We start from the raw sequence: 288358 nt of genomic DNA on the forward strand, positions 1-288358 counted from the left end.
TTCCACAAATGAATGGTGCTGTATAGCAAATAGCTCATGGTTTATGTGATGCGTAGTAAGAGAGGCTTTAGTTTGACTCATGATCCTTATAACCGTAACCACATTATTTTTTCTAGCACCTAGGATTGTCCCCCTGTGGTGCCTTGGTTAAGTTATTTCTCAGGAATGTCTCATGACTGACATTATGATTTGATTTTACAAGCATCAGTGGTGAAAGAACCTCAATTTCTTCCTCTGGGATTTTAAAAGGAAACCACCTGTATGCAAAGGATTTACGATGAAAGACTAAGCGGTAATCATAAAAACAGACATTTATTTTTGTCCATTCTTATCTTTATTTGTATCATATACTAGTTATGCGTGTAATCTCAAAACCTGCTAAACCTGAAAATACCATAATGAGTCATAAAGCGACCAAATATTTCAGATAAAGTCAATAAAGAGATGTAATAGAGAAATACCATACATCGGGCTGCTTTTGTAAAATAGATGGACTTTTCGATCAATTCTTTATCTCTGCCACACCTAGAAAGACTCCCTTCCTCATCATTGCTTTGTTAGCACATCCCAGTGGTCTCTCACCTCTTTGAGATCATGGGAAGGTCGAGGAAGGGACAAGTACAATACTAGGAAGGCAAGATAAGTGGACAGAATCGATCAGAGAACAGAATGTGCTTCCTTTACAGACTTTTAGGAAATCAGCACTGTTGGTTTGATTTGTATTGCTTTTACTGTGAACTGTGTGGAATGTAGACAGGTGATGATCACAGACAGCAGATGAGGACGGCGGTGGAGTTAGCTGTCTGAAGGGGAGCAGCATATGTGTGTGACATGAATAAGAGATACTGTGGAGTGGAGGAGCTGAGTGCCTCTCACACTGAGACTATGTGCCTGCTGTTATGATCCATCTGAATCTGCCTTAATCAAATCTGCAGGGTCTGAAATTGCCCAGATCTGACACTGGTTTGGGAACAGCCCTTGTGACTTCTAATCCTGAGTCACTTACGGGACAAATGTATAACCAAATAAACTTTGTTAGACTATGACTTCATGCAGCTGTTAAGACGAATTGTGTTAACAGTCCTCATTGCAGCTGCCAGCACATATCACTGGAGGGGTCAGTCCCAAGAGAATTAGACACATTGGTATTCAAAACATTCATTACAATCAGTCATACTATATGTCTGGTTGTTTTTAGCTGATGTTTTGCACTGAGACACTTGACATAATATAAGCTACTGTATCAGTAGGCTCAGCGTGTGAAAATTAAGGAATTTACTGTGAAACGTGTCTGGGGCTTTGGCTCTCCCATAAGCTTCCATCACCTGAGTTCCCACTTGTGGACAGAGGATGATGGACTACACAGTATGTGTATCGCATGAGTGGTCAACTTGTATATCAATACCCGCGGTCAACTTGTCTGTCAAATGTGCAAATAGACACCTCTCTCACTACAAGCCGAAAGTCTCTTCTCTTGCAGGCCAGGACAAGGCCAGTCTGAAAGGGGGGATTAAAAACAAACAGAAATTCAAGCCTTAATCCTGTTTAATTACAGGTCCATTTGTTTAATGGCTGATTGACAGCTTCTATGCAAATACAGCCTCTCTTGAAGACCACGCCACTCTTTGTGTGAATGCTAACTAGAGAGGTGCTTAAGAGCAGTAGCCCCGTGGTTGCAGAGAGCCCAATAACACCAGGGTGAGGAGAAAGTGAATGTCTTCACACTCACTGGAGGGAGGTGTTATCACTATCGTGGGGGAGCCATGAATGGACGGGCCTTCAATGGCCACTGAGAGCATTCCTCTTGAGAGGAGGAGGAATCTAGCCAGCCCCACCATTCAACAGGGTCAGCACAGCATGGTCTGGCTCACTAGTCGTGCCACTAATGAAGAGTCATAAATTATTCTAAAATAACTCAACCTGTCAACTATGTCCAGGTGATGTCATTAATGATTTGTTTTAAACTTTGACATTCTTTAGTCTTGAATGTTTGCGAAGATTTAGCAATTTTACATATTTAACTTAAAAAATATATATACGATTGCATAACTTTAATGATAAAAGCTGAATTCAGGACAGCTGACATGTTGGTTGATGTATCTCCAGTTACTTCTAGATTTACCATCAACCTTTACAGCCCTTCTTATATATTGTGCAGGTAGATTCGTGATTTTAAAATTCACATTAGTTAGTGGCTCAGAGCCAATGGAAATGCCTGCAGAGAAAAGGTGGAAGTGATGACTTGATATTCAACATCATCCTGTATCCTGCTTAGTGAACAAAGAACAGCGATCTGGAAAAGCCATCACTGATGACGCTGGTGGTACTCCGTAAAAGCCCACTCACTGTTGCTTCAGTGTACATAAGGACACGAGGTGATGTTAATAGAGTCAGAGAGACAATCACCAATCCCAAATGTCCAACTCATTCAGTAGCCATGCTCTGCGTCATCAGTGATGATGACATCCAAACAGAGAGGATTGCTTCCAGTCTGTTATGTCTAGTACAGGTTGGCTGGCTCTCTAATCGAGTCTACCATCTGCAGTGACAGATCGCTCATTTCTCCCATTATTTATTTATACAGTGGAAGATAGAGTAGACTAAATATTGTACAAGCTGGACATTTTTTGTATGGAAGGGTCAGATTGGTCTAAATGATGGAATATAAAATCAAACTAAACTGTTTGTCTTGTCCCATTTGTGATGGCAAGCATTAATTGTACTGTGTTTGTAAAACAACTACAGTATAATGGAATGGGATAACATACCTTGTGAACAATGCCTGGTTTGGGGAGAGGAAGGATGAGGTCCAAGTCTGGCGCTGTGTCAAAAATGTGCTGCTGTGTTATTCTTGTTCTATTGTAACTTGTGGCTAGCATTCATATGGAATCTAAATGTTTAGCTCTATGCTTGAAGAGTCATAGATTGCTTTGTTGCTGATCTTGTTCTGCTTCCAGGGCTCTTCCTCTTACTGGTTGTAGTATTTATTGTTGTGAATGTAGTGTTACTCTCATACTGCCCCCAATAAGTCAGGTATAACATACATTTGACCCATGTAAATCCATAGATGTCTCTTAATTTCACACTTTAAATCAGGGTAGCTAGCCTGGCAGAATCATGCAGATATGGTCATCTGAAAATATGTTTGGTATCTCAGATTGTTCTCGCAATTCTCACATAGAAACTTAATTGGGAGAAAGGGTGTTTGTGTGCTTTTTACATTTGTATCACAAACCATTTTGGAGAAAATCATGATGAAAGTGGCCATTTCAGGCACTTTTTTAGACCTATACATGCCTCCGGTAAGACCCTATGATCCGTGAATTGCACATGACACAAAGTTAAATTATTATGACTATTTTTTATAAATAGTAACACAAGAAGAATAAAATACAAGGATGAAGGATGAAGCTATATAGCAGATTGACGTTTATTTTCTTACGTCTTGTCCTGGAGGCAGGACTGAGCGATTTCCCCTTAGATGGCCCAGCTGCAACATCATAATTGGCAATATTGAAAAAATATATGAAAACATAAACATGCTTTTTGGTCTTTATTTAAGGTTATGGTTAGACATTATAGTTAGCAGTGTGGTTAAGGTTAAGGTTATGGTTAGGTTTAAAATCAGATTGTATCACTTTTTGGCTGTGCCAACAGTGAACACTCCTCAAAGCTGCCTCCAAAACAAGATTCATGATGAAAAATGCTAACCTGCGCTATATACAGGGAGTACCAGCACCAGATCAATGTGCAGGTGTTAGAGGTATTTGAGGTAGATATGTACATAAAGGCAGGGTAAAATGAATAGGCATCAGGATAGATAATAATATATGAAAAATAAAGAACAGAGTAGCAGCAGCATATGACATACATCACACTTTCACACTCATCATATGCTGCTGCTACATTATTTTCCTCTTATTATTATATATCCTGATGCCTAGTCATTTTACCCTGTCTTTATGTACATAGAGTGCATTCGTAAAGTATTCAAACCTCTTGACTTTTTCCACTCAGACCCCTTGATTTTTGTTACGTTACAATTCTAAAATGTATGAAATTATTGTTTTCCTCATCAATCTACACGCAATACCCAATAATGACAAAGGGAAAACAGGTTTTTAGACATTTTTGAAAACACTGAAACGGAAAATAACTACCCACAAATCACGGTGGGAACACAGGCTACCTAAGTATGGTTCTCAATCAGAGACAACGATTGACAGCTGCCTCTGATTGGGAACCATACCAGGCCAAAAGCAGAAATACAAAACATAGATCAAAAACATAGAATACCCACCCCAACTCACACCCTGACCAAACTAAAATAGAGACAAAACCTAAACCCATAGGGGAGGGTCTGGGTGGGCATCTGTCCGCGGTGGCGGCTCTGGCGCGGGACGTGGACCACACTCCACCATAGTCTTGGCCCACTTAAGTGGCGCCTTTGGAGCGGCGACCCTCGCCGCCGACCTCGGACTGGGGACCCTTGCGGCGGGCCCCGAATAGACGGGAGACTCTGGCAGCGCCAGAGTGAAGGGCGACTCGGGCAGCGCCGGAGTGAAGGGCGGCTCCAGGCAGGTCCTGACAGGAGGGAGACTCTGGAAGCGCCAGACAGGCGGGAGAACCTGGAGGGAGGAGACGGAGAGACAGCCTGGTGCGTGGGGTTGCCACAGGACCCACCAGGCTGGGGCGACCTACAGGAGGCCTGGTGCGTGGAGGAGGCACCGGATGGACCGGACCGTGGAGGCGCACTGGAGGTCTCGAGCACCGAGCCTGCATAACCTGTCCTGGCTGGATACCCCCTGTAGCCCGGCAAGTGCCGCACTGGGCTGTGCTGGCGAACCGGGGACACCGTGCGTAGGGCTGGTGCCATATAACCCGGGCCGAGGAGACGCACTGGAGACCAGATGCGCTGAGCCGGCTTCATTCCTCCTGGCTCGATGCCCACTCTAGCCCGGCCGATACAAGGAGCTGCGATGTAGCGCACCGGGCTATGCCTGCGCACTGGGAAACCGTGCGCCTCACGGCATAACATGGTGCCTGCCCGGTCAACCTCTCTCCACGGTAAGCACGGGGAGTTGGCTCAGGTCTCCTACCTGACTTAGCCATACATTTTTGGGGCTGCCTCTCGTCCCTGTTGCTCTGCCGTGCTAACTCCTCATATCGCCGCCGCTTGGCTTTGGCTGCCTCCAGCTCTTCCCTGGGGCCGCGATATTCCGCAGCCTGTGCCCAGGGTCCCTTACCGTACAAAATCTCCTCCCATGTCCAGGTGTCCAGAACCCTGTGCTCCTGGTTACCACGCTGCTTGGTCCGGTTGTGGTGGGTAGTTCTGTAACGGTTTTCCTCCTGAGGAGGAGGAAAGATCGGACCAATGCGCATTTTATTTAATGAACACTGAAATAACAAAATAACCAAAGTGAAACCAATGAAAATCGAAACAGTCCCGTATGGTGCAAACACTGAAACGGAAAATAACTACCCACAGATCATAGTGGGAACACAGGCTAACTAAGTATGGTTCTTAGTCAGAGACAACGATTGACAGCTGCCTCTGATTGGGAACCATACCAGGACAAAAGCAGAAATAAAAAACATAGAACAAAAACATAGAATTACCCACCCCAACTCACGCCCTGACCAAACTAAAATAGAGACTTAAAAAAGGAACTAAGGTCAGGACGTGACATTATCTATATACAGTACCAGTCAAAAGTTTGGACACACCTACTCATTCCAGGGTTTTTCTTTATTTTTACTATTTTCTACATTGTAGAATAATAGTGAAGACATCTAAACTATGAAATAACACCCATGGAATCATGTAGTAACTAAAAAAGAGTAAAACAAATCTAAATATATTTTATATTTGAGATTATTCAAAGTAGCCACCCTTTGCCTTGATGACAGCTTTGCACACTCTTGGCATTCTCTCAACCAGCTTCATGAGGTATTCACCTGGAATGCATTTCAATTAACAGGTGTGCCTTGTTAAAAGTTAATTTGTGGAATTTCTTTCCTTCTCAATGCATTTGAGCCAATCAGTTGTGTTGTGACAAGGTAGGGGTGGTATACAGAAGAAAACCCTATTTGGTAAAAGACCAAGTCCATATTATGGCAAGAACAGTGCAAATAAGCAAAGAGAAACGACAGTCCATCATAACTTTAAAATATGAAGGTCAGTCAATCCGGAAAATGTCAAGAACTTTAAAAGTTAGTTCAAGTGCAGTCGCAAAAACCATCAAGCGCTATGATAAAACTGGCTCTCATGAGGACCGTCACAAGAAAGGAAGATCCAAAGTTACCTCCTCTGCAGAGGATACGTTCATTAGAGTTACCAGCCTCAGAAATTGCAGCCCAAATAAATGCTTCACAAAGTTCAAGTAACAGACACATCTCAACATCAACTGTTCAGAAGAAACTGCATGAATCAGGCCTTCATGGTGGAATTGCTGCAAAGAAACCACTACTAAAAGACACCAATAAGAAGAAGAGACTTGCTTGGGCCAAGAAACACGAGAAATGGACATTAGACCGGTGGAAATTTGTCCATTGGTCTGATGAATCTAAATTTGAGATTTTTGGTTATAACCACTGTGTCTTTGTGAGATGCGTAGTAGGTGAACGGATGATCTCCGCTTGTGTGGTTCCCACCGTGAAGCATGGAGGAGGATTTGTGATGGTGTGGAGGTGCTTTGCTGGTAACACTCATTGATTTATTTAGAATTCAAGGAACACTTAACCAGCATGGCTACCACAGCATTCTGCGCTTAGTGGGCCTAGCATTTGTTTTCAACAGGACAATGACACAACACACCTCCAGGCTGTGTAAGGGCTTTTTGACCAAGAAGGAGATTGATGGACTGCTGCATCAGATGACCTGGCCTCCACAATCACCAAACCTCAACCTAATTGAGATGGTTTGGGATGAGTTGGACCGCAGATTGAAGGAAAAGCAGCCAAAAAGTGCTCAGCATATGTGGGAACTCCTTCAAGACTGTTGGAAAAGCATTCCAGATTAATCTGGTTGAGAGAATGCCAAGAGTGTTTAAAGCTGTCAACAAGGCAAAGGACGGCCACATTGAAGAATCTCAACAAAATTTTTATTTTAATTTTACTAGGCAAGTCAGTCAAGAACAAATTCTTATTTTCAATGATGGCCTAGGAACAGTGGGTTTAACTGCCTGTTCAGGGGCAGAACAACAGATTTGTACCTTGTCAGCTCGGGGACTTGAACTTGCAACCTTCCGGTTACTAGTCCAACACTCTAACCACTTGGCTAATGACTTGGCACCTGCCGCCCCATGTAAAATATAACACTTTTTTGGTTACTACATGATTCCATATGTGTTATTTCATAATGTTGATGTCTTCACTATTATTCTACAATGTAGAAAATAGTAAAAAATAAAGAAAAACCCTTGAATAAGTAGGTGTGTCCAAACTTTTGACTGGTACTGTAAGTATTCAGACCCTTTGCGGTGAGACTCTAAATTGAGCTCAGGTGCATACTGTTTCAATTGATCTTGCTTTAAATGTTTTTACAAATTGATTGTAATCCATCTGTGGTAAATTCAATTGATTGGACATGATTTGGAAAATGCACACACCTGTCTATATAAGGTTCCACAGTTGACAATGCATGTCAGAGCAGAAACAAAGCCATGAGGTTGAATGAATTGTCCGTAGAGCTCAGAGACAGGATTGTGTCGAGGCACAGATCTGGGGAAAGGTACCTAACAGTTTCTACATAACTGAAGGTCCCCAAGAACACAGTGGTGTCTATCATTCTTACATGAAAGAAGTTTGGAAGCACCAGGACTCTTCCTCGGTCAAAGTAAGCAATCAGGGGAGAAGGGCTTCAGTCAGGGAGGTGACAAAGAACCTGATAGTCACTCTGACAGAGCTCCACAGTTCCTCTGTGAAGATGGGAGAACCTTCCAGAAGGACAACCATCTCTACAGCACTCCATCAATTAGGCTTTTATGGTAGAATGGCCAGACGGAAGCCACTCCTCAGTAAAAGGTGCATAACAACCCGCTTGGAGTTTACCAAAAGGCACCTAAAGGACTCTCAGACCATGAGAAACAAGATTATCTGGTCTGTTGAAACCAAGATTGAACTATTTGGCCTGAATGCCAAGCGTCACCTCTGGAGGAAACCTGGCACCATCCCTACAGTGAAGCATGGTGTTGTTAACATCATGCTGTGGGAATGTTAGTCAGCGGCAGGGACTGGGAGTACAGAGATCCTTGCTGAAAACCAGCTCCAGAGCGCTCAGGACCTCAGACTGGGGCGAAGGTTCACCTTCCAACAGGACAATGACCCTAAGCACACAGCCAAGATAACGCAGGAGTGGCTTTGGGACAAGTCTCTGAATGTCCTTGAGTGGCCCAGCCAGAGCTGGAGAGACCTGAAAATAGCTGTACCACGTCTCTCCCCATCCAACCTGACAGAGCTTGAGAGGATCTGCAGAGAAGAATGGGAGAAACTCTCCAAATACAGGTGTGCCAAGCTTGTAGCATCATACCCATGAAGACTTGAGGCTACAATTGCTGCCAAAGTAGCATCAACAAAGTACTGAGTAAAAGCTAATTGTAATTTTCTAAAATGTCTAAAAAACTGTTTTTTCTTTGTCAATATAGAGTATTGTGTGTAGATTAATGAGGGAGGGGAAACTATTTAATCAATTTTAGAATAAGGCTGTAATGTAACAGTGTGGAAAAAGTCAAGGGTCTGAGTACTTTCCGAATGCACTGTATCTTACCTAAAATACATTGTACCGCTGCACATTAATCTGGTACTGGTACTTCCTGTATACAGATTCAACCTTGTGTATTTTATTCCTCTTGTGTTACTATTTTGTATTTGTATTGTATTATTTTTTTTACTCTAATTGTTGGGAAGGGCTTCTAAGCAAGCATTTCCAGGTAAAGTCTACACCTGTTGTATTCGGCGCATGTGACAGATACTATTTATTTTATTTGACTCCTTATACGGTCCTCTAAAATATGGAGTATGTCTAGATTCTGAAGTAAAAATGTTCAGACGAATTGATTCAACATTAAAAATATTAATGTGAATATCTCAAAAGTACCCTTTTTGAATTTGATTTTTTTTAGACATATTGTTTGAAACAATGTACTCTTCAAGCACGTCAAATGTCCAGAGTGGGTGCCATGTTACTTTTGAAAATATGACCCATTTTATACATAAATACTGACATTATAGGTCATTAACCAATCACATTCAGCAAAGCACCAGCAGAGGGAGTTCCCTTTGAATCCATTTTCCTATTCACTGTGTAGGTTGTGCTCATAAAATGTATCATAACTTCAAAAGTAGCAGAGCACCCGCTCTGGACATTTGATGTACATGTAGAGTATGTAGTTTAAAACATTACGTTTATAAATGAACAAAATCAAAAAGGGTACTTTTGAGATACTCATGTTAATATATGCTATGTATAATAAATAGATGTGAAAATGTGTATTTCAGAATCTAAACATACTCCATATGTTAGAGCACACTATAAAGAATATAATTACACCGAGATATTGTCTGTGTTATCTACGGTTCACAGATCATAGGTTCCTACAAGAGGGCCTAAAATGGCCACTTTCATCATTATTTTTTTTTAATGGTTTGTGATACAAATGTAAAAAGCATATCAAATGTCCTTTCTCCCATTGAAGTTTCTATGAACAATCTGAGATACCAAAAATATTTTCAGGCCATCCCAGCGGGGAATCGCCCATATCAAGAATTTAATGAGGAACTTTTAAACAAGATCAAACTCACAATATCAGTGATGATTGCACAGGAATAATCATTGTCTGTCAAAATATTACCTGTCCTAAGGAATTAGATAATTGCACCTCCTAAATCGATCCTCTTCAAAGAGATACTGTATTATTGATCTTGCTACAGTAGTCCATTACTGTCAAGTGCAGGTGTAGCCCTTGACAGTTTTAGCAGTCTTTGAATACAGAAAGCAGGTGTCTTCTTTCCCTGGGACAATAGATTTGTCTGCTGTGTGACAGTAGAGGTTCCCAGTGTTATTTTAAGGCCTCATTAGTGGGATTCTTGTTTTAGCTTCTCAGCTGTATTTACCACCTGGTATGGGACTGATTTATGACATAAGGAACCCTGTCTGAAAACCAGCTGAAACCGGCTGTGCTTTAGAACGCTCTTATATTTATCTTGGAGGTTTTATCTCAAACAATGTGCACACTTCAAAGCCAAATCACAGGAAAAAAACATTCCATAGACCCTCAGCTTAAAGATTGTCCAGTTTCCTGTGTCGGTTTGGACTGAGTTTTCTCAGACAGTAACATTGAGGGATACACTGGAGGTTATCTCGATGACCAGCCACGGATATACATTCGGCACCGGACAAAGATACCTGCTAAATGACAGAAATAGAAAATAGTTTGTAAGTACATTTCTCTAAGGAAACCAAGCATTTGGACCAAAGCTATTGACAGTTTTACTGGAAGCCTCCCAAGGTGGTTTGTGTCCCTGTTTCTGTGTCACAGAGTGATATTTGTGGCTAGTAGGACAGTGCTGAGGACTTCCTAGATGGTACCTCTACTCTTAAGGTGTTAAAAGGTGAGCCATATAATGCAGCAGGTGTGATTAGGTGCCACATGAAGTTCATCCAAGATCTGAACAGCACAACTCAGCAAAGCTATATGACTTTTAACGGCTAGAGGGTAAGTGTCAGAAAGCAGGTTTCTTAATCGTGCTACGACATCTTTAGCACCTTATAGAATGAGCCTGAGAAGGAGGTGGGCATTGATGTGGCTGTGAAGGACAGTCCCTGCTGGATCCGGGGACAACGTGTGTGACAAGACAGCACTCTATTAACCCAGCAGCTGTCTTCACAGGGGTCCATGTCATTCTGGGTGTATAGGGGTGAGGTCTCTGCCCACCCCAGCATCCCCTCAATGAGAATCTGATACTCTGACTGCCACAGAAGGACATAAATCAATAACACAATCATTCAAACTACATACAAAGGCATATTGTAAGAAAGGGACACCCCCTGTGATGTTGAATATCAGACACATTTGTTCATCTGGTAGTCAGCAGAAATCTCAGGCAGGTCACCTGTGCTTCAAGTCAGTTTTCAACGTCTATCCATGTCTGAGGGCATCAGGAGATGACTTGGAAACCAGTCACTAGAGGCAACAGTGGGTGCTGTTATCTTTAAGTAGGTTTCGGTTTTGCTATGGAGTTGTGGATGGGGATGGTGGATGGGTTCTATAGATTGTATGTTCGAATCCAGCAATAGAAAGTTGTTTTTATATTTATATAAACTTAACCTTAAACACTTCGAAATGTAATGTTTGGAACAACTTAGAAATTTGACGTTTGAGAAACATGGATGAACATCTAATTCTGACGCGAGACTGGGAGAGCTTGTAGGAAATCTTGTCTGTATGAGTCTTTTATTGGTCAAAATCATTTCATGCTGATACAACCTGGTTGTAAAATGTATAGATCAAAACAATTTCCCGAAACAGTAACCATGCCCCATGGCATTTTGTTATGATGTTATGTTCCATAAATACATAATACTCTAGTAAAGTTCCTGAGCGTAAATTGCATATGTGCCATTCTCACACTCTGGGTCATACCTCCCTGCCATGCTAGTGCTTCTCTCTGTTGACATACCAGCTGTCAATCACCACAAAGATCAGTGCCTCTGTCTGTCACCCCCTCCTGTTGCACTCCTCCCCTTGGTGAGTCCTGGACTCTTCCCAGCATCCAGCATCCTTTGGGAGCTCCTTTTCTGCTCTCCTCTTATTTCTTCCTTCTTTTTATTCATTTGAGCAGAGATGTTCTTTACTGCTTTTGTTTGGAGAAGCTGGGCTGACCTGTTGTGGTGGAGGACCACCTGCTGCCACACATTCTCATGTTTCCAGAGCTCCCAGTGACGATGGCAGGGGGCAGGGAGGGCAGAGGAGGGGTGGAGGACAAACCTGTCCCAGGGTGCCCCCCCCCCCCCCCACACACACACATCCATCACTCTGATGGCCAGAGCTGTTATTCCTCCTTTACCCCCATGTAGTACATCAGCCTGGTTTCATCCTCAGCTCATTTTTCACACCCCACAGAGCTGGGGAGGTGTTGGGGGAGGTGCGGGCGATGAGTTTGTGAATGGAGTACCTTCACTGGATGAGTGGCTGTCGTCAGCTGCTCCTGGCTAGAGGTCGCTTCCCCAGCCTCATTTCTGAGTGGCTGACTGATCTTTACTTGAGGAGTAACAAAGAGAGGCTGGCTTTAATGAACTCTCAGACATGGCCTCCCAAATGCATGAGGTCAGTGGAAACATCAAAGCCCCTCTAATAGGCTTCAGAACCACCACTGGAACATATACCATGAGAGTCAGTCCATGATCATCTACAGTTGACTTTATTCATGGTTCAATATTTTAAACTGCTGAATTCTGTGACAGAACTAAATGATGAGGAAAATATATATTTTTCTTCCACAAAAGCAATTCACTTTGAGTCGCTCTGAAACCCTTGTCCATGGATACTAAAGGCTTAAATGCATTGCACAGGTCATGGATTTTGACGGAATGTCTTTTATTGCCAATGTCTCTATCCTTCACCCTGTAATCCAACTTTAATATTAAATTAATCCACTACACTGTATGTGACAATCAATTGTAATTCATGTTTTAACTATCAAAGCCTACATTTATGGAGGATGAAATATCCATTGGATGAAAGGTGAATTCATCAAATTGTATGGTTCAAAGAACTGGCTGCCATGTGTGAAAAACTGTTTCACGCTGAATAAAGTCCAGAAAATATCACATTTGGATTTAAGTGTTCTCTCCAGCTATTGAAAATGACAGTGACAGAGTAAAGCAAGCAGAGAGAAAATGATCTGACACCAGGTCAGTGGACGACCCTTACTGGATGTGGTATGCATTCAGATCATTAAACTCCCTGACTGGCATTTCTCTAGGTGAACTCTCGGACACCAAACCTTCAGGCCTCTCACTCCATCAGCCACCATATACCCCCCCCCCCCCCCCCCCGCACACAACCAAAACCCCCTTGCTAAAGCCTTTAAGCACCAACCATTTTAATAAAGTAGAGGGTTGTCAATAGACTGCCTCCTTTTTGGGATATATTAATGGACAAACATCTGGGTCTTATTATGGTCATGGAGAACAAGCCTCGCCACAGTGCCGAGTTGGGGAGTTTTCATACAGTATATCACCAGGCTATCTCCACTCAGCTCTCCTCTGCAAAAACCAAACAGGCCTCTCAACCACACAGATGTATTACTCATTTTTGCAGTGTGTGGGGAGTGGAGCTGTAGATGGTGCACACCAGTTAACAAATGGCCAGAATGAAGAATGGGCACTTGACACCAGCATCAGTGTATTAGTCTGCCCGGCTAATTGTGCCAGCCTCCTGCCACCCAAGACTGTCTCCATCTGGTCTCTAACATCCACTCTCTACAGGAATCTACCCTGCCTTGACTTGCTGTATCTCCTTAACTATTACATCCTCTACCTTGGCCTGAGAATCGCTCACTCTTTCCTTTTCTCTCTCATGCTGCTTTTCTGGTCATTTCTATTTCCATCTGTGTCTCATCTCTCATCTAACCCAATGGGTTTGCCTTACCCGTCCAAATCTTTCTGATTCTAGCACTGGCTAGTTCTGTCTCCAACCGATGGAGGAGGACATGCATCATTAACTTCCTGAAGAATAGTATTCATTTATATATGGATATAAAAATAATAATGAAAACTTGGATGTTGATGAAAGGAGTTCCTGGATGTGAATGAGGGACTCAATGTCTTTGTCAAAATTCAAACAGTATGTCGCCCAAACTAAAAATAAAATATGCTTTGGGAGGAATGTTTTGCAAACCTTAATTTTCAGGTTTCATGTTGAAACGTATTAATATGGGAAAGAGTGGGAATCTGGAGAAGTTCTGCCCCCAGATATAGAGCTTTCTGTAGCACCCAGCTGTCACAGCCCTAAGGTGAATCCTGCTTTTGATGCACCAAAAATGGGCGCCTTTTAGAGAGAAATGACCTAGTGTTAGCCTAGTCCTGTTTCACTGTAGATTTTCTATGATTGATCAAAATATCTCGCTGTCACAATAGCTAGCACAGTGCTCTGTGTTATTTTGTGCTTAGTGTAATGTTTATTTATACCGTCTCCCACGCTGCACTCTGCTATTCATGTGAAGGCCAAATTGAATGCATTCATTGTGCTCTGGCAGTATTATTTTTTTCTCCTGTGACAAATTAAGAAAATCTATAGTTTTGCTTGAGGAATTCAAATACGTTCTGAGAATTTTGTTTATGTTGCATTAATTGAGGGAATTCTCGTTCTTTCCCATCAGTGAGGGGAGAAACAGTATCCCCTTCCCTGCCAGCATTGTTTACTGAGATATTATGGTGTATGCTGTGTGCCCGCCCGTACCTGGCTGCTGATGACAGTCTCCTTCCCATACCACCTGGTGCCAGACCATATTTCACAAAGTCAGACAGAACCGCAATCAATCAGAAGCCATCCCCCGCCGAGCCTCAGTGCCCTGGAAATATTCCCTAAAAGCTGCAGCCAATTCCTCTTTACTGAACCCCCAACCCCCCTTTGGGCACACATGTTTTCCGCTAGTGAGAATCCCTCTCTCATTATTCCAGGCTAAACGTAACCCTTGGTAAGGTAACCAAGCCTCTGTTTTGCATGACAGGAATGCTAAAAGAGATGTGCTTTTCCACAACTGAGATTCCAGCCTCCCGCCACCCCTCTCCCTCGGTGGACATATGACTGATCCTTAAATCTTTAAACTGAGACCGGCTGTCAAAAGCTGTAAGACTCAATATTCCTGTGCCAGCCAGAATAGGACCATGACGCTCAAAGGCTGAAAATCCCCTCGAAGGAGCCCCTCGAGTAACAGACAAGGCCTTAAATTCTCTATCACCTTGGTGGCTAAGAGCCCCTATAGGCTAACATCACAACTTTACAGTGTCTCGTTAATCTAAAAGCCATCATTAGGAGTCAAACTTGTGGTCGTCTCAGTGATTTTAGCGATTGTATATTTTCATTACACTTTTATTTTACAGTCAAGGTAATATGGCGGTGATATTTAAAACCAATCAGATTAATTAACATGTGGCCCTGGCCTCCACATAATGTTACTGAAATGAGATATGCATTAGGTTGCCTGCCTCCCAGGTGGGTCCATAGGCAGGCAGAGATATGCTCTACTCCTTTTCCACATACCGGAAATTGTTCTATGCCAGTGTTGCAGACCAAGTGGTGGTCGCTAATTAGCCGACCCATTAGCGAATGAAAATAATCATTCCTCAAATATGTTGGTCAAATTAGACGACATGCTTATGGTCATCTTAAAATCTCTGGCTCAGAGCAACCACACAGAGAGATACAGTAAAATGGCTGAGCTGAAATGTCCTGGGGCCTGGAACCTAAAGCCTTGTGGTCTGTCCGACTACCCCTGTAAAGTCTCTGGTGGCAGGCTCGTAAAGCTGGGCATGATTCATCCCTGCCTCAATGCTTCTCTCTTATACAGTGCAGTGACACCATGCCAGACAGTGATGATTATGACAGCCATGCAGTTGCTAGTATGATCATACAGCATTGCAGTGTTTTAGTTTCACTAGACAATCTTACATTTAAAAAAAATGGTTGATGGTTTGAGGGGTGGGTAGTACTTGAGTCCTATATTTCTGGGTAAATTTAAGGTCAACCAAAGATGTACTTGACTCCTTTTGTAGTAGGCTTTACTAATAGGCACAAAGCAATTGACCTCAAGCCTTTATACTTGTGTTGTGTACCACCTGTGTTGCCACCACCTGTAGAAATGAATGTCTACTGATAAACGTGTTTGACATAATTGAGTAATGATGGATGCAAATTATGTATGCACATTGAATGACTTACATTTAGATGTAGATGGATATTTAATCTACATTTAGATGTGGATTTATAAGGAATTTTATTAATTGTAATGTCTTAAGAGATTGACCGCTTACTGCTTACAAATGTGTATTGTATGGGTGGGGATCTGAGAGGGCCGTAAGGTTGCCTGACATGATTTGAGAGGCTGAAAATACAGGCGCATCTTGTCCTTTCAACTGTACAATAATTTGTTTTTGAATAATTTAATTTGACTAATGACATGCTATACTAAATTAAGCAACAGGATAAAAGTGTGCTTTTGTGAGTGATGTAGTAAACAAATTACCCCTCTAAAAATAATGAAGCTGGAGTAGCTGATTCATTTATTCTCAGAGCAGAGCAGCGCACTCATATTTTCAGTCTCTATTTCTATCAAGTATTCTACATTGTTGAATAGCAGAAATCAACTGACCAGATGTTTCATGAGGACACTCCTGAAGTAAAGCATAGCACTCATCCAGAGTGCCTGTCTGAGAGGGTTGGAATTCCACTTCATGGCTCGGATGGGAAAAAAATAATATTTTAACCTACCATTTACTGCATGGCGGTTTAGGGGTTTAGGGGCAAGAAGAGAAGAATAACATTCACACATCGCTATCATTATTTATTATTTTATCAATAGCACAGAAATGTGTGTCTATGTTCCCTGAGTATGCATGCCAAGAGTCATGGTACATTTCAGTTGGTTCAATACACCCAATTTTCCATTAAGCATAATTTGATTTGAGTGTATTAAAAAAATGCCAGAGTAAGAAAACCAATGAGAAGGCGATGTTCTTCTGGATATGTACAATATTGGGTTTGTTATTAAAATAAGTTATTAAAATTATTATTATTTATGTGAAGCTAGCACCAAGCAAGCCAAGTACCAACGCATCAGCGTCATATTTATACAATGTCTACTGCAGTACATTTTCCTTTGTAACATTATCTCTTCAAGTGGATATAGATTTTTAGCAAGGAATGTCTGGCCAAAGACAAATGCAAGGCAAATGTACGTATCTCTTCCTTTGCACTGTAAAAACAGACACTTTCCATGTACTGTACAGCTTTTTTCCTGCCCCTCCCTCGCACCTGTAGTGAATATGATGGATGTTAAAAGCTGTAGATTTTATGTCAGCATGGAACTGTACTGTACATGATGTCATCAGTCAAACCGGAAAAAAAGATAACATTTCCCCCCCTCTTCCTGAAAGGTAATTCTACTTGCAGCTGGTGCGCAATATTTTGATCAGTCCATTACTTGCTCACTGTATACATCAGCACTGTGCCTGTTTTGCTTTCATCAAAGTAAATGAATCAAAGGATGCATCCTTCAAAGCTATTGTGAGACAAGATTATTGAATATCTTTCAGTTTGACAGCGATTGAGCCCCTCTCATAAAGATGATGGGCCTTTTTAAAAAGTGTCCTCTTACTCAGAGCAAAATCTATAAAAACGGTTGTTGTTTGCGGGTCAGATGATGAATGATTCAGTCTGAAAGACAGGAAGGCTTTCCGTGCCCTGTGGCACAAACAAAGCAGGCTGTAATGTAAACTTGTACTATCGGATTACCCAGACTGTGCCGGTGGGGCTGTTTTTACCCTCGGCTCACTTGCTTTGGCTGTACAGTGGTACATCAAGAGCACAGGCTAATAATACATTTCTGTGTGGCAAGGACCCACTGCACACATTTAGCTCCAACATGGAGATCATTCAGGGCAGGACAGTGCAGCTGTACTTGGAATTAGAACATGGGTTACTTGTCTTTTCTTTACGTTTCCCACTTCCTACAGAGGATGGCTGTTAGCTCAGGTCACTGATCACTGGTCATTGTTCTACCTCCAAATGGATTACTTCAGAGCAGCGTTCCTACAGCTGATGACTTTGATTTGCATTACAGGAGATTTTTTCTCAACCAGAATCTGGGGGAATGTATTTTTGGGTATTGCAAATGTACATATTAGCAAGTTTTAGAATTACGCATGTGTTCAAACCCTTCCCCAACACTTCTTGTTATGTTGGGAGTTACTGTATCCCTCATGGCCATCAAAACATGACCCTACATATCTGCTAAGCATATCCAGATAGTCATATTCTAACAGTTTCAATACTCTTGTGGCATTTACTTTCAGCAATGTTCTTGATGCCAGACTCACAACAGCAAGCTTTCCAGAACATTTTGCATTATTTTGGTTACAAGTCTGCTATACGAGAACACGGAGAATGCAAAGCTCAGAGGACGTCAAGCTAATCCAGCAACTAGCTACATTATTAATGAATCAACACCCACAACTGCTTTGTTTCCTGAGAGGAGACCCCTCCAACAGCCAGACACAGACCCTTATGAATAAGCAGTGAGAACTGCCCCATTTTCCCTGGAATGCTGTGGATGGATTTATTGACTTGCTCCCTCAACTGTGACTCGACTGTGATTATGTCTGTGTTGACTGGAAACTCGCCCTTCATAAAACTCAACCTTTGGGACCGGGGGGGGGTTCACTTATACGTCTATTAAGGGAGCAGTTCTAATGAATATAACTAACAACATTGACATCTTTATTCTAGCTTTTCGTACTGTATGTGGTGTGTCTGTCTTTTTTTACAGTATATATCAGCTGTTTCCATGAAGGAATAGCTATTTATATCCCTAGACACTCATAGAGTTGGTGTTGTTATGAAGAACCGAATAAGTATACCACTGCTTGGCCTCTCCATAGGAAATGCAACTTCCCTTAGCACCCCATAAAATACGCATTCCCCCTCCCTTCTAGCCCGACGTGTAAAACAAACAGACAGGCCTCAGAAATTATGGTAGGCCCTAAGACCTTTTATACAATGATTAAGTAAAGCTCTCTGTCTGCTTACAACAACAAAAAATATATTTAACTGAGTCTAAGAATTTATATATTAGAAACAAAAGATTTCTCAAGATTTTTTACTAGAAATTGAAGCAGCGTGTTTTCCCCTGAGTATGCCATTGCAAAACAAACCATCATTGTTGTTTAAGTATGCCACAGGTTTGAGCGATACTGTAGTAAGTGATATCTTCAATTTCACAGTGTGATGTCTCCATTGACATTTTGCCTTCAATGCAGCTTAAAATTACACATTTGATCAAGTCATTGGAGAGGAAACTGTGTTCGATACGTACATCACTGAAAAAGTAGAAGGCTAGCCCAATTTTGGTATTTTCTTTGTGAGGAGAGTGAGTGAGTGCATTTGGTGATACATCTTTCTATTCTAACCACAGTCTTATCAGAACTGTGATGGACTAGAACAACAGATGATTTGAATGGGAAATGATAACACTGAGGTGTTTGCTGTTGTAGCCTAAATATGTGCCAACGGGGATTTCCAGAGGCTAATGATTCATCATCTAATGCCTTCAGCTGGCAAACGGTTTGTCTTTGAACTACTCCATTGCAAACAACCATGTTATCACATCCATGTATCACAATCTCTTACACACATTACATGCACAGAGCCACACACAGTTTTGGCATGAAATACCAAGCTGGTTTGAATTCATAATTCAAGGCATTGCTGTGTTAACATTACATCTATGATACAAGTGATGTTAGCTTACAATACAATAGCAAAGGGGGAACTCCGCCTATGTCCACCAATCCAGGTCCCATCAAATCCCCTGTGATTACTCTCCTGCCGTCCACTAGGACATAAATCTCTGCTTATCTCAGCCCCCAAACAGCAGGATTTTTCTAAATATCTGCTTTATATTAAGTTGCAGCCTCTAAAAGGAGAACAAAGTCTTGTTGAGGGAATAAATAATGCCCAGGGTGAAGCCATGAGCAGATTTACACTGCTAGACTGGGGGGGAAGGGATTACCTCTGCCACTCCTCAGCTAGGCTGTAGCCCAGCACTGACCCACTCTCTGTCCAGTTAGAAGGATGTCCTAGGGCCACGTAGGACCAGGCCTAGGTCTGGAATGTCTGAGTTCACAGGGTCATCACAGAACCTTCACCCCACATAATCAGGGTTCCAGTGATTAACTTCCAATACTCCCCTTTCCCAACAGACGCAGCTCGAAACATAAAGAAAATATTTCAAGCTCAGATTATGTCGGTGCTCTATTGAGATTGATGCATAGTAGGCCTGGTGATCCATTCGTTTGTTTGAACCAAATGTCTTTGTTGTTTTATCACAACAATTTATAGCAGCGGGAGTCTTTAAGTTGTGTACACTTGTAGGAGGTCCTTCCAACGCCCTCATAGAATTAGCTTTGCTCGTTGAATGTGGATAATTGAGTGGATATAGATTTGAAGGGGCATTGCAGGAGGAATCTCTTGAGAATTATTATCAATACCCAGCATTCAAGCAAAACTAAACATTGAAATATTTTAATAAATGTTCATGTTTGGTTTTCTGCTCTGTTTACACTTCACATGAAATTCCAAATGAAGCATAAAGATAATAACCAAGAGTTTAAGTATTGAGTCTCCTTTAACAGTCATCCATTTGTAATTGCATGTTTGAAATGACCAAGGAAAAAAAAATATTTGTTCTAGTCATTGCTTCTAATTTTTTCTTATATAGTATTGCAATAGATCATTTAGAAAGAAAACAACCTGTGAATGTTTTCTTAATTTGGTGGTTTCTTCCTGGGCAGTATTACTTCCATCATTAAGGCCTCAAACATTCGACTGCCGTCTGTATTACTCGGAATATGTAACCGATGTGCATAGTTTTTCCTTTGCACATGCCTACACAGCATAGGGAGCTTGTCCCTAAACTATTCCCACTAATCTTTATGGATCGTGAGAGGGTAATCCAAGAGCAATTTTAGTGTTAACATTTGTGGTGGTCATCTGAACCTGTACAGCACCTTCTATTACAGTTGGATTACTGGACATTTAATAACTCTGGACATTTTTGCTCAGTAATTCTGCAAGTACAGACCTCTGAGGTTCCAGTAAGATGACCTCAACAATGTGCAATATCCTCTAAAGGAAAAACATTGTATTTTAAGGACATGGCATTGTCCTTAAACAACCTTTAAGGGTAGGGTGCATTTTTGTGTGTCTATGGTCAGCATTTCCTGTTTATTTGTATCACATAATAAACCAGCCTAATAACAATCCTAGATGAATCATTGTTTTATATTTTGATTGAGGTTTACTTAAAGGGAAAATCAGCATTTGCTACTGTACATCCATTTTTGGACTAAATTATTGATATTGATTCTTGAAGAATATAACTTATGAGTGGTTGCACCCCATCAGAACCCAAAATATAACCTTGTTTTACTCCAATGTTTGAAAACAAAGAAAATGTAAACAAACACTATGGAACCTCAAAACATGGATAAAACTTGGATGGTCAGTCCTTGCACCCATAGCTTTGACTATGAATTTGAGAGTGGTTACATTTCCCCAGCCCCATCCCTCCGCATTTACTGAACCAGGGGCGGGGAGTCCGCTTTGTTATTGTTAATTCTGCTAATTGCCGCTTTAAATGTATGTAACCATGTATTATTAAATACTGCAGACTTGGTCTAAAAACATCTGTTTCTGGTATGTGTTACCTATCCAGCCAGGTTAAACATTTGGTCTTTTTATCTGAGCCTCTCCTGGGACTAGGATTAGGGTAAGATTAAAGGAGGTTATAGTTTCCCCACGGTGTTTAGTTTACTCAGTGCATACTCTGGGTTAATAATCTGAGTTGGAGAGGAGAGGTTCTCTGTAATTAATATCACGGACAGTTACAACATTGCACTTCATTCACGACTCAAATTAATCTAAAGTCTAAAACGACAAAACGATGTATTTGTCAAAAATTGAGTATTTCATTTTTTGTTCAAGAAATGTTTCATGAATGCATCAAAATGTGGTTGTGAAATAGACCTTTATTTTTCTTATCGTAATATGAATAGACTGAAATATGGAAATTGTGATTCCGTATGGCGACTGACATATAGTGCAGTACTCTGCCATGGGAATATGTTCAGTAGCTGCCTGTCCAACGTGCGAACGTAAAGCATGGCACTGTTCTCTCTGGTGGAACAGAACAGGACAGGGTGCAGGGTAGCAAAGGTCTCTCATGTAAACATCTCTTTGTTTAGACATGTCAGGGACGTGGTGTAAATATAGCCATGTGCGTCTATGTATTTATCCGAACATTTCACAGTCCTGCAGACATAGCATTGGCATTTCCTGTAGTTGTTCAGTGTGAAACTAACAAGGTCATAAGAACCCTAATGTCTCATACCGTATCTGAAGAATGAAGAGGAGTAGAGGCCCATCGTTGCCCTTTTCATGAGAGACACGTTTGAAAAGCGCTGGAAAGTAAACACAAGTTAACCTGTGGGAGTGGAGAACTTAAGAGCTCCCACTATCTGTCCATCAGGGCCTATGGTGCCTAGTGATTAATGCTGTGTGGTTGGGAGGCCTCTTCAAAATATACAGTCTCTTCAGCTTGTTCTGTTGTTCCCTTTACTATCTCCAGATAAACCATAGCCAGCTGCAGACTGGTTAGTTCTGGTCCTAGGGTGCTCTAAGATATTAGACATCAGCTGTGCTAACAACCACACCTCAGAGTCCCGGATGTTATATCCCAGTTGACATGTAGAATTATTTTTTGTGGCCAAAAAATACATTGAGGAGGAAATTATGTCCTCAGTGAAGTAATGAGAAGGGTTTAGGCATACAATAGGAGTCCGTTACACTGTAGTGTTGTAGGCATACTGCTGTGAGACTGAAGGATAAAAACACAATCCAACTTTATTTTCTTCGTCCCAGTCTCCCATGAATTCCTGGGGCAGCATATAAAAATAACAAATGACCACAATGAAAACTAACAATTTCACGTTTCACACATTCAGGATCAAATCAGTTGTTGTTTCAGTACAGACAACAATGCTTTTTGATTCCCTCTCATAAGGTTTGTGCGTAGCAATATGCACTTTTATGAAAATTGGCCTTTATCTTTAGTGAGGCAACTGTTTGAAGATAATTTATTTGAAATAAAAAAGGTAAAATGTGATGCTTCTTAAAAGAGCACTGATAACACTTCTGCACGACTTAAACCTTTTACAACAACATTAAGTTAATTTGGCTCTCCCCCAATTTTGGGGGGGCGCTTTCGATTCAACTGCGAGTGTCTGCCTCCAAACAAGAGGCAGTTAAAGCAAGAAAGTAAGAAATAATTAACAAGGTTGACAAGTGATCAGAGAAATAATTTGGTCCATTAAGAAAGTAGCATAATAATACGTACCTAAATGTAATGTTTACAGTTTTATTCGCTTAATTACTGTTTTGACTGCTACTTTGTAGTCAAATTTGTTTGTGAAATTGGCTTGAACAGGAGAAGTTATATATAACAAGTATTATTTATTTGATCATTGATCATTAAAGCCCTTTTGGGTAAACTCCCTCTTTACCTCTGAAGTCTGATATCCTTCACCACCAGCAGTTACCGTACCCGGTCTGCTAGGTGGTTGCTACTGAATGTCCAGAGGACATTTACAGTATCGTCTTGTGCACCAGAGGCATGGCATAGTCTACAACCCATGCTTCATCTAGATATGTTAATGCCACTGAATACATTTGACATTTTGATGGGAGACTGTTACAGTGGAGTGTAAATTATTTTTTTAGGCTGGATCATGTTGTTGAATTGTATTCTGTTGTTGTATATTGTAATCTGTAATGTATTGATTTTTGCCCCCTTCTGGGCCAGGTCTCCCTTGAAAAAGAGAACGTGGGTGCGATGCAGTGCTTTAGACCGCTTTGCCACTTGGGAGGCCCCTGCTGCTAGGTTTAAACAAAATAAGAATTTAGCTCAACAGCTAAAATCATTACTTTAAGATTAAAAAATATTCCACTTACATTAAAACCATAGTGCAGTGGGGCTTGGCTGGTAGAAAGTGTTTTAAAGTCTCTGCATTCTTCAGACGTCCTTTCCCATCATTTATGTGTGTTTGTCACTTATGGTAAGCATTGTCTAAGGTATATAATGAATATGATTGACTCTCTGGCTCTGTCTATGTTGATTGTCTGTCACTTAGCACTCTCACATTGATAGATGTATTTTCTAGAGCAACTTTCTTCAGGAAGTACAACCAATTTTTTATAAAGATGGTTCCCATTTTAGAGGATGCCAAATGACTCCAAAATCCTGACCCAGAGAATGTTTATCCTTATATATCATCAGGGCTACGTCACCTCTAAGTGTTCCCATGTTCTGAATTAATATTAAGTGTCTTTATTGACCATTATAAATTATGTTTATTGATTACTGTACCCTACTGGTCATCACGTGAAAACCAAAGCATGAGTGCATATGACACCAATTTCGTTTCCTTTCACATGGCAACCAAAGTGCCTGAGTTCTATGCAGACTAGAATTGGCAGTGTTGAAAGAGTAGAGATTGTTTTGGTCATGGAATATGGTGGGAAGTTCAGAGATTTTTTAAGGCTGGTTTGTTGTTGTACCGACATAGTAAGTGTTGATTGCTATCCTAAAGCTTTTCATTTGGTTGAAAGATTGTTGGAAGCTAGGAGGAAAACTTGGAAGACTTCGTTTTTTTTCTCAGTGGATTGAAAAACAACTTCCTCCACAATGTATGTTGCAGTGCAGAAACACCGGGGTGTTTAATACTGGGTGACCGTGCACCACTCCTACCCATAATGATGTCTTTGTATCACAGAAAGTGCCTCTGGCTTTCTGTCCAGTACTCTGCTAGGACCGTTTCAATGCACACACTTTTCCCCAAGCCGGAAGATTGTTTTATTGTGCAAGGGTATGGCAAGTATTGTAGCTCAAGTTAAAATAAACAACTCTATCCCCAAGCTATTAAACAAACACTCAAGACAAAATCAAGTTACTTGTTATGTTCAGACCAAGTCTCCAAGTTCTCTTCCCCCCCCCGTTGTTGTTCCTTCCCTTCTCTGGATATGCATATAAAAGTCACTGAGACACCCCCCCCCATCCAAAAGTCCAAAGACTAAGAAAGCGCCCCAAGTGTTGTGCTAGAAATCGAACAGGCAGAAGCAGACATTTTCTAAATATTCTCCGGTTTCTGACTGCTTACATTACACAAAGTTATTAGTTTGGCCTTAGCAATCAAAGCAAATCAAGAGTCCACACTCTGAAAACCAATCTGTGTTTATTGGCCTTGGTGATGCCGACATTCCAGCTGGTGGCTCTATCCCGAATCCTGATCCTGCTTCACTAACTTTTAATGTCCTCAGCAATATGTCACGAGGGCCAACGCTGAAGCCAACGTGCACCCAGAGCACTGCAAACGATCCATGAACTAGCCTTGTATTTTTGGCCAACTCTTCAAAAAACTAAGACCCCTCTTCCTACTTTCAATCAATAAGTCACGTATAGTATACAGGCAGTAAGATAAATACATAATTAATTGCCAATGTTTTCATACTCCACATCTGTAAAAACAAAAGGTGTTAAAAGGTTTTTTGGGGGGAGCACTTGCTATGAATCACTCATCGTAGTCGGATCAAATGAAAAATAGTGTACTGGCTTTCACAAGAACACCTATTCCCTGGGACTTCTCTTTTACATGAGCTAACAGGCCCTGTTGAAGTGAAATGCACTCAAAGTGAACATGTTGGCTAGTGTTACACATCTCCAAGGTACAGTGGTTTCACAGTGAAGTTGGTTACGGTGGCGTGGTCATGTTCAGGGTTTGGTCTTGGCAAGAAACGAGGCTCCTGGTTTTAAAAGTGCGGGATATCTTACATGAGAGAATAAGAAGTCAGGTTCAACAAACCTGCCACAGGGACAGATCGAACCTGGCAAACAGGAACAAATTATCTGTAATTGTTGAAGGCTCTTTTTAAAGCAAACCATGGCCACACACTCTGACAGCCCAGGAGGAATAGCCCTCTTCTCCTTACAAAGAGCCTGATGTTTAGGTGAGGTCCAACAGGCATAGGAGAGACATCCAGCATCCGCTCAGCTATGCAAACAGAGCACGACTCCAAATGCAAAAACAATGTTTGACTGTGTGTGCGTGCGTGCATTGCCGTGTGTGTGGCCGCGCATGTGCGTTTGCGTGTGTATGTAGGCGGAGGAGAGAGGAAAAGACACAATGACTTTCAGAGACAGAGCAGCATTGCATGAGCCTTCTCTGCCGAAGGCCACCCATTGGCTGTGACAGGTCATTTCTGTGGTGTTGCTGCAGGTGTGTCCTCAGCTGTGCAGCGTGTGGGAAAGGAGCAGGAGGCTTGTATCCCACTGCCACATGTACAGAATGGAGCCGAGCAGGCCACAGCCTGACTGACTGTCGGCCAGCCATCACCCCTCCTTTCTGAACTGCCTCCACCATATTAGTTGCAGACGTTTCCTTCTATGGCAAAACTAAACAGCAGATATGAGAAAGAATCACCGCCGCACCACTTTATATTTTACAGCGAAGGCTGCAGCAGAAGCAAACTCTGACTCTTTCGTCTGTGTGTGCGCGATTGGCTGTCAAACAGCGCATGTGCGCTGGTGGCTCCGTGGCCCCGTGGGGAAACTTGTGAAGGCGCTCATATCTTTTCTGTGGGGAAACTTGTGAAGGCGCTCATATCTTTTCTGTGGGGAAACTTGTGAAGGCGCTCATATCTTTTCTGTGGGGAAACTCGTTTAAACCTGTCTGAAGGCTCTTATATATTGGTTCACTTATGACCTAAAATAAATGTGTTCATATGGGCAGATTATTGTATATAAATTAGTTAAGATGGGCAGAATATTGTACAAAATCAAATAAATGAAATGCGCTTTTATACAAAATAAATAAAACAGGGATGGGTAAATAACTTGAAAAATATAGTCCGTACTAAGACATTAATTAATAAATAAAAACATGCACATGTAAAGACATTTTATTTCAACCTTGTAATAATGTAATAAGCATTACAACTCCATCAGAATGACCATTGCATTAAGTACATTCATATCCAGTGGAATGCTACGTTTGCCTTGCAGCATACTCCGAGTCGATATTCACTCATAAGAATGAATTCAACTGCGACCACGGCCATGAAATTGGGGAAAACAAACATTCTTTCCCATTGACCCCTATTGTAAAACAGCCAACTTCGTCATCGATTTTTAGTTATGCAGAAATAACAAAACATGCCAAAAAGCTGCTGTGTTGTTCAATGTACATGTAACCAGGTAGACAATCCCGACCTATGCTTTGCAATGCTCCCATGTACGGTAGGGAAATAGAGCATGCGAGAAGAGCCCTGTGGCTTCAGGCTATTCAGATGTATAGTCTGTTTGTTTGTGTTTTTTGTCTTGGCTAGCTTAGTAATGTTCCGGTCGGTAGCTAGCTAGCACTCACTCATGTAGCTGTTATCACCGTCATGAAAAGGGGCATGTTTTTCTAAGTAGTGAAAGTAGTTTTTCTATGTTTAAAAATCATCTTTAGACATGTTCTACTTAAATGTAGTTTTGTAATTGATGAAAACAAGCACACAACAAGAAAACTGCATTTGAAAAAGATCCAGTTTTTTTTGTGATCCAATGTGATAGGGAACCACAGTTTGTTTACCACACAGTCGAATGGGGCTTCTACGTTCTATAATAACGACTGGGACTATTGAGTTGCAGAGGCAGTAGCAGTGCGTTCTGTGTTCTGTGTGGTGCATATATTGGATTTATCCAAGGTATGCATCAAATTGTATGCGTAGACTTAACAGAATAGTAGCAAAAGGTGAATGTTTCACTTTTGTTGCACAAATATCTACTAAAATGTTGGATTACATAATGAAAAAAGTTTAAATGCAAAATGTATTATGCAATATTGATGCACTGATGCTGTCGGTCTGATCAAGGTGTCTATAGTGAGCTGCACCAATAACCTATGTAAAGTCTGTATCAATAGGCTACCAGTTGCATTTCTTCAATATGAAAAGGAAAGGGATATATGACTGACCTGGACTGCACATAGGAAAGTGTCCAGACGATTGTGAGCTGATTTTTATTTTTTATTTTATTTCACCTTTATTTAACCAGGTAGGCTAGTTGAGAACAAGTTCTCATTTACAACTGCGACCTGGCCAAGATAAAGCATAGCAGCGTGAACAGACAACAACTGAGTTACACATGGAGTAAACAATAAACAAGTCAATAACACAGTAGAAAGAAAAAAAGAATCTATATACAATGTGTGCAAAAGGCATGAGGAGGTAGGCGGATATTTACAATTTTGCAGATTAACACTGGAGTGATAAATGATCAGATGGTCATGTGCAGGTAGAGATACTGGTGTGCAAAAGAGCAGAAACGTAAATAAATGTAAACAGTATGGGGATGAGGTAGGTAAATTGGGTGGGCTATTTACCGATGGACTATGTACAGCTGCGGTTAGCTGCTCAGATAGCAGATGTTTGAAGTTGGTGAGGGAGATAAAAGTCTCCAACTTCAGCGATTTTTGCATTTCGTTCCAGTCACAGGCAGCAGAGAACTGGAAGGAAAGGCGGCCAAATGAGGTGTTGGCTTTAGGGATGATCAGTGAGATACACCTGCTGGAGCGCGTGCTACGGGTGGGTGTTGCCATCGTGACCAGTGAACTGAGATAAGGCGGAGCTTTACCTAGCATGGACTTGTAGATGACCTGGAGCCAGTGGGTCTGGCGACGAATATGTAGCGAGGGCCAGCCGACTAGAGCATACAGGTCGCAGTGGTGGGTGGTATAAGGTGCTTTAGTAACAAAACGGATGACACTGTGATAAACTGCATCCAGTTTGCTGAGTAGAGTATTGGAAGCTATTTTGTAGATGACATCGCCGAAGTCGAGGATCGGTAGGATAGTCAGTTTTACTAGGGTAAGTTTGGCGGCGTGAGTGAAGGAGGCTTTGTTGCGGAATAGAAAGCCGACTCTAGATTTGATTTTAGATTGGAGATGTTTGATATGAGTCTGGAAGGAGAGTTTACAGTCTAGCCAGACACCTAGGTACTTATAGATGTTCACATATTCTAGGTCGGAACCATCCAGGGTGGTGATGCTAGTCGGGCGTGCGGGTGCAGGCAGCGAACGGTTGAAAAGCATGCATTTGGTTTTACTAGCGTTTAAGAGCAGTTGGAGGCCACGGAAGTAGTGTTGTATGGCATTGAAGCGTGTTTGGAGGTTAGATAGCACAGTGTCCAAGGAAGGGTCAGAAGTATACAGAATGGTGTGGTCTGCGTAGAGGTGGATCAGGGAATCGATCAGGGAATCGCCCGCAAAGAGAGCAACATCATTGATATATACAGAGAAAAGAGTCGGCCCGAGAATTGAACCCTGTGGCACCCCCATAGAGACTGCCAGAGGACCGGACAACATGCCATCCGATTTGACACACTGAACTCTGTCTGCAAAGTAGTTGGTGAACCAGGCAATGCAGTTATTAGAAAAACCAAGGCTACTGAGTCTGCCGATAAGAATATGGTGATAAGCCTTGGCCAGGTCGATGAAGACGGCTGCACAGTACTGTCTTTTATCGATGGCGGTTATGATATCGTTTAGTACCTTGAGCGTGGCTGAGGTGCACCCGTGACCGGCTCGGAAACCAGATTGCACAGCGGAGAAGGTACGGTGGGATTCGAGATGGTCAGTGATCTGTTTGTTGACTTGGCTTTCGAAGACCTTAGATAGGCAGGGCAGCATGGATATAGGTCTGTAACAGTTGGGGTCCAGGGTGTCTCCCCCTTTGAAGAGGGGGGTGACTGCGGCAGCTTTCCAATCCTTGGGGATGTCAGACGATATGAAAGAGAGGTTGAACAGGCTGGTAATAGGGATTGCGACAATGGTGGCGGATAGTTTCAAAAATAGAGGGTCCAGATTGTCAAGCCCAGCTGATTTGTACGGGTCCAGGTTTTGTAGCTCTTTCAGAACATCTGCTATCTGGATTTGGGTAAAGGAGAAGCTGGGGAGGCTTGGACGAGTAGCTGCGGGTGGCGCGGAGCTGTTGGCCGAGGTTGGAGTAGCCAGGAGGAAGGCATGGCCAGCCGTTGAGAAATGCTTGTTGAAGTTTTCGATAATCATGGATTTATCGGTGGTGACCGTGTTACCTAGCCTCAGTGCAGTGGGCAGCTGGGAGGAGGTGCTCTTGTTCCCCATGGACTTTACAGTGTCCCAGAACTTTTTGGAAGTAGGCTAGGTGTGAATGGTCTGAAAGCTGAATACGAAACCCATCGACCCTTTATGGCCCATCAGTGGGACAGAAGTCTGGCTGAGTCTATGCGATGGTGCACTAGTAAATGTCAGCTTTATCAAATGTTCATATTTATATTTTAGACTACGCCGTGAAAACAGTTTCATGGGCACACAAATCCAAAATGTTGTAGTCCTATGCGCACACTCAAAATCGTTGAGATACATTGAGTTTCCTTCGACTTTGCAATCGCATAGGACTACAACATTTTGGATTTGTGTGCCCATGAAACTGTTTTCACGGCGTAGTCTAAAATGTACGCAGCGTAGTACCTTCCACAAAAAATGTTGCTCAACAAAAAGGCACGTAAGCACTAATTTCAGACTGGAAGTGGTTTTAAGTTCACGCAGCTCTCCCACTTGGCACAAATTGGTTCAATCAATGTTGTTTCATAATGTATTGTGACGTGGAATCTACGTAGAAAATACATTGGTTTCGAAAAAGTCGTCAACTGTTGTTTTGAGGGTGAAATTTCAACCGGAGTATTATGTCATCGTGGTAACCAAATTTCAACATGGACAAACCTTGTATAAAATATGTTGAATATGTACCTCCAAAACCACGTCAGATCTTCAGATCTTATATCCACTATCAGAAAAAAAACAATAGGCTGGGCAGCACCTCCTACTGGAGAATTAATACCTACAGAGACCCTTTGGTCTCCCAACCAGGGATTTAACCATGCCCAGTTATGATATTTGTTACTGACTATTACCAATGTGCTATGGTGAGAATTATTGTTGTGATATCTCTACTTAAAAACGAAATATATTCACTGTTGCAATTGCTGTCATTAGAAAGGATAGGTTTAAGAGAGCAAATGTGAGCATACTTTACCACAAATGTATCATCAATGATGCTATTTAGGACTATATAGCATTTGTAAAGTCATCAACAGTTGTTTCAATTCAACCCAAAATTAACCTCTACGGGATCGCCCTCACCCTTCCCCCGCGGGACGGTTGAGCTAACATGCGCTCATGTGATTAGCATTACGTTGTAAGTAACAAGAACATTTCCCAGGACATAGAAATCTCTTATATGGGCAGAACACTTACATTCTTGTTCATCTAACTGCACTGTCCAATTTACAGTAGCTTTTACAGTGAAAAAATATCATGCTATTGTTTGAGAGTGCACAACAACAAAAAACCTTTATCGTGGCAGCTGGTTTGATACATTCACCTTTGAAAGTAAATAATGTACTTGCATTCAGTAATATTGCTTTGATTTGTCATCCTGAGGGTCTGAGAGATAAAATGTAGAGTAGTTTTGTTTGATAAAATATTTTTTTATTCAAATGTACAGTTTGAACCCCTGCTGTGTCTGACCCCCCAAAACAGTTGAATATCACTAAATGTGATTACATTTTAAATCATCCAGAGCTTGTCTATTTTTAGTTACATTTTGGGTTAAATTGAAACAATGACTTCGCAAATGCTACATAGTCCTAAATAGCATCATTGATACATTTGTGATAAAGTATGCTCACATTTAATTTGCTCTGTTAAACCTATTATTAGAAAACGTATAACTAAAATATAGTTATAGCTATATAGCTCCCTGAGTCAATACATGTTGTGAGTCTTCTTGGGTAAGTCTTTGAGAGCTTTGTACACCTGCATTGTGCAATATTTGCCCATTATTCCTTTCAAAATTATTCAAACTTTGTCAAGATGTTGGGAATCATGGCTAGGCAGCACTTTTCAAGTGTTGCTATAGATTTTCAAGCATATTTCAGTCAAGACTGTAACTTGGCCACTCACTAACATTCACTGTCTTCTTGGTAAGGAACTCCAGTGTAGATTTGGCCTTGGTTATTGTCCTGCTGAAAGGTGAATTCCTCTTCGAGTCTCTGGTGTAAAGCAGACTGAAGCAGGTTTTCCTCTAGGATTTTGCCTGTGCTTAGCTTCATCCCGTTTCTTTTTATCCTGAAAAACATCCCAGTATTTGCCGATGTCAAGCATATCCATACCATGATGCAGCCACCACCATACTTGAAAATAAGGAGGCAGTGATTCGTTGTGTTGGATTTGCCCCAAAGATAAGGCTTTGCATTTAGGCCAAAAAGTGTATTCCTTTGCATTTTACTTTAGTGCCTTGTTGCATACAGTAGAAGATTAATGTTTTGGAATCTTTTAATTCTGTATATTTTTTTATTAATCTTTTACCACTGTCATTTAGGTCATTATTGTGGAGTCAATACAATGTTGTTGATTCGTCCATAGTTTTTTCTCATCACAGCCATTGAACTCTGCAGCTGTTTTTACAATCACCAATGGCCTCATGGTAAAATCCCTGAGAAATGTAATTCCTGTCCTGCAGCTCAGTTCAAAAGGACGATTGTATCTTTGATGTGTCTGGTGGGTTTAATACATAATCCATAGCATAATTATTAACTTGACCATGCTTAAAGCGATATTTAATGTCTGATTTGTTATTGTTATTCATCTACCAATCACTGCCCTTCGTTACGAGGCTTTCAAAAAGCTCCCTGGTGTTTATAGTTTAATCTGATATTGAAATGCAATACTTGACTAAGGGACCTTACAGATGTTGTATGTATGGGGGACAGAGGTAGGAGTTGGTTATTCAAAAATCATGTCAACCCCTATTATTTCACACAGAGTCCATGTTACTTAATCATGTGATTTATTAAGCCAAAATGTACTCCTGAACTAATTTAGGCTTGCCTAAATAAAGGGTCTGAATACTTATTCAACTACTATATTTTAGGTATACATTTGTTATTTATCTTTAAAAAATACATTTTTATTCTTCCATTTTGACATTAAAGAGTATTTTGAGTAGGTTGTTGACAAAAAAATTACAATTAAATCCATTTTAATCCCACTTTGTAACACAATACAATTCACAGTAAAGTCTACACTTGTATTTGGTGCATGCGAGTGATTTTATTTGAAGAAAATGTAAAGAAATCCAAGGGGTCTGAATACTTTTGCAAGGCACTGTATCTTCTGCTTGGATAGTTCCATCTGTGCCACTGGCTTTAACGGTAGTATATATGATACCAAAAATTAATGTTAATTTAATTGGACTAAATCAAATCAAACTTTATTTAAAGTGCATTTAGTCCTATTATTTAACTTGGTTTTTGGGTTGAGATATCGATTATTCATTTGTAGACAAACTGAAATAAAGCCAGACTAAGTCAGTGGCACATATGGAACTATCCAAGCAGTAGATGCAGGTAACTGCCAAAATAAAGGAAAGACTAACATAAAGTCTGTTAATAGGGCATTGGGCCACCACGAGCCAGAACAGCCTGAATGCACCTTGGCATAGATTCTACAAGTGTCTGGAACTCTGTTAGAGGGATACAACACCATTATTCCACAATAAATTCCATAATTTGGTGCTTTGTTGATGGTGGTGAAAAACGCTCTCTCAGTTGCTCACCGCTCCTGAATCTCCCAGAAGTGTTCAGTTGGGTTGAGATCTGGTGACTAACACAGCCATGGCATATGGTTTACATCATTTTTATGCTCATCAAACCATTCACTGACCACTCGTTCCCTGTGGATGGAGGCATTGTCATCCTTTGGGGGAATAGCCATAGTGCAAAAATGAATGACCCTAAGCATGATGGGATGTTATTTGCTTAACTAACTCAGGAACCACACCTGTGTGGAAGCACCTACTTTCAATATATTCTGTATCCCTCAAAGTGTTTCCTTTACTTTGGCAGTTATTTGTTCATCTCCTTTAAATGTTAATATTTGGTTGCAGCGTTTTTTTTTGCTGTCCTTTTGCTTAGTGTTGCTATTATTTTTATTTGCTTTGATATATGAATAAAGTTATTCTCCGTCTGCCTGCCACCTGTGTAAAAAGTTTGCCTATATAATTTAAGTAAACACCAAGAAGATGCAGTAGTGTCCAATGTGGATGTAAGCAATTATGAGGCCATAATGAAATGTAAGCACTCAGTATAATGAGGACTAATGACTTTATAATGTAGACACATAAAGGAAACTATGTATGTTTGGTTGCTGTAATCAGAAAGACAGACCTCCAGTTCTGCCTACTGGCTCTAAATCCCAAGGAGACAAGCCCACTGACCCTCTCATTTGTAAGGTCCTACGCCTCAAAACGCACAGGCCTTTGATCAGTGGAGTCACCACAGAGCTCGTCCTGTAGACTGACTCCAGCAGCTCTGAGATCAGTGATAATATCATACAGAAAAATCACCTCTTTGGAAAATGAGCTGGGGGAATTCTGTAGATAGAGTTGCAGGCAGTGGTTTTCTGGGTTCGTTGTATTTTATAACACAGCAGTTAACCATCTGTGCTAGTTTTCTTTTTTTGTTTGCACCTGAGCCCATGGTTGTAAATCTCAATTACCTTACATGCCAGTGCACATGTAGGATAGCAGAACCAATAATACTGCCAATTTGTAATAAAGGTGAGGGTTGGTTTTATCATTTAGCCTTTAATCTTACTTAAACAGTTCAATACACGCATGTGGAGTAACACCCGGGAAGGCATAAAGAATAATACAAGGGTCTTACGGGCATCTCTATACCCATGGATCCTTGCCTGCTAATGAGCAGCTCAGCCCTGAAGCAAGAAGAGAACTGAAGATAGTTAACTGATAGTTTTACTGAAAGATGCTGATTTAACTTTTTAAAATATTTATATTGGTTTTGCTTTGTGCAAGTTCAATAGAGGAATCTGGCTTTTTTTCTCAATAATTGGCAAGTTTTGAATGATCCACACTCTTATCAAGGAAAATATTTTCATAATATTCCACGATGCTCACATGTCCTTTTACAGGCTCACATTTGACCACATGTCCTTAAGTGACTGAATCAAGTTTGTCCCAGGGATGTCATCTAATCCTTCATCACTAATCAGCTCCATATGCGGAATAAAGCAGTAAAAATGAATGTGCCTCTGAGTGAGCCTCCTCAAACACAATGGAAGGAAGCCATGCCAGAGAGAGCCTCTCGCATTGCACACGCCTGAGTGTGTGTGTGTATGTCGTCTCCCTAGCCAGGCCAGCCTTGTGTACGCGGCTCATTAGCATTTCCCATATACTTCCTGGTCATCAGCTTGGAGAGGTTTCCCAGCATATGTAACTGATGAGAAAGCTGTGTTGAGCCCACCATGACACAGTTACTTTTTAAAGAGCTCAAAGAGGGCAGTGTTTCATGTGAAACCCTCTGCTATGTTCTCATTGTGTATCAGAGCGGTGTAATGGAGGCTGCTCTGACTGAGCTAATGGTACAGACTTAGTGCTCTCCCACTGGGCTCAGACGTGAGTTCAACGTCTAGTTTTGATTTACATTTGGTTGAGTTGTCGACTAACATGAGTTCAATGTGACAATATTATTTATTTATTTTAGACTAAATTCCCTTACGTTAATGACTTTCTTTCAAATTCAATCAGTCTTACACATTGATTCAACATCATCACATTGCATTTTTTTGGTTGCAATGACTTGGAAACAACGTTGATTCAACCTAGTGGGCTAGTACTTTGTTCCAGACTTTTCTATTTCAATACTAACCACTGCAAAAACTGCCCTGCTTGCCATAGACTCTCTCTTAAGTAAATTTACTGTACTACTGTATGTTATGTGATTTTCACAAGTCTTTTAGGACATAGTTAGAGCCAGAAGGGCATTCTTTTCAGTGAATCGAAAGGAAATGTGCTTTTTTTGTCTTTATTTTGAGGTTGTCGTCCTCCACCCATTGCACTCAAAATGGTAAACGGCTCAGCCTCTGTTTTCCATTTTTCCAGAGAAGGACTGTGTCATTACTCTGTGTTGGCTGGGTGGTGGTGAGACTGTGCATTGTGGTGCTGGTACATTAGTCATATGAGACAGGAAATGCAGTTGCTCATATTCTGTTGACGTGTCAAATGTACTTGCTTTTTCACATCCAATGAAGAAAGGGCCCAAAAAAAGAAATGGATTTATGCTGACATTCTGTTCAAAAACCCACAAACCAATATGACGTGGTGGAGCAGCACATACAGAAGTCCAGAACCTGCCTTGTCAATGAATAAGACGACAGACTAGTTCAACCAGGAAAGACTGTTACTGCCATCTAATGGTTCAATTTATCACAAACAGATTTTCTTGGCAGTAATGGCTTCAATGCGCTCTCATTTCTTTCAGAAGATTTTGGTTTCAATGTTTGGGTGCCTCTAGTTTCACATTTAGCCTTTTGGTTTCAATGTTTGGGTGCCTCTAGTTTCACATTTAGCCTTTTGGTTTCAATGTTTGGGTGCCTCTAGTTTCACATTTAGCCTTTTGGTTTCAATGTTTGGGTGCCTCTAGTTTCACATTTAGCCTTTTGGTTTCCGCAAATGCTTTTTTTTATATATATACTGTACATCATGGTGTCTCAGGAGTCATTAAGATGGCCTTTTAAATTCAGAATTGCTTCACTAACTTTTGTAAATATAAACAATAAGTTAAAATGACCTTACAGTAATTGAGAGTTGTTAGAAATCTCATATTTTTGAGAGAAGAAAAACGACACATCCCCATTCTTACGTCTCTGCACATTGAGATAACCTGCCCTAAATAACCCGTCCTCCTACTGCTTAAAAGCTCAGACCTTACTTTTTTTCTTAAGTGTCTACTCTTTCACTTCTCTTATGACTTAAACATGGTCTTTATCAAAGGGCAGCTCTTGGAATTTGTACCCTGCAGTGCTGTTTAGCAAGAAGCAGTAGGAGGACAGATTATTTAGGGCAGGTTATTTCAGTGAGCAGCGACGTAATGCTTATTGGCAGCTTATGCACAGGGTTGTGTCGTGTGACCCAGGTAACTAGCCTACTCCAGACAGAGGAAAGAACTGATCAAAATATAGGAGGGGCAATGAATTACAGTTCAGAGCAGAGGAGTGGCTCCTCGTATGATGTAATTCACTCTAAGTCCCTCCTACCTGACAGCCATTACTCATCTTGACCCCTGACCCTTCAACTCTGTTATCCCAGGTCCTGTCATAGAGAATGTGCTGTGTTGCAGGGAGCCAAAGACCAGGCTAGTTCTGTTAAACCTTTTGAGTGTGTGTTTAGAGGTGTGTCAAGGATGATCCGGGAACAGTAAAATGAAACTCAGAACGCACTGGAATAGTTCTAAAGGGATTTTTCTTTTTCCTCAAACATGAATACTGTGTAGGCGTACACCAATTAATTCATGTTTCAATATGTTACTAAAATAAAATTCATAAGCATAGGCATTTTATAACATAATATGTAAGCTGTAAATGATGTGATGATACTATTCCGTTTGAGCGAATGAATGTAAATGTTGACTTCGTTTTTCCTTGCTTCACCACAGCAAGGAAAAGGGTAGCTCTGTTATTCTACATCATTTCCCACTTATAGAATGGCACTGGGTGGGGTGCAGCATTGCAAAATATACTAAACAATGGCTGCCCATGTTGTGGTTGGCAGGCGGAACACTGTCATTATCAAATAATTTATGTGACAACTGCCTGCCATCGACCAACATAGGGGAGCATGATGACAGCTATCATTAATAAAGACTTAGAGGCACAGAACAAGAGAAACCACAAGATGGTTATTGTTGGCCTTTAAGGCTACAGAGGGAGTCAGCTTGTCGTTGGATTTGTTTTTTATGAAATGGGCTCAATTATTTGATCGAGATGGCATCTATCATGTTACCAGTCATGGTGGCTGATACTTGACATAAAAGACAATGCATTAGATTGTCTATTTTCTAGAATCTGCATTATTACAAAATGTAAAACCATCCATTTTGAGTTTTGATTAGAGCTTGTCTGCAATCATACATACAGTTATATAAATCTTCCTTGCACTGGCATCCCTCTAACAATTCTCATAACTCTCAATGACCCACTGGGCACAGACGTTCAATGTCTAGTTTTGATTTACATTTGGTTTGAATTCAAGGTGAAAACAACATAACATTTCCCCATGTCAATGAATTTAGGCTAAATTTGGGTTGCAAATCCGATTCGTTTTTCACATTGATTCAACGTCATCACCTTGATTTCTAGGATTGAAATGACGTGGAAACAATGTTGATTCACCCGTTTTTTTCCCAGTGGGGACTATATGTTGGCTCCAGGCACTATGGCTGTTGGCTTGTGGAGAAGCAGCCTGGCAAACTATTAATTTGCTATTTTTTATGGGGCTGATCCACACGGTATGGTAAAATATGTGGGTATACAATACAACATTGTGATTGTATCTATTTGTCCTACATCTTAATAAATAGACATCTAATGTTGATAAAAAGACATCACAGATACAGTACATTTCTGAGTACCATATATCAGATCATTTGTGTATTGGCTTAAGTGGATCACACCAGCGTTTTCACAGGTGTGTTGTTATCACCTGAGACTTGGATCCCTCACAAGTCAAACAGGCAGAGACGGAGAGCTCTGGCCCTCTCAGAGAGGGTAGGGGCCTAAGGAGATTCACTCCATGGTTGCCTCTCAGCACTTTGGCCTATCACGTTACGCCAGCTCTCCAAACATACCCGGGCCATTCAGGCCTGCTAAAGGAAGTGTTATCTTATCTCACAGTTGAGCAGGTTTGGACTCCTCCACTTTCAATACCCTCACCACTCCTTTAGCCTTCAGTAGTCTTTAAAGACTGAATCAGGATCAGCTTCTGAGTGACCTCTGGAAACACAACACTCCGTGGCAGTTTAGACAGATATCAGGAGCTGGGCAAAGACTGATACTATCATTTTGCCTGGCAGTGGTGGCTAACCCTTGACCTTGGGGTTTGAGACTGATCATTGGAGCTCTTAGGAGAGACTGTGTATCATTCTAATTGAGAAGTAGAATACTGTTGATCTGCACGCACAGGAAAGTCATGAGTCTTATTCTTGAGGGATGGATTACTTGGTCCTGCTCTTATAACTCAGGCAGTCAACCACTTCATTACACTCAATCCGTGTCCTTCTGACTCAGAGGGGGCAAATAACCAATGATGTCCCCCGTGATCTCTCCATCAATGCTCTGCTGTAACTCAAAGCCTATTGAAAAACATTAGAGAACTGGATGTTCTTGATATATCTATTGGACTAGATGTCCTCAATGCAGGGATATGAGGAAGTTATTGTCCACTGATCTGATTCACTGCTATTGGCATTTTCTATTTTGGTCATTGGGTGTCTGTCTGTTATCAACCCAATAAATATTGACTTGTTTGTCCACTAATTTGGCCTGTATAGATTAATGTATTAATTTAGAACTGCTGCATTATGGAATCAGGACTCTGCTCTACAGTCATCTGTCAATAATAATACCCATAGGAAATACTTGACGATTTTGGCCATGTGTGTGGGTGGGTGTGGGCTTGGGGTTTGTTATGGGTGAGACCCTTGAGTCTTTAAGAGCAACTTCCTGAGAGAGGGAGTCGACAGCCACACTGACGGCAGGACGCTGCAACAAAACAGCCATGTTGCCACAAAGCCCTAAGCAACGATCAATGGTGATATGGCGAATCAAAACATAGGTTGTCTTTCATCTGGAGTCATATAGAAGTGTGTTTACACGCAAGTATTCTCAAGTATTTTTATAATGTGGGTTAGACGATATACCTAATGGCAATGACTTAGCAGACCATTTACTTTTTACTCTCCAACAATAAAATATGCAATGCAACATCACATCTGAAAATATTGGTGGTGCAAAAACACTATGTCACTGTCATTGTTTGACAAGGCAATCTTTTATAAAGAAATAAAAACTACCTTAGCAACTTCTTTATAGAGGAAGCACCTCTAAATCTAATCCACTCAAAAAGTCCAGCTACGGTCAGGTTGAGTTTCATCTTTGTTAAGATTTTACTCAGCAATTGAAGCAGTGTGGAGCAGATAATTACCAGCTCATTATTCCCCATGTGCCCAGTCCAAGACACAAGGCTCAGTGATTGTGACTGATTAGATGTCTAATGATATAATGTGCCTGTTTTGTGGCCTTCTGGTGATGTGGTGGGGAGTCTGTCTAAACTAAAGCACATCCCTCTTTGAATTCCTTCCTTCTGCAGAACCTGATTCCTGATCTGGCTGTCTCCGATTTACGACGCAGGCTCGGAGGCTGAAACAAGCCCAAACAGACCCCCTTTGGTCTGGACACATGGCCCCACACGATGGCCCAGCTGGTCATGCAGCTATCAGAGGTAAATATGTAAACATCTCTCTGGGATCTGGCCGTCCAGACAGCTGATACCGCTGTGATATACTATGGAGCCCAGAGACGTAGAGACAAAGGAGCAGAGTAAAACACATGCATTTGTTTTGTGTTTCCACTTCAAACAGACTGCGGTATTTGAGCTGGAGCGGGGAGGGGAGTGAGGAGCTGCCCAGCACACTGTGCTCATATCAAAGAGGACTTCCTTCACAACACACCTCCCACCCTGTCACACACACACGCATGCGCACACACACACCAACAACAACCTCTGACTTTCTATAGCCCTCATTGTATGAGAGTGGGTTTGAGTGTCATAAAACGCAGCCTTTACAGAGGAGAGAGAGTTTTCGATGTCATCATGAGGGCTCAGGTCAGGAGGATATTGTACTAAGCAATACATCAATGACAGACTTGAAAAACATACAACTAACTAACAAAAGAGGCTTTCAGACAACTTTCCTAACCCCCCATTAGCTTCTAAAAGGACAAACTTGACGTTTCGGGGAATGTTTAATAGTGTTTTAAAAATATGTGCATTAAAATGCATATGCCTACAGTACTCTAACTGTCATCGTGGCCAAACAGAATTATTAGAAACTGACAGCATCACCCACTGTTGAATATTTTTTATTTATTATTTATTTGTTATTTATTTATTTGTTATTTAATCTTTATTTAATGAATGTGTCAATAAAAAAGCATTGTTTTAGCATATAGAAAATATCATCTTTGTTGAAAAGAATAGTTTAGTGTAAAGATAAATAGTTGATAACAGGCTTATTGTTAAATTACATTTAGAACACACTTTTTAATCATTAATCTGGTCTCCATCGCCCTCTATTGGCGATAAATATGTATGATGTTGTTCCAGAATTCTCTTACCAGCAGGGGGACCTGCAAAACAATTTATAGTACTGGCATGTTTGCTGATACCATATTGTCAATGGTTCCTTTCCTATGGTTGATTGAAATCATGTGGTATTGAAAGTGGCTTGTTAGTGGAAGGTAGCATGTGGGTTTTCACTATAGGCAGGTGGAATCATTATTTGAGAAGCACACACATTACATTTTCCCTTAAATCATTGCATTGATGTCAATTACAGATGTGTGTAAAAGTTTGGGCAGCAGAAGCATATAGATTTTACCGTGCAGTTCCACTGTCTTACCACTAATAGGGGTTGAAGTCGGTGCTGTGCTATGCTTGTATCAGGCATGTCTTGGCCACAGAAGTTACAGAGAAACCTGGAAACACTGTGTGTGTGTGTGTGTGTGTGTGTGTGTGTGTGTGTGTGTGTGTGTGTGTGGTAGAGACATGGTAATAATTCCCCTACAGTTTTAGATTTCACATGATGCATATGCATCATATTCCGCATCCATCTCAAGTTCTGACATCATGGGAGAGGAAGTTTCTAATTCCACTTGGGTAATTTACCACTGATGTAGCCTTAGAAAGTACCACATTTCAAGGGAGAGAAATTGATTTCCACTCCTATTATATTTTTAAGCACAAAATACTGAACTTTCATCTTCTGCCAAGCCTCCCCTTGTAATAATAGACAGAACTTTTCTGCGAGAGTACTGATTGTGGAATTTACTCTTGGAGTTCGGGTTTTACAGTCTTACATTAAATACAGAATGCATAGACAAAGAACAATTGGGGACAGTGCAATCTGTGAGCAACACACTGCTTTAAAAGTGTATTCTACAAATGTATGCCTTACCGGCACAGTGACAATGTTAGAGCACATTCAACAGCCAGATGCATTTACAGCGAAAGCACCTGCAGGTCTGACACACCAGTCATCTGTGGTTGACCATTTATTTTTAAAGAAACCACAAGGGAAGGAGAGGTGTCCTCTCTGAAGATACTCCTTTCACTATAGATATGTGCTGGTATGGCATGGCTTCAAGTACCCAATCTGTGCACCAAAAAACTATTCCTGGATTTGAGATGATTGATGACTCTTTCACTTGGGAGGCAGGGGGGGGAAATAACGATGTTTGATGAAATCCAGGTTAACACCCTAAAGAAACGTAATAAAGCATGGGCAATGTTTGCAGCTGCTCGCCATGTTAAAATGACTAGGGCCTGTAGCTGGCAGGTTATCAGGGCAGATGGTTCTAATTGAACCTTTGATCTTGGTGCCAAGGTCTGTCATAAAGAAAGCTCATTCTCCCCATCTGCTAGTGACAAGGCCTCATCTTTAAGGCCTGTCTGACAGAGGAGAGGTAAGCCACATGTTAATGTGCATTACAGGGTTAGCTACCCTATATAGTCTGATCTCCCATGGCTAACGTGGAGTTACATTACAATAGGCCATTTTCTGACTTCAGAAATGTGTTTTAAACTTTCTTTGTACAAATGTTCTGATTTACGCAGAGCTTGAACAATGCATGTTTGTCTCTCAAATCAGAATGACTTCCTTTAAGGTAGAGAAAGACATGATCATGACTTTCTATTAACTGTTTTTGGAGGGAGGAAACTAAATAAATAAATGCCAGATACAAAACATTGATAAAAAAATACATTTTACTGACAAAACTTAGTAAAGCATTTAGCATGTGACTACTAGAAAGAGGGGAGAACATACCTCATACCTAGATCTGCACCTGTGTGAGATACTGTACCTGTCAAAATGTCTGCTTGTTTACTAGCTGGTAATGTATTTTATCCATGTTAATAACATTAAAACACACCAAGTTATATAAAACGTGTTAATAAGACATATTGTTATTAAAAGCACTTTGCTAATGCTAAGTTAATATGTAGTTTATTAGTTAGTTCTGTACATCAGTTATTAAAAGGGAGTCCGTCTTTCTTTTTCCAACAGGTGTCCCTGTATATCAAAAATAAATGAGTTTGGTCAATGGTTGACAATTATACCTGATTCACAATATAGGGCTTACTTTTAACCTCTACGGGATTGGTGGGTCCCACAGGGTTCGGTTGAGCTAACATAGGCTAATGCAATTAGCATGAGGTTGTAAGTAACAAGAACCTTTCACAGGACATAGACATATCTGATATTGGCAGAAAGCTTACATTCTTGTTAATCTAATGGCACTGTTCAATTTACAGTAGCTATTACAGTGAAAGAATACCATGCTATTTTCTGAGGAGAGTGCACAGTTAAAATTATTATAACATTTTGAACAGAAATGCAATGGTCCATTGGATCAGTCTAAAAGGTTACGTGTTCACTGTTGCCATCTAGTGGCCAAAATCCAAATTGCGCCTGGGATGCGCCTGGGAATACATTATGGTCTTTCTCTTGCATAAAAAAATGCATGTTTTTTTTCTTTGTATTATCTTTTACCAGATCTAACGTGTAATATTCTCCTACTTTCATTTCACATTTCCACAAACTTCAAAGTGTTTCCTTTCAAATGGTATTAAGAATATGCATATCCTTGCTTCAGGTCCTGAGCTACAGGCAGTTAGATTTGGGTATGTAATTTTAGGCGAAAATTGGAAAAAAGGGGCAGATCCTAAAGAGTCCTTTCCAGCATAGTTCCAGCAGCTAAGGTGTATGCGTAACCAGGCCAGTCTCGACCAGCCCACTTCAGCTCAGCATGGATTGGCTCGATTTACCCTATAGTGTGAATCAGAGTTAAATCTACTTCATATATTATAGGAAAATTCTATGAATTTTAAGCAGATGTCTTCTGTTAGTGCATGTGACATGGTACAGCAACCCAGGATCAGTCTAACAATGAGTAAAAACAGGTACTCAATACCTTTTGGACATGTCTAACACAATGAGTAAAACCAGGTACTCAATACCTTTTGCACATGTCTAACACAATGAGTTAATGTAGGTACTTGATACCTTTTGGACTTTAAACAGATCAAATTATAGAGGATGGTTGAAAGTTTTCTTATTTTATTCATTGATGTAGCTAGAAGGGGAGTCATTTTTCTTGCAATTCGAAAACAATCTAATTTGTCCGTCAAGGTTTGGGCTTACTTTCTTGTGGACTTAAGGATGACTTTACTAATTCATTTACAATACTGTATAAGGCTTGATATACAGTACTGTGGGGTCTGAAATTATTGACACCCTTAATAAAGGTGTGCAAAAATGACTGTATAAAATAAATAAATCAAATACTGAGCTATATTGGGGCTGTAGTGACAGTACCTCCAAGGCACACAGACAGTTCCTCCATGCTGTGGCTGTTTCTCTCAGCATGCACTCAACAGATTTGTCCAAACAACAACAGCCCCCTGATGAGCAGGAGGCGCTGTCGTGCCCTCTTCACGATTGTGAGAGTGTGTGGACCATGTTAAGTTCTCAGTGACCACGTTAACATGCTCACCAATATCCCGTTATTATTCGGGATACTCAAGTATTCTGTTTTTACAATAACCCGAAAAAGCTTATATCCCGGTTATGAGAAACGCGGATATGATGCCTGGGATATGCTGATCTTCGAGGGGATAACCTACTGTGGCCGGGTAAACATCTTATCTGGTTACTGTTTTTTTCGCCATCTGAGCAGGATCAGTTATCATGGATGTTGTGTGATGGTTATCATGGATGTTGTGTGATGATGTTTTCATCGGGTTGTCAAACAAATCACATGCGCAGTTCAATCACCCATAACATTTTATTTAGCTGATACTCCATACTGGACCCTATAGCCCACTGGCTACTTATTCACCGCTAATTTAGAAGTTTCTGCTTATAATTTCCGACATTTGGAAGGTCTATATTATACTAACTTCCGACATTGGATTGTCAGTTACTGTTAGATAGCCTACATGCAGCATCTCTTCTGTCATAACTTGTTGCCCTAGAAGACTAAATAAAGTAGTGCTCCCTAGAATATTTTAATATTTTTTTATTTAACCTTTGTTTAAATAGGCAAGTCAGTTAAGAACAAATTCTTATTTAAAATGACGGCCTACCAGAAGGCCTTGTGCGGGGACGGGGGATTAAAATGTTTTAATTAAATTACAAATAAAGGAAAAAACACACATCACGACAAGAGAGACACCACAACTCTACATGAAGAGAGACCCAAGACAACAACATAGCATGGCAGCCACACATGACAACACAGCATGGTAGCAACACAACATGACAACACAACATGGCAGCAGCACAACATGGTAGCAGCACAAAACATGGTACAAAAATATTAAGCACAGACAATAGCACAAAGGGCAAGAAGGTAGAGACAACAATATCATGAAAGCAGCCACAACTGTCAGTAAGGGTGTCCATGATTGAGTCTTTGAATGAAGAGATTGTCCAGTTTGAGTGTTTTTTGCAGCTCGTTCCAGACGCTAGTTGCAGCGATCTGTAAAGAGGAGCGACCCAGAGATATGTGTGCTTTGGGGACCTTTAACACAATGTGACTGGCAGAACGAGTGTTGTATGTGGAGGATGAGGGCTGCAGTAGGTATCTCAGATACAGTTGAAGTCGGAAGTTTACATACACTTAGGTTGGAGTCATTAAAACTAATTTTCCCACAAATTTCTTGTTAACAAACTATAGTTTTGGAAGGTTGGTGAGGACATCTACTTTGTACATGACACAAGTACATTTTCCAAGAATTGTTTACAGACAGATTATTTCACTTATAAAGTTTACATACAATAAGTTGAGTGTGCCTTTAAACAGCTTGGAAAATTCCAGAAAATGATGTCATGGCTTTAGAAGCTTCTGATAGGCTAATTGACATAATTTCAGTCAATTGGAGGTGCACTTGTGGATGTATTTCAAAGCCTACCTTCAAACTCAGTGCCTCTTTGCTTGACATCATGGGCAAATCAGAAGAAATTAGCCAAGACCTCAGAAACAAAAATTGTAGACCTCCACAAGTCTGGTTCATCCCTGGGAGCAATTTCTAAACGCCTGAAGGTACAACGTTCATCTGTACAAACAATAGTACGCAAGTATATAGACCATGGAAACACGCAGACATCATACCGCTCAGGAAGGAGACGCGTTCTGTCTCCTAGAGATTAACGTACTTTGGTGCGAAAAGTGCAAATCAATCCCAGAACAACAGCAAAGGACATTTTTTATTATTTTTTTATTTTTATTTCACCTTTATTTAACCAGGTAGGCTAGTTGAGAACAGGTTCTCATTTGCAACTGCGACCTGGCCAAGATAAAGCATAGCAGAGTGAACAGACAACAGAGAGTTACACATGGAGTAAACAATTAACAAGTCAATAACACAGTAGAGAAAAAAAAGGGGAGTCTATATACAATGTGTGCAAAAGGCATGAGGAGGTAGGCGAATAATTACAATATTGCAGATTAACACTGGAGTGATAAATGATCAGATGATCATGTACAGGTAGAGATATTTGTGTGCAAAAGAGCAGAAAGGTAAATAAATAAAAACTGTGGGGATGAGGTAGGTGAAAATGGGTGGGCTATTTACCAATAGATTATGTACAGCTGCAGCGATCGGTTAGCTGCTCAGATAGCTGATGTTTGAAGTTGGTGAGGGAGATAAAAGTCTCCAACTTCAGCGATTTTTGCAAATCGTTCCAGTCACAGGCAGCAGAGTACTGGAACGAAAGGCGGCCGAATGAGGTGTTGGCTTTGGGGATGCTCAATGAGATACACCTGCTGGAGAGCGTGCTACGGATGGGTGTTGCCATCGTGACCAGTGAGCTGAGATAAGGCGGATGGCACTGTGATAAACTGCATCCAGTTTGCTGAGAAGAGTGTTGGAAGCCATTTTGTAGATGACATCGCCGAAGTCGAGGATCGGTAGGATAGTCAGTTTTACTAGGGTAAGCTTGGCAGCGTGAGTGAAGGAGGCTTTGTTGCGGAATAGAAAGCCGACTCTTGATTTGATTTTCGATTGGAGATGTTTGATATGGGTCTGGAAGGAGAGTTTGCAGTCTAGCCAGACACCTAGGTACTTATAGGTGTCCACATATTCAAGGTCGGAACCATCTAGTGTGGTGATGCTAGTCGGGCAAGCGGGTGCAGGCAGCGATCGGTTGAAAAGCATGCATTTGGTTTTACTAGCGTTTAAGAGCAGTTGGAGGCCACGGAAGGAGTGTTGTATGGCATTGAAGCTCGATTGGAGGTTAGACATTGTGAAGATGATGGAGGAAACAGGTACAAAAGTATCTATATCCACAGTAAAACTAATCCTATAACGACATAAAATGAAAGGTGGCTCAGCAAGGAAAAATGTACTTTTGGAAAAATGTCCTCTGGTCTGATGGAGAAAAAATAGAACTGTTTGGCCATAACGACCATCGTTATGTTTGGAGGAAAAATGGGGAGGCTTGCAAGCCGAAGAACACCATCCCAACCGTGAAGCACGGGGGTGGCAGCATCATGTGGTTGGGGTGCTTTGCTGCAGGAGGGACTGGTGCACTTCACAAAATAGATGGCATCATGAGGGGTGAAAATTATGTGGATATATTGAAGCAACATCTCAAGACATCAGTCAGAAAGTTAAAGCTTGGTCACAAATGGGTCTTCCAAATGGGCAATGACCCCAAGCATAGTTCCAAAGTTGTGGCAAAATTGCTTAAGGACAACAAAGTCACGGTATTGGAGTGGCCATCACAAAGCCCTGAAAATTGTGGGCAGAACTGAAAAAGCAAGGAGGCCTAAAAACCTGATTCAGTTACACCAGCTCTGTCAGGAGGAATGGGCCAATTTATTGTGGGAAGCTTGTGGAAGGCTACCCAAAACGTTTCAACCAAGTTAAACAATTTAAAGGCTATGCTACCAAATACTAATTGAGTGTATGTAAACATCTGACCCACTGGGAATGTGATTAAATAAATAAAAGCTGAAATAAATCATTCTCTCAACTACTTTCTGACATTTCACATTCTTACAATAAAGTTGCGATCCTAACTGACCTAAGCCAGGGAATTGTTACTAGGATTAAATGTCAGTAATTGTGAAAAACTGAGTTTAAATGTATTTGGCTAAGGAGTATGTACATTTCCGACTTCAACTGTAGGTGGGAGTGAGGCCTAAGAGGGTTTTATAAATAAGCATCAACCAGTGGGTCTTGCAACGGATGTATAGAGATCACCGGTACCGCTTGCCGTGCTGTAGCAAAGAAAACAGACTATGACGAAGGTGGCTGGAGTCTTTGACCATTTTTAAGGCCTTCCTCTGACACCGCCTGATATAGAGGTCCTGGATGGCAGGAAGCTTGGTCCAAGTGATGCACTGGGCCATACGCACCACCCTCTGTAGTGCCATGCGGTCGGAGGCTGATCTGAGGAACCATGCTATATCTTTTCAGTCTTCTGAGGAGGAATAGGCTTTGTCGTGCCCTCTTCACAACTGTCTTGGTGTGTTTGGACCATGATAGTATGTTGGTGATGTGGACACCAAGGAATTTCAAGCTCTCAACCTGTTCCACTACAGCTCCGTCGATGAGGATAGGGGCGTGCTCGGTCCTCCTTTTGCTGTAGTCAACAATCATCTCCTTTGTCTTGATCACGTTGAGGGAGAGGTTGTTGTCCTGGCACCACGCGACCAGGTCTCTGACCTCCTCCCTATAGGATGTCTCATCGTTGATGATGGGGTTGGACTCATGCCTGGCCATACAGTCATGAGTGAACAGTGAGTACAGGAGGGGACTGTGCATGCACCCCTGAGAAGCCCCCGTGTTGAGGATCAGCGTGGCAGATGTGTTGTTCCCTACCCTCTACACCTGGGGGCGGCCCGTCAGAAAGTCCAGGATCCAGTTGCAGAGGGAGGGGTTTAGTCTCAGGGTCCTTAGCTTAGTGATGATCTTTGAGGGCACTATGGTGTTGAACGCTGAGCTGTAGTCAATAAATAGCATTCTTACATAGGTGTTCCTCTTACCCGATGGGATAGGGCATGATCTTTTTTGCCTTCCTGTGACATCGGGTGTTGTAGGTGTCCTGGAGGGCAAGTGGTTTGCCCCTGGTGATGTGTTGTGCAGACCGCACCACCCTCTGGAGAGCCCTGCGGTTGTGGGCGGTGCAGTTGCCGTACCAGGCGGTGATACAGCCTGACAGGATGCTCTCAATTGTGGACCTGTAAATTTTAGGGAGGGTTTTTGATGACAAGCCACATTTTTTCAGCCTCCTGAGGTTGAAGAGGTGCTGTTGCGCCTTCTTCACCACACTATCTGTGTGGGTGGACCATTTCAGTTTGTCGGTGATATGTACACAGAGGATCTTAAGACTTTCCACCTTCTCCACTGCTGTCCCGTCGATGTGGATAGGGATGTGCTCCCTTTACTGTTTCCTGAAGTCCACAATCATCTCCTTTGTTTTGTTGACATTGAGTGAGAGGTTATTTTCCTGGCATCACACTCCCAGAGCCCTCAACTCCTCCCCATAGGCTGTCTCTTCGTTGTTGGAAATCAAGCCTACTACTGTTGAGTTGTCTGCAAACTTGATGATTGAGTTGGAGACGTGCTTGGCCAAGCAGTCATGGGTGAACAGGGAGTACAGTAGGGTGCTGAGCACACACCCTTGTGGGGCCCCCGAGTTGATGATCAGCGAAGTGAAGGTGTTGTTTCCTACCCTCATCATCTGGGGGCGGCCGTCAGGGAGTCCAGGACCCAATTGCGCAGGGCAGGGTTCAGACCCAGGGCCTAAAGCTTAATGATGTGCTTGGAGGGTACTATGGTGTTGAATTCTGAGCTATAGTCAATGAATAGCATTCTTACATAGGTATTCCTCTTGTGCGATGGGATAGGGCATTGTGCAGTGTGATGGCTATAGTCAATGAATAGCATTCTTACATAGGTATTCCTCTTGTCCGATGGGATAGGGCATTGTGCAGTGTGATGGCGATTGCATCGTCTGTGGACCTATTGAGGCGGTAAGCAAATTGAAGTGGGTCTAGGGTGACAGGTAAGGTTGAGGTGATATGATCTCAAGGCACTTCTTGATGACAGAAGTGAGTGCTACTGGGCGATAGTCATTTAGTTCAGTTGTCTTTGCATTCTTGGGTAAAGTAACAATGGTGGCCATCTTGAAACATGTGGGGACAGCAGTTTGGGATAGGGAAAGATTGAATATGTCCATAAACACACCAGCCAGCTGCTCTGCGCATGCTCTGAGGATGAGGCTAGGGATACTATCTGGGCCGGCAGTCTTGCGAGGGTTAACACATTTAAATGTCTTATTTACGTCGGCCACGGAGAAGGAGATCCCACAGTCCTTGATAGCGGGCCGCATAGGTGGCACTGTGTTATCCTCAAAGAACATGGTTAGCTTCTCCGGAAGCAAGACGTCGGTGTCCGCGACGTGGCTGGTTTTCCTTTTATAGTTTGTGATTGTCTGTAGACCCTGCCACACACGTCTCGTGTCTGAGCCATTAAATTGTGACTCCACTTTGTCTCTATACTGACATTGTGCCTGTTTGATTGCCTTGTGGAGGGAATGACTACTCCGTTTGTATTCTGCTATATTCCCAACACCTTGCCATGGTTAAATGCGGTGGTTCGCACTTTCAGTTTTGTGTGAATGCTGCCATCTATCCATGGTTTATGGTTAGGGTAGGTTTAACATCTTTTATACACTTCCTCATAAACCCAGTCACCGTCTCAGTGTATTCGTCAATATTATTCTCGAAAGCTTCCCGGAACATATCCCAGTCCACGTCATCAAAACAAAGCGTGGATTTCAATTGGTCAGACATATGTTGAATAGTCCTTAGCAAGGGTACTTCCTGTTTGAGTTTCTGCCTATGTTAAGGGAGGAGCAAAATGGAGTCATGGTCAGATTTGACGAAAGGAGGGCGGGGGAGGGCCTTGTATGCCTTGTATGGAAGTTGGAGCAGTGGTGACCCTTCATTCAGGGCAGGTGGGGCAGAGCCTATTTCGAGCACCCCATTTTTAGCAAAAAAATAAATAAATTATTTGTAGGGGTGGGCCTGCCTATTTTGCATGTTTTTCTGGCATTAATACGTCTCACATATCAGTTTGCAAACAATGTAAAAATATATATATCATTGAGTTAATAAAGCTGCATACAAACATTGTCTCTTTTATGTTTTCTTGAGTAAGGCAGCTCCAATATGCAGGTGGCTCAGCTTAGCTCAGTGCTTTCTGTGGGGGTTGGGCAAGTCAGCAGAAAATAGGAGCATTGTGCTGTGATTGGCTCAGTGTTCTGTCACTCATGGGGACACCATCACGTCAAGTCTAAGTCCTTAGTAAAGGTAGACATCGAACATTTAAGCCCTTTGTGTCCTGCCGTAGAGTTACGTTAGAAGAGCCCTTCCAAGAAGGCTCAAGGTCATTGGCCACAGATAAAATAACTTCAAATCACGTTATATGTACAGTATATCTTTTGTGTATCTCTTTTGACACATCGTTCGTGGCCAATGTGTGCATGTTTGCAGACTTTTTGTACAGCTTTGACAGTGCCACTGATAGTAGTGGTGGCGCTTAGCTTGCACTTGCAAATTCAGCACAAACAACATTCTATAATAGAATTGTGTTATTTGACAAATTATAAAGCTTATTTAACGCGTCAAATAGTGTTATTTGATGTGTATCTTTTTTGACACGGAAAGACCCAAACAGCGTTCAATGTGCCTCACCCTAAAAATTTGGTCTAATTTCCCCTCTGAATTTTGCCTAACTGTTCTGTAGCCTATAACCTGTTTTAGAGAAATGTAATCATTGAATATTGTAAGAGCTTTCGATGTCTGCTTATATGCCCCCTTTATTTATCCTACGGTTCTGACGTGGTTTACAGAGAGTACACTGTAAGAACGGCCCATGTTCTGAGTTCTGTCGCTGTACATTTCAAAAGTGCAGAACAAATAGTTATATTGACTACGTCCATCGTCGCTTGCTCATTAATGTCTTAATCGGAATTATGGATTGCCTCTTATCCGCTCATCGTTCCCTTCAGCCATAGTTTGTACATCTAAACTGTCAGAAGAAACCACATTTGTTCAGCAAGTCAGCCATATCAGCTATGTTTTTTAAAAGGCAGTAAATGAGACTGAATTAACTGTTTCGCTGCTAGATATGGCTCCGCTGATAGCCAGGTGTAGCAGTGTTAAGGTGTTGGGACTGCTGTTGGTTCTCTGCTGTATGTAGGCCCTAACAGTTTGCGGGCACCGTTTGTCACCGTTATCGTGCAATTCATGTATTGTTTAGTGTTGTGTTGTGTAGTGGCTGGTATGCATCCCACATTTTTGCTAAAATCGATTTGGAGTAACAGTGGTCGAGTGTTTTAGCAGTGTAAGTACTACAGTCGATATGCTGAAGTTCCTTGAGGGCTGTCATGGTAACGGCTTGAGGGGTGATATACAGCGAATTATCTTGGGTGATAATACGGTCTCCAGAAGGGCATCTTCTGAGGCTGAGGGTTGCTTTCTGATGGTGCTGTGGTGCTGCATGGAGCTCTTCAACTGGGCAGCAGTGTCGCAATGGAGGGAATAACCTATATGGAGACTACCTAAAACCATAGCAACAGAGTTATTGTAAAGTGTGGGAATAAGCTTATGCCAGACTTAGACTACATTTAACCTCTCCCTACAGAATATGCTTTGGCAAGATTTTGAGTGATATCAAAATATTCTATAAAAATATATTTTGAGTGGCAAAGACTCCAGTGGTCATACATAATTCATAGATTCAAAAAACATCTATTATTATTCTATGTTTCATTATTCCTGGTTGATACTACTGGTTATGATTGCAGACAGAGCCCAGATAATGGGATGGTGGAATATTGATTTAGTCATAAAGTGCATGCATGGGGATGCCCGTGCTGTGTATATACTGTACACCTAGCAGACTGAAACTTCACTGTTGTAGGCATAATACAGCTCGTGCTATCTAGACTTGCGCTGGCAAACAAATCCATTATATTAGCTACCTACATGTGAAGTAAACTCAACTGAGTAATAGAAAATGGAGACTTTTAACATGAAAACGAGCAGGATACCTCTTTCCAGTTATGTTCTCGTAGCACTCCTCACAGGCCGTTTGGTGTACATTTTTTTGTGTGTGTGAGATGAAACTGACAAAAACTGTGAATGGTAGTATTGTACGTCAGAATTGCAACACAACATTTGTTCAAGCCTAAAAAGCTCATCGCTAGCTGGCTAGGTAAATGCCCTTTAGCTAAATGCACTATTTTTGTATTTATTTGATTTATTTAACTAAGCAAGTCGGTTAACTAGTCAGTTAACAAGTCAATTAACTAGGCAAGTCAGTTAAGAACAAATTCTTATTTACAATGACGGCCTACACCAGCCAAACCCTAACCCAGACAGCGCTGGGCCAATTGCGCATCGCCCTATTGGACTCCCAATCACAGCTGGTTGTGATACAGCCTGTAATCGAGCCAGGGTCTGTATTGACCGCTCTAGCACTGAGATGCAGTGCATTAGACCACTGCGCCACTCGGGAGCCACTAGCTAGGTCAACGCAAATGCTAGCTCTAATACAGGTTGCTATTCGTCTGGTCATGGACTCTACAAGGCGTTGAAAGTGTTCCACAGGGATGCTGGCTCATGTTGACTTCAATGCTTCCCAAAGTTGTGTCAAGTTGTCTGGATGTCCTTTGGGTGGTGGACCATTCTAAATACACACGGACCATTCTAAATACACACGGGAAACTGTTGAAAGTGAAAAACAGTCTAGGACATGGAAAGAGCAGGTGTTCATAATGTTTTTTACACAGTGTATACTGAACAAAAATATAAACGCAACATGCAACAATTTCAACGATTTTACCGAGTTACAGTTCATATAAGGAATCAGTCAATTTAAATAAATAAATAAATAAGGTCTTAATCTTTGGATTTCACATGACTGGGCAGGGGTGCAGCCATTGGATGGCATATGCCCACCCACTTTGGAACCAGGCCCACCCACTGAGGAGCCAGGCCCAACCAATCAGAATGAGCTTTATTACAGACAGAAATACTCCTCAGTTTGATCAGCTGTCCAGGTGGCTGGTCTCAGACGATCCTGCAGGTGACGAAGCCGGATGTTGGGGTCCTATGGTGGCGTGGTTACACGTGCTCTGCGTTTGTGAGGCCGGTTGGAAGTAATGCCAAGTTCTCTAAAAAGACGTTGGAGGCAGCTTATGGTAGAGAAATTAACATTACATTCTTTGGCAATAGCTTTGGTGGACATTCCTGCAGTCAGCATGCCAGTGGAATGCTCCCTCAAAACTTGAGAAATCTGTGGCATTGTGTTGTGACAAAACTGCACATGTAGTGCACACTGCCTTTTATTGTCCCCAGCACAAGGTGCACCTGTGTAATGATCATGCTGTTTAATTAGCTTCTTAATATCCCATCTGTCAGCTGGATTATCTTGGCAAAGGAAAAATGCTCACTAACAGGGATGTAAACAAATTTGTGCACAAAATTTGAGAGAAATAAGCTTTTTGTGCATATGGAACATTTCTGGGGTCTTTTATTTCAGCTGATGGGACCAACACTTTACATGTTGTGTGTATATTTTTGTTCAGTATACAGTATATTGCAAGTCAAATCACGATATTTGGTTGAAAAATTGCAATTAGACATTTTGCACATATCGCCCGAACATCCTGGTAAGTTTTAGCCTCATATGAACCATCCTGATCTCACGAGCTCCCATTCAGAATGTGTGACAATAGTAGGAACTTTATGTACAAAAAAAGTCAACATAATCATGAAAAAAGCTAAGTCGGGTTGGAACTCGGAAGATGTCACCCTTCTCCGTCGTCGCCATTTTGCAAGGAGTAAAACATGCTTTTTCTCAAAAAGGTTGGACGCCAAACTCACCACTGTTGTGCGTGGCCAATGAGTTATATTTTCATGTCACACCTAACAAATGTAAACGCTTGGAGTTTGCTAAACAACATTGACACTTGGATTGGAACCGGAGCTTTGGTCAGATGACATGAAAATAGAGCTATTAATTTCCAACACACACCAGTGGTGGGTTTGGCGTCTAAATGAGATCGCATGAGCAGAAAATAATCCCATACCTACTATAAAATATGGTAGTGGATGTTTGATGTGAGGAAGCTATTTTGCTTCCACTGGTCCTGGGTCCCTTTTTAAGGTCAACGGCATCATGAACTTACTCAGTAACAGGATATTTTAGCCAAAAACCTGGTTGACTCTGCCAGGAGACTGAAACTTGGCCGCAAGTGGATCTTCCATCAAGACAATAACCACATGCACATATCAAAATCGACAAAGAAATTGGTAATTGGCTTCAAAATCAATATTTTGTAATTTTGTCTCCGGACTTGAAACCTATTAAAAACCTGTGGTTTGAATTGAAGAGGGCAGTCCATAAGAGCAGACGAAGGCTATCAAAGATCTGGAAGGATACTATATGAAGGAATGGTCTAAGATTTCACCCAATGTGTTATCAAACTCATAAAACATCCTCGCAAAGTAATGTATTGAAAGGTATTGAAAACAGGGGTATCAATCCTTTTAACCCCTACCAGTTCGAGAAAAAAATGTATTACTCGTTAAACAAAATCTCTTTCTCTGAGCAATTGTATGACTATAAAATAATATAATTTCCCTTTTTTTTTGAGCATACCATCTAGCTCAGTATTTTCATTATTTATGTTATAGAGACAGTTTTGCTCATCTTTATCAAGGGTGTCAAACATTTTTGACCCCAATATTGTTCTTATGCGCAGATTGCAGAACCGTATATAGAGATTAGGATTATTGTGATTATTGATGATGATGCTAATCATGATTATTAGTATTGTTATTATGATTATTATGGTTATAAAATGTAGTAGTAATAATTTGCCTAGTCAGGCATTAGTAGTAGGCCTACAGTAGTACTTGATGACAATTCATACCACTTCTTCTTTAAAATATGTTGGAAAACATCATCAAATAGTGTAAAATGAACAAACATTTTTTTAAATCCTGTGACCTCACATTTTCTTGGTGTACAGTATTACCACACTCAACCTGTAGTATTACCACACTCGAAACATAATCTAAATCTGTTTACCATGGAATATTATTTTGTAACATAACATTTCATATTTTCTTGCAAACCTTGCAAACCAGATGGATAATGTGGTGTTTAATCTCTCTCCTTAAATTCCTCCTCGGGTAAGCATGCCCAATGAAAGGATTGAATGAAAATTGGGGAATGAATGGGTTTGCGTTAAAGGCCCAGTGCAGCCAAAAACGTGATTTTCTTATGTTTTATATATATTTCCACACCATGAGGTTGGAATAATTCTGTGAAATTGTGAAAATTATGATAATTCATTTTTGCTGTAAGAGCTGTTTGAAAAGACAGCATATAATTCCAGCCTGTTTTGGTGGGATATAGTTTTGGCCTGCCTGGTGACATTACCAGGTGGTAAATTAGTGCCAATAACAGCTATTTTTTCAGTTTTCCCCTCCCCTCTCATGACACTCACAGACTGTCATAGCAAAATTCTTATTTGAGAAATTGCTCTTTGCTAAGAAGCTATTTTTGTTTATGTTTTACCATTTTAAAAACTATCACAGTAAGGCACAAATTGTTACCCAGAATGTATTTTATATTGAGATAAAAACGGCTGCATTGGACCTTTAATGGGAATGTGAGAGGAGATGTGGAACCACAGGGGCGACCAATAGCGCAGGCGCTCCACCCTCTTCAATTAAATAATCTGAAGGTTTTCTGTGCTAAACCGAAGATGGCGACAGACTAAACTAGACTGTCAAAAGGAAGGGGAAGATGAGAGGCAAATGTCGCTTTTTGCACTAAATACGGAAGAAAAAATAAGACTTGTCATGTTTGAGAATGGCAGATATAGAGTAAAGACTTCGTTTTTGTACGTGCTATGTGTTTCTTGTGTGATGCTGTACCGGTGCTGGGGGTGTCGGTAGGATTTCACAACATGTTACAATTTTGGGTGTATCGGGAATATTATGCCGGACGTTATCTATTTGCAATGGATTAGACGCCGGGGTTTGGAGCTGGATTGATTTCTTGACACAACAACTTGGAAAAAATGCTTCCCATCACCATGTTGCAAACGAGGTAGGGGATATACTGCAAAGGTGAAAAAGCCATCTGAGATCGCTTTTGTCTACCCCCTAAAATATGATCAGGGGTGCTTGGATGTTTCGAAGGGAAGATGACGCCGTGTTAAAAATATGTTGTGCACCCAAACAAAACGATAAACCCTGTGCCGATTCCGAGAGGGTACAGAAATGGCGAATGTCTTTGGCATCCCTATTATTTTTCACTGTCCTTCTCTCTAATCACCTCTGGCTGTGTGCTGGAGTTAAACTGAGGTCCAAGGATAGGAGCAACCGCAAAATCTGGATCAACGCGAGTGACGGGGTCCACCCGGCTCTAAATGAGGGGAAATGTGGTATTTTTCTAAGCAATTTGACCAAATCCGCTGCTCCAGGTCCTCATTGCACTGATGCTCAAAGCCACCACACACACCTGGAGTCAGCCTGCACCATATTGTATCGGCAAAAAAATGACTTTAGGTCCTCAACTCCATCAACGTTCTCGTCACAGATGTTACTTGATTATTTTAGGAATTTTAGCCTCTCTTTTTGTGATTCTTACTCCATTTCCGACTTACTGTTGGGGATGTCAAGCCCAGACAGTTTAAATTGCAGTCTTCAGAACATGGTTTTGGATTTGTTTAGCAGTGGTGGGGATGATGAGGATGTCTGCAGCATCTGTATCCAGGCGTACATGAGGCTGGACCAACACGCTCAGGAAAAATATGAGGAGTTTGACTTCTTCTTTCTCAAGTATTTATCAGAGGATTATTCTGTCCGATCCCACACAGAGGACTGTAAGGTAAGATCAATTTGTGCTTCCTGTCATAGGCTACACCTGTTCTCCAGGTGTGCATGTTCCCTCATAATGGCAGTTTTCAGCAGGGGACCAGTAGGCTACACTCTTAGAAAAATGGGTCATTTGGCTGTCCCCATAGGACAACCCTTTTTGGTTCCAGGTAGAACTCTTGGATTCCATGTAGAACCCTTTGTGTAATGAGTTCTACATGGAACTCAAAAGGGTTCTTCAATTCTTCAAAGGGTTTTCCTATGGGGACAGCCGAAGAACCGTTTTAGATTCTAGATAGCACCTCTCCATTGGCATGTTTTGACAACACATTTACACACACATATTTAAGGTGACTAAATTATTACACAGGTAATGTACTCTATGCCTACACAATACCTCTTCTTATGAATGTTTGCCATTTTGAAACCATGAATGTGCTGCATGAATAATGTGACTATTCACACGGAGTTGATGAATAGGCTAGTATGTGTTCAGAATAAGTGGTTTGTGGTTGCATAAGACTCCCACGAAGATCTACCTATAGCAGATGTTTCCTTGTGCATCTATAACAAAAAAACATGTTAATAGTGTTTTGTTTTTCATGCCACTACTCAGCTCTGGTTGTCTTGCCACCTGTGTTGAGCTCTGATGTCACCCCTCTGTGCCCTCTCCGGGTTGCCTGAGTGGTCTGACAGAGCCTTTGATGTTCCACTACCTTGCAGCACAGGGCTATCTGTGGTGAGGGCTATTTATGAGTCATTATGGACCACAGTCAGACTATTTGACCTGGTTGGTATTGATAGGGCCATGATAGCCTACACTGTTATTTTTATATATATTTTTAAATAATCAAAAATCCTAATAATTTACGGTAAGTCTGGCAGCACAGGTGACAGAAATAGACTGAAATAGACTGTAAAACTACAGACTAAAAATGTACATAAATGTATAAAATGTATATGTATATGTATAAAAACGGTGATTACTTTCCATCAAATGAAGTATATTACTGTAATTTCATGACATTAACTCCTATTTTTTTTTACCTGTAATATTTTTTTTTGCTGGTATTGGTTGTGAAAATAAAGAATGGCCCAGTTAAAAAGCATAAAGAACTCCTTAATTGATGCCTTAATATAGCTAAAACACAGAATTGTCATGTTACTTAAACCTACTCTCAATATAACTGGTATCAGTTGTGAAAATGGAGTATTGGTCAGCTAAAAAACAGACAACTCCTTAATTGATTACAAAAACCTTATTCTCAATGTTAACTTATTGGTTGTGAAAATAAAGAATTCTCCAGCAAAAAAACAGACATTACACAGGGATTTCCTTATATATTAAGTTATTCAATACATGTTCAAACCTTAACCTGTGTGTGTGCAGTGGCATGGTAAAGGGGTTGAAAGGGAAGGGTGTGTTAAGAGCGGTATCAGGTCATCTCAGTGTACAAACATTTCTAGAACTATACACTTGATAGTTACGGTGTCAAACATAGGAAATTCAATTATTTTTTAAAAGTTTTTTTTTAATATAATTTTTTCAAACATTTTGGTTATAAAATATAGGTCCTGTTATTATTCTGTCATCCTAACCCACAACTATATGGGGAGATGTGTAGGACAAGGTATGTCGATCCAAGTGCAAAAACATTTCTTGAACTCAAACTTTACATATATTGTGTCAAACATTCACTTAAAAGCAACTTACAACATGCTAATGTAAAAACATTCAGCTCTAACATTTTGGTCAAGTGTTGTTTTTAATCATCTGCCTGTTTCTTGACTGTGTGCTGCAGTCTGTTGATTTAAGTGCCTGTATGTATGTGTGCGTGCAAGGCTACTCCCTCCATAGCAATGTTTGAGATCAGAGAAATATATTTTGGATTGATTGCATGCCACTGAGTTCTTCTCCACTTTGGACCCCTTATCTGGGTTGAATAGGCACCTGCGTTGGATGAAATAACAAATGCCATTCTATACCAGTGTGTCCGTCATTAAATCACTAGGAGTGGTCCTCTACCCCTTCAGATACAATAATTAGATTTGTTGACTAACATGGATTTTTGCAGGTACATTTGTATCTAATTTAAAGGGGCTACATGTAGGATGTTTGCAATGTAATATTAGAAAATGTCTGATACAGTTAAGGTAACAGTGGAACGATGTTTCACAATGTTTTATTCACCAGAAAGTACACTGCTCAAAAAAATAAAGGGAACACTTAAACAACACAATGTAACTCCATGTCAATCACACTTCTGTGAAATCAAACTGTCCACTTAGGAAGCAACACTGATTGACAATAAATTTCACATGCTGTTGTGCAAATGGAATAGACAACAGGTGGAAATGATAGGCAATTAGCAAGACACCTCCAATAAAGGAGTGGTTCTGCAGGTGGTAACCACAGACCACTTCTCAGTTCCTATGCTTCCTGGCTGATGTTTTGGTCACTTTTGAATGCTGGCGGTGTTTTCACTCTAGTGGTGGCATGAGACTGAGTCTACAACCCACACAAGTGGCTCAGGTAGTGCAGCTCATCCAGGATGGCACATCAATGTGAGATGTGGCAAGAAGGTTTGCTGTGTCTGTCAGCGTAGTGTCCAGAGCATGGAGGCGCTACCAGGAGACAGGCCAGTACATCAGGAGACGTGGAGGAGGCCGTAGGAGGGCAACAACCCAGCAGCAGGACCGCTACCTCTGCCTTTGTGCAAGGAGGAGCATGAGCACTGCCAGAGCCCTGCAAAATGACCTCCAGCAGGCCACAAATGTGCATGTGTCTGCTCAAATGGTCAGAAACAGACTCCATGAGGGTTGTATGAGGGCCTGACGTCCACAGGTGGGAGTTGTGCTTACAGCCCAACACCGTGCAGGACGTTTGTCATTTGCCAGAGAACACAAAGATTGGCAAATTCGCCACTGGCGCCCTATGCTCCTCACAGATGAAAGCAGGTTCACACTCTGCACCTGTGACAGACATGACAGTCTGAATGCGCCGTGGAGAACGTTCTGCAGCCGCACAGCCCTCCATGTGCTCGCCAGAGGTAGCCTGACTGCCATTAGGTACCGAGATGAGATCCTCAGACCCCTTGTGAGACCATATGCTGGTGCGGTTGGCCCTGGGTACCTCCTAATGCAAGACAATGCTAGACCTCATGTGGCTGGAGTGTGTCAGCAGTTCCTGCAAGAGGAAGGCATTGATGCTATGGACTGGCCCGCCCGTTCCCCAGACCTGAATCCAATTGAGCACATCTGGGACATCATGTCTCGCTCCATCCACCAACGCCACGTTGCACCACAGACTGTCCAGGAGTTGGCGGATGCTTTAGTCCAGGTCTGGGAGAAGATCCTTCAGGTGACCATCCGCCACCTCATCAGGAGCATGCCCAGGCGTTGTAGGGAGGTCATACAGGCACGTGGAGGCCACACACACACTACTGAGCCTTATTTTGACTTGTTTTAAGGACATTACATCAAAGTTGGATCAGCCTGTAGTGTGGTTTTCCACTTTAATTTTGTGTGTGACTCCAAATCCAGACCTCCATGGGGTGATACATTTGATTTCCATTGATTATTTTTGTGTGATTTTGTTGTCAGCACATTCAACTATGTAAAGAAAAAAGTATTTAATAAGAATAGTTCATTCATTCAGATCTAGGATGTGTTATTTTAGTGTTCCCGTTATTTTTTTGAGCAGTGTTTATTGTGTGCATAGGAAGTGTATCCTGAAATGCTATATTTCTGTTGGCCAACAAGGGACTTGTGTGGTTCTATTTTGAAATTGAAAGTTGTAGTTACCAGTAAGGCATCCTAGATGACAACACCAGACTAGAGTTAGTTATAACTTCTGCAAAGAAAGTAATGTTTATTGCAATAGGTGCGCAATATAATGTTACACGCCACTTTCCCAAGTGCTACAAAGAAATCCTGGCAGAACTATACTGTCAGTCACTTCAAATGAAATTGTAGTGGGTAATAAGGGATGAATTCATACCTCTGCAGGACTCCAATGTTGCTGCCTGATCAGAGGGATAATTTATGTTAGTGATAATATGCCACAAACATCATTACCAGGGCATCGTTGAAAGTAAGAATGCCATTCAACACGATCTGGTCCACAGAAACCATGAAGTTTCCAGCAGTCAGAGGAAACTCTCTATGGTAATGACAGACAAGGGGTGAAATGTTTTACAACTATCTTCCATTCAAACTCTTCCTCTCTTTACCCATCTCTCTCATTACCTCCTGCAACCTCAACCACTTCATCTCCGTTTTTTGTTTTGTTCCTGCTCCATCCCTCTCCCTCAAACTCCCATTCTATCTCCCTCACACACACCCACACAGGACTGACACATTGTTACCCAAGCAAAAAAAGCTGTATACTGGTATTATTTTGGAACCACTTAAGTTGTATGTTAGAACACTATATAGTATTCAAATCGTAATAAGTAGAGATGGGAAGAGTTTTTATTTTTTTTACATTTTTTAAACAAGCTCTGATGCCCAGTTCAGTTTTCAAAGAGAATTCAATGCAGTAAGCCAGCAGCTTGTTGTCAAAGTTACACCACGTGTCTGATGTTCGAAGCTTCGGACCTCATAACACCCTGACAGGAGTCGGACTCATCTCCTCCTATTCATAAGTATAGCTTCTGTTAAGTCTCCTTTTTGTTCCTTAGAGTGCATATTGGTTTACTGTTTATTTTATTTCCCTGAATGGTCAGAGAAGTTGACTTGTTTATTTAATATAAAACACTTTAAATTGCCCTTGGTTCTTTTTGTCTCGTTCCTTTCCCGCTTGTCCTGCTTTATTGTTATGCAGGACCGGTCATAATACTTTTAATACAAGATTACAAATACCATTTCGGTACACTTAATAAGCTAATAGTTTAAACTAGCAATATATTTTGTGTATTAAAATTATATTTCCAATCCTGTATTATAAGTATACTAAAATAAGTGGGTTTATGATTACTTTTAATACTATTCAGTGTACTAAAGTAAAACTTGTGGTTCCAAAATAATACACTTTAGGAAAACTGATTTTAACTTGGGTATGTGAAGTGAAAAAACACATGTCTTTCCACAAACAACGATGTATGGTGTGCTTGGCAGCTTTGCACAGTCAATTATCATTGGAAGGCAAGTTTCATCAACATTGAGGAACATCTCATTGAATAAGTTAAGTAGCAGCAAAAAAGACCCAGGTAGGTTGGCTTCTGATTTCTCTTTGCCAAGACACTGTCAGGTATAGAAACTGTCAATCTTGCTCCTCCATTCACGAGGGAGAGATTTGAAGTAGGACACAATTCTCCCATGTTTGCTCGCCATGGCTTTCTCATGCTCTTCATTGAGTTCAACACCAGTAAGTTCTCTAAAATTAGTCTTGATGCCGGGGGTCTTGTGTAGATATGGCCATTCTTTGGCAATGTCAGAGGTCTCCATACCACAAATGATGTCTTTCCTCTGGGAGTAGAAGGTTGCTGGCTTTCTTTTCAATACTTGTCTTTGCTTCTGTTTTTGTACATCTTCTTTAGTTCTTCTTGTGTGTGTTTCATTGGCTGGTAGACGTCCCGGTCACCAGTTGATAAAGCTGTAAGAATCCAGGCATATCCTCTTGGATGGTGAATCCTCAGACTCACTTGACTTTCTTCTTTGGGAAAGGGGGGTGTTCCCTCGCTTCAAGTTGTCAACTTGGCTCTGCAGCTGCTTAGTAAGGGAGTTGTGTCCTTTACCAACAATTTCACCTTCAATAACATCTTGGATACGTCAGCACCATCTTTCTGACTACTTCACTCAAAATGCTTCTTTCCTGGCATTTGACAAACTGTAAGGATTTCATCTAGTCAGGTGAATAACTTTGTCTCTCCCTTCCAGTTGGACCCTCCTTGTTCTCCAGATTTCTTGTAACCTCAGATGGCATTCGATTCCAAGGAATTACAAAACTGAAGTGACAGTTATTGTCCACTGCTGTCCGTCTACTCGGGCTGGAGCATGCGGTTGAACTAGCTAGTGGTGAGCTTGTGCTTTGTGTTGTATCTACACTGTGAAGGTGCACAAGAAACACATTTGGGGTTCTCTTAACTCCACATTTTACTCCCTTATTAAGGAGTTTCTAATCCAAACTTAACTCCCATTGTAACATATACATCTTGTTATCAATTGTCTGCTTTTTAAATTATATGATTATGACTACTTTTTATAAAAGCAATAAAACTACATTTGACACCATGAATAGGAGGGCTACACTAGGCTTAAACAGAGTCTGAGAAACTGAGCCTAGACCTTTCTGTCTGTGTAGATTGAAATCATTGGTAGTATAGCTCAAAGCTTTCCAAAAGTTATGATTTGACCTATTTGAATTAGACATTACCAGACTTGACACCCACCTTAAATACTTTCTTGTCAATCATATCATCATACATAGAGCCCATTTGTAAGTTTTGGGTGTATATGCACTTTTTTAAAACAGTAAATGTATAACCTGTTTAGCATTTTCTTTATGTACTTGTATGTATAGCAATGGGACAATCCTTGCTGTGGGGTGTTTGGGGGCTACCAGACACACATCTGGGTTTTGGGTCATTCCTTTCAGTACTATCCTTTTCACCTTGGATAAAAATAAGAGGTTGGGAATCAGGCTGTGTACCATGTTCTAATTTTCTCATGCTTAATACATTTTACATAGTGACAATACCATGTTTTAATGACCGTTATCATGAGTTTTCTAAGTAACAACTGATACTTAAATGTAGCGTTCACTTGGGCTATCTGCTTCCTTGCGTCTACTGGCCTCAAGACGTGGAGAAGATACATCATGTCTTCCAGCTCTTCCACACCCAATGTATTAAGAGAATCCAGCACTGACTGATGTCACACATCAATAAGATCTACACCGAACAGACTTTCAGCATCATCATGAGAACTCACTGAATGAACCGAATAATTGGACACGTGCACAGCTGCAGCATACCTATGCAGTCTTGAAATATGGGTGGTAAAAGGATTTTAATGTAAAGGATTTGCTACAGTGTCTGAATGGGCATTTGACCTTTTATCTTTTTGAAACATGTGACCTTAGATGAGCAAGAAGATCCTTCAGCTCAAGGCATTGTTTCTGACAGTGATGATTTTCACATGTAAACGGCCCTTGCATCTTGTCACATTGTGATACAGCAGACTATGATGATGCATATGACTTTTTAAAATGATTATATTTTGTAAACTGACATTTGCAGCTAACCATGCAGCATACATATTGGCCATTTGCTTTATGTCGGTGTAATGACTGATGAACCACAAGCTCGTAACGTTTTAACTGTGAAGCCACAGGAACGAAGTGCCAATTTGGGAAGACCTGACATGTTCCCAATTTCTCTATATTTAGCTTAACAAAGAATAAAAAGTAGCTTGTAGATTTTAATCTAGGTTCCAGTTAACTACTGACGTGTATATTTATGATTTGCTTGATTACAATGACAATGGACTTCAAAAGGGGACAACAGTGATTATTTCTTTGTACTTCCATGCTGAGCTACTCTGTTTGCTAAACCAGCTATGAATATTACTTCAGTTTGAGGATTGCAGGGAATTTCCTCAATTCCAATTCAAGTAACTTTTGAAGGAGAGAGAGAAACATGTTATCAGGTGGAATTGGCTTACAGCAAACTACCTAGCTAGCAAGATTAGCACGTGCTAGCTAGGTTATGAAATGCAGCTAGCAATCTAGTGAAATAGCTGAATGTCAATGCATCAATATTCATAATTAAAACGTTAACGATCAACATGTGTTACAAAAAAGTTTTATTTTAGCTGGCTTGCTGCTAGCTAGCCAAGGTCTGGTTGGTAGCTAGCGCCTCGGGTAGTATTAGCTAGCTATCTTGCTAACGTGTGAGCAGCCAACTACACACGCCACGATATTAGCTAGCAAATACAACACGAAGTTGATGAACTGCACATCTAGACATTTCATCAACTTTTTAAACGTTATGTTAAACAAATAAGCAAACGTTTGGTGGTAGTGCTTGACTTGGGATGATATATATCCGCTCTCCTAGCAATGCATGTGCCAAGCTGCTGTATTCAATAGGCGCCAGTTGTGTGCGCGGGTGTTTTGAATGACGCCTCCAACGTGTTTCTGATTCATTTGTCAAATGGTTTCAAATGGAAAAATGTGATAGTGTAATTAAAGACTAGTCAATATTTCACAAACTTTTTTTAATAGTTCCGAAGAGTGATGTAGAGGATGGTGACTTTGAAATAGAGGAGGAAGTGTCTGATATGGAAGAGAATGTTGGATCATAGTCAATGATCATAATGAAACATACACAGATGAGGACAGAATTGCATGATATTAATGTAAGTAAATTACAATATCGCATGGTCTTCTACCTGCGAGTCAAGGTAGAATGCAGTCTACCTACCTTACATAACATGTAAGCACAATCACACACTGGTAAAAGTAGGCAACTCTGGTCACTTTGATGGCAATAAACCTTAAATACTTAACGTAAATAGTTTTAAGTATTCTAGTTAGCTAGCTGGGTAGATTCGTACTGTCGTGACGTTGTATTAGTTAATGTGACGACTGTTGCTCATCGAATGATTAAACGTTTCTAATTGCTTGATTAACTGAATCAAGCAATTATTAACCTGGGGCACCATGGGAAAATACTTTTTAAAGTTTCTATTTCCCAAATTAACTTAAAGAATATCAGAATATCGATTTTTACAACAGCCGCTAATTAATCAGTTACCTCTACAATCTCGTTCTGAACGTCGTATAATCCGGGAATCTGCATGGACCCGGGTCTCACCAACGAGTTCGTACCACACCAATCTTAGTTGAGTATTTATTTACTAGAAAGCTAAAATGATGATAAAAGATACACATTCTAGGCTATTGATTAGAACTTAGTATAACGGGCCAACACACTGTGGCACGTGTTACCCAAAATGGAGATTTAAAAGAGAAAGTACACTAGAGACCTTGCCCCAAACTGCCGCTCTTATGGGTCAGAATATAATGATGTAATTACGTGGGGGAGGTCTCTGTGGATTATCCGCGTGGACCGTCCAGGCTGCTCAATGACGCACTTCTCCGGCGCACCTCTCTGGTCGTCGTCACGACGTAAGTGTCCTTTTGGCTTAGGAGTCTGTTCCCTCACCCTTGTTCTGGAAGGGCTCTTCTGAGGACAGACATCTCTGTAGCTCAGAGCTCACAGCATAGGAATGAAACAGTGTAGATACCACGATTCGATGGGAGACTGAGGCTAGGTGGTTCGACTGGAATTCACCCGCTTAGACACAGCTACTCATCCGTAGCTTGGGTAGAAAAATACTTCTTTGTCTTCAAACTTGTGTTGCGTTGAGGTCAAAAGTCAACGAACCCGACTGCAGCTTGGGTCACGTAGTCTTATCTGTAAATTATTTTTCTCACAGGTTTTATACCCTCGTGTCAGAAGTGGGCGTAACTGCCTTTAGGGCAATTCTCTGGGCGTACCAAGTTATGGGCAAGGTCTAGATTTTACTCAAACCCAATTTTAGAAAACTAACTTCACATTTCATCTTTACCAAAACATTCTCTTTGATTTGGACATTTTCCATACAACGTACAATGTATAAACATCAAACACATACTAGGTTAATAAATGACGTTATTACGAAAACATTGTAACGTCATCTATTAACCTTTTTTAATAACAAAACAAAAATGACATTTTCATATTCCATCTATCGTCATTACCACCATTGTGGCTGACAGAAACCATTGTTCCAAAGTCCCTTTATTTCATATTTAATGTTCTGAGGTTGGTTCTCCATATTAACAGGACAAAAGGAATTTGTCTCTGGCCTAAGATTTACCAGGGGCGGGAGGGGTCATAAAACCCCCACATCTTCAGAACTCTAGATCTCTCCTCCCCTGTTGGGGTTGAGAGATAATCTGTAGGGTTGTGGTCACCTGAAACCTGACCTGATCAGGACAGTCATGACAGTACTGAAGCATAAATGCAATACAACCTTCTGCTAGGTCTGCCTACTGGTTAGGTAGCTAGTAAGCAGTTGACATTCTAGCTAGCAGCTACTGGTTAAAGGGGCCACAGAATGGGAAAGAAAGGTGGTGCTGGTCAGAACCAGTTTACCATAGGCTAAATCAAAACTTTGATTATGACTTTCCAGTCTACTGTGCCCACACAACCTAGTTAGCTAACTAAAGCAGTTGAATTTAGCAAAAGTCTTGGCTATATGAATGCAAACCAACTCGTGTAAGTATATTGTCATTAGTTTGCTTGTTAGTCTACCTTGCTAACTAGTGGTTTTACCAGTAGCCTACCTAGGTAGATGTGCCCCTCAAGTGTCCCACAAATCCTAGCTAGCTATTCAAAGCAGTTATGAGGACATAATCTACCTCCATTGTAAATGTCAGTAGGAATGCAAACCAGCTAACTGGATCAAGGCAAAAGCAGGATGGAACTGAGACTACTGTACATAGTCACAGCTCTTTTTTGTGAACAGTCTATCTGTTAAATGATATGCATTCACTTTCATTGAGGTACTGTAAATACTCATCATTTTACAGTTCGTGTTTAATGTAGTGATCAATATTAGTTCAGTCAGATGACAGCATTCTTTTTAAATTCTCTTTCATAGTTTTATAAACATCTTTTTTACTATAATTCTGCATTTAGAATGTAAAACCTAAAGTAAATATCCATAAAACAATGGTAAATGTAGTTATTTCTTTATTACTGTATTTCTACAGATTATTGTTGTGAAAAGGGTATGCATGTCTAAAAATATAGGAAGTTTAATATATTTAGCATTTACTGACATTTCATATTCTACATGACGAGAGTTAAATAAGTGTACCTGTCTATATAAGGTCCCACAATTGACAGTGCATGTCTGAGCAAAAACCAAGTCTTGTGAAAGAAGAAATTGTCCGTAGAGCTCCGAGACTGGATTGTGTCGAGGCACAGATCTGGAGAAGGGTACCAAACAATTTCTGCAGCATTGAAGGTCCCCAGGAACACAGTGGCCTCATTCTTAAATGGAAGAAGTTTGGAATCACCACGACTCTTACTACAGCTGGCCGCCTGGCCAAACGGGGGAGAAGGGCCTTGGTCAGGGAGGTGACCAAAAACCTGATGTTCACTATAACAGAGTTCCTGTGGAGATGGGAGAACCTTCCAGAAAGACAATCATCTTGGCAGCACTCTACCAATCAGGCCTTTATGGTTAGTGGGCAGATGGAAGCCACTCCACAGTAAAAGGCCCATGACAGCCATCTAAAGGACTCAGACCTATGAGAAACACGATTCTCTGGTCTGTTGAACCCAAGATTGGACTCTTTGGCCTGAATGCCACGCGTCGTGTCTGGAGGAAACCTGGCACCATCCCTACGGTGAAGCATGGTGGTGGCAGCATCATGCTGTGGGGATGTTTTTCAGAGGCTGGGACTGGGAGACTAGTCAGGATCAAGGGAAAGATGAGCAGAGCAAAGTACACAGATCCTTGATGAACACCCGGGTCTGAGGTCCTAAGCAGGTTAAGGTTCACCTTCCAACAGGACAACGACCCTAAGCACACCTCCAAGACAATGCAGGAGTGGCTTCGGAACAAGTCTCTGAACATCCTTGAGTGGTCCAGCCAGAGCATCGAACATCTCCGGAGAGATCTGAAAATAGCTGTGCAGCGACGCTCTCCATCCAACCTGACAGCTTGAGAGGCTCTGCAGAGAAGAATGGGAGAAACTCCCCTAATACAGATGTTCCAAGCTTGTAGCGTCATACCCAGAAAGACTCAAGGCTGTAATTACTGCCAAAGGTGCATCAACAAAGTACTGAGTAAAGGGTCTGAATAGTTTTTTTTTTGTGCCAAAATGCCTCAGCCAGTTTTTGCACATCTAGCAATTTCGGGAGGGGGGGGAACTTTTGGATCCATTTTAGAATAAGGCTGTATCGTAACATAATGTGGAAAAAGTCAAAGGGTCTGGATAGTTTCCGAATGCACTGTATATACCCATAGTCTCTACGGACATTCATTGGGAGCTCTCCATCTGTAAATAGGCTTTAACAGATTTTCATATCTGAGGACAGGAAACATCACGAAGGAACAGAACAGGCTTCGTTATACTCAAATTAGACGGCACTGAATATTATGTTGCTATTATCTCTCTGTCCATAGAGTATCACCCTCCAGGGGAACTTAAAAATATTTTCATGTCCTCCCACAAAGTTACCTGTCCAATCCTACACTCTCCATTTACAGACCGCTGGAGCTATAATTTCACTCTCTTCCGTGGCTGTTTTTAATAGCTCGCAAATAGGAAGTTAGCTAGCATGACGTAACATTTAACTCACTCAGATAAACCGTGTAAGTGGCCTACTGTTGCCAAATAGCTAGCTAGCTAATAATAATACATGTTTAAAAAAATAAATAAAAAATGTAAACATGTATTGCTTCTTTTTGTAAGGGTAAAGAATGGGCAATCTTCACTGTTTTTTCGGTGGTAGAAAAGCACAGCCGTGTGGACGATTGGAGACGAGGAAAAAAGTATGTTTGTCACCAGAGCAGTTTAGGAACATGTTATAACGTTTGACGTCACTAGCGTAATACACTTTCAATAAATATAAATCGCACGCTGTCGGACACACTTGATAACTATCACTTGAAGCTAGCATGGGCAACATCAACCCGGATGGAAAACAGTGATCCGAAGTTGAAGCCGGAATTGAGGTTAGTAACTGTCGATCTGATATTCAAAAGTTTTTGCTGATCAAAGGAAATGTTAGCGGATACATTTTGTGCACCAAAAATCACAAAATAGCGAAGTTGGGTCGGCACATTGCAAGACTGCAGCCATACAGTACCAATTCCAAACAAAAACAGGATGTGATGTTCAGACACGTGTGAAGTACACATGGATTTTTCACTTGTTCATTTTTCACATGACTCAGACACATGGTTTCACATGTAACTGGCAGGATTAGAATCTGGGGTTGCCACAGCAGAAGCCAATGTCTTGACCATTCAACCAAGAGTGCCAACGCAAAGGTTGATGTCACTACCTCATTACGTGACCGTGCGCAACCATGACCGACTCACGTCTGCTTTTTCACATTTAAGTTAAACTAGGGCTGTCAAACAATTAAACAATGTAAGTTAATCGCAGGATTTGCTGTGATTTAATCAAGATTAATCGCAAATTCATAATTTGTTCAAATTGAGCTGTAATTTAAGCTTTTTTTTATACAAAAAGCATTACAAGACTATTGAAGTATTGATTTTGTTTAAAGTAACAGTACGACAAAAATGTTTTTAAATTGATGAACACACTTTCTTTAACCTCAAAGTAAACTTGTTGACATGACATTGTTTTATAGCAGTTTGTATTTTGGATATTTTCAGTGTATTTTCAATGCTTTCAGACAATGCAGCAAAAAATGTTGTGAACGTTAATTTATCTGATTTAACTATAACAGTGCAATTTTAACATGTTAAGCAGGTTAAATAAGGACACCCAGAGCTCTAGCTTCTCTGTTCTTTTCACTGGACTTCTTCCAACGGTCAATGAACAATGTATGAAGAAGAGAGCTGTGCGACTGTAGCAGTAACACTGAATGGAAGGCTAGGAAATAAGCGATCATCACTTTTATCGCACTTGAATTGTTATACTCAGGTAGTCTTTTTTTTTTAAGAATAGCGTTACAGAATTTGCAATTCCATATGGGGAAACATTAGTATTGCAACATCTCAGTTTACTATAGAATAGTACAGTTCTAATTCTGTAGAATACCCCTTCTCTTGTGTAGCACTTACTATAGAATGATGTAGAATACTATAGTAAAGACTACAGTAGTATCTGCAAAAAAGTACAGTCCACAAAAATACTACACTTGAACTATAGTAAATACTACAGTATTTCATTTGCATGTACCCTGCCCATATCCCAATTTGTGCCACCCATAAGTGAGAAACCAACAAGCAAGTATAGACCATATATTGGGTTCCCTACAGTTTATAGAAAAGAGCAGATCTATCTGTTCAGTCCCCAGTCCTACCTACCAACAGGTTATTGGAAAATGTACTCTTTTAGTATGTCTCCATTTAGGTTTCCTCAAGGAGAAAGCATGCAAATCTATGTCAAATATATATTAAAAGAAAAACACTATAGTAAATACTACAGTCCACAAAAACATGAATTACTATAGTGTGTATATACTACAGTTATTTTACTACAATATTTATACCCTAGTAACATTTCTAGCGCAGGCGTTCCGCTAGCAGAACCCCTCGACAACATTCCGCTGAAAAGGCAGTGCGCGAAATTCAAAAATATTTTTTTTAAATATGTAACTTTCACACATTAACAAGTCCAATACAGTAAATGAAAGATAAACCTCTTGTTAATCTACCCATCGTGTCCAATTTAAAATAGCTTTACAGCGAAAGCACAACATATGATCATGTTAGGTCATAGCCAAGTCAAAAGAACACACAGCCATTTTTCCAGCCAAAGATAGGAGTCACAAAAAGCAGAAATATAGAAAATGAATCACTAACCTTTGATCTTCATCAGATGACACTCATAGGACATCATGTTACACAATACATGTATGTTTTGTTCGATAATATGCATATTTATATCCAAAAATCTGTTTTCATTGGCGCCTTACGTGCAGTAATGTTTTGATTACAAAACATCCAAGGATTTTGCAGAAATACTCATAATAAACATTGATAAAAGATACAACTGTTATTCACAGAATTAAAGAGACTTCTCCTTAATGCAACCGCTGTGTCAGATTTGAAAAAAACTTTACGGAAAAAGCATAATCTGAGAACGGTGCTCAGAGCCCAATCCAGCCAGAGAAATATCCGCCATTTTGGAGTCAACAGAAGTTAGAAATAACACCATAAATATTCACTTACCTTTGATCTTCATCAGAAAGCACTCCCAGGAATCCCAGTTCGACAATAAATTACTGATTTTTGTTCCATAAATTCCATCATTTATGTACAAATAGCCACTTGTTGTTAGCGTGTTCAGCCCACTAATTCATCTTCATGAGGCGCGAGCACTTCGTCCAGACAAATTCGAAAAGTTCCGTTACAGGTTGTAGAAACAAGTCAAACAATGTATGGAATCAATCGTTAGGATGTTTTTAACATAAAACATCAATGTTCCAACCAGAGAATTCCTATGTCTGAAGAAAAGCACTGGAACGAGAGGTAACTCTGTCGGGAACGCGCGTCACAAGCCTGAGACACTTTGCCAGACCACTGACTCAAACAGGTCTCCTTTATTGTAGAATCCTCATTCAAGTTTCTAAAGACGGTTGACATCTAGTGGAAGCCGTAGGAAGTGCAACTTGACTCCATAGACACTGTATTTGGTAGCCCAAGCTTTGAAAAACGACAAACCTCAGATTTCCCACTTCCGGGAAATATTTTAACATCACATGAACTTGCAATTCTACATGTGAACTGTCACACCCTGATCTGTTTCACTTGTTTTTGTGATCGTCTCCCCACCCCCTCCAGTTGTCGCCCATCTTCCCCATTATCCCTTGTGCATTTATACCGGTGTTCTCTGTTCGTCGGTTGCCAGTTCGTCTTGTTTGTCAAATCAAACAATTTGTTATCAGCTCCTGCTTTTCCCAGTCTCTTTTTCTCGCCCTCCTGGTTTTGACCCTTGCCTGTCCTCTGTCTGCTGACCTGTGCCTTTGCCCCACCTCTGGATTATTGACCTCTGCCAACCCTGAGCCTGCCTGCCGCCAGGTACTGTTGCCCCACCTCTGGTTTACTGACCCCTGCCTACCTTTAGCTGTCTTTTGCCTGTTCCTGTTGGATTATTAAACCATTGTTATTTCGACTGCATCTGGGTCTTGCCTTTACCTGTTTGTACGAACTGGCCATGACTGACCCAGCAGACCCGGGCCAGCTGCGCAGCTCCATCTCCTCCCAAGGAACCTCCACTGATGGGCACGAGGAATTGCTTCGGTGGTCTTATAGAGGGAGTCCAAATGTTGCCTGAGCGCCATGACTGGGTGTTGGACATGCTGCTGGAGCAATTCTGAGGGGTAGCCTGCCACGGTGGTAAACCCACCGCCCCTCAGTAACTCGGCGGTTATCCCCATTTACCTCCCCCGGAATGTTTAATGGAGAGCTGAGCACCTGTCGGGTGTTTTTAGCTCAATGTGCCCTCATTTTTGTGTTCCAGCTGTGGTCCTTCCCCTCGGATCACTCCAAAATAGCTTATGTCATCACGATGTCTGGGAGGGATCTCACCTGGGCTACCGCCGTTTGGGAACAACAGCCGGCCATGTACGCGAGTGAGGCCCCGTTCGCTGGGAGAGAAGCTGCCCGCAAGCTAATCCAGCTCCGGCAGGATGTCCAAAGGGTGGCCGACTAAACTGTGGATTTCCGCACGTTGGCAGCAGAGAGTACGTGGAACCAGGAAGCACTTTTCGAACATGTTCCTGCAAGACCTTCTCCCTTGCACCACGCTTCCCTGAGACGTCGGGACCAGAGACCAGAGACCAAGGCTATGGAGATCGACATTGGGGACTCCCTAGCTACAGGATTTATCCATCCTGCTCCTGCTGGCGCAGGGTTCTTCTTCGCTGAGAAAACAAGACCCTGTGCCCATGCATTGACTACCGGGGACTCAATGACATTACTGTGAAGAACCATTATCCACTACCACTCATTTCCTCTGCCTTCGAGCGGCTCCAGGGGGCCACTGTTTTCTCCAAGCTGGATCTACAAAATGTGTAACACCTGGTGTGGATACGAGAGGGGGACGAGTGGAACACCGCCTTCAACACGGCCACTACGAATATCTGGTCATGCCCTTTGGCCTCACCAACGCCTCTGCCGTGTTCCAGGCTCTGGTGAATGATCTGAGACATGTTGAACCGGTTCGTCTTTGTCTACATTGATGACATCCTTGTCTTCTCCTGCTCCTCCTGTTCTTAGACATGTGCTCCAAGGAAAATTGTGAGTTCCATCGCTCCACCATTCCCTTTCTGGGCTACATCTCTGCTGGGAGTGCCCAGATGGATCCTGTGAAGGTGAGAGTGGTGGTGGATTGGCCTCAGCCTACGTCCAGGGTGCAGCTGCAACGCTACTTGGGGTTCTCGCTGTGAAGATGGCATTGGAGGAATGGAGGCGCTGGCTAGAAAGGGTGGAACATCCGTTCATTGTGTGGACCGACCACACAAACCTGGAGTATCTTCACTCCGCCAAGCGCCTCAACTCCACGCAAGTGAGATGGGCCCTGCTGTTTACCCGGTTCAACTTTTCCCTCTCCTTCCGGCCGGGGTCCAAGAACGTCAGGCCGGTTGCCCTGTCTCGCCGCTATAACCCCACGGTTATTACCCTGGAGACTGAGAACATCCTTCCCACCTCGTGCCTAGCGGTGGCACTCAGCTGGGGGTATAGGGAAACCGGTCCGGGAGAAACAGGTCCGGGGGGCAAAATAACAGTCTGTTTGTGCCTGATGCTGTCCGCTCCGTGGTCCTGGTGTGGGCCCATTCCTCCAGGCTTGCCTGTCACCTGGGCTCTCGTCGAACCCTGGCCTTTGTGCAACAACGCTTTTGGTGACCACCTATGGTTCTGTATGTTGCCACATTAGTTGCCACCTGCACGGTCTGCGCACAGAACAAAACTCCTCGGCAAGCTCCGGCTGATCTTCTCCAACCACTGCCTGTCCCTGGTCCCATATATCCCTGGATTTCACCACGGGTCTCCCCCTTCTGAGGGCAACGCTGCCATCCTGACTGGTCGATCGGTTTTCCAAAGCCGCCCACTTCATCCCTCTCCCCAAACTACCCTCGGCCAAGGAGACGCCCCAGCTTATGGTGCAGCACGTCTTCCGGATCCACGGACTCCTGGTGTACATGGTCTCCGACTGGGGTCCGCAGCTCTCGTCCCGGGTTCTGGAAGGCATTCTGCACACTCATTTGGTCGTCGGCCAGCCTGTCCTCCGAATTCCACCTCCAGTCCAATGGCCAGTCGGAGTGTGCTAACCAGGACTTAGAGACGACTCTTCGGCTACCTAGTCTCTACCAACCGTACCACCTGGAGTCAGCAACTGGTATGGGTTGAGTTGTACGGGTCTCTCGCCCTTCGATGTTCCTTGGGATATCACCCTCTGCTCTTACACGAACAAGATGAGGAAGTCGATCTGCCGCTGTTGCCGTACCTGGAAGAGAGCCCTGGCCACTCTGAAGACCACTTCCAGGTATAGGTGACAAGCAGATTGCCACCGGACCCCTGCTCCATGCTATTGGCTCGGGCAGAGGGTATTGCTCTCTGCCTGGGACCTGCCCTTCTGGGTGGAGTCCCGGGAACTTTCCCCCCATTTCATCGGCCCGTTCCCCATCTCTAGAGTCATTAGCCCCACTGCTGTTCGTCATTTGTTACCCCATACCCTCCGTATTCACCCTACTTTCCATGTGTCTAGGATTAAGCCTGTGTCTCACAGCCCTTTGTCTTCTGTTTCCAGGCCCACTCCTCCCTGTGTCTTCGATGGCCATCTGGCATACACTGCGAGACTCTTCCTGAGTGTTCGACCACGGGGCAGGGGTTTCCAGTACCTGGTTGACTGGGAGGGTTATGGCCCGGAGGAGAGGTGCTGGGTCCCCGCTAGAGACATCCTGGACCCAGCCCTCATCGCTGACATCCACCGCAGGCACCCCGGGTCAACCAGGTATGCGCCCAGGTAGGACGCCAGGCGGCGCCCCGGAGGGGGGGGGGGGTTACTGTCACACCCTGATCTGTTTCACTTGTCTTTGTGATTGTCTCCACCCCCTTCCAGGTGTCGCCCATCTTCCCGAAGTTTCCCCTGTGTATTTATACTGGTGTTCTCTGTTCGTCTTGTTTGTCAAGTCAACCAGTGTTTTAGTTATCAGCTCCTGCTTTTCCCAGTCTCTTTTTCTCACCCTCCTGGTTTTGACCCTTGCCTGTGCTGACTCGGTCTGCCTGCCTGACCACTCTGCCTGACCCTGAGCCTGCCAGCTGACCTGTACCTTTGCCCCACCTCTGGTCTACTGACCCCTGCCTGCCTTTACCCGTCTATTGCCTGCCCCTGTTGGATTATTAAACCATTGTTAATTCGACGTTGTCTGCATCTAGGTCTTACCTTCATACCTGATATGAACGTGAGATTTACACATGCGAATGTGTTTAAGATTTGAAACCGCGAACTTCACATATGCAACTGCAATTCACATGTAAGTTGTGAAAACAAACATGTTATTTTTCTCACATGTGTAAAGGTGGTGTTGACATTTGAACTCTTATTCAAAAGGCACTCGTGCATCTGAGCTACGTTTGTTGCAGGTGCATGGTAACAACTGAATAAGATGAGAAAAAATAAGATACCTGCGCACAGAGCTCTTATGAATGCCTTGAGGCCGATTGGTAAGCTTAATAAAGAGCAGTGATATTAGCAAGAGCAGTGTGCAGGTTTCTTATTTTATTTATTTTAATGAACTCTAAAATTAGTGCATGTGAAAATATGGTTTCACGTGAAATTTAAGCTCAGCATGTGGAAACATCTATTTCACATATGACAATGTGATTTCACATGTGAAACTGTAAATTTTAATCATGTTTTTTTGTTGTAAGAGCTGTGTGGCATAAATATCAAAAACAAGCAAGGCACCCTACCCTGCCTTCCTCTTAAACAAGACGGTCTTAAAAGTTTGTATCGAAGGTCACCTTTTGTAGAGCAGAGCACATCGGTTGCCCTCCAAGTGTGGCACACTCACATTTTATTTTTAATGAGCATCTAGTAGAAACGCCTGTCAGCTAAGGAAGCCTATCCAAACAGATCCCCCTCTCTTTCACTAGACTGTACCGTGGTGACACGTGTCCCCTCCCTGTTGTCCCTACTGACACCCTGTGTTATGGCAGATTTGCTATCCCAGACAAGTGGAGGCACCATGGGACTACAGAGTTCATGCTTTCTGACAGGGTGGCTGATTGGTTTGAGTGGTTTTAGCATGGATGTGGCCTCTAGCGCACCTATTGTATTATATCAAATCAATCTGTCCCAACAGTAGTCTCTGCAGTGCAGAAGCTAGAAGCTAGAGGGGACAGCAACTTTCACTCAGCAGGCCTTCCATTCCATGTTTTCAAATCACAATTGTCCAAAATGCAGAAAAACAATGTGAAATAGAAAATAATTTGGTTTATTCCTGTATTAAAATAGCCTGGTTAGTAACAATTCATTTACTTTAGGATTTGAGGGAATGTACACTGAACAGATATATAAACGCAACACGGAAAGGGTTGGTTTCATGAGCTGAAATAAAAGCCCCCCTAAAATGTTCCAAACACACACAAAAATTAATTTCTCAAATGTTGTGCATATATTTGTGTAAATCCCTGTTAGGTGTGACATATTAAAGCAGATTAAACAACATGCTTATTACACGGGTGCACCTTGTGCTGGGGACAATAAAAGGCTACTCTTAATTATGACATAGATGTCTCAAGTTCAGGGAGTGTGTAGTTAAAAAATATATATATATAAATTGAACCTTTATTTAACTAGGCAAGTCAGTTAAAAACAAATTCCTATTTACAATGACGGCCAAATCCGGACGACGCTGGGCCAATTGTGCACGGCCCTATGGGACTCCCAATCACTGCCAGTTGTGATACAGCCTGGCATGCTGACTGCAGGAATGTCCACCAGTGCCGTTGCCAGAGAATGTAATGATCATTTATCTACCACTAGGCTACCTACCGGGGCGGCTACCTGCCTAGTGGTTAGAGCGTTGGACTAGCAACCGAACGGTTGCAAGATCGAATCCCCGAGCTGACAAAGTACAAATCTGTCACTCTGCCCCTGAACAAGGCAGTTAACCCACTGTTCCTAGGCCGTCATTGAAAATAAGAATTTGTTCTTAACGGCCTTGCCTAGTTAAAGGTAAAATAATACAAATAAAATGACTCCAACGTCATTTTAGAGAATTTGGAAATGCGTCCAACCGGACTCGCAACTGCAGACCACGTGTAACAACGCTAGCCCAGGACTTCCATATTCAGCTTCTTTACCTGCGGGATTGTCTGAGACCAGCCACCCAGACAGCTGATGAAGCTGTAGGTTTGCACAACCAAAGAATTTCTGCACAAACTGTCTTGGGAAGCTCATCTGCGTGCTCGTCTTCCTCCCCAGGGACTTGATTTGACTGCAGGTCGGCATCGTAACTGACTTCATTGGGCAAATGCTCACCTTAAATGGTCACTGGCACACTGGACAAGTGTGCTCTTCACAGATGAATCTCGGTTTCAGCTGTACCGTGTCATGTCGCAAGGATCTGTACACATTTCCTAGGAGCTTGAAATTTCCATGGCCTGTATACACCACCAGACATGTCACCCATTGAGCATGTTTGGGATGCTCTGGGTCTATAGTGTATGACAGTGTTCCAGTTCCCACCAATATCCTGCAACTTCGCACAGCCATTGAAGAGGAGTGGGCCAACATTCCACAGGCCATGTGTCTTGCTGCATGAGGCAAATGTTGGTCACATTAGATACTGCCAGATTTTCTGATCCACGCCCCTACCTTTTTTTTAAAGGTATTTTTGACCAACGGATGCACGTCTGTCTTCCCAGTCATGTGAAATCCATAGATTAGGGCCTAATGAATTGATTTCAATTGACTGATTTCCTTATGAACTGTAGAATCTTAATGTTTGCATGTTGTGTTTTTTAAATATTTTTGGTCAGTACATGTACAGTGAGCCTATTTATTTACTAGAAAGCCACACGGCTTCTGCGTTTCACTAGTAAACAACCAGAAAGATCTATGTGAGTAGGGCCATGAACTGAAATATTTTAGGTCAGAAGATGTTGCTGTCAGATTCTGTTTAGTTCTCTGATCTCTTTTGCTGTGGATGTTCTTGTTTGTGTGATCCTACACTGGACTTATGTTGGTTGCACTAGTAAAATAAAATAGAGATGGATAGAAGGTGACAGCCCACAGTCTAATGCCTTATCTTTCCTCTTATGTAGGCTAGAGTTGCTGTTATTTCAGATTGTCTCTCCAGGCCCTTGTCCAATAGTCCCGTAAGCATTCCCGTTTGACAGAATTATTGCTCTTTCCAAGGACAAATATCTTATTTTTCTCAGTGTGACCTTACAGATCAGTCTTCTTTGGGGACGGAACACTGAAATCCTTATGGTTATGTCCTTATGGTTATGGATGATGTCAACATCTTGGTGGGGGCATCTACAGATAACTTTCAGTTATGTTTTAACATGGGAGTGTCAAGTCTATGCTGTTATGTATACTGGCTAATACTTTACATAAATGAATGGACACATTTCATAGGTGCAGTGGATTAGAGTGGGATTGTCCTTGTGCCTACCTGTCTTTTGCCTTGAGTCATACACATTTACTCTTAAAACATTACAACTGCTTTGTGTTCTGTAAAACTGCTCTGTCCGTACATATTGTGCACATTTCGCCAGTTCAGTTTAACCGGTTGGCCTATCCTAATATTCAGTCACAGTACTTTCCGGTTACCATATCATTATCTGAGTAGTGTAGGATATTTGTTAGCTTTGATTCTACATATTTGCTAATGTATTGGACCAGCTCTCACTATTTTTAAAATATGATATGGTCAATTATTTCTGATCCCCCTTCTGCTGCTGCTTTACAAAGGCAGCCAGTAAACACACCCTAGCAGTGTGTCAAATCAGAATCAATGTTTAATCACTGTTAATCTTATGTGACATTAGCTTTCTCGACGGAATAGCAGGAGCAGCAGCTGTGCACTCTGCTTTTAGATCTGATAGTACAGCCACCACACCAAGCTGCTTTGAAATCTATTTCCTATTGCAGGAAGTAAAGAAAATGTTATAATCTTAATGAGTACTGTATATTAATATTTACCCCTGACACTCGCATTCTTTACCCATATCAATCTCTTTTCACACAAATTTTCATACACGTTTTCAGCAATATATTGCTTTCCGTTATTCGTGCGAATGTGTATTTACTAATTGCATCATCAAATATACATCCATAACCTAGGAGTATTTTGCTTCAATGTAAACAGGTGTATATGATGTTGGATGTCACATCTGACCCCATATGCACCTGTTAACCTAGGAATATGTAAAGGATGGTAGTTTGGAACAGAGAGGGCTGGGTTTTGAAGTAACACAGCTGGCTCAGAGTATAAAGCAGCTGACTCTCAGCATTCTAGAATATCAATGAGGCAAGCTGGAGCTTCCTAAAGGATTTACTAAAGGGTTGTCACATACCCACACCACCAGTATTAGTCCAGTCCATTGGCTGCTGATTGGCATCATCTGACCAATAAAAGGGTGTTAGCCTGGACCATCTCTTTCATAAGCATGCGGTCATCCATATTCACCCCATGCATTGAGGAACAAGCATACTACATCACATCTGTGCTGTGAATACTTGCAGTATAAGGAGTGACATCTTGCATTGGGAAATCATTCCATTTATCCTAAATGGAAGTCCTAATAATAGTAATCTTAACGTTGTGAATTACATGCTGATAAGGTCGTTGCCCTGATCTTTTTTTCCTTCTTCCTGAAAGCAGTGAAGACTCCCTCCAGGGTCCTACTGCTGATGTGCTTGCCTTGACGGAAGGCCATGCTGTCTGCCTGCTTATCACCCTGGTGAATGGGCTCCATCAGCTGTGTAATGTGGCCTCCCTCCGTTGTCCTGGTTGGCAATATTATAAATGTGCTCACAGATGAAAGTGGCACCACAGGGAGAATGACTGTTTCTACTGTAAACAAAACCTAAACAAAGGGATATTTGTTTTATGCAGTTAATCAATTCCATGCTTAACATTGGAGGTTTTCAAGTAAAAGCTGATCTTGTTTGTTTGTATTTTTATGATTTTGGCTTTGCATTTATAGAATTCATTACAATTTGTTTAATTTATTTAGTTTATTCCATTTCATTTGGTTAAATAATAATGTATGAATGATAGTTTAAGATTTTTCCTCATTAAGGTGACAATTTTCAACAACATTGTGTCCTCATATGTAATCTATTTAATAGTGTAGTCTGAGGTGTCCACCTGAAAATATATTTGTAAATATAGCTAGTTATGAAAGTTGTATTACTTTTATTACACTTGGGCTTCATATAAAGGCCCTTTTAAAAGACTGCAGAATTGGGGCAGTTTTATTTTCAGAAACAATCTCTCCATGAACCAGTTTCAATAATTAGATAGGATGATGTCTTACAGTGCCTTCAGAAAGTATTCATACACCTTGACTTATTCCACATGTTACATCCTGAATACAGAATGGATTAAAAATGGTAAAAAATCTCTCACCCATCTACACACACTACCCCATAATGACAAAGTGAAAACATGTTTTAGAAATGTTTGCAAATTTATTGAAAATTAAGTACTGTATTTAATTTACATAAGTATTCACACCCCTGAGTCAATACTATAGTATGTAGAAGCCCCTCCGGGCACCGATTTACAGCTTTGAGTTGTCTTGAGTATGTTTTCAGCTTTGCACATCTGGATTTAGAGATTTTCTTCCCTGCAGATTTTCTCAAGCGCTGTTAAGTTAGATGGGGAGTGGCGGTGAACAGCAATCTTTGAGTCTTTCCACAGATTCTCAATGTGATTCAAGTCTAGGCTTTGGCTGGGCCTCTCAAGGACTTTCACATTTCTGTTCTGAAGCCAGTCCAGTGTCGCCCCAGTCTGTCATTTTCACTCTGAAGCTGGTTCTCATCAAGGATTTGCCTGTATTTGGCTCCACTCATTATTCATTCTATCCTTACCAGTCTCCCAGTCCCTGCAGCTGAAAAGCATCCCCATAGCATGACGCTGCCACCACTGTGCTTCACGGTAGGGAAGATGTTAGACGGGTGATGAGCTGTGCCTGGTTTTCTCCAGACATGGCGCTATACATTCAGGCCAAAGAGTAACATTTTGGTCTGTCGAATGCATTTTTCTCAGGAGTGTCTTCCATCTGGTCACACTCCCAAAAAAGCCTAGATTGGTGAAGTGCTGTAGAGACTGTTGTCCTTCTGGCAGGTTCTCCCATCTCAGCTAAGGAACTCTGTAGTTCTGTCAGTGGTCATTGGGTTTTTAGTCGCCTCCCTGACCAAGGTCTTTCTTGCCCAGTTACTCAGTTTGGTCGGATGCCAGCTCTAGGCAGAGTCTGTTTCATATTTTCTTCAATTTCCCAATGATTGAGAACAATGTACTCTTGGAATAAACACAGTGCATTCGGAAAGTATTCAGACCCCTTTTTTCATGTTTTGTTACATTACAGCCTTATTCTAAAATTAAATATTTTTTTCCTTCAATCTACACACAATAACCCATAATAACAAAGCAGAAACAGGTTTTAGCAAATGTATTAAAAATAAAACTGAACTAAGTATTCAGACCCTTTACTCAGTACTTTGTTGAAGCACCTTTTACAGCCTCGAGTCTTCTTGGGTATGAAGCTACAAGCTTGGCACACCTGTATTTGGGGAGTTTCTCCCATTCTTCTCTGCAGATCCTCTCAAGCTCTGTCAGGTTAGAAGGGGAGTGCCGCTGCACAGCTATTTTCAGGTCTCCAGAGCTGTTCGATCGGGTTCAAGGCCGAGCTCCGCCTGGGCCACTCAAGGACATTCAGAGACTTGTCCCAAAGCCACTCTTGTGTTGTCTTGGCTGTGTGCTTAGAGTCGTTGTCCTGTTGGAAGGGAATCCTTTGCTCCAATCTAAGGCCCTGAGCACATTGGAGCAGGTTTTCATCAAGGATCTCTCTGTACTTTGCTACGTTCATGTTTCCTTTGATCCTGACTAGTACCCCAGTCCTTGCCTCTGAAAAACATCCCCACAGTATGATGCTGCCACCTCCATGCTTCACCGTAGGCATGGTGCAAGGTTTCCTCCAGACGTAACACTTGGCATTCAGGCCAAAGAGTTCAATCTTGGTTTCATCAGACCAGAGAGTCTTGTTTCTCATAGTCTGAGTCCTTTAGGTGCCTTTTGGCAAACTCCAAGCGGCTGGCATGTGCTTTCAACTGAGTGGCTTCCGTCTGGCCACTCTACCATTAAAGGCCTGGTTGGTTGAGTGCTGCAAAGATGATTGTCTTTCTGGATGGTTCTCCACAGAGCTCTAGAGTTCCTGTCATAGTGGCCATCAGGTTCTTGATGACCTCCTTGACCAAGGCCTTTCTCCCGCGTTTGCTCAGAGTGGCCGGGCGGCCAGCTCTAGGAAGAGTCATTGTGGTTCTAAACTTCATCCATTGAAGGATGATGGAGGCCACTGTGTTCTTGGGGGGCCTTCAAAGCTGCAGACATTTTGTGGTACCCTTCCCCAGATCTGTGCCTCGACACAATCCCGTCTCAGATCTCAACAGACAATTAATTTGACCTCATGGTTTGGTTTTTGATCTGACATGCACTGTCAACTGTGGAACTGTGGAACCACAGGTGGAATCTGATCAAGTTGTACAAACATCTCAAGGATGATCAATGGAAACCGTATGCAACTGAGCTCAATTTAGTCTCATAGGAAAGGGTCTGAATACTTAGAAGGTATTTCTGATTTTAAAAAATGTCTAAGTACCTGTCATAATGGGGTCATAATCTGTCATAATGGGGTATTTTGTGTAGATTGATGAGGAAAACATTTCAATTAAATACTTTTTCTAAAATGGATTCAAAATAACAATGTGTAAGAAGGGAAGGGGTCTTTAAACTTTCTGAATGCACTGTACCTCATCACAATTCTACCTTGTCGATCTACGGACAGTTCCTTGAACTTCATGGTATAGTTTCTGCTCGGCCGTGCACTGGGACCATTATATAGAAGGGAGTGTTTCTTTCTAAATCATGTCCAAAAAAATGTAATTGGTGTCAGGTGGACTCCAGTGAAGTTAGTCAAGGACGATCAAAGGAAATGGGATGCACCTGAGTTCAATTTTGAGTGGCATAGCAAAGGGGTGTGAATACTTACAGTAACTGTCAAATTGTATTTATTTATTGTAGAATAATAGTGAAGACTTCAAAACTATGAAATAATCATGTAGAATCATATCATGGAATGGAATCATGTAGTAACCAAAAAAGTGTTAAACAAATCAAAATGTATTATAGATTCTTCAAAGTAGACACCTTTTGCCTTGACAGCTTTGCACACAGCATTCTCTCAAACGGCTTTTACAACAGTACTTGAAGGAGATCCCACATATGCTGAGTACTTGTTAGCTGCTTTTCTTTCACTTTGCGGTCAACTCATCCCTAACCTTCTCAATAGCATTGAGGTCGGGTGATTGTGGAGGCCACGTCATCTGATGCAGTACGCCATCACTCTCCTTCTTGGTCAAATAACCCTTACACAGCCTGGAGGTGTGTTGGGTAATTGTCCTGTTGGAAAACAATTGATAGTCCCATTAAGTGCAAACCAGATGGAATGGCGTATCGCTGTAGAATGCTGTGGTAGCCATGCTGGTTAAGTGTGCCTTGATTTCTAAATAAATCATTGACAGTGTCACCAGCAAAGCCCCCCCACACCATCACACCACCTCCTCCATGCTTCACGCTGGGAACCACACATGCGGAGATCATCCGTTCACCTACTCTGCATCTCTCAAAGACACAGCGGTTGGAACCAAAAATCTCAAATGTGAACTTGTCAGACCAAAGGACAGATTTCCACTGGTCTAATGTCCATTGATCGTGTTTCTTGGCCCAAGCAAGTCTCTTCTTATTATTGGTGTCTTTTTAGTAGTGATTTCTTTGAAGTAATTCGACCATGAAGGCCTGATTCACACAGTCTACTCTGAATAGTTGATGTGTCTGTGAAGCATTTATTTGGGCTGCAATTTCTGAGGCTGTGAACTCCAATGAACTTATCCTCTGCAGCAGAGTTAACTCTGAGTCTTCCTTTCCTGTGGCGGTCCTCGTGAGAGACAGTTTCATCATAGTGCTTGATGGTTTTTCTGACTGCACTTGAAGAAACTTGAAAATGTTCTGCATTGACTGACCTTCGTGTCTTGCTTATTTGAGCTGTACTTGCCATAAAATGGACTTAGCCTTTTTGGTAAAAGACCATCTTTTGTATACCACCCCTACCTTGTCGAAAAGAAATTCCACAAAATTACTTTTAATAAGCCACACCTGTTAATTGTAATGCATTCCAGGTGACTACCTCATGAAGCTGGTTGAGAGAATGCATAGAGTGTACAAAGCTGTCATCAAGGCAAAGGGTGGCCACTGAAGAATCTCAAATATAAAATATCTAGATTTTTTTTTTTGGTTACTACATGATTCCATATGTGTTCTTTTGTAGTTTTGATGTCTTCACTATTATTCTACAATGTAAAAAATAAAGAAACACCCTTGAATGAGTAGGTGTGTCCAACCTTTTGACTGGTACTCTGTGTAAATTAGATATCTGCATTTCATTTTCACTCAATTTTGAAAAACAATCTATTTTTTGCACTTTGTCGTTATGGGGTATTGTTTGTAGATTTTTAATTTGGGCAAGAACGCAACAAAATGTGGAATAAGTCATGAATTCTTTCTGAAGGCACTAAAAGGGTTTTGGCATCAGCATTTCAAGTTTCAACAAAACTCCAGAGGACACTTGATGACTAATGTACTTTTTGAATTTGTTGCATAAGGGCATTTTATTGAATAAAATTGTATCCATCTGCATTTATTTTAAGATTTGCCACAAACAACTTCGTATTAAAGGGGTGAAGATACTTTATCAAATGAAATTATGACACATTATCCAAGTCTAAGGGCAGTTTAAAAAATAATGGTGAGAGATTGATGTACTGGTAGTGGCGCAGTGGTTAAGGGCGCTGTACTGCAGCGCCAGCTGTGCCATCAGAGTCCCTGGGTTCGCGCCCAAGCTCTGTCGTAACCGGCCGCGACCGGGAGGTCCGTGGGGCGACGCACAATTTGGCCTAGCGTCGTCCGGGTTAGGGAGGGCTTGGTCGGTAGGGATGTCCTTGTAGGGATGTCCTTGTCTCATCGCACACCAGCGACTCCTGTGGCGGGCCGGGCGCAGTGCGCGCTAGCCAAGGTTACCAGGTGCACGGTGTACCCTCCGACACATTGGTGCGGCTGGCTTCCGGGTTGGATGCGCGCTGTGTTAAGAAGCAGTACGGCTGGTTGGGTTGTGTATCGGAGGACGTGTGACTTTCAACCTACGTCTCTCCCGAGCCCGTACGGGAGTTGTAGCGATGAGACAAGATAGTAGCTACTACAACAATTGGATACCACAAAATTGGGGAGAAAAAGGGGTAAAATAATTTTTTTTATAAAAAAGTAAGACGACAAAGCGAAGTGAGATATAACTAATTTACTTAGCCATGTCCACAGACGTTATGTTCTGATAGGAGGTTTAAACTAAGAGGATTGCGTATTTAATCGGCTCTCCATCTCAGGGTGCCTATCAGGGGAAGGGGATGTGACTCTCTAGAAGGATCAGAGACACACTAAATTAAGATACCTCACTTTTTCTCTGTTCCTCTTCCCATAACTGTGCCTGCACAAGATGTCCAGGACCATGACTCAATGAATCATCATCCTCACTCCAGAATTGGCATGTCCATTATGAGCTCTGTTAACACAGGGATGCTCTTAATTTCCCATTGTCCAGTGTATACCAGAGATCCCTCTGCTGATTATTTTGTCTGAGCATTTTTCTATAGGGGTTCATTGCACAGGTTTCATAATTTCAACTGCCCATTCACACACCATAGTCCTTCCTCCAATGGTCTCTACCACTGCTGACATTGTGAGACTATCAAAAAAAATTTGAGGCCTTTAGTCAATGACTTTGTCTTGCTGTCTGAATATGTATTCTCCTATTGGAGGTCATCATTGTTTTGTTTAGAGAAAGGCAATTTGATGTCACTTTGTACGAGTTTTGACTGCTTGTTATCAATTATTTTAGTTTTTTGGTGTGTGAGCGGGATAACAAAGTGTAGTATAGTAATGGCCTTCTCTGCCCACAGCTGGTGTAACCCTCACAAGGTGCCCTGTCTGATTGGTGCCCACCTGGGAGACCTGTACTCTCCAACTCGTCTCCCATGCAGCCACCCTTTGCTTTAAGGGACATAGCGCTCCATCATCTGTCCAGATCGTTTTGTTTCCTCATAATTTTCTTGACAAAGCCAATCAGTTTGTCTACAACTTAAAATCACTTGTAACACTGAATTCTTATGAAGCCACTATTTGTAACATGAAGCGGTATACTATTACTTCTGTGCTGAAACTATTCTGTGTGGCATCTAGCGGAATGGACTGACTGCCATCATTTACTATCTATTAACCATAACCTTTGTCAGAATGCCAGATTTCTAATGATTTTTAATGAATCTTTTCAGGGGTGTTTGAGATCTATGGACACTCGAGCATTACAGGTAGAACTGTCACCCATTAATGTCTTCATATGGCAGAGGGCAGCAGTTACATTAGACTGCATCTTCAGATATGAAATTCTGTGATATTTTGCTCCAGAACAACAACTGTCTGTTATTCAGACCACTAGTTCCCCCGCTGAGGTTGTGTGTGTGTGTCGTTTCTTTTCCACAAGGATATTCCAAAGATCTTGACAATGGTTCTATAACATTGTAGCTGTGTTAATTGACATGAAAATGTCGTTCCCATTATTATTGGTCATAATGTGCTGCCACCCCACCTCTCACATCACTGTAGGCTATGTGTGGCATGTGCTAAGCTGCTCTCCTCCATGTGTATGGTCCTGGGTATGTTCTGTCCATGAAATGGCTGCAGTCAGTCAGTGTTATATTCTGTGATGTGTGGGAGGAAACTCCCTGTTTGCATGATCTGTTTCCTCTGTCTTTATTTAGCTGTCCAGGCAGCTGAGTGTGTCCAAATGAAGGGTTGGCAGTTCACAAGCTCCTAGCCTTCCCTCGGGACAGTTACCATAGATACCACAGTCTGTGCCTAGCAACCTTCCTCTGTATGGCTTAGAGAATAATCACAATTAGAAAGGATATGTTTCAATTTAAACTAGCCTCTGAAGGGTTTACCGGTAATGTCACTTTTCAGGTATTTAGATACTTTGACCATGTGCAGATGAGATAAGTAGTGAATGGTGATAGGATTGTTCAAGTTATCAGAAATTCCAGAATTGTCATAAACTGTCACATTGATTAGATGGGCACCACTCAAGCTGAAATGATTCCTGGAAAATGTAGGGTGCATTGCGTTTGAAGTTCTACCATGAAGTGTAACACATTTTATTTTACTCTTCAGAGATAAAGTAGAGTCAATAATATTAAACATCTCACAGTTAAGATAAGAAAACAGAGGGACATCCAAAGGATTGAGCCAACACAACTGTTTGAAGCAATATCATCTGTAGCCAACATATTATACAACATTCAGGAGCAGTCAAATAAAGATTCTTCCTCCAGCAATTAGCTTTTTCTGACAGAAACTTCACAGTTAATCCTAAAATTAGTCTTCATAGGTATCTGAGATTAGTATGCCACAAACACCTGCTCCTGTAGACGCCAATCAACCAACAGATCAAAACCTCCAAAGGTGTGTCTGTGTTTTTAATGCTACTTATAGTACATAGCAGAGGTACTATACCGGTCTTAATACACCAGCTATTGCGGTGAACGTTGATTAACAAGAACTTCCTACAACAGATGTTTAATGGACTTGATGCACCTTGTTATGAACATCAGGGCTCTTTCTGAAACCTACCGGTCTCCCTATCTAGCTACTGTACATGTAGTGTATGGAAATGTCTGAATGCATATTTTGGAATATTTGGGAGAGATATATCTAAAGCACATCTATTACCAGTTTATTACAAGCAATACACGTGGAAGAATATATTTATTTCCTAGAGGCACTGTAAAAGGAGTAGCACTATTGCAAGTAGACATCAGAGAAAGCAGAGTGACTCATCTATTGGCAACCGACATGGAAGACACAGGGCAAAACTAGGGCATCTGTTGCTCTTGATCGTATCTGTATCTCCACCCTGGCCGCTGACTGGAAACCTCCATTAGGAACTGTAGTATTCAGATACATGTGTGTCACATTCCTGTGTATCATGTTTTAATGTGCCATTGTGCTTAGCACTGCATTATCCTGTAATACAACTCCAGTAGTATAGTCATGCAGGGGGAAAAGTGATCAACTAATGTTATAATGTACAACAGGATCTTGTGATCATTTAAGTCAGATGTTCCTGATACATTTTTCTGACCCATTCCAGTATTCTCTTTCCAACAATAAGGTGTTCCTTGATCCAGGTCTTCAGTGAGACTTGATCTTTCTGATTATTCAGAGGATACATGTTTATGACAGCTGTATGCTGGGCCATTTCCACCCAATTTATACATGCATAATTGCTTCACATCACTGTTACTGAAAAGGAACCCAGCTGCCATAGAGCTGCAGTCTAGGCCCACTGTCACCTGACCCCTTTAGCTATGAGAATAGATTTGGGAGAGAGATACAGAAAGAAACAGAGCTCTTATAGCAGGACTTTCTATCCCCTTTAGCGATGAGAATTTATTTTGGAGAGTGAGAGCTCTTAAGATCGTCTTCAATAATATATTACTATAACATAGAGTATAGCTTTTGTCCCAAAGGGAGCCAAATGGGGTAGCTAAGTATATTTGGATTCTAGATTCCCTATAGGTCATAAATACTTGACAACCGATCTACTAAAGCTACCACTGGTTAGTACTGCAACATAAGATACCTGACGGTATCGCTTGTCAATGTCTCAAATGTGTTGGACTAAATCTGGTCTGTATTTTGTACTAACTGAGTGCGATCTGAGGTCACATTCGTTAGAACTGATACAGACTCCAAAGGATTCTCTTGGAACAATTAATTTGGAGTTGTATGGTTCCTCCCCTTAGCAACAAGCTACCTATTGATTTAACAGCAAGCCAGGTGCTCCACGGGCATGGAGCATTTTAATGTGTTTGACAGGTCGCCATTGTAAATATGAATTTGTTCTTAACTGGCTTAACTGTATAAATGATTAAAAAATGTATCCTAGCTAAAAGTATAGGAGGGAAATTAAAATAGTAGAAGATTGAGTCGGCAATACTGTAATAAGCTGTAGGTAAATTGAATACAACACACTCTAATGCCAGGAATTTCTAGACTTGTTTTGGCAACTCCAAGCGAACCTTTGAGGCTCATGCTCTTAACTTGCTCTCTGCTCTTTTCCTGAGCTGTGCATAATGACAGGTTTGCCTGTGTAGTGGCAGGAGTGGAGAGGAGAGGCACTCACACTGGTTCTTGCACTGTGAAATGAATAAGCATAACTACTGCATATGTTTGATGAAAAACTCATGATTTGACTAATTGATAAATGGAACAAATTAAGAGGTCCTGAATAAATATAATATGCCATTAAACAGACGCTTTTATCCAAAGCGACTTACAGTCATGCGTGCATAGATTCTTACGTAATCATGGTCCCAGGAATCAAACCCACTATCCTGGCTTTGAAAGTAACAAACGCATGCTTTACCAAATGAGCTACAGAGGACCACTTTGCCACCTGGATGTGAAAGGGCTTGTTTTGCTGTGGCCTGTTCATCCCAACATTGAGGTAGTTATGGTCTTATCTTGGAGAAAAATATAGTTCAAATCACATCTGCTCCACCATAGAACTGACTCAAAAAGGTTCATGATTAGATACCTGCTTAACGAGGTGATTAAAACAGTGCAGACGTACTTTGCTTTAATTGAATCTGCTCTGGATGCTTTCCTCATCACTTTCAGTCCTGGCCAAATATAGGACCTGCAGCAGACAGTGAATATGACTCATTACATTCTACCTCACCTTTACATACTAGACGCTTGCTGCATTCGCAAGACATCTGTCACACATTTTAAAAGAGCTTACATTAAATACATCACTTATCTGCACTTTAGCTACACTCTGTACAGGAATGGAAACGCGTTACAGCAGCATGTGAAACACTGTAGGAGTGGTAGAAGGTCTCTTGCCTTTTTCTATTGAGCACTTGAAACATCATTGGTCTCATGCAGTTGACTGTCTCCAGCCTGTTAGAGCAGCCCTGTGCTGTACATCTGTCTGCCGGGCCGGGAATAGAGCCAGCTCATTGGGCTGTATAAGGATAGCCAGGTTAACAGGCCCTCATTCAGAGCCAGACAAGCGGCTAACACTCCTTAGTCTGAGACCCACACAAAGCCAGGTTGTCAGGTTAGCACACTGCTTTCCTTGAGTCTGTGAAAGACCACAATCAAAGTCAAGCTAGCTTTTAGCCCTTCTAGCAGGCAGACTATCACCATTATGTAGAACATCATTTCATGATTTGGGTTTGGGCTCATAATGTACTCAAAGTTTATTTGACCAGGAATTCAATGCATTAATGTAATGCTGTCGCTCTGAAAGCCATCTCAATCAATTACACTGCTCTATAAAATTACTGATTGCTTTCTGACTGTTAAAACTGTTCACATCAAACTCACTAAAGGTTGTTTAATGAAGGTAGTTTTATTATGATTGGAAAATAAGTTATGGGTTTGTGATTCTTCACATTTTATAGGAAATTATTTTGAATCATTGGGTGTTAACCATGCTGTATGATTTCCGGTGACACAAACAGGATTTCAGTGTAGCAGTGAGGACATCTGCTGGTGAAAAGAATACTGCAGGCAACTTTTGCATTGACTGAAAGACTGTAGTAGACTATACAGCAGTATGTGCAAAGCCATGCCCAAAGAAGTACAATAAAAACAGACATTTTATAGGACTTGACTACCCATGTCATGCTGTGTGGTCTCTAACTGTGCAAAGGATTGCTGTGTGGAAGACAGGCCTCGTTTTAAAAGGGTGTTGTCGACTGACTGGGGATGCCCAGGGATGTATTCATTAGTTGGATCTGTTGAAAACATTCAGTCTGTTGCAAAATGTTTAGCAACAGAAACCGTTTACCGTTTAATTTATGAACCAAACGGGGAGGGACCTACATTCATTTGTCTAATAGAAACTGTTGTTTTCATTGTAAAACGTTTTCCGTTTGGAGTAAACGGTTGACTAAGAAAACAAACGTTACTATTAGACAAATGAATGTAGGTCCCTCCCCGTTTGGTTCATAAATTAAACGGTTTCTGTTGCTAAATGTTTTGCAACAGACTAAATGTTTTCAACAGAAACCGACTAATGAATACACCCGAGGGCAGACTTTTTTTAATAGGCCTAATAAAAAAGGCAGACAAAGCCCTGATGTCATGAGAAAATCCATGGAAAGGTTGTTAAAAAGCAGACATTAAACAGCCCCCAATTAGCTTGAAGAGTAGACTTCATCCAACTGTGTGCAGCATTTAAAGTTAACTTTAGGCCTAAATGTAACTTAAACCATTGATTCTGTTATGTGTTTGTCACTTCGTGCAGTTTGCTTTGGCAAGAGGAGTCCACAAAAAAATTTCCTACAGTATCGTTGGTCGGTGCTGTAGATCTACAGTTAAAGTCGGAAGTTTACATACACTTAGGTTGGAGTCAATAAAACTAGTTTTCAACCACTCCACACATTTCTTGTTAACAAATTATTGTTTTGGCAAGTCGGTTAGGACATCTACTTTGTGCATGACACAAGTAATTTTTCCAACAATTGTTTATAGACAGATTATTTCACTGTATCACAATTCCAGTGGGTCAGAAGTTTACATACACTAAGTTGACTGTGCCTTTTAAACAGCTTGGAAAATTCCAGAAAATGATGTCATGGCTTTAGAAGCTTCTGATAGGCTAATTTACATCATTTGAGTCAATAGGAGGTGTACCTGTGGATGTATTTCAAGGCCTACCTTCAAACTCAGTGCCTCTTTGCTTGACATCATGGGAAAATCAAAAGAAATCAGCCAAGACCTCAGAAAATAAATTGTAGACCTCCACAAGTCTGGTTCATCCCTGGGAGCAATTTCCAAACGCCTGAAGGTACCACGTTCATCTGTACAAACAACAGTACGCAAGTAAAAACACCATGGGACCACGCAGACATCATACCGCTCAGGAAGGAGACGCGTTTTGTCTCCTAGAGATTAATGTACATTGGTGCGAAAAGTGCAAATCAATCCCAGAACAACAGCAAAGGACCTTGTGAAGATGCTGGAGGAAACAGGTACAAAAATATTTATATCCATAGTAAAACGAGTCCTATATCAACATAACCTGAAAGGCAAAGATTGTACTTTGTGAAGAAATGTCCTCTGGTCTGATGAAACAAAAATAGAATTGTTTGGCCATAATGACCATCGTTATGTTTGGAAGAAAAAGGGGGAGGCTTGCAAGCCAAAGAACACCATCCCAACCATGAAGCACGGGGGTGGCAGCATCATGTTGTGGGAGTGCTTTGCTGCAGGAGGGACTGGTGCACTTCACAAAATAGATGGCATCATGAGGGGTGAAAATTATGTCGATATATTGAAGCAACATCTCAATCAGGAAGTTAAAGCTTGGTCACAAATGGGTCTTCCAAATGGACAATGACCCCAAGCATACTTCCAAAGATGGGACAAAATGGCTTAAGGACAACAAAGTCAAGGTATTGGCCATCACAAAGCCCTGACCTCAATCCCATAGAAAAATTGTGGGCAGAACTGAAAAAAGGTGTGTGAGCAAGAAGGCCTACAAACTTGACTCAGTTACAGCAGCTATGTCAGGAGGAATGGGCCAACATTCACCCAACTTATTGTGGGAAGCTTGTGGAAGGCTACCCAAAACGTTTGACCCAAGTTAAACAATTTAAAGGCAATGCTACCAAATACTAATGGAGTGTATGTAAACTTGACCCACTGGGAATGTGATGAAATAAAAAAAGCTGAAATTAATCATTCTCTCTACTATTCTTAAAATAAAGTGGTGATCCAAACTGACCTAAGACAGGGATGTTTTACTAGGATTAAATATCAGGAATTGTGAAGAACTGAGTTTAAATGTATTTGGCTAAGGTGTATGTAAACTTCCGACTTCAACTGTATGTCAGCATCAATCAAGCTGGCCTCGACAGTGTTGGTAGTGAACTCAGGGGTGGCCATAGGTGGCATTTACTTTGTGTCCATTCATCATTCTGATATTGTTACAGAGAGAAGTCAACTTAATGTTACTAGATATAAGTTTTAATGCCAGAGGCATTATTCAAAATCTCCAAGTGCTATAATGCTCCAGCTGTTTTCAGGCTTTGAAAAGGTAAACGTGTGTTGCGGTTGGGGAGGCAGGCTAAGGATAAGAAAAGGAAAAACATCTGATTTCATTCACAAGTCAATTGTAGTGATGGTAGCGGTGGTCAAAATAAATAATAATGTCCACAAAATAAGCGAAAGTACTTACAAAAACACATGAACAATGACATTTTTTGGACAGGTTCTGACATCAAAGTTAAAATAATCTACACTAGATCTGGCCTAGAATCAGGCTACGAGCATAGCAACAAAAGTGGCCTACCACATCAACACTCTCAAACAACACTACAGAAGACTGATAGAGCTACAATAGGTAGAAATACCTAGTGCCACGTCATGAGCTAAACCACAATGAGCAGGGGTGCTCTTGACCAATTAACTAGTAGCCTCTTTTACCCAACACAGAGACAAACATTATAGCCTACAATGGCTACAGCAGACTATCATCATAACAAAATATTCACAGGCCTTTGTCAAATGAATCCCGGTTTCAACTGTACTGGTGTCGTGTGGGTGAGTGGTTTGCTGATGTCAACGTTGTGAACAGAGTGCCCCATGATGGCGGTGGGGTTATGGTATGGGCAGGCATAAGCTACGGACAACAAGCACAATTTTCATGTTATCGATGACAATTTGAATGCACAGAGATACCAGGATAAGTTCCTGAGGCCCATTGCCGTGCCATTAATCCGCTGCCATGATAATGCACGGCCCCATGTCGCAAGGATCTGTACACAATTCCTGGAAGCTGAAAATGTCAGTTATTCATACACGCCAGACATTTCACGCATTGAGCATGTTTGGGACGCTCTGGATCGTTGTTTATGACATCGTGTACCAGTTCCCGCCAATGTCCAGCAACTTCGCACAGCCATTGAAGAGAAGTGGGACAACATTCCACAGGCCACAATCAACAGCCTGATCAACTCTATGCGAAGGAGATGTGTCGCGCTGCATGAGGCAAATGGTGGTCACACCAGATACTGACTGGTTTTCTGATCCACGCCACTACATTTTTTAAAGGTATCTATGACCAACAGATGCATATCTCTATTCCCAGTCATGTGAAATCCATAGATTAGGACCTAATGAATTTATTTCAATTGATTGATTTCCCTATATGAACTGTAACTCTGTAAAATCTTTGAAATTGTTGCATGTTGCGTTTTGTATTTTTGTTCAGGATACATATAACATGGCTAAAACAGTATGTACAAATGATTAAAGTGACCAGTGTTTCATGACTCTATATAGGGAAAAGCAGTGTCAATACATGACAAACACAATGCACTCCAAACAAATGCACCAGTTGGAGGAGAGAACTCCACTCGAATTACACAGAACTGATATTTCATAGTCACGTGTTTAAAATCAGTAGCAAAATAGGGGAATTTCATAATTTAGTGGGGAGCACACAAGCGTGAACAGGGTTTGAATTTGGCACGAATGTGATAGTGGCCATCTTTGATTGCTGTGTGCAGTGAAGATAAATTGTCCCCAGTTCAACCGTATAAAATTGAGTCTTTGTACAGATTGCAGACATGGCATTGCAAGAAGAGGATGAAGGGCTTTTGAATTTAATCCCAGATTGAGATTGAATGAATCAGTGCTCGCTGGAGGCTCATTGATTACACCTCAAATCTATTTATCCCACCCGTCATTGGTTCCTTTCTCTGCCAGCTACTGTCAGTCACCATGCACTAGGGTTTATTATCATGTGCTTTTCAGTAGCTTTTAATGCTAAACATGTCAGAAACTAAAGTTGGAATATTATTGATGGTTTCTACCCTAAGAGGGAGAACGTAGGCCTACAGTAAAAAAAACATTGGTAAGAATGGATGAGATGCACCATTTATTGTTCTTATCCCCTCATCTCTCAAGTATTTTATTTCTTATTACAGGATTAGTATTGTTTTGCAATAGGTTGTACAAAAATGTTTGATAACATCTTATGTTACAGAGTCAACTTCTGTGGTTTGAACTTATTTATTCAGATGAGTTCAGTTCTGAGGCCCCTTGTTCTTGAGGATGTTGCTGAGTCCCTAGATGGTCTTTGTCATTCTCAAAACACAATTCCAGCATACCATCTGTCAGCAATATACTGCAGGTTAACGTGTATGGAAATGTAGTCAGGGAATTCCTCTCTCATATCTGTGTCTGTCAGGAGTTCGTAATTGAAATGTTAACCGAGGAAGCACGCAGAGGAAGACATACTGAACATTGGGCTAAGGTGTAATAGTGTGCAATGTAGTGTGTTTTAATTGTGCGAGAAAATAATTGAGTATCTGTTGAGTATCCCCCTTTAGCGATCTACCATGTTTATTCTTGGTGGAGCAGGTGACTTTAGTCCTTTAGATTAACCCCCATCTCCTTGGGTTGATGTGTCACTGGATAAGCGTAATCTAATCCTCTTGTGAATAGAGCAAAAGAGGGTTGTAGTGTTGTGTGTACTATACCGATGGGAGGTTGACCACATGATAAATATAATGACTGTGAAAGAGGCTCTGGCTCATCCTGCTGCCTTGACAGCAGTAGCCCTTGGCTCCACAGCAGAGCGGAGGTGAAGAAACTGCTGTGGTCCTCTGTCTACATCACTGCTGCCCTGCTTCCTGTGCATCTGTCTATGGCGAGCTGCTGCCAACTTGCTCATATTAACAGCTATATTTATCTCTCTTACTTTATTATACACAGGACCCGGTGAAGAGCTTTCTGAGTAGGTTGAAGATATGCCCTGGATCTCCTTTAGATACATAGTACTGTGCTCCAGTTTGCTGGCCCCATACAGTGCTTGTTACAGTGATTTTCAGTGTGCATTACCACATATGCTGACTCAGTTAGTTTCACTATATGGTTCTGTGGTTATAGCCTTGAGAGTAAACTGTTGATGAAGTGTATACTGGGTTGACTTGGTTTTGACAAGGTTTTCTTGCACTGTAGTCAGCCCAATTAGTATCATCTGTCCACTTATGGCCACCTCAGCAGAAGATAGTAGATGTTTGTAATAGCTGCTAATACTGTAGAAATGGTTTTAATGTCCATCCATTAGCCTCAATTACACCCATTATCACCTCAGGCACTGCTATGACAAAAACCCTGCTGTGTGTGAAAGCCTCCAGGCGCTGTGCTCTTTTCTTGCAGTCAGTCTACAAAGCCTGGTTATGCTCAGAATACTTCAACGCCACCCAGAGCCAGTGTCAACACAGGATTCCCTGCAAGCAATATTGTCTGGAGGTCCAGACCATGTGCCCCTTTGTGTTACCAGACAATGATGACTTGGTCTATGGAGGACAATCCAGTTTCATCTGTGCAGGTACAGTATGATTGGGGCCTTGAGTGACATTCTGTTGTTTGTGTTGCTATTTTTCGCTCACCTCCCATAATTTCACAGGGACTGTAACTTGTTTGTCATCTGATAAGATCATCTGGATCTTAAATCTGTTTCTTCTCTGTGTGTGATGCAGGGCTACTAGAAAACCATTTAACCAATGCAGACCCAGAGTGTTGTGACGTCAGATGGAGTGGCTGCGACCCCTCTGTGGGGGCGGCGTGTGCCCTGACCCAGCTTCCGGGGTCATCATCATGGCAGCGGCGCAGCTCCCCACCTGTGTCGGCTGCGTTGCGACTATGCAGCAGCAGACTCAGACTGTGTGTTCTGGTCCTCATCCTGCTGCACACTGTCGTCTCCTTTTCCACTGTCCAGAGCATTGGCGCTGTGGGCCTGGAGTCCATGGTACCCCTGCCCCTGGAGGAGAGCTCTGCCCGAGAGGAGTGACTGATGATGAACAAGAGTTTCTACTGTTCCTCCCCCGGCTTCCAGTCTACAGAGACTCCCTTCCTTCCCACTACCTGAGGAGTGAGGCGTTTATAACCCTCTCTCTCCATCCAGTCCCCTCTACAGGACATCAGGAATGAGGAGGTTATACACCACTCCAGGGAAGGCTACAGGTCGGTATACCTCTTCGCCCTCCACCACACTAGAGGAGTGGCGAAGCACGGGCCCTCCTCTCCCGCAACACAGAGGGATATGGAGGTAGATAAGGCTTCGGAACTGAGAGCCAGCCATATCTCACGTGTAAGGAGGACATGAGAGGGCATGGTGAAAGAGGCGGGTCTCCCATCATGCTGAAAGAGGTACTGAATGCTGTTTCTAAGAAGGGTTTGGGTACAAATGGCCTTTTTCACTTATCACCACTCTATTTAATACGTTGAGTGATGGTTTTGGGGAGTTACGTACGAGGTTGAGTTTGTGAATTGCACAATTGGGAAAGCGTGAGTTGCAGGCTTGTATGCTATTTTTGATTAGTTTTGTGTGTGTGTGTGTGTGTGCGTGCGTGCGTGCGTGCGTGCGTGCGTGCGTGCGTGAATGCAGTGAACAAGTCAGCAATTTAATTTATATGACCCAACACATGAAATCAGGTGATCATTACATCTTTCAAGCCAATAGTATACTCGCGAGAAATACTTTGTTTGGCTTACAGTAAATATAGTTATTATTATTCTCAGTAACACTACCCTCATTGTCATATACCAAGCAGAATAATTTCATGCAAATATTAGATTACAGATCCTAACCGAAGGTAAACCATGTTGTTTTTGATAGATGTCAGAGGTATACTATTAAAGCTGTGGAGGAACATGTGTCTATGCAAAGCTGATTGAAACCAGTGGAAACTCCCCCTGGGTGTCTAATCACTTACAGAAGGTAGATGATTGTGCCATGGAAGACTGTCTGGATTATAACTACACCAATCATTTCTTACTCATAAAACAGACAATTTACCACATATAACATATAACAAAGACCCAGAATGGCTAATTGGACCAGGAGGCCCTTAATCACGGCTAAATGTTTAAGAAAATATTTTCAAGATGCGAATGCGTCGCATCATCAAAAACAATTTCTGTCACAGTAGAGATTTAGGGCGTGTCTATGCCCTCAATGTGAAATAGAGTGATTATTTGGAAAGAACCAAAACGTTTATATATATATATATATTACTTCTAAATTCTAAATATCAGACATATGAAAAAGATCCACCTTGATTTTTTTCATAAAGGTCATCTGTTGGCACGGTATTGTTATTTGTAAAGAAGAGCTAGAGTATAACTATATAAATGGTTCTCATGTGTTTCTGATTTATCACATAAAATTATTCTGACCTCTCTCTTCCTGGCATAATCTGTGTATTATTAAAAATAAAATAAAAATTACATTTGGGCTTGTCTTTGGGAAGCTGAAATAAGATGTCTTCCAATGTGACAAATTGATTCACAAATACAAATATATTTGACACATTATTTGTATCTTACAAAGTCATTCTAAGCCAAAACTATTGTTTTAGAGTAATCCTGGGTTCACCTCCCAAACACATACTGTATGTGACCTTGGTCTACCACAACACAGGCATACTGTTTATGTCCTAACAAAGCTATTGTAACTATTTTACTATTGAAAAACTATATCATAGCAGAGGTTTTTACAGAGTATATGTATATGAATTGAACTTGGATTTGAAAATATGATATATAAAAGTATGACATTTATGAGATTCTTCATTTATCCTAAATAAAATATATAATATCACTGTAGCCTTTTAATGCCTACAATGAATTAGTAGGTGCTAATTTTATGTCAGTGTCTAACGAACTGCTACTTTCTTTAGTTTATATTGCTAAAAGATAGTTATTTTTCTTACGACTGACTGTGGTGTGTAACTGAATATCTAACAGACATTGTTGACATGCTGATTTATAAACTGGTTGAAGATACCAAACACTGTAAAAGAGACAACCATGTTGATAACTATACCTTGGGATTGAAAATCCTGCCTGCCTTGTATGACTAACGTGTGAAACATTGTCTGGTCTCCCTATTTCCAAAAAGGCCACTTGTACCCTTCATTCATATCAGTCATGGCTGTTGCTCATCCTGCTAGAATATGAAGGAATCGTACCTCTATCAGAGAAAGGAAAAGGGGATATACATCTACACTGGTGTCCTAAGCCTGTATTCTGTTAGGGAAATACTTCTTATGCCATTTTCTACACTGTGCTTCATTGTTTAGAACTTTTTGCACTAGTTCTAATAACATTTATTTTTCTCTGAGATTGTTTTGAAACTGTGCTAATTAATTCCGTTCTAAAAACAAATATTATCCCATATCTGTGTTTCTAGCTAACCTGTATATATGAAATCGGTTTTCTGTTTCTATTGTATTTTGGGCGGATCAGTGCCTGTTCACTGTTAAAGCCCAATAAAGTAATACAATTGTTCATCAACAGCCTCTCTTTTTGTGAGCAGTGCATTGTTATACAACCTGAACTTTAGATTAAAAGTGAGCATCACCCTCATCATCATGCAGAGAAATATATCAGTTGAAGGGTCACATAAATCATGTCATGTCCGTGTTACTCTGTTTTACCAGTAGAGGGAGCTGTTGTTAAGTGAGAAGTGTGAGAAAATCAGTATGCTGTAAATTTGTGAGAAAACTGCCTGCAGCACCATACTATTTCTGCATCAATGTCAGTGAGAAGGTTTTATACTGATTACTATTAAACAATATGATTTAACTTCCTGCTGTTATGTGATCAGTTAAATTCCTGGAACATCAACAAATAGACACCAACTACTGCACATTGGATTATCACAATCACATTTCAAATGTGATGTGTGACAGTGTGCCTTGATAAGCAAATTGCCTTAGAAAACAAAAAAGTCTACTCTGTGTAAGTATGCTCTTATTTTAGTTTCTCTTTGAACACTGGAGTGAGAAACCACATTAGCATGGTCAAGTGTTTCATAAATGGTACACCTTTTGAAATGATTTGAAATGATTTCCTTGTGAGTGGCCTATTCATGTCCTTGTGAATTATGCATATTATCTGCTGAGGTAGTCTCCAACATTATTTGGTGGTACTACAGTGTACAGTATATCCACTTTGACAGTACTTGTGTCTGATTGATTTTTGCAATAATGTTGTTATATTTCTCTTCAAACAGTGCAGGGCCTGGTCTCTCTAATACATCTGCTGTTCTGTTGACGCCTGTCAGATGTTGAGAAAAAATAATGGATCACAGCAAATCTTCACATCAGAAAAGGGCAGTTTCCCAGTTCTCTGTTGTATTGATGTTGAAATCTCATTCTGAACATTGGATCTCATAAAGCTCCTCTAAAAGCATGATCCATTCCCAATGCTGGAAAGTGATAAAAGACATATTTATATGAAGCTTGTTTTATTGCTCTTGGAATGGTGCTTCTACAGAAAGTCCTTTCTAAAGTGAATACTTTAAGGAACAGACATGGCCCATGAAAGATATAGGGACAGCCCCACTTGGTTCTGGGATGGAGACAAAGGATCCATGATTTAAGGTATGTTCCCCACAAACTGTTTCATTTTGTCAATGTATTACCTATGACCTTCCCACCCACCACTGCCATGTCTGTAGACATGTATCCCTATGTAGAAACATGAACATCATCTAGTTAATGCTGGAGATATTCTTGGGCGTACTTGAATAGAATGAATGTGGGTCAGTGATGGTTTTGCCTGTATTTACATATCACCACTGAATGTTAGTGGGTGATAGACAGGGGTTGTCTGGGATTCTATGTATGTTCATGTCTGTTCTGCTATGCATAAAAACAACAGTGCTGGAATCACTGCTTTACTCTTTTATGACAGTGATGGGCATTCCTTACCTTTGGGGGCCTTGGTGTCTGCAGGCTCCTGGGGTTGCCTACCAATCCACAACAGACCTAGACTTGGAAAACCAGATGGAGTCACTTACTGCCTATTGTGCTGAAACATTGGCAAAACAGAAACCAGGAGATCCTAAAGCTTTCCTGTAGCTTTCCAGGCTTACCAACAATATATCTATGGCCAGTGTTCATGTGTTGGTCAAATAAACTCAGAAGGTCAACACATAATGTTACCTTATGACCTGAGAGATTACATCAACGAGGAAGGATATACAGTGGGTGGGGGAAAGTATTTAGTCAGCCACCAATTGTGCAAGTTCTCCCACTTAAAAAGATGAGAGAGGCCTGTATTTTTCATCATAGGTACACTTCAACTATGACAGACAAAATGAGAAAAAAAAATCCAGAAAATCACATTGTAGGATTTTTAATTAATTTATTTGCAAATTATGGTGGAAAATAAGTATTTGGTCACCTACAAACAAGCAAGATTTCTGGCTCTCACAGACCTGTAACTTCTTCTTTAAGAGGCTCCTCTGTCCTCCACTCGTTACCTGTATTAATGGCACCTGTTTTGACTTGTTATCAGTATAAAAGACACCTGTCCACAACCTCAAACAATCACACTCCAAACTCCACTATGGCCAAGACCAAAGAGCTGTCAAAGGACACCAGAAACAAAATTGTAGACCTGCACCAGGCTGGGAAGACTGAATCTGAAATAGGTAAGCAGCTTGGTTTGAAGAAATCAACTGTGGGAGCAATTATTAGGAAATGGAAGACATACAAGACCACTGATAATCTCCCTCGATCTGGGGCTCCACGCAAGATCTCACCCCGTGGGGTCAAAATGATCACAAGATTGGTGAGCAAAAATCCCAGAACCACAGGGGGACCTAGTGAATGACCTGCAGAGCTGGGACCAAAGTAACAAAGCCTACCATCAGTAACACACTACGCCGCCAGGGACTCAAATCCTGCAGTGCCAGACGTGTCCCCCTGCTTAAGCCAGTACATGTCCAGGCCCATCTGAAGTTTGCTAGAGAGCATTTGGATGATCCAGAAGAAGATTGGGAGAATGTCATATGGTCAGATGAAACCAAAATATAACTTTTTGGTAAAAACTCAACTCGTCGTGTTTGGAGGACAAAGAATGCTGAGTTGCATCCAAAGAACACCATACAGTGCCTTGCGAAAGTATTCGGCCCCCTTGAAAAAATGTCAGTCTCTCGATGTGCAAAACTGATAGAGACATACCCCAAGCGACTTACAGCTGTAATCGCAGCAAAAGGTGGCGCTACAAAGTATTAACTTAAGGGGGCTGAATAATTTTGCACGCCCAATTTTTCAGTTTTTGATTTGTTAAAAAAGTTTTGAAATATCCAATAAATGTCGTTCCACTTCATGATTGTGTCCCACTTGTTGTTGATTCTTCACAAAAAAATACAGTTTTATATCTTTATGTTTGAAGCCTGAAATGTGGCAAAAGGTCGCAAAGTTCAAGGGGGCCGAATACTTTCGCAAGGCACTGTACCTACTGTGAAGCATGGGGGTGGAAACATCATGCTTTGGGGCTGTTTTTCTGCAAAGGGACCAGGATGACTGATGGGGCCATGTATCGTGAGATTTTGAGTGTAAACCTCCTTCTATCAGCAAGGACATTGAAGATGAAACGTGGCTGGGTCTTTCAGCATGACAATGATCCAAAACACACCGCCCGGGCAACGAAGGAGTGGCTTCGTAAGAAGCATTTCAAGGTCCTGGAGTGGCCTAGCCAGTCTCCAGATCTCAACCCCATAGAAAATCTTTGGAGGGAGTTGAAAGTCTGTGTTGCCCAGCAACAGCCCCAAAACATCACTGCTCTAGAGGAGATCTGCATGGAGGAATGGGCCAAAATACCAGCAACAGTGTGTGAAAACCTTGTGAAGACTTACAGAAAACGTTTGACCTCTGTCATTACCAACAAAGGTTATATAACAAAGTATTGAGATAAACTTTTGTTATTGACCAACTACTTATTTTCCACCATAATTTGCAAATAAATTCATTAAAAATCCTACAATGTGACTTTCTGGATTTTTTTTCTCATTTTGTCTGTCATAGTTGAAGTGTACCTATGATGAAAATTACAGGCCTCTCATCTTTTTAAGTGGGAGAACTTGCATAATTGGTGTCTGACTAAATACTTTTTTGCCACACTGTAGGTCACAGCCAATGTTTTAGACCATTACTGTGCATGTGAAGAGCTTGTGGTTGACTGTCCTTTTGAACACTGTCCTTTCCAGTGAGAGGCCAGAGGCTCTCAGGCACTCAAATAAGAAGTGACTAGTCCGACATCAACAGGCTAATGTTATTGGTAGTGTATGCAGCTATTCATCAAATCCTTCAAACAAACAACAACTAAAAAGGGATCCAGGTACTAGAGTACTGTATGCTGGAGGCGCTTATCATTGTGCCATTGTATTTGCTTTAATGCTTTTCACTGTGAAATCATCAGATGGATGAGGGGGTGGGGCTTAAGGGAGGCCCCATAATATACTACGTTGATCTTTTTAGTGGGCATGAGGAAATTATTACACTCTCCTGTTTTAATCATATTTTTCCAATTTATAGCCAAACACCGTTCATAATATTTGAAGTCTTGCAGCCAAGTGTTCTGTGACAGATGCCTAGACAGGAGTGAGCTGGGCAGCACCGCTCTCTCTCCCCATGCCAAGAGCTGACAGATCCTGCTGTTTCAAAGGGAGTCTAACACTTTGAGGATTACGGATAGCTCTGACATGGAAGGGGCTCAGCGCTGGAAAGTGGAATACCAGTCCCGGTTCAATCCCCCCCCCCCACCTCCACAGGCCCACTGAGATACTCCTGTGGACCTGAAAGTGTGACAGGCAGTAAGTGTGAGAGAGAGAGAGGGATTCATTAGACATGTTTTAAACAGCATATAATTATAACCAAACAGCTGTGAACAAAATGTCTGAGTTGACTTGAATGGGCGGATTTGGTAAAAAAAGAAACTCACACTGCACCGCATCTGTTTATAGTGGGTTTAAATGTGTAACTAAGGAAAATATGAATGTGTATTTGACACAAATGACAGTGTTTAGAAGAGGAAATGAATAGGGAGCCATCATGGTTTTCCATTGCCATTTTCACATGATGCATCATTGTCACTATATCCAACTGTATCCCACATGATCTCATTATGAGACATAAACAGTGCACTGTCACAGAACCAAAATGTATATCCCCATCCAATAGGGTGGTCTTAGTAGATGGATTAGGTCATAGATTCTCATGGCTGATGACAGGATGTGCTTCATGCGACAATGGGCACTGGGCATCAGTCATAGTGGAAAAATGGCTGAATTTGTTGGCAGACAACAGAACTTGATCATGCGTGTATGTTTATTCAAAGTTCTTTGACATGTGAATTTCACAATTCCTGTCCTTTTAACTGACAGGCTTGAGGGAATGAAAATATATTGCTCTACATATGTTACTATAACGCCATAATGACTTTTATATTAACACTTTAAAGATGTCAGCTCTATGTGCTTTCAGAAGGCCTCATGTGTCTTCAGCTGTTGATATTGTAATAATGTTGGGGGGCATGACCAGTGAGTAAGCAATGGAGCTGTGGGCATGCGCCCAGAAAAGAAATGTCACCAAAATCATTTACATAGCATGACTCCAAGGTTATTGATACCCCCAAATAGTGTTACAGCATAAGAACCATCATTTTGGTTGATGTTTCTCAGGGGACCCTAATTAGTGGCAGACATGTGAAATGTATAAAAGCATCCCTTACTCATTTTTAGGTGAAAGCTTTTGTCCAGAAGATCCCGGTTACTGTACATAGTGACACTTGTCATTTATGGTGCATGGCTAAGCATTCAGAATGTGTGTCTCTGAAATACACTTAGGTTATGTGTGGTCTCAGATAAACCAGAATATTGATCTCTAACAGGTTGCATTATATTCAAGACAGGTTACATTATATTCAATATTTGTATTTATTATGGATCCCCATTAACTGCTGCCAAGGCAGCAGTTACTCTTCCTGGGGTCCAGCAACATAAGACAGTTACATATAGTTTAAAATACTACATAACATTACATTTCATAACACCTTACCCAACACATTCAGTGTGTTCCTTCAGGCCACCACTCCACCACCACCACATATTTACAATACAACATCCATGTGCACGTGTGTAGATTGCTTGTCTTATCATGTGTGTGTCTGTCTGTCTCCGAAGCATGTAGAAAGATGTATGTTCTTCTATTTTGGCTGATCTAGCTACAGGACAAGGTCACCATTCATCATTAAAGTTTGATCTTCCAGTTTTTCAATGAGTTAGTACAATCCGGGATCCTTGGGACGTCCCTACCCTAAACCCTAACCTTAACCCCTATCTTTACCATAACCCTAACCTAAACCCTTGGCTTAACCATTTTACAATTCAACTTCAATGGGGTAGGGACGTCTCAAGGACCACGCATAGCAATGACCTTTTTTCCAACGGAGTGGCGTGTAATAGCCAATGAGAGACGGAGGGGCGGATCTAACAAACGGGATCACTTTATTTTACAGTATCAGTGTGTGGGTTACCGTACCGTCCCCCTGACTAGATGTGGATGGAGATAACTGTCACTGTGCTATCGTTTGAATATCAGTCAGCTCAGGTTAGGGACATAGCATCATAGACAAAAGCCGAGTATGCTGAAATAGCAACGACTGAAAGAGTATTTAGACATGGCACCCAAATCGCTGTCTGAAAAGTTAGCAAATTTAGAGGACAGTGACTTAAAAGAGTCTACCTGTATTTGCAGGAAACAGTGTAAGAACTGTAAAATCTTTCTGGGATTCTTCGTCTTATCCCTTTCATTGCATCTAGTTACGCTTTTCTGTTATTTGGACCTGAGATCCGAAGTGAAACGCGAGATTCTCCAGAAGAACAGAGAGGAGACACTGTCACCGGCCGCAACCGATATGAATGACCGATATTCTCCAGTATTCCAGCTGTTGGATATCAGCTACCCAGCTGATCTACAGGTAGGATAATTATCGCCTCTGTAATAGCTTAACACTAAACACATATTTACATGTTGTAAGAATGCATTGAAATACACATCAGGGACCAAAGTGCAGCCTTATAGACCAAATTATTTTATAGAGATTATGGATAATTTATTATGACAAATAACTGTATTTGTAAGTTCAATATGGACATCACTTTTGGTCTTTAAACATCTTTGTAAGACCTTGCATTTCAGTTGCTTATTCTCAATATTTAACCTAACTGATCAGATGAACAACTGGCCCCAGGGTGCGCATACATGGTTAGCCTACTGTTGATAAACGGTATGATGTCTAGAACGTGGGGGACCTCATGCAGAGATATTTTCCTACCAGGGTGTGCTTTGCATAAAGTGCCTGGAATGATCACATGGTTAACATATTTTTCACTTGTGGGATGTTGAAACAACTGCCAATGGCTATCGTGAATGTGTATGATGATTAGGCTATTGACTGTCGTCAGTTAGAACCTTTCATTCGTCCTTGATCAGACAGAATAGTATATTGGTCCATGGTTCTCAAATGAGAACTACTTAGGCTTTCTTTGATTATGATAGTCTCGTTGCAGGTTGGCAGTATGCTTATAGTAATACAAATCCTAATTTCACAGTCGTGGTGCCCAATTCTCTATTGTTACTTGAGATTGATAATGCTTAATAATACTTTTGGTGAAAGTACTTTTTCTAAAGTGGTTTGGCGAGGATTTGAAAATGAGTGTATGGTTTGAGTGACCTGGTGGTGCATGTTGAGACGAGCAGACACCTACGAGAATACTGCATGCCATCAGCATGTGGCACAGTAAGATTACACCCATCCCCTCCATGTATTAACAAGCCACTCACACATTTTACTGCATTGTTGGCATATTATAATCGCCTACAATTTCGTCACGAGGGCAGAAAACACCTGGGGCCATTAACGATGTTACTGGAATCAAATCATAAAAGGCGCCACAGTTCTCTTGTCAGCTATTCTTTTAGCCTGTGAATTGACATAATGGGACAGAGCTCCCACTTGTCTGAGGCTATAGTGTGTAAGATGCCAAACGTGCGTGGTTTGAAATATTATTTTACATGAGCATGGTAAGCCATGTGAAAAGTACTACTGCACAGAAACATATGGTAGGAAGACGACAGTCAGTGGATGCCTTTCAATTTCAGATCAATTAAATGACACATAACTTGACAATGTTAAGATCTGCAGCGTAGCCTAGTGGTTAGAGCGTTGGACTAGTAACCGGAAGGTTGCAAGTTCAAACACCCGAGCTGACCAGGTACAAATCTGTCGTTCTGCCCCTGAACAGGCAGTTAACCCACTGTTCCTAGGCCGTCATTGAAAATAAGAATTTGTTCTTAACTGACTTGCCTGGTTAAATAAAGGTAAAATTAAAAAATCCATCTGGCCCTCATCGACATTATAATCAGATGAGATGAAAAGTTGAATGATTTGGTTGTGATCATGTTGCTCTGATTTCTCCAGAATCCAAGTTGTTGTCTTTGACCTTGCTACCACCTGTGAAAGTACTACACAGTACTAGTGGTTGCAATTTTCTTTCTTTTTTAATCCCCTAGTAGACTTATCAAACAAATCCTTAGCTTTTAAGTTCAGTCACTATGTTTGTTGTAGGCCTATGGATGATTTGTTCATAGGGGTTTATATTGAGAAAAATACATAAAAAAGCACAAATGAGATTGTGAATGAACTATAGCTGGTATACGACCCCTTGCTTCGTCATTACAACTTCCCCAGGCATTGTGGCTTGCCTCCAGAGCTCAGTGTGAAATCTCTAACTAGCACAGTTAGCTCCAAACAAATATCCGGTTCCAACCCTCAACATCACTATTAAATCAGACTTTGTGCTCTGTTGCAGTATGAGATTTCTTACAGGATATTACCTTAAAAGCAACGTTGTGCAACGCAAGTAATTACATCCACTCAATTACTCAACTCCATTAAAATGGAACATTGTGGGAGAATGTACATATGGCAGTAGATGTTAATATAGATGCAGACATATATAAGAAGTGAGAGACCTTTTAGAGTTGATTTAGGCAACATATTTGGAATTACGTTTATGGATGTGTTTATTGTTTGCGTTTGTATTTGTCTGTATTGTCAATTGCATTGAGTCCTTATTACCATAGATTTAAGCAAAAACCTGAACCAAAGAACCATCCAGAGGGTATGTGGTCAGGGTTCAATCTGAGGGCTGTAGTTATAGAGGTTAGAGTTAGGGATGGGCCCTGTGTAATTTTACATAATCTATTGTAATACCCACCACTCAAGCTAATAAAACATAAGTAAACACACATTTAAACACACATACATTTAACACACACACACATACCACCACATGACACACCACCTCCCTCCCCTCGATTAGATCATCCCCTGATGATGAACTGTAGATGTGTGGTCAAGAAAAATGTGTTTACTTTAGCTGTAGGTTTTAATTGATTTATTTGGAATGCTTTCAAAGGAACAAGTGGGCCTCGGGCCATATTTGTTACTGGGGACAGGTGTCAAGACTGTTGCTAATTTTGTTATGTTTGCAAGGGAGTTAGGAAAGAATGTTTGAATGTCCCTAATTGTGGATGATGTTTGCCATGATATGCACCTGCTTCACTTTAGATTATCTTGAGGGTTTAGCCAGTGGCTACACAGATGTTATTCTCTTTCTTATGGGAAGCTAGTCATACAAATAAAACATTTTGTGTCTTTCGGTATGTTTAGAAAACAGAGGGACAGTTACTGCTAACTAAAGAGTAAAACGTCAAAAAGCCTAAAAGGGTTTCCTGTTGAGTATTCTTTTGAAGATGAAAGCTTTTTACATCATAAAGGGATTTACCTCTTGCATGAGACTGGACAAAATAACAAATTTTCATTGTTTGGAGCAGCTAATTAGTGGGACCAATTAGTTTCTAACCTGAGTCACGACTCAAGATTGTGTTAGCCCACAGATCCTGTCTAGGCAATGGCATTAGCTTTGGGAGCTAACGCAAGCTCTTTTCATGACATAGACTGACCAGATTAATCCAGGTGAAAGCTATGATCGCTCCCTTATTGATGTCACCTGTAAAATCCAATTAAATCGGTGTAGATGAAGAGGAGGAGACGGGTTAAAGAAAGATTTTTAAGCCTTCAGACAATTGAGATGGATTGTGTATGTGTGCCATTCAGAGGGTGAATGGGCAAGACAAAAGATTGAAGTACCAAGTGCCAGGCGCACCGGATTGAGTGTGTCAAGAACTGCAACGCTGCTGGGTTTTTCACGCTCAACAGTTTCAAGAATGGTCCACCGCTCAAAGGACATCCAGCCAACATAACACAACTGTGGGAAACATTGGAGTCTACCAGCATCCCTGTGGAACGCTTTCGACACCTTGTAGAGTCCATGCCCCGACGAATTGAGGCTGTTCTGATATATCGATATCAATGTTTCTCTTATTTTGTACACTCAGGGAACAGTACCAGACAAAAGTTTGGACATACCTACAAATTCCAGGGTTTTTATTTATTTTTACTATGTTCTACATTGTAGAAAAATAGTGAAGACTATGAAAACTATGAAATAACACACATGGAATCATGTAGTAACCACAAAAGTGTTAAACAAATATATTTGAGATTCTTCTAAGTAGCCACCCTTTGCCTTGATGACAGCTGGAATGCATTTTAATTAACAGGTGTGCCTTGTTAAAAGTTAATTTGTGGAATTTCTTTCCTTCTTAATGCATTTGAGCCAATCAGTTGTGTTGTGACAAGGTAGGGGTGATATACAGAAGATAGCCCTATTTGGTAAAAGACCAAGTCCATATTATGGCAAGAACAGTTCAAATAAGCAAAGAGAAATGACAGTCCATCATTACTTTAAGACATGAATGTCAGTCAATCCGGAAAATGTCAAGAACTTTAAACGTTTCTTGAAACTGTCTCTCATTAGTACCACCACAGGAAAGGAAGACCCAGAGTTACCTCTGCTGCAGAGCATACATTCATTAGAGTTAACTGCACCTCAGATTGCAGCCCAAATAAATGCTTCACACAGTTAAAGTAACAGACACATCTCAACATCAACTGTTCAGAGGAGACTGCGTGAATCAGGCCTTTATGGTCGAATTGCTGCAAAGAAACCACTACTAAAGGACACCAATAATAAGAAGAGACTTGCTTGGGCCAAGAAACACGAGTAACGGACATTAGACTTGTGGAAATCTGTCCTTTGGTCTGTTGAGTCCAAATTTGAGAGTTTTTGTTCCAACAGCTGTGTCTTTGTGAGATGCGGAATAGGTGAACGGATGATCTCCGCATGTGTGGTTCCCACTGTGAAGCATGGAGGAGGTGCTGTGATGGTGTGGGGGTGCTTTGCTGGTGACAGTGCTTTATTTAGAGTTCAAGGCACACTTAACCAGCATGGCTACCACAGTATTCTGCAGCGATACTCCATCCCATCTGGTTGCGCTTAGTGGGACTATCATTTGTTTTTCAATAGGACAATGACCCAAAACACACCTCCAGGGTGTGTAAGGGCTATTTGACCAAGGAGAGTGATGGAGTGCTGCATCAGATGAACTGGCCTCCACAATCACCCGACCTCAACCCAATTGAGATGGTTTGGGATGAGTTGGACCGCAGAGTGAAGGAAAGGGCAGCCATCAAGTGCTCAGCATATGTGGGAACTCCTTCAAGACTGTTGGAAAAGTATTCCACATGAAGCTGGTTAAGAGAACGCCAAGAGTGTGCAATGCTGTCATCAAGAAAAAGGGTGGGTACTTTGAAGAATCTCAAATATACAATATACTTTGATTTGTTTAACACTTTTTTTGCTACATGATTCCATATGTGTTATTTCATAGTGTTGATGTCTTCACTAATATAGTTGAATGTAGAAAATAGTAAAAATAAAGAAAAACCCTTGAATGAGTATGTTTTTCCAAACTTTTGACTGGTACTCTACGTGTTCACCAACTGTGTGTTCCAAATCACATGCAACTATTTTTGAGGGAGACAAATATTGAGCAATCGTATAGCGGTGAACTAACAGTTTAACAATATGCATTTATTTATGTGCCAAAATTGTTGTTTTCACCACTAATCTGTAAGGTATATCACTGCTTTGAAGTGACTTTGACATACAGTACTGTATGTCCATATGATGTTACCTATTATATAGTCTTTAGTCAGCTTTTGCAGAAATATGGTGCTCACTTACTTTAGAGTGGTTTATTTCAAAGAGAACTCAGTAATCACACTATTTTTTTCTAACGCCTCCACTCTGAAACTCAAAACAGCGTTGGTTTGAGGTTCACAAAAATATGTGTCTTCAAAGTAGCCTCAATTCCCAGTTATATCATCTGTGACTCCACACGTTTGTCATATAAACGTAGAGGTCATGTAACTTGAGTTGTGTATATTGAACATACTAAATGTCTATTGAGCCATATTGTAGATTATCAAAGAGGCCTGCATGCACCAGTGATCTTTTCACTCAGTATCCCAGTTGTTACATAAGATCAGGCTTCATAATTCCATCATGATAGTAGCTCAGATACTATTAGGCAGTTCTGCCTTTTTACTTTAATTTCCTAGTAGCCCTGGAAGGCTATGGAGGGCTATGGACCACCATGACTCAGAACAGTTGGAGACCAAGGTGTATCCGCATTCTACATGAGCTTTGGCGCCTGCCGGGAGACCAGCCAAGAGGGAGTTACATTTCATTTTAGGAAGCAAGAGTACTAAACAAGACAGTAACTCATTCAACTATCAATCATGTATTGTCAATTTGTCAAATTATCAACAGTTGAACAGTATAGTCATTTTTGTGGTTTTTGGCTAACCACAATTAGTCTTTTATTTTTCAACTTGTATTTTCAGACCAACCATGGATGTTTTGTTATTGCTCTTCTCTGTGAAGTTCAATTTGTGTGGGTAAGCCCAGACATCTTTGGTGAAGTAGTTTGTGCAATTACTTGAGAGGAATTCTTGTGAAACTGTTGTCTCTCTGTCCTGTGACGGAAGACCACAGCACAGCCACTTTATGAGAGAGTTTTTTACAAAAGGCAGGATTACATTTGCTAATAACATGCCATTCTGGATTTTGTATTTTTTTGTGGGTGAACCAATTTGTTTACTAACTAGAACACATCCTTCAAAATAATCTCAGGACAGCGCATTATAAATGAATACCCATAAAATTATGGCCTTATACTGACTTGAGGTCTGTGCCTAATTCAATTTGAACAAAAGTCTGAGCAGAAAGAGTTTAGAAAGTGATTGTGCATAATATTGTTCTTGTATAAAAAAAATATCTTAAAGGACTTATTTTTCTGGACGTTCATGTATATGAGCATCCCAAATTCTTAACATTACCAAGAAGCATATCGAGGAGATTGATCAAAACAAATTTGTTCTCATCCATCACAAATAATTAATTTCCAAATCAAACATCTTCCTGCATTTCTTCCCTTCTACCCTCCCTAAACCTCACTCAGATAGATTGAAATCATGAACACTGCTATTATATCAATCAAATAAATAATATAGGCCTGTTTATCAGCCCAGTCATCATATTCCCATTCTATAGTGGTTTGAGTTTTGAAAGAGACTATGAAAAATAGAGGAGAAGTGAAAGCAAGTTGTCAACCTTGCTGCAGAGCAGATGTGGGCCCACATTTACGAAACATGTTTCATGTTGTTTTCTGGCTGTCCCAAATTGGAATTGTTTTAAAGCCACAACACACAGAAACTGTGCCAGGAGGAAGGGTAGGGTGAGCACTTGGAGGAACAAAGGGAGGAAAACGAGGTAGCAGGTGGAAAAACATATTTGCCAAATTGCTGACAGGTGCTCCAAAGCCTTGGTTAGAAGGTTCAAATAGAAAACCCAGCATGGGGAATTGAACAAGCTTTCCGAATTTGGCTAAGAGCCACTCAAAGCAAGATGTGGAAATTTTTGCTACCTAGCACCAGTAGTGTAAAGTACTTAAGTAAAAATACTTTAAAGTAGTACTTAAGTTGTTTTTTGGGGTATCTGTACTTTACTATTTATATTTTTGGCAACTTTTCCTTTTACTTCACAACATTCCTAAAGAAAATAATGTACTTTTTACTCCATACATTTTCCCTGACACCCAAAAAGTACTCATTACATTTTGACAGGAAAATGGTCCAACTCATACCCTTATCAAGAGAACATCCCTGGTCATCCCTACTGCCTCTGACCTGGCGGACTCACTAAACACAAATGCTTCGTTTGTAAATTATGTCTGAGTGTTGGAGTGTGCCCCTGGCTATTTGTCAATAAAAAAATACTAATTGTGCAGCCTGGTTTGCTTAATATAAGGAATTTCAAATGATTTATACTTTTACTTTTACTACTTAAGTACATTTTAGCAATTCCATTTACTTATGATACTTAAGTATTTTTTAAACTAAATACTTTTAGACTTTTACTCAAGTAGTATGTTACTGGGTGACTTTCACTTTTACTTGAGTCATTTTCTATTAAGGTGTCTTTACTTTTACTCAAGTATGACAATTTAGTACTTTTTCCACAACTGTCTAGCACCAAGTTGTTGGCATATTTGTTGGGATTTTCTTTGTTGAGAATTATTTAAACCCACTCACGTGCCTTGCAAGAATCTGTGTGTTCAGAGCTACAGTTTTTAGACGCAATGTCAATTGATTGGTTGCCGTGCATACTTAGGTACAGAAAGATGTAGATGTAGTATGCTGTGCATACTTTGGTACATAAAGATGTAGATGTAGTATGCTGTGCAAACTTTGGTACAGAAAGATGTAGGCCTACAGTGCATCTAGCTGGACATATTGTGGGGATTCACGATAGGTACTGATCTGAGCATGATTGTGTTAGCTCAGCTGACTGATAGAGACTTTAGGGTGGATTTACATTAGATACATCAGATTACCAACTTTTCTGTTTACACCGGCCTTGGATGTGGTGTGGCCAAAGCCTCATTCCTAAATTGTGTGAGTGCAACTATTAGCATACCGTAAATACCAAGGTATATAGACAAACAAAATAAGGATAGCAAATCAAACTATACAGGAGCTTCTCATGTAAACCATATTGCATATAGTGTTGCAGACTTGATTAATCAGATTGGTCTCATAGACAATAACGAATATAGTAAATGTAAATCCAGGACACGCAAATGAGTATGTTACGTTTGGTATGGTTACATAAGATGGAAGCTTACTTAAGGCAAAAATGAAAGGAGGGTGGTTGGTTGGTCGGGGTAGATGGGTTTGCGTATAACGTAAATGTCTAGCAACCAAAAAGTTGCGTGTTTGAATCTCATCATGGACAAATGTAGCATTTTATCTAATTAGCAACTTTGCCTCTACTTACTACTTTTCAGCTACTTTGCAAGTAGCATGTTAGCTAACCCTTTCCCTAAAAGACCATTTATGCTTGATCTGGCAATGCGGTCTGGAAGCTCCGTATGTTAGCCACAACAAATTGGAATTCGTAACATATCATACATTTTGCGAATTTGAAACATATTGTAAATTTTGCAAATTCGTAACATGTTGTACGAATTGCAATTCGTAACATATCATACAAAATGGGTGATGAACATCCACAAATGAATACATACCATATGAACCGTAACATATCACACTAAATGGAGTGTCTCAGATTTACATACAAAATAATACAAAATGCTTCGAGACCACATTAGATTAATGCAATGATACACAAATGGGTAGATACACTACATGACCAAAAGTATGTAGACACCAGCTCATCGAACATCTCATTCCAAAACCATGGGCATTAATATGGAGTTGGTTCCCCCTTTGTTGCCGTAACAGCCTCCATTCTTCTGGGAAGGCGTTCCACTAGATGATGGAACATGCTTCCATTCAGCCACAAGAGCATTAGTGAGATTGAGCACTGATGTTGCGTGATTAGGCCTGGCTTGCAGTTGCCCTTCCAATTCATCCCAATGGTGTTCAATGGGGTTGAGGTCAGGGCTCTGCAGGCCAGTCAAGTTCTCCCACATCGATCTCAACAAACCAATTGCCTAGAATGTCATTATATGCTGGAGCATTAAGATTTTCCTTCACTGGAACTAAGGGGCCTAGCCCAAAACATGAAAAACAGCCCCAGACCATTATTCCTCTACCAAACTTTACAGTTTCACTAATCCCTCTGGCAGGTAGCGTTCTCTTGGCATCCGCCAAACCCAGATTCGTCCGTCGGACTCCCAGATTGTGAATCGGGATTCATCACTCCAGAGAATGCATTTCCACTGTTCCAGAGCCCAATGGCGGCGAGCTTTACACCACCTTTGGCAGCGATTACCGCCACAAAGTCTTCTTGGGTATGACGCTACAAGCTTGGCACACCTGTATTTGAGGAATTTCTCCCATTCATCTCTGCAGATCCTCTCATGCTCTGCCAGGTTGGATGGGGAGCGTTGCTGCACAGCTATTTGCAGGTCTCTCCAGAGATGTTTGATCGAATTCAAGTCCGGGCTCTGGTTGGGCCACTCAAGGACATTCAGAGACTTGTCCCAAAGCTACTACTGTGTTGTCTTAGCTATGTGTGCTAAGGGGTGTTGTCCTGTTGGAGGGTGAACCTTCACCCCAGTCTGAGGTCCTGGAGCAGGTTTAAATCAAGGATCACTCTGTACTTTACTCTGTTCATCGTTCCGTCGATCCTGACTAGTCTCCCAGTCCCTGCCACTGAAAAATATCCCTACAGCATGATGTTGCCACCACCATGCTTCACCGTAGGGATGGTGCCAGGTTTCCTCCAGATGTGACATTTGGCATTCAGGCCAAAGTGTACAATCTTGGTTTTATCACACCAGAGAATCTTGTTTCTCATGGTCTGAGAGTCTTTAGGTGCCTTTTGGCAAACTCCAAGTGGGCAGCCATGTATCTGTCTTTTACTGTGGATTGGCTTCCGTCTGGCCACTATACCATAAAGGCCTGATTGGTGGAGTGCTGCAGAAATGGTTGTCCTTCTGGAAGGTTCTCCCATCTCCACAGAGGAACTCTGTCAGAGTGGCCATCAGGATGTTGTTCACCTCCCTGACCAAGGCCCTTCTCCACCGATTGCTCAGTTTGGCAGGGTGGCCAGCTCTAGTAAGAGTCTTGGTGGTTCCATACATTTTCCAATTAAGAATGATGGAGTCCACTGTGTTCGTGGAGACATTCAATGCTGCATAATTGTTTTGGTATCCTTCCCCAGATCTGTGCCTCGACACAATCCAGTCTCAGCGCTCTACAGATCATTCCTTCGACCTCATGGCTTGGTTTTTGCTCAGACATGCACCATCAACTGTGAGACCTTATATAGACAGGTGTGTGCCTTTCCAAATCATGTCCAATCAATTGAATTTACCACAGGCGGACTCCAATCAAGACAGTGATGATGATGGAAACATGATGCACCTGAGCTCAATTTCAAGTCTCATAACAAAAGGTCTGAATAAATAAGGTATTCCTACTTTCGGTTTTTAATACATTTGCAAAAAAACTATTAAAAGCTGTTTTCGCTTTGTCATTATGGGGTATTGTGTGTGGATTGATGAGTAAAACATGTTTTAAATACATGTGTATAAAATGCTGTAACTTAACAAAATATGGGAAAAGTCAAGGGGTCTGAATACTGTATTTTAAAAGCCTTAAATTTTTTATTTGGGTAACAGAGCAAAAATGTTGTCTGCTGGTATTAAGGTAATTAAGGTAATTCTTGCAGGGCGTGAGAGAGCTGTTGTCTTTACACTGTACCACTCATGGTGTAGATGTCTCCCCCCAGAGGTAGTGTGGGAGACATCTCTCAAAGAGAGATTTGTATCCGTCTCTACACTACACAAGTGTCTCTCCTGGACCTAGTTTGTGTTGTGAAGGTAGTATAGTGTACATAGGGTATGAGATCATGTCAAGCAATGCCACTTGTTCACCACAGGAGATCATCATGCACGAGCAGAGGTTTGAATTTAGATTTGATCATGGGTTCATGTTCAAATGTAGCAATCTGGAACCTTGTGTGATGATGGCCTATGCTCACTTAATGCTCAGATTTGAGCATGATTGTTTTATAAATGAAAGCCCATGTCCTTCAGGCTCTCATACATCTATTTTTAATCCTTAAAAGCCTTCAAAAGAATGTGTATTTTGGAGGGGGAGGGTTACTTTTTATGGACCCTGTAAAATCTCTAACTAAGAACGTTGGGGCAACAAAAAGCATGATCATGTGTTAAAGATGTTAAAACATTCCAGTTTTTTCTTTGAAACAACCAGATGATCATATACTGTTAGACTGTCTCCTAAAATATTTCAGAAGAGTGTGTCATATCCAGAATCGTGTTCTGCGAGGTTATCTGTTGAGAGTGATTTGGGAAAGCCAAATGGCACAGATAATTGAGCTGTCTGATCTTTCAATAACTAAAGTTGATGAAGGACTCAACGACATCACGTGCATGGTGTCTGTGTTATGAGTAAATTGTCTCATGGACCAAGATTCTCTGAAAACCCAATGACGTTCTACATCCCAAAAGTAAACATCCATAAATGAATCTCTTCTTTTGAGAAAAGTTTGTTTTCCACTCATTTTATCTCTCTTTCCCTCTTTTGTCTTTTGATGCCATAGAGACAGCTGATTATGACTGTATCATTTGTGAAGATCCAGTATCTTAGTTTCTCGCAGAGCAACATCCAAAGGCCTTCGTGACTGCCTTACTGAAAGCAGCTGTGAGACATTACTGGGACTAGATGAGATAAGGCGTGTGTGAAACGTCCCAGGCCCTTTGTTGATATGCAAAGTGTTTGATGTCAGTTTCAGTGCAGCTTGGCTTATGGAAAAAAAATGTGTAATGTTGGAAAGCCTTGTATGACTTATGCTTTAGCAAACACATCCCAGTTTGTCTTTCTTTGTGATTTAGTCAAATTTTAGAGAGCTATAAAACTCACTTACAGGGATGAGGGGGTTCCCTTTTTGATTTGTAATATCCACTGAAGGATGAAGTACAAGGGCTTTGCTGAAAAAGACAGAGATAAAGAAAGTACGAGAGACATATACAGTATTCGCATAGTGGAGGGCATATTCAGTGGCTATCTTTTGAACTGCATTTCTGAGTTGTCAATCATTTACTTTTGATATTGTTGGGAGTTTTGATCAAATCTACATCTGCACCTGTGGCTACATTCAAATTAATGGACACATGTGCAGTATGTGTAAATCATTTGAAGGTTCCTAGATTTGTTCGGATTTAATTGCATGTAGTTGTACATACGTGCAAGTCTTGTAATTGTTGTAGACCACACATTCTGTACTCCCTGAAACAAGGTGGCCTCGACTTGATATGAATTATGATCTGTTTCATTTCTTGAATTTCCTAATTGATGTAGAATTAACTACAATAATCATTTGATTTTTTACTATATTACATACAGATGTTCTGTTAAAGTAGCGTTTTTATTTCAAGAAAAGCAAAGGCACAAGATATAAAACAATATATGCTACTTTCTGTTTTATCTTTCTCAAACTGACTAACCATGCATCACCAATGTAGGCTACCCTTCAACACGAATGCCATTCTAACAATTGTTCTAGAATTGTATGGTAAATCAGTTCCCTGTTTGCAGGTAGCTGATGAAGGTGTGCCTTGCATGTTGGATTGTAATATGGCAGCTGAAATTAGTTTTTCTTATACAGTATATTGGGATTTATTAACAAGTTTCAGCCGGTGACCGTGTTTTACCATTGATTCAGTTTGCCAACCTGCTGCTATAATGCTGCAGCTTCAGATGTTTCTCCCTTCATGCTATTTCACCATGACAAGAGTGGTAACTATGAACTTATACCATTGCGGACATCCACGGCCATCACACAGCCAAGACATATTAAGAGTCTGCATGAGGAGGACCAAATGACTTGGGATTAGTGAAGAAAAGGAGAAAACTGAGGGCCTCAGACTTACATTAGCTTTTCTCCTGAGAGGTCAAGAATGTGGGGGTGTTGAACTGTATGTTTGGAGCCTCAAGGTAAAAGCTGAAAGAGCACATGCTTTTCCCCCTGGTATTTTCATGTATTCTTTAAGTCAGTGACACTATCTTAGTTTATTATTTCTGGCCTTATGTACTAATTCATATTTGATTTTGCATGTAATACATGAATTGGCTGGCTACAGCCTAGAGTATTGTATGTCTATTTGATTCGATTTATTACTTATCCACTTTATGGAGTGTTTTTTATGAACTTCCCCCATATGTATGGGTCCTGCAGCACAAATTTAAAATATCTTATCAAACCATCTCTAGAACAGTGCAGCTGATTGCCAATCTCTCAGTTATTTGAGATTCATTCCATTGCTTAGTCAAAAAGGGATTTCTGGTTTCTGACCTTTTGTGGGAACAATTTGAGCTTGGGAGTAGTAAGAATAATATTTTCTCAATATTAATTTTTATAGTTTAAAGAGAGAAACCAATGAGTCATATGACAGGCATCTTGGCTATTGTTTAAAGAGGCTATATACTGTTTGTTGTGTTCAGACAGAGGAAAACCCAGCACTTAAAGATGTTTCTTCTCATAACTCTTGCTGAAAGGGCCCAGTCTTTGTTTGAAGTCTTCTTGGAGTGTGTTGACATGACCAGAGTTGTCTCCATAGTAACACTGATTCCCAAAGCTGCACTGGATGTTCTCTTTCCATCAGATTACATTATAACAATAAAAAAAACTGTGAAAATATTTTATATTGACAAGTTCTTTGGTTTCCATCTGATGGCCACAGATTGGATAGTGATAACCAGGCTAGTCACAACTTTCATGAAGTCACAATTTAAGACTTCCCAATGAAAACTATTTGAAACTGGCCATAACGAACTGAACGGAAAAGATGGAGAATCATTGTGAATTTTGTTTGTTACTCTGAATCACAATGTACCAGATCCAAAATATTTACAGTGTGTAGTTCAGTTACTGTGAAGACCTCAAACTAATATGTAACAGCTGGTTCATGTGTTTTAACATTTTCATCAGAGGTTTGATTCAGTGAATTTTGTATGCAATTGTTGAGACTATTTTCTCCCCTTTTGAGCTTTTCTCATGGTTAGTTGCAGCTTTTACATTTCATATAAGGCTAATTATATTGGTTTGAAGAAAGCACAGCTGGGTCTCAACCCAGTGCAGGCTAATGCCCCACATGCTTTTAATCAAAGATTAATTTCCTATGAAAAAACCCAGACCGCTTTCAAAACTTGTCGTGGCACAACATGAAGTGTGTTTACTAAGTGTAACCAAATCCTGTTTCTTGTAAAGAGGGCAAATCCGCAAGAGAGTCACAAACACATACAGATGAGTTTTTCAAAGCTGTGGCTTTTGCTACTGCGACGACAAGTGAGTGTGCAGTTCCTCCACATCGGCCGGCGGTGCAGACAGTGTAGTCTTTGAATTATCACACTGCTGAAGATACAATGTAGGGTACTGAACCCCATCCACCAACCCTGTGTTGCACAGACCTTGGTGATGAATAGCTGTTATTTTGGGTAGGAATGCCAAAATGTTTACTCATAGAGGGTTTTGGCTCACCATGATTCTCTTTGTGTAGGATAGTTTACTACTCAAAGTGTATTGTTTGACTTTTGAATCTCTTTTGAAGTAAATTCATGTTTTTACCAAAGCTTTTTGGTTTGTGAAGGACAAAGATGTATTCATTGATTCTTGTTGTTTCTGACCGAGTGACTATTGGGCAATCATTGTTCATTGCCTAAAAGACTCCTCTCATGCTGTTGACGTTTATTGAGATGACTCATGTACTGGAGGCAGCTCTGCAGAGTGGTCACTAGCTGGCGCAGCCACAAAGTCATAAAACCTAACCCTAACCTTAACCGTAACCACACTGCTAGCCCTAATGCCTAACCCCAACTTTAAATGTAAAAAATGTTGTTGTTTTTTGTCATTAATGTTTGCAATATAGCCAATTTTTTACTTTGCAGCTGGCCCATCTAGCGTAAACCACTCAGTTCTGTCTCCAGGGCAAAACTCATGACAATAAACGTCAACCTGCTCAATAGACTAGAGATGGATGATATAACCGGCCTTCGTTTTGTTAAGAATTGTTGTGTCACAGATGGCCTGATCAGCTATTACTTCATATCAATAAGATATTAATAAATATCTAATTCTGTTGTCATTTTCTCATCTCGTTGCGCACCATTCTTCATGTTTCATGTTCTGTGATCTTTCAGTGAAAACACTGTCAAATATTGATGTGTAGGACCAGATGGCAGTAGTTGGGGTGAAAACACTTGTACAGCTGTAAATGTTTTACTACACACACTTATTTGCACAGATGGCAGTATTAAACAATCCTGATTATGGGTTCAGATGGATTGCCCTCTCCGTTGAACTCCAGGGCTGACTATCATTCAACTCTGTCATGATGAGTGATGTTTTAAAATAAATCATCATCATGGGTAATGTCCCATACAATTCTGGATTGTCGAATACTGTTCTCTGACATGGGTATTTTATACCCTATTCCTACTCCTACTTGTATATTAGTATTTTATAGAGGCAAATCTGGCAATACTTTGTTGTTATTCTGAAAATGGTTGAGGAGAAGGAGCACAGTTCGGAGTGGGTTAGTCTGTATGAGGTCTGTAGATTGCATGTAATGGGTGAGGTTGGTTTGCTATGTCAGGTTCAGGTCTAGTGTCAGTGCTGTGATGTAGGCTAGCGTTGCTTCAATATAGTACAGCTGTGTCCCATCTGGCCAGGGCTGCAGACTGGTGCAACATCTGGAGCTCTGTGGACAGACAAGTCTCTCTTTCCTCCACTGGACTTTATCTGGGCTAACACTGGGCTTATGAGGTGAGAACATGTTCACGTCTGGTACGAGACAAGTGCTCTAGCTGTAACATCTCATCCAGCGTGGGTCACCATCATCATGCCACTCAGAACACATTGATGCGTCATGCACCCCAAACATCTGAGGGGCTTAAAGTAGGTGATGATGGCTGGGGGGGGGGTTATGAAACTGCCAGAGACATAATCATCACGCTTAATTCTATGTGAAATGGTGGCTATTTTTCTGCATATCTAAGCATACTTTTTGAGCTGTCGATATCCTCCTCACTGATGGTTCTTTTTTTAAATAAACTAAATACGCTTCCTTGCATTTCTGCTAAAATCTGGGTAAAAGATTGAGAGCAATGAGTGTTATTTAGTAATTGCTTGCTTTTGTAAAGTCTACCAGCAGACATGCGTGCCTCTGGCGAAGCTCAGTTTCTCTGGACCCCTGCTAAGGCGGACCCCCCCCCCCCCCCCCCCCCCCCCAAAAAAAATGTATAGACAACCGATCGCTGTCCATGGTTCTGAAATTGTGACGTCTACACGGCTGCCTATCAGATTATGTGGTGATAGTGCTTGTAGTAGCCTATAGCTTTGCTTTAATGGATTATTTTTTATTTGGTCAACATTTTCTCTTAAGCCTAATGTTGTGTTTCACGAAGCTGTAACCCAACGGTGTCACAATCCTGCTATTTAGAATGCTGGATGTCGTCAATAATGAGTTTACTTGTTCAGTAATTAAAGTGGGAAATTCAAACGGCAGGTAGCTTAGTGGTTAGAGCGTTGGACTAGTAACCGAAAGGTTGCAAGATTGAATCCCTGAGCTGACAGTGTAAAAATATGCCGTTCTGCCCCTGAACAAGGCAGTTAACCCACTGTTCCTAGGCCGTCATTGAAAATAAGAATTTGTTCTTAACTGACTTGCCTAGTTAAATAAAAAAATACATTTAAAAAATGTTGCTGATTGTAAAAGTAATATACAGTAACCAATAGATTTTTTCAAAATATACAACTGTCCTTTAGGCCTATAGCCTACCTTTGCCGTCATCGAGCTCTCTCGCAGCTTGGATGGAAAGTTTGTGCTGTGTAAAACCAGTCTATTAATGCCAAAAAATACAGTAAGTCCTCCGTCAAAACAATAGCTTACTAGGGATTAGTTTACTAGAGTTTTCTAGCTATATACAGTATTTAGCTGGTTATATATATTTTTTTTTTACCAGCAAAATATATATATATAGTACCAGTCAAAAGTTTGGACACACCTACTCATTCAAGGGTTTTGGTTTATTTTGACTATTTTCCAAATTGTAGAATAATAGTGAAGACATAAAAACTATGAAATAAATAATGAAATATTTTGTATTTTATATTCTAAAAATAGCCACTCTGCCTTGATGACAGCTTTGCACACTATGGGCATTCTCTCAACAAGCTTCACCTGGAATGCTTTTCCTACACTCTTGAAGGAGTTCCCACATATGCTGAGCACTCGTTGGCTGCTTTTCCTTAACTCTGCGTTCGAACTCATCCCAAACCATCTCAATTTGGTTGAGGTCAGGTGATTGTGGAGGCCAGGTCATCTGATGCAACACTCCATCACTCTCCTTCTTGGTCAAATAGCCCTTACACAGCCTGGAGGTGTATTGGGTCACTGATAGTCCCACTAAGTGCAAACCAGATGGGATGGCGTATCGCTGCAGAATGCCATGGTAGCCATACTGGTTAAGTGTGGTTTTAGTTCTAAATAACTCACTGACATTGTCACCAGCAAAGCACCCCCACACCATCACACCTCCTCCTCCATGCTTCACAGGGGGAACTACACATGTGGAGATCATCCGTTCACCTACTCTGCGTCTCACAAAGACACGGAGGTTGGAACCAAAAATATCAAATTGGGACTCATCAGACCAAAGGACAGATTTCCACCAGTCTAATGTCCATTGCTCAAGTTTCTTGGCCCAAGCAAGTCTCTTCTTATTATTGGTGTCCTATAGTAGAGGTTTCTTTGCAGACCATGAAGGCCTGATTCACGCAGTCTCCTCTAAACAGTTGATGTGTCTGTTACTTGAACTCTGTGAAGCATTTATTTGGGCTGCAATATGAGGTGCAGTTAACTCTAATGAACTTATGCTCTGCAGCAGAGGTAACTCTGGGTCTTCCTATCCTGTGACGGTCCTCATGGGAGCGAGTTTCATCAAAGCGTTTGATGGTAAGTGCGACTGCACTTGTTCTTGCCATAATATGGACTTGTCCTATGACTAAATAGGGCTATGTTCTGTATACCACCGATACCTTGTCACAACACAACTGATTGTCTCAAACACATTAAGAAGGAAAGAAATTCCACAAATTAACTTTTAGCAAGGCACACCTGTTAATTGAAATGCATTCCAGGTGACTGCCTCATGAAGCTGGTTGAGAGAATGCCAATAGTGTGCAAAGCTGTCATCAAGGTAAAAGGTGGCTATTTGAAGAATCTCAAATATAAAATATATTTGAATTTGTTTAACACTTTTTTGCTTGCTATATGATTTCATATGTGTTATTCCATAGTTCATGTCTTCACTATTATTCTACAATGTAGAAAATAGGACAAATAAAGAAATAGTAGGTGTGTCCAAACTTTTGACTGGTAATATATATATTACACATTGGAACTCGTACTCCACGCTGTTGGGGCTATCCGTCTCATCACTCGTAAGCTTACCAGTGTTCACAGAAGGGGGGTCGCTCTCATGAGCACTGCTGGTTTTCTGGGAGAGGAGAAGAACGAGGTCCTGCACTCTCACTAGAGGAACTGTCACTATTCTTAAGGGTAGGAAGATGAGGAGGAGCAAGGCCACTATCATTGCCGGGCCCGAGCAGTGTGGTCTCTGTCAGGAATGGGAGGCTGCTAGTGCTAGCTGCTGCAAAAGTAGGCCTCCTAGCTTCCACCTGTTAGGTGTTTCGTCGGTCGAGATTTGACACGCATTTGATCAGTTATTTTTGTGCACCACTTGGTCTTGCCTTTTGTTTATCCATCTTTGAACAACGCACACATTTCTGAACTTGATAGCCAATTAGGTGCGGAGGCTGAGGCTGCTACCACTGGCACCGCTTAGAAATAGGTAATTAGATGCATGACAACTATGTTGTCTGTCTCTCTCACCTAATACCATGCAGACTGGACAACACAAATAGTTCACTTGCTACATGTGTACATTAAAAAGGAGAGTTCCTGTCAAATGTATTTCTTTAAAAAATGTATCAAATTTAGACATACTGTAGGTGTGACATGACAGGGCATTGGCCCCCAGAGCTCGTGGGGCCCCCCCGCCTTGCGTGGGCTGCGGGGGTTTCTGCTACGTCAGTGATGCCAGCCAGGATAGAAAGCTAGCTACTCAAACTTGATAGCCTGATAGGGCTTCTTGGTGATCAAATTCATTTCCAAACATACCTCCTGTGAGTCCTGTCCAAAACCGTCAGCTACGCCGTGTGTGTCCCTCTAAACTGAAGATGGTGGGTACTCTGTGAATATAGTCGATTCAGGCCGTTTACCATTGAAAAAAATTGTCCGCTCCTGTCTACTTAAGGGTGTTGCACCCCCATAGACACCAATGCGATACCAGCTGGGTCTGGTCTACTTAAGGGTGTTGCACCCCCATAGACACCAATGCGATACCAGCTGGGTCTGGTCTACTTAAGGGTGTTGCACCCCCATAGACACCAATGCGATACCAGCTGGGTCTGGTCTACTTAAGGGTGTTGCACCCCCATAGACACCAATGCGATACCAGCTGGGTCTGGTCTACTTAGCTCATTGAATTCCATTGAAACAGAAAAAAATAGGGATCCTCTTCCGTCTCTGCTCTACAATCTCCTCTACTGACGGGATCCATGCATCTCAGAAGGAACCACAAAGAGGTACTCTTTGCCTTGTCTAGTCAGTGTGCCCCCTCCTCAAAATACAGCTGACAGATATTTTTATAAATAATTATGATAAAACATGGGCAAAAAAATGAAGTTTAGTAATTATTTGTTTTATATATTTTTTAATGTAACCGTTTTTTGTTTTGTTTTACTTTGTTAGTTAACCTGAGGGGGCACGTGGCCCTGTGCACCCTGTGGGCATGACATCTCTGAGCACACACCACCACCAGATTCTCTTCTCTTAGTCCCTGGGAAATGGATATGATTTGCTGGATAAGAACTCTCATACACTCAAGGTTAAAGGGTGGATTATGAATATAATGTTAAAAAAGGAAGCCAGGAATAGATCTTCTTAGACCATGTCAAGTGTGGCATCATGATCACATAATTGTTCACATATATCTCCATTGTCCCCTGGACTCATCATTATTGTTGCTGCATTTTCCCAACTTGGCGAACAGGAATCTGCATACTATTAAAATTGCTGAAATCAGTGCATGATCTGGATGAGAGGAGGACAATGTCCAAACCTCTTCTTTCAATATCTCTGTGTAAATCTGACCAAACTCATGTCTAAGGAATCATTACATTTGACATATTTAGAAGACACTTTTATCCAGAGCGATTTACAGTTGAAATTAAGGTTAAGCACCTTGCTCAAAGCCACATCAACATCATTTTCACCCAGCTAGCTCTGTGATTCAAACCAGAAACCTTTCAGTTACTGGCCCAACGTTCTTAACCACTAGGCTACCTTCTGCCTGTATCACAATAACACTGATGTGATGCAAGATTCTGACAGTATTTATGATTAAAGTAGTCTGGGGAATTCCCTTTAAGAAAGAGAAGGCCAGATCTCCTCTGATTGTCAAGTCAAACTTTTTCAATTGCTTTGTCACTGATGCCTTATGGATGGTCTGAATTGTTTTGAAGATACAATGTGGATCAATTGACTTTGTGCATTCTTCAATCTAGTGAAAAGTACTATACAATGTATAGCTCCCAATCCCCAACATGTTGTTGTATTCAGTTTCTGCAAAACTGTAAATGAGGCGAACAGTGCTCTTTACTAATGTAGATGGTAGACCCCACTTGAGCTTCCAGTCAGCACAATTGTTCATTATATTCTGATGTCAGCGTTCCTATATTATAGCTAAAGAGGTAATGAATACTGAAGTCTGTTGACTCCTACGTACAAAGGCTGTAATGTTCTGCATGTGTGACTTTTTCATTGTGCTTACACTGTTCAATTTCCAAAAGGCTAGTAAACATGAGTTTAATTCTGATTTATTGGTGCCAGAGACAATCAGTAAGGCTTGTCTGGGCTGTACCATGGCAGTTTCTGACACATCAGTGGATCTGGTTGGTTGCCTGTAGATCTGAAATTACATAATGACACACAAAAGCAGAATATGTTGCACTGGTTTGTGTCCTGGAATTAATATATAAAGAGGCAATCTCCTCAACCACAGTCACTTATTCACTCAGTCATTGATGGGCTTACTCCCCCGTTCTCCATGGAAGTGTTCTTTACAAACATCATGAGCACCCTCCACACCAGGGAATCCTTTTTGAGGCAGTGTACTAGAGGTCGACCGATTAATCGGCATGGTAATTAGGGCCAATTTCAAGTTTTCATAACAATCGGAAATCGGTATTTTTGGTCGCCGATTTGCCGATTTCTTTAAAAATATATATATTTTTAAAAAACTTTTTTTTTTTTAAACTATTTCACTAGGCAAGTCAGTTAAGAACACATTCTTATTTTCAATGACGGCCTGGGTTAACTGCCCCGTTCAGGGGTAGAACGACAGATTTTCACCTTGTCAGCTCGGGGGATCCAATCTTGCAACCTTACAGTTAACTAGTCCAACGCAATAATGACCTGCCTCTCTCTCGTTGCACTCCACAAGGAGACTGCCTGTTACGCGAATGCAGTAAGCCAAGGTAAGTTGCTAGCTAGCATTAACCTTATAAAAATATAAAAAACAATCAATCATAATCACTAGTTAACTACACATGGTTGATGATATTACTAGATATTATCTAGTGTGTCCTGCGTTACATATAATCTGACTGAGCATACAAGTATCTAAGTATCTGACTGAGCGGTGGTAGGCAGAAGCAGGCGCGTAAACATTAATTCAAACAGCACTTTCGTGCGTTTTGCCAGTAGCTCTTCCTTGTGCGTCAAGCATTGCGCTGTTTATGACTTCAAGCCTATCAACTCCCGAGATGAGGCTGGTGTAACCGAAGTGAAAGGGCTAGCTAGTTAGCGCGCGCTAATAGCGTTTCAAACGTCACTCGCTCTGAGCCTTCTAGTAGTTGTTCCCCTTGCTCTGCATGGGTAACGCTGCTTCGATGGTGGCTGTTGTCGTTGTGTTGCTGGTTCGAGCCCAGGGTGGAGCGAGAAAGGGACGGAAGCTATACTGTTACACTGGCAATACTAAAGTGCCTATAAGAACATCTAATAGTCAAAGGTTAATGAAATACAAAATGGTATAGAGGGAAATAGTCCTATAATTCCTATAATAACTACAACCTAAAATGTCTTACCTGGGAATATTGAAGACTCATGTTAAAAGGAACCACCAGCTTTCATATTTTCTCATTTTCTGAGCAAGGAACTGAAACGTTAGCTTTCTTACATAGCACATATTGCACTTTTACTTTCTTCTCCAACACTTTGTTTTTGCATTATTTAAACCAAATTGAACATGTTTCATTATTTACTTGAGGCTAAATTGATTTTATTGATGTATTATATTAAGTTAAAATAAGTGTTCATTCAGTATTGTTGTAATTGTCCTTATTACAAATAAAAAAATAAAAAAATGACCGATTAATCGGTATCGGCTTTTTTGGCCCTCCAATAATCGGTATTGGCATTGAAAAATCATAATCGGTTGACCTCTACAGTGTACTGTAGCTACTACCGTCATGGTTACGATGAGTGAGTCTCTGAATACAAATATATCTCAGTGAAACCCCTGATGTGTCTCCCTTCATGAGTCACTCCCCCCTCCTCCACCCTACACATCCCTCATGGTGTTCAGACGTCTGCACACACTCCAACGTTATGGGTTAAAACTATGTATGAATCAATTCTGATCTTTAATTGTAGTTTGCCAATAGGGCTGCTGCACAAATTGGTTGTAGTTTAACTGTTAGCTATTAACAAGTAGCTACTAAACATGTCAAGTGATTTATGTTCACCCCCATTAATTTGACATGTTTGAAATGACATGAGCAATAGTGTTCCAGCAATGAGTTCCTATGATTGAGAGCACTTGGACAAGGTTGAATACTGTTAACACTCACACATTTGGGCTAACATGGACCCAGTGCCCAGTTCAAACATGGGCCTCTGAGAATGGTGACTGCTGACTGGTTCATGTAAGGCAGTGCTCTTCAAGACATGTTTTATTCCCGTTCTTTACAACAGTAATTTATGCCTATATTCTCTCTATATACAATACATTCTGTGCAGTATAAACAATAGCAGTTGTGTTTATTCTTTAAATAATTCTTGTGGAAGGTCATGAAATGTTCCACACATTCATTGCGGGTGTTTTTATGGGCTGTTCACAGCATAATGACTAACTACATTTTTCATGAAGTAAAAACACTACTCATCATGAAGGCATGCTTGGGTTTGTACGACAAGTACAAATAAATATGAAGGCAGAGGAAGCTACTGTGAAACATGCCCACACATCCAGGGTAATCACTCTCCCTCTCAGTCCCAGTGATCCAGAACTCCTAAACACATTGGCCACAGTGCCCACAGAAACATATTTTAATTTAACTCAAACTACCAACCACATGCTAGGCCTTCTACCTATCCAAATACCTCTCATCAGAATCATCTTGAGGTGTCCAAACATTTGATTAAACACCAGCATTGCCGAAAACGAGATCCTTCTTGATCCTTTTCCAGCAATATCAAACCACCTTTCATACATATACTGTAACTTTGGCAAAATATAGTTGTCTTCAATTTCCATGTATTATGGATGAGTAGAGCTAGTATCCAACATGTATCTGATAACTAAAAATATGTGGACCAGCATGGCACGCACACAGACTGAATATGAATCAATAAAGCAGTAGCCTCAGGCTCTACTGTTCCACCCATGGCTCCTCTTTCCCAAAAGCGTTCCCAAAAGTGATAGCACTACCCGCTGTGCCAAAAATGTTTGACATGTCACTGCAGGACCGAATTTAGGAAGATTTTGGAATGAGTTTAGTTTTTTTCCTATATTAGTGTTTCCCCTATATTCATTAGCTGCGGGGGCCCATCGTAGCGAAATTGTTGTCACTGTTGCTAAAAATCTGACGCAGTGTTGTGTGTGATCTGGCACACACACACACACACACACACACACACACACACACACACACACACACACATATATATATATATATATATATATATATATATATATATATATATATATATATATATATGTGTGTGGCCAATAAAAATAAAAGATTAATTAAAATGGGCAAAAGAACACAGACACTGGACAGAGGAACTCTGCCTTAAAGGCCAGCATTCCGGAGTCGCTTCTTCACTGTTGACACTGAGACTGGTGTTTTGCGGGTGATGATGAAGCTGCCAGTTGAGGACTTGTGAGGCGTCTGTTTCTCAAACTAGACACTCTAATGTACTTGTCCTCTTGCTCAGTTGTGCACTGGGGCCTCCCACTCCTCTTTCTATTCTGGTTAGAGCCAGTTTGAGCTGTTCTGTGAGGTGAGTAGTACACGGCGTTGTACGAGATCTTCAGTTTCTTGGCAATTTCTCACATGGAATAGCCTTCAATTCTCAGAACAAGAATAGACTGACGAGTTTCAGAAGAAAGTTATTTGTTTCTGGCCATTTTGAGCCTGTAATCGAACCCACAAATGCTGATGCTACAGATACTCAACTAGTCTAAAGGACAGTTTTATTGCTTCTTCAATCAGACAACAGTTTTCAGCTGTGCTAACGTAATTGCAAAAGGGTTTTCTAATGATCAATTAGCCTTTAAAATGATCAACTTGGATTAGTTAACACAACATGCCATTGGAACACAGGAGTGATGGTTGTTGATAATGGGCCTCTGTACGTCTATGTAGATATTCCATAAAAAAATCTACCGTTTCCAGCTACATTTACAACATTAAAAATGTCTACACTGTATTTCTGATCAATTTGATGTTATTTTAGTGGACAAAGCAATTGCTTTTGTTTCAAAAACAAGGACATTTCTAAGTGACCCAAAACTTTTGAACGATAGTGTATATAGTTCTGCCGAGACACTCTTTTAAATGCATAGTTGTTTCCTCAATGACTGGAAGTCTACGTGAACAGCTAGTATGGCATTGCACTAACATTGCACTAACTAACACTAGTTGCAATGCACCCCCCCCCACTACCCTTTGCCATCAGTGCTGAAAGAAATCCTAGGGAAAACACTGCATATGTACAGTACATACTCTTCCACTCCAATGTCGCATAATCATTCAGACTGACCCCTCAGCAACAGTACATGCTGTTTAGACAGAGAGAGGAAAGACATTTTTCAAACTCAACTCCACACAGAATAGAACAGCATTGGCCTTTCGTCAAGGGCAAGACACTGGGTGGTCTGTTTGCAGCAGTGATGAGGAATAAGTCAAATCTCTTGTGTTTTTCTACCCACTGTCTCTCCCGCCCCCTCAGGGGTTAGCGTGTGTGTCTGACTGGCTATGGGCTCCCTCTTGGGCTTGGCCCCTAAGCAGAACACATATCTGACATAGGAGCCTCAGACCCAAGTGCATGTTGATGTGACCTCAGGCTCCAGATGTGGACTTGTTGTAACCTTATGATCGAGGTATAATTCAATGTCTTTCAATCCAGTTCGTGTGGGCAAGAATATCACACTAATTAAAGTTGTTATAACCATTGTTCTACTGAAATGATGTATGCAGTCTTCCTTGTCAAAGTATGCTTAGCGGGCCTACATTTGTTTGATATGTTACATGTTGCCAGACACAAAACTGAGGTTATAGCACATTGGAAACATGCCTACAGAGCTTGTCCCAGTATCAGGCATGATATGCAAACAAGTGCTAAACAAAGTATGTTATGCTAATCAACATATGTGTCCCTGATTTTAATTAGTCTGATTTGTGATAAACAATTTGTGACAAACCTTTTTTGGAAGTGGTTATTTTGTGTACAATAATGGCCTGGTGGGAGGGCCCATGCATTATAGACCTTCCTGGTCTCTTGACTGCGTGGAGTTCAGTTGAGTACATCATCCCGGTCCCAGTCCCAGCTGCACTACTAGAAACAGGGTGAAAGGTCTGTACTCTGATCTCCCCTATTACAGTGTGATGAATGAGATGGCAATGTCCGCCATCAGTATAAAAGGTGCAATTTAAAACGCACCTGGAAACGCCACCTGTATAGAAATGCTCCATGTCTCACGGCAGACTCATGTTGCATAGTCTAGACAGCGCGTCTCTCCAGCCTTTCAGAGCCCCGGCGCATTAGGTTAGCATTTGGCAGGTCAGCATCTGTTCCGGTAGTGGTGATACTCCCCACTCCGCCCCAGCCCCCACTGGGTTCCTCTAATATTGGATGTGTTCCCCTTACTCCCCAGGGAACCTCTCTCTCATTCTCTCTCTCTCTGCTACCTTCTATCTTGTCTCCTGTCTGATTTACTTAGTATCTGTTCTCTTGTTGCTTTACACACCGCCTGGGGCGGCAGGTAGCCTAGTGGTTAGAGCGTTGGGCCAGTAACTGAAAGGTTACAAAATCAAATCCCTGAGCTGACAAGGTAAAAATCTGTCGTTCTGCTCCTGAACAAGGCAATTAACACACTGTTCTTAGAGCTGTCATTGTAAATAAGAATTTGTTCTTAACTGACTTGCCTAGTTAAATAAAGGGTAAATAAAAAATAAACACAGTCTCTCTTCTCCCCACATCTCATATGCTGTTTGACCTGTCTAATGAATCACTGTTATCTCCAAGCTGCAGATGTTACCTATTTTGATCCTTTTCCAACCTGTGTGCACATTTGACATACTACAAGGTAGAATCAAAGTAGAGGCTTATATTGGAACATGTACAGTACTGTACAATAGATTGTATTGTAAAGGGATTTAAAACGAGACAGTAGATTTGTGTTTCACTGTGTGTCAGTGGCGGTCGGTGCCGTTTAAGATGAGGGAGGATTATTTTTTTTAGGAGTATGGCCTTATTTCTATTACAGCATATTGGATGACTGTCATTCATATTCAATTCACCCCTGATCACACGCAAAACAGTTCACTTTCCTAGCAGCCACATTCAAACAGCATGATCACTTTGCTCAATGTATATATAATGCCTTCTTCCAACTATCTACACGCTCTCCTCCTCTCACCTTTACCCTTCGCTTGTGGACTTGAGTGCTGTCTGTGACCAGGCAAAAAAAACTTTCCAAGCCAAACCTTCATATCATGACAGCTAACCACTACACACAGCCTACATCGTTGTCAACTAGAACTACTAGAACTAACATGTTAGTAAACCCGCTACAATCATGCAGTACATTGTACAGTCAGAAATCAGTTTAGCAGTTACACCAGTGTGTCCCAGTGGCAATAAATTAATAAAACCAAAAGCTCACGTTGACTTGGATGAGTTCCAGTGTTGGATAGCCATAGCCAGCTAGCGAACATAGCATCCCTCTCTGTTTGAGCAGGGTGTTTGAGTAGGCTAAACTAGCTAGCTGCATTTGCTAGCTAAGTGAAAGTGAAAGTTTAAAAAAAAAATACAACCAAATATAGCTAGCTCGCTCTTCTCCTTAATTTTGAAAGATTTTTTTTTTTAACTGCTCATCTATTGTCTTTCACCCTTTTGATGCAACTACTCACCACATTTTATGCAGTGCTAGCTAGCTGTAGCTTATGCTTTTAGTACTAAATTCATTATCTAATCCTTTGATTGGGTGGACAACATACTGCACGAGCTCTGATAGGTTGGAGGACATCCTCCGGAAGTTGTCATAATTACTGTGAAAGTCTATGGAAGGGGTGAGAACCATGAGACTCCTATGTTTTGTATTGAAGTCAATGTTCCCAGAGGTAGGAGCTAGGAGGCTAGCTGTCTTCCGGCTACACCACGGGGCTAAACTACAGAGTGCTGCTGAGGCTAATGTAGACCTTCATTGCAAAACAGTGTTTTAATCAATTATTTGGTGATGTGAATATATTTAGAATAGTTTTATCTAATAGGATCACTTTTTAAATTTTTCACTATTTAGATTTTTATGAAATTCACCGAGGAGGGTGGTCCTCCCCTTGCTCCTCTGATGAGCCTCCACTGCTATGAGTACAGTATTATAATGTTTTGCATATTCTTTCTGGTCTGGATTTCTTCTGGGAGGGTTTCATGATAGAACTCTAAGTACATATTTGTAATTGTCATGCCATGGGCCATCACATATAGATTTCACATGTCTTTGTGCACCATAAATATGGCAAGTGCTGTAGAGTACTGTGAACATTTACATTACATTTAAGTCATTTAGCAGACGCTCTTAACCAGAGCGACTTACAAATTGGTGCATTCACCTTATGACATCCAGTGGAACAGTAGTGCATCTAAATCTTTTAAGGGGGGGGGGGGGGGGGGTGAGAGGGATTACTTTATCCTATCCTAGGTATTCCTTAAAGAGGTGGGGTTTCAGGTGTCTCCGGAAGGTGGTGTGAACACAGTTTACCTAACAGATTGTTAGTTTTACCCATCCCACTAAAAGACAATATCTGCTCGGAGAACATGTTCTCCTGCCAATTGTTGAGACTTTAATTGTTAATCCTGTAAGTATGAAACCCAATACCTTTAAAAAATGCTTTAAGGAACGCTCCCACTGGACACACTGGTGGAATCAACGTTGTTTCAGTGTAATTTGTTAATGTATTGTGACGTGGAATCAACAGGGAAAATACATTGGATTTTCTTTTTTTTAAGTAATTAACCAGTACTGTTTTCATCTAATTTCAACCAGAGTTTTAAGCATTGAAATTAGGGTAAAACCTCAATTTCAATACATTGACATAACAACCTGTTTGTCAGGTTAAGACAATCTAATTTCAACATAATCATCAGAACTCTGTATACATTGAAATTGCGTTGAAAATTCCTCATCCTATATTCAATTGGGTGGTTGAAATTATGTTGAATCATATACAAGACAATATCCAAAGATAAAAGTGTGTTATTAATACCATGCATTTGGCATCCTATTTATAGAGTTTAAGGTAACTACTTCTAAACTTCAAAAGATCCAGTCAACCATAGACGAATTAGGGTATATTGTATGTAGCTAGCTTCGTTAAAATGGTGTGCTTTGGGCAAATCAGATGTTAATAGAGCCTACATAAAGCCAACCTCACTCCGAATTTACTTTCACACACAGCTTGTTTAAGAAAAGTTAGAGTTACTTTCAACTATTCAATGTTATTTAGGTAGTCTACTCAAATGAGTATAGAAGCTGATCAATGTCTGAATATTTTGACATGATAGCTCAGCTGAAATTAAAAAGAGCTTGTTTCCAAAGCTAAGCAGCGTACATAGAGGTAGGCATCTGGATAGTAGACTTGTTCTCACTGAAGTGCATTACCCCTCATATATCAGTAGGAGTCACTGTTCAGGCAGAAATCGTTGGGCTGTGGCTTCACATTTTATCTCAATCTACCTCTTTATTTAGGTTGTCAGCATGACACTGAAACAATGATGTTGATTCAAACAAACGTTTTACTATCAACATTGAAACAAGGTCAAATAACATGTCTAATTAAACCTAAAATTCAACCCAATATACACTCAGTGGCCAGTTTGAGAACCATACTCAATCAGTTTATTTTTTTCACAGAAAAATGGTTCTCCTACAGACAGTGAGTCAGGTGGTTATGGCTTGATATATAAAGCAGGCAGACAGGCATCGAGGCATTCAGTTATTGTTCGATTGAACGTTAGAATGGGCAAAACGAGTGACCTAAGCGATTTTGAGCGTGGTATGATCATCGGTGTAACGGCTATCGTTGGTGAAAGAAGGAGAGAACCAAGGTGCAGCGTGGTACATGTTCATGATCTTTTCATTACACTGAACAATAGAACAAAAAATAACAAAACAGAACAAACGAAACAGTCCTGTCTGGGACAGAGACAGAAAACAACTACCCACACCCATAGTGGGAAAACAGGCTGCCTAAGTGTGGTTCTCAATCAGAGACAACGATAACCAGCTGCCTCTGATTGAGAACCATACCAGGCCTAAACATAGAAACACAACACCTAGACATACAACATAGAATACCCACCCACATCACACCCTGACCAAACTAAAAATAGAAACATACAAAGCAATCTACGGTCAGGGCGTGACAGTCGTTGCTAGGAGCGCCGGTTCCAGTATCTCAGAAATGGTCGGCCTCTTGGGCTTTTTAAACATGACAGTGTCTAGGGTTTACAGAGAAATGTGCGACAAACAAAAAACATCCAGTTAGCTGCAGTCCTGTGGACGAAAACAGCTTGTTGATGAGAGAGATCGAAGGAGAATGGCAAGAATAGTGACATTTGGGGGGGTTAGCGTGTGCAATTTTTATTAGCCTAATAATAAAGACGTCATTTAAAAGGTAAACATTTATTACTTACCTTTTAATGTGGCATAAACACAACCTGTCATGATTGTCATACAAATCACTTCAAAAAGTAGTCTACCGGTGCATGTTCGTCCAGTCCAAAATAATTTCAGCATCCAAACTGCATGTATACTCGTGCCATTTGATGAATGGAAATAGACATCTGTTACAAAACACCAAAAAGCATCTAGCAGTAGGCTAGACAGTAATATATTGTCAAACATCATCAGCTGATCCAAGGAAGAAAAAAAATATTGGTAGAAAACAATAAAGCTACATTAATGGTCTACTACTTCTGGCCATGGATGGCGCGGAGAACACCAGTACCCGCGCGCACCTGGAAAACAAAGCAATGAGCCTCTGAACAGCTGACTGACAAAAGCAAACAATGATAAATCCACAAATACATCTAATGCATTGAAATATATCAAGGATGCATGGCAAACAAATGGCAAAAATTAGGAAGTACAAAGGAAAATCTATGCGTCAAGGAGCTCAGCTGAGGCCGAAATTCAGCACTACTGAGTGGACCAACCAGCTCTCACAGTCTCTCTCAGAATTAGACGCCCATCCATATTTTTTTTAAATTATCAAAGTAGTTCCAAACGTCAAATTTCTAAGTGTTTAAGGTGAAGTTTAGGCATTAACTCAGAATTCTTAAGGTTAGGCATTAAACCTAACCATTACAAAAACATATTTCTATTGCTGGATTTGAACATGCAACCTTTGCCTCTGGAATCAGAGGCAGATGCTTACACCCATCCACCATCCACGTCTACAACGCCCTAGAAAACTAAAACCTACTTGAAGGTAACAGTGCTCATTGTTGTCCCTACTGGCCGGTTTTCATGCCGTCTCCTGACGTCCTTAGACATGGATGGACGTCGAAAACTGACTTGTATCACGAGTGACCTGCCTTGAGTGGACAGCACTGAAACATAGAAATTAATGTTTTAAGCTATGACAGAGAGGTGGGTGTGTTAATTTCATATGGAAGCTTTTATTTGAATATTTACCACAGTAAAACATATTTTCCAATACATTTTAAACAAATAGGAGAATGGTTAAATTAGCATTATTTAGACACCCACTCCACCCCCACCCAATGTTGGACTTTTGTTGCATTTAGGGATGCTACAGTGGTGTGTATTCATGGATGCCAAGGAAAATAAGGCTTCTCAAAACAATTGACCAACAAAAAAACATACAATTATTTATCTTTCGTCTCTCTGTGTTTCATAATTTTCCTTAAATTCGCAAGTGGCTGAATGTATCTCACACGAGAAAGAATTAGAGCAAGTGAAACAGCGCCCCTCTGTCTCTTTACGTGTAGGCCATCTATCTGATGCTGTCTGGTCCAAACGAGTATGACATTGTTGCCGCCAGTAGCATTGAAGGCAAGGGAAACCAGCGAGCATTTGGCCTCTCTTGATAAAAAAAGTGTACAAAATTTGCCAATCAGCATTAAGCTAAACTGAGCGAGCTCAACTGTGAATGGTCCTGGCGCACCAAAAAAAAGTATAAAGGGAACCCAGCTTGGATTTGGCTTCACTCCTATCAAATCCCATTGTAAGCATACGTCATTGACAGAAAAACTTGAATTGTTGCATCTGGTTTTGTTGTTGTCCTCTGCGGGCTAGCTAGCCAGCTGGCAAAAATTGTCCCTTTACTAAATTAGCCATGGATGGAGATAGGTATTTGGACTTGTGGTTTTACTTAATTCTCCGTATTGGCCAACGGCGATTCTGATCCAAGCATTAATTCATACATTGTTGTGCCCCTGGCATTAAAGGATGGAAGTTCAATATGTAGCTAGATGTATAAGGCTAATGTTAACTAGCTAACGTTTCCCATGAATGGAAGTTAGGCTTTTAGCCAAGTAGCCTAGGACAACAAAAAATAAAAGTGTTTACTGTATGACAGAGTGGTGGACAGTTTCGTCAACATGAAAGAGAGAAGGATGGTATTGGCATTTCTATACAAGTAGGGTGAGTCAGCATATGTTTTCTACTTGCACAAACTTGCACTCACACACACAGAAATCAGAACCATGGACAGCCACAACATATTTAGCTTACATTGATTGGACTAAATTGTTTTTGGTATCTTTTAGTTGTCAGTGTATTAGACTAAGCAGAGGTGATTTGATGATGTTGATATGTCAAAGTTGAAATGGTGCTGGAATAGTAGGCAGCTCCTGTTTTCTTTGTGACTCACGGTAACTCTCTGTTGGTCTAAATCAATAGTTGTTTTGTCGGCCGAAAATATTGGAAACATTAACTTGCTTGACCATGCTATAGGTCATGAAACTGTCTGTTACTGTACGTGCAATATGCTTTGTGGACTTCACTGGACAGAGGTTGCTATCCGGTTTTGTGAGAGAAAAAAATGTGTGGTTGAATTTTCCCCATTGATTTTACCCGCGCACTGCTACTGGGGAGCTAATGTCTCATTCAGGGGAGCTGTGCCCCACCTGACTCCCCTGTAATTCGCACCCTGGGTGGACCACAAACAGGCAAATAATGGTACAGTACAACAGTTGTGTGCAGAATGGCATCTCAGAATGCACAACTCATCGGTCCTTCTTGCGGATGGGCTATTGCAGCAGACGACCACACCGGGTTCCACTCCTATCAGCTAAAAACAAGAAGAAGCGGCTCCCGTGGGCATGCGATCACCAACCAACACTGGACAATTGAGGAGTGGAAAAACATTGCTTGGTCCAATGAATCCCAGTTCCTGTTGCGTCATGCTGATGGCAGAGTCAGGATTTGGCGTAAGCAGCATGAGTCCATGGCCCCATCCTGCCTGGTGTCAACAGTACAGGCTGGTGGCGGTTGTGTAATTGTGTGGGGAATGTTTTCCTGGCACACGTTAGGTCCCTTGACACCAATTTAGCAATGTTTGAACACCACACCTTGTAGAATCCATGCCCCAAAGAACTCAGGCTGTTCTGGAGGCAAAGGGGGGTCTGACCCGGTACATGGGTGTACCTAATTAACACCAATGAGTATAGGATGATCAAAATAATTATAATAATATGTGGAATTTTCAACACAATTTCAATGTATACAGTACATAGTTCTGATGATTATGTTGAAATTAGATTGATGGAACAACCTATTAGTCAAGTTAAGTCCATTTATTTAGGTTGAAGTTTTACTCTAATTTCAATGTATACAATGCTTGTGTGATCGTTTTTAAGACCTCAAATTACTTTTAATTAATAATCTTGTCTAACAACATGTATTACTGGGCAGTGCAAATTCAAATCAAATCAAATCAAATGTTATTGGTCACATACACATGGTTAGCAGATGTTAAAGCGAGTGTAGGGAAATGCTTGTGCTTCTAGTTCCAACAGTGCAGTAATATCTAACAAATAATCTAACAATTCCCAACAACTACCTAATACACATAAATCTCACAAGTAATCTAACAATTCCCCAACAACTACCTAATACACACAAATCTAAAGGGGTGAATGAGAATATGTACATATAAATATATGGATGAGCGATGGCCGAGCGGCATAGGCAAGGTGCAGTAGATGGTATAAAATACAGTATATACATGTGATATGAGTAATGTAAGATATGTAAACCTTATTAAAGTGGCATTGTTTAAAGTGACTCGTGATCCATTTATTAAAGTGTCCAGTGATCGTGTCTCAATGTGGGCAGCAGCCTCTCTGAGTTAGTGATTGCAGTTTAGCAGTCTGATGGCCTTGAAATAGAAGTTGTTTGTCAATCTCTCGGTCCTAGCTTTGATGCACCTGTACTGACCTTGCCTTCTGGATGATAGCGGTGTGAACAGGCAGTGGCTTGGGGGGGTTGTTGTCCTTGATGATCTTTTTGTAGTTCCTGTGACATCGGGTGCTGTAGGTGTCATGGAGGGCAGGTAGTTTGCCCCCGGTGATGCGTTGTGAAGACCGCACCACCCTCTGGAGAGCCTTGCGGTTGAGGGTGGTGCAGTTGCCGTACCAGGCTGTGATACAGCCCAACAGGATGCTCTCAATTGTGCATCTGTAAAATTTTCTCAGGGCTTTGGGTGACAAGCCAAATGTCTTCAGCCTCCTGAGGTTGAAGAAGCGCTGTTGGGCCTTCTTCACCACACTGTCTGTGTGGGTGGACCATTTCAGTTTGTCCGTGATGTGTACGCCGAGGAAATTAAAACTTTCCACCTTCTCCACTGCTGACCCTTCGATGTGGATAGGGGCTTGCTCCCTCTGCTGTTTCCTGAAGGCCACGATCATCTCCTTTGTTTTATTGAAGTTGAGTGAGAGGTTATTTTCCTGACACCACACTCCGAGTGCCCTCAACTCCTCCCTGTAGGCTGTCTCGTCGTTATTGGTGATCAAGCCCACTACTCTTATGTCATCTGCAAACTTGATGATTGAGTTGGAGGTGTGCATGGCCACACAGTCGTGGGTGAACACGGGGTACAGGAGAGGGCTGAGCACACACCCTTATGGGGCCCCAGTGTTGAGGATCAGTGAAGTAGGTCAGTTTCCTACTTTCACCACCTGGGGGCGGCCTGTCAAAAAGTTCAGGACCCAGTTGCACAGGGAGGGGTTGAGACCCAGGGCCTCCAGCTTGATGATGAGCTTGGAGGGTACTATGGTGTTGAATGCTGAGCTGTAGTCAATGAACAGCATTCTTCCATAGGTATTATTTTTGTCCAGATGGGATAGGTGCAGTGCAATGGTGATTGCGTCATCTGTGGACCTGTTGGGGCGGAATGCAAACTGAAGTGGGTCTAGGGTGGCTGGTAAGGTTGAGGTGCTATGATCCTTGACGAGCATCTCAAAGCACTTCATGATGACATAAGTGAGTGCTTACAGGCAGTAGTCATTTAGTTCAGTTATCTTTGCCTTCTTGGGTACAGAAACAATGTTAGCCATCTTGAAGCATCTGGGGACAACAGACTGGGATAGGGAGTGATTAAATATGTCCGTAAACACACCAGCCAGCTGGTCTGCGCATGCTCTGAGGACGCGGCTAGGGATGCCGTCTGGGCCAGCAGCCTTGCAAGGGTTAATATGTTTAAAAGTTTTTCTCACGTCAGCCACTGAGAAGGAGAGGGGTGGCGCAGACTTTGTTAGCGAGCCGCGACGGTGGCACTGTATTATCCTCAAAGCAGGCAAAGTGGGTGTTTAGTTTGTCTGGAAGCATGACATCAGTATCCGGGATGTGGTTGTATTTTGCTTTTGTAATCGGATTATTTGAAACTGAACCAGCCCTTTCTTGGAAACGTTTCCTCTTAATGAAAAGGTTGGAAGTAATATTCTCTACAAGTGGAACCCCAAGACTATATCAACAAAAATGAGCAATCGCTGTACCATCATTTTAGTAAGTTATTTGGTCTGAAACAAGACCTAAAACACCTCTGTGGCAAAACAGACTCCTGCCAATGATCTTGAATAGCAAAACAATTCAACAGTGGCATCAGAAGTGAATAACGCATTTAGAACATTGTTATATAGATGGGGTGCTTATATAATTTAGAACATTGTTATATACAGTGGGGCAAAAAAAGTATGTAGTCAGCCACCAATTGTGCAAGTTCTCCCACTTAAAAAGATGAGAGAGGCCTGTAGTAATTTTCATCATAGGTACAACTATGACAGACAAAATGAGAAAAAATTCCAGAAAATCACATTGTAGGATTTTTAAAGAATTTATTTGCAAATTATTGTGGAAAATAAGTATTTGGTCAATAACAAAAGTTTATCTCAATACTTTGTTATATACCCTTTGTTGGCAATGACAGAGGAGTGGCTTCGTAAGAAGCATTTCAAGGTCCTGGAGTGGTCTAGCCAGTCTCCAGATCTCAACCCCATAGAAAATCTTTGGAGGGAGTTGAAAGTTCGTGTTGCCCAGCAACAGCCCCAAAACATCACTGCTTTAGAGGAGATCTGCATGGAGGAATGGGCCAAAATACCAGCAACAGTGTGTGAAAACCTTGTGAAGACTTACAGAGCACGTTTGACCTCTGTCATTGCCAACAAAGGGTATATAACAAAGTATTGAGATAAACTTTTGTTATTGACCAAATACTTATTTTCCACCATAATTTGCAAATAAATTCATTAAAAATCCTACAATGTGATTTTCTGGATTTTTCTTCTCATTTTGTCTGTCATAGTTGAAGTGTACCTATGATGAAAATTACTACAGGCCTCTCTCATCTTTTTAAGTGGGAGAACTTGCACAATTGGTGGCTGACTAAATACTTTTTTCTCCCCACTGTAGATGGGGTGCTTATGTAATTTGAGCTGAAAGTATATATACCAGTTATCTAATAATAGTTTATTTTGTTATTTACAGTTAAGAAACTTTCTCAGAAGCAGTCTTGGAGACATTACTTCTCTACATCTATCAAGTATTGAACAACTACTCCATAATAACCGTGACTCATATAGATTTATATCCAGAGTGTACTCATTGCTAATGCAACAATGACCAAAACCAGATGTACATAAGTCAAGAGAGCAATGGGAATCTGATTTGAATATTACAATTGATGAGGGCCTATGGTCGGACCTATGCCAAGATAGTGTGTCAGTGACAATCAACTCTAGATACAGACTTATACATTACACTTTCCTCCACCAACTCTATCTGACACCTCAGAGGCTACATAGATATAACCCTGAAATATCAGAAATGTGTTTCAGATGTGGAACAACAGAAGGTATTTTTTTGCATTCTACTTGGCAGTGTACTATATAATTATGGAGGTCCCTTTCCCACTTGACCCTGAAATATGCCTTCTGGATAACTTTAACTTTTCTGGGTAACTTTAAATGTAAGTTTGAGGAATAACTTCAATATCAAATTTACAGAAATCGCAAGAAAATGTGTTGCATTGACATCAAATTCCCCTCTCCAAATTCCAAGATGGTCTCTGAAATGAATACGTGTATTCCTATTAAGAAGATGACCTATGCTTTAAGAAATAAATTCAACTACTACTTTGTATGGCAACCCTTCCTGGATTATATGGAAATACTTCCATTGGGGTTGGTGATATGTGCTTGTAGATGTTAATATTGTCTCTCCGTAATGTACTGTTTATATTGCTTTGTGTATGTGTTGGTCTCTCTTGTCTTTTGCCTTATTTAGTCATTATTAGTATTATTATTATAAAAATAAAAATAAATGTCATTTGTAATTGTTTTAAAAATATATATATTTTGGGGGAGGGGTGGGGAGGGCTGAATAAGCTTTTTTTGTAGTACTTACTCTTGCTGTGTTGTATTGTTTGGTTGTTCAATAATTGAAAAATAAAATAAAATAATTGTTATTATTTTGTCCAACAACATTGTGTTATTTTTTGCTATAGGCTGTGTTTGCAGATATCTTGTTTCATTCAGTATATATTTGATTGACATGCTCAGTAATTGTCAGGATGTAGTGATCTTCTGTTGGGGTGAATCAAATGAGATTACATCATAGTGTTTGTCATCCCATACATGTCATTTTTTGGGGACTGAGGATCTCCTCTGTAATAATTGGACGGAAGCCTCTTGTTAGATTGTAAGGTACACATTTACTAATGTAGATAGCATTTGTATCATAAAGGTGAGCAACAGCATACTGTATAAACTATATCTATTTGGTTGTTATAATACCTCAATGGAAAAGTACTTGGTGAGAGTCAAGTTGACACAAAGCTGCGGTTCAGAGGTCTTGTCTCAGGCTCTACAGACTATAATGAGTGCCTGTCAGGGTAACTAAAGTTTTGGCTGTCCTCTCCCTTTACGGGCTGGCTGGGATATCAAAGGCCCCGCTGATAAACAAAATAAACTCCCAGCACTGCTTTCACCCTTTATTGTCCTGCCCGGTTTTAATGTTGGCCAGGTGCAGAGTTAAGCACAAACTAGCATTTTTAAGCCGGCATGCAGCGAGCAAAGCATCCACAGAAGCATGCCTGTTGTTGGTATCACTCAGCTACAGTATGACCGTACATCCTCAGTACTGCTGAATAAATCCATTGTTGTTACATTGTATTTGAGGTACAAGGAATGTAGTCCATTGGTTACAGTTCTCGTGTAACATTCCTGTCCTGAACTCCAATGTTTTAGAGTAAAGTATGTCGTGTAGATAATAAGTACCCTGATATCAGTGCAATATCCATATAGAACTGAGACTACTCTATAAACGCTGACACGCGTATACCAGCATATGAGACTCACCTCTGAAGATTTTAATGATAGTTGGTGGAAGTGGACTATCACCCCAAAGAATGCAGAGGGGCCATAAAATGAAACTTTTGGCTGGGAGTCATGTGACGGATGGGTAATGCTCATTGTTCACGTTTGGCAAGCCCTAGTCTCTCTTGCACATTTTCCGATACTTTTACAGGTACGTTATTGCCTTAATCAGCGTCACTCATTTATGTAGGGCTTTTGAAACAGTAGTTTGAAGACACGTTTATGGAATACGGAACTAGTGAAAATGAGCTATTAGTGTCCTGTAATGTATTGGGGCAAAACTCCCTATAACTGTTCACCCAGGCTTTATATAAGCAGGCTAACACAATCTTGTGGAATGCAGACAATCCATGTTTAAACCCAGTCAAGAGTAACATTTATTTTCCTGCCCTAAGGTTATTGGTGAACTTTTGGAATTGATGGCTGCTGCTTTCTATTGTCATAAAATGTGCTATTTTCAATGAGTAATCAATACCACATCTCAAGTAGGATCCTCGGCAACGAGCGGCCTGCTCTGCCAAGGGCAGCGTTATGAGCTCAACATAGGATTGTCTACTATCCAACAGACAGAGACTGCCTGGGTTTGGTTTTCTGCATCTTGTACCCAAGCCTAATGCCTTCCGTCAATGGAATCATGTTTTCACATGGTTTCCCCTGGAGTTGGGCATGCATCTGAAATGTTCATCTCTTGCACACTTTCTCCCTCTCCCATTCTTCCTATCCCCTCTTCTTAGTATCTGTGGAGAGGAACTCTGCTTATCGCGTTGCAGTTTGGTCTAATTTATGTTCCATAAGTGCAGGTCTCATAAATACTCAAAGTGAACAAAGCCAAGTAATTCAATCCTGTGTCAACAAACACCAAAAAAACAGACAAATCTAATCCGTCCTGATTTGAAATATAATTTGAAAGAACATAAACTTTTACTTCTTTTGCACACATTGCCTGTGATTTCCATGAATGTTATGAGATAATATGAACACATTTCGTATATTTTAGGCAAGTTCTCATGACTTGCTAGTTGAAATGATAAAGACTCCAATGCAAACAACAGTTCTATTTCAATTTTATAACACTTTTCCTTGTATCCTTCACTGACCAACAGAATAGGTTGCCTCTGGGGAACAGTGACGAAAGCTCTCACCTCAAAGAAGACAGAGACAATGCTGTCCATCGCACCAAAAGGAGCCAGCAGAATAAACGACTTGATTCAGGTATGGATACTTTCTTGGAACAACAATTTCATTACATTCAAAGAATGCCTTAAACTTTCATGTTCTAATTTGTTAAATGACTGGACGGATGGGTATACATCAAGTTTTACCTCCAGGTAAAATACTCAAGACAGCAGGGATAGAGCAGGCCTGAACCCAGTATGCTGTATTGTTCATGGTGGGCAGTGGTATAGTGGAAACTATACGCAGGTATACACCGTAACCCTGTTTCTTTTCAGTGTACATTGCGTATATTCACTTCTTAATCCCCACTGATGCGTATCAAAGGAGTGTGGTGGAGTTATAAGCCGTATCAATTAATAAGGCTGATGAAATATATCATAATGTTTAGCTTAAAATGTTGATAAACTATTATTTCTTCACATTTTAAGCGCAGCAAGGAATGTGCACACAGTGGTAGGCCTAAAAGAGAATTCACTAGAACATGTTTTCTAGCCAACCTAATTCATTTAAATTTCCTAAATCATAGATTAAGTACACGTTTAAATGTCACATGATAAGAACAACCATCTATCAAAACGAGTCAATGGCTAGCTAACAGTCTAGTCTACTGACAAGCTAGCTAACTAGCTGTTTAGCTGGCTAGCATACCCACAAACTCATTTTAATCATATTAACCAGCTAGCTAGCATATTTTCTTGTCAAACTGTTAAATTAGTAGCCAGCCAGTTTCAAGTGATGTTAAATAACAATATAAGTCTTCTACAAAGCTTTGTTGCGAAATAGGAAGCCGATTCTAGATTTAATTTTTGATTGGAGATGTGGAAGGAGTCTGGAAGGAGAGTTTACAGTCTAGCCAAACACCTAGGTATTTGTAGTTGTCCACATATTCTAAGTCAGAACCGTCCAGAGTAGTGATGCTAGTCGGGCGGGCGGGTGCGGGCAGCGAAAAGGTTGAAAAGCATGCATTTGGGGTTTACTAGCGTTTAAGAGCAATTGGAGGCCACAGAAGGAGTGTAGTATGGCGTTGAAGTTTGTTTGGAGGTTAGTTAGCACAGTGTTCAAAGAAGAGCCAGATGTATACAGAATGGTGTCGTCTGCGTAGAGGTGGATCAGGGAATCACTCGCAGCAAGAGCAACATCATTGATATATGCAGAGAAAATAGTTGGCCCGAGAATTGAACCCTGTGGTACCCCCATAGAGACTGCCAGAGATCCGGAGAACAGGCTCTCCGATTTGACACACTGAACTCTGTTTGCGAAGTAGTTGGTGAACCAGGCGAGGCAGTCATTTGAGAAACCAAGGCTGTTGAGTCTGCCGATAAGGATAATGTGATTGACAGAGTCGAAAGCCTTGGCCCCGAATGCATGTCGAAAGCATGTTCAAATACAGGCATGAATTAACAATAAACATATTCTGACAATAATCAATATATTACTAAATATATTCACACTTCAGTCAATGGTGTAGGACCCTGCATAAAGCAGGGTAACATTTGTCCTCCCTTCGAATTCAACCACATTACAGATCTCAGTAACACAGGATAAGTAGCGCTCCTGAACACAGCTGTGTTTGACACACCTCCTGATGCAGCAGGAACAAAGGATTCACCTCTTCATTCAACGAGGATTACCGGTATGTTTGCAAACCATTTTTTACCTTTAACCTAGCGATTACATCACCAAAACATGTGCACTTGAAGCATACCAAGACTGAGTAACACAGCACTACAAACAAATGGCTGGCGCATCCAAAACCAAATTAATGTTGGCGTTAACTCTAACATGCATTTCTCTCTCATTACAGGCGAACATCGGCAGTACTGAAGGACATGGCTAAACACATATTACATTCAATAAATGAATGTGCATTCTCATAAACCCTTAAAGTGTTTCAAATGTCTGGTTACTTATATAAGGCATGTCTTTAGGTTGTGAAAGAGATTATTTGGACGATCATCACAATTGGGTTTATCATTTTAGGTCATTCAGAGTACATGTCACTGTTTCTCCTGTTTAAAAAATTACACAAGGCGCCTTTCCTTCACTGGGCGGGACGTTTAGTTGCATTTACAGAGGCTGGATCTATGCACTTTGGGAGGGAGACGCTGTTCCCCACTTCTATGTTGTTGGTATAAAACCAGAATATAAGTAATTACATTTTTGCGGCTGTTCTCCTGATTTCTTGGTTTGAAAGGAGCGAGCACTGGATTTTTGATGTGGTATTCAGTTCAAAGCCTGACATGCATTGCATTGGAACATTTACAATGCAGTAATTTGTTTGGGCGCTCTGTCATTAGAGGGTTTAAGTCTCTCTCTCTCCCTCGCTCTCTCTTTCCATTGTGGGCTACTGCTGCTGCTTAGATATCAGTTGAAGTGAGTCTACATATTTCAGCTTCACACAATAAGGTTGGTATGATCCTGCCAGAATCAGGATCTGGTGAGGCATTGTTCCTTTCCTCGGATTACCTCCAGTCAGGGGAGGCTGAGGAGATGATTGACATGTGTTTTGGACGCTGCTGCTTTCTGCCCTGAGGATATATTTACATGTAAATATGGTGCAGGTCCAGTGTTTTCATTGGAGAGGTACTGTAGGGAAGAAGTGGTGCTGTGATCCCAGCTGGAGAGCTGCTCTTTTGGCTTAAAGGAAAGATTCACCCATTTTGAATGTTACTGTATTTTTTCTTATCTCTGAGATAAAATATGCATATAAGAGATGCACAAAAACTACACTGAACAAAAATATAAATGCAACATGTAAAGGTCCCATGTTTCATGAGCTGAAATAAAAAATCCCACAAATGTTCCATAGGCACCAAAAGCTTATTTCTCTCAAATTGTGTGCACAAATTTGTTTACATTACGGATAGTGAATATTTCTCCTTTGCCAAGATAATCCATCCACCTGACAGATGTGGCATATCAAGAAGCTGATTAAACAGCATGATCATTACACAGATGCACCACTTTAAAATGTGCAGTTTTGTCACACAACACAATGCCACGGATGTCTCAAGTTTTGAGGGAGCATGCAATTGGCATGCTGACTGCAGGAATGTCCACCAGAGCTGTTTCCAGATAATTTAATGTTAATTTCTTACCATATGCTGCCTCCAATGTTGTTTTAGAGAATTTGGCAGTACGTCCAACTGGCCTCACAACTACAGACCACGTGTAACCACACCAGCCTAGGCCCTCCACATCCAGCTTCTTCACCTGTGGGATCATATATCTTTGACATTCTTGCATGTTGCGATTATATTTTTGTTCAGTGTATATATAACATAAAAATGGGTGACTCTTTCCTTTAATGCTGAGGATCTCCCCTGATGGTCACTGATGAGGTGTCAGTCACCAAGAACAATTAGGGAATAGGATATTAGGAGTTAGAAAGTAGTATGTTAGATTGGTGCCAGGAAAGGTTTCCACTGGTGATAAAGATCCACACAAGCACAAAGGTGCTGCATGCCATATGAAGTGTGCCAGAGCACAGAGTATTGCAAGAGAGGTGTTGGCAGAGCCCATTAATTACCGGGTCTTTGGCTGCCTCAGAAATGCCTGCCTGGTTTTGAACTACACGCATTCCCAAGATCAGCATTGAAGAGTGACTCCCCTACAAACATCCAAAGAAAAAGTATTGGAAAGGGTACAGGTACTATATAGAAGGAAAGGCCTCTCCAAAAGAGCCCCCAAAAGAATGTGACAAGAATAGGCAATATGGAGGGCAACAGCAACTGCAAATGTATATTTTCACTGGACTGAAAATACACTAGACGGTTCGTGTATGATCACACTGCTCAGGCTTAGGGCACTTCCGCCTGCCTTAGAACCAGACGATACGCTTCTGCGGTGAACAAACCATCTGTGACACCTTATCTGTTTTGATCTCTACCACCTTGGGTTTAGGAGACAATGTAGGAGGAAGGGAGGGAACCTACTCCTTCTGTACTTCCTCCCTGGGGAGATTTAACAATGTATTGAGGGTGGCGTTAATCTTCACAAGCACAAAATGATTGTGATTTTTCATCTGTCAAAGAGTACGGGGTCAGTGTTGTAACCGGTAGAAGTGGGATCGCTGTGAGACATGCCCTGACACAGACGACTGCTGCTGTTGAAAGGATGAGCTTTATGTTCACCTGTCATGAAGTTCCTCCTTCTTATCACCTACATGTGTCACTGAATTTATTCACAGAGATGTGTTCACACCGCAAAACCCATCTGTCTTTGCTTCACACTCGAATCTAATCCAGTTGAACAGAATTTTTATTCCAAGGTATTTATTCATTCTTTCTGGAGTGTAGAGTTTGTGGTTGCAGTGGAAATGGATTGTGAGAGTGAGTCATGAAAGCCTTGTCCTTGTATGCTCTGTGTGCCATAGTGTAAACTGGAACACTCAGCATGGGGACTATCAGAATGACATATGTATACATACATATGTGAGTCTTCAGAGTTTGTTAGCCCTACATATGCTTCGTACACCGGATATGCCTCTTCTCTGTCTCACTGCAAAATGGATTTGTCAGTTTTATAGGGGATATCTTTAAACACGGACAGGTACAGAGTTTCATGGATCTAAGGGGAAAGACTGCAGCCTTACTAAATCAGAGTCTTATTATGTCAAATAATTCTTTGTCTGTTTTGGTGCAGTCATAGTTCTACTGTTATATGGAAGAATGGGGGATGGCTGCCGTTTTACGGGCACTTTAACCAATTGTGCTATTTTGTGTGTTTTTTCACATTGTTTCTCATTTATTTTGTACATAATGTTGACGCTACCGTCTTTTATGACCGAAAAGAGCTTCTGGATATCAGAACAGAGATTACTCACCTCGAACTGGACAAATATTTTTTATTTAAGGAGATGGACACAAAGGATACAATGTTGCTCTCAGACAAGACCCAAATCCTTTTCATTAGCATGAAGAAAATAATGAAATACAGGGGGCGGAGATCAGGGTGCCTTGTGAGAATTTGTCAGTGAGTGTGTAACCCGCCTCTAGTATCCATTCTATTAGCCAACGTGCAATCACTGGATGAGCTCAGTTCAAGACTATCCTACCAACAAGACATTAAAAACTGTAGTATCTTATGTTTCACCGAGTCGTGGCTGAACGACGACATGGATAATATACATTTGCTTGGTTTTCCGTGCATCGGCAGGACAGAACAGCTACGTCTGGTAAAACGAGGGGTGGGGGTGTGTGTCTGTTTGTCAATAACAGCTGGTGCGCTTTATTTAACTAGGCAATTCAGTTAAGAACAAATTCTTATTTACAATGACAGCTTACCCTGGCCAAACCCAAACCTAGACGAAGCTGGGCCAATTGTGCGCCGCCCTATGGGACTCCCATTCACGGCCGGTTGTGATACAGCCTGGAATCGAACCAGGATCTGTAGTGACGCCTCTAGCATAGAGACGCAGTGACTTAGACTGCTGAACCACTCAGGGGCCCTATTAAGGTAGTCTCGAGGTATTGCTCACCTGAGGTAGAGTACCTCATGATAAGCTGTAGACCACACTATCTTCCAGAAGAGTTTTCATCTATATTTTTCGTAGCCTTCTATTTACCACAACAAACTGACTCTGGCACACTGACTGCACTCAACGAGCTGTATAAGGCCATAAGCAAACAACAAAATGTTCATCCAGAAGTGGCACTCATAGTGGCCGGGGACTTCAATGCAGGCCAACTTAAATCTGTTTTACCTCATTTCTACCAGCATGTCACATGTGCAACCAAAGGAGAAAAAATCTAGACCACCTTTAATCGACACATAAAGACACGTCCAAAGCTCTCTCTCGCCCTCTATTTTTTTTTAATTGACCATAATTCTATCCTCCTGATTCCTCCTTACAAGTAAAAACTAAAGCAGGAAGTATCAGTGACTCTCTCAATACGGAAGTGTTCAGATGACGTGGATGAAACGCTACAGGACTGTTTTGCTAGCTCAGATGAGAATATGTTCTGGGATTCATCCAATGGCATTGAGGAGCATACCACCTCAGTCACCGGCTTCATCAATAAGTGCGTCGATGACTTCGTCCCCACAGTGACCGTATGTACATATCCCAAACAGAAGCCATGGATTACAGGCAACATCCGCATCGCGCTAAAGGCTAGACACTACTCCGGCCGCTTATAAGAAATCCCGCTATGCCCTCAGACAAACCATCAAACAGGCAAAGCGTCTGTTAAGAACTAAGATTGAATCCTACTACACCGGCTTTGACGCTCATCGGATGTGGCAGGGCTTGCAAACCCAGCTGCGAGCTGCCCAGTGACGCAGGCCTACCAGACGGGTTAAATGCCTTTATGCTCGCTTTGAGGCAAGCAACACTGAATCATGCACAAGAGCACCAGCTGTTCTGGAAGACTGTGTGATCACACTCTCCGTAGCTGATGTGAGCAAGACCTTTAAAGAGGTCAACATTCACAAGGCTGCGGGGCCAGGCGGATTACCAGGACTTGTACTCAGAGCATGGGTGGACCAACTGGCAAGTGTCTGACATTTTCAACCTCTCCCTGACCGAGTCTGTAATACCTACATGTTTCAAGCAGACCACCACAGTCCCTGTGCCCAAGAAAGTGAATGTAACCTGTCTAAATGACTACCGCCCCATAACCCTCACATTGGTAGCCATGAAGTGCTTTGAAAGGCTGGTCATGGCTCAAATCAACACCATTTTCGTGGAAACCCTAGACCCACTCCAATTCGCATACTGCCCCAACAGATCCACAGATGATGCAATCTCAATTGCACTCCACACTGGCCTTTCCCACCTGGACAAAAGGAGCACCTATGTGAGAATGCTGCTCATTGACCACAGCTCAGCATTCAACACCATAGTGCCCACAAAGCTCAACATTAAGCTAAGGACCCTGGGACTAAACACCTCCCTCTGCAACTGGATTCTGGTCTTCCTGACGGGCTGCCCCCAGGTGGTAAGGGTAGGCAACAACACATCTGCCACACTGATACTCAACACGGAGGCCCTTCAGGGGTGCGTGCTTAGTCCCCTCCTTTCTCCCTTTTCACCCACAACTGTGTAATCAAGCACAACTCCAACACCATCATTAAGTTTTCTGACGACACAACGGTGGTAGGCCTGATCACCGACAATGATGAGACAGCCTATAGGGAGGTCAGAGACTGACAACAACCTCTCCCTCAACCTGAGCAAGACAAAGGAGATAATCGTGGACTACATGAAAATGAAGGCCGAACACGCCCCCATTCACACCGACTGGGCTGTAGTGGAGCGGGTTGGGAGTTTTAAGTTCCTTGGTGTCCACATCACCAACAAACTATCATGGTCCAAAAACACCAACAAAGTTGTGAAGAGGGCACGCCTTTTCCCCCTCGGGAGACTGAAAAGATTTGGCATGGATGCCCAGATCCTCATAGCATCCTGACCTGTTGCATCACCGCCTGGTATGGCAATTGCTCGGCATCCGACTATAATGCGCTACAGGGGGTAGTGCATGCAGCCCAGTACATCACTGGGGTCAAGCGTCCTGCCATCCAAGACCTATATTTTATTTATTTTATTGAAACTTCATTTAACTAGGCAAGCCAGTTAAGAACAAATTCTTATTTACAATGACGGCCTACCCCGGGCGACGCTGGGCCTATTGTGCGCAGCCCTATGAGACTTCCAATCATGGCCGGATGTGATGCAGCCTGGAGTATACTAGGCGGTGTCAGATATAGGCCCAAAAGTCATAGACTGTTGTCTCTGTTACCGCACGTCAAGCAGTACCCGGAGTACTAAGTCTAGGTCCAAAAGGCTCCTTAACAGCTTCTACTCCCAAGCCATAAGACTGCTGCACATACAATATATCATGTGCGGAGTACATATCGTACCTCACAAATCCACAAAGGTCAATTACAAAGACATATCTTTAAAAGTATTCAAGGAACTAAGGCAGTCATTTGTGTTATTGACTTGTTAATTGTTTACTCCATGTGTAACTCTGTGTTGTCTGTTCACACTGCTATGCTTTATCTTGGCCAGGTCGCAGTTGCAAATTAGAACTTGTTCTCAACTAGCCTACCTGGTTAAATAAAGGTGAAATTAAAATTAAAATCAATACTGCTTGGTAATGGGTCGCAACTGATCCGGCCTCCTACTGTGAGACTTGTTCAAATTGCAACAATGAAGCTGCTGGCTAACTTCACTCTTTTTAAATCAAATTAGCCAGAGAGACGACAGATTGGCCAATTGGCTCATCTTCTTATTACCCCCACCCATCCTCTCTCTGCTTGTGTTAGGTTCCCCTGGGCCACTCCTCTTCTCAGACAGCATAACATGACAAGGCCTTTGGCAGGACTGGGAGCACCAGCTCACTGGATTATATAATTATGTTTTTCCCCTTCAAGTGGAGCAGGAGAGAGGAGAGCAAATTTTCAGATGTGACCATTGGCTTACTCATTTTCTAGAATAACAGCTGTTTGTTTTTATAATTCAATTTGATTTAAACATTTCTTGTCCATTACTTTTAAAGACCAAGCAGCCCCGGTCTAAAGGTCTTTCCAAATTAGCTAAAAAGACAAATGATGTTATCGAACAAGCTGAGTATGGTTGAATTAGCAAATGGATATGTGAGTTTAGCTCGACATTACAAGCTTATTCAATTAAGGCTGAGCTTTAAAGCAAATAGCGACATTCTCAGGCCTCAGGAATGCATGTTAACAATTTCCCCCACCTGCTTCTTGGCAGGTCTGTCCTTTTATTTTGATTAAAAGAAAAAAAGACCATGTATTATAATCCCCTGCCATGAATCACAGTCTGCGCTCAGGGGTTAGAGCTGCACTGTGCAGGACCGATGCAGTATGAGGTTACACAAAGAAGATCCTATTCCATTTGGACAACTGGTGAGGGCTTCTTGACAGTCAGATATTTTAGGTTTGCGTTGTGCCTTTTTTATTTGATTTTTGGGGGGAATAGGCATGTTGCCATGTGGTAGTACATGTATGTACTTTCAGTTAGTACAGAAGAAACAAAGCAGAAATATTTTCTCAAAGTTCTAGCCATTACAAGATATTAAGTATCCTTGTTTTAAATCAGGCTATTTTGCAGAAGTGGGTTTGAGCAGGAATGAACACTCCCAACCCAAAGTGTTTGACACACTGAATGTTTTCACACATTGACTCCCTCTATGTTCTCCGTTTGATCGCCATAATATCTGGATTCTGTTCCCTCACTGCTAGATTTCAATTCACTAATGACAAAGTGATTGAATGACAGAGAGACTGGTATGTATCTATAATTGAATGTATTGCAATTTGTTTGTTTAACACATGCTAACAAACATCATGGCTAAGTATGCTTTCGGCAGTATGACTTGATGTCTGACATATGCCAGACTGCGCACAGTGCTATGTAGAACAGTGTTTGTCACATGTATCCAAAATAACAGAGGTTACCCCAGTGCAAATGTTTTGTATTGATTCCAAATGGTAGACCGACCGAGGGACCATCTGTAATCCTTTGACTGTTAACAGTTAACACTAAAGTGTGGGATACAACAGAGTCCTCAGCTGTTGAGCCATGACTGGATGTGTTAATGATGGAAGTATATCAGCTGGCCCTGGGAGAGGACTTAAAAGAGCCCTCTGCACTATCAAGCCAAAGGAGCTGGTACTGAAGCATTTGCCAAAATAATAATTTCTCTTTCATGTCAGATGCACTTTGCCTTCATAAATATGCAGTTTGCCTTTGCAAGCCATTTCACAGCAGATGTGTTTTTGTAGTACGTGTTGTGAAAATGTGTTTTCAATGTTGGTCCTCTTTGATGCTAATTTGTTCCATTCATTAAAGCATTGTACCACTTTTTTGTTACAATCTGTTTATAGATGGAATATGGGGGATTCTTTTCAGAAATCAATTAATCATGAGTGTACGGCTGTTAGAGCTGTGTCACACTGGTGACAGCCTTGTTCTCTCTTGTTGTTGTTCTGTTCCCCTGCCTCTCCATAAAACATTTACCAGTATTTATTAACCATATCCACAACCATTAAATTCCTGGTGCACCTTTGGAGGCTGTGCTGAGTCATGTGCCTAAGTGGGGACACCTCTTGTAAAAACAGCTGAGTAATGAGCAGTGTGTGTGTGTGTGTGTGTGTGTGTGTGTGTGTGTGTGTGTGTGTGTGTGTGTGTGTGTGTGTGTGTGTGTGTGTGTGTGTGTGTGTGTGTGTGTAATGGAACTCATCTGGGCCAGGACCTGTCCCTTTTTACCAGGGTGATGGGAGGAGGACTTGACCTTGCTAGTTGGAATGAGTGGTTAGAGCATTGGGCCAGTAACCGAAAGGTCACTGGTTTGAATACAGGAGCCGACAAGGTGAAAACTCTGTTGATGTACCCTTGAGCAAGGCATTTAACCCTAATTTGCTTAAGGGGTGTAGTGCTACTATGGCTGACCCTGTAAAAATCTATCTGGTGTATGTGACAATAATATATATATTTTTTTTGTCATCATGTTCTTATTTTCACTCAACAAGAATATGCTTGTTGCTGGGGGAAATATATGATGGAGAAATGACCACGGTTTCCCCATCAACATGTACCTCTCGTCTATTGTCAAGGCAGGCAGGGTGTGTCCAAGGCTGTGGACATGCTGGCCTTTGGTGCCAACATTTTGTGACTGACAACCTGTACATAAAACATACTTATGGCTGCAGAGTAGAAGGGCTTAAGCATTACCGTAACTATCTATCTACTGGTATCAAAGCTGTCCATGTTGACTGATACAGTACGGCCATGAGAGTAAGCAGACACACTTGGGATGGAGGGGAGAGTGTGTTTAAATGTTTGTTATATCTGTACAAATCTCTTGTCAAACTGGATTTGTTCAAGGCGCAATGTCATCATAACTATCTTAGACAAGTGTTTATTCGGTTAAGTCCGAAATGGAGACTTCAATGATTCTGTCTCACTCTCCAACCACTGCATGTTTCATCCAAACAGAGCAAAGGAGTGTTAACTCATATATTATACACACATTACAATGTGTAAATACACAGAACTCCTCAGTGAAAAGATCAATAATTTTGTTATTTTTCACATATGGACATGGATGCTTTGGTAATTATATAAAAATACAAAGTACAAATAAGTCTTATTCTTTTCTAATCTTTTGAATCTTATATCTGATTGATGATTAAGCGACATGGGGTTTGTTTTCCAAACTATCTGTATGCAGAGAGTTTGCTGAAGGCATTTTGATCTATTACAGATGCGAGATCTTAATTTGAGCCAGATTGCTACAGCAGAAAAATAATCCTGCAGCAACAGGAAATGTGAAATATTATGTGTATTATAATGAATTTACATTTTTCTTAGGGGTTGATACATTTTGTGTTAGGTCAAATCAAGTATGACATTTTAAAGTGGAAATTACAAACTTAAGAAGCCTTCCACAACAAAAGAGTGATCAAATTTGCGCCGCAAATCTTACATCTAGCTTGCAAATCTTACATCTAGGATCTTACATCTAGCTTTCAATTCTTCTTTCCGGTAAAACAGTCTGTTCCTAGACGTCTGCCAATGAAAACAAAGTGAAAAGTGTTGTTATCACTTATCCAACCGATTAGTAAGTTGTTTAATGAGTAATGCTCCCTTTGGCTGTTTTCTGGCTATGACAGATTCCAAGATTCTCTGCTAGGTTTTTAGACAGATTGATTAGTGAGTGGGTGTTGTTGTAGGTGGACAGTTTCCTTTAATATGAGGAGCACTTCTATCTTGTTGATACAATATAGTTCCTGCATGTAAAGTCTTTCACATTTTAGCACAGTTGGTCCTGTATGCACATTGACAAAACGAAGGAAGATCCAATGTTTTGGAGTCTGTTTCATGTGCTCTCAGACTCATCTTTCCATCTTCAATGTAAAGTTGTTCACCATTCAGATCCATAGTTAGCCATGCAATACATGTTTACTTTGCACATCAAAGAAACTATTTAACTCATTTGAAATGAAAGTCATCTGGAATAAATACAACATTTAATCTAGCGTTTTAAGCAAATTGTTCTTCTTACTTTTGATCTCTTATGTTTTGAGAAAAATATATATGTTGCGTGAGAAGACAACCAGAAAACATTAAGAAACAATGGTAATTAAAACAGCAAAATGATGACATTTATTGAGAAAACAACTTCTAAGCCAATTCAAACAGACATACAAAGTGCATATCACAGGTCTTACAGTGTGATTGACAGTCTTCTTACGTATTTTCACTTTGTTTGCTGTACAGATGTTGTTTATTGAGTGGAACAAGGATGTTAGGATATTGTTTTCCAATTGTATAATTGTAGCGCTTTGGATGGGTCCATTCATGCAATTCAAATCAAATAAATGACATGTGCTGTGCACTCGTTACAGGGAATTTTACTTTCAATGTCCATCCCAGACTCTGACTCGGGTCCAGTAATATCCAAGTCTTGTTGTTTTTGGAGTCCTGACATTAATTACATTGTGCTCAGCAAGTCCCATGCTTGCAGTACCTGGCAGAAAGCTGTGGTTAAGGAAGTTGTTTTCAGGAAACCCTAACACACTTTATACAAAGAAATGGGTCCAAATAGAGCACAGAGCACAGCAGTGGGCACAGCGCCACACCATCTCTCACTGATAACAAGTGTTTCAGCTCAGGGCCCTCATGGCTTTCATGGACACAGTGATTGGGATTTTTTAACATCTCTGAAATAAATATTTATGTAACTTTTGGAATGTGATATTTTCCCAGTTTTGCTTTCTTAAAAGTTGTTCTTATGACTCATGCAACACACAATGCTCTTGGCTTCTTTTCATTCCATGTCAACATTTGGGAGAGAAGCTTCTCAAGCAATGGTCAACTCAAACTCTCTTTTTGTGTTGTTTGACATAGCCAAAGCTACTGCAACATACAGCAGTATAAACAATGAAAACGACCTTCAGAGACATTTTCCTCAAATCAGTAAAATTCCTGAGTCTTTAAATGATAATTACTCCCAGACCACCTCCTGCTCTAGACTTTTCACAAAGGGTTTGGCATTTCAGATGTTTCACTCTTAATGTGTTCCAGATTTTATATCACTTATTAAAGAGAAACATTTTAAAGTGGGAATTACAAACTTTGTGCATTCACAAAATGTCCAAAATGAGAAAATCTGTTTGTCTCGAGACATTATCTTGATACATCTACAAGGGTTAGACATACTGTGTGTCCTCTCAAAACTAAGCCCTCTAATTTCATGAACTGAATATTTTAAAATCATATTTGTTGAGTTTATTGAATTCAGGTCAATAGCATGCTGATTCTTTTCATAGCATTTGGGTTCAGCTTGTGTTAGCCACAAACATCCTCAAACTAACTCCAATCATTTACTCCACATGCTTCTGCACTATTATATGACTCGTGGGTTATCTGTAATTCTGCAATCCAGACTAGGGGAAAGATGAGATGGAAAACCGTAAATACATAGCTTTGAGAACTGATCAGAAGTGGCATACATCTTGTGCCAGGGGTGGAGTGTTTTAAGCTGTAATGTCCTGCATCTGCATCCCCCTATTCTTGTTTGACTCTCTTTATCTGTATGTTCTCTCTCTTTCACATGAATGGAATCACATCAGAATCACATGGAAACAAACGAAAAGAAAGGAAAAAAGGTACAGTAACAGAAAGACATTCCTACATCTATCCTTAGAGGAAAGGTTCATCCATTTTGAATGTTGTATTGCTTTTTGTGTATCTCTGAGTGATGTTCTATCCATTCACTGTGTCATTTCATGTTTTCATGTGTATCTGAGTTATTGGCTTTCAAGCAGGCAGTATGATGTAGCACTGTGATATAGTCGCTCTCAATACACTGGAAGTTAAAACCTGTTTGGGCTAGGGGGCAACATTTTCACTTTTGGATGAAAAGCGTGCCCAGAGTAAACTGCCTCCTACTCAGTCCCAGATGCTAATATATGCATATTATTAGTAGTATTGGATAGAAAGCACTGACATTTCTAAAACTGTTTGAATGATGTATGTGAGTATAACAGAACTCATATGGCAGGCAGAAACCTGAGAAACAATCCAAACAGGAAGTGGGAAATCTGAGGTTGTATTTTTTTTAAAGTTTTTTTTTTTTTTTTTTTTTTAAGATACAGTGGGATATTGGTAATCTTGCACTTCCGAAGGCTTCCACTAGATGTTAACAGTCTTTAGAACGTTGTTTGATGCTTCTACTATGAAGGGGGGCTGAATGAGAGGGGAATGAGTCAAAGGTCTGGCAGAGAGCCACGGGCTCGTGACGCGCGGTCATGAGAAAGTTACCTCTCGATCCATTGCTTTTCTACAGACAATGGAATTCTCCGGTTGGGACATTATTGAACATTTATGATAAAAAACATCCTAAAGATTGATTCTATACATCGTTTGACATGTTTCTACGACCAGTAATATAACTTTTTGGAATTTTCGTCCAACATTTCCTCTGGAATTGCCCGCTCCTCGTGAGTTTCAATTTGTTTCCTAAACGCTCGAACAAAAGGAGGTGTTTGGACATAAATTATGAACTTTATCGAACAAATCAAACATTCATTGTGGAACTGGGATTCCTGGGAGTGCATTCTGATGAAGATCATCAAAGGTAAGTGAATATATATAATGCTATTTCTGACTAATGTTGACTCCAACATGGTGGATATCTGTTTGGCTTGAGTGCCGTACTCAGATTATGCTTTTTCTGTAAAAGTTTTTTTTTAAATCTGACACAGTGGTTGCATTAAGGAGAAGTTTATCTAAAGTTCCATGTATAATAGTTGTATCTATTATCAATGGTTATTATGAGTATTTCTGTGAATTGATGTGGCTCTCTGCAAAATCACTACATGTTTTGGAACTACTGAACACAACACGCCAATGTAAAATGAGATTTTTGGATATAAATATTAACTTTATTGAACAAAACATACATGTATTGTGTAACATGAAGTCCTATGAGTGTCATCTGATGAAGATCATCAAAGGTTAGTGATTAATTTGATCTATATTTCTGCTAACTCTCTTTGGCTGGAAAAATCTAACTCTCTTTGGCTGGAAAAATCGCTGTGTTTTTCTGTGACTTGGTGGTGACCTAACATAATCGTTTGTGGAGCTTTCGCTGTAAAGCCTTTTTCAAATCAGACACTGTGGCTGGATTAACGAGAATTGTATCTTTAAAATTGTGCCTAATACTTGTATGTTTGAGAAATTTGATTTATGAGATTTCTGTTGATTGAATTTGGCGCCCTGCAATTTCATTGGCTGTTGGCGAGGGTTGTTCCGCTAGCGGAACCCCGTTCCCAGACAGGTTAATAGGAATCCGACTTTTAGATCGCGAAAATGTTTATCATAAATGTCAGATTTCAATACTGGCCAATGTCATAACTCGGGAAGATGTCTTCTCTCGAATGAGCCATTGATCATATTTTTGCAATATTCTTACCTCAAGAAATGTGTAACTTAACGGAGGATCTAGCACATTTTTCCTATTTGTCTGCCTCTCCAGTCCAGGGTACATTGCATGGTGCCATTGCCAGAGATATTAGAGAAAGGAGATAGGAATCCAAAGAATGAAGAAACATATAACGCCCCACCCAGCAGACTGTCGACCAATCGCGTTCACGTTGTCATGCTGCGTCACGCGATTGCTAAGCTAATCATCATGCAATCTCTTCTCAAAGTCCGTGTATATGTCGAGAAACGTGACTATTGTCCTCTAAAGTACGTAATGTCACGAATCCAAAACTATACGATATTACAGAGAGCAAGTTAATTATCTCACATCTCGGAAGAGTTATTTGTAACTTATTTTGTACATAATGTTTCCGACACCGTCTCTTATGACCAAAAAGAGCTTCTGGATATCAGGACAGCGATTGCTCACCTCATACTGGACAAAGATTTTTTTTTCTTTAACTAGTCTGACGTGAAAGATTTACTTCAGACACCCAACAAGGCCCAAATCCCCATCATTCGCATGAAGAAGAGACAGAGATATCGGGACGTATAAATGGGTTGAGGTGCCTTGTAAGGATCTGAACGGCGAGTGAGTAATCCCCCTCTACCATCAGTCCTATTAGCCAACGTGCAATCATTGGACAACAAAATGGATGAGCTCTGATCAAGACAATCCTACCAAAGGGACATTAAAAACTGTAATATCTTATGCTGAGTCGTGGCTGAACGACGACATGGATAACATACAGCTGGCTGGGTATTCGGTCCATCTGCAAGATAGAACAGCTGCCTCCGGTAAGACAAGGGGTGGTGGTCTATGTCTATTTGTAAATAACAGCTGGTGTACGAAATCTAATATTAAGGAAGTCTTGAGGTTTTGCTCGCCTGAGGTAGAGTATCTCATGATAAGCTGTAGACCACACTATTCATCTATATTTTTCATAGCCTTCTATTTACCACCACAAACTGACTCTGGCACTAAGACCACACTCAACGAGCTGTATAAGGCCATAAGCAAACAAGAAAATGCTCATCCAGAGGCGGCGCTCCTAGTGGGCGGGGACTTTAATGCAGGCAAACTTAAATCCGTTTTACCTCATTTCTACCAGCATGTCAAATGTGCAACCAGAGGGGAAAAAAACTTTACACTACCTTTATACCACACACAGAGACACGTACAAAGCTGTCCCTCACCCTCCATTTCGCAAATCTGACCATAAATCTATCCTCCTGATTCCTGCTTACAAGCTATGACTAAAGCAGGAAGTACCAGTGACTCGCTCAATAAGGAAGTGGTCAGATGAAGCAGATGCTAAGCTATAGGATTGTTTTGCTAGCACAGACTGGAATATGTTCCGGGATTCTTCCGATTTCATTGAGTCACTGGCTTCATCAATAAGTGCATCGAGGACATCGTCCCCACAGTGACCGTACGTACATACCCCAACCAGCCATGGATTACAGGCAACATCCGCTATGAGCTAAAGGGGAGAGCTGCCGCTTTCAATTAGCGGGATGCTTATAAGAAATCCCTCCGACAAATGCCCTCCGACAAACCATCAAACAGGCAAAGCGTCAGTACAGGACTAAGATTGAATCGTACTACACCGGCTCCAACACTCATCGGATGTGGCAGGGCTTGCAAACTATTACGGACTACAAAGGGAAGCACAACTGCACAGCTGCCCAGTGACGCGAGCTGCCCAGTGACACGAGCCTACGAGACGAGCTAAATTACTTATATTCTCGCTTTGAGGCAAGCAACACAGAAGCATGCATGCAAGCATCAGCTGTTCCTGACGATTGTGTGATCACACACTCCGTAGATGATGTGAGTAAGATGTTTAAACAGGCCAACATTCACAAGGCTGCAGGGTCAGAAGGATTACCAGGACCTGTACTCCCAGCATGCGCTGACCAACTGGCAAGTGTCTTCACTGTCATTTTCAACCTCTCCCTGACCGAGTCTGTAATACCAACATGTTTCAAGCAGACCACAATAGTCCCTGTGCCCAAGAACACCAAGCTAAACTGACTAAATGACTACCGACCCGTAGTACTCACATCTGTAGCCATGAAGTGGCTGGCCATGGCTCACATCAACACCATTATCCCAAAAACCCTAGACACACTCCAATTTTCATACCACCCCAACAGATCCACAGATGATGCAATCTCTATTGCACTCCTCACTGCCCTTTCCCACATGGACAAAAGGAACACCTATGGAAGAACGTTATTCATTGATTACAGCTCAGCGTTCAACACTAAAGCTCATCACTAAGCTAAGGACCCTGGGACTAAACACCTCCCTTTACAACTGGATCCTGGACTTCCTGACGGGCAGCCCCTAGGTGGTAAGTGTAGGTAACAACACATCTGCCACGCTGATCCTCAACATGGAGGCCCTTCAGGGGTGCGTGCTCAGACCCTTCCTGTACTTCTTGTTCACCCATCACTGCATGGTCAAGCACGACTCCAACATCATAATTAAGTTTGCCGACGACACAACAGTGGTAGGACTGATCACCAACAACAATGAGACAGCATATAGGGAGGAGGTCAGAGACCTGGCAGTGTGGTGCCATGATCAAGACAAAGGAGATGATTGTGGACTACAGAAAAAGGAGGACCGAGCCCACCTTCATTCTCATCGACGGGGTTGTAGTGGAGCAGGTTGAGAGCTTCAATTTCCTTGGTGTCTACATCACCAACAAACTATCATGGTCAAAACACACCAGATACTGACTGTTACTTTGTGTTTTGACCCCCCTTTATTCAGGGACACATTATTCCATTTCTGTTAGTCACGTCTGTGGAACTTGTTCAGTTTATGTCTCAGTTATTGAATCTTGTTATGTTCATACAAATATTTACACATGTTAAGTTTGATGAAAATAAACGCAGTTGACAGTGAGAGGACAGTTCTTTTTTTGCTGAGTTTATTAGTGTTATAAATTAAAGGAATGAGTGGTTTTGGGTGGATTTTTCCTTTAAGTGAACGCTTCCATTGCTACAGGTGATGGTGCAGTGCTGATGAGGTTATTTGTATTTTCTTTCATGTCATAGTACCCACTAATTCAGATTTTACTTTTTAGGTAAGAAGGGCCCTCCGGGTGCACCTGGCCCCCTAGGCCCTCCAGGGCCACAGGGGCCACCTGGTATTCCTGGCATTCCAGGCATCCCTGGGAACAACGCCATGGGCCCCTCAGGACCACCCGGACCTCCAGGCCCTGCTGGACCCCCAGGGCCACAGGGACCCCCTGGTCTTCAAGGACCCTCAGGTACCTCCTCACTTTCATTCCATTTGGCCCAAATCCTGATTTATTTGTGTTGTTCAATCTTTCATTCAAAAAACTGACACAGTAATTGTTTTCTAATCTACAGGGGGCAGAGTCAGAGATAGCCAGGTGTGTTACTCTTTTCATTTTTTTATGTTTTTTTAATGTATGTCCACTTTTCCACAAATGTATTCTTTCTTGTTGTGTTACAGCCGGCTGTGGTACATCTCCAAGGCCAGGAAACAACAATACAGGTCAAGGAAGGTAAGAGTTAAATTTTAGATCCTCTCGTCCTCACATCACTGAATTAAACACATTAAACGCACATTTACAGTCAGAAATACTTTTCAAGAAGTCTATTATTTGCTATTAGTTTCTCTAAGACCAGATCGGAATAAGTTAAGACATTAATTCACTGCAGGAGACATACACATACACATTGTGTTTACTGCAGTTTATTTTTTGCCTGTCTATAATTGTATGGCAATGACGGATGTTGAGTGACTGCCCTTTTCTCACGCTGAGATCTTTCAGAAGGCGTACTGAGAAACTGGAAAATGATATCCATGCATCACAAGGTGTTCAAGATGCACTCGAGATCTGGGGAGCTGGAGGTGTTGGTAGATGGAACCTACTTCATCTATAGTCAGGTAGAAGTGAGTACGGTCTTGGGCCTAACTCTTCGCCTGCATGTCACTCATCCTTTCTTTCTGCAGTCCCAGTGAATTATGATATCTCAAAGGTTAGTAAGGTCAACACATCTAAATTGGCTATGGTAAGGCTGACTATACTAGGCATAATCTATAATGAATCCTTGAGCATTGAGTCTAAGCTTTATTATTGACAGAAATCCAAATTAGATTTCCCCATGAAATTACTTGTATTAAATAGCAATTATCTGGATTACTATAGGCTACATTTCTCAGAACACACATGGTTGATTTTAACTGTGCTTTTGGCTGCAGAGGGAAATGTCTGGATGAGTGAAGGGAATGTATTGCATGCCCTTCAAACTGAGCCACATTGTACAAAGTGAATCATATGTTGTGGTAATTTTTGCCCAGTTTGCCTGCTATATCTCATGATTGGAAATAAATTCAGTTAAATAAGTAGTCTAGTAGTTAATTATCTGTATTCTAATATTTGTGTTATTTCCTCAGAATTTAAATCATATTTATGGCATGTTTGTCCACACATAACTTTGCCTACCAGGTTTACTACCTCAACTTCACTGACATTGCTAGTTATGAGGTGATGGTGGACAAGACACCGTTCCTGCGCTGTACGCGGAGCATTGAGACGGGACAGCGCAAGTTCAACACCTGCTACACGGCTGGGGTGTGTCTGTTGCGTGCCCGGCAGAAGATCTCCATCAAGATGGTGTACGAGGACACCTCCATCAGCATGACCAACCACACCACCTTCTTGGGGAGCATCCGCCTCGGGGATGCACCCCCGGCCAGCCACTCCTGAAGTGGCAGGCCTACCAACCTGTGTGTCATGCCACGACCCACCCCTCTACCAGCATATCCACTTATGGCCTGGGGGAGGCTCCTCCCACTCTACTCTTCCTCTGCAACCATCACCACCACCTATCACATATCAACCAATAGGAGATGAGGATGCCTACCTACTCCAGAGATGACATCATGTACAGTACTAAAGTATCTGCCCTCAGCCTGGGCCAGGCCCACCCCTTCAGGCTACTACTGAGCTGTTAAGCACCACCCTCCCTTATAATAGTGGGATGACCTGGTGTAATGATATTAACCGCTGCCTGTTATCTCTTAATGGAAGATTCCTTCCACAGAGCGATGATGACTATGACCTCTGGAGGTGATGATGGACAAATATGCACCCAACGTGTCTTAGCATTAAGAAAGGGAGGAGTTGTTTGAAGAAATAAATACATTAGACTTTACTTTTAGAATTTTGCATTTATAGATAATAACTTGGTTTCCCCGGTCATGACATGCTTGAGAAACCAAGGTTGACAGGAGTCAGTCATGTCTCCACTGAAAGAACTGTCTGTTAGTTAGACAACATAGGTACATACTGTAAACGTTTTTGAAAACAATATAGGTATACAATGTGTGGCAGTTGTCTGATGAAATTAACATTTATAGCTGAAACAAAAACATTTCTCTGTTAGAATGTGCACTGGTTAAAGCAAATTATTGATCTGTAGGCAAATCCCTCTCACTCTCTGTCTCCCTCTCTCTCTCTCTCTCTCTCTCTCTCTCTCTCTCTCTCCCTCTCTCCCTCCCTCTTCCTCTCTCTCTCTCCCTCTCTCTCTCCCTCCTTCTCTCTCTCTCTCTCTGTCTCTCCCTCTCTATCCCTCCTTCTCTCTCTCTCTCTCCCTCTCTATCCCTCCCTCTCTCTCTCCCCCTCTCTCTCTCCCTCCTTCTCTCTCTCTCTCTCTCCCTCTCTCTCTCTCCCTCCTTCTCTTTCTCTCTCTCTCACCCTCTCCCTCACTCTCTCCGTCTATCTCCCTCTCCCCCTCTCTCTCCCTCTCTCTCTCCCTCTTTCCCTCCCTCTCTCCATCTTTTCCTCCCTCTCTCCCACTCACTCTCTCTCCCTCCTTGTCTCTCCCCCTCTCTCTCTCTCTCCCCCTCTCCCCCCCTCTCTCTCTCCCTCTCTCTCTCTCCCTCCTTCTCTCTCTCTCTCTCCCTCTCTCTCTCTCCCTCCTTCTCTCTCTCTTTCTCTCTCTCTCTCACCCTCTCCCTCACTCTCTCCGTCTATCTCCCTCTCCCCCTCTCTCTCCCTCTCTCTCTCCCTCTTTCCCTCCCTCTCTCCATCTTTTCCTCCCTCTCTCCCACTCACTCTCTCTCCCTCCTTGTCTCTCCCCCTCTCTCTCTCTCCCCCTCTCTCTCTCCCTCTCTCCCCCTCTCTCTCTCCCCCTCTCTCTCCCCCTCTCTCCCCCTCTCTCTCTCCCTCTCTCCCCCTTTCTCTCTCCCCCTCTCTCCCCCTCTCTCTCTCTCCCCCTCTCTCTCTCTCTTGAATAATAAGGTCAGTATGAATGTTTCTTTTTTATTTGAAATTAAGTTGTTTGTCAAATATGGAATCACTTGGAATAATACTGTAGATTAAATGTTTTATTTTTCAAAATTACTAATAGCATGACCTGAAATGCTATTCATAATTTTACTATGTTGACCGGTCATGATCACAATACTTTTCTGGATGGGGTTATATTTCCTTTCTTTATTTAGTTCTGCTTGGGTTTGTTTGAAATAACCAATTCACTTGTCATTCCCTTTGAGCTGAACCAGTCATGTCCTGTGTCTGGAAGGCCATTTGTGTTTCACTTTTTCTCAGAAGAATTCTGTCTTTCCATATACATAGGCAGCTTGAAGCTTTTGTAAATATCACACACAGTCAAAATATTTTTCAGCATATAACTCCTTCTCATGTTCATGTTTATATGTGAGTGAACACATTAGTCTTTAAGGAATAATTTAAGGGCACAGAGTATCTGTCAACATGCAGTTTCTGGATGTTTATGAAACTGTTCTGCACTGTGCATGTACTGTTATTATTACACGGTTTGGTCGATCACCATGCAGTCAACCTTCAGGAAAATTGGTGACAAAAGCAGAATCTGGTCCAGTTGTTTTGAAAAGGTTTCAAAACAGTTACGGAAGGAACAATAGATGAAGAGTTTCATTCCAAAACACTATATATACATTTTCAGAAATGTTGGTAAATTAGTTTTTATTGTTTAGATAACTTATGAAAGAGATTGTTGTGTTTTCACCATCTAATCATGGCATGGGGTTGTTCGATGACAGACATGTATTTGTTTAAAATCTATCACTTGATGGTTTCATTTCAGAGAGACAAATAATCATGTTTTGTTGCAAAACGCTATATATCCACCTCACTCTCAGAGAAGTACAGTACTAGTCAGAAGTTTGGACACACCTACTCATTCAAGGGTTTTTCTTTATTTTTACTATTTTCTACATTGTAGAATAATAGTGAAGACATCAAAACTATGAAATAACACATGGAATCACATAATAAACAAAAAAGTGTTGAGCAAATCAAAATATATTTTATGTATTTTAGATTCTTCAAAGTAGCCACCCTTCCACACAAAGACGACGGTTGGAACCAAAAATTTCAAATTTGGACTCATCAGACCAAAGGACAGATTTCCACTGGTCTAATGTCCATTGCTCGTGTTTCTCGTCCCAAGCAAGTCTATTCTTCATGTTGGTGTCCCTTAGTAGTGGTTTCTTTGCAGCAATTCGACCATGAGAGCCAGTTTCATCATAGCGCTTGATGGTTTTTGCGACTGCACTTGAAGAAACTTTAAAAGTTATTGAAAATTTCCAGATTGACTAACCTTCATGTCTTAAAGTAATGATGGACAGTCATTTATCTTTGCTTATTTGAGCTGTTCTTGCCATAATATTAACTTGGTATTTTACCAAATAGGGCTATCTTCTGTATACCACCCCTACCTTGTCACAGCACAACTGATTGGCTCAAACGCATTAAGAAGGAAAGAAATTCCACAAATTATCTTTTAACAAGGAACCTAACGTGTAATGCATTCCAGGTGACTACCTCATGAAGTTGGTTGAGAGAGAATGCCAAAAGTGTTTAAAGCTGTCATCAAGGCAAAGGGTGGCTACTTTGAAGAATCTCAAATATAAAATAGATTTGGATTTGTTTAACACTTTTTGGCTTACTTTGTGATTCCATATGTGTTATTTCATAGTTCTGATGTCTTCACTATTATTCTACAATGTAGAAAATAGTAAAATAAAGAAAAACCCTTGAATGAGTAGGTGTGTCCAAACATTTGACTGGTACTGTAAGTAGTACTGCTAGGTTTTACACAGTCAAATGTGACAAATAACTACATATATAATAAAGAACTGTACACATTATATATTTGTGACATCTATATTTAAATGTAAAAAAAAATGTTTTTAAATGAACCAATACAGGAATAGAGAGCAATAGTAATGGTGTATTTTTGTAGGCACTAACTCCGCGATGATTCATTGGACAAAGCCTATGGAGAAATGAATTGAGTTTTTGTAGGGTTTTTGGATAAACACTGAAAATAAGGTCTGTAGTAAACACAGGCTTAGGATATCTTATATGTTTTGTTCTATGGGATCATCTTCGTCAGCTAATGTCACTTTTCGTGAATTTTTAAGCATTTTTGTCATTTAAAAAAGCACATAAAGGCTTCATAATTCATAAAGGTCATGTGACTGACATTATCTCATAGAACAAAACGTATAAGATCTCCTAAGCCTGTGTTTACTACAGACCTTCTTTTCAGTGTTCATTCCAAAACATTATTCTTTCCCCATTAATTTTCCCCGTAGGAATGGCTGACTGAACCAGATGTAACTCATTTCCAGTTTTTTGGACTACGCGCTGGCAAGCTTTATATGAGATCTGTATGTAAAATATGAATATTTGACATTTTAGTCATTAGCGGATGCAATTATCCTGAGCAATTCACAGATAGTGCATTCATCTTAAGATAGCTAGGTGAGACAACCACATATCACAGTCAAATGTACAAGATATGAACATTCCATTTTGGCTAAACAATGTATATATAGCATTTTGCACACACAAAAAAAACATTTTAATCTAAAATCTATTCATAAAAAACCTGAGAACAGGTATATTTTACACACACCTGAAGGTATCCATAAGCAATCACTTCTGATGAAAAAGTGCAAATGTTAAAAATGGGTGGATATAGCGTTTTGGAACCGAAACTCTTCATATATAAATCCATTTACCAAATGAAGTTCAAACGTATTACTTTGCAGTTATTATGGTAATTCCACATTATCCAGCAGCCTAATTTCCGCAATAAGAGTTGTTATAAAACATTACAACTTGCAGTTTACAAACATGCCCAAAAAGGACAGTAAGCCATGGTGTTGTAGTATTACGTAGTTGTAGTCCTTTGATTCAATTCAGTACTTAGAATGGTTAATTCTCCAATTCATGCTTTGCGATTAAATTCAATGCCTTTGTCAAATTGGGTCAAGATAGAATTGGCCCGAACTCTGGTAGCTATATGTCCCTTAATTCAAACGTTGTTTAGTTGAAATGTACATTGTGGTTTGTGTTGGAATATGCATTATTTGGATTGTTTGTAGGTAAATAGGGTATATTTGTTTCCCTGCTTTGTTGAATATAATGTACATTTGTATACTCTGTTGTGATTGTAAATATGTATAGAAAATATGATTCTGTTTTTGTAAATTGAATTGATTTATAATATTAAATTGTATTAAATTCACACTTGTTATATGATTTTTTTTTTAAACAATGCATATGGCAGCCAAAAGTTCCATTAAAACCATAGTCTTCTACAGTACTGACATACTGAGGTATATATTGCCTCTTTTGAAAATAGAGCAAATATACTGTATGTAGTAGCTTGCTGCAAGCTTCTGTTTGCAGGTTTGATGCAGGCTAAAATGCTATTTGCTTTCCACCCATGGGGGCCATGGACATACTAAGAGTGACAGTGTAAGCGTAACCACAATCAACCAGCTTTACCCACCATACAGGTATTCACCTTCATAAATGTAGTTATGAAAATAAGACAATATTATTGGCCTACCATTACATAGTATAATATCAATGTCCATCATTACAAGTCCTCTGGGTACACGTATACCTAAAAAGGGGTTCTGACTAGGTAGAATACAGCTTCGACCTGAAGTTAGGATATTTAACATGGCAGGTTAGGATAATTAGATTAGGGATAGGAAAGGGGATAAGGTTAGCTAAAATGCTAAACCCTAAAAAGGGCCCAGCTAGCAACAAGCTGTATGTAAAGGCCTGGTTACACCTTGCATTAACATGTGGTTTTTGACACCTGTCAAGATGATCCAATCAGTATCTGATTGAGACAGTAGATGTGGATTCCATGGCATCATCCTGCTCCACCAGTACAAGAAAATCAAACCTATCTTGTCTTTCCACAGAGCTAGACTGGGCTGGGGCCTCCATTTACTTGTCTGCAGATCAAGGACAGTGAAGGAGCTGTTCACATGGTGAATTAAGCACTAAAGGAAGAACAATGCGTAGAAGTACAGCATTTTAATGTCGGCCTAATGTTTGGAGATAAAAGGTCTAGCGACAGCTATGGATCCACGTTGTGTTGATGTGCAGTGCCCCCTTTTGGTAAGAAATCATATTCAGAACATTTTAGCAACAGAGAAGACTCATAACTGAAGTTTAATCAATACATTTGTGGCGTAGGAGCATTTATTTGAGTACCATCTCTAGGCTATGAGAGAATATTTGGTAAAAATGCAATAATGATTAATGCTCACTATTAACTTTGGAGCTGTCATATGATATAGTGAGAACCAACATATAAGAAGAATTTAAATGTTTTGGGTCAATTCAGGTAATTTTGAAAGAAATGTAATGAAATTAAAATCAATGCATGTTTTCTGTTATCAGTTGTAAAGATGCATAGCCTATAAGACCTATGCAATCCTATTTCATCACTCACAAGACGCAATACCCTTTCAGCAAAGACTTCAAACGTCTGCCTCTCCAACACCCAATACACACTATTTGTCATTTTGTGTGTGTATACTTCCATTCCTTTGGTGAAATGTTTAACTGTAGAACCCATGAATAAGCATTATCAGAGGAAGAAAAGGAGAAACAGGAAGGGCCAACCTTTGCATGCCAGCTCACACCCAAAAATGCACCTTTCATAAACATGAATGATTTCTCACTTCTCAAGCCTAACACCCAATCTAAAGCTGGATATCCAACAAAAGGAAGGATTTGCTTTGGGGTAGAATGGTTTTCACAGCAGAGAGAATGTTCTGGGGGGGGTGGGGAGTGGCTGTGGCAAATAAACTCCACTTCATTTCAGAATTACATAGGCTAGGTGAGAGCAAGACAATATTAAACTAAAAGTAGCTCACAGGCCCCACTGGAGAGAAAATGCATTTCATTTTTGTCAAGCAATAATATAAGTTTTGACAGTGAATATTTTGTTTTCATAATGAGACACAGGACTTGAAGTTAACCAACCAAGTGTAATATGAGATGCAACAAGGGAAGAAGCAATCAGCCAAAGATTAGAATAATTGTAACCTCTAGGCAACTTCAAAAAGCATAAAGAAAAGCATTGAACTGATACAACAAAAACAGAGGACATACTGACGCTACAATATAAGCGTGATGACATTCACGTTAGTCATTTAGACATTGTTATCCAGAGGGACTTATAGGGCACATTGACAGATGTTTCACCTGGTCTGTTCAGAGGATTTTATCCAACAACCTTCCGGTTACTGGGCCAATACTCTTAATCACTAAGCTACCTGCCGCCAGAAAACCCCCAGGACACAGTGGCAGAAATCTGCTGCTGTTCAGGTGGCCTTGCTGGTGTAAGAAAATCAGTCATCTCACCACGGAAATACAGGGCATTTATCTTGTTTTAGCTGTAACAGGAATTGTGGATCTGCCAGAAGGTTCTAAGAAAGGCTACTCAGGGGAAGAGATGGTGTATACCAAGGCTAAACATGAACATATTACAATACATGCACAATACTGAATCGCCATCCTTTGCTGATTATTTGTGGGACCACATGTGTTGAATAGATTCATTAAAATGGAAAAGCAATAATAGTGAAATTAGCAGTGGCAAGTCCCCTTTCAAAAACACTTTTAACATTATCCCCTACCGTGTTCCCATTGACAGTAATCAAGACACTAATAAGGTGTTCTGGCAAAGTCTTACCATAAGACTACTTCTAAGAGAAAATCCAGCATCTCTCAGGGAGGGAATATAATAGGGGTTAGATAAACACAAGTTTAAATAATCCTCTCACTAAGAAACCCTCTTTCAACCACTAATCCTTTGCTCATACCACATGCAGATAATTAACCATTTATACTGCCTTATTTGACCATGCCACTGAAATCCCTGTTTCTGGTTCCCTGTTTTCTTTGTTGATAAGGATTTGTTGGGTAGACTTTACTATAAGTCCAGAGGCTATAGTGTGATTTTATCAGGGGAGTAGTGTGTATATCACACACAAACACACACACTTGAAAAACTGATAGCATCACACTTTTAAGTGTAAGATGTTCTGTTTTGGTGGTTAGAATTCAGTAGCCTACCTTGATAATGGGCCTTGTTAATTGGATTAGTTGAGCTAACGTGAGTTTATTGTTTAGTTTGTCAATCGGTCGGTTCAGTCATTAATCTTCCCAAACCATGGTTGGATAAATCGTTTCGCTTGTCCACTCTACTACTGTAGATCAAACATAACTGTTTTCGATACCATTATGCCTGCCTCTCTAATCTACTACTTTAATTTATTGATGAACATTTTGGTGGATACATGGGACATTCAAAAACTGGGCTCGTCCGGGATTTGAATCCAAGTCCTCTCGCAATCTAAGCGAGAATCACACACTTTACGAGCAGACCTAACCTTCATTTGTGAAGAAGTCAATCTTGAACGTTTGTTTAAAGTCCAATGTAAAACGTTGTAATGACACTTATACGCGCACGTAATATTGACATCGGTCAGGGATTCCCGCTATTTAGAGATGTCAAATTATCAAACGTTCTCGTACGTATTGGACTGCACAAAATAGGCCTCTACATATCTTTTGAACACAGAGCCGAGTTTAAATATTGTAAAATTGTGGAAGTTATTGTACTGGCAAAGATTGGAGATGTTATCAGTGTCGGATTGTCACACATTGATTTAGATTAGATTACAATGTTGCAGATTATTTTTCAAAGGAACTCTTCAAATGACTTCAGGGCTAGTTAATTTAAGTGTTGAATATCAATTCATGAATGTATCCCGCTTTAGCCTACATGTCTAACACTTTGGATGGCTCTCTTTTAATCAATCATGATTAATGGCACATTAATGGAAATCTTTTGAAACGCGTAGGATGCATCAGACTTCTTAATAGGCCTATGTTACAGTCCCATCTCCACAATTCGAGTTGGATCCGTGTGCCTGTGTTCATTCCATGGTTCATTCACAAAATAAATCACCTGGGATTTATTTTCCATAAATTCACTTACAACTCCAGCACCTGCAAAAAGTACCTCGGTGTGCGTATGTTCTTCAGCCTTTGTCATTCACAAATCGCCAATTGAATGAGGCGTGGCTATCGTGGCGGCAACATAAGACTCCCTGGAGTCGAGATCACACCACCAGTGGCTTGCAGCATAGGCTATAGGAGGGCCAAACCGCCTGACCCCATCCCAGACCGCAGAGGCAAACTGAAAACAATCACTGGATCATCAAGGAATCGTTTGGAGCTATACTTTTATTTTAGGCAGAGGATTCACTATTTCTTTTTTACAATGAAATTCGGCATGGATTTATTTCTAGTGACATTTATTGTGAACGCGAACTGTTGTGCTGCTATATTTTGGCTGTAAGTATTCCTTACTATTTTATTTGTATGTAGCTATGGGTCTATTCAGATGCCTATGCTACTTTGTTTACTGACATATTTTTGTTATTTTAATAGGCCTATGCCATATGAAATAGCTGATTACCTAATTCAATGTTGTTGTTTTTACCTTTGCAGTGGACTTACTGTAAAGGGGAGCTCTGTAGGCTGGAATCAAACTCATCATTGCAAGCTACTAGATTGGTTGGCACCTGATCAATCGCAACTTTGCCGGAGAAACCTCGAGCTGATGCACAGTATTGTCCAAGCCGCCAAGTTGACCAAAAATACCTGTCAGAACACATTCAATGACATGCGATGGAACTGTTCATCTGTTGAAAAAGCCCCTCGTTTTACACCAGATTTGGCAAAAGGTAGGCTAAAGACACTTAGAGTATATCATGTGGCCTGTAAACTTCTGTGACTGGTTGTGATTTGCATTGATTTATCTGTTGGCTGTGCTCTATTGCAGGCACCAGGGAGTCCGCATTTGTGTTTTCGCTAGCGGCTGCTTTAGTGAGTCATTCCATTGCCAGAGCCTGCTCGTCTGGAGAGCTCCCCAGTTGCTCGTGCGCCCCAGCCCCTGCTGAACAGGCCGGGCCCGACTTCATATGGGGAGGATGCGGTGATAACCTGCGCTATGGTCTCCAAATGGGATCTGCCTTTTCTGATGCACCGATGAGAAACAGCAGATCTGGCTCTCAGGCGTTCAGACTCATGCACTTGCACAATAATGCAGTTGGAAGACAGGTAATGATCTAATCTCACATTGACATGAAATATACACTTTGATGCATGGGTAATTACGCACAAGTTATTGTGTCATTGTTTTTAATAGTGGCATTGGCATTTTGACTGTTTTTTTTTACATCATAAACAACATATTATATTATTAACATCTGCAAAACGTGGCAACACGTGTTTATATCCTAATATAATTTCTGCTATACTTTCAGGCACTTATTGATGCTCAAGAGACAAAATGCAAATGCCACGGGGTGTCCGGGTCCTGCTCTGTCAAAACATGTTGGAAGGGCCTCCATGATATTAACCACATTGCCATGGACCTCAAATCCAAGTACCTGTCTGCCACGAAGGTGATCCATCGTCATGTTGGGACAAGGAAGCAGTTGGTCCCCAGAGAGTTGAACGTTCGACCAGTGAGAGAGAGTGAGTTGGTCTACCTGGTCAGCTCTCCAGATTACTGCACACACAATGAGATGCATGGCTCACTCGGCACACAGGACAGGTATGTTTGTGTTTCTCTCAATGTTTCAGTGGAAATTGTGATTTTTACTCTACCTTTGACACCTTGAAGGTCTAATGTTGATCCTCATTCATAAGAGTTTTATATTGTTGTTTATTGATTGGAACGCATTTTTTTGTCTCCAGACAATGCAATAAGACATCCAATGACAGTGGGAGTTGCAATCTCATGTGCTGTGGTCGTGGCTACAATGCCTACACTGAGAGAATTGTGGAGAGATGCCAGTGCAAGTACCACTGGTGCTGCTATGTCACCTGCAAGAGGTGCGAAAGGACAGTGGAGAGATATATATGCAAATGAACTTTCCCAGAGACATGTGAGTGAACATGAAGCACTATTTTCACCACCATCATCTTGTCGAGTCGTGCAGACCCAGCAGTCACCTGACCTGACTCCTGTGTGCTTCTGTGCTACTACATAGCCTACAGGCTAAGTGCAATAAAAAAACAAGAGGAGCAACTCACAGACACTACCAAAGATAAGCAGATGATCTGGACTACGTTAGCTGTTTTAAAGAGACTGGAGGGCACTACTTTGAAGAGGATTGTGTTACTTGAAGAGCAAATGTGATTGATTGGGAGCTGTAGGCTATGAGTTTGATTAGTAAAATGTTCCGCAATAGGACAAGTTGAATAGATGACAAAGTAACTGAATCACAACAGACTTCCCAGAAGCTTCCCCAAATGCGAATTGGCCAGTCAGCTTTAAGATTTCCAACTGATAATGAAAAGCTTTTAACAATTTTACATCTTACACGTTAACAAAATCGCAAATAAGAGGCAGAATAGCTGATTGATCTTATGTTCATTTTAGTCACACAGGGTTAATGCCATACTACTCAGTTTAGGGATATTCTGATCATAGGCATGCAGCACACATATTATCAACAGTTTGAGCTGTATTTTTAGTTGTTTATGATTATATTGGGCATGTTGAGGTACAGTTGAACAGTTTACATACACTTAGGTTGGAGTCATTAAAAATCATTTTTCAACCACTCCACAAATTTCTTGTTAACAAACTATAGTTTTGGCAAGTTGGTTAGGACATCTACTTTGTGCATGACGCAAGTAATTTTTCCAACAATTCTTTACAGAGAGATTATTTCACTTATAATTCACTGTATCACAATTCCAGTGGGTCAGAAATTGACATACACTAAGTTGACTGTGCCACAGCTTTAAACAGCTTGGAAAATTTCAGAAAATGACATCATGGCTTTAGAAGATTCTGATAGCCTAATAGGCATAATTTGAGTCAATTGGAAGTGTACATGTGGATGTATTTCAAGGCCTACCTTCAAACTCAGTGCCTCTTTGCTTGACATCATGGGAAAATCAAAAGAAATCAGCCAAGACCTCAGAAAAAAATTGTAGACCCCCACAAGTCTGGTTCATCCTTGTGAGCAATTTCCAAACGCCTGAAGGTACCACGTTCATCTGTACAAACAATAATACACAGGTATAAACACCATGGAACCAAGCAGCCGTCATACCGCTCAGGAAGGAGACGTGTTCTGTCTCCTAGAGATGAACGTACTTTGGTGCAAAAAGTGCAAATCAATTCCTGAACAACAGCAAAGGACCTTGTGAAGATGCTGGAGGAAACAGGTACAAAGTATCTATATCCACAGTAAAACGAGTCCTATATCGACGTAAACTGAAAGGCCGCTCAGCAAGGTAGAAGCCACTGCTCCAAAATCGCCATAAAAAAGCCAGACTATGGTTTGCAACTGCACATGGGGACAAAGATCGTACTTTCTGGTGAAATGTCCTCTGATTGATGAAACAAAAATAGAACTGTTTGGCCATAATGACCGTCGTTTCTGTTTGGATGAAAAAGGGGGATGCTTGCAAACCGAAGAACACCATCCCAACCGTGAAGCACGGGTTGGCAGCATCATGTTGTGGGGGTGCTTTGCTGCAGGAGGGACTGGTGCACTTCACAAAATAGATGGCATCATGAGAGAGGAAAATTATGTGGATATATTGAAGCACATCTAAAGACATCAGTTAGGAAGTTAAAGCTTGGTCGCAAATGGGTCTTCCAACTGGATAATGACCCCAAGAATACTTCCAAAGTTGTGGCAAAATGGCTCAAGGACAACAAAGTCAAGGTAATGGAGTGGCCATCACAAAGCCCTGACCTCAAACCCATAGAAAATTTGTGGGCAGAACTGAAAAAGATGTGCGAGCAAGGAGGCCTGCAAACCTGATTCAGTTACACCAGCTCTGTCAGGAGGAATGGGCCAAAATTCACCCAACTTATTGTGGGAAGCTTGTGGAAGGCTTCCCAAAACATTTTACCCAAGTTAAACTATTTAAAGGCAATGCTACCAAATACTAGTTGAGTGTATGTAAACTTCTGACCCACTGGGAATGTAATGAAAGAAATAAAAACTGAAATAAATCATTCTCTCTACTATTATTCTGACATTTCACATTCTTAAAATTAAGTGGGGATCCTAAGTGACCTAAGACAGGGAATTTTTACTTGGATTAAATATCAGGAATTGTGAAAAACTAAGTTGAAATATATTTGGCTAAGGTGTATGTTCATCTCCGACTTCAACTATAGATAATTGTATATTTATTTTATTTTAAAAACGACACACAATGTGTCCTGTTAAGTTTTAAGCATCTGTGTATCATATGAGACTTGCCTGTGGCAGGTGCTGCCAAACTTGTAGACCTCATTTTTCTTTGGGCAAAGCAATAGTAACTGTACTATTTATGCAGCAGAGGCTGTAGTAACTTGACCCAATAACAAATCCACACTTTCATTAATTCCACTGAACTTAAGGCTCACGCTGTTTATACCATCCACAGTTAGCTAAAAGTTCAATCGTGGTACTTCAATTTCTGAAATATTTAAGGCAACTTAATGACGTTTCAGTCAATTCCACAGACACATTTTCTAAATGTGCCTGAAGCATGGAGTTCCAGTGTCTGAGATAACTAAAGAGTTGACATCCAACTGTAAACGTCCCCCATGTTGATTCAGAACCTGGTGTGAATATGCTTGGAATGCACACAAGCCCTCCCAACTGTGTTCAGTCCAAAAGGGATTCAACTGGTGATCATTTTAAAGGGGTAATTTGCAGTTGCTAACATCCATTTTTTAAACTTATGAATTGCTTAAGAATATAACTTATAAATGCCTCATGAGCTTAGTTTAACTGTCGTACCACATCAGAACCCAAAATATAATCTTGTTTTATTCCAAAGTTTGTCAACAAAGTAAATGTAAACAAACACTATATTGTCTCAAAACATTGTTATTAAAACTATAATTTTGATCAGTCTTTGCATCCATAGATCTCTATAGGAGCTATGGATGCATTTCTAAACTGCTGATTGCCTCTTTAAAAGGTCATGATCCACATACATATGGGCACATACCATTATATCCTCATCATTATTGGTGGTAAAGATTGATTAATATTATAGACAAGAAAACTGCATAAAAACTATAAAACAAAATGATATGGAATTGGTCAGTGGTCACTAAATATAACGGTTTCTGTCTGTGTTGGAGAATTTTGGATATGATTGATAGTGGCAACACATAGCTCCAAAAAGTATGTACGACTATTTACATTAGGGCTGTTAGTCTTTCACATGTTTTAAAACCCTCCCATGCAGCCATGGAAACTAATTACAAAAAAACAGGTGGTTCAGTTCTTGCTGCCTCCGAAATACACTCATGTTTCAGCCTGCCTTGTTGTGGAGCTAATTGCTGAAAAACATTGTTCTTTTTGAGTGTTACATTTGTAGATGTCAAAAGCAAAACAGCATGCAATTTTTGGTTATAATTCTATAGAATTCTATAGACTGCAGTAGGGGAGCTATAGGGCAGACATACAGCCTAATTAGCTCTGCTTACTCTATGTGGGGGGGGGGGGGGGGTGCAGTGAGAAGGACATGTTGCACATTTTCTGCGATGGACTTCACTATTAAAAAAAATGGGACTTCCAGATGACCACTTTCCAAAAGCAAAACATAGGCCATGGAACCAGTAGATTAATTGCCCTATTAGAGCTTTGTTTATAGTCTAATGTTTAAGGAAATGGTGCACTCTGAATCCCTTATTTCCTCCCAGAGGACAGAAATTGATATACAGAGACCATACCTTTTTTTAAATCTTTGTTTGAAGAGTGCGGTAGATATAGTTACCACTAACACAATTTGAGATTTAAATTCAGTTTATCTCCTAACCCTACACTCTAGTCTAGCCCTACACTCTTTTCATTTGAATAACTATTTTTGTAAGAAAGGATTCTTTGATGATTCTTTGGAATGCAAGATGTGTTCTACATAGAACCCTTATGAATCTGAATAAGCTTTTATTTGTAATTTTGGTAACACTTAATTTGGATAGTCCCAAGTAGATTGTGGTTTTTAGATGTCAAATATCTGTCAACCACATTTCCATTAACCTTAGCACTAACCCTAACCTTAAATCTTATCATAACCCTAAACTTAACACTAATCCCAATCTTAACCCTTACCCTAACCTTTCTTCTAAACCTAACCCTACCACTAACCGTCAGTGCTTTGTGGTAGAGGGGCACCCAGAGGAAAATACAGAGCATAGGGGTTGGCAATCCTCTCTAGTTGCGCCGTGATAGGCTTATTATTTTGTCACTCATGGGGACACTACCTCACCACATAATCTACATGGATAGCTAGAAGGTTCAAGCCTCCTTGGGTGCTGCCATAGATTTACATTAGAAGTGCCCATCCAAGAAGGCTCAAGGTCACTGACCACAGATAAAATGACGCCAAATCATGTTATATCTACCGTAGCTTAAATTGGACTGATCATGTCAACTTCAAACTTTTAATATCTTAGCTAGCAAGCTAAACAAGCGAACATCATCATGAATCACATCAACAAACTACCTGCAAATTCATTTCAATCCCTATCATATGAAGAGAAATTATAGATAAATGGTTGGAAATTAAACAATGAGTGGTTTGGAAGGAATCAGTGGCTAACTGCAAGCGTTGCAAAGCAATCACTATTTTGCTTCCCCTGCCTGCTATTTGGTGGAGAGGGTGTGTGGTCCAAGTTTGGGTTTAAGGGTCTCTTTTCCAAGCTTAAAAGGATGAACATTCACATAGGCCAAGAAAGGTTGAATATATTGGCCATGCTGTCTATCCAGCATGACTTCTGCCACATTCAAAACAACTGGATACTTGGAACTGGGTAATGTCAGACTTCTGTGAGTTCAAGACAACTGGGAACTCTAGAAAAAAAACTAGCTGTGGCTGGGAAAATACATTTTGAACGGTCATCCAACTTGGAATTCCAAGTCGTGAACTCGGGGCTCATTCAACCTGAAGATCACTGACGTAATGATTTGACCTTGTTCTTTTCCGAGTTGCCAGTTGTCTTGAAAGCACCATATATCCAGAGAATGCCAGGCTGTGAGGACAAAGTTTGATGACAAAATTTGCCCACGAAAGATCGCCACGCCACCATCCTGTTCAAGTGAGCACAGCACAACAAGGAGTCAAAAAATGCCAGGGAGATATGTATACTGTAGCTAAGAAAGTAATACTAAGTGTATGTTGTGTAGTAAGCTGTTAGTAGCCCATGTGATCACCCAAATAATTTGTTCCCTTTCCCCCTCATAACTTAGCCTACTGTTCTGACTTGGTGGTGCACATGTAGCCTATAGCCTGTTTTAGAGAAATCTCATCATTGAATATTGTAAGAGTTTTAATTGTCTGCTTATATGACCCTTTATTTATTCTACTGTTCTGAGTTGGTGTACAGGGAGAATACTGAGGGAACGGCCCATGTTCTGAATTATGTCACTGTACAATTAAGAAGTGCTGAACAGATAGCTATATTGACTACGACTGTCTTAGCTCGCTCATTATTGTCTTAATCGAAATTATGGATTGTCTCTTATCCACTCATCGTTCCCTTATGCCATAGTTTGTACATCTCAATTGTCAGTGAAAAACCACCTTTGTTTAAGCAAGTCATCCATATCAGCTATTTTTTTTAAAGGCAGTAAATGAGGCTGAATGAACAGTTTCGCTGCCAGACAAGGCTCTCCTGATAGCCAGGTGTAGCGGTGGTAAGGATTCCCTCCATGGTGCTGAAAATAAATATCTGCTTTTGGGACAGCTCTATGTAGGCCCTAACACTTTGTGGGCACTGTCAGCAGTTGATATTACTCTTCAATAACACAGACCCCAAAGCAAATCAGGGGAAGGAAAATTGGTTTATTCAAAGAGGACAAATCATGCAGGTAGGTAGATGGTAGATGTTCATGCTCCCCTGTCTTCAGTGATTCTCTCCAGTGAACAAAGGGACAAGATGTAGTTTATAACCCAGCCCTAGCCTGTGGTTGACCAATTAGAATAATTGGGCCAATGGCTAAATAACAAGTATCCTATTTCAGGTTGGACCAATGAGAACATGCCACACGTAGCTATGAGTTCAGGACTGACATTCCTAACAGATGTTGAACTGAAAACCAATTATTTCCATTGATAATTCCCTATTGACCGTTAGTACTATATTGACTTTTAGAACTCTTGACCTCACGTCCTCTGTGTTGTAAATTTATCTTTGAAATATTCTTACAGCACCGTTTGTCACCGTTATAGTGCAATTAATGTATTTTTTAGTGTTGTGTTATGTTGTGTAGTGTCTTTGCTGGCATGCATCTAAAAAATAAAATGTGTTTGGCCCACCAAGATTTATCACCACTGTATGGTTCACAGCAGCATCACCCTCTAAAATATATTTTGGTAAGTTATTTTTTCAGTTGATATTTTCAGATTGGAGTGAACTACTCTGCCATGGTAAGGCCTTTGTTAACCACATGGTCAACAACAATTGCCAGTACCTCATTAGACACAACAGTTCCTTGCCATCTGCCTCCCTCTCTGACAGGACCCTTGTCTACAAGCTCTTTGATTTCTTTCTCCATGTTGAAATTAATTGCATGAGTTCACAGACACCCTTTTACAGTATATGGTGACCAAATGTGGTTTCATTTGTAACTAGTCAAGTCAGTTAAGAACAAATTTCAATGACAGCCTAGAAACAGTGGGTTAACTGCCTTGTTCAGGGGCAGAACAACAGATGTTTACCTTGTCATTGTGGAAGGCAATTACTTTATGTGAAAGGTATTTCTAGATGAAACACTGATTAGGTTTTGTGAAAAAGTTACTGTGTGATTTTGTGTGTTGTACTTAGTCAATTGAAAATGTGCCTTAAAGTTTTGAAAAAACAGCATTTTGATTATCTGTTTTGAGTTGTGAAATTGTACCACATACTTGTGAAAATAGTACCAAAGCGATTTAACAACTGGAAACTGACGGATTTTGATGGGGATTATTTTATTATGTGACTTAGATCAACTCTAGGGCTAAAACTACCATTTAATTCAAGAGCAAAAAATGCAAGATACAAATGTCAACTGTTTTAAGTGGTGAATTGAAAGAATAGTATATGCTAAATATTATTTTCCATACGGTATTTGACTATAACTTGACATGCACAATTTTCTTTAATTTGTATCTAATGGCAGGTTGTGAGCATGTTGAGAAATACAGTGCGTTCGGAAAGTATTCAGACCCCTCCCCTTTTTACACTTTTTGTTACGTGACAGCCTTCATTCGAAAATGGTTTCAATAAAATGTTGATTTAAATGATCACCAAACTACATGCAATACCCCATAATGACAAAGTGAAAACAGGTTTTTAAAGACAGAAATACCTTATTTAAATAAATATTATAAATATTAGACCCTTGGCTATGAAACTCAAAATTGATCCATTGATCATCCTTGAGATGTTTCTACAACTTGATTGAAGTCCACCTGTGGTAAATTCAATTGATCCGAATGCACTCTATGTCAGTCTTACAGTTTCATTATCCTTTTACAGTACATATGTATGAGAAATCATCAGAAATAGGTGTATTGTAAAACAGTTGGCAACTGTAAAAATGTGGCACAGTGTTGTTTTCCATTTCTGCCCATCCAACATCGTACAAGATCACCTTTTCTAAAGTATCGCCTGTCTCACTTGAAATTCAGATAATAAGTGGAATATATTGTTATTTATAAACTGGGCCGTTCGAGTCCTGAATGCTGATTGGCTGTATCAGACCGTATATCACGTGTATGACAAAACGTGTATTTTTACTGCTCTAATTAAGTCAGTATAGTCAGTTTATAATAGCATAAGGCACCTTAGGGGTTTGTGGTATATGGCCAATATACCACGGCCTAGGGCTGTGTCCAGGCACTCTGCGTTGCGTCCAGCTCTTAGCCGTGGCATATCGGTCATATACCACACCCCCCCGGGCCTTATTGCTTAAATACAACCCAGGTATTTCAGCAGTGCATTGTACACTACACTACAATTCCAAAATATAGCACATAGAGTCTCTTTCCACTTTGTCCTATTGAAGCACACTGGCTGATGGAAAATGATGATGTAGTATTTACAGACACATCCATATATGATTTGGTTTTACCTTCCAACATAAATGGATGTTAAATGTATATATTTACGAGTTAAAATATTGAATTTTACGTTGTTCGGAAATGATCAAACCTATAAGTTAACGAGGCACTACATAGTTTTGGTTCAGTAGTTATCCGTTTGGAGCAGTTTAAATAAATAATAGTTCATTGTATTTTTTACAAATGACAAGAAGATCATATCAAAAGTAAAGTGAATATTGCATTTTGAAAAGCAGATACTTAGATTGAATATGTATCCAAATTGAAAGAGTGATTTGGTGCAGTGAACAACTAACTTCGTGAATTTGTTTGTTGTACTCAGTCAATTGAAAATGTGCTAAGAGTTTTGAAATAGGAGCCATTTTGATTATCTATTTTGATTTTTGTGCTTAGAGTTTTGAAAATGTAACACGTACTTGTTGTGAAAATTGCACCATAGTGATTGAAAGAAACTGTAATGAAAATGTATGTTTGTAAAGTATAAACATATGAAGTATGATATATACTGTATTGTAAACCGAGTGATTCGAGCCCTGAATGCTGATTGGCTGATAGCCTTGGTATATCAGACATCATCAGCTGAGTGGTTTGAGCCCTGAATGGTGAATGACTGGAAGCCGTGGTTTATCAGACCATGTCACTGGTATGACAAAACATTTATTTTTACTACTCTAATTACGTTGGTAACCCGTTTATAATATCAATAAGGCACCTCGGGTGTTTGTGGTATATTGCCAATATACCACGGCTAAGGGCTATATCTAGGAACCCCTCGTTGTGCCCTGCGTAAGAAGAGTCCCTAGGGCCTTATTGCTTAAATGTACTATTATGATTTTACGCCAAAGTAAGTTTAGAAAAATCTGATATTGACAAGATCAGAGATGTACTGTATGTAACAAATGCATCCCTAATATACAGTAAACATGTATCCAAAATTAATTTGCTGCTGTCTTTTTGATGGGGGGTTTACTTTACTAAAATGTAATTTGTCAGCACAGTAACATTTATGTAGCAGACACTTTTATCCAAAGTAAGTTGATACATTTTCATATGTTACCACAGTGGGAATTGAACCCATAACTCCAGTGTCACTAGTGCCATATACTTACTAACTGTGCCACCCAGAACCACTACAATAAATAAGTACAGTACTTTTAAATACAATACATGATTACAATACAGGTGGAAGGTGTATGATTTCCATCCCCATGAGCTTGCAACCCTCTCTTAGGACATGAATGAAGCATGCGACGTCAGGCTTGGATTCGCAATGCAACAAAAATATCCTCAAATGCAACAATGAGGACATTTACTGCAAAGTTATTGAGAAACTATGGCCAAATGCTCAAGACAGGCTTGATGCAAACTAGTGCCTGCTAAACATTATGTTTCTTTCATTCAATTAATTTGTTTAAAGTACACCTATGTTGTAATTATATCTAAACAACAATACATCTATATTTTGTATTAATGATTGTGAAAGATGTCTTACAGTAAATACCTCTCTCTCTCTCTCTCTCTCTCTCTCTCTCTCTCTCTCTCTGCCTACATTTCACTTTGTCTGTTATCCTGTGAGTATGTGTTGTGGTGTATGACTGTTTGTTTGTTGGTGGGAAAAGGGGGTACAAAGCCAAGTCGCCCATGGGCATACATTACCCGTAGGAAGACCCCAAGTTAGAACTGGGCGGACCACCCACTGTATTTTATTGGCTAGTTAGCTAGCTGTTCGTGAAGCAGGCTACACTAGCTTAGGGGTTTTTGGATATGTATTATTTCTATCCTTGGGTCCAGCTCAGCCCCTTTTTCCCACACCCCATTACCGTGTGTTTAAAATAAACCTGAAGTGTTTGACGGTAGGTTTAAGTTGTCTGTGGATTTATTTTAGTTCTCACTGTTCCTTTTCACTGTTATGATTTGCATGAGATATGTTATGGGTCTCGTTTCCATCCCCCCTAGACTGCAGGGCCAAAGGGGTTCGTAACAGAACTGGAGGCTCATCCAGGATTTGGCTTTACAGATACCCATGCCGCTCGTGCAAATTATTGTGGTGGTCTAGTTCGGTGTTGAGCGTCACAGCTGGGAATAGCTGATGTAGCATTCATGTTTGCTATTTGTTGGCTCTTGTGTTTTAGTGGTAGTTCAAAATGGCTACTTTTGATTTGAAATCCTTTTTGGATAACCCTACGTGGGAGGGTTTTGACAAATGTCGTAGAGTTGATTTACTGACCTTGGCCGACCATTATTCTGTATGGGGCGGCAGGGTAGCCTAGTGGTTAGAGCGTTGGACTAGTAACCGGAAGGTTGCAAGTTCAAACCCCCGAGCTGACAAGGTACAACATCTGTCGTTCTGCCCCTGAACAGGCAGTTAACACACTGTTCCTAGGCGGTCATTGAAAAAAAGAATTTGTTCTTAACTGACTTGCCTAGTAAAATAAAGCTATCTATTCCGCAGAGTTTAAACAACTGGTGTTAAATGTTTTGTTGGAAGAGCAAGTGCTTGTGTTACAGCTGCCTGAGCTTACTACCCATGTAGAACGAGGGAGGGGCTAAAGCTCCAGCCACATGGCCCCGTTTTGATCCACTAAGCGTTACAGAGTCCGGTTAAAATCCTTAGAGATACTGGTGCGGTGCAGTCGTTTATATTGTCTGATGTGTTACCCTTCTCCGACTATACCTACTGTGGTTCCAGTGTGTTAGTACAGGGTATTGAAATGGGTTTTGTCCCATTGTCATTGAACTTTGTGAATGTACACTCTGAGTTAATCAGTGGAATATTCAGAGTGGGGGTATGTCCTATGTTGCCAGTAAAAGGTGTGACCTTTATAATGGGTAACGATATTGCCGGAGGAAAGGTGGTACCCGTATTGGATAAAAGTGACCACTTTCTCTCCAATGAGCTTGTGTTGGACCATTACCGAAGACAAAATCGGGTAATCAGTTTCTGTTAATGGTTATGTGTATGGCAACAAGATACCCCAAGGCCATTCCTCTGCGAAGGACTACAGCTCCGGTAGTGGGTAAAGCCTTAATTAAATTCTTCACGACATTCGGGTTACCTAAGGTGGTACACACTGATTAGGGTACCAATTTCCTATCAAAGCTCTTCAAGCAGGTGTTAAAGTCCTTGTCAATTACGCACCGTGTGGCAAGCGCATATCACCCAGAGTCTCAGGGTGCGCTTGAACGATGGCATCAGACACTGAAGTCTATGCTACGTAAATATTGTTTGGAATCTGAGAAAGATTGGGATGAGGGAGTTCCTCTAGTTTTGTTTGCTGCTCGTAAAACTGTACAGGGGTCCCTAGGGTTCAGTCCGGCTGAATTAGTGTTTGGTCACACAGTGAGAGGACCAATGAAAGTCCTTAAAGAACAGTTTTTGTCCCAAGAGTTGTGTGTGTGTGGGAGATGAGAATGTGTTGGACTACGTTAGTCGCTTTCGTGAGCGCCTACACCAAGCCTGTGCTCTCGCAAAGGAAGCTCTGTCTTCCTCACAGAGGAGTATGAAAAGACACTATGATAAACAGGCTGTTTCTAATCCACTACAGCCGGGTGACCAAGTGCTGGTGTTATTGCCTGTTCCAGGATCTTCACTGTCAGCTCCTTTCTCTGGTCCTTATTTAATTGAAAAGAAATTAAGTGAAACTGACTGTGCTTCAAACTCCTGATAGAAAACGCCAATCTAGTTTTTGCCACATTAACATGTTGAAAGCATACCAGACCCGACCCATCACCCAGTTAGATAGTTCAAAAACAGCGGCAGGTACTACTGTCACCTCTGCTTCTGCTGCTATGATAGTGGGCTGTCATATTAATGATGTTGATGGAGATGGATTAGAGTTGCGCAATACTCAGCAGCAGTGTGTTAGATTGCCCAACTCAGAAATGCTGCTGTCTCTCCTGTGCACAACACATAATTGTGCAAAATTATAATTTGGAGATCCACCACAAAGAGGGTTCTGAAAATGTATTGGCAGATGCTTTGTCTCGTGTTTAAAAAGTATTTTTGTATGTTTCGTAAGGTTGACTTTGCTTGTTAATCTTGTTGGGATTCGGTGTAAATACTTTGGTCGCAATCCTTATAGGGTTGCTCTTTTAAGGGTGGGAGTCTTACAGATACAGGTATCCTGTGTTTATTTTTTTTCTCTCCTTCTGCCCTAGTCACAGGTGGCAGTCATCAGTCGCCAATCAGAAGACACACCTGCTCCTTTTTCCCTTACCCAATCACATCCCATTTTCCTTGGTTTAAAAACCCAGTCAGTTGTTTTCCCAAACATTCTCTCTCAAGATACATCTCTCTCTCTCTGGATTGATACATCTCTCTCTCTCTCTCTGGATTGATACATCTCTCTCTCTCTCTGGATTGATACACATCTCTCTCTCTCTCTGGATGGATACATCTCTCTCTCTCTGGATTGATACATCTCTCTCTCTCTCTGGATTGATACATCTCTCTCTCTCTCTCTGGATTGATACATCTCTCTCTCTCTCTCTGGATTGATACATCTCTCTCTCTCTCTCTGGATTGATACATCTCTCTCTCTCTCTCTCTCTGGATTGGTACATCTCTCTCTCTCTCTGGATTGATACATCTCTCTTTTGTTTTTGGTGCCTACATCTCACTTTGTCCTTTATCCTGTGAGTATGTGTTGTGGTGTATGACTGTTTGTTTATTGGTGAGAAAAGGGGGTACAAAGCCAAGTTGCCCATGGGCATACATTACCCGTAGGAAGACTTTGTCTAAGTACCCTAGTTAGAACTGGGTGGACCACCCACTGTATTTTATTGGCTAGTTAGCTAGCTGTTTGTGAAGCAGGCTAGACTAGCTTAGTTTTTTTTTTATATTTCTTTCTTTCCTTGGGTCCAGCTCAGACCCTTTTTTCCCACACCCCATTACCATGTGTTTAAAATAAACCTGAAGTGTTTGACGGTAGGTTTAAGTTGTCTGTGGATTTATTTTAGTTCTCACTGTTCCTTTTCACTGTTATGATTTGCATGAGATATGTTACGGGTCTTGTTTGCATCCCCCCTAGACTGCAGGGCCAAAGGGGTTCGTAACAGGTTGTTTGGTGAAGGATTTCTCCAAACAAAATTAATGCCCAATAAAAGGTTTTGAACGTAAGACTTGCTGTATTACAAGTGTTACCTGTTTTGAGTTTTGTACTAAATTCACCACATACTTGTGAAATGGCACCAAAGCAATTGAAAAAACTGTAACACTCAGTGAGGGTGGCAGGTAGCCTAGTGGTTAAAGCATTGGGCCAGTAACCAAAAGGTTGCTGGATTGTATCCCTGAGCTGACAAGGTGAAAATCTGTCGTTCTTCCCCTGAACAAGGCAGATAATCTCCAGTAGACTGTCATTGTAAATAAGAATTTGCTCTTAATTGACTTGCTTAGTTAAATATTTTTTTACAAGAACCCCAGTGTTGGTGTTAATATCCAGAGTTTAGTGTGATTGTCATTTTTACTCTGTGAGTAAAACACTCAACCACATCCATAATTTTTCTCATTGCTCTAATTTGATTTGACTTACTAGAATTCCCCCTTAGACGACGCCAATAGCTAGTCTCCCGGGGTCCGACACATAATGAAAAATACATTACTTTACAAATTTAAAAACATTAACATGTAGTGTGTGTGTGGGCACATCTATCAGTTTCACATACATGTCAATACATACACACAAAAAGTAGGTCACATGGGGAAGAGGCCATGAGGTGTTGCTTTATTTCTTTTTGGAATCAGATTTGCTGAATGAGATGGAAGGTAGTTCCATGCAATCATGTCCCTGTATAGTATTGTACATTTCCTTTAATTTGTTCTCAACCTGGGGACTGTGAAAAGACCCCTGGTGGAATATCTGTGGGAGTAAGTGTGTGTGTCACTGATGCGTGTAAGTTGACTATGCAAACAATTTGGAATTTCCAACACGTTAATGTTTCTTATAAAAACAAGAAGCGAGGCAGTCTCTTAGACAAGAAAGACTGGGTTGCATAGTACTGATGTTAGCACTCTGATGACGATGAAGAGCAAAATGTGCCACTGTTTGGGCCAGCTGCAGCTTAACTAAGTCCTTCTTTGCAGCACTTGACCATATAACTGGACAGTAATCAAGATAGGTAGGTATGCTTTCACTTCCAAATTAGACGTGTGTGTGGGCACGGGATGAATATTGTAAATAAAGAATTTAAAAAATAGATATCTGCCCGAATGGGATTAGAAGTCACCACCATTGAACTATGAGACAACTGTTTTAGCAGACACGCTACCAATAAGTCAGTGGTAGGGAAAAAAATACAACAAGTTGACAGGACCACCATTGTCATCTATTTCTTGTTACGATGCATATATAAACATATAATCCTCATAGCCTTCATGTTTATTTTTTTTCTCGTAAAAGCACATAGATGTGTATGAAACGATAAGCAAAAACGTTGAATTTGGTCATAGCCTGAAATGTGCCTCACTGGCTTTGAATTTTGTGTAACGTCAGTAGTCTAGTCAAGGAAGCATCATGCAAAATACGCTACATGAACAAAAGTATGCGGACACCTGCTCTTCGAACATCTCATTCCAGAATGGAGTTGGTCCCCCATTTGCTGCTATAACATCCTGCACTCTTCTGGGAAAGCTTTTCATTAGATGTTGGAACATTTCTGCAGGGATTTGGTTCCATGCAGCCACAAGAGCATTAGTGAGGTTAGGCACTGATGTTGGGCGATTAGGCCTGGCTCGCAGTCATCGTTCCGATTCATACCAACGGTATTTGATGGGGTTGAGGTCAGGGCTCTGTGCAGGCCAGTCAAGTTCTTCCACACCGACTTCAACAAGCCATTTCTGTATGGACCTCGCTTTGTGCACAGGGGCATTGTCATGCTGAAACAGGAAAGAGCATTCCCCAATCTGTTGGCAGAAAGTTTGAAGCACAAAATCGTCTAGAATGTCATTGTATGCTGTAAAGATTTCTCATCCACCAAACGTTACATTTGACACTATGGATTCGGGCAGGTAGCATTGTCCTGGCCTCTGCCAAACACAAATTAGTCCGTTGGACTGCCAGATGGCAAAGTGTGATTCATCACTCCAGAGAACGCGTTTCCACTGCTCCAGAGTCCAATGGCGGCGAGCTTTGTATTACTCTACCGGACGCTTGGCATTGTGCATGGTGATCTTAGGCTTGTGTGTGGCTGCTCGGCCATGAAAACCCATTTTATGGAGCTCCCTGCGAACAGCTCTTGTGCTGAAGTTGCTTCCAGAGGCAGTTTGGAACTCTGTGGTGAGTGTTTCAACCGAAGACAGACGTTTTTTTTACGCACTACGCGCTTCAGCACTCGGTCCTGTTCTGTGAGCTTGTGTGGCCTACCACTGTTGTTGCTCCTAGACGTTTCCACTTCACAATAACAGCACTTGACTGGGGCAGCTCTAGCAGGGCAGAAATGTGACAAACTGACTTGTTGGAAAAGTGGCATCCTTTGACGGTGGATGCAAAGTCACTGAGCTCTTCAGTAAGACCATTCTATTGCCAAGGTTTGTCTATGGAGATTGCATGGCTGTGTGTTTGATTTTATACACCGGTAGCAACGGGTGTGGCTGAAATAGCTGAATCCACTAATTTGAAGGGGTGTCCACATACTTTTGTATATCTTTTATGTCTTACCTGTGACTTGCTAATATCAGTTTTAAATTCTCTTTGCTAGTATTGTCATTCCGCGTTATTATTGATTACGCGGCCAAAAACAACTAAGGAAATGGCAAAAGGTAGCTAGGCGTGGCCAAGTTTTGGCAAACGTAAGGTATCATATCATGCCACGTTCACGTGCTAGTCAGAACTAGCTAGGAAACTCTGAAATGTCTGATGTACTAACTGGTTGTAGTTATACACGTGCCACATTCTATCAGTTAGCAAGTTGGACATTTCTGAGTTTCCTAGTTCTGACTAGCATTTGAACGCAGCATCATACCAAAGATTTGTATAACTAACCCAAGATGGAAACTACAGGCTCTGGTCTAACGGAGAAAATGAATTGTGGTGGGCAGAACAAGCAAGGGGGTAGGCAGAGCCAAGCACGAGCTAGTGAGATCAGTGTTGTCAACTAATTTTCAGGGTAAATTGCTAGAGGCAGGTTGAGTTGTTGCTAAAAGTTGCTAAATGACGTTGTGATGTCATTGCGTGATAACGTAAAACTGCGTCATTACGTAGAATCCACAATAACGTCACTCAAATTGACTGGCCGGCAAAAATATGATTTGACATTTGTTCAGGTACAGACTCCCACTCTTTCCTGTAAAATGTTGATTGATGTTGTAAGTTCTGTTCAAGATCAAACATTTGTGACCAACTATATTCATTGGGTTTGGCTCGTCGAACCCGTGCTACTGCTGCTGCAGTCAGCCAACAATGATTTGCAATTTGCTGAAATTGCTGCTGCCCGACTGCTGCTGACGTCACTCACAATGCACTTTTGCAGCCAGGCACGTGGGTTGTGACTGACTGTGTGACAGAGAAAATCGTTTTGTGTCATTTAGAGGGAAAATGCGTACATTTTAGCGTGAGTCACTTTTCAAAAGTTGCAAAAAGTTACAAATACATGTTTAAAAGTAGCTAAATGTGTTGCTAGGTGCTGTTTGAAAAAAAAGTTGCCAGGGTAGTCTGAAAAGTTGCTAAATCTAGCAACAAAATTGCTCAATTGGCATCACTGAGTGAGATGCTTTTGGCGGTTCTAGCATTTATTTGCATTTTTCGATAGGGAACGCATACTTTGAAGTGCGCATGTGCAATAACTCAATTCGCCCTTGCGCTCCTTCTAAACAACGCACTTTTCTAAAACTTTGGCAAAGGGTAAAGTCTACAAAAAGCAGAGCACTCTGTTTGTTTTAGTTTTGGAAACAGAAAACTGTAGGAAGATCAAATGTTTCGTCGATGAGAATTTGATAAATCGAACTCGCTTAATCTTCTACAACTGCCGGCCACCGGGCTTCCTCTCATCACCATATTTGGTAGTGAGTGGAAACGCCAACCGGATGCTTCACATTTATACAACCAGTGAAATATCTGATCCTATGATCATACTAAATTTGGGTTGCACAATTTACGTACAGCATAATACATTTAATGATAGGCAGGTTTTAGTGTCAGGCGGCTCAGTGGCCGCCCTTACAAAAGCAGATTGCAGTTTTGAAACTGCAGTAATTGCATTCGACTGTGTTTTTTTGACGCAGTAATTTCAGAATAACAGCAGTTAACTGTGGTTACACTGCAAAGTTAATGCAGTAAAGAAACGGTGTTCTTTTTGACGCAGTATTTGCAACATACTTCCGCTATACAGAGATGTTTATATAATTGATTATATGTTCATGTCTCCGTCCTAACACTGGGAGTCGTCCCAAATGCGGGAAGGCAGGCGACAAGTTTAGGTCCAAAATAAGCCAATTGAAACGCATTGGGCTTATTTTGGACGGATTTTGGCGAGAGTGAAACCTAAGCATTGCCCTAACCACAATAATGATTTTTTTGCGAAAATGCTGACTTCGTGGCTGTGCTAAATAGTGGAAACCATTTGAATATTGTCATAAAGGAAGTGAGCGTAGAATGAATACGGAAGCCGATAGTAGTCATTACATAGAAAAAAGAAAAAATGGCAGCCGCTGAAAGCACTAGCTTGTCACCAAATCAGGCAGAAGAACCGCCTAAACTATCTGATTTATTAGATCGGGGATGGAAACTATATGAGGAGGTGGACACCACAAACGATCCCATCGCAGCTACCCATATCCAGGTTAAAATCAAGCGTGGGATAACGCAACTGGAAGAGGCAACGCGGATGGTTGCCCAGCTCGACTTGTTCAGGTAGCCAACGTTAGCTAGCACCTAGCTAACTATAGATCGCTATCTACTCAAGCTTTGATGACTAGCCAGATACCCAGGTAGCTAGTTACTATCATGTATTGGGCATGATTATATATCAAAGAGTATAGCCAACTAAATAATGAACAGATTCCACCTTAGAGTTGCTTGACGGTTTTGCCAGCTAGATACTTTTGATTGGCTAGGATAAGTCGTAAACAATCTAGTTAACGTTCGCTAAGGCAATGCAAATGAAAGTGATGCTGCATGTTCATTCTTGTTCATTCTTCATGTTTGTTTTTTAGCCGAAATGAAGAATTGGAGGAGGTAACAACAACAGATCTGAAGTATCTGATGTTGCCTGTCCTCCTGGGGGCTCTTACTATGAAGCAAGTGAACCTGGCAAAACGACTAGAGCAAGTTCAGATAGCAAGATGTTACTATTTGGACTTCTTGAAAAGATGTAAGGAGTATAACATATCAAAGTTTGAGCTACCCAAAACCAATGAAAACTCTGCTGGCACACTGGAAGAAGAATCTGCAAATGGGCCCCCCAAACCTCCGGACTTGATTGCAATGGCGACAGTAAGAGCGGCAAAGATAGAAAGGTATCAGAAACATCTGCTTTTCAATTACAATAATTTTGACAATCGGGACGCGCGTTGTTTTGATTCAGCACTGCACAAGTAATATTTAGGCCTATGCTTTAAGGTCTAGTACCTGTCACGAGCCTCTTAAAATATGTTATGTCCCTCAGCTCAGCTATTTAACAACTTAAACAGCTCTCTTGTTTATTTTATAATGGCAATTCATCTGCACCCACATTGGTCTGATGACTCTTATTTATTGTGCTATACTCTGCAGATACACCCAGAGGAAGAACACAGAGGCCAAGCTATCAGAGATCAAGGCCGCAGTGGACAGTGGGCAGGCAGATGACGAGATAGTTAGAGACTTCTACATCCTCAACTTGAGGAAATGGATTGTTGTATCCCTGGAGGAGATTGAGAGCATTGATCAGGAAATGGGGATTTTGACCAGGATGGATGTTCTAAAACAGGTACATGGATTTGAAGATGTAACTAATCTTATTCACCAATGACTAATTGAAAGGGTGATTTTCTGATGCTCTTTATATTTACCATGTGCAGAGTTCAGCAGAGCCATCACAATCTAAAAGGCCTCCCATGAAACCCTTCATTCTCACCAAAGATGCTGTTCAGGCCAGGTAAGCACCTGCTCAAACTTATTAATTTCTCATTCTGCACATTTTTATGTAAAATGTTTTTTTGTTTTCCTACTCACAAAATAAGGACTCTGTCCAACCTCCCTTAACAAAATTAAATTACATAGCTACTTGCTTATTATATAACATGAAGTAAATAGTTGAATAATGTATAATAAATGTGTAATTTTACATTTCAGAGTGTTTGGGGCTGGCTATCCCAGCCTGCCTACTATGTCTGTGGATGACTGGTATGAGCAGCACAGGAAGAAAAATGCCCTGCCGGACCAGGGGATCCCTCGCAGCACTGGTAGGGTTAAAAGAGATGTTCCGAATTATTTTCTATTTACAGTTAACCGTATGTACATAAATTGTTTTGGGGAAAAGTCAAACGGTCATGATCCATTTTTTTTTACACTTTTTCTCATTCACCAAATACAATTTGTCCCCCATTCAGAGGACGTTGATGCAGAAGAGCGAGAGCAAGAAGAGAAAGAGAAGCGGGTTGAAAATGATGACGAGGAGGCCTTGCAGAAAGCTAGAGACTGGGACAACTGGAAGGATACACATCAGAGAGGCTATGGGAACCGTAAAAACATGGGCTGACAACCATCAAACACAGCAACAGTGCCAACCTGGTCTGCAGTATTCATCTGCTCTTATTCCCCCTTAAATACATTTTAACAAGTTGCCAGTGTATATGTAAAGGTGGCCTTGAAGAAAAGGGAGGTTTATACAATCCCAGACAGAAACTGTTCATAAGTGTCTGTTTATGGTCTCTTTTTCTTCTGATGCCGCATATCACAGTTTTCATTGTGGCCATATCAGAGGAACATTATTTAGTGGCAGCCATTAATATGATCTGTAGGCTCTATGCAAATACACAACTAAGCATTGACAACAAGGCCCAGTCTCTGTCGAGACAGCACCGTGCTGTGCTTAAGAAGATTAGTAAGTGAATTTGATGATATTGTCTAACAGCTGCTCCCAAACAGAGTATCCAGCGAAACTTAAACTGTTGACTTGTGAAATGCCCTAAGAAGGTGGTGGTAACACTCTACAGGTACAACAAATTGATTGAATTTTGTCATCCATACTTCATCTGATTGGTTATGTTAGCTCATGTGCTTATACCTAGAAGATGTGCATCACAAGAAACTCCAATATTGAAAGATGTTTCCTCTGATCAATGTCCATTGTGAAACTGAATAATAGTTTGCTATGTAGGTATGATATGTAGCTACCACTTTTCATCTTGTTTTGTTTTTGTTAAAGAACTGTGTTTGTGAAAGCCAATTTGCTCTTCTCAAAAGTATGGCTGACTCATTTTATTTATTTTCCACCTCTTACAAATGTACAGTTTGAACAGGCACTGGTTTTGACAGACTTGGTGGATTCCTTTGTCAGAGTTGATAACTCTTGGTCTATTTTCTCCACAAAAGCAGGAATTCTGTATGGTCTCCACTGTAACAAGAAATTATTTGAGTGTTTTGTACTTTTTCCCCATTGTTTCTTAAAGAAGTTGCTAGTGCATTGAAAATATGGATACGGTCCAGAATAAATATGATACAGAAAGCTGCTATGATCAAGCAAATTGTTATTGGCACATCGATATACACACATACACAAAATGTGCATTAATCAAAATCATATATTGAACACGATTACTATTGCTCCCATCTAACTTGATATCGTTTGGTGAAAGCATAAATTATGATCTCAAAATGTATTTGTTTCCCAGCCAATTAAATGAATGTATTGCACATCCTCACTAAATGTTTATTTTATACCCATTGGACAACTGTGAAAAGGATGCCCAGTAGACCACCTCAATTGTGGGTCACCTAGTCCTCGCTTCATGATGTGTCTTCAGTGGGCCTAGCACCCTCAATGGATGAGATGTTGATCTGTCTGAGGCTTGTTTAAGGTTATTTAAAATGATCTCTCCAAAGTATCCCTCAGAATTTTACTAGAATTGTCAGTTACATTTTTGACAGCAGGTGGGTATACAAGGAAAGGTTAGAATGTCTTTGAAAATACCACACACGCACCAAATAAATTATGAACAAACAAGCATTTATTTCTCGACTGTTATCTATAAGACTTACTCCCTCTGCATGTGGTTAGACTTTCTTTGTTTGGGTTTAGTAATTTTTACTCCATATTGTGTCAAAACCAGCCTTCACTTCCCTTGCAGTACAGTGCACAATAGATAGGGCAGGCTTCTTTGTGTCCACACAGATTCTTTCCTTTGCTGAGGGTAGGCGGAAACTGAGGCGCTTGATCTGAATTCTAAAGGGGCTTGTTGGATCTAATAAAAGCAGCTATTGTATGTAAATTATTCACACAAGAGCATATGACTCCGACTGTGCAGGGCAGTGGCTAGTGTGAGAGAAATCATTAGCAATGCAAACGCATGGTGTTCTGGTTCACAGATTCACTAATGGGAAGAAATCCATCTATACTGATGGTAACTCAATTGTTTCTGGGCGTGTTTGTGCACTACTTCTACTGAAGGTAATTTCACGAATTTAATAATTTGTTACAGCTATGAAATCTAAATTAAGTATACACATCATTTTTTTGTCATGATTTACATGTTTGTGATTAGGTTTCATGTTAAAGGGGATGAGATCTCTCCCTGGTCATCTTTCTGCCTAGTCAAACAAACATTTGTACTGATGATCTGGAAATGTTTATTTAGGATTAATACTAGTAAACTAAAAGTATCCTTATAAAAGTGTAATTGATGTATTCACATTTAAAAGCACCAGTTGTGTTGTATTTCATTCTTCTTCACTCATTCCTCTACATAGATAGCCTATTGTATGTGGCTTAGATAACCATAGCTGTGCTTTCCAGTGACAGCCATAATAGGCTGCTTGTGAAATATCTTAGAAAATCAGGGGTGCACACTGTAAGAATAAAGAAAACATGCTAATCCTAAATAATAACTATACTTAAAGGATTTATTGTGGAAATCTTAATTTAGCCATTCAATCTGCGATCTCATGTTCATATTCCTTTAACCTTCTCTTACCATATCACCTCTAATTTCTCGTTTTATAAAAAAAAATCTGCCATTAACATTTTTTAAATCCTGAAATATGTTTTTTCATTTATATCTTGATTTGACTGAGTTAAAGTGAAATAAACCTGAACCATGTTGTCTGTAGACTCTTTTGGCATTGGCTTATCATAGTCTTTGTTGTGACTTTACATATTATAAAACATTTCATAAAAGTCCCCACTATGACTCCACTCTGTGGTCAGTCTGGCTTGGGGAGGGGCATATATATATACCATGCAGGCTGGTGCCAGTGTCAACATGGCACACTGGTCACATTGGGGCAGATACTCCCTTGCCAGTGACTTTGGGAAAATGGTCACCTGATGTGTAGTGCCAGACCAAAGGCTTGCGCTCTTAAGCCGCCCGCCAACGTCAGGGCATGTAGAGAGGTTTGGTTCTCTACTGGCCGCACATCAATGTCCACGCTACACCGGCGGGTCAACATTGTCCTCCACCCTGGGTGCTGCCTATGCCTCTTACACCTCCTGATGAGCTTGGTAACTTCCACCTCTCCAAGTCTCTTCTACTGCCATGGCAGGAATGACTAAAACAATGGAATTCAATAGATCTGAATTATAACAAGATGGAGAGACCTCAGTTGCCGTTCGCTTTGACGGATATGGAATTAGTCTTGGGGGATTCTGCTTTTTGAGAATTGATGGCTTTATGGAGATTTCCCAATATCTCAGTCGCTGATCAGTGCTGGTCAGACAGTGGTGTTGACTGGTGAAGCGGGTTATGTGAAATCTGTGTTTTTAGTAAAAAAAAACATGCAATTAGTGTTTGTATACAGAAATCTTGTGGAAATATCATACTATTTTTCTATGCAAAATTATCAACAATTTATCAACATTATTGACCTCAAAGCTTTCTACAATTAAATAATTTTAATGGCGTCCTTGTTTTTCAGACCTGGAATCGAAAATGAACTGGGCGTCCTTTTATGCCGTCATCAGCGGTGTAAACAGACACTCCACGGGCATCGGTCGCGTCTGGCTCTCTGTTCTTTTCATTTTCCGTATCCTGGTCCTGGTGGTTGCAGCAGAGAGTGTGTGGGGTGACGAGAAGTCCGGCTTCACCTGTAATACCCAGCAGCCCGGCTGCAACAGCGTCTGTTATGACCACTTCTTCCCCATCTCACATATCCGTCTGTGGGCCCTGCAGCTAATTCTGGTGTCCACCCCAGCCCTGCTGGTGGCCATGCATGTGGCCCACCGCCGACACATCGACAAAAAACTCTACAAGCTGTCTGGCCGGACCAACCCCAAGGACCTGGAGCAAATCAAGACCCAGAAGATGAAGATTGCAGGTGCACTTTGGTGGACATACATCATCAGCCTCTTCTTCCGCATCATCTTTGAGGTAACCTTCATGTACCTCTTCTACATGATCTACCCTGGCTATAAGATGATCCGGCTGGTCAAGTGTGACTCGTACCCCTGCCCCAACACAGTGGACTGCTTTGTGTCCAGGCCCACAGAGAAGACCGTCTTCACTGTGTTCATGCTGGCTGTGTCAGGGATCTGCATCCTGCTCAACATCGCAGAGGTCGTCTTCCTAGTGGGAAAGGCCTGTAGTAGGCACTTAAGCAATGCTGGAGACTCAACCATGGGAGCATGGATCACCCAAAAGCTCTGCTCCTACTAGAACAAGCTAAATGGACCAACACTGTGTAACTGTAATTGGGCACATATGTTCAAAGCAATGGCCTTAACAACATTAATTAATGAGGTGTTCACACTTTTTCTATACTTTTCAAATAGATATGACTCAAAGGACAATTTCAGTTTGGATATAGAACAAAATCCAGAAGAGGAGACTGAAGAAAAGTATGGTAACCTGATTTATTAACAGTCCCTTACCTTGTAACGTCTCAAATTTAGCTGAATTCAATATGCAGTCACCTTCGATATGCTCTGCAAGATTCAAGCAACTAAATCGACTCATCATCCATTCTGTATTATGATTCATAAATAGTTTTCAATTCCTGATAGACATTTTAATCACTGATAATGTGGTATCATTAGGACAAAGCATTGGTACCCCTGGTTTATTGTAAATAGTAACCCAAGAAAACTGTCCAAGTGATGAATTTAACCAACATTTGGGGGTTGTGGTGGAGTATTACTAATAACTATGAGGCTATTCCAAAGCACTACTAATAACTACCTCACTTTCATAGTGAAATATCAAGTGCTTCAAGACATCCACATAGTGTTTTGAATGCTATGAATGAGACTGATTATGCAAGTGTATAGAGTAAAATAGAATAGTGAATGAGAAAATGTGCTTAGTTGAAGTTAAAATGAAAGAACCAAATGATTAATTTTCATGTCTATCTCATTATTTTTCTTACTAGATACTGCATTGCTGCTTTAAAACTATTGTGTGTGTGAGAGAAAGGATGTTTAGAATTTGTGGTACTGTAAAGTGTTTACTTCACATATAAGGGATTACAAAAACGGTAACTGTAATCCGTTACATTACCAGCAAAAAAATATTGTAATCAGATTACAGATACTTTTGAAAAACTAGATGATTCAATTAAATTAAATTCAGAAGAGATTTGAGAAGAAAAAACATATTTGACACTTCTCTGTTTTCTCAATGACATTCAAATAAACATTGAAAAAAGGCGCAAATGTAAGTTTGTTCCACGAGCGAGTCTGACCAGAAGTCAGATACCACTATGATAACAAACCAAATGGGTTTGATGGATCGCTGTAAAAGAGCAGGAACAGGCTTTTGTAGGCTACAGTCCAAGCTGTCTTCCAATGGTGCAACTTCTTTCGGCATCCAAAGATGATCTAACTTGAATAAACGTTTGGAGGTAAGAATGACAGCAGTGGTGTAGTCTACTGCGATACGGATATCACAAATTATTGTTATCTGCGTAGCGCATTGATGTGAATCACACTGCTGCTCTCTTATTTAGCTATTTGCGTTTTACGGATTGTGGTTGTTGTGGATGGCTATTCGAAAATCTAAATGTGTATTTGAACCCAATAATGGTTGAATTTAAGAAATTTAAGCTGCCTATCAATCATTGTTTTTGAAAACAGTGGACCACCAGTGAAAAATGCGCTCTCCATGTGAATCCAAAATATTTCTTGTTTTTCTCCAATGTTTGTAAAACATTGTAAATGTAAACAAATGCTTTATAGCCTCATAACATGGTTAAAACAATAATTTTATATCATGGGTGGTCAGTCCTTGCATCCATAGCTCTTGTCTATTAATCTGAGCATGGTTACATTTCTCCAGGCCCATCCCTCATCTTTTTACCAAAACTGAGGTTGGATGGCCGTTTGGTTATTGTTTCATCTGTGAATTTGCACTTTGAACAGCTGCATATTATCAAGATATCAAAGTGTCACCAACAAAAAGGTAAACAATTGGCCTATAGCAAATGCAGCATATGGCATTCATTTTTAACATGCAAATAGCACTTTTCAGTAGTGCTCAAAGCATGCAATTTCATGAGCGCAGCATTTATTTAAATAAATGAGCCCAATCAGTCCTCCATGACAACAAAATCATAAACAACAGAGTAGGGCTGGCTAATAAGTCCTTAGTTTTGGGGTTATGCTCAGGTTAAACTATTTGGCTAAACTATACTTCCATATTTCCAAGTCCTATTCTTGAAGATCAAGGGGTATACCATTTATTGGAATGACTGGAATTCTGATAGACTTTAGTTTTTAATGTAAAGATATCATTTAATTGTATTATTATATGTAGTAGAAAGCGAACGGTTAGAAGAAGTCTACATAACCAACCCATAATGTAACATCCATATATGGCCAGCTACGTAAACTTTAACATTGATTTATCCTGCATTAGATGTTGTTCAATTGGAAACATACATGTTTGTGTTCTTCTAATGCCTCTTAAGGGGAAACTAATCTAAAAGTAGCTGAATGTAATCAGATTACATTACTGAGTTTGGGTAATCCAAAAGTTGCGTTACTGATTACAATTTTGGACAGGGAACTAGTAACTGTAACAGATTACATTTAGAAAGTAACCCAACCCTGATAGTATTTTAGTTCCTGTGTTGTTGTATACCATGCCTTGTTATGTTGAATGTCTTGCACATATTTGTATTACTGTAGCTAATATAATTAGACATTCCTAATAAAACACTTGAGTTATATTATGTGCAATAGCCACGTGGAAATATTAACGAGCTAGTAGTACACGCAGCTATTATGAGTGTATTCTGAATGCTTTATGTGTGTTGTCTTGAGTTACAAGGTGACGTCGCTACAAAGTCTTTATGTGATACATCAGAAAGCCACTGGAGAGCAGCACAGACATATGAACCGAACCAAACATCAGGTACTAAGGGCGTTTAGATTATCTGCGGTTATGATCATTTGACAGTGCCATTGAGTAAGAATTGGAAAGAGAAAAATCCAATCCATAGATTTTATTGATTGAAACACAATCAAAGAATGAAGTCTCGTGAAGCTTTTTAAAGTCAGAGGTACTGTATGCTGCAGTTCTTGTGAGCTGTCAGACCACCTGTGAGGAAATGTCTGACGAAGCTTCAGCAATTAAAACCTTAGACTGGCCGGGTAGAGTGCATGGTCCCAGGTTATCAATAGCGTAGCCTTGTGAGGGGTCAGTCTCTGAGGCTAAGAAATATTCACCCTGGGGACAGCTGGACCTAGCAGGGGCAAGTGTGAGGGCATTTCTCTTTTTCTGGAGCACATCAATAGAGACCATATATAGAGAGTCTATCAGATGTGAGGTCTGACTGAGAAGAGAGACATCTAATCACAATAGTTTTCACTGCCCCGTCTGAATTACTTCTAAATGTAGATGTTATGTGGCATTATTTTTACATGACACTTTGCTGTTAACAAGCTGTTAATGGATAAATACAGCAATTCTTTTTCACGGAAGTCATATGGTAAGCATTCATACTGTGCCTTTCAAAGTGCAGATTTGCAATGTACCATATGTTCTATGTTTTCTGTTTTCTCTGTTGATTTATCTTACCATGCAATTTGATGCTTAAGGGGTTATGATTTCATCCATACAATGAACAGTCAGTTTAACCAAACAATGTTTTTTCTGTTTTAGGTAAAGTAAATATAGCTAACTGCTTCTGTTTGGAAGGATGTCCTCTTGTTGAATTTACAACCACCACAGACTATGAGGTTCCTGTCAGCCTGTCAACAATGACACTGGAGTATGTGCCAGTCAATGACAACCATAACAATGAAGGGAGGGCCCACCTTTATCATTTTCTGATGCTCTCCCGCTCCACACAGCCACAGGCCTTGGAACACTACCTTTCAACTCCAATTCACCAACCCCCCCAAACCCCCTGAGTGTGATAGCAAAGCCACTCCCTTCACAGTGAATTATATTTAGAGCCATGCCACGCAAGACTTAAACCCACCCACCCATTGGACTACTTAGACGCCACTCAGTCGTAAAGAAACATCACTTTAGCAGTGGGCCTTATAATTCTCAACAGAGAGTGAGTGTTCTCATCCTAGCTAACTGACACAGTGAAAGAGGGTGCTTACAGAGGTCCTATTGGTTACTTTTACAGGACACATTTACAGGACAAGAGCTGAAAACTCGTTGAATCCATTTGGAGACAAGAGTGCTTAACATTAGCAGTGTAGTGTCATCACTATCAAAGGACATGGCCTTGTCGGGGACAGGAGTACCACAGTGTAGACTGTGATAGCGACCTAAGTGGAGACGCCACTACTGGATCTGCAATTTCACTGGAGATGAGCATTATGGGAAGGTGGGTCTTGACGCACTGTATTTCTAGAAGTTTAACTGAAGAAACATACATTAGAAATAATTAATATGGTCAGTAATACGGTCAATACCCAGCTAGCACATAATGTTCTGAAAGCCATATGTTTCTTAGAAATTGGTGAAAGTGTGGGTGTTCTATGGTTATTTTGCATAACCAGTTCTTAGGCATAACATTTCCTACCATACATGTTTCCTCATAAACATGAAACTTATAAATGTATATATATTTTTTGTTATTGCGTACTACCTTCCCAAAACTTCTGGGAATGATGCCGGATAGTTGCTTGGCTTTTGAACATTCTCAGTACATTTAATTTCATTACTTTAACAGAACGTTTCGTAAAAGTTAAAAGATGGATTTCTTTTCAATTTTGGTAATGTTCTAGGAATGTCTCCAACTGGTTTGACATTGGGAATGTTCTCAAATTAGTTCAGAGAATCAATATTCTTCTGTGGGAATTACAGTGCTTCAGCATAAAGTTTCTTACATGTTTCCTCATGGTTCTATTAAAGTCATGTTCTCACTTTGTTCTGAGAACGTTAAGAAACTAAGTTTTTCTATGTGAATTTCAGTACTTCAGCATAATGTTTCCTACTGTACAGGTTTCCTCTTGGTTGTATTTAAAGTAATGTTCTCAAATTGTTCCGAGGAACATTAAGAAAACTTTGCATAAAAACCACACGAAAACTTGAATAAAGTTCATAGAACGTTCTATGAATGTTATTTAAAAACATATACATTCAGTTCTCAGTATAAAATAAAATTAATCTTCTTCTTCAAGTTTTATTGGCAAATCGCAACCAAATGACAGGTGCATACAACGCCACCTACTGTACTGGAGTGTGAGGCCAGTCACAACCTATCTATATCACTATATTCTCTTAACTAACCCTGAATTTCTAATAAAATAAAATAATAACCTCACTAGCCCCATCACCCCCACCCAAAATACCACATACTCATTCCCTTCCAACCTCTCTGACCCTGTCAAACAACCTCTCCCTTTCTACATCATACATTTCACAAAATAATAATACATTCAACCATTTCCTCTAAATTTAATTAGGCAAGTTAGTTAAGAACAATTTCTTATTTACAAAGACTGCCTACCCCAGCCAAACCCGGATGACGCTGGGCCAAATGTGGCGCCGCCCTATGGGACTCCCAATCACAGCCAGATGTGAAACAGCCTGGAATCTAACCAGGGTCTGTAGTAACACCTCTTGCACTGAGATGCAGTGCCTTAGACCACTGCGCCACTCAGGAGCCTGTACACCCATTACACATTCCAGTAATGCCTAAGACTAATGCCCAAGTGTTCTATCTATGCTTGGAGTTCCAAACAGTTAAATTAAGCTATTTGTTTTATTAAAAGTCTTATTGAAACATGTTCTCAGAACGTTAATAAAACCTCCCAGGAACATTTTCAGGGAACCATAGTTCTCAGGACCAAACAATGTACGTTCCCAGAATAGGTAAAAATGTCACTTCCGTTCAAAAAACGTATGGCTTCATTCCCAGAACCAATGGGAAACCAGAAATGTACTTTCCCACAACTTTCAAGGAACCAAATGTGCTAGCTGGGATATTAGTCTCTGAATTTCTGAAATGGTTCAACTTCAAACTGTTATGAGGGAAGTCAACCATTACAGTGAGTGTAGTTGCAGTGCAATGATTAAACCATGGACTATGAGGAATGTAATCACAGAAATCCCAGATTGATACGAGTTCTTGGCCATCCACATGTACAGTACACTGTCATGGAAGGCCCTTAGGTAACAGCTTCCTAGTTTTTCATAACTTTAAAATCCCTGTATGGAAAGTGAAACTCATCTGGGAACCTGACCGCCACTTCCATAGGCAAGTCCAACTGGCATCAATCAGTATGTTTACTAAAGTGACAACTCAACCCCTGGAAACCTATATCTAGGGAGAAGAGAGCTACATCCTGTAGAGGTCATGTGTGTCAGTGTGTTTGTCTTGGAGCTCCTGCCTGGCAGTAGGATACAGTGGCCAGGCCACTACCTTCTCCAGTGCATACTATGGGTACAGTCAGTACTTAGTATGCATTCAATGGGTACATAGTCGCTAGTGAAAGCCTACACACCCCTTGCACATTCTTCACATTTTTATGCTTTAAAAGGAAATCTAAAAAGGTAATATTTTCAAATATTGTGGTGGCAGCATCATGTTGTATGCTTGTCACCGGCATGGACTGGGAACTTGATCAGAACAAAAATAAATATGAAAGGAGCAAAGCACAGATAAAAAGTTAGAGGAAACCCTGCCTCAGTCTTCTGAATTCCGAACCTTGGGATAGGGTTTTATTTTTCAATGGGAAATTACACAAATGTTAATGCCAAAGACACACCAGAATGGCTTTCCAATAGATGTTGAGTGTTCCTCGATGGTCCAGTTTCAGTCCTACTTAAATCTGCTTGAAAATCAGAGACAAGGTTTAAATATTGCTGTCCATCAATGGCTCACAACCAAATTTACTAAGAGTTGTGCAAAGTTAGTAGAATCTTATTCAACGTAGGTTGTGTAATTCAGTAAGATTTTTGTCAAATGTAATTTTAAAGCAGCAAAATGTTAAGACTGTTGTGTAGACCAAGGTTATTATAGTTTTGTGTTTTTATATTCAGGGTTTTTTCTATTTTTATTTTGAATTCAGTTTAGTTTGTTAGTTTTCAAACCTGATTTGCTAGTTTTTATTTAGTTTGAGTTGTATAAAATATTTCTATTTCGTTTTTATATGATTTAGTTTCAGTTTTAGGTTTAGGGACCGAAGGCATACATGGGAGGCTATGAGCCATTTGGGTTGTATCGTTTTTTATATTTTTGAGGATGCCACTTCTTGCAACTGGGGGCCATTAATACATAAGGTGATGGGTCAGGTCATACAGTAGGTTAGGTAAGCCCTTCTCATGCTACATTGGAGTCATTCCACATCCCTTTTGATTAGCTGAGGAGATTTAGTCAAGTGTGAAAAGCTCTATCTAGAAACAGTTGATTCTTGCTTGTGATACAGTTTGGAAAACCTTGAACACAACTTAATTATCATTCAAAAATAACTTTACAAATACGAAAGATAAATTTACTGTTAGCTGTTTTACCGCAGATTTTCAGAGGTTTTTTGTGTAATACCGCTTTTTTGTGTAATACCGCATTACCTCAGGAAGTGCAATGCAAAACACCTCTGTGGGAATCAGTGTTAAAACGGCACACAGTAAATGCATCTTTTGTCTTTGTACAATCATTTTCGGTTGATATGAAAGTAGAATTTCTGAGGTTTCCAAAACCGTATTGCACACAGTGATTATTAACGTTTAGACAGAGTGTCGGGACAGTTGTAAACGTTTGCCCTGCTCTGATCTATTGTTCAAATGAGAACCCTATGGCTGTATGGTCTTGGGTTCTCGAGAGCTATGGTTAGGTTAGGTTTAAATTATAAAGTTCATCTCAAAGTGACTTGGTTTTAAAAGGAATAGAATGGTGCAAAACAATAAGGTAGAAGGAAACTCTCTCTCGCCCATGTTTACACCAATCCAATGCTTTTTAACCGTAGTAGTACATGTAAGAAGAATCAAGTTGGCTACCTACCTGTTTTCCCCCTTGTTAGCTAGTGATAGTTAGCAAAAGTTATGCAAAGCTAGGCCTTTTTGAAAGAAGGCCATCTCGTTGCCACATTTACCATCCAGATTCAGTAGCTTGAAAATCCCCCAAAAGCTTGAATGCCCAAAGTTGAGAATTTGTATTTTATTGTATTGTATTTAGTTTTGGAGTCAAACATAACAGTTTCAGTATAGTTTTTGTATTTCAAACAGGTTTGAAAAGGATTCTAGGATTTCTAGAAAACCAGGGAATTTATTGAAAGTTCGTCCCTGGTATTTGCAACCCTAGGTCTACTTGATGGGCGGTTTCTCCTCAGGGAAACAGGTGTTATGTCCTGCTGTTGCCTGTGGTGTGTCAATTAAAGGAAGGTTCCGCAGCCACTCCGTTAAATGAATAATAAAAACAGAGGAACTTGGAGGAAATTATTTATTTCAGAATAATTAAGGTAAAACCAAAAAAGATGCATACTGCACCCTGAGCTTTTCTACAAGACATTTCACAAGCATATGGCAACACTCTAGGTACATGACCAACATTATACTCTTCATGTTCTTCAGAACGTCTCACATTTTCGGGATTAGGACTCCAGTTTATGAAAAATAAACTGTGTGGAAAGAACAAGGCCATAGATTGCTCACTTGTTAAAGCATGGGCGTTACTTTCTCTGTAGAGAAATTATGGCAAATTATTGCCAGGAAGCACCAATCTCACTTAGTTGGCCTCTGCAGGGACCAGATTAATGTATTGAACAAATGTTTTCATGCTAAAAGAAACAGAACCACAGAAACTTGGAGCAGAACCTAATATATAAAAGTTAATCTGGTTAATTTACAGAAACACTCTAAAAAAATAAAATAAAAACTACAAACACATTATTGAGCTGTAGAGGTCTGTTTAGCCACAGTAAAAATACTTGGCTCTTATCTTTAAATGCAAGCTTTTACAACCAAATAGATCATAAATGAAAATGCATCAGTATAGGTTCATTTATTATGCCACCCTGGGTGTAATAATATAGTATGGTTGAGGCATTTTCCTTATTAAACTATCCAAGTTATTATGCAATGGTTTTCAATCCAATTGTGATGTTTGTCTGATGCAGTACATTCGTTTATATTGTTTTTATTCTGATTGCAGGTTCCTGTTTCAAATCTCTCTGTAAGACTGAGCCTATGAGTGAGCCACTATGGCGGACTGGAACTTGTTGGGCAAGCTTCTGGAGAGTGCCCAGGAGCACTCCACTGTAGTGGGCAAGGTCTGGCTGACCGTGCTCTTCATCTTCAGGATCCTGGTGCTTGGAGCTGCAGCTGAGAAAGTGTGGGGTGATGAGCAGTCTGGCTTCACCTGTGACACCAAGCAGCCTGGTTGTCAGAATGTCTGCTATGACAAGACTTTCCCCATCTCTCATATCCGCTTCTGGGTGCTGCAGATCATCTTCGTGTCCACGCCCACTCTCATCTACCTGGGCCACATCCTGCACCTGGTGCGCATGGAGGAGAAACAGAAGCAGAAGGAGAAAGACTTGGCTGAGCAACTGGCCATCCACAATGACAAGCAGCAGCTGCTGCCTGACGCCAAACCCAAGAAGCCCCCCGTCCGGGACGACCTGGGCCGCGTCCGCCTGCAGGGGGTCCTGCTGCGCACATACGTCTTCAACATCATCTTCAAAACCCTGTTCGAGGTGGGATTTATCATAGCTCAGTACCTGCTCTATGGGTTTGAGCTGAAACCTCTGTACACCTGTAACCGCTCACCCTGTCCCAACGTGGTGAACTGCTACATCTCCAGGCCCACAGAGAAGACGATCTTCATCCTCTTCATGTTGGCAGTGGCATGCATATCTCTGGTGCTGAACATAGTGGAGATGTATCACCTGGGGTTCACCAAGTGCCGTCGGTACAGACACGTCCAGACCCCATGTGAGACAGGGTCCAAGGCCCCCAGCGACGCAGTGGTGCCTTCTGTCCCAAACTATAACTACTTCCCTAGGCACCACCCAGCCCCAGAGCCCTACCATGCAGACCAGTACATCATGAATGAGCCTGACTCTGCCTACCACCCCTACAACAGCAAAGTGGCTTACAAGCAGAACAGAGACAACCTGGCCGTAGAGATGAACAGTAAACCAGAAGGGGGTGACACCACAGAAAGGAAAGGCTCCAGTTCTGCTCCAGAGTCGCCCTCAGAGAAACAACGGCGACCCAGTCGATCCAGCAAGCACAGCAATAGTAAGACCAGACTAGATGATCTGAAGATCTGAGGGACAGTTATGGCGCATTTCCACCACTGGGTTTTATACAGGTGCTTGGCCTAAAGGTTCAAACTTTTGTGTTTCCACCTTTGAGGTGGGGGGGGGGAAAGTATTGGGCCATGGACCTACTGACTTGTGTCCAGAGTGGGACTTCTGGAGATGCATTAAAATAATGGTTAACAGTTAACGTAATAATTGAGTCGTTTCCTTCTCAAAAGCAAATGAGTTTTCAGAGGTTGTTGATTCTGCTCTGCACAAGTCCTCATTGTAGCTTTGGAAACAATTTCCGTAGTATAATACCAGGGTGTATACACAAGCGTAACACCTCATCATAGTCAAAAGGTGTCACAGTCAAATTTGTACAATATACATTTCACCCTGTACCAGAGTAGACAATGTGCCTTTGATGGAAAGCATTGTATCAGGAGAGCAAGGTTAGGGAAGGAACCATATGGAAGATAAGATTATTTCCTCTTCTGACATTCTTGATCAGAATGGACCATATCTGTATTATCTAAAACAATATACAGTGGGGCAAAAAAGCATTTAGTCAGCCACCAATTGTGCAAGTTCTCCCACTTAAAAAGATGAGAGGCCTGTAATTTTCATCATAGGTACACTTCAACTATGGCAGACAAAATGAGAGAGAAAAAATCCAGAAAATCACATTGTAGGATTTTTCATGAATTTATTTGCAAATTATGGTGAAAAATAAGTATTTGGTCACCTACAAACAAGCAAGATTTCTGGCTCTCACAGACCTGTAACTTCTTCTTTAAGAGGCTCCTCTGTCTTCCACTTGTTACCTGTATTAATGCCACCTGTTTGAACTTGTTATCAGTATTAAAGACACCTGTCCACAACCTCAAACAGTCACACTCCAAACTCCACTATGGCCAAGGCCAAAGAGCTGTCAAAGGACACCAGAAAAAAAATTGTAGACCTGCACCAGGCTGGGAAGACTGAATCTGCAATAGGTAAGCAGCTTGGTTTGAAGAAATCAACTGTGGGAGCAAATATTAGGAAATGGAAGACATACAAGACCACTGATAATCTCCCTTGAGCTGGGGCTCCACGCAAGATCTCACCCCGTGGGGTCAAAATGATCACAAGAATGGGGAGCAAAAATCCCAGAACCACACAGGGGGACCTAGTGAATGACCTGCAGAGGGCTGGGACCAAAGTAACAAAGCCTACCATCAGTAACACACTACGCCGCCAGGGACTCAAATCCTGCAGTGCCAGACGTGTCTCCCTGCTTAAGCCAGTACATGTCCAGGCCCATCTGAAGTTTGCTAGAGAGCATTTGGATGATCCAGAAGAAGATTGGGAGAATGTCATATGGTCAGATGAAACCAAAATATAACTTTTCTGTAAAAACTCAACTCGTCGTGTTTGGAGGACAAAGAATGCTGAGTTGCATCCAAAGAACACCATGCCTACTGTGAAGCATGGGGGTGGAAACATCATGCTTTGGGGCTGTTTTTCTGCAAAGGGACCAGGACGACTGATCCGTGTAAAGGAAAGAATGAATGGGGCCATGTATCGTGAGATTTTGAGTGAAAACCTCCTTCCATCAGCAAGGGCATTGAAGATGAAACGTGGCTGGGTCTTCCAGCATGACAATGATCCCAAACACACCGCCCGGGCAACGAAGGAGTGGCTTCGTAAGAAGCATTTCAAAGTCCTGGAGTGGCCTAGCCAGTCTCCAGATCTCAACCCCATAGAAAATCTTTGGAGGGAGTTGAAAGTCCGTGTTGCCCAGCAACAGCCCCAAAACATCACTGCTCTAGTGGAGATCTGCATGGAGGAATGGGCCAAAATACCAGCAACAGTGTGTGAAAACCTTGTGAAGACTTACAGAAAACGTTTGACCTCTGTCATTGCCAACAAAGGGCATATAACAAAGTATTGAGATAAACTTTTGTTATTGACCAAATACTTATTTTCCACCATAATTTGCAAATAAATTCATTAGAAATCCTACAATGTGATTTTCTGGATTTTTTTCTTCTCTCATTTTGTCTGTCATAGTTGAAGTGTACCTATGATGAAAATTACAGGCCTCTCATCTTTTTAAGTGGGAGAACTTGCACAATTGGTGGCTGACTAAATACTTTTTTGCCCCACTGTATACCAGATTTTATGTGAATAAGAAACCTTCTAAAGTGGGAATTTGAGGGGTGAAAACAGACTTAAAAAACAGGATAGTTCACCTCATTTGTCAGGGGCCAGTAACAAAAACCTTCTGTAGAGGCATATGATAATTTTGTTTAATTGTTCAAGGTAGTTAATTCTCATGAAACATTTCACTCCTCAAAATGTAACTTCAACTGAAAAGGATGCCAGATGCCATGTGTTGTGCTAGAAACAGAGGTGGGCTCCTGTTCTTCTTCAGTTGTTACTGTACAGAACAATCCCTTGGTCAACCGACGAGACCCAAGTCTGACTTGCACAACTCCCAGAGGTAAAGGACAAGTGCCATAATGCTAACTGGAGAGGGTTGCCAGTGAGTCTGATTGCAAAGAGAGAGGCCAATCGAAGTACAAATCTTCATAAATGAGTTAGTTTGGGTATGCAAACAGTAATTGTTGGAGGTTCTCTCTCATCAGCCAAACATTTGCCATGCAGAGTATAATATTTCAGTGTCCCAAAACAAGTTGTTTCCTTATGAACCCATAATATGCCGATTATTCTGACGGGAAATAATACCAAAGCAATTGCTCGTCTGTGTAATGCTTTTGGCACAGACTACCCACTAGAAAGTTTACATTTGTCTGTTAAGATAAAGCATGCATTTGATTTTACAACCATGAATAGTGAACTGTTGTTTATGAAGAATTTGTACAAGACATTCATTCTTGATTCCTTCAATTAGAAAAAGACAGAAAATAAACTTTATAGTACATAATCAACTTTTCTCAAGACATTCAGGACATAAAATGCATTAAACCGTAAGTTTGTAAATGAAAGACAATTAAACAGGATCAAAAAGTTTAAAATAAAAGATTTCTATCATGAAGTTAGGCTTCTTTTGTGTGGTTTAATGAACGGTTAGTTATATGATTGTAACAATAAGAAATTATGAGGGGCAATATATATACACATTAGCTATGAAGTAAAAGGTCTGCCATGACTATGAGTTTCTTGATACTGTACATGTGAACATCTCCGGCAGCAATAAATGGTTTCCACCTCACTGGCCACAGGGTAAACACAGATTTAAAGTGTTTAAGTTGAACATTACTGTTTATGTTATCAGTGTATGAACATTAAGCTTTTGAATGAAACAAAATCCAGTGAGGCTGGCATAGGGAGTTAAATGCAGTGTCAATTAAATAGTTTTATGAACTAAAGTAAAGTACTTTCATACAGCTGTTCTGCACACTTCATAACAAACAAATATATGGGTTTCCAATACAAACCAGACCTTTCAACTAGTTGTCTTTGACGATGCCCAAAGTACCTAAGCGTTCCAAATACATTATCTGAACTGAGGGTGGTATACGGCAGTGCTAATATAGTTTCTAATCAGATCTAGCTACAATGGTAATTCTATGGGGGAAATGCTCAATGAACTATTTGTGTAGGGGTGATATAACAACCATGGAACAACTAAAGGCATTGTAGAGTACAATGCCAGGGTTGTGGGTCCTGTGTGGCTCAGTTGTAGAGCATGGTGCTTACAACGCCAGGGTTGTGGGTTCGATTCCCACAGGGGACGAGTACGAAAAGGTATGCACTCACTAAGTCGCTCTGGATAAAGCGTCTAAATTACTAAATTAAAAAAATTGAAAAAGTAACTTGTGCTAGCGGCTTCCACATCAGCATCAATATATAAACTTGTTGCGTGGCTGTCAGTCCATGTCTCCCTGTCCCGGGTGCTCATCATAGACATCCTTGACAGCCAGGATCCTGTTGAGCATAATTCCCAGCCTGCCCTTGTCCATGGGGATGTCAGAATACCAGCGAGGACTCTCAGCCATACATGTGCTCTCTGGCTGCAGGTAGAACGCACTGCAGCTGCTCCGCACACCATCTGAGCTGTAGGAACAAAGACAGACACCATATGTGAATCTAAAAAAGGAAACTATACAGTTTAATTTATTCATTGCAATGTATCAAACCCATTCAGAATCTATGACACCCAGGGTTAGTCCTTCAACTGGCGTTTCAGTTGTGCGTACCTGGCCAGTCTACATTGCTTACCATTTGGAGAGGTAGAACTCAAAGAATTTGACTGGGCATCTGAGAGGGTTCAACCGGTTCTCTTGTTGCTCCAGCTCAGAAGGCTCATCCCGTTTCCTCTTTCCCAAGCCGCCCTCTGTGTGTAAACAGAACAGAGTACACGCTCACTTCACTTCCCTTGGTGTTTATTTTAACACTTGGCTACAGTTAGTGCCAAGCTAAACTGATTAAGCTGATCGCCAACAGTTTAGTTTTTCATGTCACTGTCGGTCATACTATAAAAAGGTTATTCAAATTAATATTATTTTGCAATGGACAGGGTCTTTCCTACATAAAAAGGTACTTTTGGCTGTCATGAAGGTCACAAGTCCACATGTTTCATCCAACGTTGATTTACATCTAAAACACTTTTCAGACATTCAGTCAGTGATTCTCTACTCGTATATCATGTTGCACAACTCAAGAGTTGCTCCTTTTAGCTTCCTGGTTTTCCCAAACAGTGGCAGGCCAGGGGTTGGCGTTTGTAGTGTGTATGGCCAGGGCCAGTTCTAAGACGCATACCATGGTACACCTCCCATGCTTAGCAGCTCTTCAAAGAACTCCACGTTGCGGTATAAATAGCTGTCCGACACACTGCGAATAGCAGTATGGACCAACCGGGGGGGGGGGGGGGCAACAACTTCCTTCTCCTACATCAACAGCTCTCTCACTGTTATTTGGAATAGTTAAGACAAGCACTCATAGAACACCAACTGTCAACAGGTGACAATGTCACACTAAAATCCTCTTTTTAATTTTATACATCAGCGTAAAACCACCAAAGTAGTACCAAACTGATCCATTTCAAACTGACCTACAAAGCCAGAGGAATCTAGCTAGTGACACTGATATCCAGAGAATGGTCAGGCCAAGTTGAAAATAGACCTACGTTAAAACACGTGATTATGTTTCAGTCAGAACATGCCAGTAATCAGAAAAACACTGAGTAGGATGGAGATGTGGGTCTAGGCTAACCTATATGTTTTAAATAAACAACTGGCACAAGGACAATTTCACAGGAGTTGGTCTCCAAGCAGTACAACTCATTAGCACCATATTATTTGATCGCTGGAAGACAGTTTATCTTCAATGGAAGCTCTTTGAGGTCAGCAGGACCATGTTTAGGAGTGGTGGTCCTGCCTAGGAGAATTGCCCATCACCATCTAATTGCATTAAAAAAAAACTGTAGTGATAAGGGGATTTAATAATAAGAGAAAGCCACTCTTATAACCTGGGTTTAAGACAAATATCAACCATCATTCCTCAGCAGATAAAGGCAAAGATCCTACAATGCATACATACAAATTATATAAATTACTGAAATTGAAAATATGTTTTGTTGGAAATAACGTATGATATCTACAAGCACAGTATTTTTAGGATGTTTTGGAAAACACATTCTTACCACTAAACTGGACCTCATAACACTATACTAGACTTTCAAACATTCTAAATATGAACTCAAAGATTTAATTTCACCTAGTTGGAGATATTCATGTAAAATGACTCCATACCCTAGCCCTGGTCAGGTCCCCTGTCATTCAGCTGAAATGTGGTACAACTCAAGATAGGCGACCTGCTTCCCCCCACCCCAAGCTGGGGTCATGACCCATGACCCAAAGCAACACAATCTCTCATTGGTTACTGGGAATGACAACTAGCCAATCATCCATTGGGCTAAGGAGCATATTAACACTTCTCATTCACTGGGCTTTCTTATACCACATCAAATCTCAGACATGAAAATGACAAATTAATGCCAATGTTGTGTTGTGACTTGTACCATATTTAAAAAAAAAAAATTTATTCACAACAGCTCTGATGGAGACATGTAGTTTCGGTACAATTTTATAAATGCTGACAGATAATTTGTCCATTCGACATGGTGGGATCTTTTTAATGTCGGTATAATTAATTAAGCGAGAAATGGCCGTGGAAACGCATTCAGGTGACAATGTCACACTAAAATCCTCTTTTTAATTTTATACATCAGCGTAAAACCACCAAAGTAGTACCAAACTGATCCATTTCAAACTGACCTACAAAGCCAGAGGAAAAAAGCATTCATGTGTGAATAGTGACATAATAACCACCATGTAGAAGTAAACTTAAGAGTCACACAATGATATGGTGTGTGGTCCTTTCACTACAACTCGGGAAAGCATGCAGTTTATTAGGCTACAGATTAAATAAGTTATGATGAACTTTACAGGGTGGTTAAAGTGCACGGTGATCTTAATGCCCCTTTCTAATAAATATTGAGGGTCTTATTCTGGTGACATGATAATCAATGCTTTACTGCCGCTTGACAAATATTCTCACTTATCCATAGCAATCTCATTATGTAGACTAGCCTACCTGCACTGTATCTGAGAGCTGTTGGCTACAGCACACGTGCCAAGACCAGAGTAGGCACAGTTTGTGACAAAACTATCAGTAGAGTTGAAAATGCAATGGAAACACATTGAACTTTAGATTTTTATTCGGTACATGAAAACTTAAGCGGAAAAGTATGTTGTGTCCACTACGCCATCACACACACACTGACTTATCTGCAACAAGTCTGTTTGGTGGAAACACACCACTGGTGTGAAAAAGCACATTTTCTTTATGCAGATTTTATAATATTTGCATATATCAATTAGATAGAAACCTGGCTAGTCACACAAACTCTTACCTTTACTTGTTCTCTTGTGTTGTGATTTTGGGTGGTAGCAGACACTAGACGACTTGACCATGCCATGTGGTGTAGACCTCCTCTTGGCCTGCCGCGTGACTGTAGAGAAGGAGAGCTGGAGGTGCTGCTCCACGGTGGTCAGACCAAAGTATTTGGTGTTGAAGAACATGAGAGTGTTGAGCAGGACAAAGGGAGAGTACACACCCAGCTGTTTACACTCCCACAGGTGCTCCTCCAGGACACGAGAACCGAGACCACCTGCACCCAAACACATTACTTACACCCCAAATACAACACAGACAAAATGTGTGAAAATAAAATAGAAATATGAACTCACCATTAGGTGACATGGAAGGCAGCCATTGGCTGACAATCTTATTCAGCTCCTCAGCGAAGGTGACATATAACTGGTCTGTGAATATATTCACCATCCGGTTGTTTTCAAGGAGATACTGGAAAATATACAAGACAAGACCACTGTGTTCAAATGTTTTAGTTGAACACTGTATAATACATTTTTTTAATAATGTAAGATTTGAATAAGCCCCTCTTCCACAAATTGCAAATATTAACTACAAGACCTGTTGAATCCCCAGACAGAGGTAAAATACACTGTCAGGTTTGTAGCACGGCCCTCTAGGATGAACAATGTCTTGGACAAACTGCGACAGGCCATGGTTCAGTTCCTCAGGACTACACACGAGAAGGTCTAATGGTTTCTCTATAAGGGAGAAAATTACAGGCACTTTATTATCAGGATTACATTGAAACATTACAGCCCATTTTACTCACAAGAGATCTATCAAACTCAAAGCAGAGCTATCAAAGACAGGTACATTTAAAGTTCCAGTCAAGAGATATCCTACGTTTTCTGTAGTCAGTGTCCGAGTGCTTGCTTTGGGCCCATGACCTCCAGGCTTTAACCCCAAGAGAGCTGTTCAAACCAGCACCGAGAGGCTGACTGTCCAGGGGATCGTGTAGGGTCATCTCTGACATGGCCTGACGCTTGGGTCCCTGTGACACAAAGCCTATATTAGACATCACACTACTATGACCTGTTAAGGGGTAGCTACTGTAGTTGGTTAGTTAGTTACTCATATTCTCTTCCGAGTGCACCCATTACATAAATTCTACACGTGCATTGATCATTAAGAATTTGTCTGGTCCCCAAAAAAAAGTAAACATTTCAGTATATATGCCAAATACTCTCTTGTTTTAAGGACACTGTTCATTGGTAAACAGTCCATCTTGTAGGTTTTGTGACTGTTGCCTTATGTTACATGAGCTGCATGTTGGGGACCATGCCTGCCTGCCTTCCGCCAGGGATATATTTGTTATTCAGCCATTTCACCTTTGGGACCCTGTTGCAGCTGTCTAAGTATGCAGAACATGAGCACTTTTCCCCAGTAAGTCTGACACCAAGACATCTCATGTTGGTGCCAGCTTTTTCCTGATGTCCAGCATCCTATGCGATTCCACTGCGTCTCTCAAATAAGTTGAACGTTTATGACACTATTTCATTCAATACAAAATGATAGTCATTGTAAGGTCTAGAAAAAAAACTGACAAAATACGCTTGTATTATAGGCTGTGTTTATTTATACCTTCTGAACAGTGACGTCGGCGCTCTGCTCTGCTGAAGTAGCATGAGGCGGCATCCCACAGTCAAAGAGGAAATCAACATTGGGGTTCAGGTCCAGGGAAGCTAAAGAACACAAATGAGAATGGACACAAAATATATATATCATAGACTGTTGACAGAGTGTGTGCAATTATAGTGTACGTTTACACATCTCAGGCAGCAAAGCAAACTAATCAGACCAGGGGTCTCCAACCTTTTACTGCATTAGAACAACTTTAAAAAAACGAAACATCTCGCGAGCTACTACTTTTTTTTTTATAGCATTCAAATAGGCACATTGTTCTTCTCTTCTCCCCTGCAACTCTTCCCCGGGTCCTGTAAGTCGTTGGGGGCATTTCTACTAAGCTAACATGGGATATGGATCATTTATCTATTTGATTTGGAATTTTGAGACCCCTTTAGGGATGAAAAAAACATTGATAAATATAGAATTTGGCCTTTACTACTATAGCCCACAGAAATGCACCGAATAACACATTCAAAAATAGCAACAAAAAAAAGAGTTAAAAAATAAATAATGATTAAGGTTTTGAAGTGTCTGTCCTATATCTAGGAGATAAGAAACCTCAAGAAATATGTTTTTTGGACACATAACTAACCCCTTGTTTTTGTTGGCACAAAACTACCTCCAAACTTCCTTTAATTTGTATGGGTTGCCTTCAGCCACCATCGTGTTCATGAGTCTCCCCTTTCCACAGTGGGTCATATTAGTTTTTAGCCAAAACGGTTGACACGACAGACAGAAGTAGGCACATCAGCATTACCGACTTCAAGCAAAATGGAGAAGACCATCGTGTTTGGGAGTCATCTTTCCATAGAGTGGTCATATTAGTTTTCTAGGCCAAACCGTTTGGACATTACAGACTCATGGTTTGACAAACACCGATGTAGCTTGGCCACCTTTCACCGCAGATGCAGAAAGGCCGACATGTGCGACTGCAGTGGATTAAGATAAAAACCATGTAAAACAAAAAAATAATATCTAGCTTAAACTGACAGATTTTTATGTTTTTTTGTTGTTGTGTTACTTAGATTGACGCACAGGTGCGTCAATAGACTTAAGGATTTAATAAAACACTAAGTGGGGCCCTATCAAATCTGTGACCCCAACCCCAAATTCTGTTTCATATTTTCCCAAATTATGTTCTTGGTTTTATTTTTTCTGGTTTTATATATTTTTTAATCTCAAAATTACAATTGTTCATAGAAAACAATGACATTGGATGTTCGGAGTCCATGTCAATGCTTAAATCAAACCAAAATAAAATTTTTAGGTCTGGAAGAAAAGTAATACATTTGGATTGAGTGCAATGGCCCTTTAATTGAGCATCTGGGCCTTTAATTGCGAGTGAGGAATGTGCCGTCTAGGATGGTTCTGTACCGCTGCTGCTCATTTCATGGCAAAGTTGGCAAATAACAAATGGTATACTAACTCATGAAATACTTCTGCCAGGTAAGCCTGCTTTGCAGTTAACATTTAATTGAGAAGGTTCTGGGGAAAGTATTTCTTTCAACCCAGTAGACGGTATCACATCAACTGGCTACACACAGTTATAGACAAGCTTGCGCACCACACAGACAGGGGAAATATTACTGGAAATTAATTGGCAGATATTGTGTTAGGTTTGTCTTTTTAAGCCAATAGTTGCTAACCAGGGGTGGGATAATGTAAATGTTGCATCGACTAGATAGTAGCAAGGAGCTTGCGGCGTCTGATACTTGGGAGATTTGTTTATGACAGTTTGCGGTGGAATGTGCATGTAAAAATGCATGTACTTTCAAAATTGTTTGGCGAGCTATCAACCTGTTGGAGACCCCTGCATTAGACATGACATATTATAAAGCTTGAACCTGCCTTTGGTGAGCTCATCTACTGGGTCTTGACCTGGCTCAGTCAGTACATCAGCCATATTGACGGCCATGGAGAGGATGTCATCTTGGGATGAAGAATCAAATAAGGTGCAGTCCCTCAGCAACGGGCCTGCTTTCTGATCACTGTCCAAATCTAAATAAACACATATAACCACCATATAGTTACAATAATTATATCTAGAACATCAATGGCAAGTTGACTAAGTAGAGAGATCCGGAGGAGCCCGTGCCTTTATTTTCCTCTGCTATCATGTCTGCCATGGCCAGAATGTCAGCCTCCAGTGGATCAGACGGGATCTGGAGTTTAAGGTCATTTATGTATTCCACAAGTTTATCAATATGATCCAGTGTGACGGGTAGGAACATGGGGACAGGGATCTAACAGAGAATAAAGAGAAAAACAATAAGCAGATAAATAGGACAGTCACTCTAGAGAACCACAGATTGCAGCCGTGTGTAAGCACCCATAAGGAACACGTTTGGCTGGAAACAAAGAGTTACTCTAGACTCTAAATTAATGACGATAAGCCTAGAGTAAATTTTGCACAATACACAACAGGACCTAGACAAAACCAACTCACCGGCAGAGGCAGGGCCATTGGTATGGGAGTGTACTGAGAGTACATATTCAAAGGTACAGGAACAAACACAGGTACAGGGACTGGCAACACCACAGGTGGGGACTGCAAGAAATCATCTGAAACAACCAGACAACATTTATTAAAACCACGAAGGTGCTTTTTTTTGCAATTGCTAATATAATATATAATTGTTGGCCTGATTTAACATAAAGCTCTTAGCATATGCATAGGGATGTTATGTTTAAAGCTAGAATCCTTAGCTGCTATATCCATTTTTGGACTTTTAAATGAATGATATATACACCTATTGATTCTTAAAAGAATAGATCTTAAATATTAAATACAGTGTTAGTGAGTCCCATAGATGGGTTGGTTGTTGTGTGAGCAACTAAGGGGCAAAACAGACAGGGTTGGCTTAGAATGTTGACTATGTAAACTATATTTAGTCTGCAAATGTTTATAGAAAACATACATTAATTGAAAACATACAATGAGCAGTCTCAACTACATCGTTACAGTTGTTGGTTAGCTAGCTAGAATTAAATTAGACACGACAGTCAAAATAAGACATGGTATCAATAAGATACACTATATATACACACAAAAGTATGTGGACACCCCTTTAAATGAGTGGATTTGGCTATTTCAGGCACACCCATTGCTGACAAGTGTATAAAATCGAGCCCCCAGCCATGCAAACTCCATAGACAAACATTGGTAGTAGAATCGCCTTACTGAAGAGCTCAGTGACTTTCAACATGGCAACAACATAGGATGCTACCTTTCCAACAAGTCAGTTCGTCAAATTTCTGCCCTGCTAGAGCTTCCCCGGGCAACTATAAGTGCTGTTATTGTGAAGTGGAAATGTCTTGGGAGAAAAAACGGCTCAGCCGCAAAGTGGTAGGCTGCACAAGCTCACAGAACGAGACTGCCGAGTGCTGAAGCACGTAAAAATCGTCTGCAACCGGCCCCCATTTCCTGTTTCAGCATGACAATGCCCCCATGTACCAAGCGAGGTCCATACAAAAATGGTGTCTCGAGATCAGTGTGGAAGAACTTGACTGGCCTGCACAGAGCCCTGACCTCAATCCCATCGAACACCTTTGGGCTGAATTGAAATGCCGACTGCAAATCAGGCCTAATCGCTCAACATCACTGCCCGGCCTCACCAATGCTCTTGTTGCTAAATAGAAGCAAGTCCCCGCAGCAATGTTCCAACATCTAGTGAAAAGCTTTCCCAGAAAAGTGGAGGATGTTATAGCAGCAAATGGGGGACCAACTCCATATTTATTCACATCATTTTTGAATGACATGTTTGACAAGGAAGTGTCCACATACTTTTGGTCATATAGTCTACAATGGGCTGAAACGAACCACCTACGATTCCCCACTTGGCATCTTCCTGTCATTGTTGCTAGCTGACCATTCAGAATCATTGATTGCTGCGCATCATTTTCATTATGTTGTCAGCCAACCAGTCTACAGAAAGGGACATGGGATTACATTCGCCATTACCTGTCTGGCAACTCTGGGACTTCATCTCAGGTTTACATGCAACACCAGTAGTGGCCATCATGGGTTTACACATGGAGGATTTGTTCCTTTGGGAGAGAGGTAGAGTGAAGGGAGGAGCAGGCTTGGCTACAGTCCTCTTCAGGCCTCTTCCTGTGGCCTGAAATAACAAACATTGACATAAATAAATGTTTGGATGTTCACTCAGCAGAAATATGAGAAAAGTTGCTCTTTGCTTTATTTCAAAATCCAATCACGTTTTTTTTTCAAGCAGAGAATACATTTGTATGCGTGGTAAAAGCTAAGCTCAAATTTATTTTTGTGTCCTTTCGGTAGCATTTCCCCCCAACTTTTGGAGCAGCAAGTCAAAAAGTACACTTACTTCACTTGTCTTTATAGCTGCAGGGGGAGGTGTAGACTCTGGGGAATGAGCTGTAAGTCCAGTAAACATATACAAGTTTAACAGCGAATTACTGAGACGAACATGTGTTTACATTTTACAGATTTGAGGGAAATCACAAAAACAATAGCAGTAACTTTGTAATATTATGTCAAACAGTGAAAATCAAACAAACAATTATATTACAACACAGCATACTTAGAAAAAACAATTCCCATGTATGGACTGGGTTTATGATAAATACAGTATGGGTGTTGTGTTTGCATGTGTTGGCATATGTGAAGCAAACGCACTGCTGAGCAGGCTCCCAGGGCCCTGCTTGGTGTCTAGGTTTGGCTGGTTCTGTTGGCTATAGAAGCGAAGGAGGCATGGCTGGTCACAGTAGTGTTTGATCTCTCCCCTCCAGTGGATGGTCTCCAGGAGCTCCCCCTGACGTTTGCAGGCATGGCACTGTGCTTCCTAAGAGAACACACACAGCTCAAAACACACACAAAAACCATACATACAGCACATACATTGTAGCCTGGTAACAGAGGACACTGCTAACACAATTTGATCGCAAATCATGCACATTCTGGATGCATTCTGTCATGATGACAATATTGTGCCAGTTTAGCCCATACATTCTGAAGCTTTCATTCCTCAAACAAAAAGTGTCTATATTACCATACAACAGACAATGCACAGTGAAAAGAGGGTGAACTGAATGCAGCCTGTGTACCGGCAGCAATTTAAAACTTCTCAGGGCCAGTCATATGGTCATGGTGTAAATATGGCATTGTTATTTCGGACATACTTTCAGGTACCAGAGGAGGTATTTGCTTTTACAATCTTCGCTGCAGAAGTCCCATGTGTTGCCATCCTGTTCCTCTGTGACCGCCCGTGAGCAGGTCTGAGAACAGTATGTACAGGTTATACAGCACAGGCCCAGTTGTTGAGCAAAGTCTTGCTTGTACAGTAGAATGCAACCTTGGTAAAAAAAAAAGAGACAACAAAAAAACATAAGTCTCTGCCTAGAGACACAGTAAAGTGTTTCCATGTAAATCGACAATCTATTGCATATAAAAATGAGCACAGAAATGCATGCATCATCCTAACCGTCACTGCAGAAGGTTTTCTCCACCCCAGAGAACTTTATCTTCTTATGCAGCAGCTTCTCTTGGTTGCAGTGCTCACACACGGAAACCACACCATTCAGACGCTTGTAGTCCTCACAGCACTCCTTACAGCAGAACTGATATATTGAGTCCTGAAAGCAAGCAAAATAATAATATATTCAAGCCTGGTGTAACAAGCGCCATTATCTACCAACTGAGCCATACAGGACCACTGAATCGTGGATGTACCTCTTGAAGTAGTCTTGAAAAAAATAACAGTTTTCACTAAACCACTTTTTTGGGCACAATGTATGTAAAATGCACATTTTGATTACCTGCCAGTCTAGGATTTCTGGTACCCCACTGAACATGTTATGACAAGAGAGACAGTTGAAGTAGAGGTCTCCATTGGGACTGTTGCTCTGTGAAGAAGAGTATATTTCTTAATTGGAGATTTAACAAGAAGAGCAAACATTAAGCAAAGGCAAAAACAACAACAAGCAACCCCACAGAACTAGTATCAAAGAGGGACTCAAGAATGTCTCAGCCCATTCTCAGACATTTTATTGCAAGGTTTTTGCAGAAACAGACCAAGCCCTAATTCATAGGTTCTTCGGTAGAATAAAGGCAAAAGCTTTCAAAGGTTGACCCTCTCCACACTAAAGAGCTTAATGATGAGTTTTTATTTTAACGGGCTCCAGAAGTGAGGCTGAACTGCCCACTGCAGCTGCTTGGTCTGCATTTTAACTAGCATTTTCTGCTTAACGGGCACCTACGGCCAAGCCTGTGCATCACACTGTAAATATTAACGGTTCCCTTTTTTCACTTTCAGAATCCATCACCAATTTTTTTTGTTGAACAACTGAGGTACTCAAATTTACGTTTAACACCAAATAAAGTGTTGTATACACATCTGGCAGACCATGTTGTGACTAAATACTGGACAATGCAACTGTAGGTTGCAGTGTTGTCCAAACTCTATTAAGGGTATGGATTTATCCAACCTGAAATTTGCTCCAACAGCTAGGGCTACAGAAGACGTACACGGCCTCATTTGTTTTACAGTAGTAAGGTTCAGTGGGGCTTCTTTTGCAGGAACTGCAGGCTTCACTGGGCACTGGAAAAGAAGCAGATGTAATAATAGTGAAAAGCCATTCACAGTCAGACATCACGTTAATACATTCAGATTAAGCAAAGGTGAATTAATACAGTAGTGAACAAGGAGAGTAGAATGTACCTGTGTCCCCAGAAGTTTTGATTTTATGTGAGGCGATACAGCACAAAGAACAGAAGTGTCTGGTCTTGCCATACTGATCCACTTTAGACAGCATGTCAAAATTCTTACACAGAGTCCTACACCACTGGCACGAGAGCACCTTAGTGTTTTTCTGAAATCAAAGACGACACTTTGATTAAACACAAAGCAGACAAATCACTCTCGTATCACTCAATAGTACAGGACTGTACATTCAAGAAGAGATCAGCACCCACCATCTTATACAGCCTGAGACAGGAAGAGTTGCAGAACCTCCTCTGTTGGCCCTCATGCAGTAGGTACTCAGCCCGGGAGGTGAAGGTGTTGATGTAGGTGCCACACGCGTCACAGCAGCTGGTCTTCAGGCCCTTGGTGGCGCGGAAACGGTTGAAGCAGGCATCGCTGCACATCAGGTGAATCATGTTGCCCATGGTTACCTCATGGTTGATCTGAGGCAGAAGAGGGAAGGAAGGTAAGAAACTCGGGGCTGAATTCTATCAATCCTAACTTCAAATAATGCCACCCTTTTTCATTTCCCATTAGTCGACCAAAATCTTGTAGTCGGTTATAATGTATTCTGCTGCCTGCTCATAGCATACAAAAAGACGCAATAGCAGCATAAACTTGTCGATATTGATTTCAAAGTTTGACAGAATTCCTGCCTCATGCAGACTCCATAATCCCAGCATAGATCCAGTTACACACAAAATCTTTTCAATTATGAAATATCAACATGAGGTGACAGTGGAATGTGGTGTCACTAGGGTTTAAGTATTCTTTGTCACTACTTCTGGGAAAAGCCCATGACGTGACAAACACTTCACATACACTACATTGACTGAGCTCGAATTGAAGCATGCTGATCAGATCTCTAACCAGCAATTCCAACAGAAAGACAACTTTAAAGAAGGTATACCATAATCACATTATTGTGTGGTTTTGCAGTACTTGGCATTAAAAAGTGCTTACTTATTTTTTATACATTTTATTGTACAAATTGACAAATGACTAACAGATGGTGGGGGGAAACTCAAATCAGAACAAGGCTTATGCCAGCTTTTCAAGGTAAGCATAAAATGTTGACTTGTTGCTAGAGTAGACGCTACAGTCTTTAAAATAGCTTCAATATAATGTATGACTAACAAAAATGCCTACAGCATTTTAAACCATAAGCAAAGCATTGTGGAAGTGTAGTCATACTGTGTTAAAGGTCCAATGCCACCATTTCTATCTCAATATCAAATCATTTCCATGTAACAATTAAGTACCTTACTGATTGTTTTCAAATAAAATAGTCGTGCAAAAATTATGATAGGACTGTCTGGGAGTGGTCTGAGTGGGATGGGAAAACTGAAAAATACTGGTTTCGGCAGAGAGGTTTGGAACTCTTGTTGGTCTATTTAAATGGAACTGACAGCGTTTTAGCAACATCAAATCATATTAAAATCTGTTCATACACACACCCAGAAAGAATACGAAGCTACTAATCTAGGACAAAAGGGCTTCTCAACAGTTTTACCCCCAAGCCATGAGACTCCTGAACAGGTAATCCAATGGCTACCCCATCTATTTGCATTGTGTGCCCCCCACCAACCCCTCTTTTACACTGCTGCTACTCTCTGTTTCTCATATATGCATAGTCACTAATTATCCATTCATATACATACTACCTCAATTGGCCCGACCAACCAGTGCCCCCGCACGCACATTGGCTGACCGAGCTCTCTGCATTGTGTCCCGCCACCCCCTTTTACGCTACTGTTACTCTCTGTTCATCATATATGCATAGTCACTTTAACCATATATACATGTACATACTACCTCAATCAGCCCAACTAACAGGTGCCTGTACGTAGCCTCGCTACTGTTCTAGACTCGCTACTGTATATAGCCTCGCTACTGTTATTTTTACTGTTTTTATTTATTTACTTACTTACCTATTGTTCACGTAATACCTTTTTTGCACAGTTGGTTAGAGCCTGTAAGTAAACATTTCACTGTAAGGTCTACACCTGTTGTATTCGGCGCACAAGACAAATAAACTTTGGTTTGACTACTCAGATATGGTCATTTTCACATTTTAAAACATTGTGTTTGGTAATGACGTTTGTGAATATTCTATAGCAATATGGGCTTCAAGGTGGCGCAGCGGTCTAAGGCACTGCATCTCAGTGCAAGAGGCGTCACTACAGTCCCTGATTCGAATCCCGGCTGAATAATATCCGGCCGTGATTGGGAGTTCCATAGGGTGGCGCACAATTGGCCCAACATCATCCGGGTTTGGCCGTAGTTGTAAATAAGAATTTGTTCTTAGCCTTTTTGGGATAGGGGGCAGCATTTTCACTTTTGGATGAATAGAGTGCCCAGAGTGAACTGCTTCCTACTCTCTGTACTCTGCTTGGATGAAAAGGTGCCCATTGTAAACGGCCAGCTCCTCAGTCTCAGATGCTAATATATGCATATTATTATTAGTATTGGATAGAAAACACTGAAGTTTCTAAAACTGTTTGAATGATGTCCGTGAGTATAACAGAACTCATATGGCAGGCGAAAACCTGAGAAAAATTCAACCAGGAAGTGGGACATCTGAGGTTTGTAGTTTTTCAAAGCTTGGCCTACCGAATACACATTGAGATATGGATGAGGTTGCACTTCCTACTAGGGCTTCCACTAGACGTCAACCATCTTTTGAAACTTGAATGAGGATTCTACTATAAAAGGAGGGGCTCATGAGACCTGTTGGAGTCAGTGGTCTGGCAGAGAGCCTTGGTCTCATGACGAGAGCTCCCGACAGAGTTACCTCTCATTCCAGTGCTTTCCTGAAGACAAAGGAATTCTCCGGTTGGAACATTATTGATGTTTTATGTTAAAAACATCCTAACGATTGATTCCATACATCGTTTTGACATGTTTCTAAAGGACTGTAACGGAACCTTTTGAGTTTGTCTGGATGAAGTGCCTGCGCCTCATGAAGATGGATTACTGGGCTGAACACGCTAACAACAAGTGGCTATTTGGACATAAATGATGGAACTTTATGGAACAAATCAGTCATTTATTGTCGAACTGGGATTCCTGGGAGTGCCTTCTGATGAAGATCATAAAAGGTAAGTGAATATTTATGGTGTTGTTTCTAACTTTGTTGATTCCAAAATGGCGCATATTCCTCTGGCTGGTTTGGGTTCTGAGCTCCGTTCTCAGATTATGCTTTTTCCGTAAAGTATTTTTAAAATATTTTTTATCTGACACCGCAGTTGTATTAAGGAGAAGTCTATCTTTCATTCTGTTAAAAACACTATTATCTTTTATCAATGTTTATTATGAGAATTTCTGCTAAATCACCAGATGTTTAGGAATCAAAACATTACTGCACGTAAGGCGCCAATGTAAACTGAGAGTTTTGGATATAAATATGCACATTATCGAACAAAACATATATATATTGTGTAACATGATGTCCTATGAGTGTCATCTGATAAAGATCATCAAAAGTTATAGATAAAATTAATCACTATTTCTGCTTTTTGTGACTCCTATCTTTGGCTGGAAAAATGGCTGTGCGTTTTTCAACTTGGCGGTGATCTAACATAATCATATGCTGTGCTTCAGATGTAAAGCATTTTTAAAAATCAGACACGATGGGTAGATTAACAAGATGTTTATCTTTCATTTGCTGTATTGGACTTGTTAAAACTTTTTATGGCTGCAGGGGCAGTATTGAGTAGCTTGGATGAAAAGGTGCCCATTGTAAACGGCCAGCTCCTCAGTCTCAGTTGCTAATATATGCATATTATTATTAGTATTGGATAGAAAACACTAAAGTTTCCAAAACTGTCAAAATATTGTCTGCGAGTATAACAGAACTGATATTGCAGGCGAAATCCTGAGGAAAATCAAAACAGGAAGTGGCTTCTATTTTGAAAACTCCATGTTCCATAGCCTCCCTTTGCTGGATTTAAAGGAATATGAACCAGATTCCTTTTCCTATCGCTTCCTCAAGGTGTCAACAGTCTTCAGACATAGTTTCAGGCTTTTATTATGAAAAATTAGTCAGAACGATAACATCGCGTCAAGTGGTCATATGAGTTTTGCTCGCGCAACAGAGTTTGGATAGGTATTGCTTTTCCCTCTCCTACTGTGAAAGACATTTGCGGTTGATATATTATCGATTATATATCTTAAAAACAACCTGAGGATTGATTATAAAAAACGTTTGACATGTTTCTGTGGACATTATGGAAACTATTTGGAATTTTCGTCTGCGTTGTCGTGACCGCTCTTTCCTGTGGATTTCTGAACATAAAGCGACAAACGGAGGTATTTTGGAAATAAAAATAATCTTTATGGAACAAAAGGAACATTTGTTGTATAACTGGGAGTCTCGTTAAGTGGAAACATCCAAAGATCAAAGGTAAACGATTAATTTGATTGCTTTTCTGATTTTCGTGACCAAGCTTCCTGATGCTAAGTGTACTTAATGTTTTGTCGTGTGATCGATAAACTTACACAAACGCTTGGATTGCTTTCGCTGTAAAGCATAATTTCAAAATCTGACACGACAGGTGGATTAACAAAAGACTAAACTGTGTTTTCCTATATAGCCATCCTACAATCTAAACTTGATGCCCTCAATCTCACACAAATTATCAATGAACCTACCAGGTACCCCCCCAAAGCCTTAAACACAGGCACCCTCATAGATATCATCCTAACCAACTTCCCCTCTAAATACACCTCTGCTGTCTTCAACCAAGATCTCAGCGATCACTGCCTCATTGCCTGCATCCGTAATGGGTCAGCGATCAAACGACCTCCACTCATCACTGTAAAACGCTCCCTGAAACACTTCAGCGAGCAGGCCTTTCTAATCGACCTGGCCGGGGTGTCCTGGAAGGATATTGATCTCATCCCGTCAGTAGAGGATGCCTGGATATTTTTTTTAAATGCCTTCCTAACAATCTTAAATAAACATGCCCCATTCAAGAAAATTAGAACCAGGAACAGATATAGCCCTTGGTTCTCCCCAGACCTGACTGCCCTTAACCAACACAAAAACATCCTATGGCGTTCTGCATTAGCATCGAACAGCCCCCGTGATATGCAGCTGTTCAGGGAAGCTAGAAACCGTTATACACAGGCAGTTAGAAAAGCCAAGGCTAGCTTTTTCAAGCAGAAATTTGCTTCCTGCAACACTAACTCTAAAAAGTTCTGGGACACTGTAAAGTCCATGGAGAATAAGAACACCTCCTCCCAGCTGCCCACTGCACTGAAGATAGGAAACACTGTCACCACTGATAAATCCACCATAATTGAGAATTTCAATAAGCATTTTTCTACGGATGGCCATGCTTTCCACCTGGCAACTCCTACCCCGGTCAACAGCACTGCACCCACAACAGCAACTCGCCCAAGCCTTCCCCATTTCTCCTTCTCCCAAATCCATTCAGCTGAAGTTCTGAAAGAGCTGAAAAATCTGGACCCCTACAAATCAGCCGGGCTAGACAATCTGGACCCTTTCTTCCTAAAATTATCTGCCGAAATTGTTGCCACCCCTATTACTAGCCTGTTCAACCTCTCTTTCGTGTCATCTGAGATTCCCAAAGATTGGAAAGCAGCTGCGGTCATCCCCTCTTCAAAGGGGGACACTCTTGACCCAAACTGCTACAGACCTATATCTATCCTACCATGCCTTTCTAAGGTCTTCGAAAGCCAAGTCAACAAACAGATTACCGACCATTTCGAATCTCACCATACCTTCTCTGCTATGCAATCTGGTTTCAGAGCTGGTCATGGGTGCACCTCAGCCACGCTCAAGGTCCTAAACGATATCTTAACCGCCATCGATAAGAAACATTACTGTGCAGCCGTATTCATTGATCTGGCCAAGGCTTTCGACTCTGTCAACCACCGCATCCTCATCGGCAGACTCGACAGCCTTGGTTTCTCAAATGATTGCCTCGCCTGGTTCACCAACTACTTCTCTGATAGAGTTCAGTGTGTCAAATCGGAGGGTCTGCTGTCCGGACCTCTGGCAGTCTCTATGGGGGTGCCACAGGGTTCAATTCTTGGACCGACTCTCTTCTCTGTATACATCAATGAGGTCGCTCTTGCTGCTGGTGAGTCTCTGATCCACCTCTACGCAGACGACACCATTCTGTATACTTCCGGCCCTTCTTTGGACACTGTGTTAACAACCCTCCAGGCAAGCTTCAATGCCATACAACTCTCCTTCCGTGGCCTCCAATTGCTCTTAAATACAAGTAAAACTAAATGCATGCTCTTCAACCGATCGCTACCTGCACCTACCCGCCTGTCCAACATCACTACTCTGGACGGCTCTGACTTAGAATACGTGGACAACTACAAATACTTAGGTGTCTGGTTAGACTGTAAACTCTCCTTCCAGACCCATATCAAACATCTCCAATCCAAAGTTAAATCTAGAATTGGCTTCCTATTTCGCAACAAAGCATCCTTCACTCATGCTGCCAAACATACCCTTGTAAAATTGACCATCCTACCAATCCTCGACTTTGGCGATGTCATTTACAAAATAGCCTCCAATACCCTACTCAACAAATTGGATGCAGTCTATCACAGTGCAATCCGTTTTGTCACCAAAGCCCCATATACTACCCACCATTGCGACCTGTACGCTCTCGTTGGCTGGCCCTCGCTTCATACTCGTCGCCAAACCCACTGGCTCCATGTCATCTACAAGACCCTGCTAGGTAAAGTCCCCCTTATCTCAGCTCGCTGGTCACCATAGCATCTCCCACCTGTAGCACACGCTCCAGCAGGTATATCTCTCTAGTCACCCCCAAAACCAATTCTTTCTTTGGCCGCCTCTCCTTCCAGTTCTCTGCTGCCAATGACTGGAACGAACTACAAAAATCTCTTAAATTGGAAACACTTATCTCCTCACTAGCTTTAAGCACCAACTGTCAGAGCATCTTACATATTACTGCACCTGTACATAGCCCACCTATAATTTAGCCCAAACAACTACCTCTTTCCCAACTGTATTTAATTTATTTATTTATTTTGCTCCTTTGCACCCCATTATTTTTTATTTCTACTTTGCACATTCTTCCATTGCAAAACTACCATTCCAGTGTTTTACTTGCTATATTGTATTTACTTTGCCACCATGGCCTTTTTTGCCTTTACCTCCCTTCTCACCTAATTTGCTCACATTGTATATAGACTTGTTTTTTTACTGTATTATTGACTGTATGTTTGTTTTACTCCATGTGTAACTCTGTGTCGTTGTATGTGTCGAACTGCTTTGCTTTATCTTGGCCAGGTCGCAATTGTAAATGAGAACTTGTTCTCAACTTGCTTACCTGGTTAAATAAAGGTGAAATAAAAATAAAAAATAAAATATTGCACTTGTGATTTCATGGATATAAATATTTGTAGTAATATTTATTGAATGTAGCGCTATGCTATTCAGCGGTTGTTGATGACACTTATCCCGTTAGTGGGATTGCAGCCATAACAAGTTAATATGTGAAAGTTACATATTTCTAAAAAATATTTTGGCATTTTGCGCAATGCCTTTTCAGCGGAATGTTGTTGAGGGGCGCGCTAGAAAGGTTAACAGACTTGCCTAGTTAAATAAAGGTTAAATAAATTGTATTTATTTATTAAAAAGCAGCCATGCGTTTGGACAATTAATAGACAATGCAGTAAATAAAACCTAAGAGAAATATATGTATTGTCCAGGACTGAACTCTACACAGACTGGTGCACCATAGCCAATGAGCGCAAAAGTAGGACTATATGCAAATAAGCCATTTGCCACACGGGCCTGCCATCATTCACTTTGAACTGGACTGTGTGTTTACAGGCAGTAGCAACAGTGAGACTTACGTTTATTACAAAACCTTCGCCAAAAGCCACCTGAATGGATTTCTGCAAATATGTAAACATGACGGGAGTCCTCTTACATTTGTGAACTTTACAGCCCTATTGATCAAACAACCATGAAAAGGTAGGCTCTCTCCCCCTCAAGTGCCTGTGCACATCAAAAACAACCAGATCAACAACTAATGTTAGCCAGAGCGAGATGAGCTAAAATCTAATGAGGGAACAGTAGATAAACCCTCAAACTTTTTCAGCTTGTAGTTGGCCGTCAAAATTGCACAGATAAACGATGGGGAAAAAGTAACCTGCTCACCATTCTGCAGCTTGCCTGCCAATGCATGCTTGTCCCAACCAATGCATGCTTGTCCCAACCCACGTTTTGACAACTGAATGGGAACTTGCCTGCCTGCCCACCCATTTGACTGACGCCAAATACATTTGATTGACAACTAAGAGATATGCTATGGCTGGGAGCTCATCATCTAAAATGTTATGGTGAAAGCTTTGGTACCTCACGCATGTGGTTGCACACGCTGCATCTTTGGGCAGGGGCACTTGGTTTTGGGGGCTGTGTCGGGCCCTTCTCCAGCCGGGCCTCATACAGGGAAAGACAAGTGCTATTGCAGAATTCTTGGAAGGACTGTGACTGGCCAACCTGTGCAAGCATGGTGTCCTTTCTATTCCCCATGTCCCTAAAATAGAAGACACAAACCTTGAGGTAAATTTCACAAATATTGTTGAGATCAAAACGATGCACAACGTTAACACTTACTTTACTATGAAATAGCATGAGGAATGTTATAAAATCCACTGTCCTTACTGGAAGGAATAGCAGAAACTAAGAACACATTCATTGAATATCTATTGAGAGGCTTACCTTTTACAGAAAGCACAGGGCTTTTTCTTGGGGGCTTTCTTGCCAAAGGAGTTAAGGCAGGTGGAGCTGCAGAAGAGCTGAGGCTGACCCCTGCGCTGGTAGGCAGTCTGTCCGCTCTGCAGAATCCCACTGCAGTTGGCACAGAGGACCCTAGTAGGCTGGCGAGGGGTGGCGGCCGGGGTGGAGGGGGTCCTCCAGACCTCTGAGTGTACGCAGGGGTAGAGGCAGGACCAGACAACTTCGGGGAAATGAGGCGGGGGGGCGGAGTGCTCTGGCTCCTTTGGGAGACCCTGGTGGAGCGCCGGAGGCCAAACCGTGCGGGGTCAAAGTCTGTGTCCCTCGGATCATCAGCTGCATCGTCAGAACCGCTGTCCGTTAGCTGGTCTGCAGCAGAAGACAACGCATTTAGATCAGCGTGATAATCATATAATTGGAAAAATAGTCCTACATAATGATAGTTGAGACCGAGGTAAAATTAATTAGCTAGGCAGATTTACGAAAAACGTTTTACCTCCACCAGACAAGTTTTGCGTATTTTTCCTCACTTCTCCACGATTAGAACGACCTCTCTTTCTCCCCTACAATAAATGAGAAGAGTAACTAACAGTAATTAACTTACTTTTACAGAAAATGTCTAGAATTCACGAAAAGTTTTTTTTTACCGTAGTCTTTTGACCATTTGGATCTTCGACGGCGACCTCAGTTTCAGGTTGTTCCTCAGCTGAAACACAATTGATCATCAGTAACTAAAGGCTGTTCATGACATAGCAGATGCAGACTATATGTAAACTGACATGGCTATTTGAAGATGTGATTGCTAATCGTTTCTCAAAGATGTGTAATTAAGCCTAAATCAAGTTTTGCATTTCCCTTTATACTTCTCAAACTATTTATGTGGCACTGAGACATCTATGTATGTGTGACATAAGTTAATAAACTTATGAGCCTAAAAACCTAAAGTTCCTTACTACACACCTTCACCTGGTGTCAATGGCTGGGCCCAGGATGATAGTGGGGACATACCGCCCCCCACAGGCTGTTCTTTCTCACTCTTTTTCTCTGCTGTGCCCTCTACCTTTGGCACCAATCCATAGAATGATAAGGCTTCCTCTTTGCCTGGACCATCCTCAGAGTGTGAGCTCTCTACGCTGACTATAGAAGGCATATTTGGATCAACTTCATCTTGAACAGATGCAGTGGGATCTTCATGCACTATGTCCATTTGCTCCTCTCCTGTCTCTGGCATCTGTGTCCCAGTTACAGTCGGAGTTCCCTCGGTGACCTCCAGTCTGTCTGTTCCAGGCTCAGCTCCCATTTCTGACCAGGCTTCTGTGTGACCCTGCCTGCCCCACTCATCCTGACTGAGGCCTGTGGCTGAACCGGAGGGCTCTTGGAAGTCTGAGTGTTCTGGCAGGCCTGAGGGCTCTGAAAAGCCTGAGGGTTTTGAAAGGTATGAGGGTTCTGGATAGACTGAGGACTCTGAGAAGCCTGAAGGTTCTTGAAGGTATGAAGATTCTGGAAGGACGGAAGGTTCTGGAAGGACAGAGGGCATTGGAAAGACTGAGGGTTCCTGAAAGTCTGATGGTTCTGGAAGGACTGTGCGGCTGTAAAAGTCCTCCACCTGGACTTTGGACAGTTCCAGTGAGTCTGGGTCCCCCAGGATGCTCAGACTGTCCTGAGTTTTCAGCCTCTCTCTTTCAGATTGGGTGAGAAAGGTTGTCAACTCGTCAAGGGCCTGCTGCTCCCCACTGTGTCCCTCTGTTCCCAGTGAGCCAGAGTAGGCCACCTCCATATCAGTCTGTGCAGGCTGCAGGTCCATATCATTCTGTGCAGACAGTAGGTCTACATCAGTCTGAGCAGGCAGCAGGTCCATATCACTCGGTGCAGACAGTAGGCCTTCATCAGTCTGAGCAGGCAGAAGGCCCATATCAGTGTGCCCAGAAAACAGGTCCATATCAGTCTGTGTGGATAGCAGGTCTAGATGTACATTCTCATTGGCCATTTGAAAAGTGGCTGAGGTTTCTGGATGCTCTGAGGGTTCCATACTGCACCTAACATCACAATTTAAGAGAAACGAAACAACAAAAACAATGGTTTGCTTCAGTCTCACATGACAACCGATTTGTACTCATGTCAAATCAAATGTGGTGGTAGGTTTGAGAAATTACAGCCACAAGTTGCTAGTTTATTGTGGATCCGCTATTCTAGACCACGAGATCACACAAGTGAAGGCATACATCTAGTTAGCTAGCTAGGTCAATTTATCTAAAGTTTGGTACTCGTTAGCTAGCAGTTGTCATTAGTTACCACAGCCACAATGGAATAATTACATTTATGGCTAAACCCCGCCTATTTATACAATTTCTCGTCAAATCTGATTATAAACCTAATCATAACCACACTGCTAAATTTATGCCTAACCCTAATTTAAGCCCAAAAAGTTGATTTTTGTTTTAATTATTTTTTACGATATAGCCATTTTGACTCTGTGGCTGTGGTAACTAGTAATAACCACTAGCTAGTTTGGCTATGGCAACGTTGCTGCCTTTTGGCGCGCCTCACCTGGCGTCTCCATTTTTGCAAGTTAGAATGCTAGCTAGCTAATGCTAGCTATTTAGCTAACTACCTGGAAAGCTAGATAGGTACATGTTAGCCCATTATTATATATAGAATATCAATACTATCTATACAATAGACATAACTCGCTACTTGCATGGTAAACGTATAATGTTTTATGACTCTACAACGAGACCGCTAATAACGTTACTGGCTAACGTTAGCTAATAGCTAGCTAGCTTCCAATAAGCTATCTGCTAGCTAACGTTACGAAGCTAACGTTGCCTTATGCAAACTAGCAGTCAAACTAAATCACTAGCTAACTAATTCTAATACAGTAACTTTATTAAAATATAATATTAATGATTCAAACATAAATTATGATAGACTTCTACAAAGTATGGTGCATTTACCTGCAAATATGAAATGTTGCTGTAGCTAGCTAAAATGTTGCATGCAACCACCACCAAACTGCGGTGTGTGTCTAGTTTCAAGCTACAACTTCTTCTTCTTCTATGGCGGTCTGCAAACAGACGTTAGAAGTGCATAGCGCCACCTACTGTACTGGAGTGTATTGTCAAAAAACAATGGTCAATGATCAAAACAAACAAAAACACGAAACCCTCCTACCTAATCATGTACTACTAAGAACATGAAAAAAAGAGCCCTTCTAACAAACCCCCGTCCAGCCTTTTGAATCGTGTTCCACTGACCTTTCTTTGCAGGGCATATAAATGCCAACCTAAGAACATGAAAAAAAGAGCCCTACTAACTTCTAACAAACCCCCACCCTGTCCCGCCTTTTGAATCTTGTTCCACTGACCTTTCTTTGCAAGGGCATATAAACCGACCGTAGTGCCCGGGAGTCCCACCTCTTCTACACGTCTATAAAAATGATCTTAGCCTCTACCCAATATAGCACAAATATCAATTATATCTAGTTTAAAGCCCATTTGGCAACTTGGTCTACAAGTCCGTTCCCTCCCACACCTGAATGGGCTGGGACCCAGCAGAAACACACTACTACAACCACTCTCTCAAGTCTCCTTAAGAGTCAATGCCTCCAATAGTAGATCACTCATATTAAAGTTACCAGAGGATAAACTACACAGTACAGACAAAGAATCTGAGCATAATACAATTCTAATAGGTTGAGCGTCCTCACCCACTGGAGAGCAACTACCATTGCCAACTGTTCAGCATACAGACAGAGTATACAGACAGTCCATCTGTTAGTCTTCTACATATCTCCACATCAAATTCAGCAATGTAAACTCCCGCTCCCGTGTATCCACTATCAGGATCCTTGGAACCATCTGTAAACACCTTTTAAATTAGCATGAAAGCTACTACTAATGTCATTTTCAACCAATCTTTTCTCTTTTCCACCAATGTTAAATCAACAACAGGTGTCGAAAGTGACCACGGAGGGAAATCCACAAGCTACAGCTTTCTCGTGAGCTCTCTACGCTACAACAAATGAGCCAATCACAATTAGCAAAGGCCCTATCTGACTATGGTCATTTGGTCCTGTACCTAGGGTCATCTTCATGTCAGTGAGATTTTAGAAGAGTTTTGTAGACCTATTAGCTTTTCTCACGCACTTCCAGTATTCTGACTTATGGAGGCTAAGTAGTCATGGGTGTTGGTAGCAGAGGCTGACAACCACCCTGTCAAAAAATGTAGCAGCAGTCTCGACATGGGAATAGGGGATAATGCGGGTATCTAGAATCAAATCAAATTTTTAAAAATTGGTCACATACACATGGTTAGCAGATGTTGATGCGAGTGTAGCAAAATGCTTGTGCTTCTAGTTCCGACAGTGCAGTAATATCTAACAAGTAATCTAACAATTCCCCAACTACCTAATACACACAAATCTAAAGGGATGGAATAAGAATATGTACATATCGATACATGGATGAGCGTCATAGGCAAGACGCAATAAAGAGGGAAACATGGTAGGTGTATCTCTACGTAAGCATAGCAAACTATGACCTGAAGAAGTGGTTCAAACCCATCCTGGCTGTTCCATTCATTCACTTGGTCTATTTGTAAAACAACTCTTTCATTCAAAGAAACACATTTGATGTCTAAGATTATTGTATTACATTGTAACATTTTATTTCATTTCAAGATGTTTGACATTCACATAAAGTGCCACTTACTACATAACATTCCAAAGGATTCATTTTCCTCCAGAACCCCCCCCCCAACAAAAACAGGCAGTATAGACTTAAATTATATTTACGTTAGCTGTGATTATTGTAATTAAGACCATTAATTGGCAACCAAGCAATTACATTTACAATAAGTAGGCCCAAATACATTTGTGCTATGAGAGTCATCTTAAAGCGTAAATAGCTTAAAGGTAAAATAAAAGGTAACGTAATATAGTTTCACTGGTAATACGCAATTATCCTATGTATTGCATCAAGTTGATAAAGATCTGACTACACATCTAGAGCATAACCAATAAAGCCTATACACAATCTCTTTATTTCTAAATGTGAGTGTAGTCCACAACAATCTATCATGACAAATTGAGAATTGTGGCATTTCAAAAGGTAATTGCCCTGCAAATATTTTAATAGACTTGTTCACGGGTGAATTTAACTTCCCACTCAATTCACCACTAATGCGATGTAAAGAGTAAACTGCTAATTTCCAACACTAACACTTGTTCTCCAATGAATATGGGCTCTTATAACTTTACTATATAGATTTTTTTTAAATGCAGAGTAGCTACCTCTCTATGATATTTTACAATATTGTGCTGTCAAGTAAAGGCTTTAAAGTGACATATACGTATATTCATCTTAGTAGCTACTATAACAAGGAACAGTATTTTAGAAATATTTACTAAGCCAAGTGATTATTGGTGTGGGATAAGGGGTCTATTTATGAGACTATAATATAACAGCAAGGTTTGATTTTGCACGCTGATGGCACTGAGGAAGAACGCTCAAATACAGAAAATACAAACCATGTAAACGTTGCTCAGATGTCCTTTTCCTGACAGACTAATTTTGAAAAAAATAAACATTTATAACTGCTTATGTAAAATATGAATATCCATAATACACAGAGGACATTGAAGCAGGTTTTTTCAATAAACAATGACAAAAAGTCAGCATTTTACAGTCCACATCAAACCAAGAAATAAAGTCATACAGAACCAACTGTGTTGCATTTGGAATGATTAGTTATCATCATAAGGTATCCCATGCCCATGCACAGTTTCATGCTTTAAAGGACTTCAAAAAAGGAAAACCATATACAAAGGAATGTTTAACAGGCCACACTACCAGTTACACCTATCAAATAATTTCATCTTCAGTCTCACAAATATAATCAAACAACAAGAATTTCCTTTTACAAGACATGATAAAAAACATATGAATATAACATTTACTCTGAAAAATATTTAGTAATCCCTTTGAAAATCAATTAAACTATACAACATCAATCAAAACAAAACAATCATAAGATTAATCATGTTTATTGTCCATTCCTCTTTATATCAAATGATATATACATTACTTAATTTCCCTTGAAGACTCAAGACAGTAGTCAGATAAAAAATATTGTACAATGTCCTCATTTGACAACATTGGTTGCCTCAACTGCAACTATCCAATTTGTTTTTAGTTTGTGTCCTGAAAGTGATTTGAAATGGCAATGACAACATGCTCTTCTTCCCTCACTCATGATACTTCAACAAAACAAATGGAATCTGTAGTCAAAAGCATAATATAGGTTGTAAAAAAACTGAAATGTAGAATTCCAACAATCATCCTTGGGCCTTTAGCAAGTAGTGGTCCCATCGTTTTCAAAAGCCCCTCTCCACAAAATTAACAGAAATAAATTAGCCATTTCCCGTCATTACAAAGTAAACCCAGAAATACAATAACATGGTGATGTCTCTTTCATCTCTCCATTCTAGGTTTCATTCATTGCATAATTATGGATGAGCAACAGTAAAGGTATCATATACAATTATCTATCCCATCTACATGTGCTGGTTTCATGCAATGATTGACTTCCATTGTTGACTTCAAGTGATTACCCTGGAGTGTTGCTGCTCCCTACATATTCCACACAGGTCAACTGATCACACTTACCCCAATTTGAAAGCCTGGTGTTTCTAAAAATTAGCGAAGCGATTTAAGGCTGCATGAGAAAAAACACTTTGGCACATAGAAGCAAGATGCTTGAGCAGGTTTGCTGGTGTGCAGATGACAGGACTAAAACAATGAATCTACCAGATACGACTGGAATCTATAGGCGTTAAAAGGTGTGAATGTATTCTCTACGAGTGTATTCCTTGCGTTTGGTTACAGTGAACAGGGTTGGTTTAGAATCTACTCCTGTTACCTAACCAGGCGGAGAAAGAACAGTAGAGAATGGTGAACATAGAGACTTATTAGCTTTGAGAAGTTCAGAACCACAGTGTATCCTTCAGTTCACTTGTTTGTCTTAGCTTTCAACTGAGCACCCTTGGCATGGTCCAGTCGGGCCTGAATGTCCACAGGCCTCTCAAAGAAGCGCACAAGGACAGGCTCGTTGAGCAGCGATGCCAAGATCTGCTCAAAGGCGAATGACCACTCCACCTCCTGTGGGATGGTAGCGCAAGGGGTGTCTGAGCTTCTCTCAGGGGTGCTGTAGGACTCCCTGTTGAGTGGAGCCCCCTCTGGGGCAGCCTGGGTGGGGCTAGTGGGCTCCTGGAGCCTGCGCCCTACTTCTTCCATCCTCAGCAGAAGACTGGTGACACGAGCCACAGCACGGTACAGAGACTCCTCTTCTGGGTCACCATGGAACAGATTGTAGAGCGTTTTGGAGAACTGGATGAACTGAGCCTGACACCAAAAAATGGGATGAATACAATTAAGATTTCGTCATTGTGTTTCTTTTTGCATAAAGTAATGACATAACATGTGGATTAAATTGTTCAAAGTTGATCTGTTGGAAAGATAACTGCATTGCATATTCACCTGATTGACTAAATGTTAACCTAGATATGGGTGTATTTACCTGGTTAATTCTGGGTAAATCCTTGATGCTCTCCTCTTTCTTTAGTATCTCATCTTGCCATTGTTTCAGGTAGGCCTGCAGATCCACTTTCCCTTTGCCTGTGGAAAGTGCAGTTTTCAGACACAAATGGGTCATGTGTACAACGATCATCTGTTTAAATTAGCAATATTGTGAAGAGCTTGGTAAAAGAAAAAAAGAGACAGGCCAAATAAATTACCTCTTTCAGGGCTTTTCCTGATCACGCCATCTTCTGGGAGATCAGACACTACATAGTGTAAAGTACATTCATATAAGTCAAAGGAAGTCATACAGTAACTGTAAAGTACATTTTGCTATTCTAAACCATAACCAGTTAGAAATTATATCATATATAAACCTTGTCTACAAGAACACGTATCTAGATCGTAGCGAAACAAATTGTACATGAAAAAAGAGACCAACTTAAGAAATTGTTAAAGACAAACAGACAGATGAGCATTTACTAAAGAGAAAAGCACAGAGAAGCCAAGAGTGAAATGGTTATAGCAGAGAAAGAAAAGAGCAAAGCAAGCTGACCAGTCAATCGACTCAAGTGGGATAGGTCGTCAGTCATTGGAATAAAGTGAGGAAGTCTTTGGCCTTTTGAGTGGAAAGGACTCCCTGTGAAAGCTAGAAGAAGACATTGTCTGTGAGAGCATGCAACATTACTGTAGGGACAGACGTAAGAAACAGTTCACAAAGAGATTAGTTGGTGAGTAGAAGAGTAGCACGAAATATACAGTACAGTTGAAATTAGAAGGGCACAGTCCATAGCAAAACTATACTGGGAGTACGGTTGCACATTTTGGGGAATATTCAGAGGTGGAAACTTTCCGTGGGAATTAACGGAAATATATGCAAATTCATATTAATACCATTTAAAATGTAGATGTTTTTTTTCATTGGATATATTTACCATATCATATGGAGACAAACATAATCCTTCTACCTTATCATAGGTAGACATAATTGCAAATGATTAAATCCTTACAATAGGAAAAAAAACAAAAAATGAGTTATGAATTGAACTTTAATTAAATGAGTTGACTCTTCACATGGGATGCTTTCACTGAACAACAAAAGGGAATATTGAATGATCCCCAATAATCCATCACATCTCCCATTTCTTTTTTTAAACATACATCTGTAAAATGATAGTCTAGAAACTAAAGCTTTGATTGTCTTCCTCTCAGGTTCCCATGTCTTCTCCCTGGACCTCCTCAATATCCACCTCTTGAACATCAGACTGAGGCCTTATCTTCACTGTCACTTTCCAACCTTGATGAGGATGGCTCGTTGTCAGGCTCAAAAAGCCTCATAGACCTGGTTGATCTCTGCACCAGACAGGATGCTCTTGCCAGCATACTTGGGGTCCAACATGTACGCTGCCGCGAGTATGGGCTTCAGGCAGAAGTCTTCACGCTTTTTGATGTATTTCAGAACTACAGTTTCCTCTGCTTGGAGCAACAGTGAAGTGGGCAGGGCAGTACGGATTTCTTCTCTGCAAGCAAAGTCTGAACATCAGACAGGATGGCATTGTCTCCCTCAATCCGTGCAATGGCTACTGCTATAGGTTTCAGGAGTTTCAGGCTGCTTACCACTCTCTCCAAAGAAATACACCACCCAGGAGGACCCTCTTGATGGGGCTGTCCATATCAGCAGACTGTGATATGGCCATTTATTGGAGAGACTCCTTCCCCTCCAGGAGACTGTCAAACATGATGACAACACCACCCCAATGGGTGTTGCTGGGCAGCTTCAATGTGGTGCTCTTATTCTTCTCACTTTGCTTGGTGAGGTAGATTGCTGCTATAACTTGATGACCCTTCACATACCTAACCATTTCCTTGGCTCTCTTGTAGAGTGTATCCATTGTTTTCAGTGCCATAATGTCCTTGAGGAGCAGATTCAATGCATGAGCAGCACAGCCAGTGGGTGTGATGTGAGGGTAGGACTCCTCCACTTTAGACCAAGCAGCCTTCATGTTCGCAGCATCATCTGTCACCAGTGCAAATACCTTCTGTGGTCCAAGGTCATTGATGAATGCCTTCAGCTCATCTGCAATGTAGAGACCTGTGTGTCTGTTGTCGCTTGTGTCTGTGCTCTTGTAGAATACTGGTTGAGGGGTGGAGATGAAGTAGTTAATTATTCCTTGCCCACGAACATTCGTCCACCCATCAGAGATGATTGCAATACAGGCTGCTTTCTCTATGATTTGCTTGACCTTCACTTGAACTCGGTTGAAGTGCATTTGCATCCAGCAAATGAGTAGATAAAGCATATCTGGTTGGAGGGGTGTATATTGGGCGAAGAACATTCAGAAATCTCTTCCAATACATTTGTCTGACTACGTTCATCCGTTTCTCTGACTACGTTCATCCAAACTTCTGATTCCAGGAGAACCATGAGCTGTTGCTATTGATAAGGTGTCTGATTCATCATTTTCATCTCGAATAGAAGTAGAGGGACTTTTGTCAGAGGTTGCTTGTTGTGAGTGCTGAGGGAACTTTACGCACTTGGCCAGATGATTCTGCATCTTTGTTGCAATATTCCCATATGATTTGGCACAGTATTTGCAAATGTACACAGCTTTTCCTTCTACATTGGTTGCAGTGAAATGTCTCCACACATCAGATAGTGCCTGTGGCAGTTTCCTGTAAAGATTAGAAAAAAATGAGCAAAAAAACAACAAATACAATTCCATGTACAGATAAATAGTTAAGTAGTTAGATTAAAAAACTCCTTTGTAAGATAAATGTTTTAAATTGAAACATGTATAGAAACAGGTCAATTAACACTCCTCAGTTAGCAGGCTCAAGCAAGCTAAAACCTATGGGTGCAAAAACTAACTAGAAGAAATTGTTAACAAGTTAGAAATAATTTAAACACACTTTGCTGTAGGCTACTATTTACTAGTTAACAAAATAATCATGTAGGTCATATAAAATCTATTCACCCCACCCAGTACTGTAATCAAAACTTACCAGAAAGCATGTAGTCTGTGACTCAGACAGAGTAGTAGTGTGGGCTCAATAGCATCTCACTGATGGAAGAGTGCACTGTGCATGCAGTGAGTTGCAATTCCATTGAATTGGGGATAGCTTAACCAAAATATGCCACAAGACCTAGAATTGCCTTATGAGTATCCCACAAAAAATGTTATTTTTTGATGAATTTAAGAAAAATTCCAGGACTTAACTTCCCATGGAAAAATTCTGGAAATTTACCGGAAAGTTTCTGACCCTTTGCAACCCTTTTTTTTGTTGTTCATCTTTATTTAACCTGGTAGGCTAGTTGAGAACAAGTTCTCATTTACAACTGCGACCTGGCGAATTTGGAGTTAGATTTGTTTTTTATTCTAAATGATGTATTCAAGCAGAAGGAATACAGATCAAAAGTATCATGGATGTAGAATGACAAGTGAGAGAGAATGTGCTTATGCAGTTTCTGGTGATCTTACTTACCTGGTGGCTGATGAAGCTTGAACAGGAATTTCAGTTTGTTGGTGAAAGTGCCACTGTACAAAATGTCTGCAGAAAGAACAACATTTGCATGAAAGGTTGCATGAGTTTGATGCAGGATTAGATGTGACATACCGTTCACACAGATAATGGTGAAAACGGAGAGTGGGCACAGCGATCATAGACCTGTAGCAATGCATCAGATCACTGGTCTAGCCTTACCCAGGGCACAGCAGAACTCTTTGAAGTTGACAAGGCCATCCTGGTTCTCATCCAGCAGGCGGAAGGCCCAGAGGAAGAGGGCATCATTGCCGCTGCAGAGGGACCATGGCTCCAGGAGGGAGAAGAGCACCCTGAACTGATGGAAGCCCAGCTGGTACTGCTCCAGATAGGCCAGGCTGGGGTCGTGGTGTAGCAGCACTGGGCTGTTCATCGTCCAGTAGCAGCTGAGGAAATGTTGCCTCTGGAAACACATTGAAGTACTCAATTTCCAGCAGTTAAATCTGTCTTTTCAACAAATTTCCATTTTTCATGCCAGTCATGTCAACTCTGTGTCTATGAGAAGGAATATTAATGCATGTAGTGTACAGTATGCAGCAGTATGTAGTAGTGATTGTGATACCTTGAACAATGCATAAAGGTTATCAAGCTGGGGAGCACTGAACTTTACTTCTTGTGACACTACCCGTAGCTAAGGAAAAAGTAAATATAAATTAATGCTACATGATATTGTTGTAAACAATGCCAAAAGGTTGCAATGGAAGTTTGAGGATGTGCCACTCACCACATTTTGTTTAGTTGTATCCTCTAATGTTTGGATTACATACAGTTTGTTTCTTTTCCGCATGCGCTCTACTTCCTCTGATTTCATGTCTCCATATTTCTATAAGCAAATTAAAACGGCTAAATGACAAGCCTGACATTGAGACATGGGGTCAGTCCTAGCAACACTGATCGTTACAGTACCTCATAGGCTTCTTTGATGAGATCACTGATGTCCACCTTGGAGAGGGATGATGCTTTGTCGTTGTTCCCCACTGAGTTTTGCTGCACTGTTTGTGGTAGAGGACTGTCCTTATTGGTCACATTATCGAAAAACCTGCCAGGGCAAACAGAGCAGCAGTTAAGTAACATGAACAAGATGGGCATTCCTGTAGAATTAACTCACTGTTTTGGAGATTGTTACTTCACAATCCATCATAAACCTAATACAGTACTTTGAAATAACCAATTCAGTTGACCTTCAGATCTCGCCCTCTCTGTGTTGACACTCACTTGCTGAGGATGGTGACTGCCTCAGCGTCGTCATGGGAGCTGATCAAACCCTCCATGTTGTAGTCGAGCACAGCCAGGCCCAGCTGCAGGATGGCTTTGATGCCGTCGTAGAAGAAGCAGTCAACCACGTTGACAGCACTCTCTATGGGCAGGACACTGATAAACAGGGTGAGGAACCAGGACAGGGACACAGAGGAGAAGAAGGTCAGGTCTGTCATGTGCTCTGTCAGCTGGGTGAGGTGCATTCGGATCAGCTCCTCAAACACCGCCTGGTCCACCAGGGCACCTGAGGAAATACAAGATATTTGTAAACAGGATTTATAGCAGTTATGGGAGAAAGTGTAAGCCAGGTATTCAGTATCAAACACACATACAGTGCATATATTTAACGTGATGCAACACTGAAAATATATTGTTATTCAGCTGCGTCTCTCACCAATGATCCTGCGGTTAAAGTAGTCAGGCAGCATCCTCTCACAGACAGCCACTAGCAGCCAGAAAGCCTCCTCCTCTTTAGCATAGAGCAACAGGACTGACGTCAGGATGTTCATGGCCTTCACAAGAGAAAAGGAGGATAGATGTAAAGATGCCTATGAGCTTTTTGAGAGAACGAACGCAGGGAAGTGTTATAGGGGTTTCTAGCTTAGCACCTGGCAATAGCCGATTTTGGGGTTCCTGTAGGCATATGCAGTGAGGACTCTGCGCAGGGCAGAGATGCCTGTGTCGCTCTGGAAGGCAGGGTGCTCTGGTAGGGAGCGGTGCAGGTCTCTCTCTATCTCATCAGTGGCAAGGGTGCTGGTCCCCAGAGACTTATCCACTATCTCACTGTAATACCCAGGGTTAACGGCCATGTCATTGACTGCACCTATGGTACCAAGGCAAAACACCACACCATATTTAAATAAAACACATATTGCAAAACATTAAAGACACCACACTTTTACACATCAGTGAAGGAGACATATGAGCCAAATAACAGTGAAAGAGCCATATCAAACAGAACCTGAGAAGAGCATCCAGAGCTCTCCTCTTAAGGCCTCGGGGACACCACGCACAATCAGGTCTCGTGTCTTCTTGGTACAGAACATACTGGTGCCACGGCCATACTCTGAGAAGTGGATGTTCCATGACTGCTCCTTCATCTTCTCCTTTAGCTGTCAGGCAGAGATTAAACAGCGGAATAAGAAATGAGCTGTCAAGGCTGAGACACCTAGACAGTACAAGGAGAGCACATTCTCACACTGGGTGGAAAAAACAGCACTCCTAGAGAAACCAGAAATGGTATATTTCTTCATATTAGGAGAGAAGGTCATATTTTAAAGTAAAATCCCACCATTTTGGGATCCAGGTTTTCAGCATCCTGGGGGTGGAACACAGTCATGAGGGCCTCATTGCTGACAGTCTTGCTGCTCTCCTTCTGTCCCACCATCATAGCAACCTCCTCTGGGTTGTCCTCAAAGTGATTGATGAGGTTTTGGCACTCCCCTCTGATGCCCTGCAAGGCACAGTAAACCCACAGTTTGTTTTCAATGGCATTAATTAGAGCCTGGCAGATATTTTTCATTTGGTCCAGTTGGTTACACACTGCCAAATGTCAAACGAACTAACATGTTCATGCAAGTATTTTGTTTATTGGGCAAAAATGCTCATGTTAAATCCATCTATGATCATCATGGAGCATCACTTGTGTGTCCCAGCCAATCGTTATAATACTTTAGGTCTTCCAACAACATTTGGGAGGAAAATAGTGCAATAGTTGCTCTAACTACGACGTTTTTATTTATTTATTTCACCTTTATTTAACCAGGTAAGCAAGTTGAGAACAAGTTCTCATTTACAATTGCGACCTGGCCAAGATAAAGCAAAGCAGTTCGACACATACAACGACACAGTTACACATGGAGTAAAACAAACATACAGTCAATAATACAGTAAAAAAAAAACAAGTCTATATACAATGTGAGCAAATTAGGTGAGAAGGGAGGTAAAGGCAAAAAAGGCCATGGTGGCAAAGTAAATACAATATAGCAAGTAAAACACTGGAATGGTAGTTTTGCAATGGAAGAATGTGCAAAGTAGAAATAAAAATAATGGGGTGCAAAGGAGCAAAATAAATAAATAAATTAAATACAGTTGGGAAAGAGGTAGTTGTTTGGGCTAAATTATAGGTGGGCTATGTACAGGTGCAGTAATCTGTAAGATGCTCTGACAGTTGGTGCTTAAAGCTAGTGAGGGAGATAAGTGTTTCCAATTTAAGAGATTTTTGTAGTTCGTTCCAGTCATTGGCAGCAGAGAACTGGAAGGAGAGGCGGCCAAAGAAAGAATTGGTTTTGGGGGTGACTAGAGAGATATACCTGCTGGAGCGTGTGCTACAGGTGGGAGATGCTATGGTGACCAGCGAGCTGAGATAAGGGGGGACTTTACCTAGCAGGGTCTTGTAGATGACATGGAGCCAGTGGGTTTGGCGACGAGTATGAAGCGAGGGCCAGCCAACGAGAGCGTACAGGTCGCAATGGTGGGTAGTATATGGGGCTTTGGTGACAAAACGGATTGCACTGTGATAGACTGCATCCAATTTGTTGAGTAGGGTATTGGAGGCTATTTTGTAAATGACATCGCCAAAGTCGAGGATTGGTAGGATGGTCCATTTTACAAGGGTATGTTTGGCAGCATGAGTGAAGGATGCTTTGTTGCGAAATAGGAAGCCAATTCTAGATTTAACTTTGGATTGAGATGTTTGATATGGGTCTGGAAGGAGAGTTTACAGTCTAACCAGACACCTAAGTATTTGTAGTTGTCCACGTATTCTAAGTCAGAGCCGTCCAGAGTAGTGATGTTGGACAGGCGGGTAGGTGCAGGTAGCGATCGGTTGAAGAGCATGCATTTAGTTTTACTTGTATTTAAGAGCAATTGGAGGCCACAGAAGGAGAGTTGTATGGCATTGAAGCTTGCCTGGAGGGTTGTTAACACAGTGTCCAAAGAAGGGCCGGAAGTATACAGAATGGTGTCGTCTGCGTAGAGGTGGATCAGAGACTCACCAGCAGCAAGAGCGACCTCATTGATGTATACAGAGAAGAGAGTCGGTCCAAGAATTGAACCCTGTGGCACCCCCATAGAGACTGCCAGAGGTCCGGACAGCAGACCCTCCGATTTGACACACTGAACTCTATCAGAGAAGTAGTTGGTGAACCAGGCGAGGCAATCATTTGAGAAACCAAGGCTGTCGAGTCTGCCGATGAGGATGCGGTGGTTGACAGAGTCGAAAGCCTTGGCCAGATCAATGAATACGGCTGCACAGTAATGTTTCTTATCGATGGCGGTTAAGATATCGTTTAGGACCTTGAGCGTGGCTGAGGTGCACCCATGACCAGCTCTGAAACCAGATTGCATAGCAGAGAAGGTATGGTGAGATTCGAAATGGTCGGTAATCTGTTTGTTGACTTGGCTTTCGAAGACCTTAGAATGGCATGGTAGGATAGATATAGGTCTGTAACAGTTTGGGTCAAGAGTGTCCCCCCATTTGAAGAGGGGGATGACCGCAGCTGCTTTCCAATCTTTGGGAATCTCAGATGACACGAAAGAGAGGTTGAACAGGCTAGTAATAGGGGTGGCAACAATTTCGGCAGATAATTTTAGAAAGAAAGGGTCCAGATTGTCTAGCCCGGCTGATTTGTAGGGGTCCAGATTTTTCAGCTCTTTCAGAACTTCAGCTGAATGGATTTGGGAGAAGGAGAAATGGGGAAGGCTTGGGCGAGTTGCTGTTGGGGGTGCAGTGCTGTTGACCGGGGTAGGAGTTGCCAGGTGGAAAGCATGGCCAGCCGTAGAAAAATGCTTATTGAAATTCTCAATTATGGTGGATTTATCAGTGGTGACAGTGTTTCCTATCTTCAGTGCAGTGGGCAGCTGGGAGGAGGTGTTCTTATTCTCCATGGACTTTACAGTGTCCCAGAACTTTTTAGAGTTAGTGTTGCAGGAAGCAAATTTCTGCTTGAAAAAGCTAGCCTTGGCTTTTCTAACTGCCTGTGTATAACGGTTTCTAGCTTCCCTGAACAGCTGCATATCACGGGGCTGTTCGATGCTAATGCAGAACGCCATAGGATGTTTTTGTGTTGGTTAAGGGCAGTCAGGTCTGGGGAGAACCAAGGGCTATATCTGTTCCTGGTTCTAATTTTCTTGAATGGGGCATGTTTATTTAAGATTGTTAGGAAGGCATTTTTAAAAATATCCAGGCATCCTCTACTGACGGGATGAGATCAATATCCTTCCAGGACACCCCGGCCAGGTCGATTAGAAAGGCCTGCTCGCTGAAGTGTTTCAGGGAGCGTTTTACAGTGATGAGTGGAGGTCGTTTGACCGCTGACCCATTACGGATGCAGGCAATGAGGCAGTGATCGCTGAGATCTTGGTTGAAGACAGCAGAGGTGTATTTAGAGGGGAAGTTGGTTAGGATGATATCTATGAGGGTGCCCGTGTTTAAGGCTTTGGGGGTACCTGGTAGGTTCATTGATAATTTGTGTGAGATTGAGGGCATCAAGTTTAGATTGTAGGATGGCTGGGGTGTTAAGCATGTTCCAGTTTAGGTCGCCTAGCAGCACGAGCTCTGAAGATAGATGGGGGCAATCAGTTCACATATGGTGTCCAGAGCACAGCTGGGGGCAGAGGGTGGTCTATAGCAGGCGGCAACGGTGAGAGACTTGTTTTTAGAGAGGTGGATTTTTAAAAGTAGAAGTTCAAATTGTTTGGGTACAGACCTGGATAGTAGGACAGAACTCTGCAGGCTATCTTTGCAGTAGATTGCAACACCGCCCACTTTGGCAGTTCTATCTTGTCTGAAAATGTTGTAGTTTGGAATTAAAATTTCTGAATTTTTGGTGGTCTTCCTAAGCCAGGATTCAGACACAGCTAGAACATCCGGGTTGGCAGAGTGTGCTAAAGCAGTGAAAAGAACAAACTTAGGGAGGAGGCTTCTAATGTTAACATGCATGAAACCAAGGCTATTACGGTTACAGAAGTCATCAAAAGAGAGCGCCTGGGAATAGGAGTGGAGCTAGGCACTGCAGGGCCTGGATTCACCTCTACATCGCCAGAGGAACATAGGAGGAGAAGAATAAGGGTACGGCTAAAAGCAATAAGAATTGGTCGTCTAGAACGTCTGGAACAGAGAGTAAAAGGAGGTTTCTGGGGGCGATAAAATAGCATCAAGGTATAATGTACAGACAAAGGTATGGTAGGATGTGAATACAGTGGAGGTAAACCTAGGTATTGAGTGATGAAGAGAGATATATTGTCTCTAGAAACATCATTGAAACCAGGAGATGTCATTGCATGTGTGGGTGGTGGAACTAATAAGTTGGATAAGGTATAGTGAGCAGGACTAGAGGCTCTACAGTGAAATAAGCCAATAAACACTAACCAGAACAGCAATGGACAAGACATATTGACATTAAGGAGAGGCATCCTTAGTCGAGTGATCAAAAGGGTCCAGGGAGTGGAGAGGTTGGTTTGGGGGTCACGGCGATTTAGACAGCTAGCCAGGACATCGGTAGCAAGCTAGCATAGGATGGAGGTCTGTTGTTAGCCACCTCTTGCGTTCCGTCAGTAGATTAGTGGAGTTCCGTGTTGTAGAGGGGATTAGTCCAAATCACACAACAACAAAAAAATAAAAACAATAGATATAGTTATAGAGGCCCAAGAAGAAACATAATAATAATAAAAATAAATAAATTGTCCGATTGTCTATTCTGAGAGCAGCCGGTAAGACAGCTAAAGGTTAGCAGGCCGCAGATGGGCATTCAGGTAACGTCGCGACGGAGGAGCCAGCCGGATCTCCTTCGGGTAGATAACGTCGGCAGTCCAGTTGTGAAGGCCCGGTGGGGCTCCGCGTAGGCAGTAAAACGGGTCCGGATAGGTGACTGCAGCCCAGGAGTGATTGACGGAGCTCAGGAGTGATTGACGGAGCTGGCTAGCTCCGGAGTAATTGATGTTTGCTCCGGAATCGACGAAAGCGAATAGACACACGGATAGCAGCCAGCTAGCTGTGAGATCCGGGAGTGAATGTCCAGAGAGCAGTTGAAATCCAGGGACATGGAGAGAAAAATCGGTCCGGTATGTTCCGTTCCGAGCCGCGCTGCGCCGTACAAAACTGGTGATAGATTTTCGAGTTAAAGGATAGCTGATGACCACAAACCGTGGTTAGCTGAATACTAACGAGTTGCCAGTAAAGAAGCTAACTAGCTTCTGATTAGCTCCTGGCTAGCTTCTGGCTAGCTTCTTGGAGTTTCTGGCTAGCTTCTGGCTAGCTTCTTGGAGGATTGCAGATTTGAGGTAAATAATACGTATTTATACATATCAATTGGTGAGGCAGGTTGCAGGAGAGTGTATTGAAGATGAGTTGATGGAAAATAAAAATAAAATGTATGTGAAAAAAGTTGTAAATATATATATATACACGACACGACAAGACGAGGACAAAAGACGTCTGAACTGCTATGCCATCTCGGGCATCTTGAAACTTGGACGTGCAGTGAATGTATTCAGTAGCCTATATCCCCTGTATAGCCCCGATCTAACCTAATCTGCATAGGATGTGCTCATAAATGTGCTGCTACTCACAAAATGTTTCAGAGAAACCAAGTTCTGATAATGCGTGCATTTGATCAAATGCTCATTGTCAAACAACCAATAATACTGCACATCTCTGCTTCTTTTCCTGTGCTTGGTCCAAACTGCGTTCACACCTGCAGTGAAACACACCACGGTACGAATGGAAATGGACCGAGATCACCCTTTTAGAGAGAAGGTGCATTGTTTGGTGCGCTCCCGAGTGCAGTTAGAGTGTTCACACCAGTTCAAATTAACCGAACCAAGGGGGTAAACGCACCAGAGTGAGGAAAAAACGGTTTAACCAATTTGATGTGAAAGCCCCCTTAGACACATTTGGAGGGTTGCAGACGGACTGGAATTGTCCCCTTGGGGCAGAGACCTAGCAGTAAGAAGGTCCAAAACAGGAAGTTAGTCACCTCAGTTGATGCAGAGTGTTGAGGACTGGCAGTCATCCCACACCTCCTGCGGATTGCATTGCCGAGACGCTCAAAGTCCCGAACTTCAGAGAACCTCAGAGCCCTCTTACCCCGCACACACACAGTCAAAGCCCTGCTGCTACGGTCCGGTTTCTCCACACCAATCACCTGCAATGATAGGTGTTTGGGTCAACAACATTGAGCAAAACCACTGAGCCACCAAGGTTATTAAATTAGTTTAGTGTCAAGGTAGTGTGCTGTGTCTTGCCTCTCTCATGGGGATGATGACGTGGCACTGGCTGCCATCCTGGCTAGCGAAACACAGGTAGCTCTCAGACAGACAGATCTTCCCAAGCGTGTTGAAGTGGCTGAATGGAACCCATAGGAAGCTCTCATAAACCTCCAGCAGGTTCTCCTCTTTAGGCAGCCTGAAGAAGGCCCGGAATTGCTCATTTCTAGCATTAGTTTCCAAGCCTCTGAAGGAGAGCAAAAAATAAAAGTAGTGAAAAAGGGAGGACAGCTTGAGAGCATGGAGGTAATAATTAAAAAAAAAAATCAATATCATCTCCATTCACTATGGTGTCCTGAAATAACTTGTCAAATATGAGTAAAAAAGAACAGTGACAGGCAGTATACCTCTTGGTGATCTGTAATGGGTCTGAGAGGGAGGGCTCTTCCTGGAAGGTCTCCTTATCAAATAGGCGTTTGATGGAGTAGTCAGCAAGCTGCTCCATGATCAGAAAGGTCTCACTGAGGTGTAGGAACATCGAGAAGTAGTGGTTCTCCCCATTGGCCAACACATGAATGCTCTCCGTCAGAATGACATTGGACGTTTTCTCCAGCCTCCAGATCTCATTCCACGAGACTACAAGCTTCACTGAAGTGGAAAAAGATGATCTTTAATGAGTAACTCGCTGCCCTTCTGTCATGACATGGAATGATAATACTGTATCCAAATACAAGTAAATGGATGAAGCCTGACAGTTCCTGCATTTAAGTGACTGTTAGTCAACAGTGAGGGCTTGTTCAGGTTTCTGTCTCGTCTCACCCTCAGAGCCCAGCAGATATGAATAGAAGGACAGGAAGTTGGTGCTGAGGTAGAGCCAGCCCTGGCAGGGCACGCGGCCCCTCCAGTAGCTACAGGAGTAGTAGGTGACCAGCTTCTCCTTCTGAGGGAGGTCAAACCATTTCTCAAACCTCAGCAGTGCTTCACGGAACTTCTCAGGGTCGTCCTCCTGCACGCCTGACACCTTCCCTTCCTCAGCAATCAGCCCCTTTATAGAGAGAAGAGGAGGACAACATCTCTCATGGTCACTGAAGGAAACAAATATAATTAGCAGTCTAAACACGTCAGCATGCTATCTCCATTCTGTAACATTTATGTCAAGGCATATAAATTAGCATCATATCGTTTCTTAAATTCACATTTTTATTAGCTTTCAATTTTTTTTATTTACCTTTATTTAACCAGGCAAGTCAGTTAAGAACAAATTCTTATTTTCAATGACGGCCTAGGAACAGTGGGTTAACTGCCTGTTCAGGGGCAGAACGACAGATTTGTACCTTGTCAGCTCGGGGGTTTGAACTTGCAACCTTCCGGTTACTAGTCCAACGCTCTAACCACTAGGCTACCCTGCCGCCCCCAATAAACAGTCAAAGGTTTTCATATCAGTGAATCAGTGAAAGACCATAATCACCACCAACTGTTTTCAAAGAGTAAGCACTTGCTGTATCAGTAGGCTTCACTATATTAATACATCATTAAGTCTGTAGGAGGCCTCCATCTCCCTGTGAGAGTGGCAGAGATCAACAATAGCAGTGTCTGTGTAAACTGTGTGTTTAATTATCTGTAGCGATTACTTACTCTGATCTTTCCCTGCACAAAGCTGGTGATGTCATCGCTGGAGTCAAACACAGACAAGGTTCTCATGATGTTCTTCTCCAGCCACTCCCAGTGTTGGTTGATCTCCTCCTTGGTGCCACCTAATCACAGGGAAAACTCAGTCACAATGGAAAGGAAACTGTTTACACTATGCATGACTAAGCCATCTATTGTCACAAAATGGGAAATGAGTGTTGACTAAAATACAATCTGAAAAGGTTGTTATTACATGATTGTAGTTATTACATGACTGTAGCCTTTAATGTTTACTTGTGGCTATTCTGACAATGGGGATAGTTGAGAAAATGTAGAGCAAAAACTCTCACCACATGCTATTGACCAGTAGATCTGAGAGTCCGGTGTCTGGTGTAGAATGCGAAATGGAGCGACCTTAGACGTGGAATCCATCATCGTATCAAGAGTTCCAACCAGAAGACCTGTCAAAAAAGTAAGTAACAATCATACTTCCCATTAACAGTCAGACATTAGACATGCATGATAAGACATTTTAAAATCATGAGGCAATTTCATGCCTATTGATTTTACAGTATCTAGCAAACAAAACAGCCCTCCCACCTGGGTTATCAATCATGTAACATAGAATAGTGGAAAACTCATTGTGCTGATTATCATCACATTCAAGTGTCCTGCCTGTCGTGGTTCAAACCAACAGTGTTGTGTTACCTATCTAGGACCGTAGTTGCCTTCATATATTATTAACAAGGTCAGAGCTAGGCCTTTACTGCTATCCCGGCCCGACTGCATCAGCAGCATCTATGGCTGCTGGGCTGGGGGATCATGACACAGCTGTACAGTGGCCTTAACCTCGCCCCCAGGTTAATTGCTACCAAGAGCTGGCTGGTGGACTAGACCACATCTATGAACTGATGACACAGAGTTCATTTCCCCTGTAAATCATCCATTATAAAAGTTTGGCAGAATTTCTACGTAGAAAACCTGTGCATCTGCAAGGGCCCAATTAAGTGAGCAGGTATCCCTAAATAATATCCTGCCCTCTGCCCTGTGGCCATTTGAGATTTACATCTGGATACTTCAGGATAAAAAGGTCCTTGAGTTAGAGGGGGCTTCAGGGCAGACGTTGAACAGGAAGGAGGAGAGCAGACACTGGGGGGCCTCCACCATAATTAGCCCAGTCAGAAGAGAACGCTATTGTGTTCCACTTCATCAAAACCCATTACTTACCTGTAATTATAGCTCTGATGTTCTGAGGGACAGAGCTAGATGGTGTTCTCAGTGTCCCTTACGGAGACATGTACCATTACTATCGGTAGACTACAGCCACTGGCACCGGCAGCTTCAATAGACTAGAAGGACACCAGATTGCCATTTTTTGTTTTAGAGATGTGGCAAATGTGAAAGTTAGCTATTCTGTTTCAGTCAAGTGGATTACTGTGATCAACAGCTGATAATTGGCTTGTCAGAGGCTGTGTGACCATGTGCAAGAAAAACTACTATTATTGGGAAACTACTATTATTGGGAAACAGACAACTGACATTCACTGATTGCATTAGAGCAGACAAGTTAGCCTGCCTACTCACTCTTGGTGTATTTTTTTTTTAACCTCGTTTACATGCACACCAATATCCCACTATTATTCGGGATACTCAAGTATTCTGTTTTGTATTGACGGGTATAAACATATCCTGTTTACAATAACCCTGAAAAGGCTTGTATCCCGGTTATGAGAAACCTGGATAACATGCCTGGGATATACTGATCATAAACGGGATACTGTGGCATGTAAACATCTTATCCTGTTTGATGTTGTTTTTTGCGGTTTACGCAGGCTCAGTTTCACATATTGTGTGATGTTTTTATCTGATTGTTAAACAAATCACTTCAAAAAGTAGGCTACCTGTGCAGTTCAAACCAATCATTTCATAATTTATTTTGCTGGTAGGCTCCTCCGTACTGAACCGTTTCTGCTTAGAATCTCCGACATTTGGTAGGCCAGATTATAATTTTGGACATTTGGTAGGCCATATTATAATTTTGGACATTTGGTAGGCCATATTATAATTTTGGACATTTGGTAGGCCATATTATAATTTTGGACATTTGGTAGGCCATATTATAATTTTGGACATTTGGTAGGCCATATTATAATTTTGGACATTTGGTAGGCCATATTATAATTTTGGACATTTGGTAGGCAATATTATAATTTTGGACATTTGGTAGGCCATATTATAATTTTGGACATTTGGTAGGCCATATTATAATTTTGGACATTTGGTAGGCCATATTATAATTTTGGACATTTGGTAGGCCATATTATAATTTTGGACATTTGGTAGGCCATATTATAATTTTGGACATTTGGTAGGCCATTTGTCAACTATAGTTAGATACATGTAGCTTCACTTGTCATAACTTTTTGCCCTAAAAGAGTAAATAAAGTAGTGCTCACCAGAATAATGTCTTCCATCGATAGAATGAATGCATTAATAATCTAACACCAGTAAAGTTGTCTGTTTTGTTTAGGGTCCATGGAGAAAACTCCAAAACAGCAGAAAGATTGGTCATGTGCAAAATATTGGTTTTAACCAGTAAGGGAAATGAAAAGACTTCAGTTCATCTTGGGCACATATTTGATGTGGTTGAAATACTGTCTGCTTGCATAACAGTGTCAAAGATAACACATTACATGCGCATTTGCATTTTCTCAAGAGATGTTGAAATAAATAAATAATATTTCTCAACTCCTGTCCAAAGAAAAAATCTACATTTGTTGTAGAATTTTACTGTAAGAAATTAAATATTATTTTATGCTACATGTGAGAGGTTATAGGCCTACAATCAGGGGTCCATATTTCAGTTACTATTCCATTTACCCCATATGAACTGAAATGAGGAATATTCTGTTTATTCATGGATACAGGGATAGTCGTGAGCGGGATATCAAAGGTGCATGTAAACCGCTTATCCCGAATAAGATAAGACTAAGCGGGATATGAGCTACTATCCGGAACACTGGGCACATGTAAACGTGTTCACGGACTGCTGACTTGCATGTTTAAGGAGGATCAATGTGTTATAAAATAGGGAAGCATTGATCTCAAAGATCAACAAACACTATTTGCATGATGTAGAATAGGATCATCCCATTTCAAAAGCTAGGAATCAGTAGACCAGACAGGGACTGTGGAACGGATGAGCACTGACCTGGCTCTTCTGCTCTTCTCTCTAGGGCATCATGCCTGAGTACATTATCATACAGAAGTGCTGTGTGCCCTCAGTATAACCTACTGCTCCACCTATAAAGCTAAAGCAAATGTCAGCAACCCAATATGACACTACTGTGTCATTTTGTGTGTGTGTGTACCAAATCAACAGACATCTCTGACAGCATCATCAAGTGTTGTGACAGTGGTTTGCAGCCTAAACAGAGGCAATTTTATTGATGACTTAGTCAGTGGTAACAAAGTAAATCATCTGTATCGTAGGCAGGCTATACCATCTTCAACCTTTTCTTGCCTAGGGACACCATCCCAGGAAAACCAGCGACCCAGGGAACCCCATCATACGTTCACGCAGGTGAATGATAATGGCAAGGAGATGTAATCAACATTTTAAAATTAATAGATTTGGTGGATAGTTTGGAATAGGACTCCAACATTGCCTATTAGCTAGAAAGGCAACTCTAAACACATTTTCGCTAAGAGAGCAGCTGTTTAAGTAAAGGTTAGCCATGTGTTGGCCAAAAAATATGTCCAAGTCAAGAAAGCTTACCAGCAGCACTGGTAGCCTATTCGCACTGGTAGCCTATGGCAGTTACTCCAGTGAGTGTAAATGGCACCAATTAGTGTCATTTGGTCAATATTAGGAGTGGAAAAAGAAAGATCTACAGTAGGTATGTCATTTAAAATGTGTTTATTCTGTTGTTAGCAATAGCAATCCACACAAAAAATCTAACATTTTGGCGAACCCCTGTAGTACCTACGCAGGCCCATTGGGCGCTGCGAACCCCCGGTTGAATATCCCAGCTGTAAACGGTTAAATTGCGATTCCTATTGCAATCTAAACTAATGTTTGGGGTCCAGCCTGTCCATTTGACACGAGGATCTGGAGAACTGTCTGCCTCCCACCCCTATGTTTACATGACAGAATCTGAAGGGGGACGTTAGAAAATAGACCGGAAATATTAACTATTGTCCGATGGCATGCACACTTTGCTAGAATGGCACTGGGTTTTACCAGCCCAGCAAAGAACAGAACACATACCTGTCAAACCTCCTCCTCCTTCCCCATATCCTCGCCTCCTTTGTAATACGAAATATTCGTTGCCTTTTTCTGCCACCCATAACTTTAATGCATTTTTCAGCAATATCTCTTCAGGTTTAAGCCACATTTTAATACACATATATATGTTGAATCAAATGTGCATGTCAAGCTGTTCATTTCGATTGCAACCTTTACCCATGGACATTTGTTTGTGTGAGCGCTGAGCAGACCCTTTCCCACGTCCACAGAAACCTTGCCAAAGTCAACGATACAAGGGCTTCTGGGGATTGTAGTTTCTTGACATTGGTGCGTGTATGCACAAGAATGAGCTCGCTTGATACTGTTGACTTGATTTCCCATAGTCCTTTTCGGTCGAAAAGTATCAAATATGTCATTTCTTCAAAGTACTGCGACATAATAACTAGAGCGTCAAACACAATGATGTATATACAGTGTAAACAAACACCAGTGTTGTAATACTCGAGACCGGTCTCGGACAGTGAGGACTGGTAATTTCTTCCAGAAACCAGCCGAAAATAGCGGAGTAAAAAAACGAATAATTATCTGCCTCCATTCAGTCCAGTGTTGCCAACTTCTCAGTAAAAAAAGTAGCTATTGGCTGTGCTAAAAGGCGCTAAATGATGTCATCGCTTAATTAGCATAATTGGCCATGTGCATGTAATTGTGATGGACGCTGAAGGAGAGAGAAATAACATCGTGGGAGAGACAAAAAGTGAGTACAGAAACACCCTAAATATGTTTAGAACTACAAATGAACTTTCTTCTGTCAATTCTTGTTTTTTTAAATGTCACAATTCTAACCCTCCTCCTTTATCCGGGCTTGGGACCGGCAAAAGGGACCCAAAAGAGACACTCTGGCAGAGTTACTTAGTTTTTTATTTTATTTTTCATTTAATAAAAAAAAAAAAACTTAATTTGGTTTGGTTTTTAACCTTTTAACCTTTAACCTCACTTAGGAGCCTACAACAAGTCACAGTAAAACATGAACATTTTTAGTATATTTTTTTTGTATACAATCTAAATGGACCAAAAAGAGACGATAGAAAAAAACTGTCAATTGGCAATGTGAGAAAATGATCGTAACTAGTTTGGCCCTAATTCAGGTTAATTGTTTTTTTTCTTCCAGACCCCCTGCACACACACACACAGGCTGTGCTGGCTCACAGAAAGAGTGGGTCATCGTCATAATGGTTAAGGCTCTCTATACCAGGTTCAGCAACTGAGGGAGCTGACTTAAATGAGTAAGCAGCTGATGTGCCAAAAAGCTGCAAAACATTATCAGGCAGCTGGTGCTCATAGCAAGCCTCAACAGACAGCTTCAGTCCATATCGAATGTACAGGATGGAGTTAAGGGTCTGCAAGGACATCCGATTTCTAAGTTAGCTTTTTACCACACTCATCTGGCTGAATACTCTCTCGACTTCGGCTTTCTATTCTGCAACAAAGCCTCCTTCACTCACGCTGCCGACCTTACCCTAGTTAAGCTGACTATCCTACCGATCCTCGACTTTGGCGACATCATCTACAAAATAGCTTCCAATACTCTACTCAGCAAATTGGATGTAGTCTATCACAGTGCCATCCGTTTTGCTACCAAAGCGCCTTATACCACCCACCACTGCAACCTGTATGCTCTAGTCGGCTGGCCCTCGCTGCATATTTGTCGCCAGACCCACTGGCTCCAGGTCATCTATACGTCTATGCTAGGTAAAGCTCCGCCTTATCTCAGCTCACTGGTCACGATAACAACACCCACCCGTAGCACACGCTCCAGCAGGTATATCTCACTGGTCATCCCCAAAGCCAACACCTCCTTTGGCTGCCTTTCCTTCCAGTTCTCTGCTGCCAGTGACTGGAATGAATTGCAAAAATCGCTGAAGCTGGAGACTTACATTACCCTCACTAACTTTAAACATCAGCTATCTGAGCAGCTAACCGATCGCTGCAGCTGTACATAGTCCATCTGTAAATAGCCCACCCAATCTACCTACCTCATTCCCATAATGTTTTTATTTACTTTTCTGCTCTTTTGCACACCAGTATCACTACTTACACACCTTCATCTGCTCATCTATCACTCCAGTGTTAATATGCTAAATTGTCATTAATTTGCTACTATGGCCTATTTATGGCCTTACCTCCTCATGCCATTTGCACACACTCGATATAGACTCTTTTTTTTTCTATTGTGTTATTGACTGTACGCATGTTTATTCCATGTGTAACTCTGTTGTTCCTGTCGCACTGCTTTGCTTTATCTTGGCCAGGTAGGTTGCAGTTGTAAGAACTTGTTCTCAACTGGTTTACCTGGTTAAATAAAGGTGAAATAAATAAAGAAAAACATTTTAAACTTCAGCATTCAAGTGTGGCAAGGACAACACAGACACAGCAGGCATTGCAAGTACTTGAAACGGGTTGATATCAGCTGCATCCCTGAACTTCCAAATATCAATCCAGAAGCCCAGTGTGTTTATTTGTATCATTCCATTTACTAAGATGGATGGCACACCATGGGGGCGGCAGGGTAGCCTAGTGGTTAGAGCTTTGGACGAGTAACCGGAAGGTTGCAAGTTCAAACCCCCAAGCTGACAAGGTATAAATCTGTCGTTCTGCCCCTGAACAGGCAGTTAACCCACTGTTCCTAGGCCGTCATTGAAAATAAGAATTTGTTCTTAACTGACTTGCCTAGTTAAATAAAGGTCAAATGTAAAAAATGCTGGACAATTTTGTCTATCTTTTTCTATTTCTCCAGGGCTCTTATTGTGCTTTAGAGTTTCCTCCACATTGAAAACTGACACGTACTGCAATGCTTAGATGGTGTCCGGCAGTCTCACCCTCAACTCATTAGTGAGGGAGATGGTGAAGGCTACACACCCTTTTCGGACATTGTTTTCATCCTCAGGCGCAAGGTGGAACTCTGCTGCCTTGACTCAAAGGTAACCAATGTACGGTTTGGGACTTATGTATCCCTCGATTGGCCCTTTGAGTACATCAACATTTGCCAGTGGATTCAGCAACCTGCTGCTCACAGACTTGATCAGGCTAACCAAGCTGTCAAGTAGCTTAAGAGGATCTACTTGCTCTCCCTCAAAAGCCTTGATGGCCAACTGTACCTCACCCAGCACTGACTTTAAAAAAAAGTCAGATATGTTTTGAGGATCACTTTACATGAAGTATAAAACCTCAGCCATGTAGCAGTGTTCACTGGACTTGGTGACTGCGAAATGCCTAAGCTCCTCCCACTGGTCCAAAATGCGTGAAACCGCGGGTCCAATGGAGAGCCAACGTGTGGCACACACCTTGGTTATCTGTAAAGGTTTCTCCTCACAGTTGATGGTCTCATATATGGCCTTGTAGGCCTCCCTGCGCTTTGGAGACACTGAAAACCAGTTATAAGTCTCTCGTACCACACTACAGGGGATGGTGTCATTGGAAGCATGACTTACAGCAAGCTACAGAGAGTGGCACACACAGCGAATAAGAACCAGATATTTGAGCCCATACTCTTCCTTCGGCACTTTATGGACCCCATTGTTAATCCCCGTCATAAGAGGCATTGTCAGTCCCTATCCCCAGGAGTTTCTCTTTTTTAAGACAACACTTCTCGAGGAAAGCCACAACAGCACGGGCTATAGATTTGGCATCTCCTCCCTCCAACTCAACAAGCCCCAGAAATGTTGATACAATTGTCTGCTTGGTGTCACCAAGTGCAATGGTATATTTTTAGATGACCTTATCACAACCCCCAGGTACTTAGAAACACTTACATCCGTGCACACATCGAGGAGGAGGCTGAAACACTGGTCATCCACATCTGCGACCAACTTCTTCAGAGTATGTTGCTAGAACACCATTAATCATTTCTGTGCATTTTGAAGTGGGTAGCAGCAGTGGAGTCTGAGAAAGCAGCTCTACATTCTTCTCCAATGTGATCACATGCCAGCATGGAACAGTGTTCAGCGATAGCTAATGTCATGGTGCCTTTGCCTTTTTTGCAGAGTTATTTTTTTTAACCATAAATGGCAGCTTGTTTTGGGTGGAGCTGTTAAGGCTTTGCCTTTTGAGTATGTTTTTGAGTTGTCATGTGTTTTTTTTTTTTGTGTTTTTTTTACATCACTAAGTTTGGTGTAGAAATCAGCCTTACAATACAGGCAGTATGCCCGTGAATCATCTCCAATAAACGGCTTCAACCAGCCTTTGAATTCAGGGTTTGATTCCCACTCCTTTCTGTATTTTTGAGTGTACAAGTTTAGACTGAGACATGATGAGCAAGCCAGCTAGATGTTTAGCTTATGTCACAGAGAGGCACACACACAGTGGACAAGGCGAGTAAGTGACTGAGGCTGTGTGAGTCAAATGCAGTGATTTATTTTGTGTAGTGATTTATTTTAGACAAAGAACATTTTACATTTCCATTCTGCCCTGAATGTAAGCCAGGGTGGGATCAGCCAGCGGCGGCTTCCCGCGTGCGTGATTAATTTTCAGTCTGGATGTTTGTTTTTTTGTTGCAGTGTGCAGTTTGGGGCTGTGTTCAATGTGGGCCGAGTCAAACGTTTGACTCCACCCATGTTTGACCCTGCCCCTTTTTTGTCCATCTGAGGTTTGTCCACACTGAATTTGAAAGCAAATCTTAATTGAACCTAACCTACATGGATAAAAATATAAACCATGGAAGTGAGACTGTCATTATGCATAACGTACTTTGTAATATTCATGTTATACCAGTGCAGTGGTATATTTTTAGATTACCAACTGTCGCACCGATGTTAGCATAGCGTTAATTAGCACCCATTTGCACTTGAGCTAGCTAATTGCTTGCAATGAGGGTATCTTATTTGGACCAATTTGCCTATTTGAGCAGTAATCCTAGGTTTACATGTAAAGTTATGTAATCGATTTGATCGTTTATTTTCTGTGTTTCTTCAATATATGCCTTGTTGTGTTTGGCTGGCTCTAAATGTGTATCGTTGATGCCGACGGCTATTCCCTAAGTTACACTTAGCGAGTCTACACAGCCTACACACAGTATATACAATAATGAAATCACCTGGTCCCAACATACATGGCAAGTCAAGAAAAGTTATTGTAATTTGTCCACACTGCAAACTGAAGTTAAATAAGAAAAATTTCAAAACACATTTACGAAGAAAGCATACACATTGCTTTGAAACAGTGTCCAAGGAAAGATTTTTGGCGGTGACAGCAAATGGTTAGGGCCTACATAAACCTACATAAACCTGTCCCAACATCAGACCCAACACCTTTCCACTGTTACACCTGGCTATCAGCGGAGCCTTGTCTGGCAGAGGAACAGTTAATTCAGCCTCATTTACTACCTTTAAAGAAAACATTGCTGACATGGCTACCTCCCGAGTGGCGCAGAGATCTAAGGCACTGCATCTCAGTGCTAGAGGTGTCACTACAGACGCTGGTTCGATTCGGGGCTGTATCACAACCAGTCGTAATCGGGAGATCCATAGGGTGGCGCACAATTGTCCCAGAGCTGTCTGGTTCAGGGGAGGGTTTGGCCGGGGTAGTCAATGTAACTAAGAATTTGTTCTTATTTACATTACTTGCCAGGTAAAAAAAAAAAAGAATAACCTGCTTTAAAAAATGTGGTTTCTACTGACAATTGAGATGTACAAATTATGGCATAAGGGGATGACGAGCGGATAAGAGGCAATCCGTAATTTCAATTAAGACAGCGAGCTAGGACCGACATAGTCAATATACAGTTGAAGTTGGAAGTTTACATACACTTAGGTTGGCGTCATTAAAACTTGTTTTTCAACCACTCCACAAATGTCTTGTTAACAAACTATAGTTTTGGCATGTCGGTTAGGACATCTACTATGTGCATGACACAAGTAATTTTTCCAACAATGTTTACAGACAGATTATTTAACTTATAATTCACTGTTTCACAATTCCAGTGGGTCAGAAGTTTACATACACTAAGTTGACTGTGCCTTTTAAACAACTTGGAAAATTCCAGAAAATGAGTCAATTGGGGGTATACCTGTGGTTGTATTTCAGGAAGGAGATGCGTTTTGTCTCATAGATATGAACGTACTTTGGTGCGAAAAGTGCAAATCAATCCCAGAACAACAGCAAAGGACCTTGTGAAGATGCTGGAGGAAACCGGTACAAAAGTATTCACAAAATAGATGGCATCAAGAGGGGAAATTATGTTGCTTCAATATATCCATATCTCAAGACATCAAGTTAAAGCTTGGTTGCAAATGGCTCTTCCAAATGGACAATGACCCCAAGCATACTTCCAAAGTTGTGGCAAAATGGTTTAAGGACAACAAGGTATTGGAGTGGCCATCACAAAGCCCTGACCTCAATCCTATCAAAAATCTTTGGGCAGAACTGAAAAAGGTGTGCGAGCAAGGAGGCCTACAAACATGACTCCATTACACAAGCTCTGTCAGGAGGAATGGGCCAAAATTCACCCAACTTATTGTGGGATGCTTGTGGAAGGCTACCCAGAAAGTTTCACCCAAGTTAAACAATGTTTAAAGGCAATGCTACCAAATACTTATTGAGTGTATGTAAACGTCTGACCCACTGGGACTGTGATGAAAGAAATAAAAGCTGAAATAAATCATTCTCTCTACTATTATTCTGACATTTCACATTCTGAAAATAAAGTGGGGATCCTAACTGACCTAAGACAGGGAATTTTTACTAGGATTAAATGCATTTGGCTAGGGTGTATGTAAACTTCCGACTTCAACTATTTGTTCAGCACTTTTGAAATATACAGCGACAGAATTCAGAACATGGGCCGTTCTTACAGTATTCTCTCTGAACACCAAGTCAGAACTGTAGGATAAATAAAGCGGGCATATAAGCAGACAATGAAAGCTCTTACAATATTCAATGATGACATTTCTCGAAAACAGGCTATAGGCTACATGTGTACCACCAATGGATGTGAGGGGGAAAGGGACCACATTTTTAGGGTGAGGTTATTACACAACATACACTTAGTATTACTTTCTTATCTCCCTGGCATATTACATCATTTTTGCAGCAGCATACAATACATTTTTGGACTCACCTTGTTGTGCTGGGCTCACTTGAATAGGAAGGTGGCGTGGAGGTCTTTCGTGAGCAAATTTAGTCAAAGTCTTGCATTCTCCGGATTTATGGTGCTTTCACGACAACTGGGAACTTGGAAAAAAACAAGGTGGAATCATGACGTTAGTGATCTTCGGGTCGGAGCTCTAGAAAGAGGCCCGAGTTCCCGACTTGGAATTCCGAGTTGGATGACCGTTCATAACGTAGTTACCTAGTTCTCAGTCAACTTGAACTCACTGAAGTCCGAGATCTCCCAGTTTCCAGTTGTTTTGAAAGCGACAGAAGTCATGCTGGATTGACAGCATGGCCAATGTTGAATGTTTATCCTTTAAAGCTTGGAAAAGAGACCCTGAAACCAAGACTTGGACCACACATCCACTCCACTGAATAGCAGGCTAGTGATTGCTTTGCAATACGTTTTATCTATAATTTCTCTTCATATGACAAGGACTGAAAAGGATTTGTCAGTAGATTGTCGATTTGATTAATGATTATGACTGCTAGCTTGCTAGCTAAGATTTTGAAAGTATGATGTTGACATGATCAGTCCAATCAAAGCTACTGTAGATATGTGATTTGACTTCATTTTATCTGTTGCCAATGACATTGAGCCTTCTTGGATGGGCACTTCCAATGTAACCCTATGGCAGCACCCAAGTGGCTTGAATTTTCTAGCTCTCCCCATAGATTTTGTGGTGACGTAGTGTCCCCATGAGTGACAGAACACTTAGCCAATCATGGCGCAACTAGAGAACATTACCAACCTCTATGCTCTGTATTTTCCGCTGTCTGCCCCACTACCACAGAAAGCGCTGAGCTAGGCTAAAACACCTACATCTTGGAGCTGCCTTACTCAAGAAAGCAAAAAGGAGACCATTTTTGTATGCGGCGTTATTAACTCAATGATTATACTTTTTCTTTTTTCTTTTTACATTGTTTTCAAACTGATATGTGACACATATTAATGCCAAAATAACATTCAAAACAGGCCTGAATGACGAGTCACCACTGTCAGTTCCATGTTAAATGCAGCGTTTCACACAAGTTATTTTCAAAGATGGCTAACAGCAAGCGTGCTGCAATAAAAAACACAGTTCCACTCACCAGATGATCATAATTTGAAACTTAACTTCTTGTTGAAATGTATTCTTGAAAGGGGAGAAGCTAACAAATTAGCAACATCCTATTTGATAACACCTACTGCAACTGCAGCAAACTAGCCGACAACAAAAGCTAGCTAGCTAAACCGTGGGAAAACTACTGCTCGCTATTGCGTAGTGACCTGTAGGCCTTCAAGGCAGAAGTTTCCATACATTTTTGTAAAAACGGTCCCACCCATTAAGTCAAAATATGATTGGTTAATTCCAATGTCACTCTAAAATGTTGTACTAAAGTTGAATGGCAGATGCCTTTATCTAGTTTCTGATGGCCTAGCCAATGGCTGACTTAGCTAGCTAGATTTCTCCCCAGAGACCAGCAAAGAAAAATCTTGATTGGATATTTTCTCTGTGTTAGAAAGGTTTAACAAAAACGGAAGAGATTAAATCAGAACGTCATTGAAAATAATTTAATTATAATTTTTAATAAACCCTTAGCCCTTCTCTGAAGTACCAGAAGGCCCATTGTTCCTGTTTGGGTTAGTAAGAATTTTTAGTGTCTCTTGTCCCTCAGCAAGCAATGTTTTCCTATTCTGAATGTCCAAAGAATCAATGTTGTTCTGAAATATGAACACAAATACTGGACATTTTGAATTCTTATTATTGTGGCGATTTGACAAATAATTCCAATCATGGTCTTGACTCGATTTCCTCCAGTCTTTGTTTTGAATCCATCTCGCTTTAGGTGGTCTCAAACACAACACCGACAAATATGTAGTCTGTCTAAGGTGAAGTGCAGCTGATATAATTGACTGACACTATGAATACTAATAATGTCCCTCATTTTTGCATTAAAATTAGAAAAATTAAATTACAGCCTACAGGGCAAATACCACTAAAATGCCATTACCCTTCCCTGCCCATTTTCCCAATTCACTTTTTTTCCACAGAATTCCAGAGGTCTCAAACTGAGGTGAGCATGGCCTTTTCTAACAATGAATTGCATCACTAGTGAATGAAGATCAGAACCTTTTTAATCCCATTTACAAACAAAATGAACAAATTAGCACTAAGCAATATTTTGATCAAACAAATGTATTTACAATAAGTATTTTAATATATACCAGTTTAGTACATTTCCCACATAACTGAGTAAAATAAAACTTACCTTTGTCCCTTTATTTAAGCAAAAATACTTAAGACATTTACTCTGGAAAGGCTGAACAAGGTGAAGACCAATTTTGTGTTTAAAACCTGAGACATGTATTGACATTAAATTAACTAATTAATGCACAATCTAGTTAAATACACAGTGAACTCATTGCACTTTTCTATTAAAGTAGGATGGCATGGAATATCTTTCACTGGTGAATCATTTTAAGGTACACACCCAAAAAGCACAGGTAGTTACTGAAACATGTACAAATATTTGCATGAAGCCAGGGGGTTTAAATAGATGCTCTTACACTCATACCAAGACTCCGTATTTCCAAGTTAAAATACTACTCCTAACATGCATCAAACTCATAAGACAAAAAAAATAAAAAAAGACATGTAGCTACAGGTACAGATCAGGAAGCGCTGGGTGTGTGCCAGGGCACCTAAGTAATTGTAATGTCACAAGCATACAGAAGGAGGAAGCAGTCCCTCATTTTGGAATTTACCTCAAACAAGTGGCAAACCAAATTCACATGTACATTCAATTAGCAACAATGAGACAAATCTATATTTCGAAACTGGAATGTTCCTCAATCTTATGCGCTCCTCTGCTAGACAAGGCAAACCAAGGTATGTAGAGACACTAACATCCTATGCTTAGACACATACAATAGGTAAAACTGAGCTTTGTATAGCAGTGTGCTTGCTGTCAAAGTAATTTTCAAAGCTGTAAATCTTATCAGAAAATGCCTTACACTAACTACTGCATTATTGGATGTTCCTAAATGTAAGGGTCTTTGAAACTGAATTTGCATATCACCTCAAACTTTCATTGTCATGAGAACTGTCACCTATAATACCCCATTAAAAACAGACACATGGAGAGTAGTCTAATCCCAGTAAACTGTGGGTGTGAAATTAGCTATAAAAAAACATGTAAAAATATGTAACTAACTGATCCATTGACTGAAGGAATTAAACCTCAAACGTAATCAAATAAATCATTAAAACGTACAATTAAATCGGAATTAAACTGGACTTGAACAAGAGTGAACATTACAATTTCCTAACTTAGTGGTAAGTGCATCATCAATTTAATGTTAAACAGATATGCATAGGTAGGTTGAGGCCTCTTTTCCTATGAATAATCTCAGGCCCACATTCCTGGTTTCACTTGCTTCATGACCACAGGAAACATCTTTGAATGTAATTGATTGTGGTGCAAGTCCCATTAGCCATGCTCCAGGGCTTGGTGTGAGCATGCTGTTCACGTCCGGGGTTCCAGTTGGTTTTGTGAGTCGCCCTCAAAGGCCAGGTTGTCATAATGGGGCTGGATGGCCACCTGGACTGACCCAGGGTCAGGATAGTGCCCCAACGCTGCAACACAAACATGATTACAGTCAGTCAAGCCTCATAAGTGCTGCTAGCTAACTGTACAAGAACCAACCTGCTGGTCAATATTTATTTTGGCACAATGGCTGATACAGAGGTCAATGGATAAGCAAGCTAAAGAGGAGGGAAACTGAGAGGCACTTCAGCACCAGACAGTAACAATAGTGGTTGTTTGATCAGGAATATACTTTGTAGTGGATTCATTGTTATCTACTTGCAGCAATCAAACGAACTAGACAAAAGTATCTGAAATTCATTAACGGGAATATCTAACCCCTAGCATTTAAAAACCATGGGAGCAAAATTCACACAATGTCTTGAGCAGGGTTGCGGCTTTATCACAGTAATGTAAAAGCCTGCATCTTCTAAAGACCATGCACAAAGTAGTACTACTGCCAACTGAACTACAGTAGTCCCCCTTATGTCTATAGAAAAAGCTCTCAAAGCTATTTATGTGATGTTATAAGACTTCATCAAAATAATTTGCCTCCGAATGTGAATGCTGTGTCTTACTCTCAAATGTGTGGGTCTCGTCTGCTGGGCTGCTGTGCTTCTCTGTGCCCTGTACGGAGGCATAGCCTGAGGAGGCATAGCCTGAGGAGGCTGTCTCACTGCGGGTGTCATCTGGGACGGGGATGCTAGGGTAGGACCTCATGTCTGGAGGCATGGTTACTTGATGACTGGGATGCTCCTCCTCTGGCTGCTACTCAGGGGGATACAAGTGGACTGACTAGCATCACTGACAAGTTTCATATTCTCCTTAGACAATGGCACTAGCAGTGTAAATATTGTTTAATCTACAACAGTAATTTAATCAAGAACTTCAGTGAACGACAGGCAAAGGTTATTTCAAAGTACAGGGTAATGCAGAGGACATGATGCAAGATACAGTTGCCTACCTCTACTCCCAAGGCCTTGAGGATGTCACATTTACACATGGGGCATGTCCTGTGCTCCAATAGCCAGGGCTCAATGCAGGTCTTGTGGAAGAAATGACTGGAAACAAAAAACAAACAAGAATCATGATATCACAAAATTAAGGGAATTGTAATAGCAGACAGGGGTAGGCCTACTGTACTCCATGTGACAATATTAAACTAGCAACAAGCCACTGCAGTTAGGCACTTACTTGCAGGTGAGGATGGTCAGCACGTCGCCAGACTTGTAAGCATCAATACACACTGCACAGGTGTCAGCATCAGGCCCAGTCTCCTGAAAAACATATAAAAAAATATATTGTAGTGACTAGGGCGGTCATGACATTTTGTCAGCTGGTTGTCATGCAAAAGACTGCAGGTCTCACGGTAAATGACCATTAATTAAACATAAACAAGTTTTGCATCTCCAGGCCTTTCACGCATTCAAGCCACTGATGTGCGCCTTTGGAACATCCACATTTAAAACGTCTAATAAATCAATTTAATATACACCTTCACAATAAATCCATTATTTATTTTAGCCAGGTCTAAAGAAACATTAAGATATGAAAATGTATTTTAGAAGAACAGAATATAAATTGATCTACTGCATGTTGGTATCTGTCTATGCTCCATGTTGTAGGCTTGTTCATTTAGCTGACAAGATATGCTTGTAAGTCCCTTGCCATTATTTTATAGTAAGAAGTATATCATTGAATTTAGCTGAATTAAATAGAAAGGATATTCCGGCGCAAGTGCGCATATGAAGTGGCTGTTGAGCATAAAAGTATTCATTTGAAACAGGTCCTATATACTATATTTAGAGTTACTTGGCAACTTTAGTTGTGAATCATACAAAACTTAAATCAAAACATATGGGCTGAATGATGCGACTACAGGCTATTGATGATTTGAGAAAGTCAGAAAAAAAGCTTTAGCTCAGTTCCTTACCTCAGGATGCACAGCTGTTCTCATCAAGTGATAATATTTTCATAGCATAGATGTGCGAAATAGGCGCAGCAGAGAACTAAATACAAGAACACTTATTTCCCTCCACACGTTAAACACTATTCGAGGAGCTATTACTGGGCTATTCAAAATCATATACAAATTCACTATAATTGTAAGCCGCCTTGCACAATCAATGAACCAACAGCCTCGCCTGCGGCTTTACCTTCTCTCCCAGACTCATGGATAGAAAGTTTGGAGCCTAACATAAGGTAACCAGTCCATCCAGTATCGATAATAATACAGTCCACACTCATAGGCAATTACTAACATTTGGTCTAGCCTATACTCCCAAAATTAAACAATGTGCCAAAGACATCTTAAATCAGTTGTGTTTTTCCTGCCATTTGTAATGGGCTATGTATTGTATAACAGCACAACTTGGGCTCATAAGCCTATGCATAAGCTCCAATATGCATATGGGTGTTTTGAATGAATCACCACCTTAGAAAGCGTTGTCCATTTTGTTGTGTTAGGCTTTAAAACATCCACAATGACCATGTTTTACACTCAGTTTCAAACTGATCATCGCAGTGAGGTGAGTTGATGATCCTGTTTTGATAAGTGTTTGTGATTTCGTTCAATTTTTGCATTGATGTCAGAGTGGTTAGAGGGACAATAGAGCCCTGATGAGTACCAGGCCATTAGGCCCTGATGGTCATTAGGGTACTACCAACGTATGTCCTGAGTGCATAAAAGGAGATTACCGTGACTCAATGATCACGTTGTAATTTACTGCGGTCATGACTGCCGGTAATACGTCACCCCAACAGCCCTAGTAGTGACACTGAGCATACATGTAGTCTTCATAAGAGCCTGTGGTCCGAGGCAACCAATTTTTCAAAAACTGAACATTGCATTTGATACTGATCACCATGGTTGGGGGAGACAAACAGTCACTTCCCCATATGTAGACCAACAAAGTAAAATTGTTTAAAATGTGCAGTAGTCTGAGTAATGGGTTAAAACAGAAGCTTACAATACTCTGCATGTCCTCAGAACAAGAACCATACAACACACATCAGTAAAAATTGCGTATGCCATATGTTACCAGTTTGAAACAACCATATTTTTCAAATTATCCTCAAAGTGATGCATAATAACCATCAACACATCCGTATTATACTTAAACATCTCCCCGTTTCACCTCATCTCCCCGTTTCACAGTCCGGACTTGCAGCTGACCAATGGCTTTCTTGGCCTCTGCCTTGAGACGTTTCTGTTGGAGAGAAGAACGTGTTCAGTATTAGAACGTGAGCAGGCTACTGTTTAAATTACATTATTCATCTGCTTCCTCTGACAACTAATTTAAATCAAACACATTCAGCAACCCACTACGTGGGTGGACAACTGAAAAACATCACTATAATAACTAGAATGCAACAACAAAGCAAACAAAAACATTTTTTTATTTCCTATACTGTGACCAGAAACAACTGAAATAACAAGGAGCAGGAGAACCGTATGCGACGAGGTCATGTTAGAGAACATGGGTGATCTGGGAGAAGCAGAGCGTTCATTAGAGGAGCCCCTGCCTGTGTCATTAAGCCGTTCCTCTGAGATCATGTATTGGAAACGTTACATCAGCTTGCATATAGGATGGCAAAACAGCAGATTTACGTAGATCAGGGACTTTTCGTATTAGGCATAAATAATCCTGGAGGGACAGTCTGACAGATTCAATTCTAAAACTATAATTTGGGAAATACAATAAAATCATGCTTTGGACATATTGTACATACACAATTAAAGACTACTCTCTCTGTGCTCATGCAGCCTCCCCATGGCAACAAGACAAAATGTGCACAATTGTACACAGGAAGAATCAACGTTATGTAAGGGGATTTAGGAGACAGAAGATGAGTCAGGGTCAATATTGGCTTTGAGGATTCTCTGGAAAATGTCATTATGTAGATGTTTTCTGTGATATACACTGAACAAAAATATACTGAGTTACATAAGTAAATCAGTCAATTCATTAGGCCCATAATCTATAGATTTCACAACTGGGACTACAGATATGCATCTGTTGGTTACAGATACAAAACAAACAAAAAGTAGGGACATGGACCCGAAAATCAGTCAGTTTCTGGTGTGAGCAACATTTTCCTCATGCAGTACGACATCTCATTCGCAGAGAGTTGATCAGGCTGTTTATTGTGGCCTGTGGAATGTTGTACCACTCCTCTTCAATGGCTGTAATAAGTTGCTGGATATTTGCGGGAACTGGAACACGATGTAGTACATGTCGATCCAGAGCATCCCAAACCTGCTCAATGGGTGATACAGCTTATGCCTGCCCATACCATAACCCACCACCACAGGGCACTCTGTTTACAACGTTGACCTCAGCAAACCGCTCACCCACACAACACCATAAAACGCTGTCTGCCATCTGCCCGGCACAGTTAAAACCATCCATGAAGAGCACACTTCTTCGATGGCCACTGGCATGCTGGAGGTGAGCATTTGCACAGTTAGTTATGACACCAAACTCAAGACCCTGGTGAGGATGACAAGCACGCAGTTAAGCTTCCCTGAGACAGTTTCGGCAAAACTTCAGTTGTGCAAACCCATTTTTATCAGCTGTCTGGGTGGCTGGTCTCAGACGATCCCCCAGGTGTAGAAGCCGGATTTGGAGGTCCTGGGCTGGTGTGGTTACACGTTGTGAGGCCAGTTAGAGAATTTAGCAGTATGTCCAAAACGTTGTTGGTGGCAGTTTATGTTAGAGAAATTAACATTAAATTCTCTGGCAACAGCTCAGGTGAACATTCCCGCAGTCAGCATGCCAATTGCACACTCCCTCAAAACTTGAGACATCTTTGGCATTGTGTTGTGTGACAATACTTTTATTGTCCCTAGCACGAGGTGTACCTGTGTAATGATCATGCTGTTTAATCAGCTTATTGATATGCCACACCTGTCATGTGGATGGATTATCTTGGAAAATAAGAAATGCTCACTAACAGGGATGTAAACAAATTTGTGCACAAAATGAGAGTAATAAAGCTTTTTGTGAGTATGGAACATTTCTGAGATCTTTTATTTCAGCTGATGAAACACTGGGCCAACATTCACAACAGGAAGTGTTTTTGTTCAGCATAGAAAGAGTTTGGTTTTGGATATCAAAGACTAACATGGCACAGATGGTTTTGATGCTTGACAACATTCTTCATAATCCTTAAAGGGGCAGATATTAAAGTGAATATTGTTGCATGTTCACTTGACCGATATGAAGATTTGAGGGAGGCAAGTTGCGGTCATTCTAGTTCACAGGGCAAGCACGAAGCTGGAGTTTTGCATATGATTACGGCCTGAACAATGGTGCCCTGTGCCCTCTGAGCATAAGGTCCTAGCTCAGTGGGCGAAGTCAGCTCTGCTCTAACTGCTCAGCTACCCACTCAAAAATACACTTCTCTGTATCAGTCTGTCTACCCAGCCTCCCTGCAGAAAGCATTGGATAATCAGCCACGTGAACAGACACCCCTTAGACCACCGGGTGTTTCAGACAACACACAGCTTCACTGCTTCTGGGAGTGATCATGAAGCAAGGACAATACGTGGTACACTGTTAATAAGTAAACAGAACCTGCAAGCAAGCACTTGAGACCAGTCAGTCTTCAAAGTCAAGGTTACCCCCTATATGCAGGAGTAAACAGTGCTGAGAAAAGTACTGTAACTTTGAAAATCATGGGCCTGTTCACGTGAGTGGTTTTACCTTGCATAACAGCCCAGATCCAATCAGATGAAGTGGAAATACTTGTTGCGCAGCAGCAGGTTCAAAGGTTTTTTGGAAACGCTACCTTTGAGTGGAACTGAGCATTCTTCCCATAGTAAACTTTTCTCCACCATATAAGCCTAACAGTTCAGTTACACTCAGTGAATTCAATCTGACAAAACCTTTGGACAAAGAAACTTTTCCTTTTTCCTGCAGGGTTCTTGTGTTAAAAGAATATAAAGAGACAATTAAACAAGCTGCTTGGGACAGACACCTGCAGACAAAGAACGTGTGCAAAGCTGTAAGGGCAAAGAACTGTAAAAGACTAAACACAAGGTGGGATCTTGTCACCATCTGAAAGAAAACCAGTACAAGTCAGGACTCCTACCATTCCTTTTAGAAGGGAAACTCACTGCCGCTCTATCCCAACACAGATTTCAGAAAGAAGCTAAAGCACAAGATCCCAAAGGCAGAAAACAGGAAAACAACATAAAATATTATAATAAGATACATTGCTGTCCAGGGGTTCTCTGGTTGGCTGGATCCGTGTCATGCAACAATCAAGTGATTAACAGTAATATATATATATATGAATCACCTCTACATAGATGAGCAGTCAGACACTGACTCAACAGGAAATGTTCTCTTTATTTTAGTTTCGCCTGACTCCCTCTGTATTGCTGAGGAATGCTGACACACCCCAAACTGTGTAGCCCCACTAAGTGTTCCATAATGTTTCCAGTTCGTTGAAACACACACATAAGAGAAGGTATGTTTGACGCAGGAAAGGAAAACAACTGTTTCCAGTGGAATTTCCCCAGTCATATTGTTCTACAGATCAAAAGGTGATAGTGCTGCAGTATTCTGTTTCATCACAAACCACTGAATTGTTTGATTTGACCTTTATTTAAAACAAGAGAGTAACCATTGAGACCAGGGTCTCTTTCATAAGGGAGCCCTGCATATATAATTCAGGGTAAATAATTGTCATCATTGTTCGAGAGACTGGAGACTGACCTGTTTGCGGTTTTGTAGACGAACGCTGTTGAGGCGGCGAGCTGAGTAGAAGATGAAGTAGCCCACAGTGGCTGCTGTTACCACGAAGAAGGAGATGGAGACAAAGAAGACAGAGTAGTGGCTCATCCAGGGACCATGCTGCTTACCCACTTCAATAGTCATCGAGACCGGAATCCCTTGCCTGATTAGCTCAACTATCTCCATGCCCCGTCGGTGACCAATCATGATAGCAACCATACCTTCTGTTCCTGTAACCAGGGGGAAAACAAAGTATGAGGAAACATTACACTATCCCCAGACACATATACAGGCTGGGCCTTAAATATACCCCCAAGTGCCCTCAACTGAATTTCACTATAGGCCTAATGTGTCTATCAAACATATTTAACGAGCAATGTATGAATATGGTGTAATTTAATGTCAAAAAATATCTATTGCAAAGTATCCGTGTTTCCCATAGTATTTTTCCCTCCAGCAGTGGTGGCAATGGTGGGGGGTGCATTTCTTCTAGCGCAATGACATGCTAGCTGTTCCCATTGACTTCCAGTCATTGAGCCAATGACAACATACACTAAGTATTTGGTAGCATTGCCTTTAAATTGTTTAACTTGGGTGAAACATTTTGGGTAGCCTTCCACAAGCTTCCCACAATAAGTTGGGTGAATTTTGGCACATTCCTCCTGACAGAGCTGGTGTAACGGAGTCAGGTTTGTAGGCCTCCTTGCTCACACGCTTTTTCAGTTCTGCCCACAAATGTTCTATAGGATTGAGGTCAGGGCTTTGTGATGGCCACTCCAATACCTTGATTTTGTTGTTCTTAAGCCATTTTGCCACAACTTTGGAAGTATGCTCATGATGCCATCTATTTTGAGAGGTACAACAGTCCCTCCTGCAGCAAAGTACCCCCACAACATGATGCTGCCACCCCCGTGCCTCACGGTTGGGATGGTGTTCTTCAGCTTGAAAGCCTCCCCCTTTTTCCTCCAAACATAACAATGGTCATTATGGCCAAACAGTTCTATTTTTGAATTGTCAGACCAGAGGACAATTCTCCAAAAAGTACAATCTTTGTCCCCATGTGCAGTTGCAAACTGTAGTCTGGCTTTTTTATGGCGGTTTTGGAGCAGTGGATTCTCCCTTGCTGAGTGGCCTTTCAGGTTATGTCGATATAGGACTAATTTTACTGTGGATATAGGTACTTTTGTACCGGTTTCCTCCAGCATCTTCACAGGGTCCTTTGCTGTTGTTCTGGGATTGATAACTCAGTTTTCACACCAAAGTACATTCATCTCTAGGAGACAGAACACGTCTCCTTCCTGAGCGATATGACGGCTGCGTGGTGCCATAGTGTTTATATTTGCGTACTATTGTTTGTAGAGATGAACGTGGTACCTTCAGGCGTTTGGAAATTGCTCCCAAGGAAGAACCAGACTTGTGGAGGTCTACAATTTTTTTTCTGTGGTCTTGGCTGATTTCTTTTGATTTTCCCATGATTCAAGCAAAGAGGCACTGAAGGTGCTTCAGAAACTTCTAAAGCCCTGACAATTTTCTGGAATTTTCCAAGCTGTTTAAAGTGTATGTAAACTTCTGACCCACTGTAATGGTGATAGTGAATTATAAGTGAAATACTCTGTCTGTAAACAATTGTTGGAAAAATTACTTGTCAGGAACAAAGTAGATGTCCTAACAGACTTGCCAAAACGATAGTTTGTGAACAATAAGTTTGTGGAGTGGTTGAAAAACAAGTTTTAATGACTCCGACCTAAGTGTATATAAACTTCCAACTTTATCTGTGTGTGGGTATATACACTGCTCAAAAAAATTAAGGGAACACTAAAATAACACATCCTAGATCTGAATGAATGAAATATTCTTATTAAATACTTTTTTTCTTTACATAGTTGAATGTGCTGACAACACAATCACACAAATTATCAATGGAAATCAAATTTATCAACCCATGGAGGTCTGGATTTGGATTGACACTCAAAATTAAAGTGGAAAACCACACTACAGGCTGATCTAACTTTGATGTAATGTCCTTAAAACAAGTCAAAATTAGGCTCAGTAGTGTGTGTGGCCTCCACGTGCCTGTATGACCTCCCTACAATGCCTGGGCATGCTCCTGATGAGGTGGCGGATGGTCTCCTGAGGGATCTCCTCCCAGACCTGGACTAAAGCATCCGCCAACTCCTGGACAGTCTGTGGTGCAACGTCGCGTTGGTGGATGGAGCGAGACATGATGTCCCAGATGTGCTCAATTGGATTCAGGTCTGGGGAATGGGCGGGCCAGTCCATAGCATCAATGCCTTCCTCTTGCAGGAACTGCTGACACACTCCAGCCACATGAGGTCTAGCATTGTCTTGCATTAGGAGGAACCCAGGGCCAACCGCACCCGCATATGGTCTCACAAGGGGTCTGAGGATCTAATGGCAGTCAGGCTACCTCTGGCGAGCACATGGAGGGCTGTGCGGCCCCCCCAAAGAAATGCCACCCCTCACCATGACTGACCCACCGTCAAACCGGTCATGCTGGAGGATGTTGCAGGCAGCAGAACGTTCTCCACGGCGTCTCCAGACTCTGTCACGTCTGTCACGTGCTTAGTGTGAACCTGCTTTCATCTGTGAAGAGCACAGGGCGCCAGTGACGAATTTGCCAATCTTGGTGTTCTCTGGCATATGCCAAACGTTCTCCACGGTGTTGGGCTGTAAGCACAACCCCCAACTGTGGACGCTGGGCCCTCATACCACCCTCATGGAGTCTGTTTCTGGCCGTTTGAGCAGACACATGCACATTTGTGGCCTGCTGGAGGTCATTTTGCAAGGCTCTGGCAGTGCTCCTCCTGCTCTTCCTTGCACAAAGGCGGAGGGAGCGGTCCTGCTGCTGGGTTGTTGCCCTCCTACGGCCTCCTCCACGTCTCCTGATGTACTGGCCTGTCTCCTGGTAGCGCCTCCATGCTCTGGACACTACGCTGACAGACACAGCAAACCTTCTTGCCACAGCTCGCATTGATGTTCCATCCTGGATGAGCTGCACTACCTGAGCCACTTGTGTGGGTTGTAGACTCCGTCTCATGCTACCACTAGAGTGAAAGCACCGCCAGCATTCAAGTGACCAAAACATCAGCCAGGAAGCATAGGAACTGAGAAGTGGTCTGTGGTTACCACCTGCAGAAACACTCCTTTATTGGGGGGGTGTCTTGCTAATTGCCTATAATTTCCACCTGTTGTCTATCCCATTTGCACAACAGCATGTGAAATTTGTCAATCAGTGTTGCTTCCTAAGTGGACAGTTTGATTTCACAGAAGTGTGATTGACTTGGAGTTACATTGTGTTGTTTAAGTGTTCCCTTTATTTTTTTGAGCAGTGTATATAAAATGTATTCGATGAAACATTTAATTTGGCCTTTACGTCATAAAAAAAAAAAATGAATCACAAGTTAAATAAAAAAATATGTAAAATTAGGTTAAGGTTTTGTGTCTGTTCTATATCCATGAGATAAGAAAACTCAGGGGGAAAGAAATACATATTTTAGAACCATGTTTGGTCATGTTATGTGGCACATTTTACCCCATATGAACTTCCTGCAATTTTTACAGCCCGGTACTGGGTTACTTTCGTGTGCATCATAGAGCAGAACAGACAGTCTTCCCTTTTGATATTGGTAACATGAGTTTGTAGCTCCAACGGTTTGGTCTAGAGGGTCAGTTTTGTGAGAAATGAGGACATCCGTGACAGAGTTCAGACGACTTCCTAAAGCTTGCGGATGTCGTAGAGCAGTGTTCGTGAGTCTCCTATCTTTAGATGGTGGTACTTATGAGTTAGTAGGTCACACGGTTAGGGTTTTCCAGACGATTGTGATGATTTTCTTGTCCGGATCCTCATGTGTAGACAAACTCCACTTGTTATGGAATATTAGTGTCAATGTGTATTGTTCTCTGTGAAAGCACACATCTTCAGAGTTTTAAACAATAGAATGATCCATTACACAGGTTGTCATCCAGCCCGTCTCAGTAAGTGTTAGGACTTAATGTTAATTTCTAGTTGGATTCAACACAATGAAAATGATCTAAATTGGAAATGACAACTGGTGCATAAAGCTCACACCAGTCAAGCACAGATGAGCGACGTTGAACAAGACTCAATTGTTTTAGCCAACAATGTCAACTTGGAATATTTCTTACTTTTTTTAGGTTAACAAGTACTTCACTAGAATTTAATTATAATTCTGAGTACAGTACTATTTAGATGTTTACACACAGTTGACTTCAAACCTTATCACACTAGAACAGAGGCCCCTAGTTTCTGACAACTATGTGACTCATCCAAACAGAAACAACATTTCATAAATGTTGTCCGTATTCCCTAAATTAGCAGAGTCACTGTACAGTTCATAGGGACTAAATATTACAAGGTTAATTGCGGTTTCAGTTCAAATCTAAAATCAACCAACTTGTCTTGACCATTAGGCTATGAGATCGTTTCATAAAAAAATATTAAAAAGTAAAAAAGTATTGAGTGAATGAAGTGGAACACATGTAGAGTTGTTCTCCAGAACCCAAGGCATTAACAAAGCGTTCTGCAATATTTAACTTTTTGGGTGACTGGATCACATTCACATAGAGTGAGTTATATAACGTTTCATTCTAATTGCAAGTTAAAATAAGCTGTAGATATGTTCTATAGGCGATATTTATATGCTTCCCGTTCTTATGTTTCGTTTTTTCGTCTTGTGCTTTCGGTTTTGTACACCAGCTTTAAACAGCTGAAATTACAATATTTTTGGCTATAAAAAATATATATTTCACAGCGGTTTAGATGGTACAATGATTCTCTACACTACACTTGCATTTTTTGTAATTCCGTTTGTGACAATCATAATTTTAGCAACCAGGATATTGCGGAGCGATTTTTGCATAGTGCATATTTAAGAGTTGTCAGTTATAAACACCGATTACCAGTTGGACCATGCTAACTACAATTCCGACGCTCTGTCGTTTAGAAACGTTAATAACAATCGCTTGTGATGTCACAAGATATCAGCGAGAAATAATAAGTTAAAAAGGTACACTGTAACATGTTTGCACAGATCCATACACAAAGCTGACGAACTACACTTCCTCCCCAGTTACCCTTACACACAGGTGTTCGATCATGCTAGGTAATTAACACAGGTGAGCTCTGTTTTCCGCCTGTTTTACGTAAACAAGCGCTGTAAACTGAGATATGACAGGGTGGAACATTAACCCTATAAAAATGTGATTAGTCATTTAACCTTTTGTTTGTATTATTATTTATCGCTTATATGAAAGATAGTCCATATGTTTCCAAAACCGTACCGCAAGCGATGCATTTTAACTTCCAGAACGAGTGTCGGGGCTCTTAATAATAACAAAACTCCTCCGGATAAAGGAACCTTCGTGAAGACGCTCAATGTAGTTAATAACGTCTATGGGCTAATATATAGCCGAGTTGCCAATGTTGATGTAGGCTACATACCTGGGTGCGACATTTGGATGACTCGATTGTCTGTACCAAGATCATTAAAAATTACAGCAGCAATAGCTCCTTTACTGGCCGCAACATTGATCTTCTCTGAAAAAGTACATAGTTGGCCGCGTTGAATTAAGGCGATCCAGCCCTTTGACCCACTGGGTACATCATAAAAAGTATTACTTTCGCAACTGTAAATCGGATCAGGTAAATACACGTCGCCCATCACTGTGACTTTAGGAGATTGTTGTCCATATAGTCCGCTTTCCTCTTGTCGCCATACGGTTTCGTTGTTTACAGAATCAATAAACGACACATTCAGGTAGGCTGTACATATGTAAGTCGCATCCGCAAAATGCAAACTCGTCACCTGAAGACTTGAAGCCACAAACAGCCATGACAATAGATACCGTTTCGCTAAAGGTTCCATAATCCTGTTTACGACGTGGGTTTCTATAGTGCCTTTCCGCGTTCAACAGTCGATAAAATGTATGAGATTTTTTAAAAACAAAAAGTTGCAGTGTAACTAGGAATATAATGTCAGACACCGCTGACAGGTGAACTAGTTTGAAGTCGAACTGTCCTCTTCGTCGAGGTCAAATTGAGAAGTACACTCCCATCTTCATGCTTAAAGGAGAAGCACACATTTAAACCAAACCTCGATGGTTATTTACGGCGAAATAACAATGTTAACGATAGAAATGCTTGCAAATTTGCTGATGTTAGGCTACGGCCTAGCCTATGTTGCTGAAAGGACAGTAATTGATTGAACAGTGCAATAATAGGCAGGTTTCCATTGACCCACGTTTATTCGACAAAAACAAAATAAATAAACATTGTGAGATGTGTAATGAAACGACAGAAATGAGATATGTTCTTAAGATCGACAACATTTTTATTTGTTCGACAGGAGTGCATGTTTATTTGGTCGAACTTTCTTAATTGCGACAAATTATGATGGAAACTGTGTTTTCGAATAAACGATGATTGCCAAATAATTGATGTCATCACATAACTATAAGGCTTCACTCAACATTTAATTATAAATACCTACTGCTTGAAAAATACATTTTTGTTTGTAATGACTTTCAAAAATGCCTGAATTGCTTCGTCTTGCTTTTATGGTTGGCTGGCAAGTTTAACTATCCAATTATTTCAGATCTACAGGAGTACAAGATTCAACATGGCACTGGCCGTTGGCACATGATAATTATTAGAATATGGCAAATAATAGTCCATTATTGAATTCTGTCCATGCTGACTTTCGCGGGCTAGGCCTACCTGAGACGTGAAACAGATAGGTGCGAGGGGCAAATAGGTAGGGATGTTATGTTTTATTTTTTATTATTTTTATTAACAAATATCAACAAACAAGAGGAATAGTCACATGCAAACAAGCAAACATTAAAAAAATTACATTGCCAGGAATCCTAAACAAACAAATCATATTCATTAATTAGACAACAAGTTTTAATTGCCTTTTTGTTTTTCATTTTAGTTAAACTAGTGCCATATTAGGGATGTTATGTTTGACACCAGAGGCGCTCCGAGGCATGGGTCTAACGCTATAGTGCAGAGGGTGTCATGCTGAGGCAGTGAAGAAAGTAGAAGATGGGTCAAGGGGGAGGGATCCTAAGAGGATTCGTGTGAGTAGTCGATCCAGTAGCAATTTTAGCATGTACATCTTGGTTGGGTAAACTCCCGAAAAAAGTTTTTTAATGCATACCAGCAAAGCCAGTATACAAAACTAAACAATACATTAATTGCACTATAACGGGGACCACAAACTGTTAGGAACTACATAAAGCTGTCCCAACAGCAGAGATTTATTTTCAGCACCATGGAGTGAATCCTTATCACTGCTACACCTGGTTATCAGCAGAGCCTTGTTTGGCAGCAAAACAGTTCATTCAGACTCATTTACTGCCTTTAAAAAAAACATTGCTGATATGGATGACTTGCTTAAACAAATTTGGTTTCTACTGACAATTGAGATGTACAAACTATGGCATAAGGGGACGACGAGTGGATAAGAGGCAATCCATAATTTCAATTAAGACAGCGAGCTAGGACCGACATAGTCGTAGTATTTGTTCAGCATTTTTGAAATGTACAGCGACAGAATTCAGAACATGGGCTGTTCTTACAGTATTCTCCCTGTACACCAAGTCAGAACCCTATGATAAATAAAGGGGGCATATAAGCAGACAATGAAAGCTCTTACAATATTCGATGATGACATTTCTCTAAAACAGGCTATAGGCTACATGTGCACCACCAAGTCAGAGCAGTAAGCAAAATTAAGATGGGAAAATAGACCAAATTATTAGGGTGAGCTACTAACAGCTTACTACACAACGTACACTTAATATTACTTTATTAGCTACAGTATACATATCTCCCTGGCATATTACATAATTTATGCAGCAGCATACAAGACATTTTTGGACTCACCTTGTGCTGTGCTCACTTGAACAGGAAGGTGGCGCGGCGGTGTTTCTTGAGGGCAAATTTTGTCATCAAAGTCTGGCATTCTCTGGATTTATGGTGCTTTCAAGACAACCGGAAACTCGGAAAAAAATAAGGTTGAATCATGACGTCAGTGATCTTCCGGTCGGAGCTTTAGAAAGAGGCCCGAGTTCCCGACTTGGAATTCCGAGTTGGATGACCGTTCAAAATTATTTTCCCAGTCAGCCTGAATTCTGAGTTTTTAGTTTCCAGTTGTTTTGAAAGCGGCAGCAGTCATGCTGGATTGACAGCATGGCCAATGTATTCAACCTTTACTGTCCCATGGTGTTCCGTGTGAATGTTTATCCTTTTAAGCTTGGAAAAGAGACCCTTTCAGACAAATGTTTTAAATCCTTAAACTCAGACTTGGACCACACACCCTATCCACTGAATAGCAGGCAGGGGAAGCAAAATAGTGATTGCTTTGCGACGTTTGCCGTTAGCCACTGATTCCTACCAAACCACTCGTTGGGCTCCCGAGTGGCGCAGTGGTCTAACATACTGCATCTCTGTACAAGAGGCGTCACTGCAGTATCTGGTTCGATCCAGGTTGCATCACATCCGGCAGTGATTGGGAGTCCCATGTGGCGGCGCACAATTGGCCCAGCGTCGTCTGGGTTTGGCCGTCATTGTAAATAAGTATTTGTTATGAACTGAATTGCCTAGTTAAATAAAGGTTAAATAAAAAAGTATATAAATAAAAAATAAAAACATTTTAAAGTAGAATTTCCGACTTGTGAAATGTTTACGTCCAATGGCCGCTGAGCACCGACACGTTTTATCTATGATTTCTCTTCATATGACAAGGATTGAGAAGGATTTGCCAGCAGATTGTCAACGTGATTCATGATGATGACTGCTTG

The 288358-nt window shown here is 41.1% G+C and overlaps 9 protein-coding genes and 1 non-coding gene across 14 annotated transcripts in view; 7 read left to right on the forward strand and 3 right to left on the reverse strand.

Annotated features, from left to right (window-relative positions):
• The first annotated feature begins 56908 nt into the window (after positions 1–56908).
• nalf2 (NALCN channel auxiliary factor 2) lies at positions 56909–101779 on the forward strand. The gene is made up of 3 exons (XM_029628082.2): positions 56909–58037; positions 98383–98554; positions 98706–101779. Exons 1-3 carry the CDS (start codon positions 57318–57320, stop codon positions 99014–99016), a joined length of 1203 nt encoding a protein of 400 aa, XP_029483942.2. The 5' UTR covers positions 56909–57317; the 3' UTR covers positions 99017–101779.
• Positions 101780–107562: 5783 nt separating this feature from the next.
• LOC115105747 (ectodysplasin-A-like) lies at positions 107563–169402 on the forward strand. Of its 3 annotated transcripts, none has more exons than XM_029628083.2 (8): positions 107563–108000; positions 147743–147851; positions 161421–161456; positions 166377–166562; positions 166666–166688; positions 166772–166823; positions 167085–167215; positions 167772–169402. In XM_029628083.2, exons 1-8 carry the CDS (start codon positions 107701–107703, stop codon positions 168030–168032), a joined length of 1098 nt encoding a protein of 365 aa, XP_029483943.1. In that variant the 5' UTR covers positions 107563–107700; the 3' UTR covers positions 168033–169402. The 3 variants fall into 3 exon arrangements, with proteins under 3 accessions (XP_029483943.1, XP_029483944.1, XP_029483945.1); XM_029628084.2 differs by having other exon boundaries at positions 167085–167209; XM_029628085.2 differs by having other exon boundaries at positions 167094–167215.
• Positions 169403–176795: 7393 nt separating this feature from the next.
• wnt11f2 (wnt 11, family member 2) lies at positions 176796–181748 on the forward strand. The gene is made up of 5 exons (XM_029626064.2): positions 176796–176996; positions 177153–177388; positions 177487–177764; positions 177971–178263; positions 178407–181748. Exons 1-5 carry the CDS (start codon positions 176923–176925, stop codon positions 178579–178581), a joined length of 1056 nt encoding a protein of 351 aa, XP_029481924.1. The 5' UTR covers positions 176796–176922; the 3' UTR covers positions 178582–181748.
• Positions 181749–196379: 14631 nt separating this feature from the next.
• Positions 196380–199427, forward strand: LOC115105748 (immunoglobulin-binding protein 1-like). Its single transcript, XM_029628086.2, has 6 exons — positions 196380–196627; positions 196930–197232; positions 197489–197684; positions 197776–197852; positions 198050–198159; positions 198307–199427. Exons 1-6 carry the CDS (start codon positions 196416–196418, stop codon positions 198453–198455), a joined length of 1047 nt encoding a protein of 348 aa, XP_029483946.1. The 5' UTR covers positions 196380–196415; the 3' UTR covers positions 198456–199427.
• Positions 199428–199518: 91 nt separating this feature from the next.
• LOC115105750 (gap junction beta-1 protein-like) lies at positions 199519–205080 on the forward strand. Of its 2 annotated transcripts, none has more exons than XM_029628088.2 (2): positions 199519–200366; positions 201830–205080. In XM_029628088.2, exon 2 carries the CDS (start codon positions 201844–201846, stop codon positions 202564–202566), a length of 723 nt encoding a protein of 240 aa, XP_029483948.1. In that variant the 5' UTR covers positions 199519–200366; positions 201830–201843; the 3' UTR covers positions 202567–205080. The 2 variants fall into 2 exon arrangements, with proteins under 2 accessions (XP_029483948.1, XP_029483947.1); XM_029628087.2 differs by lacking the exon at positions 199519–200366 and adding an exon at positions 201239–201416.
• A 6386-nt stretch (positions 205081–211466) lies between these two features.
• LOC115105751 (gap junction alpha-3 protein-like) lies at positions 211467–213184 on the forward strand. The gene has a single exon (XM_029628089.2). The coding sequence runs from the start codon at positions 211512–211514 to the stop codon at positions 212583–212585; it is 1074 nt and encodes a 357-aa protein (XP_029483949.1). The 5' UTR covers positions 211467–211511; the 3' UTR covers positions 212586–213184.
• Positions 213185–215391: 2207 nt separating this feature from the next.
• Positions 215392–239641, reverse strand: LOC115105752 (zinc finger MYM-type protein 3-like). The gene is given in 26 exon segments (XM_029628090.2): positions 215392–216620; positions 216786–216900; positions 219481–219738; positions 219818–219932; positions 220062–220201; positions 220347–220494; positions 221085–221185; positions 222978–223127; positions 223225–223372; positions 223576–223691; positions 225091–225247; positions 225470–225519; positions 225781–225946; positions 226284–226456; positions 226586–226736; positions 226920–227006; positions 227589–227701; positions 227822–227972; positions 228076–228288; positions 236220–236400; positions 236586–236754; positions 236757–236969; positions 237097–237163; positions 237248–237306; positions 237561–238636; positions 239555–239641. Coding segments are annotated over 25 exon segments (4497 nt in total). The 5' UTR covers positions 238630–238636; positions 239555–239641; the 3' UTR covers positions 215392–216433.
• Positions 216228–216300, forward strand: trnav-uac (transfer RNA valine (anticodon UAC)). Its single transcript has one exon. It is a non-coding gene; the product is annotated as a tRNA-Val (tRNA).
• Positions 239642–241240: 1599 nt separating the features above from the next.
• Positions 241241–262656, reverse strand: LOC115105753 (TBC1 domain family member 8B-like). The gene is made up of 20 exons (XM_029628093.2): positions 262077–262656; positions 258157–258267; positions 257813–257931; positions 256997–257222; positions 256585–256825; positions 256217–256424; positions 255949–256116; positions 250263–250424; positions 249933–250083; positions 249580–249794; positions 249366–249483; positions 248930–249215; positions 248621–248753; positions 248439–248537; positions 248277–248345; positions 247877–248117; positions 247658–247723; positions 244393–244440; positions 244176–244273; positions 241241–244000 (listed from the first exon to the last, which is right to left on the reverse strand). The coding sequence occupies exons 1-20, from the start codon at positions 262213–262215 to the stop codon at positions 243608–243610; spliced, it is 3291 nt and encodes a 1096-aa protein (XP_029483953.1). The 5' UTR covers positions 262216–262656; the 3' UTR covers positions 241241–243607.
• An 8643-nt stretch (positions 262657–271299) lies between these two features.
• rnf128a (ring finger protein 128a) overlaps positions 271300–288358 on the reverse strand; it is a 35213-nt gene continuing 18154 nt past the window's right edge. The window contains exons 1-7 of one of the 2 annotated variants that reach the window (XM_029628097.2): positions 284994–285579; positions 279494–279741; positions 275906–275977; positions 273963–274045; positions 273733–273829; positions 273347–273536; positions 271300–272818 (exon numbers count right to left, since the gene is read on the reverse strand). In XM_029628097.2, coding sequence (XP_029483957.1) covers positions 272709–272818; positions 273347–273536; positions 273733–273829; positions 273963–274045; positions 275906–275977; positions 279494–279741; positions 284994–285417 — 1224 coding nt within the window. In that variant the 5' untranslated portion in view covers positions 285418–285579 and the 3' untranslated portion in view covers positions 271300–272708. Of the gene's footprint in view, positions 272819–273346; positions 273537–273732; positions 273830–273962; positions 274046–275905; positions 275978–279493; positions 279742–284993; positions 285580–288358 lie in introns of those variants that run through there. The other variant, XM_029628095.2, reaches the window with a different exon arrangement.

This window comes from Oncorhynchus nerka, linkage group LG22, assembly GCF_034236695.1.
Source record: "Oncorhynchus nerka isolate Pitt River linkage group LG22, Oner_Uvic_2.0, whole genome shotgun sequence".
NCBI classification, from domain to species: domain Eukaryota; kingdom Metazoa; phylum Chordata; class Actinopteri; order Salmoniformes; family Salmonidae; genus Oncorhynchus; species Oncorhynchus nerka.

Bases quoted from the DNA above. Each gene is read 5' to 3' on its own strand.
- nalf2 (XM_029628082.2), top strand. From the start codon at position 57,318: ATGATCAGGGGTGCTTGGATGTTTCGAAGGGAAGATGACGCCGTGTTA. The intron at 58,038-98,382 runs GTAAGATCAATT...CTTTTCTTGCAG, and splicing joins CCCACACAGAGGACTGTAAG to TCAGTCTACAAAGCCTGGTT. The intron at 98,555-98,705 runs GTACAGTATGAT...TGTGTGATGCAG, and splicing joins ATCCAGTTTCATCTGTGCAG to GGCTACTAGAAAACCATTTA.
- LOC115105747 (XM_029628083.2), top strand. From the start codon at position 107,701: ATGGCACCCAAATCGCTGTCTGAAAAGTTAGCAAATTTAGAGGACAGT. The intron at 161,457-166,376 runs GTACAGTAACAG...TTTACTTTTTAG, and splicing joins ACGAAAAGAAAGGAAAAAAG to GTAAGAAGGGCCCTCCGGGT. The intron at 166,563-166,665 runs GTACCTCCTCAC...TCTAATCTACAG, and splicing joins TGGTCTTCAAGGACCCTCAG to GGGGCAGAGTCAGAGATAGC.
- wnt11f2 (XM_029626064.2), top strand. From the start codon at position 176,923: ATGAAATTCGGCATGGATTTATTTCTAGTGACATTTATTGTGAACGCG. The intron at 176,997-177,152 runs GTAAGTATTCCT...TTACCTTTGCAG, and splicing joins TGTGCTGCTATATTTTGGCT to TGGACTTACTGTAAAGGGGA. The intron at 177,765-177,970 runs GTAATGATCTAA...CTATACTTTCAG, and splicing joins ATAATGCAGTTGGAAGACAG to GCACTTATTGATGCTCAAGA.
- LOC115105748 (XM_029628086.2), top strand. From the start codon at position 196,416: ATGGCAGCCGCTGAAAGCACTAGCTTGTCACCAAATCAGGCAGAAGAA. The intron at 197,685-197,775 runs GTACATGGATTT...TACCATGTGCAG, and splicing joins GGATGGATGTTCTAAAACAG to AGTTCAGCAGAGCCATCACA. The intron at 198,160-198,306 runs GTAGGGTTAAAA...TCCCCCATTCAG, and splicing joins GGGGATCCCTCGCAGCACTG to AGGACGTTGATGCAGAAGAG.
- LOC115105750 (XM_029628087.2), top strand. From the start codon at position 201,389: ATGCCTCTTACACCTCCTGATGAGCTTG. The intron at 201,417-201,829 runs GTAACTTCCACC...CTTGTTTTTCAG, and splicing joins TACACCTCCTGATGAGCTTG to ACCTGGAATCGAAAATGAAC.
- LOC115105751 (XM_029628089.2), top strand. From the start codon at position 211,512: ATGGCGGACTGGAACTTGTTGGGCAAGCTTCTGGAGAGTGCCCAGGAG.
- LOC115105753 (XM_029628093.2), bottom strand. From the start codon at position 262,215: ATGTGTATTAAAATGTGGCTTAAACCTGAAGAGATATTGCTGAAAAAT. The intron at 257,223-257,812 runs GTAAGTAATCGC...CTCTCTATAAAG, and splicing joins TTGTGCAGGGAAAGATCAGA to GGGCTGATTGCTGAGGAAGG. The intron at 248,754-248,929 runs GTGAGTGTCAAC...TTGCCCTGGCAG, and splicing joins GCAGTCACCATCCTCAGCAA to GTTTTTCGATAATGTGACCA.